A 288,358-nucleotide genomic window follows, 5' to 3' on the forward strand; every position below is an offset into this window, starting at 1 on the left:
CGTAGATCGGCGTCTCGCGAGCGGAAGCGATAGCACCCGAACGGCTGGAGCAGCCGTTAGCTTGATGCTATTCTGTTGAACGTGCTTTGATTTTTAACATGTTTTACACTTTTGACCACGACGTCATCCTTGACAGGGGATGTTCGTCAACCCTGCCCGAGCCTAGACGGGGATTGCGTCAACAAAGAGGACTGTAGCGACTGGTGGAGCGGCGACGCTGCCCGGATCGAACAACACGGGACGCTTGTGACTGCACTTCGCTGATCTGCGTTCCGGGCAGGTACGGGGTTGGCCAGACCCTCATAACACGTCTTCTGGTTTTACCTTGCTAAATGTATTGTGAATGACGGTGTTTTTTCCCAAAACGTGTGTTGTTGCAATGCATTTGAGATACGTTGCGGGTTGTGTGTGAGCTGTTTTTGTCACTGGCAGTAGCTTCTCCGTGCAGGTCGTGATGTATTGATCTGGTTGTTGTGTGAGAAACATCATGGTGTTTATGTGTACCGTGTACTCACTACTAAGGCAACTAACCTATGAAGCTATGCTTGGTGACGAGTGAGTAAAAGAATGTTCTTTCTCAGACTGTAATGACAATGAACAGTGAGTTCACACATTAACAGGTTTTCCTGTTTTAACTGGCCGTATTGAGGGTGAAATAGGAGGATTGTGTTTCCCCCCCCGGTTCCCTGGGGACTTTATCACCTCCTATCAGACATGTTGTGCATTAATTGTGTCTTTTGTGTGGTAGGGATACGATGTAACTCTCAGCTTGATTGCTGAGGTTGTGCTAAATCTGCTGGAGAAACTTATTTCCTAAAGGGAAATTGGTTTGGTTGCTGTCGTGTGCTTAGCAAGGCCTGTGGTCGATACTAATCAAGAATGATGTATTCTCTCATTGTGATGATGATGGGTTGTGTGTGTCATGTGACCTACAACTGGGTTGTACTGGCCACAGAAGCACATGTGTATGTTGGACCGGGGTTCTTAGAGCCCTCTCTATTCTGTGTTTTTCCTTAGTAAAAATCAGATAGCAGGTTAGCTCGTGCGCTGTGTGGAGCTGTGAAACGCTTCATAGAGCTGACTATGACTGTGTCATATTCTCTTTTTGTCGTTACGTCGTATCATGGGTGTGGGGTCGTAAAGGGGTGAACTGGTAACCTTTCCTCTCCCCATTGTTCTGTCGGTCAGGGGTACACCCCCTGTCCTTCAAGGTTCCCGTCACGTGGCGGTTCGGCACGTTACGGGGGGGGGGGGGGGGGGGGGGGGGGAGGGAGTTCCTGGTCCCACGGCCTGGTATATTGGGCGTGTGCACCACAGGAATTCCCCCGCCATAGAGTACGTCACCGTGCGCGTCTCTGTTGGTAGGACTTCCGTGTGCTGTTCAGGTCCATGTGATGGATCTGTTTTCAGGGGGGGTGGTCAGGGCTCCTCCTCACCAAGCGCCTACTCAGGCCTTCTGTGAGTTCGGACTCCTTCTTCCATGTGATCCATGTGAGGAAGCCTCCATCAGAGTACAGAGCCTTCCTCCTCAGATTGTCAAAGTGAGTGGACCCTCTAGAAGGGTCCTTTTCTATTGTATGTATATTCGATTCAATTCGTTTATTGAGTGTGTATGGGTTCGGTGCCTCTTCCCCGGAGGCCCTAAAACCAGTTTTTTACATGGCTCAAGGTGCAATATATTCTTTTCAATCTGTACAGCTCGCGTGGGAAGTCTCTCTGGGGATCCCCGTCTCTTTCCTATGGGAGGGTGGTGGGATGTAAAAATGTGTACATTTTTTACCCCGGCTGTGTAGACTGGGATACATACTGTTGATGCTTCCTTCTTTCTATTCCAGAAGTGTTGGAGTTAGGGAGTGTCACACCCCTCTTGTCGTTCCCCTGGGCGCCTTGGGGATTCAATGGCAGGTCTAAATAGCCTGTTCATTGATGGGGGTGTGTCCCGACGCACGTATAGTGCTAGCTCGCTGTAAACAGGCGATTGACTGGCACGCCTTAGTTGCTTGTGGTTGAAACAGCGTTTTTATAAAGCAACTGAGATGGGGGTTTTTCCTCTTCCGGCGACCACATCCCATGACCTGGGTGGGTTGTCGACGGATCCTCGTTCATGTCTGGGGGATGATGACGGGATGGATCTGAACATATGTAGTGGGGTCTCACGCCCTTGGGGTGGGCCACCAGGCGCGGTTCGTCCCGACGTCTGGGTGGCGCCTTCTTTTCATGTTAAGATCAACACGCATATCTGCCCTTTTCCTGGGGCATGTCGGCGTGGTTAGGGCACGGGACTGGTTCTGGTCACGCTGGTCCAGATCAGTTGAACCCGTTGTCCGCCGGGGATGCAGATCTGCTGTTCTGGTACCCTGAGGGACTTGGGCTTTTTTCAGGGGGAAAAATGCCAGGTCGGTCTGGGTGTCACAGGGTTAAGCGCTATGGAGACCCTGGTTGGGTATGTTTTTACTCAGCACTGTCGTCATGGCTTACAGCCATGCCATTCTGTACGCGCTCGATCTCGTCGGATCTCGGCCGCTACACAGGTTGGTCCTGGTTAGTACTTGGTTGGGAGACCGCCGGGGAATACCAGGTACGGTGTGCTTAGGGGCTGGTTCTCCATTGTTTTTCGCTCCTCTCTCACGCATGGCGAAGAGGGGCCTGTGGGGGTGGTTTTTTGACCTCCTCTGGTGACCCTGTGCTTCCCGTACCGCCAGGCCCGGTCCGAAGTGATGTTTGCGACCCGTAGGCCTGGGTTAACCCTTTTTGGAAACTGAAACACTTGTACTGCGGTATAGCCGGTGTATACCCGCAGGTGTGTTTTGGAGTTTTTTCTTGAGGGGTTATAGGAACAACCACCGCATTGGGTAACACCGAGGTGGTTGATTCCCTGGTGTGTTGGAGCAGTGTCAACTCCCGGGTTCACCGGTTGAGGGTGCCCCTGCACGTTCATGACGTCTGCCAATCGTGTCAGCCTTCTCTGCCTCGACCCCTCTGGGTGGGGGTTGTTAAATGGAGGCTTGGTCATGCAACACCGCCAGCTTACGCTCCTTCCGCCGGGGCGGCTGTGTTCAGCTGTCCCCTCTGGCGCCTGTCTCGTCCGCAGTCTCCAGGCTAGGGTTAACAGCCTGTTGCCTGGTTTTTCCCCGGTGCGCTGCCTGCTTCCGTTGGTTAACCTTTTTTGTGTGCTTACGGCCATGCTGACTGCCTATTCTGCAGGGTCAGTGTGCCAGGCGGTGTACTATTGGGGGGACGGGGCCCGCTCGGCTTACTGGCCTGGTTGGTTCCGCCTGGGAATACCAGGTGCAGTAACTGAGGGGCCTTTGTCCGAATACGCTGGCGATGTGGGGGGCGGGGCACTACGTGCCCACCTGGTGGGGTCTTGATGCTGGCATCATGGACTTCTCCGGGCCCCCATTCCAGGGAGTCCAGTCCTTTTGGTGGGTCTGGGTCTTCCTTCGTGCTCCGCTGCTACGGCCTTGCCACGGGGTTGGGTTTGCCCTTGACCCCGTGATTCTGGGGGCAGTAACGAGGTTGTTCCTCCGTTCGTTCCCGGGTGGCATGCGGGTTGTGCGTGTGTGTAGTCGTGGGTCAAGCCACGGTCTGCTCACCCTGTGCGTTAAGTTGCTTGAGAGCTCTTCGCACGGTCGGGTCCGTCGCCTTCCCGTGAAGCCTCTAATAGGGGGGATACCCTCCATTAGGGGGGGTCGGGGGGGCTCGGCCCTCCCTGTTCTGATGGTTTTGGGGGGCTGTCAGCGGGGTGTATTTGTCAGCCAAGTGGCTCCGCTTGGCCTCCCTTGTGCAGAAGGCGAAGCCAAGCTGAGCCCTAACGATACAGAACGTTAGGTTATGACTATAACCAAGTTCTGTTAGTTAGGGCGATGCTTGGCTTCGGACGGCCGCTGCAGCCCTTGACCTCACCTTGTGGTGAAAGCTTGGGAAGGAGGAGAGCAGGTGACCACACACCTGCTTATGAAGGTAAGCTGATGAGGGGTGTGGTCAGACTAATACTGGTATTAGAGGTACATTTGTGGTTTATTCAGTACGCGTGCACGTACGCGAGATAGTGCAGAAGGCGAAGCCAAGCATCGCCCTAACTAACAGAACTTGGTTATAGTCATAACCTAACGTTTTAACCTCCACAACATGTAAACAGGTTTTAACCTCCACAACATGTAAACACAAGTTTTAACCTCCACAACATGTAAACACAAGTTTTAACCTCCACAACATGTAAACACAAGTTTTAACCGCCACAACATGTAAACAAGTTTTAACCTCCACAACATGTAAACAAGTTTTAACCTCCACAACATGTAAACACAAGTTTTAACCTCCACAACATGTAAACACAAGTTTTAACCTCCACAACATGTAAACAAGTTTTAACCTCCACAACATGTAAACAAGTTTTAACCTCCACAACATGTAAACACAAGTTTTAACCTCCACAACATGTAAACACAAGTTTTAACCTCCACAACATGTAAACACAAGTTTTAACCTCCACAACATGTAAACACAAGTTTTAACCTCCACAACATGTAAACAGGTTTTAACCTCCACAACATGTAAACAGGTTTTAACCTCCACAACATGTAAACAAGTTTTAACCTCCACAACATGTAAACAGGTTTTAACCTCCACAACATGTAAACAAGTTTTAACCTCCACAACATGTAAACAAGTTTTTACCTCCACAACATGTAAACAAGTTTTAACCTCCACAACATGTAAACAGGTTTTAACCTCCACAACATGTAAACAAGTTTTAACCTCCACAACATGTAAACACAAGTTTTAACCTCCACAACATGTAAACAGGTTTTAACCTCCACAACATGTAAACAAGTTTTAACCTCCACAACATGTAAACAAGTTTTAACCCCCACAACATGTAAACACAAGTTTTAACCTCCACAACATGTAAACAAGTTTTAACCTCCACAACATGTAAACAAGTTTTAACCTCCACAACATGTAAACACGTTTTAACCTCCACAACATGTAAACAAGTTTTAACCTCCACAACATGTAAACACAAGTTTTAACCTCCACAACATGTAAACACAAGTTTTAACCTCCACAACATGTAAACACAAGTTTTAACCTCCACAACATGTAAACACAAGTTTTAACCTCCACAACATGTAAACACAAGTTTTAACCTCCACAACATGTAAACACAAGTTTTAACCTCCACAACATGTAAACACAAGTTTTAACCTCCACAACATGTAAACAAGTTTTAACCTCCACAACATGTAAACACAAGTTTTAACCTCCACAACATGTAAACACAAGTTTTAACCTCCACAACATGTAAACACAAGTTTTAACCTCCACAACATGTAAACACAAGTTTTAACCTCCACAACATGTAAACAAGTTTTAACCTCCACAACATGTAAACACAAGTTTTAACCTACACAACATGTAAACAAGTTTTAACCTCCACAACATGTAAACAAGTTTTAACCCCCACAACATGTAAACACAAGTTTTAACCTCCACAACATGTAAACAAGTTTTAACCTCCACAACATGTAAACACAAGTTTTAACCTCCACAACATGTAAACACAAGTTTTAACCTCCACAACATGTAAACAAGTTTTAACCTCCACAACATGTAAACACAAGTTTTAACCTCCACAACATGTAAACAAGTTTTAACCTCCACAACATGTAAACAAGTTTTAACCTCCACAACATGTAAACAAGTTTTAACCTCCACAACATGTAAACACAAGTTTTAACCTCCACAACATGTAAACAAGTTTTAACCTCCACAACATGTAAACAAGTTTTAACCTCCACAACATGTAAACAAGTTTTAACCTCCACAACATGTAAACAAGTTTTAACCTCCACAACATGTAAACACAAGTTTTAACCTCCACAACATGTAAACAAGTTTTAACCTCCACAACATGTAAACAAGTTTTAACCTCCACAACATGTAAACAAGTTTTAACCTCCACAACATGTAAACAGGTTTTAACCTCCACAACATGTAAACAAGTTTTAACCTCCACAACATGTAAACACAAGTTTTAACCTCCACAACATGTAAACAAGTTTTAACCTCCACAACATGTAAACAAGTTTTAACCTCCACAACATGTAAACACAAGTTTTAACCTCCACAACATGTAAACACAAGTTTTAACCTCCACAACATGTAAACACAAGTTTTAACCTCCACAACATGTAAACAGGTTTTAACCTCCACAACATGTAAACAGGTTTTAACCTCCACAACATGTAAACAAGTTTTAACCTCCACAACATGTAAACAAGTTTTAACCTCCACAACATGTAAACACAAGTTTTAACCTCCACAACATGTAAACACAAGTTTTAACCTCCACAACATGTAAACACACGTTTTAACCTCCACAACATGTAAACAAGTTTTAACCTCCACAACATGTAAACACAAGTTTTAACCTCCACAACATGTAAACAGGTTTTAACCTCCACAACATGTAAACACAAGTTTTAACCTCCACAACATGTAAACAAGTTTTAACCCCCACAACATGTAAACAAGTTTTAACCTCCACAACATGTAAACACAAGTTTTAACCTCCACAACATGTAAACAAGTTTTAACCTCCACAACATGTAAACACAAGTTTTAACCTCCACAACATGTAAACACAAGTTTTAACATCCACAACATGTAAACACAAGTTTTAACCTCCACAACATGTAAACAAGTTTTAACCTCCACAACATGTAAACACAAGTTTTAACCTCCACAACATGTAAACAAGTGTTAACCTCCACAACATGTAAACACAAGTTTTAACCTCCACAACATGTAAACAAGTTTTAACCTCCACAACATGTAAACAGGTTTTAACCTCCACAACATGTAAACACAAGTTTTAACCTCCACAACATGTAAACACAAGTTTTAACCTCCACAACATGTAAACACAAGTTTTAACCGCCACAACATGTAAACAAGTTTTAACCTCCACAACATGTAAACAAGTTTTAACCTCCACAACATGTAAACACAAGTTTTAACCTCCACAACATGTAAACACAAGTTTTAACCTCCACAACATGTAAACAAGTTTTAACCTCCACAACATGTAAACAAGTTTTAACCTCCACAACATGTAAACACAAGTTTTAACCTCCACAACATGTAAACACAAGTTTTAACCTCCACAACATGTAAACACAAGTTTTAACCTCCACAACATGTAAACACAAGTTTTAACCTCCACAACATGTAAACAGGTTTTAACCTCCACAACATGTAAACAGGTTTTAACCTCCACAACATGTAAACAAGTTTTAACCTCCACAACATGTAAACAGGTTTTAACCTCCACAACATGTAAACAAGTTTTAACCTCCACAACATGTAAACAAGTTTTAACCTCCACAACATGTAAACAAGTTTTAACCTCCACAACATGTAAACAGGTTTTAACCTCCACAACATGTAAACAAGTTTTAACCTCCACAACATGTAAACACAAGTTTTAACCTCCACAACATGTAAACAAGTTTTAACCTCCACAACATGTAAACACAAGTTTTAACCTCCACAACATGTAAACAAGTTTTAACCCCCACAACATGTAAACACATTTTTACCTCCACAACATGTAAACAAGTTTTAACCTCCACAACATGTAAACAAGTTTTAACCTCCACAACATGTAAACACAAGTTTTAACCTCCACAACATGTAAACACAAGTTTTAACCTCCACAACATGTAAACACACGTTTTAACCTCCACAACATGTAAACAAGTTTTAACCTCCACAACATGTAAACACAAGTTTTAACCTCCACAACATGTAAACAGGTTTTAACCTCCACAACATGTAAACACAAGTTTTAACCTCCACAACATGTAAACAAGTTTTAACCCCCACAACATGTAAACAAGTTTTAACCTCCACAACATGTAAACACAAGTTTTAACCTCCACAACATGTAAACAAGTTTTAACCTCCACAACATGTAAACACAAGTTTTAACCTCCACAACATGTAAACAAGTTTTAACCTCCACAACATGTAAACACAAGTTTTAACCTCCACAACATGTAAACACAAGTTTTAACATCCACAACATGTAAACACAAGTTTTAACCTCCACAACATGTAAACAAGTTTTAACCTCCACAACATGTAAACACAAGTTTTAACCTCCACAACATGTAAACAAGTTTTAACCTCCACAACATGTAAACAAGTTTTAACCTCCACAACATGTAAACACAAGTTTTAACCTCCACAACATGTAAACAAGTTTTAACCTCCACAACATGTAAACACAAGTTTTAACCTCCACAACATGTAAACACACGTTTTAACCTCCACAACATGTAAACAAGTTTTAACCTCCACAACATGTAAACACAAGTTTTAACCTCCACAACATGTAAACAGGTTTTAACCTCCACAACATGTAAACACAAGTTTTAACCTCCACAACATGTAAACAAGTTTTAACCCCCACAACATGTAAACAAGTTTTAACCTCCACAACATGTAAACACAAGTTTTAACCTCCACAACATGTAAACAAGTTTTAACCCCCACAACATGTAAACAAATTTTAACCTCCACAACATGTAAACAAGTTTTAACCTCCACAACATGTAAACAAGTTTTAACCTCCACAACATGTAAACACAAGTTTTAACCTCCACAACATGTAAACACAAGTTTTAACCTCCACAACATGTAAACACACGTTTTAACCTCCACAACATGTAAACAAGTTTTAACCTCCACAACATGTAAACACAAGTTTTAACCTCCACAACATGTAAACAGGTTTTAACCTCCACAACATGTAAACACAAGTTTTAACCTCCACAACATGTAAACAAGTTTTAACCCCCACAACATGTAAACAAGTTTTAACCTCCACAACATGTAAACACAAGTTTTAACCTCCACAACATGTAAACAAGTTTTAACCTCCACAACATGTAAACACAAGTTTTAACCTCCACAACATGTAAACAAGTTTTAACCTCCACAACATGTAAACACAAGTTTTAACCTCCACAACATGTAAACACAAGTTTTAACATCCACAACATGTAAACACAAGTTTTAACCTCCACAACATGTAAACAAGTTTTAACCTCCACAACATGTAAACACAAGTTTTAACCTCCACAACATGTAAACAAGTTTTAACCTCCACAACATGTAAACAAGTTTTAACCTCCACAACATGTAAACACAAGTTTTAACCTCCACAACATGTAAACAAGTTTTAACCTCCACAACATGTAAACACAAGTTTTAACCTCCACAACATGTAAACAAGTTTTAACCCCCACAACATGTAAACAAGTTTTAACCTCCACAACATGTAAACAAGTTTTAACCTCCACAACATGTAAACAAGTTTTAACCTCCACAACATGTAAACACAAGTTTTAACCTCCACAACATGTAAACACAAGTTTTAACCTCCACAACATGTAAACACAAGTTTTAACCTCCACAACATGTAAACAAGTTTTAACCCCCACAACATGTAAACACAAGTTTTAACCTCCACAACATGTAAACAAGTTTTAACCCCCACAACATGTAAACAAGTTTTAACCTCCACAACATGTAAACACAAGTTTTAACCTCCACAACATGTAAACAAGTTTTAACCTCCACAACATGTAAACACAAGTTTTAACCTCCACAACATGTAAACACAAGTTTTTACCTCCACAACATGTAAACAAGTTTTAACCTCCACAACATGTAAACAAGTTTTAACCTCCACAACATGTAAACAAGTTTTAACCTCCACAACATGTAAACACAAGTTTTAACCTCCACAACATGTAAATAAGTTTTAACCTCCACAACATGTAAACACAAGTTTTAACCTCCACAACATGTAAACAGGTTTTAACCTCCACAACATGTAAACAAGTTTTAACCCCCACAACATGTAAACAGGTTTTAATCCCCACAACATGTAAACAGGTTTTAACCTCTGTAACATGTAAACACAAGTTTTAACCTCCACAACATGTAAATAAGTTTTAACATCGACATGTAAACACACATTTTATAAAAATATTGTATATATATATCCTAAAAAAAACTGGGGAGGGGCTGCTGTGTCAGTCGATACAATTCACAAATCCTGCGAGCAGTACTGGGCCCTATTCCCCGTACCTGGTTCAACTAAGTCGATCAAGAGTCCCATTATCCAGATTCAATTAACCCGATGTTTGAATCCGGGATTTTCCTGTTCCTCGAAGGTGGATTCAGTCTCGTTCATTTGAACCAGACTTGAGACTCAGGATAATTGCGTGCGCCCGCCTCAGCTCAAAAGACAGCAAGTATCGATAGCAGAAATCCTGATCTTCTAACGGCATTGATTGATTGATTGATTTAAAACTTTATTAACATATTGCAGAATGGGCATGCCTGCTGGCAGTATAGGCTTATGGAATGAATAATCAAATGAGATCTTGCTAGCGAAAATAATTAGTTCAGCTCTTTCAGAATAACGATAAAAACAAGCGCAAATAGTATATCTAATTGATACGAATTATATCATGAGGATATCTGTATGTGCTTAGGTATTATGTACTATATAAATACATGGTTTCCAAAGAGAGGCTTGGAGGGAGGCTTGCAGTTACACTATTAATCAGGTTTTAATCTGTTTCAGACCTAATCCATACATGCATTGAATTGATTACCCTTTGGTTTATACCAGTGACACCTCATGTTCATCATCAGATAACAGTGCTTGAAAAGATAAATGCATTTTCTCAAATTCATTCATCAAAAACGTCAAAGGCTCATTCAATTTATCAAGTCACGTCATCAAATCCATCAAACAGCGCATCTCCTCATATATTTTAATCCCAGTTACAATATCACAATAACGTGTGACACTGTCACAGTGATACAATTAAATACTCCACAGATTCAGATTCCTCATAATTCATATCCACAATCCGCGCATAGACGCTTCAGCTTGAATGAAACGCATCCGGGTGCTCCGTTAAGCAAATACACAGCCAAGAATATTAAACTAATCAGAGCCAAACACCCGATAGGTTTCATTCATTAAAAATATCCCAGCGGGATTCACATTTGCAATGATCCGTTTAGTCCGTTATTAAAATAACTGTGTGTGTCGCGACTCGCGAGCGCCGTATCCGTATAAATATGACGTGCATTATATAGGACAAAGTAAATTCATAGGCTGAATATGATTTATTATCAGCGTTACTGCAGATGCAGACCTATTATTTTACATTTCAAACGAAGCACAAAAACATAATTCAGAATGGCATAATGGGATCTAGACCGTGAGAAATATTTCAGGAAGGGAGCTGGGATTTCTTTGCGGGGGTGTGGCCATAGTTCATCCAGCTAACTGAACTTAACCCTGCCCTCGACCAGGTTCAAACTTTTTGATCTGTTGTCATAGTGATTTAGACAATCGAGCGTCGGGTAATGGAACGGTCTGGCTTAAGTCAAGCTATGCTGAAAATTATCCGGCTAACTCAGTTAGGCAGGTACGGGGAACGGGGCCCCTGGTTTGTCTCTTCCGGCAACACCTGACCACCTGACAACAACAAGTAAACAACTAAACAACACGTTCCAATCTCACACACCTGCCGCCCAGTAGGTACTGCTAGACAAGTGTACCAAAACAAATGACAAGTGTACCGATAGTAAATACAAAACTAAAGAAAACAAATACATGACAATCTGGTAATAATAGTACTTGGGGTGCCTGTTAATATACCTAAAATATAAAGTAGGTAACTGTTATTCAGGAAGGTCCCAGTAGAGGGCACCCCTATACTGTTTTTCCACTAGGCTACAAAAATACATCTTGTCTGATTGATTGAAAACTTTATTAACAGATTGCAGAATGGGTACAATACAGCACGGCTCCCCTCAATACACACAATTGTTAAGGGGATGCAGACCAGAGAAAGACTTTCCTCTTGTTTACATCAGGGTCCCCCATTTTCAATTCATCATAACATTTATGACACACACGACGACATACAGATCAACAGTACTGTTACATCCAGACATTTATGACATACAAGATATACAAATATACAGTACTGTTTAAGAGACAGAGTTTCTAAAAGAGAGTATACATTTGAGGGGGAAGAAACTGTACATTGGACATGATGCAGCATATTGGTAGCTGATTGTCATGCAAAAATTAAAGTCTTATTTTTCTGTAAGACAGAACATGATCTAAATTAAAATAGCTGCACAACTTGAGCATAGTCGTCAAAAGTGTATTAGTCACATAAACATTATACAAACATGTCCACTGGCGGCAGCCAGTTTCCTTTCTGGCTTAAGGTTTTAATATGTTAATTGTAAATCAGTGAATGTACAGATGATGGGTCCTTTGTCAATTATATATATATATATATATACTCATAAATATATATAAATGCAGTCTTTGCGGTGAGGAGAGGAGTAGGGAAAGCAGAGGAACGAACACACACACACACACACTTATACAGGGGGATGGGGCTGTGGGACAGCGAATGGAGAGACAGAGAAAAGGGAGGGAGGAACAGGCAAGGTGATAGAGACACTTTCTCTCTCTGGTCTGAGACGTCACTAATATAGTGAAGAGCTATAATATAACCCATGATAAATATCACCTCTACTACCTGTGATTATAAAAGAGCAGCGTGTGGGGGAATTGCTGCTGGTGGGAACAGCCAGACTTACTGCTCGCTGCACGAGAAATGTACCTAGCGACACTTCGGCCCTGATCTATTGAGTGTTAGGAGGAGACAACCTGAACCTCCTTCATACAGTGAGACCATGGAAGGACGGAGGAAGCCGTGCTGATCCTCGGTGTTGTCCATCTACGACGTCTGTTTTTAATACATTTTATTGTATATGGCTGATGATGCGTTCAGCTACCACCACCACTGTTAAATCAACCTTGTTGCATCTAATTGATCTCTCCCAATGCAATGGGGTAAGATCAAGGATAAGACATCACCCCTGAGAGTCTGTACCATGGGAGTGCCCCAGGGCTCGATTCTAGGCTCATTACTGTTCAGTCTTTACATCAATGACCTCCCTGCTTGTTTGTGATGGTGTCAAGAGCCTGATGTACGCTGATGACACAGTCCTATGTGCACATGGACAAACCGCTGACATACAGTAGTTGTGGCCAAACTATCTGCAACAATAGAAGAAGTAGCAGAGTGTACAGAATAAAGAGAAAACAGTTACCATGCACATCTAAAAAAAAACAATATCAAAGTGAGTGTCCAAATATTTATGGAGGTGGACAGATTCAAATACTAAAAGATCACCCTAGACTCCTCACCTACCTTCAAAAACATGTGAAAAAGATGTGGCACGTTTTAAAGTAAAATATTGCCAACTTTCGACACATCAGTCGAAGGCGCAAAGACCTACTTAATTGCTATGCTCCTACCAGGTATTCAGTACTGTATATCATGTTGGTCTCCGGTATTCAGTACTGTATATCATGCTGGTCCCAGGTATTCAGTACTGTATATCATGCTGGTCCCAGGTATTCAGTACTGTATATCATGCTGGTCCCAGGTATTCAGTACTGTATATCATGCTGGTCCCAGGTATTCAGTACTGTATATCATGCTGGTCCCAGGTATTCAGTACTGTATATCATGCTGGTCCCAGGTATTCAGTACTGTATATCATGCTGGTCCCAGGTATTCAGTACTGTATATCATGCTGGTCCCAGGTATTCAGTACTGTATATCATGCTGGTCCCAGGTATTCAGTATATATTCAGGGCATTCGCAGTCGCAGCACCGACACTCTGGAACAAGCTCCCACTCAACTTGAAATCTGCAAGTCCTCTACGGACCTTTAAGGCCATGCTCAAAACCCACATTTTCGCCATAAACAATCCATGAGCTAGCTTGTATTGTAGTATGACTGGTGTATTATGTCCGTCCGTTCTCTATCTGCTTGGTTGGCCTGCATGTGTTTTTTCTGTTTTCGTATTGTTCCTGAGTACTACTGAGTAATAATGCTAATCAGATGTATGTACTGTGTTATAGTATTAATATTTACGGTGATACAGGTATAAAGATACTATGGTAGTGGGCGGCTACGTGGCGTAGTGGGCAAGGCGCTCACCACGAAATGCTGGAGACGCTGGGCTCGTCAGTTCGAGCCCAGCGCTCCACATTTGCTTTCAGTTTAGCTGGTCGTCCGTACTCAAGTTCAAGTTCTTTAATAGTTGTCATACAGAAGTACAGAATACTTTCATACAAAATGCTTCTTACTGTTACGCTCCAGAGACTGTGCTAGACAAGATAGTATCAAATAACATAATAACATAATATAGCATGAATTTAGAAGAAGAAAATGAGGTCACAGTGTTCGGTATAGACATATGTACAATGTTCTGAGTTACCATATAATATACAATACACAATACTATGCAGTGTACTAATGTACAGTACTATCTAGTGCAAAGCAGAAATGGGATGAGGTACAATTTTAGGTACAATTTACAGTAAGGTGTACGAGTTGTAGTGCAATCCTTTATCCATAAATATAAAGTGTGGGGAGTGGGTGCTACAGTGTGTTTGTTTAAAGTGGGTGTGTGCTATAAGTGTGTGGAGTGGGTGCTACAGTGTGTTTGTTTAAAGTGAGTGTGTGCGTGTGGATGTGTGTGCTATGTGCGTTTGGTGGTTGTTGTTGTGTAGTGTTCATTCATTGTTCGTTTAGCAGCCTGATGGCCTGGGGATAGAAGCTTCTTCTGAGTCTTTCTGTGCTCGCCTTGAGACTCCTGTATCGCTTGCCTGACCGCAGCAGTTCAAAGAGGCAGTTGTTCGGGTGACTGGAGTCTTTAATGATTCTCTTAGCCTTGCCCTTGCAAAGCTTGTAGTAAATGTTCTGGAGGGTGGGGAGCCCCCCTCCAATTGTGCGTTCGGCTGAACGTGTCACTCTTTGTAGTCTGCTTTGGTCTTGTGCAGTGCTATTCCCAAACCAGGAGGTGATGTTGCCGGTCAAGATGCTCTCTATTGTACATGAGTAGAAGTTCTTAAGGATCTTCTGACTGACTTGGAACTTCCTTAGGCGCCTGAGGAAGTAGAGGCGTTGTCGTGCCTTCTTCACAACACTGTTAATGTGTGTGGTCCATGTCAAGTCCTCGGATATGTAGGCTCCGAGGTACTTAAAGCTGTTGACTCTCTCAACCGGTGCCCCGTCGATGCTGAGGGGGCTGTAGTCCTTGACCCCCGACCTCCTGAAGTCCACAATCATCTCCTTTGTTTTGCTGACGTTCAGGGAGAGGCTGTTTTCCTGGCACCATCCCGCCAGGACCTTGACCTCTTCCAGGTAGGCCCTCTCGTCGTTGGCAGAGATCAGGCCCACCACCACTGTGTCGTCAGCAAATTTGACGATTGTATTGCTACTCCGCTGAGCCACACAGTCGTGTGTGTACAGGGAGTAGAGGAGGGGACTCAGAACACAGCCCTGGGGGGCCCCTATGTTGAGGGTGATGGATGAGGAGGTGCAGTTGCCTGCTCTCACCACCTGGGGTCTGCCAGTCAGGAAGTCCAAGACCCACTGGCAGAGGTCATAGCCCAAGCCCAGGTCCCTGAGCTTGGCTATGAGTATGGAGGGGACTATGGTATTGAATGCCGAGCTGTAGTCGATGAATAGCATTCTCACATAGTTCCCCTGCCTCTTGTCCAGGTGTGATGCTGCTGTGTGCAGCACATGGGATATGGCGTCCTCCGTGGACCTGTTGGGGCGGTATGCAAATTGCAGGGGGTCCATGTTGATTGGGAGGGAGGAGCAGATGTAGCCCTTTACTAGCTTCTCGAAGCACTTCATGGCTATGGAGGTGAGAGCTACAGGGCGGTAGTCGTTGAGGCAAGCAGGCTTGGATTTTTTGGGTACAGGGATAATAGTGGACTTCTTCAGGCAGGTGGGGATGACAGCCTGTTCTAAGGACAGGTTAAATATGTCAGTGAATACTGGGGCCAGTTGGTCGGCACAGACTTTTAGGACGCGGCCGGGGATGCCGTCTGGACCTGCTGCCTTCCTGATATTCACTTTTTTAAAGGTCCGCCTCACCTCATGCTCTGTTACCCTGAACACTGCGCCTCCATCAGCAGCCGACCCCCCCCCCCCCATTGCCGAGGCTTGTGAGCTGGTGTTGTTATTACCAGCATCAAACCTCGCATAGAAGGTATTGAGGTCATTTGCTAAGGAGATGTCACTGTTCAGTTTGAGGGAGGCGCCTTTGTAGTCTGTCATCGTTTTGAGCCCCTGCCACATAGCTCTAGAGTCAGCTTGTTCAAACTGGAGTTCAATTTTATCCCTGTAGCGTCGTTTGGCCTCTGACACTGTCCTCCTTACGTTGTATCGCGCCACCTTGTGGTCATTCATGTTGCCTGCCTCTAGGCCGTCGTTGTATGCTTTGGTGCGCTCTCTCAGAGCTTCACGGACGGATTTGTCTACCCAGGGTTTTTGATTTGGGTAAACTTTCATTTTGGTAGTGGGGATTGTTTCTTTCACCCTAGTACAAACATAGTCCAGCACTGTCTCCGTGTAGGCATTAATGTTATCTGTGTCGCGGAACACAATCCAGTCTGACTTACCAAAGCCACTATCAGAATGAGCCTTGTAGCCACCTTTAAATTGCGTGTAACAGTACTAATACACATTGGCCGTATTAGGGGGTGGGAAACTGATGGGTGGGGAATGGATCGGGCGTTGTGGACAGCAACTCCTACAGGTCGGTTGGTGCGCCTGCGCAGTAGAATCAGGAAGTGTCGGGGGCAGCGTGAGCCTCCCACGCGTTACTCCTCGCCACTGAGAGATCGAGCTGCGCAGGTGAAAAGATGCGACTGCTGTTACCTCAAGTACCGGAGGGGACTTGTGCTATGTATGACTTAGTCCACATTGCAGCCGGCTTGTGGGAGGCAAGAAACAGCGTCCGTGACAGGGGAGGGTTGAATTGGATGATACGAAATTGGGATGGGAGAAAATATAGAAAATGGGAGAAAAAGTGGATCAAAAAAACAAAAAAAAATATATACTATGGTAGTAAACTGACCAGCGGTATAATTAGTAAGAGTAGGTAAGGGATATATACAGATATAGTATCTACAAGTATGTAAAAAGGATTATATGGAGGTATATACAGATAGATGTGATTAAATATATATACTATATATACAGCATTCTTGTACATGCTATCATACAGAGTTATATGGGTATAGCTTGAGGTAGGTAGTTATGAGAACAGTGTAAGGCAGTTGTAGACAATGAAGGTAGTCAGGACAATGACAGGAAACCAAATAGAAAAAGATATATCATGGATATATCAGGATTCGTCAAATGACATGGTATTAACCTGCACAGCATCCTGGTCTAAAGCAATCCAAAGATAAAAAGAGGGGGAGGAGCCAGTGACATAGTTAACTCAATGGTCTCATCCACCAATGAGAGTCCTACCCCTAAAAACAGATTCCAGCAACTCCGCCTCGTCTTTTTCTCCTACTAGATCTTGGCTCGACCCAATTCGCTTCCGCTTTGGAATACTTTGACCTCTGACCTTCGGCACAGCTTCACCCACGTCGACCCTGCCAACTCCGCCAGCTGTGCCCGTGGTCAGGGCTACCATTCTCTCCATTCACAGAATGAATCTTCTGGTATGACGGAAGAGAGGAAGGAAGAAAAGGAGAGCTAGCCTCCATATCAAAGGGCTGAGAGCAGGAAGAAGAATAGAGCCAGATGCAAGCCAGCCGTTTTTGGCCGTGGTGGCTCGCTTTGTGTACGGCGTGGAAGAGAAACCGCACACTTGTGAATTATGCATGTTTGGCACAACTTATGCAGGATACAGAGTGTGATTAGTAATGTGCTGTTGATGATTCAGGTCTCAAGGTGGGGTATGATATAATAAGCTGCTTATGTTACAGTAGAAGTAGTAGTACAGGCTCCACAGCCATGGGCATGGACTGCTGCCAGTAGCTGGAGAACGGCTGCACTTGTCTGACCCCTGACCTCTAAGTGTGTCTGATTCTGCATGGACTATAATGTATATTATGCCAGTTATGGTACAGACCCTCCCCTACACCTTGTGTATACTGTTTACTTTTACTCATAGTATATATTCCGATTCAATATTTATTTTATTGTAACATATATTATAACCGATACAGGCATACAGACCCTCATCTACACCTGTTTATTCTTCTTAATCTATTTATATTCAGATACAATTTTATTGTTTAGTTTATTCTTTTCATATTTTCATATTCCGATTACATTTTATTGCCTATATTTACAGTATGTGAAGTATCTCTCTGTTCTTCATTTATCTCTATATCTAAGTTCAATGATCGTATAGTTTTCTATATCACCCTTCTCCTCCATTGGTTAGGTAGTTCTCAGATGTTCGGTTCAAGTAAAGAGAGGAGCTGACAACGTGGTCAAAAACAACTGCAGTGTTTATTAATACCACAGCTTAGGAATTAAAACAAGTACATCGTCTCTTTCATTCAATCTAATCGTCTCTTTCATGTGGCTGTTGTCCATGCTCGGATCAGCTAGGGTGATCAGAGTTTTCTTCTTCCGGTGCGGTTCTCTGGTTGTTGTCTTGGTTTCCAGGCCAACACGCGCCTTCTCTCTCGTGGTTCGCTGGTCTGGTTGTCAAGGCAACCTGGTCTCCTCGCCGATCAGGCAGGGAGTGCTTGATTTCGTATCGGCGGAGTCTGCTATGAACCTCGGCTCGGCCATCTGGTCTCAATGGCTCTCTGTGTCATCGGCTCTCCCGTAGCCGGCTTGGCGAGTCTCCCTCTGTCGGTGGAGGTTTTCAGCGCTCCAGCTGCTAGGCGATCTCTGTCATTGTCTGTGTCCATGGCTCTGTGTCTCCATGCTCTCAGGATCCTTCTCGCTGTGTCTCAGGCTCGGCTCTCCAGTTCTGTGTGTCTCTCCAGGTCCTTTCTGGTGTGAGTGTTCTGAGTGTCTCTCTCCGTCCCGGTGTCTCCGTGTCTCTGTCTCACCTCCATCATTCAACCTGCAGGTTTTATAGAGAAGAGAGAACCCCCCCCCGCCCTTGCGCCATCCAGTGCCGTCACCCCAGAGAGCCTGCTTTCCTATTGGCTAGAAGGTCTCCCCTCTCAGTGATTTGGGTCTTGCGAAACAGCGTTACAAGGTGACCTTACAGAGGGGATATGAACTAGTTTCCTTTTAGAATGATTTACCCAAGTGTCCCTGAATGCGACCCTCATACAGATGGAAATATAGTACCCACTCAACCTAACAGTGGGTATCACAGAATGGCCTGTTTGGTCTGCTTAGCTAAAGTAAACAGAACTCGGGTGCTGGCCTTCAGGCCGTCACTTCTTGACTTAAAAGTTAGTTATTGGGCCCTTCATCCCACTTTGTTGTGTGGGGAAAGAGGTTTCATCCTGTGGTCTCAGTACATCTGTATGAAACGATCACCCTTCCTTTGAACTGTGGGACTGTGTAGTCATAAAATCTCTTCTAAACCTTACACAAACACGTTTTTCTGCTGGTCTCAGCTTATTTGAAGGCTATCCACATTTGTCCTTCCCTGACCTGTATTCAGTGTTTCCCCTCCGTACATCTCAAGGTAGCTTTTGGCCATCTTTCACCATTTAGACTGAGGCCAGTTAACAGCCTTCTTGTTGACTCAAATGTATGGTTAACCTAACAGGTGATTTGGCATGGCTGTGAGTCTCTAATTTTCTAAGAGAAAATAACCTAGTTCTTTTCTATTTCATATATGTGCATAATTTCTATTGTTTAATTTACAGGTTTTATTTAGATAAATATACGACATATGTCTTTGCGTCTTTCTACTATTAGTCGACAAACTCAATATCACTTCCAGCTCTGTCACTCTCCTCTCTCAAATATCATGCAGTATCCGTCTCTAATCCATTCAATCTCACCATTGTCCTCCAGGTCCCCTCGATCACTTCCCAGATGAGCATGGACATGCTTCTAAGCTCTTTTCCAGAAGACGGCACTCCCTTCCTCCTAATGGGCGACTTTAACCTGCCTGACTCGTCTCAGTCAGACATGGTGGTCTCTCTCCTACAATCCTTAGACCTGACTCCCACTGTCATGCTTCCCACTCACAAAGCAGGCAGCTCCTTGGATCTCATATTCTCCCGTAACTTCAGCATTATTAACACCACAGTAACTCCCATCCATATATCTACTACTTCTCACTAACTCTAAAGCTTAATCCCAAACCATCCACCCCAACCCAAACCGTCTCAGTCAGACACAACCTGTGCTCCCTATCCCCCTCTGACATCCTATCTGCTCTACCGGTGAGTGAGACTTTCTCTGCTCTCCCCAGATACAGCAACCTCCACCCTCCTCTCAGCCCTCTCAACCTCCTTCGACAAGCTCTGTCCCCTCGCTGAGAAGCCTGCTTGCCGTTCCCCACCCAGTCCCTGGCTGTCGCATGCAGTGAGAGAAGAAAGACAGGTCCTGAGAGCGGCAGAGAGGAAGTATAGACAGTCACGCATCACTGGTGACATCACCACCTATCACAAGCTCTTGTTAGCTTTCTCCAAAACCATTACTACTGCCAAAGCGTCCTTCTCTTCACCATAGGATTGAGGCCTCAGCGAAGAACCTTTGCAAACTGCACGCCACCATGTCCTCCCACCTCACTCCCCCTCCCTCCTCTCTCTCTACCGAAGACTTTGCGGTTTTCTTTGAGAAAAAAGTGGAGAGCATCCGCTTAACTAACGAGTTTTTAGTTAAGTAAACTAATCTACCAGTGAAGAAAGCAAATTAGTCTTACATTTAGTAATTTAGCTGATGCTTTTATCCAAAGTGACTTACAAGTTTTGTACAAGTCAGCAGGAAGGGTACAACTCTATCAGCTGAGTAACAATGTTCATCAAAGTGTTGAGTGCTACAGTGTAGGTTAGTATATTAGGACTATATAAGTGCATGACAGTAAGGTTAGTTAGGGTTAGATATATATATATATTTTTCATTTCAGATATTGATTGAAGTGTGTCTTTAGTCGACGGCGAAAGATTGGACGGGTTTCGGCTGTCCTAACTGTGGTGGGAAGTTCGTTCCACCATTGTGGGGCAAGGACAGAGAATAGGAGGCTTCTCCTTGATGACCCTCCTGGAGCTTGGATAGGAGTGGGTGTGAGGCGGCCAGAAGATGCAGAGCGTAGGGGTCTTGAGGGTGTGTAGTTAGAGACCATTGATCGGAGGTAGGCGGGAGCCGTTCCCTTCGCCGCACGATATGCCAGGTCGAGGGCCTTGAACTGGATGGCTTGGTGGCAGTGGTCGGAAGGCCAGCAAGCAGTGCGTTGCAGTAGTCGAGGCGGGAGATGACTGTTGATTGGATGAGGAGTTGGGTGGCTTCTTTTGTCAGGAAGGGGTGGATCCTTCGGACATTGCTCAGGAGGAATCTGCAGGTTCTGGTTGTCGCTGCGATGTGAGTGGAGAAGTTAAGCTGGTCGTCAAGGACAACACCAAGGTTCTTGGCAGTCTGGGACGCGGCCACAGCTACATTCTCAACTGTGATGGAAAGGTCGGTCAGGGGGGAGGATTTGGCCGGCAGGTGAAGCAATTCTGTTTTGCTTAGGTTCAGTTTGAGGTGGAGATGTCGGACAGACGGGCCGAGATCCGCTCAGAGACGTGGTATCTGAGGGAGGGAAGGAGAGGAAGAGTTGAGTATCATCGGCATAGCAATGATAAGAGAAGGCATGAGACGTGATAATGTTACCCAGAGATTTAGTGTAGAGGGAGAAGAGAAGGGGTCCAAGGGCCGAGCCCTGGGGGACACCCGTCCACAGGGGGCGGGTGGCCGACAGGGTCCCTCTCCATGACACTTGGTAGGAGCGGTCATTGAGGTATGATGTCAGCCATGTCAGCGCAGAGCCAGCCACTCACATTCCTGCGAGGGACACAAGGAGCATCTGATGGTTGACTGTGTCGAAGGCTGCAGACAGGTCTAGGAGAATCAGTATTGGCAAGATTTCTTGAAATAAGTATAAATATCTAGGGTTCTCTCTACTGATTGGATAAAGTGGGAAGATACCACTTTAATACATTCATAATTAAATAAAAAATAATGACATTAAGTGAATCTGATAAGGTCAGCTTAGTTTGTTACTGATGTTACTTGAATGTAAAATGGAGATTTAACCCTTTCACTACCAAATGGACAACCCTTTCACTGCCACACGACAAAGGGTTAACCCTTTCACAACCGCACTACATACGGTTAACCCTTTCACTACCACACTACACAGTTAACCCTTTCACTACCACACTACATACGGTTAACCCTTTCACTACCACATGACAAAGGATTAACTCTTTCACAACCACACTACAGGTTAACCCTTTCACTACCACAATACAGACGCTTAACCATCTGTAGTGTGGTAGTGAAAGGTTAACCTTTTGTAGTGTGGTAGTGAAAGGGTTAAAGCATATTCATGCTCAGAAATTCACAAAGCCTTTCAAAGTAAGAGCGCTGATCTACCGGCATCACCAAGTTAGCGTTTGAGGATAAAGTGGTACAGTTTTGTGTTGCTGGTATAGAATTAGAATCCAAATGCAATAGGGCCTAAAACCAAAACAACTCCGTACATGAGGGTAGTGCCGTAATTAGCTTATTTAAAAGATGGGGGGGGGGGGGAAACAACAGAATAATTTACGTAAATCATCCCTCTGATCTGGCTTTAATCAAAACAAATAGCAAGCTGCCAATTTCTAATAGGCCATCTTTCATCTGAATGGACACAAAGACTTGAAGCCCACGTCTTATTGAGCAGTCCTATTGGAAATTCACAAATTTGGCCAAATTTTAAGGACCGAACAAAACCTTGCCAATAACCCGACCTCCTCGGATATCTATGCACCTAGCGGCACACATGGCGAATTAACATCTCGGTAGTGCTAATGGAATCTTGAGTGGCAATAAAATAAATTTATTAAATTAAAAGAACCCTCGTCATTGTTCCCCATATCCAAGCCCATTAAAGTCCTCCGGTATTCTCATGGTAATGTAATGTTTGTGGTGTTTGTGTGTTCCCATAATGAATTCTGTGTTTTTCCTCCAAACGGCGTTGTTCAGAGATACGTGTAGGTGCAGGCAGACAAACAAAGACGTAACATTAGATCCCATTGTCCCCCGTGATTATTAAAGTAAACAGAAACAGTGAAGAGGCCTCACCCGCAGGTGCACACACTCCAGTCAGCGTCTGTGAAGTGGGAGGAATGACCGAGCAACCCTCAAGACATTGTCAGAGATGTCGTCATTATTCTGGAGCTCCTCAAGAGAGGCACTGGGCTAATTAGCTTTGAAGATCCGTCTTTGGCGCAGGTTTCACCTGGAGCTCGTCCGTGCAGAGAAAGTGACAGTAAAAGAGTTTGGGTTTAGACCAGGGGTGCCCGCAGGGCCATTTCTAGCTTTTTGGGGGCCCTATGCAAAATGTTGTTTGGGGGACCCTATTTTGTGAAACTATGGTGGATGGGATTCCAAACCCTTTAAGGTGGGAATGCATTTAACATTTAAATGCATCAAACTGGTGCACTTTAAGAGGAAAAGAGGATAGATCCGTGAAAATAAACGTATATCTTTTTTTCCCACAAATTCAAATCAAACATTTCAAGCTGACCCCAGCAATGACAGAAAATGATAAATAGGAAACACTGGGGCTCCCCTACATCAAGAAACTCCTGAAAACTTACAGGATTTGCCCAATCTGCATTATAACATCTCCAAAATGCAAAATTTCTGACTTACAATATTGAAATTTAAATGGAACTATTTAAGATAAAGTTAAATAAAGTCAGTTACATTTTTTAAGCTGATGATTTGTTACATCCCTACAGGATATATATAGTATATTGAGTGAAAAAAAGAATAATAATAAAAAAATAATTATGGCATTTTAGGGGGCCCTATGCAACCGCATAGTCGGCATAAAGGCAAGAAACAGGCCTGGGTGCCCGCACCTATTCGTTGGCTTACATTCAGTCATTTAGCGAACGCTTTTAACCAAAGCGACTTACAAGTTCTGTACAACTTAATAAGCAGGAAGGATAAGTGACATTGTTCCATCAGGGTCGAATTTGAGTGCTACACTCTTGAGTGCATAGTAGTATAGACATATTAGCATAGTACATATATAGTAGTATAGGCACAGATTACTTAGTAACAAAGTGCGTAAAAGAGGATCTACCAACCAAAAACAAATATCCAAAACTTGCGATGAGGCTAAATAATTAACTTAATTAATTAATGGCATACTACTAGACATAACCAAATACCCCGTTTGGGTTCTTCACAGAAAAAAAAATCTATGGAATAAAATTCCATGTCAGTTGACAGCATTAGATTCTACCTTTAAATAACCTCTCTTCATGAGTGAAGTACATATGGTAATAATATATTTAGTGAAGGGGTCATAGGTTTCACCTCGATTCCCCACATCAGTGTATTTCATCAAACTTTCCTTATATTCTGTACACTCTGTATGTCTGTCAAATTGTATAGATATATAGGTTCATGTCTTTGTGCCGTTGTTTATTAGCTGAATACAGTGTTTATGGTTTACTGTCTATCTAGGCATCACTATAGGATTTCCCAAGAGAATCAATGGCTGATTTATTTTACACAATGCTTCAAAGAGAAACACAAAAGACTAGTTTAAGTACATAAAACTGAGATGTTTAATGTTTAAAATCGTTTTCTTTAAATAGAATAGACAAGTATAGCATAAAATAATATAGCACAGCAACATTTGGTTCCTCAGTCTTTGAAGAGCTCATGAGAAAAACATGCTGCCAAAATTGTGCCTTTTGAAAACCTCCCAACATTGCAGTGGCATATATAGTATATACAGTGTGTGTGTATATATATATATATATATATATATATATATATATATATATATATATATATATATATATATATATATATATAAATATGGCCTGAACAGCAGGTTAAGGACAAGCACTACAGAATGACTGTTGAACAAAATAGTAGACCAAGGCACTATAAAGACTTTCAATGGCTAGTTCATTATAGAACAATTAGGCCTATATTATTATAGAATTGTGAACTAGTGAGTTAATAAAACGCCTTTTCTCTGATAAAGAGTGCCTTGGACTACTTTATCATACTCTTCACTGTCACTTCCTCTCCAAAGAGCACCCTCTTAATCTGTAATGTTTAGATCCCATTGCCCGGAAGGATGTTTCCATGGGAATAGTCTCTTTTTTACCTATAGCTGCAAAGCCCATTGTCCCGTCCCTTCACTTAACCTTAACCACTCCCACAACCTGAAAATGATAATTGTCAAAAACCCATCCTTCCCAGCTATGGGATCTAGACACTCAACCTTCTAGTTCTTAGACACAAGCATGTGCGAAATGACAGTGTCAGGAAAGAACAAGTCAGGAAAAAGAACACCAGTATTTTTATGACATTTCCAAAACTTTTTTTTTTTTTGGTTCAATACCCAGTTTTCCCCCCCAATCTTCACATACCTGCATAGGAAGGTAGGAGCCCTGGTACCGGCAATGATGCTTATTAGCGAACGTTCCAAATAAAAATGACCACACATAGTGTTAATGGCTACACAGCAGGTTTGGGATCGACTCACTGTTAATTCAACGAATTAAGGAATCATTTTAGCATTAACCCTTTCACTACCACACTGCCAAATGGTTAACCCTTTCACTGTGACAGTACAGAAGGTTAACCATTTCACTGCCACACGACCGTCTGTAGTGTGGTAGTGAAAGGTTAACCTTCTGTAGTGTGGTAGCGAAAGGGTTAAAAAGGTCAATGCATTATCCAACCTATCGACACGGACAGGAGAGTGAATGTTCCACCATCAGCAGGTAAAAGACCAATGTCTAAAATTGATAGTGAATTGGTCCCCGACTGTGTGACACAGTACTACACACAGGGGAGCAGGACGTGGGGTCACACAGGTCAGACAGTCACGCTCAAGCATGACAGGAGTACAGTAAGACGTAGCCACGTGCACAACACGACTCTCTCTGCGCTACAGTGGGACTGTTTTCTGATCAGTCCACTTTGAAAAACATGACTATCTTTGGGTAAAGGAGGCTTTGAACTGTTACACGGTGAGTCTTTGGGAGAGAGTTGGAGGAGAGTAAGTGCCTGCAGGCGCGTCTTGAAGCTGCCGCGACCGATTCAAAGTTACCCGATACTCGGGATTAGGGCCGTCCCCGACTAAGGATTTGGATGGTCAACTATGATTGGTCAAAATTTGCCGTTAGTCGACTAGTGGTCGACAAAAGAAAAAATATATATATATAATATTAAAAATTTTATTTTATTTTGTATCATTCCATTTGGGCTGTGGGGGGTGCTTAATGTCTGAAGGAGTCGACTGAAGGCTTCTTGTTCTCTGCAAAAGCATGCAATTGGTCCACTGATGGATACATCTTGATATTTGTCTAGTCTAGTGTGTTCATTAGATGGTGAAATCCTCTTTCAGTGCCTCTGTGCCTGTTTTCGTAGGCAGTTAGCCTCTGGTATGCGTGCCATTAGTGTTAGCCACGCTTCTAGGCCTCTTTTCTTTTGGAAAGAATGATACAAAAAAATAAAAAATATATATTTTTTTATATTCGACTAAGAGGTTGGCCAGTCGACCACGGCTCCTTTCGACCGATTAGTCGACTACTAGGGGTCAGCCCTACTCGGGATACAGTCCCACTGTAGAGAGTACAGAGTCACGTGGCGGAGCTAGACGACATGGACCTACAGCAGCACACGGGCGACATTAAGCAACGCTGGTTGGCTTCGACATGTAGTGGCGTTTATAGAGAGTTACACCGTATCAACGGGTTTAAAATGCAACTCGTTTCTTGTGCGTTGGTTGTGACAAAGTCAATTACTGGTACAGAGGGAACGAGATTAAAATAAAATCATGTTGTAAAGCAACTGTTAATACCATATATACATTGGTAATATATTGAACTTTGAACAGGCTTCAGACAGAGGTTTGAAGTTTGAACAGGCTTCAGAAACGGAAGCTTGAAGTTTGAACAGGCTTCAGACATGGAGGAGTAAGAAATCTTAAGTGCTTAGCTTGGTTTCCCAATGCACATATTATTATTGTGCATTATTATCTGTCTCATTATTACATTTACTGATGTTTAAAAAAGGAAATCTCTACCAAACTTAAGTCAAGCTTAAGATGAGTATAGGAAACTGTCGTTAATACCCCCTCCAGTCCCTTCCAATGAAGTGCATAAAACAGGGCAATGGGTTATATAGCAGTTTTCTTGTGTGAATTCTGAGAGGGATTTATCTTTCATACAGGTAAGCTACTGTATCTTTCAGACGGACTATTGTGACGGAGGGGAGATGATCACATGTCCAGCAGCATGACCCGTGGGTCCTCCACCACCGCTTTGATCTTGCGTAGGAAGGTGACCGCCTCTCTACCGTCAACGAGGCGGTGGTCGTACGTCAGCGCCACGTACATCATGGGCCGGATTTCCACCTGATGAGGAGAAAAGTCATGTTATTTACACAGATAGAGTCAGCTGCTCACACATTGTCTGAGTGTGGGTGTGTCAAGTGATTTCATTGGTTGATAGTGGGTGTGTCAAGTGATTTCATTGGTTGAGTGTGGGTGTGTCAAGTGATTTCATTGGTTGAGAGTGGGTGTGTCAAGTGATTTCATTGGTTGAGTGTAGAGGTGTGTCAAGTGATTTCATTGGTTGAGTGTGGGTGTGTCAAGTGATTTCATTGGTTGAGAGTGGGTGTGTCAAGTGATTTCATTGGTTGAGAGTGGGTGTGTCAAGTGATTTCATTGGTTGAGTGTGGGTGTGTCAAGTGATTTCATTGGTTGAGTGTAGAGGTGTGTCAAGTGATTTCATTGGTTGAGTGTGGGTGTGTCAAGTGATTTCATTGGTTGAGTGTAGAGGTGTGTCAAGTGATTTCATTGGTTGAGTGTAGAGGTGTGTCAAGTGATTTCATTGGTTGAGAGTGGGTGTGTCAAGTGATTTCATTGGTTGAGAGTGGGTGTGTCAAGTGATTTCATTGGTTGAGAGTGGGTGTGTCAAATGATTTCATTGGTTGAGAGTGAGTGTGTCAAGTGATTTCATTGGTTGAGAGTGGGTGTGTCAAGTGATTTCATTGGTTGAGAGTGCGTGTGTCAAGTGATTTCATTGGTTGAGAGTGCGTGTGTCAAGTGATTTCATTGGTTGAGAGTGCGTGTGTCAAGTGATTTTGTTGGTCATCCTTGAACAAATTGGAACTTTGACCAAGTGAGCGAGGCAGCATTTTATATTCGCAAAAAAACGGAAGGTGAACTGTATGCTCCATGTATTGACCCACCTTGCCGTTGACAGGGATGTATTGACCTGTACCTGGGGATGTATGTTCATGACCCACCTTGCCGTTGATGGCCACGGGCCTCTCGAAGATGCCATGCATGCCCAGGATGGCAGACTGCGGGGGGTTAATGATGGGCGTCCCGAACATGGACCCAAACACACCACCGTTGCTGATGGTGAACGTGCCTCCGTCCATGTCCTCCACGGCCAGCTCGTTCCTACGAGCCTGAGGGAGACGGGGGAGACATGGGTGTCAACTTAACCCCTTCACTGCCACACGACAGCCGGTTAACTTTCACTGTGACGATACAGAAGGTTGGCCCTTTACAATCACACGACCGACGGCGATGCTCCATCATTAGCTGCAGAGCTAATGATGCTAATGATGGAGCATCGCCGTCGGTCGTGTGATAGTAAAGGGCTAACCTTCTGTCGTGTGGCAGTGAAAGGGTTAATGCACTCCATTTCTCGTTTTTATTGTCGGAATTAAGGTTTTTTGTGGGACAGTTTTCAATTGCTTTCACTGAGAGGGTTAAGGTGACAGTGTACTGACTGAGGAAACTAATGACCCATTTGTGGAGAATACGAAGCTCTGCATTGGCTTTGGCCACCGCAGTGTGTACCAGCCTGCTAGCTGAACTAGTCTGATCTCTACTCACATGGTCCCACCGCAGTGTGTACCAGCCTGCTAGCTGAACTAGTCTGATCTCTACTCACATGGTCCCACCGCAGTGTGTACCAGCCTGCTAGCTGAACTAGTCTGATCTCTACTCACATGGTCCCACTGTGCCGTCACCTATGACTGGTTCAGAGCAGCATGCAGTATTATATTTGGCTCAGTCTTGGACTGTGATTCTAACTTGGACAAGGTGTTTTCAGTATACGGTCACCTTGCTTTATTGTAATGTGGGGCTGTAAAGCTTGGATTATACTATACAAATAAACTTGACATAATGGTAATAAACAGTTCCGATGTAATATGTTTCCCGTGTTATGTTAAATATAGCATGGGTGTACCGACCGAGCACAACAGTAATATACAAGCCAACTGAGCTAACGGTGTTGAAACATTTGCCTTACCTTGTCTCCCAGTGCATTAATGGTCTTCTCAATGTCAGTGAAGTTCATCGTCTGAACATCACGGATCACTGGTACAACGAGTCCCTGAGGGAAGGCAATGAGAACGCGTGAGAACGTCTGCCAGCATCTCAGACACACACATCTTAAACTAATAGAAAGGACCTTCCCTAGTGTTTCATGGCAATTCACTTACAAACATGTGTCATGGTAGTATGATGGTCATTTCAGTTTCACCATGGTACCAGCTATTATAAAACATAATGTACCATGGTGCTGCCATGCTAAAGGTCACCCTGGTGTCACTTTTATATTAAAATAATACCACGGTATAATCAAATTTAAACCATGATACCAATGGTATTTCTATGAGTTATTTGGTCACTACCATGATACGTTTTGGTAAGTGTAACTTCAGTACACATAAGATGGCTCCCATAAAATGTTGATAATATTGTTGTGGAAATGAGCATCGTTTCAAGTATGGACAATGCATAAGGCTCATTAACACATTGACTGCCAATAACGAGTATATTCGTTATATGTTTTTTAAATTACGATACTAGACACTCTCGCGCACCTTGTGTGTGATTGTGGTAACCCTGAGATAAATACAATTGAAATAAATGACGATCGAATCCCGATAGGTGGCAGTCTCGCCTACCTTTTGAGTACATGGGGGGGGGGGGGGGGGTCTTGTCCCCATGAACTCTGCATGAACTTTAGCAGCTGGGCAAACTTTTGAGTACACCTGGGCTAGGATTGGTCAATTAAAATGAAAAGAAGCGTTGTGGTCCTGTCCCCATGAACTTCACAGACGGAGCAAACGGTTTGTGAGAGAGGTGGCATTATTGATCGGTGTGTAAGATAAGATATTCCTTTATTGATCTCCTTGGGGAAATTCAGGAACGATTGCGAACGGTAGCGAACGATTGGAGATCATGAAGAGGAAACACAAGACTATCAAGAAGGTGCGGTTTCGCCAGACCACGCTGGAGTCTGGATTTCTGGTAAAAAAAATAAATAAATCCAACTCCAACCGCCGGGCCAAGTGGGGCGACTGAGCCGGTCTGCTCGGAGCGTCTCACCACGCCGTAGTTGTCGCAAGCGAGCACGTCCAGAGCCCGAATATTTCACCGAAATGTACTGTGAAACTGTCCTTATGTGGTGTGATTTATTTTGTATTTTATGTTGTGTTGTAATAAATGTTCAATTGAATTGAATATCATCTCAGTCTTTCATTCTACAGCAGTATAAATGTGTTATTGTTAATGTGTTATTGTGAATAGAACAATAATATGCATCAACATGAGCCCTTTGACCTGGAAATGTATAAGTCAGACGAAGTGTCAACGGGCCACTCTTTAGCCTGGGATTGCGCACTTGCACAGGAACGGAGGTATGTAGAAATAAACGGTTTGCTCCCTTGTTGGGAGTATAAATATAAGCATTTAAAATTAGCCATAGTATGTCTCCATAGCTATAATATAGAATATACGATGGGTCTACAAACATTGTCAAAATGGTCTGAAACGCTGGCGCCAGGGAGTAAAGACGGGAAAACAGCGGGGCAGTCAATGAGTAAAGCTGGTATGTTCAATACGACTGCCACTGGAATGACGTTGTTTCCATGGTAACACATCAGCTCTCTGTCTCATGCATCAAACCATGATGTTGTTGCCATGGTAACACATCAGCTCTCTGTCTCATTCAAACCATGATGTTGTTGCCATGGTAACACATCAGCTATCTTGAGTGTCATGCACCAAACCATGATGTCGTTGCCATGGTAACACATCAGCTGTCTAATCTGTACCAAACCAACACTTCCATGACAACATTATCTATGGCAGCCATTTTAAAGTGTACCAGCAAAATGACCATTCAAGAATGTAGTTCAAGTACAAAAGATTAAAAAAAGACCGGTGTTCAAAACATCTTACCTTTGGAGTTGCCACAGCCACACTAATGTCCACGTAGTCCCTGTACACAATCTCTTTGGTCATATCATCAATTGCTGGGGAGAGAAATAAGTCAGGAAGTTATAAAAGCAGAAAGATTAAAAAAAACTTTGAGGCAACAATATTTAGACCCCATGAAATGTCATCCTGAACATATGTCACTTCTTTGCTTTCGTGTTTTTTCTTTTTAAAGAAACAGGACATGAAGGCGGGGCTCCATCTGAACATTAACCCTTTCACTACCACACTACAGACGGTTAACCTTTCACTACCACACTACAGACGGTTAACGCTTTCACTACCACACTACAGACGGTTAACCTTTCACTACCACAGTACAGACGGTTAACCTTTCACTACCACACTACAGACGGTTAACGCTTTCACTACCACACTACAGGTTAACCTTTCACTACCACACTACAGACGGTTAACGCTTTCACTACCACACTACAGACGGTTAACCTTTCACTACCACACTACAGACGGTTAACGCTTTCACTACCACACTACAGACGGTTAACCTTTCACTACCACACTACAGACGGTTAACCTTTCACTACCACACTACAGACGGTTAACCTTTCACTACCACACTACAGAAGGTTAACCTTTCACTACCACACTACAGACGGTTAACGCTTTCACTACCACACTACAGACGGTTAACGCTTTCACTACCACACTACAGACGGTTAACCTTTCACTACCACACTACAGAAGGTTAACCTTTCACTACCACACTACAGACGGTTAACGCTTTCACTACCACACTACAGACGGTTAACGCTTTCACTACCACACTACAGAAGGTTAACCTTCACTACCACACTACAGAAGGTTAACCTTCACTACAACACTACAGAAGGTTAACCTTCACTACCACACTACTGAATGTTAACCCTTTCACTACCACACTACAGAAGGTTAACCTTCACTACCACACTACTGAATGTTAACCCTTTCACTACCACACTACAGAAGGTTAACCTTCACTACCACACTACAGACGGTTAACCTTCACTACCACACTACTGAATGTTAACCCTTTCACTACCACACTACAGAAGGTTAACCTTCACTACCACACTACAGAAGGTTAACCTTCACTACCACACTACTGAATGTTAACCCTTTCACTACCACACTACAGAAGGTTAACCTTCACTACCACACTACAGAAGGTTAACCTTCACTACCACACTACAGAAGGTTAACCTTCACTACCACACTACAGAAGGTTAACCTTCACTACCACACTACAGAAGGTTAACCTTCACTACCACACTACTGAATGTTAACCCTTTCACTACCACACTACAGAAGGTTAACCTTCACTACCACACTACAGAAGGTTAACCTTCACTACCACACTACAGAAGGTTAACCTTCACTACCACACTACAGGTTAACCTTCACTACCACACTACAGAAGGTTAACCCTTTCACTACCACACTACAGAAGGTTAACCTTCACTACCAAACTACAGACGGTTAACCCTTTCACTACCACACTACAGAAGGTTAACCTTCACTACCACACTACTGAATGTTAACCCTTTCACTACCACACTACAGAAGGTTAACCTTCACTACCACACTACAGAAGGTTAACCTTCACTACCAAACTACAGAATGTTAACCCTTTCACTACCACACTACTGAATGTTAACCCTTTCACTACCACACTACAGAAGGTTAACCTTCACTACCAAACTACAGATGGTTAACCCTTTCACTACCACACTACAGAAGGTTAACCTTTCACTACCACACGACAGAAGGTTAACCTTTCACTACCACACTACAGAAGGTTAACCCTTTCACTACCACACTACAGAATGTTAACCTTTCACTACCACACTACAGAAGGTTAACCCTTTCACTACCACACTACAGAAGGTTAACCCTTTCACTACCACACTACAGAAGGTTAACCCTTTCACTACCACACTACATCAGGTTAACCTTTCACTACCACACTACAGAATATTAACCTTTCACTACCACACTACAGATTGTTAACCTTTCACTACCACACTACAGAAGGTTAACCCTTTCACTACCACACTACAGAAGGTTAACCTTTCACTACCACACTACAGATGGTTAGCCTTTCACTACCACACTACAGAAGGTTAACCCTTTCACTACCACACTACAGAAGGTTAACCTTCACTACCACACTACAGAAGGTTAACCTTTCACTACCACACTACAGAAGGTGGTTAACCCTTCACTACCACACTACAGAAAGTTAACCCTTTCACTACCACACTACAGATGGTTAACCTTTCACTACCACACTACAGATGGTTTAACCCTTTCACTACCACACTACAGAAGGTTAACCTTTCACTACCACACTACAGATGGTTAACCCTTTCACTACCACACTACAGAAGGTTAACCTTTCACTACCACACTACAGATGGTTAACCCTTTCACTACCACACTACAGAAGGTTAACCTTTCACTACCACACTACAGATGGTTAACCCTTTCACTACCACACTACAGATGGTTAACCCTTTCACTACCACACTACAGAAGGTTAACTTTTCACTACCACACTACAGACGGTTAACCCTTTCACTACCACACTACAGGTTAACCTTTCACTACCACACTACAGAAGGTTGACCTTTCACTACCACACTACAGAAGGTTAACCTTTCACTACAGAAGGTTAACCTTTCACTACCACACTACAGAAGGTTAACCTTTCACTACCACACTACAGAAGGTTAACCTTTCACTACCACACTACAGACGGTTAACCTACTTCCAGTGAACGACGCTCAGCTAGGCTAACGGTGTGGCTGTTCCCTAAGCCTAATGCATGCACAGATAAGAAAAGGTTATGCATCTGCTTGTCTAACTCCAGGGTGGATGGCAAATAAGCGAATTTCCCAAAAAGTTGGCGTGTTCCTTTAACATCATCACTAAAGCTCCATGACTTTATATAAGTGGCTTCTCAATGAAAACAAGCTGCTGCAAGAGTCTTGGAGGCTTACCGCCGTTAACAGCAGGCAGCTCGGTCAGAGCGTACGCCGATGCCTTCACAAACGCTGACATGAAGCCCAGCTTGACGTTGTGTTTCTTCAGGAAGGCGTCCTTGTGAACTTTCCTCATCTCCTGGATGTTACTACGGAGGAAAGTTGAGGGCAGATCCAAAAAACTGAGCATGTGAACGCATTTTATTTTTTTATTTTTATGTTCTGCCAACATATTTGGGCTAAATATGCCTTGTTTTATAAATGTGTATACAGAAACAATTCCGTTGCTTTTGTTGATAATATTCATTAATTTCATTGATAACATAGTAGTCATTTCATTTTCTAATAACATTTTATGCATGATCAAGTTCAACAATGTGTGCTTTTATTTTGATATTCCTTATTTCCACGTTGAAATTACACGTTTTGTAGATAAAGTACTGAATTTTGCCATCCGGACACATGCAATTTGAAATAAGAATAGAATATCATGCCTATAAATTACCGTATTAATTTATGGCCAAGTCATACATCTATGGATCAGGCCAAATCTCCTCTTTCCAATGTCAGTGGATTTATTACCACCAGGCGCCCGTTACAGGGCAGCAAAGACCGTGAATGAAATCTACTGTAAGTACAGTTACTTTGGTATAATGTCCATAGCTCCGCCATTTTTTACCGGATTGCGACGCAGTTTTTTCTAGACGTTCACAAAAAGGTAAAGAAACAATATACAGTGTATTTTATGGGACTAATGTTGAGGTTTGTTCGACCCGTGAGATATAATCACGTCAATATATATTTTTCACGTCAGCCGGCAGCTTTGACAGCGGCTTGTGTGAGCTGGGTAGTGTAGTTTTATGAAATTTCAAAGTACATCGAAAGCCCTGAGTCTCCTCTTTCTTAGGACTACAACGATTTCATGACACTTAAAATCATTGGTAGACAAACGTAGTGCTGAAAATATACACTTTGACTGCTGTTTTAACCCATTCAGTGCCAACCACGAGATTAGTCGGGTTAACTCACCATGCGTTGAGTGCCAAGACCAGAGAAAACCAGAGAAAACTCAGGTTTTAATCGTTATTTCTTTTATTAGCAATATCCGTTCATTTTTCATCCATCCAGCCTGACGTTATCATTGGGAATGGGTCTGAGATCGAAAAGGGCAAATACGGCCGCCTATCATATCCCGGATGGTAATTGCACATCATTGGATTGGATTGGGTGGGACTGTGCATCAGAAAAAAACTCCGCTCCCGGGGTTTCCCTTCTCGGGCATGCAGTATCTGTTACCACATTCACTGGGGAGGCTGGGAGCAGCTTTCCATTATGTGTTTTGGTGCTATAACGTTGGATCAATAAACGCGATTAATATTTGGAATGGCGATCAGGAATTGGATTAATCTTTTTGCAGAACATCTGATGTGAGGTAAGGACTCTATGTTACCAGTCTTGGGTTAATCAGATGTTTTTTTCTCCGCCATTGCATTGTGTGTGTGTGTGTGTGTGTGTGTGTGTGTGTAACGTTAGCCGTATCCACGGCATGGATAATCGATTTTTCAGCCCGCTTCTCTAGCGTGCATAAGTACACATATACTATCGATAATCTAGCGTTTATTTGAAAACTATTCATAAATCAGCCGAAAAATGTCAACGTGTTTTGTGTATTCCAGTAAAGGGCTATTATCGCGGAATTTCTCTGGAAATTCTCTGGATCTCCAAAACTATACTCGTATTCAAAACGGTATAAAACGGAAATGTACCGATGAAAAAACAATCCGTTTCGTACATGTTGACTGCAAGCAAGTCATTGATAAGCGACGGGTGTTTTAGACCCATAGCCATCATTTAAGATATAGTTTAGGCATTCACAAATTTCCCCGTCCTCCCATTGACTTCCTTACTGGCACGCTAGCCCTAATATGGTCAAAGGGGCGTGGCTCTGAATGAGTTAATAGGGTTAGGGTATTTACTCTTGGCTACATTTGAAAAAGAAATGCAACATTACTTAAGACTGTATTGATCTATTTATGACGTGAAATAAATCTTGGCCCGGTACCGGGCCGATCGTGCTAAAGGGGTTAATTTGAGAATGGAAACATTTGGTATCAATATTAGGCATGTTACCAAGCTGGCTAAGAAGAATATATTGTTTACAAACTTTTAACATTACAGTCTACCCTATATGTATTTTAGTGTAATATTCTCTGTTTAAACGACTTATCTTATGAAGATCAACGCCAGGATATGTTTTAATTTGGTTTTATGTGATTTCTTCATATTAGGTTTGTTTAAACATGTGAAATAAAGCTTTATATATCCAGAAGTAATCCATATTTCACATTATCCGTATAAAAAAAGGGGTATTTTGACAGTTTTTCTTTAACTCGACTGCCATCGTTCTGTTGTGAGAAGGACATAAAAAAAAAATCATAGAACTTTTATGTGCCAATGATCACATGTCTCTGTTGGCCCCAGTGTCTCACCTCATGTCCACCTCGTTGAAGGTGGTCAGCATGGCACAGGTGTTCTGAGCCTCCTTCAGCCTCTGGGCGATCCTCAGCCTCATGCGGTTCATCTTCACCTGAAGAGTCAAGTCAAGAGTTTTAATTGTCACGGCATACAAGTATACAATGAAATGCGGGTGGTCTTGCCCGCAACGATGTGCAATACAGTGTTACAACATATAATAGAATCCAATAAAAAACAACATTGTGCAATAAACAGGTAACAGGTAACATGGTGTGACATCTCGGTATCAGGGTTTCCGTTAGATCTTTTTTTTGCAGGTCTGAGTGTCCGGTAGATTTCAATCTACCGGACAAATGGGATAAATTCCGGTCAGAGTTTATTGAGCTTAAAAACAATTGATAGGCCTATATAAAGAATGACATCATCAAGGCATTTATAATATTTTAACTTAAAACTAGGCTACTTTTGCGTATATACAGTCATTAATATATTCCAAATAAAATAAGTCCCTCGAGACTTCGTGCTGCTGCCGACTTGAGGTGTCGGTGGGCAGTCTGCCCGACCTTAATAAACAGCAGTCTGTTATAATCACATTTTTATGAGCTAACGAATTCCGTTATATTGGACATTTGTATTAATTATATCAAGCGAAGAACTGAGAAATTTGGCAGAGAGAGACGGCAACATTATCGTGGGTTTGCGTGATGTATATCTCCACCTCCCAACGATTTGGTGCTGGTCATAATGTCCTGTGAAAATAATTCCCTCTAAACACAATTTGATTATTTGAATTGTATTAAAATAGGCTAAAATTAAATGCGATGAACGAAACAATCATTTGTTTCATCGTTGCTTCACCAAGCAGCCGGTCTAATAATGACATCCTGTTGTCAGCGCGAGCTGGCTGCTGATATATTTACGTGAAGCATGGAGCAGCAGTGTTTTTAGGTCCGGTCTGGAAACCACTCAGCAGCGCCCCCACCCAACAGCTGAATTGCCAATGGCTGAATTGGAGTACTGCACCCTGCCGGCCGGCAGATGGATGCTTCTCGCAAATATATCAGCAGCCAGCTCGCGCTGACAACAGGATGTCATTATTAGACCGGCTGCTTGGTGAAGCAACGATGAAACAAATGTAATGATTGTTTGTTTCGTTCATCGCATAGGCTATTTAATTTTAGCCTATTTTAATACAATTCCAAATAATCTAATTGTGTTTAGAGGGAATTATTTTCACCGGACATTATGACCGGAGAGATTAAATATGTCGGACTTCAACAGATTTTGCCGGTCAAATACCGGTAATTACCGGCTAACGGAAACGCTGCTCGGTATCTGTACATAGTTATTTACAGAGCATATAGGACATGCTAGGTAGCTTTGGTAGTGCAATACACTGTTCCTGTTATTCTAATTTAAAGTGGCCTTTCCTTTTGGCCATAAGTGTGCGGCATGAGTGTGTGCCCGCTCATGTTAAAGTGTTAAGTGGCTGCTAGTGTGTGAGCGTGCACAGCGTGCGTGTCGTGTGTGTGTTCATGTGTGCTTGTGTGTGGATAGTTCAGTGTTCTGTGGCACTCAATGTTCATTGTTCAGGGCTCTGATGGCCTGGGGGAAGAAGCTGAGCCTAAGCCGCTCTGTCCTAGTAGCTGGGGTTCGCAGGCGTCTGCCTGACCTCAGCAGCTGGAACAGGCTGTTATTGGGGTGGTGAGGGTCTTTCATTATCCTGCAGGCTCTGGATTTGCACCTCTTGTTGTATAGAACCTGCAGGGGAGGTAGTGCAATACCCGTGGTACGCTCGGCTGAGCGCACCACTCTCTGTAGGGCCTTCTTGTCTTGTGCCGTGCTGTTTCCATACCAGGCAGTGATGTTTCCGGTCAAGATGCTCTCTACAGCTCCTGAGTAGAAGGACTGGAGTATCTTCCCCGATACTCTGAACTTCCTTAACTGTCTCAGGTGGTAGAGGCGCTGTTTCGCCTTCTTTACTACTGTGTCTATGTGTGTTGACCATGTCAGATCCTCTGAGATGTGGACCCCCAGGTACTTAAAGCTGCTCACCCTGTCCACGGTAGCCCCGTTAATCATCAGTGGTGTGTGTGTCTCCTGCTGTCCTCTCCTATAATCCACGATCAGCTCCTTGGTTTTACCAATGTTCAGGAGCAGGCTGTTGTCCTGGCACCAGAGTTCCAGTACCTCAACCCGGTAGGCCTTCTCGTCGTTGTCCGAGATCAGCCCCACCACCACCGTGTCGTCTGCGAACTTCACTATAGAGTTGGAGCTGAACTTGGCCACACAGTCGTGTGTGTAGAGTGAGTACAGCAGGGGGCTTAGAACACAGCCCTGGGGGGACCCGATGCTCAGGGTGATGGTGTTGGAGGTCTGACCCCCCACCCTGACCGCCTGGGGTCTTTCATTCAGAAAGTCCAGTACCCAGGCGCTCAGGGCGGAGCTCAGACCCAGCTCGATCAGCTTGTCCACCAGTCTGGTGGGGACTATGGTGTTGAACGCTGAGCTGTAGTCAATGAACAACAGTCTCACATAGCCCCCCTTCTGACGGTCAAGGTGGGAGAGGGTGCTGTGCAGTACCTGGGAGACCGCGTCGTCAGTGGACCTGTTTGTCCTGTATGCAAATTGCATAGGGTCCATATCACTGGGGAGGGAGGCACAAATGTGGTCCTTGACCAGCCTATCAAAACATTTCATGACCACAGAGGTGAGTGCCACCGGTCTGTAGTCATTTGGACATGTTGGGGAGGGTTTCTTCGGTACAGGGATGATGGTAGACAGAGGCAGAGAGGAATGAGGGTCAACATTAGTTCACATGCGAGCGGTCAGCGGACACCAGCCACGACGAAGAACCAGTGTGTCTTTATGTTTTCTAACCAAATGATCTGTAAAACTAAGTTTGAGTGGTATGGACATTTCTAGTTAAAGACGGTAGAGGTTGTGTACTTTTGGATGCTGATTTGGAAGAGTTGCCTATACTACTACTACTAATGCTGTATATACCGTATGTATATATTATTTTCTTTTTTTACACACCTCTCTGAATATAGCTGCATATATTCCTGTTTACATACCTGTAGATGCTATATCTATATCTGTACATATCCCGTACCTACTCTTACTAGTTGGCCCGTATGGCTTACTACCATAGTGTGTTTATACCTGTAAAACACTGTACACAATAATTTTGTAACTAGGGCTGAACCCTATTAGTCGATTAGTCGACTAATCGGTCGAAAGGAGCCGTAGTCGACTGCCAACCTCTTAGTCGAATCAGCGTTTCCGTTAGCCGGTAATTACCGGTATTTGACCGGCAAAATCTGTTGAAGTCCGACATATTTAATCTCTCCGGTCTTAATGTCCGGTGAAAATAATTCCCTCTAAGCACAATTTGATTATTTGAATTGTATTAAAATAGGCTAAAATTAAATAGCCTATGCGATGAACGAAACAATCATTACATTTGTTTCATCGTTGCTTCTAATAATGACACCGACGTTGTCAGCGAGAGCTTAGTGCTGAGTTTGCGAGTGCATGTGTAGCTGCAGAGCCGGAGCAGCAGCGGCACAGTGCAGTACTCCAATTCAGCCATTGGCAATTCACCCACGATAATGTTGCCGTCTCTCTCTGTCAAATTTCTCAGTTCTTCGCTTGATATAATTAATACAAATGTCCAATATAACGGAATTCGTTAGCTCATAAAAATGTGATTATAACAGACTGCTGTTTATTAATGTCGGGCGACTGCCCACAGACACCTATTTGATTTAAAGTCGGCAGCAGCACGGAGTCTCTGGACTTATTTTATTTGGAATATAATGACTATATACGCAAAAGTAGCCTAGTTTTAAGTAAAAATATTATAAATCTACATGCCTTGATGATGTCATTCTTTTGTTTTGTTGTCATTCTTTTGCCTATCAATTGTTTTTAAACTCAATAAACTCTGACCGGAATTTCTCTCATTTGACCGGTAGATTGAAATCTACCGGACACTGAGGCCGGCAAAAAAAAATTCGAACGGAAACCCTGAGTCGAATAAAAAAAAATTAATAATAATTTATAATATTTTTTTTTCTTTTTTTTTCATTCTTTCCAAAAGAAAAGAGGCCTAGAAGCGTGGCTAACGCTAATGGCATGCATACCAGAGGTTAACTGCCTACGAAAACAGGCACAGAGGCACTGAAAGAGGATTTCACCCGTCTAATGAACACACTAGACTAGACAAATATCAAGATGTATCCATCAGTGGACCAATTGCATGCTTTTGCAGAGAACAAGAAGCCTTCAGTCGACTCCTTCAGACATTAAGCACCCCCCACAGCCCAAATGGAATGATCAAAAAATATATATATATATTAGGGATGCTCGATATTGGCTTTTTTACCGATACCGATATTCCGATATTGTCCAACTCTTAATTTCGATACCGATACCGATATCAACCGATACCGATATATGCAGGGTTTCCCCCCAAAAAAACTGAATAATTTCAGGTAATTAATAATTTCACTGGATGCATTCAAAAGGCTTTCTAAATGTAAGCATTATCTGTGCAAAATATGATAATTAAAAAAGTAAAAATTAACATTACATATCTCTTGTTGTTGAATTAAACCAACATGCATACTTTTGACAATAAATAAAATAAGAATTGGTTCTTACTTGCTTGCCTGGGTAAATAAAGGTTAAATAAATGTAAAAAAAGAAAAAAAAAAAAGAATTTACCGATACCGATATTTTCCGATATCACATTTTACTGCCGATATCGGCCGATAATATCGGTCAGCCGATAATATCGGACATCCCTAATATATATATATTATATTGAGTCACATTCTGAGGGGTCAGTAGTGTTTACCCTGCTCTCTGTTCTGAGGGGTCAGTAGTGTAGCTTTACCCTGCTCTCTGTTCTGAGGGGGTCAGTAGTGTAGCTTTACCCTGCTCTCTGTTCTGAGGGGGTCAGTAGTGTAGCTTTACCCTGCTCTCTGTTCTGAGGGGTCAGTAGTGTAGCTTTACCCTGCTCTCTGTTCTGAGGGGGTCAGTAGTGTAGCTTTACCCTGCTCTCTGTTCTGAGGGGTCAGTAGTGTAGCTTTACCCTGCTCTCTGTTCTGAGGGGTCAGTAGTGTAGCTTTACCCTGCTCTCTGTTCTGAGGGGGTCAGTAGTGTAGCTTTACCCTGCTCTCTGTTCTGAGGGGTCAGTAGTGTAGCTTTACCCTGCTCTCTGTTCTGAGGGGTCAGTAGTGTAGCTTTACCCTGCTCTCTGTTCTGAGGGGTCAGTAGTGTAGCTTTACCCTGCTCTCTGTTCTGAGGGGTCAGTAGTGTAGCTTTACCCTGCTCTCTGTTCTGAGGGGTCAGTAGTGTAGCTTTACCCTGCTCTCTGTTCTGAGGGGTCAGTAGTGTAGCTTTACCCTGCTCTCTGTTCTGAGGGGTCAGTAGTGTTTACCCTGCTCTCTGTTCTGAGGGGTCAGTAGTGTTTACCCTGCTCTCTGTTCTGAGGGGGTCAGTAGTGTAGCTTTACCCTGCTCTCTGTTCTGAGGGGTCAGTAGTGTAGCTTTACCCTGCTCTCTGTTCTGAGGGGTCAGTAGTGTAGCTTTACCCTGCTCTCTGTTCTGAGGGGTCAGTAGTGTAGCTTTACCCTGCTCTCTGTTCTGAGGGGTCAGTAGTGTAGCTTTACCCTGCTCTCTGTTCTGAGGGGTCAGTAGTGTAGCTTTACCCTGCTCTCTGTTCTGAGGGGGTCAGTAGTGTAGCTTTACCCTGCTCTCTGTTCTGAGGGGTCAGTAGTGTTTACCCTGCTCTCTGTTCTGAGGGGTCAGTAGTGTAGCTTTACCCTGCTCTCTGTTCTGAGGGGGTCAGTAGTGTAGCTTTACCCTGCTCTCTGTTCTGAGGGGTCAGTAGTGTAGCTTTACCCTGCTCTCTGTTCTGAGGGGTCAGTAGTGTAGCTTTACCCTGCTCTCTGTTCTGAGGGGGTCAGTAGTGTAGCTTTACCCTGCTCTCTGTTCTGAGGGGTCAGTAGTGTAGCTTTACCCTGCTCTCTGTTCTGAGGGGTCAGTAGTGTAGCTTTACCCTGCTCTCTGTTCTGAGGGGTCAGTAGTGTAGCTTTACCCTGCTCTCTGTTCTGAGGGGTCAGTAGTGTAGCTTTACCCTGCTCTCTGTTCTGAGGGGTCAGTAGTGTAGCTTTACCCTGCTCTCTGTTCTGAGGGGTCAGTAGTGTAGCTTTACCCTGCTCTCTGTTCTGAGGGGTCAGTAGTGTTTACCCTGCTCTCTGTTCTGAGGGGTCAGTAGTGTTTACCCTGCTCTCTGTTCTGAGGGGGTCAGTAGTGTAGCTTTACCCTGCTCTCTGTTCTGAGGGGTCAGTAGTGTAGCTTTACCCTGCTCTCTGTTCTGAGGGGTCAGTAGTGTAGCTTTACCCTGCTCTCTGTTCTGAGGGGTCAGTAGTGTAGCTTTACCCTGCTCTCTGTTCTGAGGGGTCAGTAGTGTAGCTTTACCCTGCTCTCTGTTCTGAGGGGTCAGTAGTGTAGCTTTACCCTGCTCTCTGTTCTGAGGGGTCAGTAGTGTAGCTTTACCCTGCTCTCTGTTCTGAGGGGTCAGTAGTGTAGCTTTACCCTGCTCTCTGTTCTGAGGGGTCAGTAGTGTGCTTTACCCTGCTCTCTGTTCTGAGGGGTCAGTAGTGTTTACCCTGCTCTCTGTTCTGAGGGGGTCAGTAGTGTAGCTTTACCCTGCTCTCTGTTCTGAGGGGTCAGTAGTGTAGCTTTACCCTGCTCTCTGTTCTGAGGGGTCAGTAGTGTAGCTTTACCCTGCTCTCTGTTCTGAGGGGTCAGTAGTGTAGCTTTACCCTGCTCTCTGTTCTGAGGGGTCAGTAGTGTAGCTTTACCCTGCTCTCTGTTCTGAGGGGTCAGTAGTGTAGCTTTACCCTGCTCTGTTCTGAGGGGGTCAGTAGTGTAGCTTTACCCTGCTCTCTGTTCTGAGGGGTCAGTAGTGTTTACCCTGCTCTCTGTTCTGAGGGGTCAGTAGTGTAGCTTTACCCTGCTCTCTGTTCTGAGGGGTCAGTAGTGTAGCTTTACCCTGCTCTCTGTTCTGAGGGGTCAGTAGTGTAGCTTTACCCTGCTCTCTGTTCTGAGGGGTCAGTAGTGTAGCTTTACCCTGCTCTCTGTTCTGAGGGGTCAGTAGTGTAGCTTTACCCTGCTCTCTGTTCTGAGGGGGTCAGTAGTGTAGCTTTACCCTGCTCTCTGTTCTGAGGGGTCAGTAGTGTAGCTTTACCCTGCTCTCTGTTCTGAGGGGTCAGTAGTGTAGCTTTACCCTGCTCTCTGTTCTGAGGGGTCAGTAGTGTAGCTTTACCCTGCTCTCTGTTCTGAGGGGTCAGTAGTGTAGCTTTACCCTGCTCTCTGTTCTGAGGGGTCAGTAGTGTAGCTTTACCCTGCTCTCTGTTCTGAGGGGTCAGTAGTGTAGCTTTACCCTGCTCTCTGTTCTGAGGGGTCAGTAGTGTAGCTTTACCCTGCTCTCTGTTCTGAGGGGTCAGTAGTGTAGTTTACCCTGCTCTCTGTTCTGAGGGGTCAGTAGTGTAGCTTTACCCTGCTCTCTGTTCTGAGGGGTCAGTAGTGTAGCTTTACCCTGCTCTCTGTTCTGAGGGGTCAGTAGTGTAGCTTTACCCTGCTCTCTGTTCTGAGGGGTCAGTAGTGTAGCTTTACCCTGCTCTCTGTTCTGAGGGGTCAGTAGTGTAGCTTTACCCTGCTCTCTGTTCTGAGGGGTCAGTAGTGTAGCTTTACCCTGCTCTCTGTTCTGAGGGGTCAGTAGTGTAGCTTTACCCTGCTCTCTGTTCTGAGGGGTCAGTAGTGTAGCTTTACCCTGCTCTCTGTTCTGAGGGGTCAGTAGTGTAGCTTTACCCTGCTCTCTGTTCTGAGGGGTCAGTAGTGTAGCTTTACCCTGCTCTCTGTTCTGAGGGGTCAGTAGTGTAGCTTTACCCTGCTCTCTGTTCTGAGGGGTCAGTAGTGTAGCTTTACCCTGCTCTCTGTTCTGAGGGGTCAGTAGTGTAGCTTTACCCTGCTCTCTGTTCTGAGGGGTCAGTAGTGTAGCTTTACCCTGCTCTCTGTTCTGAGGGGTCAGTAGTGTAGCTTTACCCTGCTCTCTGTTCTGAGGGGTCAGTAGTGTAGCTTTACCCTGCTCTCTGTTCTGAGGGGTCAGTAGTGTAGCTTTACCCTGCTCTCTGTTCTGAGGGGTCAGTAGTGTAGCTTTACCCTGCTCTCTGTTCTGAGGGGGTCAGTAGTGTAGCTTTACCCTGCTCTCTGTTCTGAGGGGTCAGTAGTGTAGCTTTACCCTGCTCTCTGTTCTGAGGGGTCAGTAGTGTAGCTTTACCCTGCTCTCTGTTCTGAGGGGGTCAGTAGTGTAGCTTTACCCTGCTCTCTGTTCTGAGGGGTCAGTAGTGTAGCTTTACCCTGCTCTCTGTTCTGAGGGGTCAGTAGTGTAGCTTTACCCTGCTCTCTGTTCTGAGGGGGTCAGTAGTGTAGCTTTACCCTGCTCTCTGTTCTGAGGGGTCAGTAGTGTAGCTTTACCCTGCTCTCTGTTCTGAGGGGTCAGTAGTGTAGCTTTACCCTGCTCTCTGTTCTGAGGGGTCAGTAGTGTAGCTTTACCCTGCTCTCTGTTCTGAGGGGTCAGTAGTGTAGCTTTACCCTGCTCTCTGTTCTGAGGGGTCAGTAGTGTAGCTTTACCCTGCTCTCTGTTCTGAGGGGTCAGTAGTGTAGCTTTACCCTGCTCTCTGTTCTGAGGGGGTCAGTAGTGTAGCTTTACCCTGCTCTCTGTTCTGAGGGGTCAGTAGTGTAGCTTTACCCTGCTCTCTGTTCTGAGGGGTCAGTAGTGTAGCTTTACCCTGCTCTCTGTTCTGAGGGGGTCAGTAGTGTAGCTTTACCCTGCTCTCTGTTCTGAGGGGGTCAGTAGTGTAGCTTTACCCTGCTCTCTGTTCTGAGGGGTCAGTAGTGTAGCTTTACCCTGCTCTCTGTTCTGAGGGGTGAGGGGTCAGTAGTGTAGCTTTACCCTGCTCTCTGTTCTGAGGGGTCAGTAGTGTAGCTTTACCCTGCTCTCTGTTCTGAGGGGTCAGTAGTGTAGCTTTACCCTGCTCTCTGTTCTGAGGGGTCAGTAGTGTAGCTTTACCCTGCTCTCTGTTCTGAGGGGTCAGTAGTGTAGCTTTACCCTGCTCTCTGTTCTGAGGGGGTCAGTAGTGTAGCTTTACCCTGCTCTCTGTTCTGAGGGGTCAGTAGTGTAGCTTTACCCTGCTCTCTGTTCTGAGGGGTCAGTAGTGTAGCTTTACCCTGCTCTCTGTTCTGAGGGGTCAGTAGTGTAGCTTTACCCTGCTCTCTGTTCTGAGGGGGTCAGTAGTGTAGCTTTACCCTGCTCTCTGTTCTGAGGGGTCAGTAGTGTAGCTTTACCCTGCTCTCTGTTCTGAGGGGTCAGTAGTGTAGCTTTACCCTGCTCTCTGTTCTGAGGGGTCAGTAGTGTAGCTTTACCCTGCTCTCTGTTCTGAGGGGGTCAGTAGTGTAGCTTTACCCTGCTCTCTGTTCTGAGGGGGTCAGTAGTGTAGCTTTACCCTGCTCTCTGTTCTGAGGGGTCAGTAGTGTAGCTTTACCCTGCTCTCTGTTCTGAGGGGGTCAGTAGTGTAGCTTTACCCTGCTCTCTGTTCTGAGGGGTCAGTAGTGTAGCTTTACCCTGCTCTCTGTTCTGAGGGGTCAGTAGTGTAGCTTTACCCTGCTCTCTGTTCTGAGGGGGTCAGTAGTGTAGCTTTACCCTGCTCTCTGTTCGCTCTCTGTTCTGAGGGGGTCAGTAGTGTAGCTTTACCCTGCTCTCTGTTCTGAGGGGTCAGTAGTGTAGCTTTACCCTGCTCTCTGTTCTGAGGGGTCAGTAGTGTAGCTTTACCCTGCTCTCTGTTCTGAGGGGGTCAGTAGTGTAGCTTTACCCTGCTCTCTGTTCTGAGGGGTCAGTAGTGTAGCTTTACCCTGCTCTCTGTTCTGAGGGGTCAGTAGTGTAGCTTTACCCTGCTCTCTGTTCTGAGGGGGTCAGTAGTGTAGCTTTACCCTGCTCTCTGTTCTGAGGGGTCAGTAGTGTTTACCCTGCTCTCTGTTCTGAGGGGTCAGTAGTGTAGCTTTACCCTGCTCTCTGTTCTGAGGGGTCAGTAGTGTAGCTTTACCCTGCTCTCTGTTCTGAGGGGGTCAGTAGTGTAGCTTTACCCTGCTCTCTGTTCTGAGGGGGTCAGTAGTGTAGCTTTACCCTGCTCTCTGTTCTGAGGGGGTCAGTAGTGTAGCTTTACCCTGCTCTCTGTTCTGAGGGGGTCAGTAGTGTAGCTTTACCCTGCTCTCTGTTCTGAGGGGGTCAGTAGTGTAGCTTTACCCTGCTCTCTGTTCTGAGGGGTCAGTAGTGTAGCTTTACCCTGCTCTCTGTTCTGAGGGGGTCAGTAGTGTAGCTTTACCCTGCTCTCTGTTCTGAGGGGTCAGTAGTGTTTACCCTGCTCTCTGTTCTGAGGGGGTTAGTAGTGTAGCTTTACCCTGCTCTCTGTTCTGAGGGGGTCAGTAGTGTAGCTTTACCCTGCTCTCTGTTCTGAGGGGGTCAGTAGTGTAGCTTTACCCTGCTCTCTGTTCTGAGGGGGTCAGTAGTGTAGCTTTACCCTGCTCTCTGTTCTGAGGGAAGTAGTGTAGCTTTACCCTGCTCTCTGTTCTGAGGGGGTCAGTAGTGTAGCTTTACCCTGCTCTCTGTTCTGAGGGGGTCAGTAGTGTAGCTTTACCCTGCTCTCTGTTCTGAGGGGGTCAGTAGTGTAGCTTTACCCTGCTCTCTGTTCTGAGGGGTCAGTAGTGTAGCTTTACCCTGCTCTCTGTTCTGAGGGGTCAGTAGTGTAGCTTTACCCTGCTCTCTGTTCTGAGGGGGTCAGTAGTGTAGCTTTACCCTGCTCTCTGTTCTGAGGGGTCAGTAGTGTAGCTTTACCCTGCTCTCTGTTCTGAGGGGGTCAGTAGTGTAGCTTTACCCTGCTCTCTGTTCTGAGGGGGTCAGTAGTGTAGCTTTACCCTGCTCTCTGTTCTGAGGGGTCAGTAGTGTAGCTTTACCCTGCTCTCTGTTCTGAGGGGTCAGTAGTGTAGCTTTACCCTGCTCTCTGTTCTGAGGGGGTCAGTAGTGTAGCTTTACCCTGCTCTCTGTTCTGAGGGGTCAGTAGTGTAGCTTTACCCTGCTCTCTGTTCTGAGGGGGTCAGTAGTGTAGCTTTACCCTGCTCTCTGTTCTGAGGGGTCAGTAGTGTAGCTTTACCCTGCTCTCTGTTCTGAGGGGGTCAGTAGTGTGGCTTTACCCTGCTCTCTGTTCTGAGGGGGTCAGTAGTGTAGCTTTACCCTGCTCTCTGTTCTGAGGGGTCAGTAGTGTAGCTTTACCCTGCTCTCTGTACTGAGGGGTCAGTAGTGTAGCTTTACCCTGCTCTCTGTTCTGAGGGGGTCAGTAGTGTAGCTTTACCCTGCTCTCTGTTCTGAGGGGGTCAGTAGTGTTTACCCTGCTCTCTGTTCTGAGGGGTCAGTAGTGTAGCTTTACCCTGCTCTCTGTTCTGAGGGGTCAGTAGTGTAGCTTTACCCTGCTCTCTGTTCTGAGGGGTCAGTAGTGTTTACCCTGCTCTCTGTTCTGAGGGGTCAGTAGTGTAGCTTTACCCTGCTCTCTGTTCTGAGGGGGTCAGTAGTGTAGCTTTACCCTGCTCTCTGTTCTGAGGGGGTCAGTAGTGTAGCTTTACCCTGCTCTCTGTTCTGAGGGGGTCAGTAGTGTAGCTTTACCCTGCTCTCTGTTCTGAGGGGTCAGTAGTGTAGCTTTACCCTGCTCTCTGTTCTGAGGGGTCAGTAGTGTAGCTTTACCCTGCTCTCTGTTCTGAGGGGTCAGTAGTGTAGCTTTACCCTGCTCTCTGTTCTGAGGGGTCAGTAGTGTAGCTTTACCCTGCTCTCTGTTCTGAGGGGTCAGTAGTGTAGCTTTACCCTGCTCTCTGTTCTGAGGGGTCAGTAGTGTAGCTTTACCCTGCTCTCTGTTCTGAGGGGGTCAGTAGTGTAGCTTTACCCTGCTCTCTGTTCTGAGGGGTCAGTAGTGTTTACCCTGCTCTCTGTTCTGAGGGGTCAGTAGTGTAGCTTTACCCTGCTCTCTGTTCTGAGGGGTCAGTAGTGTAGCTTTACCCTGCTCTCTGTTCTGAGGGGTCAGTAGTGTAGCTTTACCCTGCTCTCTGTTCTGAGGGGTCAGTAGTGTAGCTTTACCCTGCTCTCTGTTCTGAGGGGTCAGTAGTGTAGCTTTACCCTGCTCTCTGTTCTGAGGGTGCAGTAGTGTAGCTTTACCCTGCTCTCTGTTCTGAGGGGTCAGTAGTGTAGCTTTACCCTGCTCTCTGTTCTGAGGGGTCAGTAGTGTAGCTTTACCCTGCTCTCTGTTCTGAGGGGGTCAGTAGTGTAGCTTTACCCTGCTCTCTGTTCTGAGGGGGTCAGTAGTGTAGCTTTACCCTGCTCTCTGTTCTGAGGGGTCAGTAGTGTAGCTTTACCCTGCTCTCTGTTCTGAGGGGTCAGTAGTGTAGCTTTACCCTGCTCTCTGTTCTGAGGGGTCAGTAGTGTAGCTTTACCCTGCTCTCTGTTCTGAGGGGGTCAGTAGTGTTTACCCTGCTCTCTGTTCTGAGGGGTCAGTAGTGTAGCTTTACCCTGCTCTCTGTTCTGAGGGGGTCAGTAGTGTAGCTTTACCCTGCTCTCTGTTCTGAGGGGGTCAGTAGTGTAGCTTTACCCTGCTCTCTGTTCTGAGGGGTCAGTAGTGTAGCTTTACCCTGCTCTCTGTTCTGAGGGGGTCAGTAGTGTAGCTTTACCCTGCTCTCTGTTCTGAGGGGTCAGTAGTGTAGCTTTACCCTGCTCTCTGTTCTGAGGGGTCAGTATTGTAGCTTTACCCTGCTCTCTGTTCTGAGGGGGTCAGTAGTGTAGCTTTACCCTGCTCTCTGTTCTGAGGGGGTCAGTAGTGTAGCTTTACCCTGCTCTCTGTTCTGAAGGGTCAGTAGTGTAGCTTTACCCTGCTCTCTGTTCTGAGGGGTCAGTAGTGTAGCTTTACCCTGCTCTCTGTTCTGAGGGGGTCAGTAGTGTAGCTTTACCCTGCTCTCTGTTCTGAGGGGGTCAGTAGTGTAGCTTTACCCTGCTCTCTGTTCTGAGGGGTCAGTAGTGTAGCTTTACCCTGCTCTCTGTTCTGAGGGGTCAGTAGTGTAGCTTTACCCTGCTCTCTGTTCTGAGGGGTCAGTAGTGTAGCTTTACCCTGCTCTCTGTTCTGAGGGGTCAGTAGTGTAGCTTTACCCTGCTCTCTGTTCTGAGGGGGTCAGTAGTGTAGCTTTACCCTGCTCTCTGTTCTGAGGGGGTCAGTAGTGTAGCTTTACCCTGCTCTCTGTTCTGAGGGGTCAGTAGTGTAGCTTTACCCTGCTCTCTGTTCTGAGGGGGTCAGTAGTGTAGCTTTACCCTGCTCTCTGTTCTGAGGGGTCAGTAGTGTAGCTTTACCCTGCTCTCTGTTCTGAGGGGTCAGTAGTGTTTACCCTGCTCTCTGTTCTGAGGGGTCAGTAGTGTAGCTTTACCCTGCTCTCTGTTCTGAGGGGTCAGTAGTGTTTACCCTGCTCTCTGTTCTGAGGGGTCAGTAGTGTAGCTTTACCCTGCTCTCTGTTCTGAGGGGGTCAGTAGTGTAGCTTTACCCTGCTCTCTGTTCTGAGGGGTCAGTAGTGTTTACCCTGCTCTCTGTTCTGAGGGGGTCAGTAGTGTAGCTTTACCCTGCTCTCTGTTCTGAGGGGTCAGTAGTGTAGCTTTACCCTGCTCTCTGTTCTGAGGGGTCAGTAGTGTAGCTTTACCCTGCTCTCTGTTCTGAGGGGGTCAGTAGTGTAGCTTTACCCTGCTCTCTGTTCTGAGGGGTCAGTAGTGTAGCTTCTAGCTTTACCCTGCTCTCTGTTCTGAGGGGGTCAGTAGTGTATCTTTACCCTGCTCTCTGTTCTGAGGGGGTCAGTAGTGTAGCTTTACCCTGCTCTCTGTTCTGAGGGGTCAGTAGTGTAGCTTTACCCTGCTCTCTGTTCTGAGGGGTCAGTAGTGTAGCTTTACCCTGCTCTCTGTTCTGAGGGGGTCAGTAGTGTAGCTTTACCCTGCTCTCTGTTCTGAGGGGTCAGTAGTGTAGCTTTACCCTGCTCTCTGTTCTGAGGGGTCAGTAGTGTAGCTTTACCCTGCTCTCTGTTCTGAGGGGTCAGTAGTGTAGCTTTACCCTGCTCTCTGTTCTGAGGGGTCAGTAGTGTAGCTTTACCCTGCTCTCTGTTCTGAGGGGTCAGTAGTGTTTACCCTGCTCTCTGTTCTGAGGGGGTCAGTAGTGTAGCTTTACCCTGCTCTCTGTTCTGAGGGGTCAGTAGTGTTTACCCTGCTCTCTGTTCTGAGGGGTCAGTAGTGTAGCTTTACCCTGCTCTCTGTTCTGAGGGGGTCAGTAGTGTAGCTTTACCCTGCTCTCTGTTCTGAGGGGTCAGTAGTGTAGCTTTACCCTGCTCTCTGTTCTGAGGGGTCAGTAGTGTAGCTTTACCCTGCTCTCTGTTCTGAGGGGGTCAGTAGTGTAGCTTTACCCTGCTCTCTGTTCTGAGGGGGTCAGTAGTGTAGCTTTACCCTGCTCTCTGTTCTGAGGGGGTCAGTAGTGTAGCTTTACCCTGCTCTCTGTTCTGAGGGGGTCAGTAGTGTAGCTTTACCCTGCTCTCTGTTCTGAGGGGGTCAGTAGTGTAGCTTTACCCTGCTCTCTGTTCTGAGGGGGTCAGTAGTGTAGCTTTACCCTGCTCTCTGTTCTGAGGGGGTCAGTAGTGTAGCTTTACCCTGCTCTCTGTTCTGAGGGGTCAGTAGTGTTTACCCTGCTCTCTGTTCTGAGGGGGTCAGTAGTGTAGCTTTACCCTGCTCTCTGTTCTGAGGGGGTCAGTAGTGTAGCTTTACCCTGCTCTCTGTTCTGAGGGGGTCAGTAGTGTAGCTTTACCCTGCTCTCTGTTCTGAGGGGGTCAGTAGTGTAGCTTTACCCTGCTCTCTGTTCTGAGGGGGTCAGTAGTGTAGCTTTACCCTGCTCTCTGTTCTGAGGGGGTCAGTAGTGTAGCTTTACCCTGCTCTCTGTTCTGAGGGGGTCAGTAGTGTAGCTTTACCCTGCTCTCTGTTCTGAGGGGGTCAGTAGTGTAGCTTTACCCTGCTCTCTGTTCTGAGGGGTCAGTAGTGTAGCTTTACCCTGCTCTCTGTTCTGAGGGGTCAGTAGTGTAGCTTTACCCTGCTCTCTGTTCTGAGGGGGTCAGTAGTGTAGCTTTACCCTGCTCTCTGTTCTGAGGGGTCAGTAGTGTAGCTTTACCCTGCTCTCTGTTCTGAGGGGGTCAGTAGTGTAGCTTTACCCTGCTCTCTGTTCTGAGGGGGTCAGTAGTGTAGCTTTACCCTGCTCTCTGTTCTGAGGGGTCAGTAGTGTAGCTTTACCCTGCTCTCTGTTCTGAGGGGTCAGTAGTGTAGCTTTACCCTGCTCTCTGTTCTGAGGGGTCAGTAGTGTAGCTTTACCCTGCTCTCTGTTCTGAGGGGGTCAGTAGTGTAGCTTTAGGCTATGTGTCGACTCAAAGCCTTTTTTTCAAGGCGGACCGCTTTGAAAAAAGAAGAAAAAAAAGTTTGGAGCGTTTATCTGGGTCTCCCCAGAGCTCGCGCCAGCCGCGGCTCCGCCCCTTCCTCAATGAGTTACATTGATGAGCGCGCTCCTTTCCAAAAAAGTTGAACTAGGTTCAACTTTATGCGCCGAGAGCGCTCCGACCAAAAACGCTGCCGCACAGAGCTCATAAAACGCGAGGCGCGTCGCTGGGAAGAGGAGCGCGCCTGACGCTTCTCCAGCATAGAAATGAATGACAGAAAGGAGCCGACAACTCATAAAACGTCGGCTATGGACACAAGCCCTTACCCTGCTCTCTGTTCTGAGTCCTGCTACTGAAGGGACTGCTGCTGCTGTTGGAGCTGGAGTGGGCTTGGTGGCAGAAACTACATTAGGAGAGGGAGGGGGAGAGAGAGAGAGAGAGGGGGGGGGGAGAGATAGAGGGGGGAGATAGAGAGAGAGCGAGAGATAGAGGGGGAGGGAGAGAGAGGAGAGAGGGGCAGAAGATGAATCACACAAGTTCATCAAAACTAACAACCAAGGTTTCTACAATTTCCTCTCTTCCAAATTCCATATTTTGTCTAGGTTTTAATGTCTTGACTGGATTTGAATATAGTCAGTGATTATGATCAGTGTGATGTAGCATGTTGACAGTAGCAAGGTAATATGACTGGTGTAGCATGTTGATAAACACACTTCACTACTAACATAAACACACTTCACTACCAACATAAACACACTTCACTACAAACATAAACACACTTCACTACAAAACATAAACACACTTCACTACAAAACATAAACACACTTCACTACAAAACATAAACACACTTCACTGCCGCTGTTTGTAAGTGGAGGTTTGTGTGTGGAGAGTGAAACCCACCAGGTTTGGCTTGGGCTGCTTGTACTGGCACAGGGGGTACAGGGGGCATGGCGGTGGGGATGGGGGTCGAAGGAGGAGCCGCAGCGGCTGGAGGCGGGGCTTCTGCTGCCGGAGGGGGGGCAGCTTTAGCAGCAACAGCTGAGAGAGAAGAGATAGAGAGAGACAAGAGAGGAAAACATTGAGAAAGAGGAGAGAGAGAAAATGGATCATTCAGTTAGATACAGTCTTCAAGGGGAGCGGTTGTCCCGATTGGATTGAGAAGCGTGAAATGCTCCAGATACATGATTATGTTGGCGACACGACCGACACCAATACTGGGACTCGCGATCAGATAATTGGAATATTCTTTTTGGGGTACATCCTAGTGGGGGTAAGGCCTATATGGTATCAATCCTGCTGTGATCCAACCATGACTTCACTTCGATCACAAGATGTGTGTAACGTTACTCCACAACGTGTGCCGTTGGTGACGATCAAAGCATCAAAAAACGACATAATACCAATAATATAGATGTGATTTCAAAATAGTCGCGTGTACAGGCGAGAAACGGCAAAGTTTTTAGTGAATTGCACGTATTGCTGCATAGCGTCGTTTTCTGGGATTAGACAAGATTACTCTAAAACTATACTCATATTCACCACAATATAAAACGGGAATGTATGGATGACATTTCTTTTTCTTTAACACATATTGAATGATAGTCTATGTCAAATGGGCCACTACATGGACAGGGCGAGATTCGAACTCTGGACCTACTGTTTTGGAGCGCGACGTGCTGCCAACTGAGCTAAACCTCATCTGCTGAATTGAATGGTGGTCAATCATTTTTGCCATCAGTGGTGATTGGTCAGTTCGGGACCGTATACAGTCGGATGTGGTCACTTGGCGGAGCGGCCTGTCAAATGATGCTCGCCGGATATTTCGTCTTGTAACTCAAGACCCGAAGCACGCAGTTGGTCGAGTGTGGTGGCGATTGAAAGGCGGCAAATTAAACTTGCAAACGGTGTATTCATTGGATGATCGGCGAAAAATGCAGCCTGAAGCCGGCAGACGAGCGCAAAGTGCCGCGACATGCGCACGAGTGCGTGACGGCCCGCCGGTTAGTTAGATCTACTCGATCGACAGGTTGGTGAGCCCTGATCTAGAGCGTGGAACTCTAACCTCCTCCCAGAGGGCAGTAGCTCATACTGGGCATGTAAAACATGGGAGGAGGGGTCCGAGACTATTCTATTGGCTTGCCTTGGAGTAGCCTGTTCAAAAATAGACTGCAGGAATGGGTGACCTTTCACCCCTATGATCTTCCAAGCAGTCTGCATCAGGCGGACCAGTTTGGACAGGTTACCAAACCAAGCTGTAAGACCGTATCTGATGAGACTCTCTAATACAGACTGGTAAAAAAGTAACATACATTTTAGATCTACACCATGAACTCTAAGGCGGCGCAGAAAGACAGTCTGCTACACAGGCTGTCTACATGGGTGTTCCAGGTTAATGAGTTATCATATCAAAATCCCAAGATATTTATATGAAGAGACCTGCGAGATGGACTGTTTGTGGATGACCACAGACCTGTGGTTCCCAACACCTCTGGGGTCGAACACCAAGTAAACAAGTGTGTACCTCAAAGATCTCCCCCCCCCCCCCCCAGAACCCTCCACCCGTAACCTTTGCCGAAGGCGTTAGAGGGCGGCAGGGGTGTAGCTCCAGATTCTGGGCCCCATGAAAGAATGTATTTGTAGGCCCCCAGTGAATGCGAGCGCGCAATTTTTTTTTTTGCCATTTTTTTATTGATGAAAACGCATAATATGGTTTTCACCTATACATTCGGATCAGCAGTTCAGCACCTGCACTGTTGGTGGGTGAGCCTAGTAAAGGATGTCGCATTGCGTTCATCTTCAATGAATGGACCAGTGCAATAGTCTACCAAAGCCCCCCCTCTCTCTCTATATATCTCACACACACACACACACACACACACACACTTCAGAAAGAAACATAGTATCAATGAGAGCATCAATAATACACCTGAGTGATGTCTAGTTAAAAAAAAAAATATAAATAAAAAATTGGGCCCCTTGCTGGGCCCTTGGAATCATCCTAAGCTACCCCCCCCCCCCAGCTACGCCCCTGGAGGGCGGTATAAAACCGTCTGCCAGCTCAGACACATTCAGTACAGCATGCACAAGGTGCCCCGCTGAATTATGAATGGCAATAGCGAATAAAAGAAATTGTGAGAAAAACGTAGATCTACATTTCCGGCACTCAACCGTCGGGGACAGAAAGGTAGTTCTACGTTAACGGCACCGAAAGGGTTAAAAGAAGACAAAAAACGTACCTCTTCACAAAACCTTCTCTTAGTTTTAACCTTTTTATACATGCCTTGTGTGTTTTATGCCTTTTTTCTATGTTTTTATGCCTTGTTTTTTTAATTGCCTATGTTTTTAAAGCCTATGTTTTACCCTATAGCACTCTGAGATTTGGTTTCCAAATGTAGAGTGCATTACAAATTGAATGTATTATTATTGTTATTATTACCTCCTTTCCGGAGCTTGAAGAGTGGTGTTCCTCCTTCCACCGTCCCTCCATCTGGCACCAGGAGTTCCTCGATCACACCTGCTGCGGGAGCCGACACTTGCAGTGAAGTCTGGGAATAAAACATACACACAATTCACATTTTAAACATCCCCCATAACAACCTTCAAAGTTCAGCCCCTAGCAATGAATGAAGTTTATTTTACAGTCTTGTTTACAGACAAATCAAACGCACCCGTGTGGACTTGCAAAAAAATTAAAAAAATTAAATAGAAAATCACAAATGTCCATACTAGTACATATTCAAGGCAAGCTCACACAAAATCCAAAATCAACGACGGAAAAAAAGGAATAGGCTGAAGCACATGCTTATTGTTGCCTATCCTTTACAAATTCTTAAAAACTAAATATATTTTAATATAAGAAGAAAAAACTTTAAATATGCTGCAAGATATAATATTTTTTAAGAAAAAACAAATGTTTGATGTTTTACTCAAAACTGTACTCCTGAATTATTTTATCCTTTAAGGCTTTTTTAAATCTCCCCTGAGAAGTACACAACTTCAACCCGTCACGAAGGCTATTTCATAATTTAACTCCCAAAATTTAAACAGATCTAGCTTTTACATTAGTTCTTACCTTTTTACATGTTTTAAGAATACATAACCCTCTTAAATTATACTTTCCTTCTCTTGGTTGAAAGAGACATTGAATACAAACTGGTAGGCTTTTACTCTTAGCAACATAATTTTTTTGTAAAAAAAAAATGAAAGATATTTCAGTCCATCCAAAAAGGCACTTGCTCCTTTTTTATTAATTAATTAATTCGTATTTCATTATTATATATATATATATAAGATATTGGAAGCCGAAGATTTTAGTATTTGTTATTAGTATGATGTTACGCCTGATAGTGGAAATCAATGAGGATATAGGCATAGGTGTGATGTGGTCTGAATGTACTTGATGCACTTTATCCATTATGTGTTGATGTGTATGTCCGTTTGTATCTATTATGTGTTGATGCACCCATGAAGCTCTTCCAAGAAAATACAAATAAAAACACAATTTAGATGGTCAAATTAATCCAGAATTCTAGATTGAAACCCGTTGTTAAATTCCACATAACTAGATGATTTAGAGTGAAGGTTTATAACTAGATGATTTAGAGTGAAGATTTTCACATGATTTAGAGTGAAGGTTTATAACTAGATAATTTAGAGTGAAGGTCTTCAAATAACTAGATGATTTAGAGTGAAGGTTTATAACTAGAAGATTTAGAGTGAAGGTTTATAACTAGAAGATTTAGAGTGAAGGTTTATAACTACATGATTTACATTTTAGAGTGAAGGTTTTCATTAATACCTTGTCAGTCTCTATTTCAACTAGAAGATTTAGAGTGAAGGTTTATAACTACATGATTTAAATTTTAGAGTGAAGGTTTTCATTAATACCTTTTCAGTCTCTATTTCACACACCACCTCATCTTCGTTCACAGAGTCTCCCACAGCTAGAAGATAGACAAAAAAGATTAATTAATTCATTCATTCAATCTTTATTTAATCTTGAAGGATCATTGAGAGCAATTTCTCATTTACAATTACATAGAGAAATACAGCACATAACAAATAAAATAAAACAGCATAAGAACAGAGAAAGTCAATCAATGAAACATTTTAAATAATTAAAATCAACTGCAGACTGTGGTGAAATGGTTTGCTATTAAATATTTAAAATGACTAATGGATACTAATGCGGTGACGCAAAAAGGGTCTATTCCACCCTGTAACCAGCCCTGATGTGTTCATAAAGGGTCTATTCCACCCTGTAACCAGCCCTGATGTGTTCATAAAGGGTCTATTCCACCCTGTAACCAGCCCTGATTTGTTCATAAAGGGTCTATTCCACCCTGTAACTAGCCCTGATGTGTTCATAAAGGGTCTATTCCACCCTGTAACCAGCCCTGATTTGGTCATAAAGGGTCTATTCCACCCTATAACCAGCCCCGATTTGTTCATAAAGGGTCTATTCCACCCTGTAACCAGCCCTGATGTGTTCATAAAGGGTCTATTCCACCCTGTAACCAGCCCTGATTTGTTCATAAAGGGTCTATTCCACCCTGTAACCAGCCCTGATTTGTTCATAAAGGGTCTATTCCACCCTGTAACCAGCCCTGATTTGTTCATAAAGGGTCTATTCCACCCTGTAACCAGCCCTGATTTGTTCACTCAAACTCACCTTTCTCCCACCTCACATCCCCCTCTGTGATAGAATCAGCAAATGCAGGGGTTTTGACAGTGACGACTTCATCCCCTGTATCAAAACAAACATAAGTCAAACATGAAGTTAAAGGTGCTTTGGATAACATTTTTATGTAGAGTAATCATTTAGATTAAAAAAAAAAAATACATCCACAGAGCTTTTAGAAAGGTGCGTAATACAATTATTGCTTTCCCCCCAAAATAAGTAAGGGATAATGTATAGCTACGAGGTCATTGTCGCAAAATAATTGACAGACAGAGTTCTGGAACGCAGTGAAGGTCAATTATTTTGCGACAATGACAGAGTATAGCTATACATTATCCCGCTTATTACATGGCTAACTTACTAACAATATACCTAATTCATTTTACACCATCGACAAGACGAGATCAAATGCAGACGCAGTCATCGCCGGCAGGTGTGGACTTGATTGAACCTGATGTAGTGCAGCTGTGCGAGATAAAGCTGGGAACGAGGTTATAGCTTTCGTGACTGCGATCAAAATGCTTGATTGTGATTGGTCAATAGCGCTGTTGCCACAAACAGCGGTCATTATTGCGCGTTACCCATAGCAGCGGTCAATTATCGAGAAATAATTGACCGCTGCTAGGGGTAACGGAGCGCTATTGACCAATCACAATCAAGGATTTTGGCGAATGTTAAAAACGCCATGTAATAATATTGATTCATGGATTTATCATTCAAAACATGTTTGCAGGTCCAAATGGAATGTTGTTGTTTATATGTTGTGCATGTATCCCCTCCCAATTACCCACGTGGAATGCACCTGATTGGATCAATTACATTCTGGTGCTCTAGTGTGACATCTAGTGGCTGAATGTTATCTATAGCACCTTTAACAGGGACATAATATTTTGTATCTTTACAACACTTATATGACTTCCTTGAATCTGTGGAACATGTTTTTTTGAAAAGAAACTAGTCTAAATATAATTTGTATTATTTATTTTTACACCTATTTCTTCCCTTGTATTGAACGTGCTGTTTTTGGTGGGTGTTGCACAAACCAGATTTTAAATGGATTATTCCCTTCACTGCCTGAATACCCTCCACACCCAAGAGTAAAATTATTTTACAAGCTGGGCAGTACATTAGGTAGGTAGTGTTACTGACTCCAAGAAAGCACTGCTAATTGATTAATTAAAGCTAATCGATTGTTTGTGTCTTTGGTGTGACAACACAAAGGGCAATAATTCTGAACAGTTTGTGTTAATCTGAACCCTGGCCAAACTGCAAGGAGTACCTATGTAATTTCCCCTCCTGTGCCTAAATAACATTTCAGACTGCCAAATCCATACAACCCATTTTTTCATAATATGTCCCTTTTAAATCAGAGGGCGCACTCCAAGCTGCACTGGAATGTACAGACTGGGGTGTGTTCCGCGATAACACAGATAACATTAATGACTACACGGAGACAGTGCTGGACTTTGTTCGTACTTTGGTGGAAGAAACAATCCCCACTACCACAATTAGAGTTTACCCAAATCAAAAACCGTGGGTAGACAAATCCGTCCGTGAAGCTCTGAAAGCACGCACCACAGCATACAACGCCGGGCTTGTGGCAGGCAACATGAATGACCACAAGGTGGCGAGATACAACGTAAGGAGGACAGTAATAGAAGCAAAGAGGCGCTACAGGAATAAAATTGAACTTCAGTTTGAACAGCAAAAAGTCATGCACTTCCAAGAAACATTCAAGAATTGTTCTTTGATAGGGAGGGGGGTTATAATCTGAGGGGAGAACACAATTTAAAGGTGCTAAACGTACGCACTACCATGAGAAGACACTGCATCTCGATATGTGGAGTGAAACTGTGGAACAGTCTAAATGTGGTGATAAAGCAATGTCCAAACATGAGACAATTCAAACTGATGTATAAGGAAATTATGTTCACAAGGTACAGGGATGAGGAAGGGACTTGATATTCACGGGTGTTTACATTTTTATTTTATTTCTTTCGTGTTTTACATATAGTTTTTGTTTTTTTGTTTTGCATATATATATATATATTTCTTTTTTTTTCTTATGTTTTAAAATAGTACACTCATTTGAAAAGGAAAAGGGGTAAATAAGTGTATACTTCTTCCTACTCCTTTTCTTTTTTTTTTTAACTTTGACCAGTCAGCTGGTTCTTTTTAGCGTTTATCGCTTTTTCATCGCACTCATACTTGGTCAAGTTCGACCGACAGAAGCAGGCTGAAAGGGTTCAGATGGGGGGGAAGACACTCTGGGAAAGGCACGGCTGCCGTCCGGGATTCGAACGCGCTCAGCCCCAGATCCGCGCGAGCGCGGTTGTCCACGGCGCTGAAATAGCACTTGCGGTACGTGGTGAGCTACTGGAGCTCCCCCCTTCCTACTCCTTTTCGAACATGTAGATTGAGTTGTGTTTTGCTTTTGTTATTGTTTGTTTGTATTCATTGCATGTTCGAAATAAAGATTTCAAATCAAAAAATCAAATCAAACAGGCTGACTCTAGAGCTATGTGGCAGGGCCTCAAAACGATGACAGATTACAAAGGCACCTACCTCAAACTGAACAGTGACATCTCCTTAGCAAATGATCTCAATACCTTCTATGCGAGGTTTGAGGCTGGGAATAACACCAGCCTACAAGCCGCTGCAATGGAGGGGGGGGGGGGGGGGTCTGCTGATGGAGACTCAGTGTTCAGGGTAACAGAACATGAGGTGAGGAGGACCTTTAAGAAAGTGAATATCAGGAAGGCAGCAGGAACGGACGGCATCCCCGGCCGCGTCCTAAAAGTCTGTGCCGACCAACTGGCCCCGGTATTCACTGACATTTAACCTGTCCTTGGAACAGGCTGTCATCCCCACCTGTCTGAAGGAGTCCACTATCATCCCTGTACCTAAAAAATCCAAGCCTGCTTGCCTCAACGACTACCACCCTGTAGCTCTCACCTCCATAGCCATGAAGTGCTTTGAGAAGCTAGTAAAGGGCTACATCTGCTCCTCCCTCCCCATCAACCTGGACCCCCTGCAATTTGCATACCGCCCCAACAGGTCCACGGAGGACGCCATAGCCCATGTGATGCACACAGCAGCATCACACCTGGACAAGAGGCAGGGGAACTATGTGAGAATGCTATTCATCGACTACAGCTCAGCATTCAATACCATGTCCCCTCCAAACTCATAGCCAAGCTCAGGGACCTGGGCTTGAACTATGACCTCTGCCAGTGGGTCTTGGACTTCCTGACGGACAGACCCCAGGTGGTGAGAGCAGGCAACTGCACCTCCTCATCCATCACCCTCAACATAAGGGCCCCCCAGGGCTGTGTTCTGAGTCCCCTCCTCTACTCCCTGTACACACATGACTGTGTGGCTCAGCGGAACAACACAATCATCAAATTTGCTGACGACACAGTAGTGGTGTGCCTGATCTCTGCAAACGACGAGATGGCCTAGCTGGAAGAGGTCAAGGTCCTGGCGGGATGGTGCCAAGAGAACAGCCTCTCCCTGAACGTCAGAAAACAAAGGAGATGATTGTGGACTTTAGGTCGGGGGTCAGGGACTACAGCCCCCTCAGCATCGACGGGGCACCGGTTGAGAGAGTGAACAGTTTTAAGTACCTCGGAGTCCACATATCTGAGGACTTGACATGGACCACACACATTGACAGTGTTGTGAAGAAGGCACGGCAACGCCTCTACTTCCTCAGGCGCCTAAGGAAGTTCCAAGTCAGTCAGAAGATCCTTAAGAACTTCTACTCATGTACAATAGAGAGCATCCTGACTGGCAATATCACCTCCTGGTTTGGGAATAGCACCGCACAAGACCGTAGCAGACTACAGAGAGTGGCCCGTTCAGCCGAGCGCACAATTGGAGGGGGGCTTCCCACTCTCCAGAACATTTACAACAAGCGGTGCAGGGGTAAGGCTAAGAGAATTATCAAGGACTCCAGCCACCCAAACAACTGCCTCTTTGAACTGCTGCGGTCAGGCAAGCGATACCGGAGTCTCATGGCAAGCACAGAAAGACTCAGAAGAAGCTTCTACACAGAGCGTCTGTGTCTGAGTGCCAGAGTGTCTGAGTGCCAGAGCAGCAGGTTAACCTGAGAGAGCGTCATGGCGGCAGGAAAGTTTGGAGCACTTCTGGCTCTCCTATTTTATGCTTTTATATTAAGTTTTAACAACACAGGCCCAGACTATTTTAACTTTAAACCTTCTAATGAGTTTAACACAAGTAATACGATGACAGGATTGAAGAACTTTGGGCTAGGGAAGTTGACCCTGCTCAACGCATTCGTTTACCCAAACTGGTACAATCCCACAAACAATATGAGCAAAACGGGAAACAAACGCAAAATCGACCGCGACTATTTGATTATTACGCTTGGTTTGCTTATGTCTGGAGACATTCACCAATGTCCTGGTCCGATCTCGGACGGTGTAAACACCACGCAGAACGGCGACAGCAACAACAGCTACAGATGCAACGTACCAGTTTCCCAGGTATGTATGGGAATCAGCGGTGCAGCTCCAGATGTTGATTTTTTTTTTATTACAGGAAAAAATATTGAACATTTACAGTTGTAGTTATTGTACATTTTCCATCTTTTTTCTTTTTTTCCCTCTGGTTTCCCCTTCCCCTCCCTCGTTCCCACCCCATCCCCCCCACACCGAGGTTGTTGACAAACACATCTGCAAAAAATACAAACATATAGCATAGATGCTGCTGGGAAAGAAAAACAAAAAACAACAACAATATCAATCAGACCCATCTGCATCGTGCACAAATATTTAGATAAAAAGAGATAAAGAAAAAACTAAAAAGACAAAAAAAAAACTCTCTAGCACGGATGTGGCTGTGGAAGAAAGTCCTCAATGATATTATTTCACTCTTTCCCCCACCCCTACTTAGTGTTGTGGTAATTCTTGAATAGTTTGATCTTCTGCAGCTGTGTCCCTCATTCCCCTCTCCCTCCCCCAGTTACCCACCCACCCCCCGGGGTCTCATTCACACCCATACATACCATGACAGGGAAGGGGGGGGGGACATTAGAAAATAGGAATAAAATAATAATAAAAGATATGGAAGTGCAGTTAGAGGTGTAAAGCTCTATCCTTTCTAAGTCTCTTCATTGATAGTCAGGGTATCGATGTGTTGCAGAAATAGTTGCCAGGTCACATGGAATGTTTCAAGGGAGCCCTTTAGGGAGAATCTGATTCGTTCAAGCCTAATGCAATGTAGTATCTCATGTATCCATCTGTTGTGAGTGGGTGGGGAAGGGTGTATCCACTTAAAGAGAATAAGTCTCCTAGCGAGGAGGGTAGTGAACGCCACAACTCGTTTTGCAGCCCTAGATGCGATAGAAGGGGTATTCGGGATACCGAAAAAGGCAGTGAGTGGATCAGGGTCTAACGTCACACCCAGGACCCTACTCAGTGTATCAAATATTGCAGTCCAAAACTCTGTGAGTTTGGGGCACGTCCAAAACATGTGCATATAATCGTCCGGAGATTGTTTACATCTATTACACGCATCCGTTCTATCGGGGTATAATATATCTTTGCTAACCTCGCATTGGTGTAATGAACCCTATGCAGGATCCTACACTGCAGCAAACTGTGTCTTGCACATATAGAGGTGTGTACAAGGTCTAATATATGATCCCATTGTTCATCTGTAATGATAATTGCCAGATCTTCGTCCCATTTGGCTTTTACGGAGTCTAAGCAAGTTGGGTTCATCCAAAATATTTTATCATATATAATTGAGACAAGCCCTTTCCGCCCGGTGCCGAGCGATATGAGAGGGTCAGTCCTAGAGTCTGGAGGACGGCCAGTGAATTGTGGGAATTGGTTCTGAACAAAATGCCTGATCTGAAAAAAACGAAAAAAGTTTGGAAGACCAAATTTTTTGATAATTCTGCAAACGAGGAGAACACACCTCCGGAGTAGAGGTCATTAATGGTTAGCAAACCTTTGTTCGCCCAGCTTCTGAATACAGGATCAGAACAGGACGGTAGGAATAGGTGATTGCGAGAGATTGGAGCTAGCCCCGACGGAGCGTGTAGGCCAAATTGTTTCCTAAACTGATTCCAGATTTTCAAAGTATCCGTTACAATTTGGTTCCGAGCCACCTGTTTAATAGGGATTGAAATGGGTAGTTGGGATGTTGCCACAGACCAGAGTGAGTACTTTGAAGAGGAGACTTCCATCAGAGCCCATTGGGGTTAGTCTTCTTCCTCCCTCCTGGTCCAAGTTTCAAGTTTCTTTAATAGTTGTCATACAGAAGTATAGAATACTTTCATACAAAATGCTTCTTACTGTTACGCTCCAGAGACTGTGCTAGACAAGATAGTATCAAATAACATAGTATAGCATGTAATTTAGAAGTAGAAAATGAGGTCACGGTGTTCAGTATAGACCTATGTACAATGTTCGATGCAGAATAGACGTAACTGAGTTACCATATAATATACAATACTATGCAGTGTACTAATGTACAATACTATATAGTGCAAAGCAGAAATGGGATGAGGTACAATTTAGGTACAATTTACAGTAAGGTGTACGAGTTGTAGTGCAATCCTTCATCAATAAATATAAAGTGTGGGGAGTGGGTGCTACAGTGTGTTTGTTTAAAGTGAGTGTGTGCTATAAAGTGTGTGGAGTGGGTGCTACAGTGTGTTTGTTTAAAGTGAGTGTGTGCGTGTGGATGTGTGTGCTATGTGCGTTTGATGGTTGTTGTTGTGTAGTGTTCATTGTTCGTTTAGCAGCCTGATGGCCTGGGGATAGAAGCTTCTTCTGAGTCTTTCTGTGCTCGCCTTGAGACTCCGGTATCGCTTGCCTGACCGCAGCAGTTCAAAGAGGCAGTTGTTCGGGTGACTGGAGTCTTTAATGATTCTCTTAGCCTTGCCCCTGCACCGCTTGTTGTAAATGTTCTGGAGGGTGGGGAGCCCCCCTCCAATTGTGCGTTCGGCTGAACGTGTCACTCTTTGTAGTCTGCTTCGGTCTTGTGCAGTGCTATTCCCAAACCAGGAGGTGATGTTGCCAGTCAGGATGCTCTCTATTGTACATGAGTAGAAGTTCTTAAGGATCTTCTGACTGACTTGGAACTTCCTTAGGCGCCTGAGGAAGTAGAGGCGTTGTCGTGCCTTCTTCACAACACTGTCAATGTGTGTGGTCCATGTCAAGTCCTCGGATATGTAGGCTCCGAGGTACTTAAAGCTGTTGACTCTCTCAACCGGTGCCCCGTCGATGCTGAGGGGGCTGTAGTCCTTGACCCCCGACCTCCTGAAGTCCACAATCATCTCCTTTGTTTTGCTGACGTTCAGGGAGAGGCTGTTTTCCTGGCACCATCCCGCCAGGACCTTGACCTCTTCCAGGTAGGCCCTCTCGTCGTTGGCAGAGATCAGGCCCACCACCACTGTGTCGTCAGCAAATTTGATGATTGTATTGCTACTCCGCTGAGCCACACAGTCGTGTGTGTACAGGGAGTAGAGGAGGGGACTCAGAACACAGCCCTGGGGGGCCCCTATGTTGAGGGTGATGGATGAGGAGGTGCAGTTGCCTGCTCTCACCACCTGGGGTCTGCCCGTCAGGAAGTCCAAGACCCACTGGCAGAGGTCATAGTTCAAGCCCAGGTCCCTGAGCTTGGCTATGAGTATGGAGGGGACTATGGTATTGAATGCCGAGCTGTAGTCGATGAATAGCATTCTCACATAGTTCCCCTTCCTCTTGTCCAGGTGTGATGCTGCTGTGTGCAGCACATGGGCTATGGCGTCCTCCGTGGACCTGTTGGGGCGGTATGCAAATTGCAGGGGGTCCATGTTGATGGGGAGGGAGGAGCAGATGTAGCCCTTTACTAGCTTCTCAAAGCACTTCATGGCTATGGAGGTGAGAGCTACAGGGCGGTAGTCGTTGAGGCAAGCAGGCTTGGATTTTTTGGGTACAGGGATAATAGTGGACTTCTTCAGGCAGGTGGGGATGACAGCCTGTTCTAAGGACAGGTTAAATATGTCAGTGAATACCGGGGCCAGTTGGTCGGCACAGACTTTTAGGACGCGGCCGGGGATGCCGTCCGGTCCTGCTGCCTTCCTGATATTCACTTTTTTAAAGGTCCGCCTCACCTCATGCTCTGTTACCCTGAACACTGAGTCTCCATCAGCAGCAGACCCCCCCCCCCCCCCCATTGCCGTGGCTTGTGGGCTGGTGTTGTTATTACCAGCATCAAACCTCGCATAGAAGGTATTGAGGTCATTTGCTAAGGAGATGTCACTGTTCAGTTTGAGGGAGGCGCCTTTGTAGTCTGTCATCGTTTTGAGCCCCTGCCACATAGCTCTAGAGTCAGCCTGTTCAAACTGGAGTTCAATTTTATCCCTGTAGCGCCGTTTGGCCTCGGTCACTGTCCTCCTTACGTTGTATCGCGCCACCTTGTGGTCATTCATGTTGCCTGCCACTAGGCCGTCGTTGCATGCTTTGGTGCGCGCTCTCAGAGCTTCACGGACGGATTTGTCTACCCAGGGTTTTTGATTTGGGTAAACTCTAATTGTGGTAGTGGGGATTGTTTCTTCCACCAAAGTACGAACATAGTCCAGCACTGTCTCCGTGTAGACATTAATGTTATCTGTGTCGCGGAACACGCTCCAGTCTGTGCACTCAAACGCAGCCTGTAGCGTCTCCTCTGACGTCAAATCCCATTTCTGCACCTCTCGCGAGACTACAGGAGTGCTCTTGATTCTTTGCTTGTACTTTGGTGAAAGGAAAATGGCCGCGTGATCAGACTTACCAAAGCCACTAGCAGAATGAGCCTTGTAGCCACCCTTGAATTGCGTGTAACAGTGATCTAGGATGTTACCGCCTCTGGTGTTACAAGTCACATGCTGATAGAAGTCAGGCAAAACCTCTCAGATTGGCGCTATTGAAATCACCCACTACTACAATGGCGGCGTTAACGTTCGCGGCTTGGATTCTATTTACCTCATCGTGGAGTCTGGAGAGCGCGACACTATTGCTGGCTTGCGGTGGAATATACACTCCGACCAGGACGATCGCCGTTAACTCCCTCGGGAGGAAGAAAGGACGACACTTGATGGTTATATATTCCAGGTCTGGGCAGCAGTGGTTCGATAATTCCTTCACGTTGGTTGGATCGCTCCAATTGTTGTTAAACATGAAGGCGATACCTCCTCCACGCTGTTTGCCTGACTCTGCTGATCTGTCCTTGCGGTGGGTGATCGGCTGGTTGTATGGCGTGATCTGGGGTTTCTGGCGACAGCCACGTTTCAATGAAGCAGAGAACATTGCAGTCTCTAACGTCTCTCTGGAATTGAATCCTTGCTCGGATGTCGTCCAGTTTATTGTCAATTGATTGTACATTGGCTAGCAATATACTGGGTAGTGGCGTTCGGTGTCGTCTGGTTCTCAGTCTGTTACGGATCCCAGCTCTCTTCCCACGCCGTCTGGTGGTTCCTTTGTTCCTTGGGTCAAGACCTGGTCCTGGTGTTCTCAGGATCTCAACAGGCCATTGCTGGGGTTCAGAAAGCTGATCCAGGGAGTAATCCAATCGGTAAGTTTCCCGTAATCCGATGTCTATAAGTGACTGACGGTCATACACATTAAATGCACCTACTGTTGGTACAGACAAAACTCTTAAAACTATTAATATTAACAAAAGTAAGCACAATCTCGACGGAGCGCACAGACAGGCGGCCGGGCATAGCGGTGCCATCTTGTAGGGGTCCTCCAGTAAAGGAGTTTGTTTATATTACATGCCCAGTAGTAATAGCGAAGATTAGGCAAAGCCAAACCCCCTTCTGATTTGGGAAGTTGCATGATCGTCCTCTTAATACGTGCTCTTTTGTTACCCCACAGGAATGAACCTATAAGTTGATCAATCGAAGTGAAAAAGGCTTAATTAATGTATATGCTGAAAAGCATATCAAAATCGGGGTAAGACCACCATCTTTATCAGGTTAACCCTTCCCAGAAGTGAGAGGGGGAGAGAGGACCATCTCGTCAGATCTAACTTAAAGCGATCCAGCAGAGGGCAGACATTTTTTGCGAAGCCATATGGCTAAAGGTTCTGCGGCGAGCGCGTAGAGCAAGGGAGAAAGCGGGCATCCTTGACGGGTGCCACGATAAAGCGCAAATTGGCCCGACTTGGTACCATTCACATTGACCGAGGCCACCGAGGACGAGTATAGGAGTTTTATCCATGAGATAAAACCCGGGCCCAAACCGAATTTCTCAAGTGTATGGAACAGGTATCTCCATTCCACTCTGTCAAACGCTTTCTCAGCATCTAGGGAGAGTACCATTTCTGGTGCGCCAGTCGTGGTTGTGAAAAGGATATTTAACAGCCTTCTGGTGTTAAAGAAGGATTGCCTGTCCATGATGAAACCCGTCTGATCCGGGTCTATCAGGAATGGGACCACCTTCTGAAGGACCTTAGCCAATATTTTACAATCCACATTAAGGAGGGAGATTGGTCTGTAACTGCTACAAAGGAGAGGGTCTTTACCTTTTTTGAGCAGCAGGGATAATGACGCCTCTGATAACGTGGGTGGCATTTGGCCCTTTAGAAGGGAGTCTCAGTAGGAAAGGAGCAACCAACACAGAGTACGTTTTATAAAATTCTGTAGTATAGCCATCTGGCCCGGGTGATTTACCACTTTGTAAAGATTTGATTGCCTCAGTCACTTCAGAGATGGTTATAGGCGTGCCTAACTCTTCAGCTTCCGCTTTATTCGGCTTGAGGGTACTTGAGAGACTTGAGGGGGTTTGGGCGATCCCAGTCCTGCTGGGAAGACTCCGACGTGTAAAGTTTGGAATAATAGTCAGAGAAAATTTCAGAAATTTCCGTAGGGTCTGTTGTAGTGACACCTAATTGGGATTTTATCCTGGGAATCAGTCTAGAGGCACTCGCCACTCGTGCTTGGTACGCAAGTAATTTTCCTGCCTTGTCCCCCTGTTCGAAAAAACGTTGCTTGGTGTGCAGGAGTAGTCTCTCGATCTTACTAGTTGAAAGCAAATCATATTGTGATTGAAGCTGGAGTCGTTTTTTATATAGAGCAGGGGTGGGTTTAGACGAGTACTGGATGTCTAATCGTTTAATCTCATCTGATATACCCGTTCATTTGGATTGTTCCTGCTTCCCAAAATGAGAGGTAAAGGAGATGGCCTGTCCATGGAGATATGCCTTAAAGGCCTCCCAGAGTATGTCACTGCTAACTTCAGGTGTGTCGTTTATCTTAAAGAATCTTTTTATTTGTGTATGAATAAAATCATTAAATTCAGGTTCAGATAATAAGTGGGAGTTGAATCTCCAAAATTTAGAGGGTGTCCTACCCTGGGGGAAGTTAATTTCAACGGATGTCGGGGCATGATCGGAAATGCCTATACTATGGTACTTAGTAGAGACTACATTATGTAGTAGTTTTTCATCTAGTAAAAAGAAGTCTATCCTCGAATATGTGTGATGGACATGGGAGAAGGAGAAAAGTTTATCGGTAGGAAATGTTGTTCTCCAAGGGTCTATAAGGCCAAGCTGTTCCATGTGAAATTTTAGGATGTTCGCCGCTTTGGAGATGGTAGTACGTCTATCCGAAGACCTGTCAAGTTCTATGTTTTGGACCTGGTTAAAGTCTCCTCCGATAATTATGTGATGATCATTAAGGTTAGGTATCGAGGAAAATAAATTGGATACAAATTGATCATTGTCCCAATTTGGTGCATATATTGAGGCCAAAACCACCGGAATGTTCTGCAGCCTGCCACTATAACATATCGTCCGTCAGGGTCAGTTAAAATGGTGGAAGGCTCGAAGGGTACATCCCCATGTATAATAATTGCAGCTCCCCTGGCTTTTGCAGAGAATTTAGAATGAAAAATGTGTCCCATCCATGCTCTCTTAATACGGGGGATATCTGAGGTGCAGATGTGTCTCTTGTAAAAAACAAAGGTCACCCTTGAGATGCCATAGGTGGTTAAGTACCTTGTTAGCCTTGATAGTTATTCATCCCTTTGACATTCCATGAGACGAAACGGATGTTCCTGCCCGTCACTGCCATGTTCCTGCCCGTCACTGCCATGTTCTGTTAAAGGATAACTCCACTATTTTGGGAAATTAGCTTATTTAACATCTTCCCTGGAGTTAGACAAGAAGATGCATACCTTTTTTGTCGCATTTTAGCTTTGGGAATAGATGCTCCGTTAGCATAGCTTAGCTTCATCACTGGAAGTGAGGCAGGACTGAATGAATGAATGAATGAAAACTTTATTTAACAGATTGCAGAATGGGTACAATACAGTACGGCTCAATACATACAATTGTTAAGGGGATGCAGACCTGAGAAAGACGTTTGTCTTGTTTCCATCAGGGTCCCCCATTTTCAATTCATATAGACATTTATGACATACACAACATACATGACATTTATGGCATAGGGACATATAGGTATTTGGTACTGATACATTTGTGACATAGGCGGTATTCAAATATACAGTACTGTTACCCCTAGATCCTGACAGAGTATATACATATGATGGGGAGGGGACTGTACATTAGGAGGGGGTGGGTGGGTGGGAGGGAAATATACATACGGCGGGGAGGGAATATATACATGCGGTGGGGAGGAGACTGTCTATTAGGAGGTGGTGGGGGTTTTGGGCATTTACGGTGGCCAGTTTCGAATTGCAGCCTCCCGTAGGTGCTCTTTAAGGGCGGTTTTGAATGTGGGCAGGGATTCACATTCCTTTACAGCTTTGGGTAGGGCGTTCCACATTGTTGTGGCATAATTGCGAAACGTGTTTAGTCCCTTGTTTGAGCCGAATCTGGGACAGTAGCCTTACAGTGCCTTACAGTGTATTGCAAGGTCTGACATTGACCAAACTTGATATGCATGACCTTGGTGGGCTCTAGGTCAACTCCTGAAAAGGGGGTCAATGTCAGACTTTGCAATCAAAAGTTAGGGGGCTAATAACCCTTGCCATAATTTCAGTGCGCCCCTAACTTTTGATTGCAAGGTCTGACATTGACCCCCTTTTCAGGAGTTGACCTAGAGCCCACCAAGGTCATGCATATCAAGTTTGGTCAATGTCAGACCTTGCAATACACTGTAAGGCACTGTAAGGCTACTGTCCTGCCTCACTTCCAGTGATGAAGCTAAGCTATGCTAACGGAGCATCTATTCCCAAAGCTAAAATGCACGCACAGAGACAAAAAAGGTATGCATATTCTTGTCTAACTCCAGGGAAGATGTTAAATAAGCTAATTTCCCAAAATAGTGGAGTTATCCTTTAAGTATATACATACCTGAGTTGAAAAGATGAAACATTGGAAGAGAGGAGAAAGGTAGAGGGGGATAAAGAAAGGGGGGGGGGGGGGTTGACGCACACACATGCACCCACACAACCATACACAAACACTCACCCGGGGGTACATCCCTTGGTCCCTAAGGGAACAGTAACAGCCTTTGTACCTCTCAGGATAAGCTCCTTCCGGTGGAGACTTCATCCTCACTCCTCTTTCCCCCTCTCTCCCATTCATTTCGAACAGCCTCCAATATGGTTATGGATAAACTTTTAAATTTGTGTTAAAAGAACATTCGAACAGCAAAAAAAAAGAAAAAACAAAAGAAAAAAGGGATGAATAAATTCAAAAATTAAAATTAGAATAAAAATGAAAGATATTTGCAACACAACTCGGGGCTCATCCATTAGAGCATGGACGTAAAAGCGCTATGACTCCCATTAAGGAGTGTGACCCATAAAAAGTTGAGTGAACGAGTATACCGAGGTGCTCCAGTGTGCCTAGGTCAACCTATAATTTAGTGGACCTAGGCAAAGCCCGCTTCCAACCTATAACCGCTCGAAGAGAATGTCTTTAGCCCCTGCTACCATGCCAACTAGGGATATAAAAATTGCAAAACCTTAACAGAGTTGAAAAAGAGGCGCCACTTCCGGTTACGCTACAACATGTAGCACACGCATTTTGCAATTGCTCCGCTCCCACTAACGCTAATTTCGTTTAAAAACATTATTTGGACAGTAAAGAAAGAGAATAGACCACATCGTATGTATTGTTAAGACCCTCTACTAACCATATCAAAAAACAATATGGTTAAAGGTGGAAAGAAGGCAGAGAAAATAACTACGGCAACTTCAACGGCGCAGGACGTAAAAAAACGAGATAGACGCGTCCTAACCGTCGCTGGTTCTGAGCCGACGGCGACAAGCTCCGAGGAGGAGAAGGAAGAGGACAACGTACCGGGATCATCGATTACGGTCCCCGAAAGAGAGTCAATAGAGACCAACATAAAAGAAGGTACAGATTCAAGCTCCGTGAGAGGGAGAGCAGCCAGATTTATGGATTCCAACGTCACTGCATCTATCTACCATATGCCGTCAACTGAAGTAAGCAGAAATCCACCCGATTTCAACACATTGTCTAACCTGATGGTAGAACAGTCTAACCTGATGAAAGAACAGTTAGAACAGTCTAACCTGATGAAAGAACAGATGGTAGAACAGTCTAACCTGATGAAAGAACAGATGGTAGAACAGTCTAACCTGATGAAAGAACAGATGGTAGAACAGTCTAACCTGCAGATTACACACATCAAGGCGCTCGAGGCAAACGTCGAGGCTAAATTCGATCGCATCGAGGCTAAATTCGATCACATCGATGAGAAATTAGAAGAAGTCAAGAAAGCGTTCGATGCACAGTCAGAGCGAATCACGACAGTGGAGATTTCGGTGACAGAAAACACAAAAGCAGTCAAGGCGAACGAAGGTATCATGACAGAGATGGGAGAAGAGATGGAAAAAGTTAAAGATGAATACCGGAGGGAAATAAAATTGCTTAAAAACGAAGTGATGGAGAGGCAACTAGAAACCCATCGTTACCACAGGCGGAATAACATCCGCATTGTGGGGCTTGATGAATCAGTGAACTGCGATGACATCAACTTTCCAAACGAGTTATCAACGATTTTGAATAACTCCGATCCAAACAAAGTGCCAGAAGTGGAACAAGTTTACAGAATTGGTTCCCAGGGGCAAAATATCAACGGGCCGAGAGTCATCATTGTCACTCTGCGGAAAACTACAACAAGGGATGAAATCATCAAATATGCTCGCAACCAACGTGGGAAGCTGAAGTATGGTGATAAACCAATATTTATCTACGAAGATTTGAGCAGAGAGGCCATCATCCGACGTCAACCATACAAAGTTGTGATGCAAAAGCTGTACACAGCCGGCCACAAGCCAAGGCTAGCATATCCGGCGCTGTTATCATTCTTGGACAATAACGGCCGCAGGTCAGGTCCATTTACACCCTTTGATGCTGAGGATTTCCTGATTCAAAATGCAGCAAATAACCCAAAGCATGACGGAAATGCCGGAATCAGTTAAGCCTCTCTCTAAATATATACCAGTGTTGGAATGACTTTATTGTGTTCATCAATGAGGTCATTCCACCAGTGTTGGAATAACATTGCTGTGTTCATCAAAGTAGCAAACGATATGCAAGTCGTCTATAACAATGTGTACTGTGTATAATACGATTCATAATACATTATAATTTCAGTCTCTGGTCTCTGAGGGGACAAATAAATATCAATGCAAAAAGATCTATCTGGAATATTCTGGGTTTATCGCTCAAATGCCCTGGGTCTCTTAGATCATTCTGGAATGTAAAATAGTCTAGGCACTAGTATATTCTACAACCTTCTAGAATATAAGGCACCATGACAACGAAGCATACAACTCTAACAATAACATTCGGTGTGCATACACATAGCATATATAAATTAAATGAAGTGCAATCAGCCCTTAATAATACTTTAAAATTATCCACACATAAACGTATGGGCACAGCAAGGTTATTCTAACAATTTAAGTAATCACTCCATTAAAGGCACATTGAAGCGCTAAAAGGCGCTGCTTTTCTATCTTATCTAATCAGTTAAATCGGTTCTAGTGGCTTCTCCACGTTGATAATTATTTATCTCTTATTCCTTATCTATATCTTTCCATTGATTTTTATTTTATTATATTTTTTCTTCTCATCACCCTATATTTTTTAAATATAATTTAACTTACATTGTTCTTTTCCAATGTTCTTCACATTAAGTGTCAATACTGATCTACAATCTTTTCCTTTTTTTTTTTTTCCCTCACACGTTGGTGGAGGGTTCAAAGGAATATGTCGATAAAGGTTTATTCTCTTTTTATTTTATTTTTTATTTTTATCTTTAGGTTATTTATCACAATACTTCATTACAGTAAGGGAAGGTGCAAGACCAAAAGCGACATTCTATTGCAATAGAATGGAAATGTTAGATCCTATGGCAATGAGCATAGGAAAATTAGGATTACAATGCTCAGGTTGGGCAATCCGGTGGACCATGGGAGAAAGTCAATCGCGGAGGATGTGTTCTTGGAACACAGGCATGTTCGACTTTCTGGGAGAGGGGAAAATAGGGGATTTTTATTTGTATATATATATGTTTTTAAGCTCAGCTCTCAACGGGACCTCATTAATTGGATGTACATCTATTGTAGCTTCATACTCCAGAAACATTACCAAAAACTACACGAAAACATGCATAGACTATGGCTAGTTTGAATATAATGGTATGGAACACCGGTGGGATAAACAAACAACACAAGCGCAAAAGCGTGCTTACACTGATGAAAAAAGAACATGTGGACGTGGCACTATTAAGCGAAACGCACATTTTAGAGGGAGACATAAATACGTTAGCGGATAACATATACCATAATATTGGTCACTCTTCTTTTGCTACGAGAACTAGAGGGGTAGCCATAGTCGTCAGACGCAAATTAAATATCGAATTGAAAGGGGTATGGTCGGATGCTGAGGGGCGCATAACTATAGCTAGGATTATACACAATAACAGGAAAATTGCATTGGCAGCGGTATATGCCCCGAATTTGTACGAAGTGGGTTTCTTCACTTCACTAACAGGAGAAATGTTAAACCATCCCGAGTACTCATACATAATAGGTGCGGATTTTAATGCCATTTGGAACCCAAGGATGGACAAAACTTACCTTTCCTTCTCCAGCGAACAAAAGAATTCATCTAAAGCATTAAAAGATTGGTCGAAATCAACAGGAGTAACTGATTTATGGCGTTCACTTAACCCCATGACCCGCAAGTACTCCTGCCGTTCGGCGAGACACAACACACTATCCAGAATTGATTACGTCTTTGCATCCCCGAGAATATTCGATAAATACGAAGTGGAAATGACACCCAATGCGCTATCAGATCACTGCTACTTAATCCTGAAAGCAACATTTGGTACATTATCTACCCGGGCCCCAAGATGGCGTTTTAATTCGATGCTGCTTAACAACAAGGAATTCATTACACAAATTAAAGAAGCTCTCACAGTATTCCTACAAGTTAATGCTAACTCGGTGCAAGATCCCAGAATATTATGGATGTCGGTAAAGAGTATGATCAAGGATTTCTCGGATAGATTTACCTCCATATTGCGCAAAAATCAAAACACAAAACTGTCTGAAATGGAAACGCTTTACTCAACGCTTTTTAATTCTTTAAAATACAACAACTCTACTAGACTAGATAACCAAGTTAACATTCTAAAGACCGAGATCAAAGCAATGTACAGACAAAAATCGGAATTGCAAATACGCAGCACTAGACAACAGCAGTACTTCCAAGGTTCTAAACCTAGTCACCTATTAGCCATGCGACTAAGAATTAATGCAAAATTTGCAGATATAACTGCCATTAGGAAACAACAAGCTCTAGTAACAGAACCCAAAATAATAAACGATACATTCAAAGAATTCTACTCCGATTTATATAACTCAGAAACGACCTTTGATCAAGACAAATTAGACACATATCTTAATCAAATTACTCTCCCTAAACTTACAGATGAAGACGCTAAACAGTTAGAAGTACCGATCACATTAGAAGAACTCAAGAAGGCCATATCCGGAATGAAAAACGGCAAAGCTCCGGGAATTGACGGTATCCCATCAGAAATGTACATTTCTTGCTGGGACATATTTGGACCCTTATTACTAAATATGATCTTATACTCAGTCAAAGAGGGAAGCTTCATCGAACACCAAAATACCGCACTCATTTCAGTTCTTCACAAAAAAGACAAAGACCCCACTGAATGCGGTAGTTACCGTCCTTTAAGCCTCCTCGGAACCGATGTCAAACTGTACTCTAAGATATTAGCCATCAGATTGCAAAAGCATATGACGTCTTTAGTTCATACGGACCAAACAGGCTTCATAAAAGGTCGCCTGATCAATGATAACATAAGGCGAATACTGCACGTACTAGATACAGACAAAGAGGACATCACACCTAAGGCGATACTATCCCTGGATGCTATGAAAGCATTTGACAGGTTGGAATGGTCGTTTCTATGGGCAGTATTGGAAAGGATGGGGTTAGGAAAAGGTTTCATTGATATGATTAAAGTACTATACAAGGACCCATCGGCCATGATTACAACAGGCACAATCATCTCCAAAATCTTTCCGGTATCACGCTCTGCCAGACAGGGTTGCCCTCTTAGTCCCGGACTATTCAATTTATCATTAGAGCCTTTAGCACAATATATAAGACAATCCCAATCCATAGAACCAATCGTAATCAAGGGCACACAACAAAAAATTAGTTTATATGCGGACGACGTAATATTGTTCATGCAAAACCCCAACACCACATTGCCTCATCTGCTCAAGTTGATTGAGAACTTTGGTGATTTATCGGGATTTAAGATAAATTGGCCGAAGTCGGCTTTCCTTCCACTTAACACCCCTGCAAAAAAAGATATAACCCTCCCAGGTGCGATACCGATGGTAAAACATTTCAGATGCTTGGGAGTGGAAATATTCCCCACCATAAGACAAACGGCGAAGCACAATTACACAAAAATACAGAACAAAATCAAGGACGACCTGGACAGGTGGGCAAAACTTAAAAACTCAGTACAGGCAAGGGTATCAATAGTTAAGATGGATGTATTACCAAGAATCAATTTCTTCAGCTCAATGCTTCCGTTACCTCCTCCAGAGGGCTACTGGAAAAGATTACAAACCTCCACATACAAATTTATTTGGAATAACAAACCACCTCGCATAAAAAGATCCACCGCACAGAGAAGTAAAGCAGACGGTGGCATGGCAGTCCCAGATTTTTTACAATATTTTAATGCCTTCACATTGAGACCATTGAAGAAGATATGGTTTGACCCCGAGGCTTTGGTATCTTGGAGAAAATTAGAAGAAAACATAGTAGCCCCACAGAGATTGAAAGACATAGCATACACTAAACTTTCAATCAAGCATTGTGAGCGAGAATTTGGCCCAATAATAACCCATGCAATCAGGACATGGCGGGAAACTCAAAGGAAATTTCCTAACAATCAAGTATGGCATAATCACACTCCCATATTCAATAACAATGCTCTCTTAATGGGAAAACGACCTATAAGATTCCCTGTATGGGAAGAAAGAGGCATACACTCATTAGGGGATATTTTTAATAACAAGGGCCTCTGTAGTTATGTCGAAATATGCATAAAGTTTAACCTCACCGAGTCCACATGGCTTTTTTACATACAGTTACGACTTTGTATGAGATCTCACGGTGTTCCATTACACATACCAATTGAACACCACAGATACCACAAATTTTTCTATGACAGAGATACATTGGGAGGTTTTGTATCAGGTTTTTATTCACAATTACTAACGTCCTCGTACGAAACCCTTCAACTAGACAATGTCTGGAGGAGGGATATACCAGACCTGGAAAATGACTTTGATTGGCAAGGAGCCTGGGCAAATGTCCGACTTACATCAAGGAACCCGGATCATCAACAAATCAATCTGAACTATATTCACAGGACATACTTGACTCCTATAAGGCTGTGCAAAATGGGGCTTATACAAGACTCCAAATGCTCCCAATGTACAAATGGGGACGAAGGAACATTTATGCACATGTATTGGGACTGCCCACCAGTTAAGGCATTCTGGGAAGATGTGTCCCAACAATTATCAATACTCGTATTTTGGAATATACCTGTACACCCCGCGGTATTGCTATTGAATGATGTTTTTGAGTTTGCAGTGAACCCACAACTAAAAAGATTGGTTTTATCGGGTATCACAGTAGCTAAAAAACTGATTGCATCACGTTGGTTTCAACCGGAAAAAATGTGCCGGAAAGTGTGGTTTCTTACATATCTTGATGTGATATATCAAGAAATATCAACAGCAAGAATTCTAGGGCTCAATGAATCCAAAATGTTAATGTGGTTAGAAGTGGTGGAGAGAATAAAAGCTAGCCTATAATGGTGATGTCTGGTTAGGAGTGAGGGATAATGGAGGTACTATCCAAGAGGGGGTCCGGGAGGGGGGGATTTGAGCTGGAGCATATGTGTGTAGGGTTTTAGAAAATAGGTATTCGGGGTATATTATATACTAACATTTATATAATTGTAACTTCGCTGGATATACACGGTATACGGTTAAAATGTTATTATTGACTATTTTTGTTTTATCCTGTTTCTGTACTTGCATATATTTTAACCACCTTTACTGAAAGTTTCATTATACATTGTGTGTTGAGTACTGACTTTTAATAAGTTTTGTTTTGCAATAATAAAAAAAATGTAAAAAAAAAAAGAAAAAGAGGCGCCACTTTCTTCTTTTTTCCCCTTCTCATTTTGTCTATAAAAAAATATATACATATAGAGTACAACAAATTTATTTATCTATACAAATTTACATAAAGAGTAAAATAATAATAATCAAGAGGTCTATGCAGTTACAGGGGTTACACGAATCAGGGACCACAAAATGCACCTAAAATATGTATAGAAAGGAAATGTGGTTAGCTACATTCGGCAGTGTTAGAGACCTGTACCTTCAGACAGTAAAAAGAAGTGTGTGCAAATTGAGTTGGTTCAGTCAGTAACTTGAGTGCTTCCTGAAACATGTATACAAAACCCCCACTACCCAATAGATACTATCCGGTTTGTCTGTATTGAGACCCTCAGATAGTAAGAGGAGCATGTACACCCTGAGTATGCTCACCCTGCATAGAGAGTCATAAGTATATAAATCCATACAAAAAGAAAGGGCAAATTAAGTTTAGAAAAAAAAAAAATTATATATATATATAAAAAATAAAAAAGGCAATAACAAAAATTACGAAATAGGGAGCAGAAGAAAACGGCATGAACTTAGTCACAAGGTCATGGCTATAGCAACCTGAGTGGCATAGGGTTCTTTTTGAAGGAGTCACTCCGATTGAAATAACAATATTACCCTTCTGAGGCATAGGTGGCCACTCTATTGTGACTGGGCACTGTAATCCAACCAAAGTCTACAAGTTCAGCCGCACATTTAATATGTCGTAATCATGTCTATTGCTGTTGGTGTTGGTTTCAGCTGGCCCCGAGGTGTCCGTTAGACCTAGGTAAATGGTCTAATAAATTCAGGCCCAGTCTCTGTACATTCCAATCCGCGCATTGAGTACTCCTGAAGCATACACATAGAACCTTCATTATCCTGTCAAACCGGTCCAGTCTATTTATCTTGCAGCCTCTAAACAGAGGGAACGTTTACAATTTGAATGAGAGAGAGAGACACATGTAAAAGAAGAGCTAATAAAGAATAAAAAAAAAAGGAATTAGAAATGAGCGTAATTAGAATCCGCATCGGCTATTTGGGAAGCATAAAGTTGTTTCAGAAGCCAGTCCGCTTAATGTCAATAGCATCTCCCCATGAAGTATAAGTGTCAGGTCTAACGCGGTTGCCCAGTTTAGCCCAACCGATGTCTATAATTTCAGTCTCGCATTCTACATTAATTGTTCATTGCTGCCGGTGTCAGGTTAGCTTACCCCTAGGTACTCGTTAGGTAGCCGTCCACGCTAGGCTAGCTTGGCCTTGAGGTACGTTTCAGCATCGCCAACAGACATGAAGCGTAATCTGTCCCCGCTCTCCTCCGTAATCATCAGTTTGGCCGGGTAATGAAGACTAGGCCTCAGCCCCCGTTTGTAAAGTAGTGCCATCACATCGCGGTACGGTGCTCGCTGTTCCAACACAGCCGGGGTATAATCCTCATAGAAAGCAATTTGTTGACCGTCGTACTGCATCTCTGCCCTTCTCTTTCTGGCCTCCCGGATCACCCGTTCTTTGGTTTGATAATTATGGAACCTGATGATAACAGGCCTAGGCTTTTCACCCTGCTTCGGCTTAGCTGCTAGCGACCTGTGTGCACGGTCCAATTCTGGAGGGGTAGGGAGGGTTTCTGCCCCAAAAACCTGGGATAAAAGGGTAGCGAAGAAGGATGTTGGTCTCGGGCCCTCAATCTGTTCTGGTAGTCCAATGATCCGAAGGTTGTTACGCCGCCCTCGAGCCTCGAGGTCCTCCGCTTTAGCCTTTAGCATAGCATGGCTAGCCCTCAGATCGGCACATGTAGCCTCTAGCAACGCAATTCTTTCGCTTACAGATTCCGCATTCACCTCCAGGGACTTGACCCGCCGTCCGTTGTCGGCCACGTCCGATTTCATTTGGTCAAGTTTATTTTGCAGAGTGGTAATGGCTTTTCTGAACTCGGTGGTCATAGCCTCTTTGTGGTTTTCAAGCAGGGTGGCTAGCCAGGCCTTGCTAAAAGCGTCGTCCGCATCCTCTTCTTTCTGAACATCGCCCCGTTTTGGTTTTGGAGTCTTGGATGTCATCTTTGCGAGGACAAATATTTAGTTCGCTGTATCGATACTTGCATATAAAAAAGAGAACTATGAAGGTTTGTTGTCTTAAAATGTGGAATTTAAAAAAAACATGGAGAGAGGGAAAACACGTCTTACACCCTGCTCACCATACCGGAAGTCCCAGATGTTGATTTTTGCCAGCCTAACCCCCATCCTTATTTCTGCTTCCCGGGAGCCACGGCGGGACCTGAGCCCAAGCCAGACGGCGTTGATGGAGTCAGGAATGGAGAAAACATTCTTCCTGAAGACGAGAGGGGAGTGTTGCACGGAATTGCGGGCCGAGGTGTTGCAGCCCCGGGAACAACGCCGGTGGAGCAGCGGAGACCTGACGACGGCCTACCTAGAACCGCGAGATCTGGCAACGAAATTGCGAACTCGGGCGAAGAGCCACGGGGCCGGAACGAACGCCGATAGAGAAGCGGAGACCTGAAGCGAATATCCACGGAGAAGACGAGACACTACCAAACTTGGATAAACTATACGCAAAAAGAGGACTACATTTTTTCCATCTAAACATCAGAAGCCTCCTCCCCAAAATAGACGAACTTCGGCTACTATTTAGTAGTTGCAAGGTAGGAGTAATATGTTTCAGTGAAACTTGGCTTGACAGTTCAATAAGCAACTCCGAAATTGAGATTGAGAACTATATAATTGTAAGGAAAGATCGAAACCGAAACGGAGGTGTGTGTGCTTATATTAGGTCCGACATTGGTTTTAATATTAAATCAGATCTTGAACACGACGCGGTAGAAGCGCTGTGGCTTGATATTCTGTTACCCAAAAGCAAACCAATTATTTTTGGAGTCTGTTACAGGCCACCAGATCAGGGCAACTTTTATGATGATCTAGGAGATATGCTCCAAGTGCACAGATTTTGAGAAATCTGAAGTTGTTGTTATGGGAGATTTCAACACGGATTTACTTAAACAGAGCTCTGGATTAAAGTCTCTTCTGAACTATAGTAAATTGTTTGACCTGCACCAACTCATCACTGAACCTACCAGAGTTACCTCCCTTTCTCAGACCATAATCGACTTAATACTGGTCTCTGATAAACAAAGGATAACAAACAGTGGAGTTGTTGATTATGTACTCAGTGATCACCTTGCAATTTTCTGTACCAGAAAGGTACAGAGGGGTCATTCTGAGGGTCACAACAACATCAAAATCAGATCTTTAAGAAATTACAGCAAGGAAATGCTCCTGGATGGTTTAAGGGGTGTGGACTGGTCTCATGTAATGCACTGCAAAGAGGTTGAAAAAACATGGGACGGTTTTAAAACAACATTTCTTAAAGTGGTTGACAGATTAGCACCCAGGAAGATGGTCAGGATAAAGCAGAGGACACAGCCCTGGATTAATGATGACATTTTAAAAGCTATTAAAATAAGGAACAATCTTTTTAAACAATTTAAGAAGTCCAGGACAGACCAGGCTTTCCTAGATTTAAAGAAACACAAAAACTATGTAAATAGTTTGATTAAAGGGGCAAAGAAGGGCTTTTTCAATGAAAAAATAACAGAGTATAGGAACAACTCAAGGAAACTCTGGAGGACACTTAAAGAGGTAGGATACAGTAAGAAATTAAAGACTAAATCGGGCAATATCAGTTTAGAAATTGGAGACAAAATTTCAGCAGACAAATCAGAGGTGGCAGACTGTCTGAATAGCTATTTTACATCCATTGCAAAAACTATATCTGAAAAGATACCAGCTAAACCCGGCAACAACATAGAAAGTGAAGTCCAGAAATTCTACCTAGATCAGGGGGTTAAAGCAAATGCTTTTTCCTTTAGGAAAGTGACTGAGATGGAGGTCCAGGAAAAGCTTAAAAAACTTGACACCTCAAGGGCTACTGGATTAGACAACATCCCTGGTAAATTTTTGCAGGATGCTGCAGAAATCATTGCCCCATGTGTAGCTCACATTACCAACCTAGCCATTGACACAGGAACATTTCCAAGCAAAATGAAATCGGCAAGAGTTATTCCTCTCCACAAAAAGGGAAACAAATTAGAACCGGGTAACTACAGACCCATTTCCATCCTGGGCGTCCTATCAAAAACCATTGAGAGGCTTGTATATGAGCAAATAGACATGTATTTCTCCACTAATAACATCATGTACAAATACCAATCTGGTTTCAGGAGGTCCCACTCCACAGACACCTGCCTGCTGTTCCTCACAGATTACATCCGGAAAGAGGTAGATGAGGGAAAGTTCTGTGGAATGGTAATGTTAGACCTCCAGAAGGCATTTGATTCAGTGGATCACAACATCATGTTAATGAAGCTTAGGGCCCTAGGCTTTAATGAGGCAGCTCAGAAATTGATTGGTTCCTACCTAAGAGGGAGACAACAGGTGGTAGATATAAACGGAGTACTCTCCAGTCCTCGGACAGTTGAGTGCGGGGTCCCGCAAGGGAGTGTTTTGGGTCCGCTCCTTTTTCTCCTGTATATTAATGACCTGAAAGCAGCTTGCTCATGTGATTTGAGCAGTGGTTGAGCAGACATTGAGTGCAGAACTAGAGAAGGTTAGCGACTGGCTAGGCTACAACAAGCTGTCCCTCCACGTGGGGAAGACTGAGTCCATTCTATTCGGGTCAAAGGTCAGGCTCAGAAAATCGCCAGGTTTTAACATTAGAATAGGAGATACTGTTCTCACAGACAAAACATCTGTGAAATATCTTGGTTGCGTCCTGGAAAACAGCTTATCAGGGGAAAGCATGGCTCACCAAGCACTTACAAAGATCAATAACAGGACTAGATACCTAGCCAGAATCTCTCATTTTCTAGATCAGTCAGCGATGAAGATTCTTGCTGGAGCACTCATACAGTGTCACTATGACTATGCGTGTGGCTCCTGGTACAACAGTGCCCCCAAAAGTCAGAAAAAAAAACGACAGACTTCACAAAACAAGCTAATCAGGGTAATACTAAGGCTACCTGCCCGAACCCACCTTGACCCATCACACTTTGAGATCATGAGATGGCTTAAGGTGGAAGACAGAGTAAACCAGATAGGGATGTGCCTAGTTCACAGAATAGTGCACGGGGTAGTGCCAGTGTACTTCAACAACTACTTCAACCGAATCAGGGACACCCATGCATACCCAACTAGGTGCAGCTCAACTGACTTTGTGCCAGTCAGATTCAGAAGCTGTATGGGGAAGGAGTCATTTCTGTATTCTGTAATTCTATTGGAACAGTCTGCCCAGTGACCTGAATCGTAGACAATGCCGTTAGATTCAAGTCCAGCCTGAAGACATGGCTAAAAAGGGACTATACTTAACCTAGACACTTAGGCACCTTGCATGTTGTATGAGTCTGTTATGTATATAAATGTTAAATGGTATATGTGATGTGTTGTGATGTCATGTTTTGTATGATGCATGTATAAGCATCACCCTCCCCTACCCCCCCACAAGGACCACAATGGAAATAAGCTCTGAGCTTTTTTGTGTTTCATCCTTGGGAGTATATCCTGACTGTGCTTTTCTGTCACATGTTTTTTTTTTATATTGTCAAATAAAGTCATTCATTCATTCATTATCCCCAGGCCATCAGGTTGCTCAACGAACAATAACACTAGTATGCAACAACCATCAAATGCACTCACAGCACACACATCCACACGCACACACTCACTTTAAACAAACAAACACACTGCAGCACCCACTCTCCACACTTTAGAACACCTAGACAGTAGGATTCATTAATATGATAAAAGTACTATACACCGAGCCATCGGCCATGGTTATAACAGGTAAATTCACCTCCCCTCTCTTTCCTGTTTCGCGCTCGTCCAGACAGGGTTGTCCTCTTAGTCCCGGACTATTTGCTCTATCCTTAGAACCTTTAGCACAGTATATAAGACAATCCCAATCCATAGAGCCGATCTCAATTAGGGGCATACAGCATCATATTAGTTTATATGCGGACGATGTAATATTGTTCATGCAAAACCCTACCATCTCACTGCCTCATCTTCTCAAGCTGATAGATGATTTTGGCAATCGATCGGGTTTTAGGATAAATTGGCCAAAATCGGCCTTCCTTCCACTTAATGTCACTGCGAAGGCTACCTTCCTTCCAGAAAATATACAAATGGTAGAACACTTTAGATGTCTTGGAGTTGAAATATTCCCCACTATATGCCAAACAGTGAAGAATAATTATACAGGAATCCAAGATAGGATCACAAATGACTTTGACAGGTGGTCAAAACTTAAAAACTCAGTACAGGCCCGAGTATCAATAGTTAAGATGGATGTCTTACCCAGAATCAACTTCTTCAGCTCAATGCTACCGTTACCCCCCCTGTTGGTTACTGGAAAAAATTACACTCCGCCGCATATACATTTATTTGGAACAACAAACCTCCACGAATTAAAAGATCCACCGCACAGAGAAACAAAGCCGATGGAGGTTTAGCATTTCCAGACTTCTACCACTATTTTAAAGCGTACTCTTTAAGACCACTGATCACCTGGTTTGATTCTCAAGCATCTGTATCCTGGAGAACATTAGAAGAAAACATAGTGGCACCACAGAGACTGCAGGATGTAGTATACACCAACTTATCAATTAAGCAATGCAACTTGAAATTTGGCCCTCTTATTACACATGTGATCCGGATATGGCGTTACACACAGAAAAAATGTACTAACCTACATAAATGGCATAGACATTCTCCCATATTTAATAACAATGCACTCCTTATTGCACAACGACCTATCAGATTTCCCAAATGGGAAAAGAAGGGCATACATACTTTGGGAGATATCTTCAATGACCGGGGTTTCTGTAGCTATCAAGATATACATAACAAATTTAACCTCACCAGCTCCACATATTATTTCTATCTACAGTTATTAGGAACTTTGAAGGCTCATGGAGTCCCATTAAAGATACCACTTGAGCACCACAGATATCACAAATTCTTTTATGAAAAGGAGACATCGAGAGGCTTTGTCTCTGACTTTTATCGTCACTTACTTACGTCTTCGTATGAAGTCCTTCCCCTAGACTCAGTTTGGAGGAAGGATATACCATACTTTGAAGTAGATTTTGATTGGGCTGAAGTCTGGGCAAACGTTCGGCTATCGTCACGCAACCCGGATCATCAACAGATTCATCTTAATTTTATTCATAGGACTTACCTGACTCCTATACGACTGAACCGAATGGGGCTTAAACAAGACTCTCGATGTTCCTTATGTTTAAACGGTGATAGTGGTACATTTATGCATATGTATTGGGAATGCCCTCCTGTTAAGATATTTTGGGTAGAAGTAACCACGCTATTATCAGAATTTTTATTTCTGACAATACCTGTACTGCCTTCTGTATTGTTGTTGAATAATGTCTCTCAGTTATCACACTTTGTACATGTAAAGAGGCTAATCTTGTCCGGTCTTACAGCTGCCAAAAAGCTAATAGCATCACGCTGGATTCAACCGGATAAAATGTGTCAGAGGGTATGGATTCTTACCTATCTTGATGTGATTTATCTAGAGATATCTACCGCACGAATTCTAGGTGTTAATGAAGCCAGCATAGCAATCTGGTTAGATGTGGTGGAGAGGATAAAGCATTATATGAACTTTTAGTCCTTGATGTCAAACGGTATAATGGATGCTATCCAAGAGGGGGTCCTGTGGGGGGGGGGGGGGGGGAGAGCGAGCAAGAGCATAGTATATGTATTGTATTGTAATTAATTTGTGTATATTTTTTATCTACATCTATTTTTATTTAAAAACTGGGCTGCCATTATTGTTAGTATTATATCGGTAATAGTCCTGTGATTTATAGTGGATTTCTACTGTTAATGTTTGTGTGTAATGTAAAAAAAAAAACATTTGTTCAAAAAAAAAAAGAACACCTAGACACTTTATATTTATTGGCAAAGAATTTGCACTACAACCCATACCTCAGTACACCTACTGTAAATTGTACCTAAATTGTACCTCATCCCATTTCTGCTTTGCACTATATAGTATATTGTATATTAGTATATTGCATAGTATATTGTACAGTAACTCAGTTACTTCTATTCTGCATTGAACATTGTACATATGTACATACTGAACACTTGTCTACGTACGTGACTTATATTTTTTACATGCTATACTTATTTTATTTCATACTTATCTTTTTTGTCTAGCACATTCTCTGGAGCGTAACAGAAAGAAGCATTTTGTATAAAAGTATTCTGTACTTCTGTATGACAACTATTAAAGAAACTTGAACTTGAACTTAAATACCACACAAATAAACTGAGTTCAATACACAAGGCTGAAGTAATGGAGAAGTGTTAGTACATACTGTGAACTGATGATGTCTTGAAGTATCTGATGTGGAAGACACTAGCTGATGACACGGCCTCACATCTACAAAAGACAAAAGAAAACAGCTTTTTATTTTAGATTATTAAGTAATTAAAAGGGAATTTCTTTAGATTTGAGGCACCTCTATGACCGGCAATGTCACTCACTCACCCACAGCACACATTCACTCACATTTGTTAGCTACTCCTCCCCTAGTGGCAGCTCACAGGCGTTGCACTTTGGCTGTGTTCACACTGCATGCCCCGGTGCTCAAAGCTGATTCATTGCCCAGATCTGATTTTCTTTTATTTTGTATAGTTGTTCACAAAATAAATTTTATTAAAAAAAATACATTTTGTGGCCAAGATCAGATTCCAGTGGGAACTGGTCATGCTCCTGAACTCCATGTGCAAATGAACAATAACAAAGATGGACATAAACATTGACGACAATGAAGTGACAGTTTATGGTTTAATTTATAAGTTGATTGAGTGCGGTGGAGGCCAGGCTGGCCAGCTAATCGGTGAGCAGATGATAATGGGAGCTAGGAGGAGGTGAATGAGAGCCATTTCTTCTTTCAATATACTTTCAAACACAGAGCGGTTATGATTATGTTCCATCAAGGTTTGCTTGTACAGAAGTATCACTATCACGTCAAATAATTATAAGGTAAACACTTCACTCCACTGACCACCTCCTCCACAGCTGTCTTCCATGTTTGTATTCACTGAGTGACTCCCGCCACAGAATTGTGATGAATGTCAATCTAGAGTGACGTAAAGGTCAAATGAATTCCTATGACTGTTCCTATGATGTTCAGACTGAGGTCGCATTGCAAAAAAAACAGACTTGTATCTGATTAAGGACCACTGATCTGGGCCACGGTGAACATAGCCTTTGTGAGTTAGCTTTGCATCAAGGACACTGTTTGTCCATTCTATTAAAAAAGTAGAAAACTCCACACGTCTTCCATGCAACCCAGACGTTTATTTAAACACATACAATTTTGTTTTCTTCATCAGGTTATAACTTATATTTTTAACTTAATGAAGACATAGTATTGAAATGCTGCCTGTCTATAAACCAATAGGAGCATTGGAATCAGTGTGTAGTGTTCTTTATTTATTTATTTTTGGCCCAATCAGTGATCAAAACTCGAACAAATGGATACAGTAGCACCCCACAACGCAAAATAAGAAATAGTAATGAAGACATGTTTTTTCTTCACTACCCCAAGACATTAGGGACTCAAGAACAGTCCATTTTCCATTGTCCTGCCTCGAGACCCAAGACGACACTGTACCGAATTACTTAGAACCCACATGTCAAAAAGACCAGTACGATCCTTTAAGATGACGAGCTTATTGTAGCATCAAGCATACAAAGACAAACCAAAAAGAATGGAAGAGAGTACTCACGGCTGGCTGTTCCTGTAAACAACACGATTGCAGACAGAGAGACCTTGAAGGACATGATGGGACAGGGAGGGGAAAAAGCAAGTGATTAAAGCAGAAACAGTAAGGATTACGTCTTTTCTTGAGGGCTTGACACATTATGTGAGGAGGTGGGTTAATTAAGGGTGGGCTTAACCACTTTGTGACAGGAACGATTGAGAGGGGAAAAATGGCTTGAAAGTGACCAAAATGGCTTCTGGGCTCACTGGGCCCAGGGTAGTGCTACAGGGTCAGGCTGCTACAGGGTCGATCCACACCTTGAACTGGGTAGTTAATTTAGGAAAGTGCAGGCTTTCATTTCAGATAGCAAGTTTGTACCCGTTAGGAGGAAACAACCCACGCCTGTGCGGTAGGGCTGGGCGATATAACGATAACGATAAATATCGACGGGGCACCGGTTGAGAGAGTCAACAGCTTTAAGTACCTCGGAGCCTACATATCCGAGGACTTGACATGGACCACACACATTAACAGTGTTGTGAAGAAGGCACGACAACGCCTCTACTTCCTCAGGCGCCTAAGGAAGTTCCAAGTCAGCCAGAAGATCCTTAAGAACTTCTACTCATGTACAATAGAGAGCATCTTGACCGGCAACATCACCTCCTGGTTTGGGAATAGCACTGCACAAGACCAAAGCAGACTACAAAGAGTGACACGTTCAGCCGAACGCACAATTGGAGGGGGGCTCCCCACCCTCCAGAACATTTACTACAAGCGTTGCAAGGGCAAGGCTAAGAGAATCATTAAAGACTCCAGTCACCCGAACAACTGCCTCTTTGAACTGCTGCGGTCAGGCAAGCGATACAGGAGTCTCAAGGCGAGCACAGAAAGACTCAGAAGAAGCTTCTATCCCAGGGCCATCAGGCAGCTAAACGAACAATGAATGAACACTACACAACAACAACCACCAAACGCACATAGCACACACATCCACACGCACACACTCACTTTAAACAAACACACTGTAGCACCCACTCCACACACTTATAGCACACACCCACTTTAAACAAACACACTGTAGCACCCACTCCCCACACTTTATATTTATGGATGAAGGATTGCACTACAACTCGTACACCTTACTGTAAATTGTACCTAAAATTGTACCTCATCCCATTTCTGCTTTGCACTAGATAGTACTGTACATTAGTACACTGCATAGTATTGTGTATTGTATATTATATGGTAACTCAGAACATTGTACATATGTCTATACCGAACACTGTGACCTCATTTTCTTCTTCTAAATTCATGCTATATTATGTTATTATGTTATTTGATACTATCTTGTCTAGCACAGTCTCTGGAGCGTAACAGTAAGAAGCATTTTGTATGAAAGTATTCTATACTTCTGTATGACAACTATTAAAGAACTTGAACTTGATATTTTAATAATCGATATCGAATATCGAAATTAAAAAAAAAATCGAAAAATCGTTTTTTTGTTTTTTTTTACCTGCAACAGGGCAGTTTTAAAACCAGAGACAGTGGACAGACTTGTCTTTCTTGCCTGCAACTTAAAGTAATGGCTTTGGTTGTCCAAATGACAATACTGACCAAATTCAGATTTCTTTTTCTCTTGTCCATTTATTTAGTTTGCTTTCTAATTTAAAATACATTTTGAAACCGTCTGTACACAGTAGGCTATGTGTGCTAGCAGAGCTAGTCTCCAGTCACGAGTCACGGTGCACATGTGCGGTGGTTTGTCCACCAAAAAAGCGCCAAAAGATCGAAAATAAACTAGCAGAGCCAGAACTGTTCAACTCCCCTGGAGCCACAGCCAGCAGAGAAGCCGGTTTACTTTAGCTTTTAAACCAGCTGCAGCCTGAGAACTGGAGTGTGAGGGGATGTAACACTAAAGATGGCGGCAATGACAAAGAATTGCTGCAAAATAAACATACATCTGTTATAAAAAAATAAAATAAAAAAAATTATACTTATAACAATTCGATAATTATCGATATCGAGAAATAAAATAAAATTATCATACCGTTATCGCGATATGATTTTTTTCCATATCGCCCAGCCCTACTGTGCGGTTCCACGTTTCGCAATTATGCCACAATAATGTGGAACGCCCTACCCACAGCCGTAAAGGAATGTGAATCCCTACCCTCCTTCAAAACCGCCCTCAAAGAGCACCTATGGGTGGCTGCAATTAGGAACTGGCCCCGGTAAATGTCAAAATCACAGTTTATTTGTATGTCTTGTATGTCATAAATGTCTTGGTGAAGTGAAAATGGAGGACCCTGATGTAAACAAGACAAAAGTATTTTTCTGGTCTTCATCCTCTTAGCAGTTGTTAGTATTGAGCTGTACTGTATTGTACCCCTTCTGCAGTCTGTTAATAAAGTTTTCAATCAATCAATCAATCAGGTCTACAGCTGAGGCACCGCTAGATGTCTACTTAGTGCACTTACCAGATGCAGTTCGTCGAACCAGCACATTATTCCCCTGAAAAAGATTGAGAAGTTCGGTAGATCAATCAGCTCTATTAATTTCTCCGTACAAATATCAACAACTGACATTGGTCTCAACATCGAATGGTTCTAAATTCACCACGTTGAAGATTATTTTATGCTCAATTACAAGGCAATTGAAAGGAGTCTTTTAATTCCACATATCCCTCCTGGGTACACATATTCCCCTCCACATAACCTATTAATTTCTTCAGAGAGGTCAGAGGTCAGGGTCGCCTGCAGTGTGGTGCCCCTGGAGCAGTTTTGGGTGCAATGCCTTGCTCAAGAGCGATTTGGCAGAAATGTTGGGCACCGTAGATGTAATACCAACAACCCTCCAGTTGCTAGTTCACATCTGGAATGCATCCTCCTTTGAATGCCGGGAATCAAACCAGCAACCTTATGGCAAAAGTCGGCCTCTCTAGGTCATCCTGCCTTTGAAATCACAGCAGTCTTTTCCTGGCGCATTAGGCAGCCCTCCTAAATGTGTCTTTATCATAATTTACCAGGCAAGTGGATGAAGAGGAATGGACACAATCTTAATAAGGAGTAACAGCCTAGGGGAGTGGTAGCAACGTTCAAGATTATTTAGGCTTGCAAAGCCAGCTGTCGGTAGGCGTTTTTGTGATGTAAATTTGGCTTAAGCCTCTCCAATAGCCACAGGAAAACCGAACATAGTATGGGGGCAACATCGGCTCAGGAGGTAAAAGTAAAAAATATATATAACGAGAAAATAAAAAGACTACTCTACATACAATTTTTATCTATAGCGCCTACGTTTCAGTTTTATAACGAAATAGATTTTTATTTTGTATAAATAAAAGGTAAATGGACTGCATTTATATAGCGCTTTTACCACCCCCCCCCCCCCCCCCCAAAAAGCCATAGAGTCTAGCCAGGTCTAGGAGATAAATGGTTCTTCGTAAGAGGTACTAGATTGTTGATGTCTGTCAGTGTGGCATAGAGCAGAGTAGACAACGCCTACTAATGTAAACATGTAATCAGGCACCCTGGCTGCTTGTGTGCATCTGCTTGAAACGTAAGAAAGGATCATTTGTAGATGGCAATGCTAAAAAAAAAAAAAAAAAAAAAAAAAAAAAAAAAAGACGTGCAGTACTTTTCTACACGTGTTGCTCCTCCTTGGTGACCTGTTTGCAGTAAAGACAGCTGAAGTATTGCAGGCAGACCCAGGCGTTCATGCCTGACATGACCGGGGCTATTTCTGTCCGAGAGGTTAGCTCTGTTGCATTCATTCACTACTTGTCTCCTGCCCCCCAAGAAACACCATAGCAAGAGTTGCCTATAATATACCAGCTTGAAGAAGCAGTATAACATAACGAACTTATTACTAGTTACGAGGCCGCCGGTTGAGCTCAAGCTTCCTGCGAGGCAACAACCGACGAGAGAAGGCAGTGACCTCGGAGAGACTGGAGGTCCAGCTCCTGTTAGGTAGCTGACGTGAAGCTAGAAAGCTAACTATAAACACCACAACGCCCCTCTGCACAACGAGCAAACACGGTGGTGTTGTTGCTGTCGGACACAAGTCATGTCTAGCTCGCAAACTGATTGTTACTTTAGCCCCTTCCGTGACTGCGATGTGCAAGCCAGGGGCTTTGTCACTCGCAGCTCCATAGTAGCCAGGCTAATTTGGACCACCAAGCACTGCTTAAAAGCTCGGGGTGGGTCCGAAATATATCCGATATAAATTTAAAAAGGTACCCAGCGTCCAATTAAGGTTTCAGACACACACACGGCGGGGTTTGAAAGATCGGTGTTGCTAATAAACACTTTAAATCATTTTTATAAACTGGTCAACACTGCATTATTTCCGGCGTTGGGTGCACGATGCGCATGCGCTGTGATCAGAGCGCAGGCGCAGCAGGCAGCCAAATACGGAAATACAGCCGTTTTGAGCAGTGTTGACCAGTTTATAAAAATGATTTAAAATGTTTATTAGCAACGCCGAGCTTTCAAACCCCGCCGTGTGTGTGTCTGAAACCCTAATTGAACGCTGGGTACCTTTGAAATTTATATCCGATATATTTCGGACCCACCCCGAGCTTTTAAGCAGTGCTTGGTGGTACAAATGAGCCAAGACTCAGCCCTCAGTGTCGTTCCTGACAGCAGCTAACAGCGGTAGCAGCCGTGTTGATACCGTGGAGGAGGGCGTCCCTCTGCCCTTGGTGGCTCTGAGGGAGGCCCGGGTTATTATGGAAGCTAGCAGCATGTAATCATTATTTATTATTAAGAGCGCCACATACACGTTTACTTTTCATTCACGTTTATTTCCTACCTGTTTTAGTGCTGACAGAGGGCGGCCAAGTGTCCGGTAAACACATCGGGATTGCGATAACATAGCGACAACTCTGGGCGTTTGACTCGACCAAGGGAGCGACTGGGACGTTCTCTGCTCCCGCGGTGGAGGAGGCGGCGCGGAGGCGGTCCTAGTCCCGGAGACCGGAGCCCGTCACCGGGCAGGGATGAATGAATCAATGAAAACTTTATTTAACAAATTGCAGAATTGGTACAATACAGTACGGCTCAATACACACAATTGTTAAGGGGATGCAGACCTGAGAAAGACGTTTGTCTTGTTTCCATCAGGGTCCCCCATTTTCAATTCATAGACATTTATGACATACACAACATACATGACATTTATGGCATAGGGACATATAGGTATTTAGTACTGATACATTTGTGACATAAACGGTATTCAAATATACAGTAGGCCTACTGTTACCCCTAGATCCTGACAGAGTATATACATATGATGGGGAGGGGACTGTACATTAGGAGGGGGTGGGTGGGTGGGAGAGAAATATACATACGGCGGGGAGGGAATATATACATGCGGTGGGGAGGAGACTGTCTATTAGGAGGTGGTGGGGGTTTTGGACATTTACGGTGGCCAGTTTCGAATTGCAGCCTCCCGTAGGTGCTCTTTAAGAGCGGTTCTGAATGTGGGTATAGGGATTCACATTCCTTTACAGCTTTGGGTAGGGCGTTCCACATTGATGTGGCATAATTGCGAAACGTGTTTAGTCCCTTGTTTGAGCCGAATCTGGGTTTAACATGATTTGTTGAGCTTCCTCTGGTGTAGTGGTTGTGGTATTCACTGACCTTTGGGAAGTATTTTGACATGTACATGGGTCGTATAGTGTATCTTGTAGACCAGGCCCATTGCAAGTTGCTGTACTCTGTCGTCTACTCTAAGCCATCCTAGGTTGCCAAAGTGGGCAGGGGTGAGGTGGGTTCTGGGGTTCAGGTCAAGTAGTAGTCTGACCAGTTTGTTTTGTGATGTTTGTAATTTTGTTTTAAGCGCCTTTGAGGTGCTTTGGTACCATGAGGTGCACGCATAGTCGTAGTACCCTTGAATGAGTGCTCCTGCCAGAGTCTTCAGGGTATTCTTGTTTACCAGAGAGGAGATCCGGTACAAGAATCTAGTTCGTTGGTTGACTTTTTTTATTACATTGGATGCCATTTTGTCACAGGAAAGATTTGCCTCTAGGATGGAACCCAGGTAGGTAATTTCGTCTTTCCTTGTGACAATATTGTCACCCACTGTAACTGAGAAGCCGTCGGTCTTGCTGAGTTTGTTATTTGAAACGAAGAGAATGCACTCTGTTTTGCCCATGTGTAATGATAGTTTGTTATCAGCGAGCCATATGCAGATTTTGCCTAGTTCCGAGCTGAGGGTTTTTTCAACCTGCAACTTGTTCTTGTCAGAGACCAGCAGGGCTGAGTCGTCCGCAAACAGTAACAAGTTGCAGTCACAGGCTGACGACATGTCATTTGCATAAATTAGGAAGAGTAGCGGTCCTAGTATGCTTCCTTGTGGAACACCACAGCTCACTGTGAGGGGGGGGATAGAGTACCGTTTACCTCTACCATCTGTTCCCTCCCCTCCAGGTAGGATTGCATCCAGCTCACTGATAAGCTATCAAAACCAATTGCTTTTAGCTTGTCAATCAGAATGGAGTGATTGACAGTGTCGAAGGCCTTTTGTAGGTCCAGCATGACCATGCCGCAGTATGGAGGGAGAGATGGGGGTGGATGAACCAAACATCCAGGGGAGCGTTGCCGAAGTCTACACACAATTATTACATTTTATAAAAGGAAGGAAACACAGTAAAAAGAAAGGGGGGATTGATTGATTTTGATTGATTGAAAACCTTTATTTAACCCAGAGGGGAGCAGGGGGCGGGGCTAGGGGGTGGCTACTTGGGCTCAAGCCCCGAATGTTTTCTGAAAAGCCCCGAATCTATTTAAAAAAAAATATATATATATTATATTTTTTTTTGGGACAATTAATCATTGTTACATGAAAATATGTTTGCACCAGATTTAGCAGAAGCTAATTTCCATATGTAGTCTATCCAGCTGCTAACTGTATTTGGTGTTATGGTAGACTCAGACCTAAGCTTTAAATCACAATCAACAAGTTGACAAAAACATAATTCTTCCACCTTAGAAACATAGCTAAAGTACGGCCATTTATAAATCAAAAGCACGCTGAAAACCAGATCCATGCCTTTATCTCAAGCCGACTCGACTACTGTAATGCACTCCTTACCGGCCTCCCGAAAAAATACGATAACAATTTTATTGCACTGCACTATTTTACTTTGTATCAGTGATAATCAAACCGTAAACAAAGACGCCTATTAACACTTTCAGCGCCAGATGGCGCTGTTTACTGTTACTGTTGAAAGGCCTTTTAACATGGGGATACGTGGCTGTGTTTGCAGGCCTAAAGCTATATTATATATTATAGCTATGGATCTAATAATATAGTCGATTGTCATTGAGTTACTTCCGGTCAAGATGCAAAAAACAGATCATTTTTCCATCCATACATTTCCGTTTTATACCGTTGTGAATATGAGTGTAGTTTCAGGGTGGTCTGGTGTCATTTCCAAAATGACAGACACCAAGCCACATCGTTTCAAATGGAGTGCAATAGCAGCCGCAAGGTGTTAGGCGGCGGTATTGGACTTTTGAGATCTCAGACCCATCCCCAGTGATAACACAGGCTGCCGGCATGTCTTTATGAATCGAAATATCGAATAAAAGAAACAACGATGAAAACCCGACTATACTCTGGTTTTCGCTCAACGTTCGGCGAGTTAACCCTAGATCTTAGATCCTAATATGAAAAACGATGTGATTTAATGTTCTATGTCTTACCTTGACTTTGTCTATTTTGCTGCTATCTATTTTATGCTTTATGTCTGCACTTTATGCATTGCTCTTGATCTGCCAATGTTGTGCTCATTTTATGCCTGTCTTTTTGTACTGCTGTGAAGCACTTTGCGCTGCAATTCTCGTATGAAAGGTGCTATACAAACAGTGTATTATTATTATTATTATTATTATTATTATTATTATTATAAATTATTATAGTTTGCTTCATTAATTAAAGGGTGTGAATTTAAGTGTTCTCTAGTGCCTTTTGTCCGCTTTAAGGTAGTGGTATAAGTTAAAGGTTGTGGTGTCGAAGGAAAAAAAATCCTAATCCTAGATCCTAGAATGATATTCACAGATTCGAATTTCCGCAGTCAATAATTCTTAAGCGAAATGTTTGTAAAACACAAAGGACACCTCTTTCCTATCGTAGTGAGGAAGACAATGAGCTACAACCTTATTTTCACCTAAACGAGGCGAGCCGGCCTCTGAGCTGTACAATTAATAATAATAATATTGATCTATATGTGCAGTCGGCCTTGGGGCAAGTGCGCAGCCAGGGACAGTCTAAAAAGTGCACCACCGAAAAGAGACCCTACAAAAAGATTCAATAATTTCACTGTCATACAGTGTCACCAAAATCACTGCACACGTCATCAGTGGTATCCGCTATTATATTATAGTGTTATACTACAACACTTAGATTTTGAAAAATCTAATTCTGGGGATTTTGTATTGAAAAAAAAAAACATTAAATATCTTCACTCTTATAGAGTGTAGTGTCACCAAACTCACTGCACACATCAATGTTATCCTACTGGTTATCCTCTTGACTAGCTCGTAGAGGGGCTGGGAGGGATTCTCCAGGATAGCAGCCAGCTTCCTTCTCGTCCCCCTCTCTGTCATCATCACCTCTAGTCTGACCAGCTCGACTCCCACCACAGAGCTCAGCTTGTTGGTGTCCCTTGAGTTGATGTAGCCCCCCCAGCATAGAAGAGAATGCTGGCCACTACAGACTAGAATGACTGCAGCAGTCTATTGGACCCAGAGGCGGGGCTCAGATGATGTCGGGCACAGCCTATTTGTACGTGTGTCACAGGTGCGCAGCGGGAGGGAATTGGGGAACAGTCACAGGGAAGCCACACAGTTTTTCAACCGTGCATGTTTTGTTTGTTTTCAGTTGTTTTGAGTTATTTTTCAGGTTTATTTTGCAACACTATAGTCATTTGTTTTAGGTTACAGTTTAAACACCGAATTTATGTTATGCTTTGCTTTTTCCACTCTGCAAGCAAAAATAAAACTTTTAAATGCACTCAACGAGAAGACATAATTTGCTATCAACAAGCACCATGCATTGGAAAGAGCTTCTTACCTATTCCCTCCCTGGCATCTTTTTGTTGTTCGGTTGCCCTTATATCCCCTTTAAATCAACTTTCCAGCCCCCTGTCAACTGTCAAATGATGTCAACTCAACCTGAATTAACATTCAGTATTCAATATGGTCTGATATTAACACTTTCGGGGGCCACTTGGATCCGTCTAAAATCACTCTAGACGGCCAGCATTTTTTTATTATTTTTTTTAATCTTTCCCCCCCTCCTTTTTCCTCCGATTTTCTCCCATCCCAATGTTAGTCGTTATGCCAATTCCCACCTGCACAGAGCCATCAGTGCAGCAGCCGAGTCGGAACATATAATCACCATCCCACTTCCTCCACCCACCACAATGCCCAGAGAATGGCAAGCAACTCTGTCACAAATACAGAGCTGCCATCAGATATTCTCTGTCCCTTACCGATCCCTAACCGAGGCACACACCACCCAAAGCCTGCCCTCCCACTTTCAGGATCCACAGAGCCATCAGTGAAAACCTCCAGAGACCCTGAGGCCAGAAGGAACCTCTCTATTTCTCCCACAATCTTGCCCTTATCATCCTCCAACAAGAACCTAAATTCAATGACTCGATCAGGAACTAGCCAATATGGCACTGACAGCCAACGAGTGTGCTCCGCAACCCCCACCTGATGCAATCTCAACTTCCTGGACCACTGATCAATACTGGACAAAAAAGGCTTATACTTATCCCCATCTCCTGAAAGTAAACACCTAGCTGGGAAGGACAGACTAGTCCCACCCAATTTTGCCCAGTACTGTAGCCCTAACTTTACTCTCCTCAGGTTTAAGGGCAACTCCCCCATTTCCACCAATAGTGCTGGAACTGGGGTGGTCTTAAAAGCTCCACAACAGATTCTCAGAGCCTTGCACTGAAGCACATCCAGCTTTCGTAAATTAGACTTGGCCGCAGAGCCGTACACAAAACAGCCATAATCAATTACTGTGCTGATATATCATGCACGTGGTCTCTCTATCCGCTCTCCACCCACTCCCAGCCAAACTTCTCAGCACATTCACTATTCTTTCACACTTTGCCAGGGTTTTCTCTATATGAACAGCCCAATTCAGTCTTTCATCGAACCAAACTCCCAAAAATTTAAACACCTTCACTCTCTCTAAGGGAGACCCATACATAACCAGCCCTCCCCTAGGCACCCTCTTTCTAAAACCAAAAATCATATAATTAGACTTAGAGGCGGAGATTTTAAAACCCCACTTGTCTCCCCCTTCCTCTACACCCCCCAGAGCTCTTTGTACCTGCTTTAAACAATACTCAACATTCTTCCCTCTTTTCCATATGGCCCCATCGTCTGCAAATAAAGACAACCCAAACCCTCTTCCAATTCGCCCAAAAATGTCATTAATCATAACATCGAAGAGGACCGGACTAATCACGCTTCCTTGCGGGGTGCCATTTTTTATTTTTACAGTTTTTGAGGTTTGCCCCCCCACACGTACTTGGATCGTCCTGTCTAATAGAAAATCCTTTATCCAATTAAACAATCTCCCTCTAACTCCTACAATTTCAAAAGCAACCCCTCTTTCCACAAAGAGTCATACGCCTTCTCAATATCCAAAAATACACTTATCACTACTTCCTTATGAGAGAATTGTTGAATATATATAGAACACAAAATTTGTGTTCTATATATATTCAACAATTCTAGAACATTAAATGTTCTATAATGTTCTATGACATCATACTGTGACATCACAAATGTTCTAGAATGTTCTATTATGACATCATACTGTGACATCACAACTGAACGGAACATGTTTGAGTGACATTTGAATAATATAAATAATATGTATGGTAAGGCTGTCCCTGAAGCCTGTTTTTGGGATTCAAACTTCGTCAGGGTTCTTCGAACGGACGTTCGAACCTTCGTTTTTTTTTTTTATATATATCTTTTTCCCCCTCCTTTTTCCTCCGATTTTCTCCCATCCCAATGTTAGTCATTATGCCAATTCCCAATCCCCTTAATGGTCGCTGCACACCTACCCCCCACAGTCGGTCTGGGAGAGTGGAGGCTATCACGTGCTTCCTCCGACACACGTCTAGCCAATCAACCGCTTCTTTTCACCTGGCAGCGAGGACTCTCACTGAGAGGGTGTAATGTGTGGAAGGATCACACTACCCCCCTTAGATCCTATCCGCGCTGAGCAGGCGCCCCGACCGAACTGTAGGAGTCGTGAGCTGGATTCGAACAGGCGAATCCAGCGTCTCCGGTGTTGGTGACGAACGCAATCTCCGCTACGCCACCTGACCGCCTTGAACCTTCGTTTTTAATTAAAAAAATTCAATTAAAATTAAATAATTTTATAATTTTTTTTTAATATATATCCTCAATCTAAATCCTCAATTTGAATAGTGATTCAAACTTCGTCAGGGTTTTTTCGAATGGACGTTCGAACCTTCGTTTTTAATAAAAAAAATAAAATAAAAAAAGTACTATTTTTTTTATCCTCAAACTAAATCCTCAGTTTGAAAGAGATTAATCTGATTAAATGAGTATTTTTTCTTTTATTAAATCAACTTTCCAGTCCTCTGTCAACTGTCGACCTGAATTAACATTCAGTATTCAATATTGTCTGATTCAATATTAACATTCAGTATTCAAGTAGAACAGCTAGCTAGCCGTTGTGGACACTCACCTTTCCACAGCAAAACGGTAGTCAAGGCACCTTGGTTGAGAAATGCAGGCTTCAATCTATGTTGTTTAAGTTAGTCTATCTGTTCAGTACTGTTCAGTACTGTTTCAAGATGCACAATGAGCTCTTCTGAGGGGCTGTCTACACGAACGCTGGGTTTAATGTAACCGTGATTGTATGTGCGCAGTTGCACTGTTCGCCCACACACAACCGGGGTTTTGCTACACTGCAACCGCGGTCTTTGAAAACCGGAGTCCAGGGTGAAGTTTTGCGCGCATCCCGGTTGCAGTGGTTGTGTGTGGGCATAGAAACCGAGGTTATTCCCAGTGTTTACAGCAGAGCTGTCCCAAGTAGCGTTATATGAAAATGATTGTAACAAACTTTTGTTCAAAACGTACGTCTGTGTTGAAGAGTGTTGTGACCGACTGAAGATGTCTGTTGTCGCATTCCTGACCTGACCAGAGTAAACCTGTAGCTGCGGCTAAACTAAGCTCACGTGTTGTCAGGTTATTGTTATAAGGAACCCAGTCCAGACTGCATCCCCTTAACAATTGTTTGTATTGAGCCGTATTGTATTGTACCCATTCTGCAATGTACAAACGTACAAATGTACAAAATGTACAAACATCTCAAAACAAGCTAGTCAGACTACTACTTGACCTGACTCCTAGAACCCACCTCACCCCTGCCCACTTTGACAACCTAGGATGGCTTAGAGTAGACGACAGAGTACAGCAACTTGCAATTGGCCTGGTCTACAAGATACACTACGCGACCAAGGTACCCATGTACATGTCAAAATACTTCCCAAAGGTCAGTGAATAACACGATCACAACACCAGAGGGAGCTCCACAAATCATGTTAAACCCAGATTCGGCTCAAACAAGGGACTAAACACGTTTCGCAATTATGCCACATCAATGTGGAACGCCCTACCTAAAGCTGTAAAGGAATGTGAATCACTACCCACTTTCAAAAACACTGTCAAAAAACACCTACGTGAGACTGCAATTCGAAACTGGCCCCTACAAATGTCCTAACCTAGTTGTACAGTAAATGACCAAGTAAGGCTTTGTCAGTATTCCAATGTACAGTGTAAAATGTGTGTGTGTCCCCTACTCAACCCCCCCCCCCCCCCCCACCTCCAATGTACAGCCCTCACCCAACCCACCCAACCCCACCCCACCCATCCAACCTCCTCCAATGTACAGTTTCTACGCCAAATGTATATACACTCCTTTTCTGGACACTTTTGTATCACAAACAGTACTGTATTTGCAAATCTGATATGTCATAAATGTATAGATGTAGCAGTACTGTCTATCTGTATGTCATGTCTGGGAATGGTAACTACAGATGAGGTACTCAATAAACTGAGCGCCCTCCAACCGAACAAGGCCACTGGCCATGACAACATCCCCTCCAAATTCCTCAGAGACTCAGCAGCCGCCATCACCCCAGTCATCACACACATAATAAACCTCTCCATAAAACAGGGACACGTCCCCAAGGACTTCAAAATAGCGAGAGTAACACCCCTGCACAAAAAGGGCAGCAAATTAGACCCAGGCAACTACCGCCCTGTTTCTATCCTTACATCCATCTCGAAAGTCATGGAAAAAATAGTATACGAACAGGTTGACAAGTACCTTACGGATAAAAATCTAATCTACGAATTCCAATCTGGCTTCAGAACATCCCACTCCACTGACACATGCCTTCTCTATTTGAACGACCACATCAAGCAAGAGGTGGACGCGGGCAAATACTGCGGCATGGTCATGCTAGACCTACAAAAGGCCTTCGACACTGTCAATCACACCATTCTGATTGACAAGCTAAAAGCAATTGGTTTTGATAGTTTATCAGTGAGCTGGATACAATCCTACCTGGAGGGGAGAGAACAGATGGTGGAGGTAAACGGTACCCTATCCCCCCCCCCTCACAGTGAACTGTGGTGTTCCACAAGGAAGCATACTAGGACCACTACTGTTCCTAATTTATGCAAATGACATGTTGTCAGCTTGTGACTGCAACTTGTTCCTGTTTGCGGACGACTCAGCCCTGCTTGTCTCTGACAAGAACAAGTTACAGGTTGAAAAAACCCTCAGCTCGGAACTAGGCAAAATCTGCATATGGCTCGCCGACAACAAACTATCATTACACATGGGCAAAACAGAGTCCATTCTCTTCGGTTCAAATAACAAACTCAGCAAAACAGACGGCTTCTCAGTTACAGTGGGTGACAATATTGTCACAAGGAAAGATGAAATTACCTACCTGGGTTCCATCCTAGAGGCTAATCTTTCCTGTGACAAAATGGCATCCAATGTAATAAAAAAAGTCAATCAACAAACTCGATTCTTGTACCGGATCTCCTCCCTGGTAAACAAGAATACCCTGAAGACTCTGGCAGGAGCACTCATTCAAGGGTACTACGACTATGCTTGCACCTCATGGTACCAAAGCACCTCAAAGGCACTAAAAACCAAATTACAAACATCTCAAAACAAACTAGTCAGACTACTGCTTGACCTGACTCCTAGAACCCACCTCACCCCTGCCCACTTTGACAACCTAGGATGGCTTAGAGTAGACGACAGAGTACAGCAACTTGCAATGGGCCTGGTCTACAAGATACACTACACGACCAAGGTACCCATGTACATGTCAAAATACTTCCCAAAGGTCAGTGAATACCACGATCACAACACCAGAGGGAGCTCCACAAATCATGTAAAACCCAGATTCGGCTCAAACAAGGGACTAAACACGTTTCGCAATTATGCCACAACAATGTGGAACGCCCTACCCAAAGCTGTAAAGGAATGTAAATCACTACCCACCTTCAAAAACACTCTCAAAGAACACCTACGAGAGACTGCAATTCAAAACTGGCCCCTACAAATGTCCTAACCCAGTTGTACAATAAAAACCAAGCATGGCTTTGTCAGTATTCCAATGTACAGCCCCACCCAACCCCACCCCACCTACCCAACCTCCTCCAATGTACAGTTTCCATGTCAAATGTATGTCAGTATTCCAATGTACAGTGTCCCCCCCCCCCTACCCAACCCCCCCCCCCCCCCCACCTCCAATGTACAGCCCCGCCCCACCCCACCTACCCAACCTCCCCCAATGCACAGTTTCTATGTCAAATGTATATACTCTTCCTCTGGATTTTTTTAGTATCACAAACAGTACTGTATTTGAAAATCTGGTATGTCATAAATGTATAGATGTAGCAGTACTGTCTATCTGTATGTCATGTGTGTCATATGATGAATTGAAAATGGGGGACCCTGATGTAAACAAGACGAAAGTCTTTCTCTGGTCTGCATCCCCTTAACAATTGTATGTATTGAGCTGTACTGTACTGTACCCATTCTGCAATCTGTTAATAAACTTTTCAATCAATCAATCAATCAAACGTTTGCACCCATTCATTCTACTAGTGTTAACGTTACCACATTATTACGTTAGCATGTAAGCTAACAAAATCGCAGATCTTTTTGTGATTGATTGATTGAAAACTTTATTAACAGATTGCAGAATGGGTATAGTACAGTACAGCTCAATACACACAATTGTTAAGGGGATGCAGACCAGAGAAAGACTTTCGTCTTGTTTACATCAGGGTCCCCCATTTTCAATTCATCATTGTGAGACTAAACTCTCCGCTCTTGGTGGTAAATTGTGTCGATGTTGGTTTTGTTTCATCAACAAATGAGGCAGAACACAGTGAATGTATCCTTTTTTGTTTATTGCACGTTGTTCTAGCTGCAAACTGTAGAATTGTTTGGCTATGAGCAAGGAGGGATGTTATTGTTCCAGCTTCAGGTCAGTTTCCGGTATTAACCCTAAAACCCTTCTGGTTGGTTGAAATGGCCTTCATGTTTGAACTACATCGCCACCTACTGCTTTGGCATTGTACTACATGTATATGACGTCACTCGGTGTGAGGTTTAAACCAGTCGTGTGGACAGAGTTTTATTTTTTTTGAAAAAGTGCACCATGACTTGTGACTGGAGACTAGCTCTGCTAGCACACATAGCCTACTGTGTACAGAGGGTTTCAAACTGTATTTTACATTAGAAAGCAAACAAAATAAATGGACAAGAGAAAAATAAATCTCAATTTGGTCAGTATTGTCATTTGGACAAGCAAAGCCATTACTTTAAGTTGCAGGCAAGAAAGACAAGTCTGTCCACTGTCTCTGGGTTAAAAAAGATATATATATATTTTTTTAATTCGATATTTCCCCCTGATAATGATTATTAAAATATATTGCGGTAATTATCGTTATATCGCCCAGCCCTAATTGAATGTGTAAACACCATATAGTGTGAACAATATGTATATATATACCATCTTATATATCTTTACATATTGTTTTCAAAGGCTCTTTTTTTTTTTTTGGGTCTCATCAGAGAGAGAGAGAGAGAGAGAGAAGAGAGAAGAGAGAAGAGAGAAGAGAGAAGAGAGAAGAGAGAAGAGAGAAGAGAGAAGAGAGAAGAGAGAAGAGAGAGAGAGAGAGAGAGAGAGAGAGAGAGAGAGAGAGAGAGAGAGCGTGCGTGCGTGAACCAGGATGTCTGGGTTAAATGACTTCCATCCTCTCCTCCAGCAACACAGAGCAGCCGCTCTTCTTAAAGACAGCAACAGCCAGGTAGGATTTATTCACTTTCATATGTCTGTGTTATCCTAAATGTCTGAATTCCTTTTCCATGATGTGATGGAGAGAAATACTTTTTATTTCAATTAATTTGATTGATTTGTATTTGAGTGTAACAAAAATGTTAAAGCTCAATATTAGAAAACTTGCAAGGCAGCCTACAAAATATTATGAAGATATGAGGGTTTGGATGACAAATCAGATTCTAGCACTTTCAATATCAGTTCCTGGCAGGTTGTGCTGAATGAAGAGCAATAACTGTAGTAAGAGAGTACATTTTCACATGTCACCAAGTTACATGTCACAAGTTAGCCAAGAATGCTCAATTCACAATTTAAAACATAAAAAACGTAACTTTAACTTCTACTAGAAAATGTATTATAATCCGTTTTCGTTCTGTATCGGACTTAACTTTTAAGTTAATTTGTAATAAATAAAATGAATTAGCTTAGATGAAAACTGAAACTGAAAAATCATTTGAATATTGCAAAGTGATTATCAGTCAACATTATTTTACATTGTAGAATAGTTTACGAATTTTGACTTACATCATTTGTGATTTATTATATAGTGACAACTGATATGCTTATTTCACTGCCATCTCTCTTGAATCCAAGCCGCACAAGAATGAAAACATGTTCTTATCACTGCAATGACCACGTGCAGAGAAACGGAGCCGCCAGGGCTATGAGTCCAAAGAATCAGAACCAACGGAAACAACTTCAAGTCGAGAGGCCACTCGGACACCTCCAGGCGAGATTTGCCCAAGGGTGTGATGACGGGAATGAGTCGCAGCGAGAGGTCAGCGAGGAAAGTGTCGCCGTGGAAGAGAGTCTTCCCACCTGGAGTGGCGATTCTCCTGAAATGCCTCCAGGCGAGACATTTACAGAGCCAGATGTTACATTCGAGAGACCACCAGACAGAAAGTACCAAGGGTGGAAGAAGATGAAACTGACAAGTTACATCCAGTCCAAACCAGACAGAGCTAACAGGTTGATGGCTGATATTTTAAAGTATGAACTGTCAAGAGTGGTAAATATGAGCGTTGATTCTATCTTCCAAAACATACCTCCTTTACAGAGGTTGCCACACGGTGATGGGGGTGTAGAGGCCGACAAGTATTTTCTTCTCAATCTTCAAGAGCAGTCATCCTACTGTAAGGGCAGCGAGAGTACAGCGGTCCAAACCCCAGAGGTTCAGACCCAAGCTCTCTCCCTCGTTGTGGAGAAGCCTCCACAGGCCAGACCCAGTACCTTCAACATCCTTCCGGTAAAAAGGTCTGAGGATCTTCCCCAGCAGCCCCCACTCCCCTTCGCCCATCGCATGGTTTGGCACGAAGATCGGCCCTTAGAGAGCGCCCGAAGCGGTCCCCTGCGCAACACCCTTGAAGGTTTTCAAGACGGGTATCCCAGAACGAGTCAGCCAAGGTTAGAGACCCTTAACCTGCCTTGGAACTCGGTCAAGGGGAAGGTGAGGTCCAAGGTCAACTCTAGGTCCGTCAGAGGTCCCCAGGTTCTTCCTATGTCAATGGATCCCACGCTCGTGGAGAACCTGTGTCACCCTTGTGTGAAGACGGAGTCTGATGTTTCACAGAGTACTGTGACAAATAGCCAATATGTGCTGAACGTATCCTTTAAGATACCTAACCAAACGAATTATTTTAGTACCTCAAAGGAAGAACCATATTACTATTAAGTTATTATTAAGTATTAAGTGTTGTGTTCATTCATAGTTAGACAGAGGTTGAGTAGTTTCTTGTGATTCAGTATATCACATCCACACTCCTAAGCAAATATGTGGGCCATCTAAAATATTTTAAAACGTTAATTGTTGCATCAATGCAGTCTAGTAAGCAATTGTAACGGCTATTTTCTAATTTATAACTGTTCCTGAGTCTGTGAATCATACTATTCGTGAACTAGGCAGGTAGCTTTTCTGAAAATATCTTATTACATTCATAGTATAATTTGTATGACTTGGTATGCTTATTTCACTGCAGTCCTTCCTAATTTAATAAGCAAGGACAAAAAGAAATCCTTTGGATCTCTCGAGTCTGTGGTGCATGCAAATAATGATGTACCTTTATAAAACAACTTCTGCATTCACTTCTGAGGCTCACCGCTCACGTGTCAAGTAACAAGGTGTTCCATTCCTGCAAACCTGGTCATCACTGCCAACATGTTGAGCACAGGAAGTCAGTTGATTAACACATAATGTTCTCTTTTAAAAAAAGGGACAATGACTCACGGAGACTTCCAATAACATCCTCCTTTGATCTTGCGAACTCTAAAGAAAAACCTGTTCCTCCATTGTGTACTAATGATCGCAGGGGGGAGGATGTGTTTTTCAAGGAATATTGGGGATTTGAATAAAATGAACCGTGAGGTTTCTTACTGATAGAATTTCATCCCTTTGTTTGTGTAAGAAGTAGCGATGCACCGATACCACCTTTTCACCATCGATACAGAGTCACAGAGTCCTACATGTTCAGTATTGGCAGATCCGACCCATCACCTTTACAGTATAGACTTAGACCATCAGTTTGGGGTCATTGGACAAAATATATTGATATAATACATTATTCTCCGTTAGAGAGATCTAACATGTTTCTGTGTGTAAAAAAAATGCAGCCCATCAAGTCACTTTGCTTTGAATTCTGGCATGTTTTTTTTTTTTACATTTACATTTTTACGTACATTTACATTTTAAACATGATCTTGGTATCAGATTTTAGTATTGGGGAACTTCTCCGTACCCTGTTTTAAGCTGGTATCCAACCGATGTCCCACACCATTATCAGTGCATCCCTATAGTAAATACATGTGTATTGTATCCTTGAATGAATGAATGAAAACTTTATTTAACAGATTGCAGAATGGGTACAATACAGTACGGCTCAATACATACAATTGTTAAGGGGATGCAGACCTGAGAAAGACGTTTGTCTTGTTTCCATCAGGGTCCCCCATTTTCAATTCATATTCATTTTCATTCAATCCTTAACGCTGTTGTATTCAGGAGGGACTGACCTCTAACCATCTGAGCAAAGCAAAGCTCATGTTCTTCTTCAGCCGGTATCCCAGTTCAACGGTGTTGAAAACATATTTCCGTGACGTGCAGGTGAGAATGCACAGCAGGGGTGCTATGATCTTAACACAGAATCGAAAGAAACGCACCTTCAATACAGTGTATCGGAACTGTTTCGACATTTCTCCTCTAATTCTCTTCTCTAATTATCCTTCTCTCAGTTTAGCTGGTGTTATGGTAATAGCTCCTCCATTAGCATAATGTTTAAGGCTCTTTGTCATCGTTTATGGCTTTGAAATGACTGATTAATAACTAAGCTGTGTAGTGTATATAATCTATAATTCAAGCTCTGTGAATACATCAACACAAATAGTCAAACATTTAAACCTGCGAATTGAAAATGTGTGACCTCAACATTTTTATTTGTATAGAATCTAAAAATGTGTGTATTCTTACACCACTAATGCATAGATGCAATGAATATGATGGGTTGACTAATTATGTCACTACAGATATATAATAATCAAAATCATGGTGAAGCATACTACAGTATTATGATTATCAAAAGTAATTATAACTTGAACATTGAATTTCTGTAAAAGTATACACATTTCTGAGGCAAAAGTGTACAAATGAAGACAATACATTGAGGTTGTGGTTGAAAAAACACTTTATTGTAATTAATTATTATCATACATTGAAATCACACTTTAAAAGCCAAAACATTCCCCCTCCCCCACACTTCTCTCTCACACACAATCAAATACAATCATAAAAACATTAATGCTCATTCCTGTATTAAGAAGCATAATAATTACCTTGAAACATTGCACCGCCTTACCGACCTCTCTCTCTCTCCCGTCTGCCCAGTTCACACGCTGCATCACCTCCCAGCTCATCAAGTGGTTCAGTAACTTCAGAGAGTTCTACTACATCCAGACGGAGAAGTACGCCCGGCACGCCGTCGCGGAAGGTGTGGCCCACGTGAGAGACCTGTCGGTGGGCAGAGAATCAGAACTGTTCAGGGCTCTCGACATGCACTACAACAAAGCCAATGACTTCCAGGTGATGTACATTGATTTTTTTTGTGTCTTACATACAGATGTATGCCCAGCCCATATGGGCTTACAAGACACATAAAACAATAAGTATATAGTATACTTAACAATAAGTATATAGACCAAGATGGCCACAAAAAATAAAACAACATAAAACATAAGCTGTAAACAATGTACTTCAAAGAAACAAGAGGAATTAATATAAAATTATATAAGATATAATGTGTTTTGTCTCAAGTGCCATGCCTTCTCCAAAAATCCTGCAAAACTGAACCCCCCCCCCCCCAAAAAAAAAAAAAAACTCAACATACAACTCTCAGACTGGAAAAACAAATCCGGATTTACAAATTGAACTTTCTCAAATAAAACCCTCAAGTCGGTGTACAAGGGGCAGTGAAAAACAAAATGAAATTCATCCTCCACCACTCCCAGATCACAGAGAACACACAACCGCTCCTCCTCTGGTGTACCTTGGAATCTACCCACTTCCACAGCTTGAAATTGAAATGTGTCGTTCTGCATATATCCCTCAGTTACACATAGTCCCCATGCGTTTCCCTCAGAGCCATCAGAGATGCAGGGTCGTCTGCAGTGAAAAGGGTTGTAAAAGGTCCCTGCAAGCTTCAACAAGTTACATTTAAGACTTTTGAATTGAATAGAATTGTATACCTATTTCACAGCCATACTGGCAAAAAGGTATGAAAGAAAATGACTATGAAAAGTTATTCTATATGACTTGTTGGGGGGGGGGGGGGTATTGCTATTACCGTACAGCTTAGTTTGCAGCCCGGACATTTCCACCAAACACATTTAAGCATGATACAGAGAACATAGAAGTAACTTCCTAATCCAATAAATGTTTAAGACCTATCGAAATCGTATTTAAGACCCTTACATCGAACATTGTACATATGTCTATACTGAACACTGTGACCTCTATTTTTACTTCTTTTTACATGCTACTTTATTTTATTTCATACTTATCTTGTCTAGCACAGTCTCTGGGGCGTAACAGTAAGAAGCATTTTGTATAAAAGTATTCTGTACTTCTGTATGACAACTATTAAAGAAACTTGAACTTAAGACTTTTTGAAGGCCTAAGACTTTTTAAGACCCTGTGGGAACCCCGTTGTGGGAGAGAAACTCAGAGAAGTGAACATGTTTATGGTATATTTGAATGACTAAATGAACTGTCCAAGGATAACTGAGTCACCAAATAGAAAGCTACCTACCTACTTTATTTTACAATGGCATTGCTTTGGATTTTCTACTCAATTAGTAGAAATAAGTATCTTCTAGGCTTACATTTGGTTCACCACACCTCAAAATGTTTTTCCTTTGATTCATGATAACAGAAGATATAATAATTCTAAAGAATTACATAAATATGTTTAGTAAACTAAATATGGTCTACAGACGTAAACACATAGGGCAACTTTAAGCCCAGTGTGACATAAAAACACAAATGTAAATTGCTTTGATGTACACATTTTAAATCAAGTCAGAAATAATGAAAAGGAACGGGATTCTAAAGCAGATGGGCGTCGTCCTGTTAAAAAGCATGTCTGAAAGGGTTTAATCCATAGGATTATGGAAACAAAAGATTACACAGCAGAAACAATCATTTGCATAATTGTTCAACGCAGCATATTGAAAGGACAGTTCTTTGGAATCCGATGAATGGATTTCTTAAACCATTCAGGGTTCACACAAGGTCCTTGAAGTGCTTGATTTTTTAGCAAAAAAAAAAAAAACCAAGGCCTGGAATTCTTTGAAAACAGCCCATTTTTTAACAAGGTCACCAAATAAAAAGTAGCGTGTAGTTTCAAGGCCACGTCATAATTCCACGTCGAAAAAAACCCGGAAATTGACTACATTTCCCAGGCAGACCACGTCAAACAACGACGTCATTCTATCGCGCCCGCGATATCAGAGTCGCCGAAGAGTTTTAAGTCCTTGGAATTCAAATCAACCATTCACATTGAAAGTTTTGTTCATCCATGATAACATTTCTGATAAAGAAATATACTTTTTTTTTTATTTAAAGTCTATTTGTCGGAAATGGGGTTTTCCTATAAAAACAGCATTTAAAAGTGAATTGTATCCTTTTAAATACCCCTTTAAAATAAAATAGTGCTTGGAAAAGTACTTTAAAGTCCTTGAATTTCATTTTGCAATGTCTGTGGGAACCCTTGACCATTGTACTCAAACTGCTCAGTGCACATTTCCCATTCATATGTTGAGAAGAATACATGATATCTAGACTGACCTATAGGTCAAATGGTGTTTGTACATAATTGTAAGAGGCAATTTGTGTCAATATGTCAAAGGCACATAATTTGAAGTTATTCATCGAGGACGACAACTGCACAATGGTATCCGAAAGATTAAGAGAAGCTGGGCTTGTAGCCACGAGGTCACAAGCTGGATCCTGAGCTGGAGAAGTGAACACGTAACACTGCTCTCCCTCAACACACACAGTTGAAGTGTAAATAGAAGACTAGTTGTGTGAATGTTTGTAGCAGTGTGAAGCGGGTCATAGCAGAACAAATAAATATATATAGTGTACTATATATTATATATAGTACATGCTCAGTGAATCTACCCTGGGTAAATACCATTTTTAAAGCGTTTTGGCCGCAGGGCCTTCATAAACAGGTTTATAAACCTGTAAATAAATAAATAAACACATGCTTAGTATACATTATACCCTCAAAATCACTTCTAGTGTGTTGTTTTACAGCTTGCAGTACCAGATGGGTGGGGTTTACCACATAGAACAATAGAACGGGCAGATCAGACTAGTAGTATACAGTATGTTGTTTGTATGGCTATCTGGTTTGTCCTAATCTGGCGAATCCGTGCAGGTTAACCCTTTCACGTCTGCAATCTCACAATGTGAGATAGAATTTAGAACATTCTAATGATGATAATTGGTAATTAAAAAAGCGATGAGAGTTGTGCATTTCCAATATCAAATTTGGAGAAAACATGTCTGAAAGGGTTTAAACAAATGCTGAGAATTATTTTCAAATACTGTTTGAGCCATGGGCTGGATCTGCATGTATCAAGTTTCTCAGACTAGGACATCAGTTTTGTCTGTCGGGCCAAAATGAATCAACCTATTAAAAGTGCCTTGGTAAGTAATCAGACACAGAAGCTCCTGTTGGAAATTGCTGATATAAATAAGAATAAACAACTTTATTTGTATAGCACCTTTCATACAAGAATTGTAGTCCAAAGTGCTCAACAGCAGTAAAATAGACATAAAGCAATGCAGAGTACGAAAAGGGCAAAAGCAATGCAGGTTATAACAATATGTATGGTTCATTAATGAACAGAATAGCAGTACACCTGTGGACTAGATTAGCCACTTCTTCACACCCAAGCCTGATGTGGAATAATGAAATACCTGTCTATATATAAGAGTCAGAGATTACTTAGTAGCTGATCCAACAGTCAGTCGGTGCGGTTTGACAACTGCCCTGTTTTCCCTGCCTGGGTATAATAAAGTTATCTGACCCCTGAGGTTTCAGCAGTACGGACCCTTGATATGTCTTTGTCGGTTACCTCAGGAGTGCTGATATATGATTGCTGCAGGTAGCCGACAGGTAAACATTGATCAAAAGAGGATTACGAGACTCTGCCCTCACCCTGTTGTCAGTTAAGTTAATTATAGGGCTCCGATGGAACTGGCCTTTCTGGCTCAATAGTTTCTGCACTGATAATTAGTAGTATATTACATTTAGATGATTCTGCACTGACCCACAACTTCCTTCTTGCACAACCTGATGGCGGTTGATGGATTTGTGGAAGAGTGGAACTGTAATCTGGGAAATTAAGTCGATTCACTTTACACTTTTTATGGCATATATTTTTTTTCTTTTCTTTTAAATAAACATTTAAAAAATATTTGTATGTAATGATTTTAGCATGTAGGAAACACAGCCTGATAAACCCAACTTCATTTATAAGCAAGCTGTGGGCAGATATGTCTGGTCAGGGGGGGGTCCCGTCAGTCGTCACTGGACTATTCACATGTAGATAAGGTCATTACTTGAGCCCTTCAACTGCTACACCGCTAAGGTCCAGTGGACCTTAAAGGTGCAATAAATATCAGCCACTAGATGTTGCATGTGGGGAAATGGAAGTAGGGAGGGGATACATGTAAACAACATTCATTTTGGACCTGCTAACATTAATATATTTGGGGGGGGGGGGAAGAAAAGCAATACTTTTATTACACACCTTTCTAAAAGCTCAGTGGATTTTTTTTATTTCTTTTTATATATAAATGATTACTCTACATACACATGTATCTATAGCACCAACACCAACATGTTAAGCTGTAAGGTCCCCTTATAAGGGGACCCTGCTGTTTTTATCATAAATCGATCAATACAGACCATATTAGATCCCCATGCGGGGCATCATTGGAAAGCCACACTCATTGGCTACAACCCTGTGCAAAATTCTTCGAGATCGCCAAATGATTGACGGAGCTAGAGCCCCGGGAGTGGTAATGTGTACTTTGGCACACGCCTCGCATATCGGCAAGTAACTCAAGAACTGCTCAACGGATCTCGTCACCTGAAAGGGCAATCGACAGGCAACAAATAGGGCTTTCATTCTATCTATATATTGTATTAAAAGAAATGCACACCCGAGCCGCTAGAGGTCAGCAAAGTGGCGCGTCGCGAATCATCCTCAAGAGGGCCCACATGTGGGCCATTGGATGTTAAGAGGTGGTGTTTTTTCCCCCTCAAATGTATCCAAGAGTAAAGACCTTAACCCTGTCAAAATAGCAGTCAAAGTGTATATTTAAATTTTTACCAGTGTTTTATAAGATTTACCGAAAATAAGAATGTTTAGGAAAAATGCTAATTATATCTATTTTTGTATCGTAAAACCGCAAGGAAATGCAGATTTAACACTGCCATTGGAAAGAGGAGCCTTTTCCCTATCCATAGATGTATGATTTGGCCATAATAAGGCCAAGTTCAAGGTCAAATATGAATTTATAATTAAAATTGATTATAATTTATTACTGTATCTACAAATCCTTCTGTTTAATCATCTTCCCTTTATTCATTTGGCTTAGATTTGTACACTTGATCTCAAGATGGTGCTGAATGAGCCCAGTGAGTCTCTAGCCCCGCAATTGTAACATGGTGTTATAAAATTTCTGAAAATAGGGCTACAGCTTAACACTTTCTCCGCCGGAAACGGCTTAAGACGGGTTTCAAGTTCATGCGAATTCTGCCAGATCACGGCCTACAACGCTATTCTGATCATATTTCGTATTTTCGCCATGGTATTCATATTCCACTCACGGAGCCTTGTCAGATGCTGCGGGACTCAGCACAACTCTGCAACGCTTCAATACTGCCACCTGGTGGCTGATCGGCGAGTTGCCAAACCGGAAATGCCCGTTGCAGCTCGGTCCGTCCCCTAATTCCGTCCGGCCACTCGTTTATCGTCGCGGGACTCAAGACACACACCGTGGATATGGATCGTTGCCATAACTCAATAATCCACATGATTTGGGCGTATATTAGTATTATACAAAACGGAACTGGATCGCCTCGATCCACATCACATAAAAAGTTATAGCCCTGCAAAGGTGAACATCTCCATAGACTTAAAGTGGTGGCAGAGATCAAACATTGATGGATATAAGCGTGGCAGAGAATGTGTTAAGAGATAGCCAACACACATATTGCATAATGCTCCATATTGGTTTTGCAAACATGGTTTCTTACCTGTATTCAACATATTTGATTTTATTTTATTAGGAAAATTACAAGTATCATACATAACATTGAAGTATCATGACCCGGCACTCCAGAGGATTGCACTTAAAACACTTATTTCCAAAGTGGTCCTCGATGGAAAACATAAAAACACAGTAAAAACACTAAAAACAAACTCAATAAAACAAGGCATAAAATACATTTTGTCACACTACCCCCGTCACTTCCTGTCTCTGCTGTGCAGGTGTCTCCCAACCGACCTGTAAGGGTTGTTGTCCACAACGTCCAATCCCCACCCATAGACTTCCCACCCGCTGACTCTGCCAAATGAGCCAGTACGACGGCCGGCCCAAGCCGAAGGCAAACAAGTTAATTTTGTGATAGGCATTTTTACAAGTTAATTTAGCGATAGGCCTTTTTACCAGTTCATTTTGTGATAGGGCAGGCCTTCTTACAAGTAAATGTTGTGATAGGGCAGGCCTTTTTACAAGTTCGTTTTGTGATAGGCCTTTTACAAGTTCATTTTGTGATAGACCTTTTTACCAGTTCATTCTGTGATAGGGCAGGCCTTTTTACAAGTTCATTTTGTGATGGGCCTTTTTACATGTTCATTTTGCGATAGGCCTTTTTACAAGTTCATTTTGTGATAGGACAGGCCTTTTTAAAAGTTCATTTTGTGATGGGCCTTTTTACAAGTTCATTTAGCGATAGGTCTTTTTACAAGTTCATTCTGTGATGGGCCTTTTTACATGTTCATTTTGGGATAGGACAGGCCTTTTTACAAGTTCATTTTGTGATAGGACAGGCCTTTTTAAAAGTTCATTTTGTGATGGGCCTTTTTACATGTTCATTTTGCGATAGGCCTTTTTACATGTTCATTTAGCGATAGGCCTTTTTACAAGTTCATTCTGTGATAGGACAGTCCTTTTTACAAGTTCATTTTGTGATAGGCCTTTTTACCCGTTCATTTTGTGATAGGCCTTTTTACAAGTTGATTTTGCAACAGGCCTCTTTACAAGTTCATTTTGTGATAGGGCAGGCCTTTTTACAAGTTCATTTTGGGATAGGACAGTCCTTTTTACATGTTCATTTTGCGATGGGCCTTTTTACAAGTTCATTTTGCGATGGGCCTTTTTACAAGTTCATTTAGCGATAGGCCTTTTTACAAGTTCATTCTGTGATAGGACAGGCCTTTTTAAAAGTTCATTTTGTGATGGGCCTTTTTACATGTTCATTTTGCGATGGGCCTTTTTACAAGTTCATTTTGCGATGGGCCTTTTTACAAGTTCATTTAGCGATAGGCCTTTTTACAAGTTCATTCTGTGATAGGACAGTCCTTTTTACAAGTTCATTTTGTGATAGGCCTTTTTACCCGTTCATTTTGTGATAGGCCTTTTTACAAGTTGATTTTGCAACAGGCCTCTTTACAAGTTCATTTTGTGATAGGGCAGGCCTTTTTACAAGTTCATTTTGGGATAGGACAGTCCTTTTTACAAGTTCATTTTGTGATGGGCCTTTTTACATGTTCATTTTGCAACAGGCCTCTTTACAAGTTCATTTTGTGATAGGGCAGGCCTTTTTACAAGTTCATTTTGTGATGGGCCTTTTTACAAGTTCATTTTGGGATAGGACAGTCCTTTTTACAAGTTCATTTTGTGATGGGCCTTTTTACATGTTCATTTTGTGATGGGCCTTTTTACATGTTCATTTTGTGATGGGCCTTTTTACATGTTCATTTTGCGATGGGCCTTTTTACAAGTTCATTTTGCGATAGGCCTTTTTACAAGTTCATTTTGCGATGGGCCTTTTTACAAGTTCATTTTGTGATAGGACAGTCCTTTTTACAAGTTCATTTTGTGATGGGCCTTTTTACAAGTTCATTTTGTGATGGGCCTTTTTACATGTTCATTTTGTGATGGGCCTTTTTACATGTTCATTTTGCGATGGGCCTTTTTACAAGTTGATTTTGCGATGGGCCTTTTTACAAGTTCATTTTGTGATAGGGCAGGCCTTTTTAAAAGTTCATTTTGGGATAGGACAGTCCTTTTTACAAGTTAATTCTGTGATAGGACAGGTATTTTTACAATTTAATTTTGCGATAGGGCAGGCCTTTTTACAAGTTCATTCTGTGATAGGCCAGGCCTTTTTACAAGTTGATTTTGCAACAGGCCTCTTTACAAGTTCATTTTGAGATAGGGCAGGCCTTTTTACAAGTTCATTTTGGGATAGGACAGGCCTTTTTACAAGTTCATTTTGTGATGGGCCTTTTTACAAGTTCATTTTGGGATAGGACAGGCCTTTTTACAAGTTCATTTTGTGATGGGCCTTTTTACAAGTTCATTTTGCGATGGGCCTTTTTACAAGTTCATTTTGCGATGGGCCTTTTTACATGTTCATTTTGTGATAGGGCAGGCCTTTTTACAAGTTCATTCTGTGATAGGGCAGGCCTTTTTAAAAGTTCATTTTGGGATAGGACAGTCCTTTTTACAAGTTAATTCTGTGATAGGACAGGCCTTTTTACAATTTAATTTTGCGATAGGGCAGGCCTTTTTACAAGTTCATTTTGTGATAGGCCTTTTTACAAGTTCATTCTGTGATAGGCCTTTTTACAAGTTAATTTTGTGATACTTTTTACAAGTTGATTTTGCAACAGGCCTCTTTACAAGTTCATTTTGTGATAGGGTAGGCCTTTTTACAAGTTCATTTTGGGATAGGACAGGCCTTTTTACAAGTTAATTTTGTGATGGGCCTTTTTACAAGTTCATTTTGTGATAGGACAGGCCTTTTTACAAGTTCATTTTGTGATGGGCTTTTTTACAAGTTCATTTTGTGATGGGCCTTTTTACAAGTTCATTTTGTGATGGGCCTTTTTACATGTTCATTTTGTGATGGGCCTTTTTACAAGTTAATTTTGTGATGGGCCTTTTTACAAGTTCATTTTGTGATATTACAAGTTAATTTAGCAATAGGCCTTTTTACCAGTTCATTTTGTGATAGGCCTTTTTAAAAGTTAATTTTGTGATAGGACAGGCCTTTTTACAATTTAATTTTGCGATAGGGCAGGCCTTTGTACAAGTTCATTTTGCGATAGGCCTTTTTACAAGTTCATTTTGCGATAGGCCTTTTTACAAGTTAATTCTGTGTTAAGACAGTCCTTTTTACAAGTTCATTTTGTGATAGGCCTTTTTACAAGTTCATTTTGTGATGGGCCTTTTTACATGTTCATTTTGCGATAGGCCTTTTTACAAGTTAATTTAGCGATAGGCCAGGCCTTTTTACAAGTTAATTTAGTGATTTTTTTATTATCTTCTTCCTTTCTTTCCGTTTTTCTCCCATCCCAATGTTAGTCGTTATGTCAATTCCCAATCCCCTTCCTGGTCGTTGCGCACTCTACCCCCTACCGTCGGTCCGGGAGGGCGGAGACCATCACATGCTTCCTCCGACACATGTGTACCCAGCCCACCGCTTCTTCTCACCTGGCAGCGCAGACTCTCACTGGGAGAGTGTAACGTGTGGAAGGTCACACTACCTCTCTTAGATCCTCCCCTTGCTGTGCAGGCGTCCTGACCGAACTGTAGGAGTCGCTGTTTACAACAACCAGGACCCACCCTCGCCGGGTTTCCCACCCTCTAACACTGCCAATTGTGTTAGTATGGACGGTCGGCCAACCCGGAAGCACCACAGCTGGATTCGATCCCACTGTCTCTGTGGTGGTGGGCAGGCGTTTAGTCCGCTGCGCCACCCGGCCAGGACTTTTTACAAGCAAACTTTGAGATAGGCCAGGCCTGATAGGCCTTTTTACAAGTTAATTTTGTGATAGGCCTTTTTACAAGTTAATTTAGTGATAGGCCTTTTTACAAGTTCATTTTGTGATAGGCCAGGCCTTTTTACAAGTAAATTTTGTGATAGGACAGGCATTTTTACAAGTTCATTCATTACTGGCTGCCATACAGACCACCTAAGTGAGTATGTTCCGATGGTACCTGAACTGTTAATGTTATAGCTATGAAGCAATCTAGCTAATGTTAGCTATAACCTGGGTTTGCTAAACAAGTGATGATGGCTAATAATAAATCATGAAAATCCAGCTGTATACGATTGGCTGGTTGACAGTAAGACTGGAATTCAGGGTTTGGGATTTATCTATAGTGCTAGCTTTGAAGCTGCCCCCAAAATGATGTCACTTAATGGTATGTTGCTCATTTGATTGGGCTTGTTTATTTATTCATGAACATATGTTAATGCTCTAATGCTAGGTGCCAAATTTAGCAGATGGGGAATTAGGCAAAGGTTTTCTACATATTTAAAACAGTGCAATTCACAATTTTTGAGAGCAAGTACAAGTTCTATAATTGTTGTGTCCATGGCATTCTGGTTTGTGTTTCACAGCCCCGAGGTTGACTCATGAACCCCTCCATACAAAAAAGATATTTAAAAAAAAAAAAAAATCATGAAGACATAACAAAAACTACATTTGTGCATGTGTGTGATGTGCTAAATTTCAGTTAGAGTATACTGTACAAATGTTTAGTATTGAATGAATAAACAGGGTCTCCTCCAGCCAGGAAAGAAAATGGTGAGGCGGGAAGACATAATTGCATTGGTGAACGTTTTTACTACTCATAAAACTGTCTTATTAGCTCAGACAATTTGCCACATCCAGTTCTGGGTCGTATGAATACTTATTCTTAAGATGTGGGTCCCTTGGAAACGACTGGGCTATATGAACACTCCCTTGTACGTCACACCAGATCAAACATCCTGATTCTGAGTTGTTTGATAAAGATGGCCCCCAGGGTTGTTCCCAGTAGGATTAAGACAGAAGAGATGCTTGATCCCATGGGCCTGGAAGAACATTTAAAAAAAATGTATTTTAAATGTGTAGGTAGTGAGAATGGTTACGGTTAGGATAGGTTTATAAACAACGTTTAAGGTGGAAAATAATGATTACTTGTGGCTTTGCATCTTGGCCAAAAACTGACAATCCCCCAATAAAACACAAATGACCACTCAGCACAATTACCGCCACTAGATTGTTTTATCACTGTACCTCAGTGTTTCATCTAGTGGCAGTAATTAACTCCAGTCACTAGATTGTTTTATCACTGTACCTCAGTGTTTCATCTAGTGGCAGTAATTAACTCCCGTCACTGTAACGCCAACAGCTATTAATGTCAAAATAGTGACATTTTTAAGATACATATTTTTTCGTGTTGACAAGTCCTCTCACCCTTGAATCAATCAGATTCAAATAGTTTGTATAATCCGATTCCACATCTTAAAGAGCTTTTTTGCCCCCCAGTGTCAATGCATCATATCATTCTAATATTACAGTATAGGGACTTCATGAATTCCAGGGATGGAAAGACAACTGCAGTTTCACAAAGGGTAAATAGAGCAACGAAAAGGAGCAGGGTTGCACTTATTCGATCCAACATTTGTTTCCTGTAATGAAGGGACTTGGTCAGGTGTGGTTGGTCAATATAGATGACACTATGCTCCTTTGCCAGGTTTACACTTGTGACTTACCTTAATGAGACATGGGCGGTTCTGAATATCACAAATGTACTATATACCTCTGTATCCTTCTCACTCACACAAGGTAGAAAACTAACATGGGCTCAGGGGTTAGCTTCATAAAATGCCCATGAAATTAGAATTTGTACTTATTGTACAGTATGAAAGTCATAATTTGGATACATAATTCCCACCCGCCCCCAAAATCAGTGTCAACAAATTGCGGCGTTGCAAAAGAAGCCCCCTTATAGGAAGTACATTTCCTAATTTGACCCATTCCCTCCCTGTCACAGACACTTATCAGGTAGGTTTACAAGACTTTTCTCTCCCTTCCCTTTGTCCCACAGGTCCCTGGTAGATTTCTCAAAGTGGCTGAGATTACACTGAGAGAGTTCTACACTGCAATTTCCATGGGCAAAGACAGCGACCCATCATGGAAGAAGGCAATCTACAAGGTTATAAGTAAACTGGACAGTGATATACCGGCTGACTTCAAGAGTCCAGCTTTTACATAAGAGTCGTGTGAAGGCACATGAACGCTTCTCATCATAGTTTTTAAGGTACATCGTCTTAGAATTCCGTAAACATGTGCAATATGTTCTTCATGCATGGATAGATACTACTTTATTATGCCTTGATCGCATTCTAAATACAGACGTTTTATCTGAAAAGTAGATGTAGGAGGTTAATGAAAAACCATACCCCTGGACAGGACCTTAGTTCGTCCCAGGGCTTTTTTTTATGTTCCAAATGTACATGCCACGAGAAACGATAGTATAAAGGCAGTACGCTTAACTTTTCTTTTTTTGGTCAACGCAGACATCGGGAACCACGTTTTAAAACGTAACGGGACAGTGCAGTTGAGAAGAAAAAAAAACATGTATTTTTGCTATATCGATTAACATAGCAACAATACAGATTAATTTCATTCTTAATTTCCTCCAAAACATGTCAACAAGGTACACGGCGCAACAGAATACAGGTGTGTTTTATGGATTTAAAAACACACCTGTATGTTCTTCAATCTTCAGTAAACACACAACGCAAGAAATCCATACGACATGAGAAGACGTTTTTTAATATTCACAAGGCTTTTTTTTCTCTCTCTTACTGTCCATTCCATTATATAACATGACAAATATAAAAACATATTTATTTAGGTATGCAATTATGAATACTGTATACATCAATACAGTATAACGCTACATTAAATACACTGGTTAATTAATTAATTGCATATATCGGTGCGGCAACATGGCAAACACTGCTGCTGTGACGGTATTCGCTCTTTTCATACTTACCACCGAGATCCGTCCCGTTTAGGTGTCATGCCTGGCCGTCACATTGATACATCAAACAAGTAGTCTTCGGTGCTGCTCTTTAAACTGCATGGTTTTCCTGGCTGTGTCCATTATTACAGCAAACAGCTGTTGCTTCTTATTCTAAATAAAAATGTTTTTACGTTGCAAATACTTCAGCAATTGTAAGTATTGTGAGGTTTCAACACCAAACACTTAAACTGGGATAAAACCAAACAATATAAAGTACTATGTATTTTCATCCATTGTACTTCACATACTCTCAATATTGCAATCAAATTCCTTGTCAACTGCTGACTGAATTTGAATACAACTACATTGAGATATTAAGCACTCAAGCATGGCATTTCCGCAGTGCTGGTAGCTGACCAAACAAGTTGTGATGAAGTTGTATCAATTCAGTATCTGCATCGCATGAGAGCAATGTCACCAGCACTTTGTCACCAGTCACAAAGCATAGATGATACAAAGGATATGTCAATATAAACTACTAGAGCTGTTGGGTTACTGCATCTACAAAAACAAAGGAGCTTTCTCTTGGTCATATTGAGAAGCATTACAGAACTGATGTAATGCTTTTTGTTTTCCTCTTTCAGATATGTGTGCATCATTTTGATGTATTTCTGACCCATTACAGCTGTTTGACTAATTCAGTGGCAATCTTCAAATTCATCTCACAGACCATAAAGCAACCACTAACTTTGTAAAGATTACTGCAGTCTGTGTATAGATTGGAATCATTTCAGGTATATCTTTCTGACTGTACAATATAATAGTTTTGTTTCAGTTTAATTTCATTTCGTTTATATTTTCAATTGGCTTGTTACTAGCCTCTTTTTGGTAAACCTGTAAAAGTAAAAAAGCACAAACGTTGCATTGTATTTGCTTAACATAGATCATGTGGTTGGTGGTACATATGAATCATTCTTGCAATTCAACAATTGTGTACAATGCTACTATGATATCCATCCAATATGTATTCAAAATTATTAAACACAATGTCAATTTAAATATTTCACCTGAATGTTTCCATTGGATACTTAGTATTACGGTGAAGCCAGGGTTCTTGAACTTCTTCAGCCCAGAGACCCAAATGAGAATAGATTTTTCTGGTTGTGCGGACATGTTGCTGCTCTAGTCACATGGGGTGGTCCATATCGAGTCATGACATTTAAATGGGCTCACATTGTAACTGCCAGATTAGGTCCTTCCTGCTCAATCGGGACCCGGCTAGCTAGCACACTGTGCTAGTACATTTGTACTGTGCTTACAATGAGATATTATGTTTGCTAATCCAGATAGCAGAGCAAATATTACCAACTGCAAATTGTTAGCCAAATGAATAGCTAACTAGAACGCAAAAGCAGATTATTGAGGCATTAACTAACGAATGTTAGCTTGCTAGCATTAGCTAGCTAACGGCCGCCATATACGGAATCATACACATATCAGCAAAATGTCCCCATCAGGCAGTTAGGCTAATTGGGTAGTGACACCTCTTAAGATGTAGTTCCAAATCCAAGCAAGGTATGGTCAAAATACAGGAAACAAAAGCACTAAATGGTCAAGCAATAAAATAATACAATGCTCATTTAAATTATCATGCACATAAACTCCACATCTTTGCACATTAATTAGTTTCACATTATTATTAAGAGTTAATAAGTTTGAATAATGTCTTCCAGTGATGTAAACAGAAGACAGTTAATCTTTGTGTTGTGTTAATTACAGTGCGATGGAATGATGTAGTTGGGAATAAAACAGCAATCCTCTTTCTGGGTAAATGTGCCAAACTGTAGAGTTTTGGGATACTTAAGTTCTGGAAACATGTGTGTAATAAACAACCATTGTTCTTAGGTGGAGTGCCCCTTTAAGAATCCACTCCGCGACAGTGGCTCTCCAGTGGCGAGGACAAGGTTACAACAAGGCTATCCACACATATCCTAGAAGAGGGCAAGGTTACAACAAGGCTATCCACACATATCCTAGAAGAGGGCAAAGTTACAACAAGGCTATTCACACATATCCTAGAAGAGGGCAAGGTTACAACAAGGCTATCCACACATATCCTAGAAGAGGGCAAAGTTACAAGGCTATTCACACATATCCTAGAAGAGGGCAAGGTTACAACAAGGCTATCCACACATATCCTAGAAGAGGGCAAGGTTACAACAAGGCTATCCACACATATCCTAGAAGAGGGCAAAGTTACAACAAAGCTATCCACACATATCCTAGAAGAGGGCAAAGTTACAAGGCTAATCACTACCATCAATAGGATTTTGAGTGATCATCTGGGCCGGACGGTGGTGGAAATAATGTCGTCTCAGGTCCAGTTTCATAATATTGCATAAATGCTTGATTCTGATTATATGTTTATTATGAAGGCCTCAGCGTATGACTAACCCACCACTGTCATGTGTATCAAACTATTGGGTGAGCACTCTTGCTTTGTTGATGGGGGCAATGTTATGAATAAAAATATCTCTCATCAAGTAATACATTATACAGTGAAAAAAAAATCATTATCCTAGAAGTGATTTGATTATTTCTAGCCCTCACAGGGATCACAGAAGTTGTCAAGAGTGGAAAACACACCTCACATCACCAGTACAGTCGAGAGAACCCCTCACCATGGTCAGACTTTGGTAGCCTGTAGGGCTGACCTTCGAATTTTTTTTGGAATTCGAAGCTTCAGGGCCGAGATTCGATTTTAATTCGAACCTTCAAGATAAAAAAAATTAAAATAATTAATTTTTTTTTTATGTTGTGAGACTTGTACAGCACTTTGTTCAACTTTGTCAGTGCTGTAAAGTTTAAACCTTTTTAAATCTTAGACAAACAAAACACTTTGCTTTCATGAAATATTGTAAGCCATCATTTGAGGCTTTATAAAAGCAGCACAATGAACACAAACGCTGACGTCATTTTCAGCGTGAGTGTTTATTATTATTAATGCAAACTGCTCTGATCAATATATCACCCATACTACATAAAGCATTTATTGACGATCACGGAATTATAAACGACACCACCCCCCCCCGTTCATGATGAGTCATAACGTTTAGGATCGTATTCAGTTGGATTTTTTAATATAGCTTGTATCACGAATAAACTGCAATCGATAATCTATATTATGCATTTAGGCCTATAACTAGCGTTCTAGGAATTACTGCAGAAAACGATAAAAACATATTTATATTCTAGACGGTATTTTCGTATGAATCTATGAATGAAAAAGTATAATGTTCCTACATCCTGAACGAAAGATAATCGATGTTGAATGGGCCATAGTAATGTCAATTTAGCAATACAATTTAAAAAGTTATAGCCCTGCAAAGAAGGTAAACATCTCCATAGGCTTAGAGTGGTGGCAGAGAGTGGTATGAGAGGGGCACAATGCCCGGCGGTCAATGCGTTAGAGGCAGAGTTGATTTTGCACAACAACAAAAAAACATTTTCTTTTTCTTTTAAATAATCAAATTTTATTTTCATATTCGAATCCCATGCCCATCGAACGAAGCTTCGAAGTATTTAAGACAGCCATAGTAGCCTGTATTCTGACCATACCCCATAAGACAATGTGTGCAGCAACAGACAAGACATTGTGACACACAAATCTGGAAGAAATCTGAAAATGACACCAAGCTGTACAGTTGTACTGTATATGAGCAGGACATCATGAAAGACTTTTGTGAAATGTTTATTGTTCCTTGACTTAAGAAGTTACAGTGTTAACAGGAATACATAAGAGTGAGTACAATATAAAAAACAATAAGCAAAGCGAACATGATTACTAGATACTATAAGGAACGTCAAAACTATACACTACTATAACTTGAAACTTGAACTACTAAACAACAAAAAGGAAAGAAAAGCAGTTAATATCAATAACTCAAGATAAAGCTGTATTCTAAGAGCACTGAAATAAACAAATTCATTTCTTGAAGTAGCATTACGCGACTTCAAATCAATATAACTTCGATGTATCACCACAGTTGACAAAAGGTACAGCAGTTGCACAGTCGAGATACCTGTAGAAAGAAAGAAAGACATTTGAAAAAGTATGCTGCCAACAGATGAATCTAAGTGCTAGGTCTACCACATAGTGGCACACAATTCAGGTCTAGATTTGCTGTCAAAAACTCAGGAACTCAGGATTATTGTCTCACTGCATAGAAGAAATGCACTATATTAGAAATGTCTAGAGCCCTGATGAATCATTCATGAAAACGATTATTGATTCATACCGACAACCGTATGCCAGGCAATATTTGTTGCACAAAGGTTTGAAAATACATGTTATTGTCATCATGATAACAATTAGTTCTGTCCTCGACTAGAGAAATTCTTATGTCTACTTACAGATAATATCATAGTGATGACAGTTGTGCTTATTATTTTACAGGAATTGAGTCATTTAGCATGAAAGGTAAACATAAAATAATCACTAATTGGCTAGTCTTAGTTGACTAGAACCCTGATGACCAATTAGTCAATTGTTACGATTAACAATGCATGTTTCTTGAGTCTGTTCTTACAAGTGCAGCATTTGGAAAATATCTCAATGGTAAATACAAACTACTCAAAGTGTTCTCTTTCAAACTGATCTTCTTACTCTTCTACTTTTAACTAGAAATGTGCCGACAGCGGGTATTATCCCAGAATGACCTGAAATCTCAATCCACCCTTTGTGACCATGCCATTGAGAAGTAGTTAATGTTTTTAGTTTTATGAGAATAGATGAGGCCAGATGACTCAGGACTTCACAGGCCTCCTTGCTATGGCAAGGCAAACACATGTGTCAAGTTTGATGGAAAGTAATTTGAGATACACCAATTAGACAATGTAATGTTTGGCTTGATAGTGGTGCCAGAGGTAAGGTCATGGGGACATCAAAATCATGTAGCCTTCTCCCTCTAGGAGTTATAGGTTAGAATGAGTTATCGTGTTCACACGAAGGATCTGCCACTGTGGCGGTCGGGGGGGGATCGATAACACTGTCGTTCGGGGATATAATTACCCATCAGAAACTATCTAGAACACTCGCTACAACAACAAGAAAATCAGGATACATACCTTTCTAGAAAAGACAATGAAGGGGGGGGGTCGAGATGGATCTTCTTAAAAATACTTTGTGCGATTGAGAGCTCTTTGCGCTATCTGGCCGCTCTCGTCCGTGATCTTGTCCCAGTCCGTTTGACCCACCACAAAGCCGATCGCGCGCTTTCGTTCTGCGTCTTTCTGTTCTTCCAGATCAGCCCAGCGGACCTAGGACAAGAATAAGAACGAAGGGGTGTCGTGTCATGAGCAGGAAACTGGGCAAACATCGAAAAACACAATTTCATCTGAACTCCAGATGCTATCGTTCACACAAGATAGCGGTTTCATAAAGATGGTGTGGATACTGGATAGTAATGCAAAACTACAGTCTTCAGTTTCAGGGGTGAACTGAAACTAAACAAACGCCGCAATAATACTTATTCCATTCAGCATCTCAAGGACCTTTTTCCACATTTTCCCCTCGTTCCCACATGAATACATCTTCTCATGATAACTAAAAGAAACGGGATACTTTTCACTAAAGACCAAATCAATCAATGGCAATTTACCCGTTTCTTTCCCGGTTCCGACATGCGAGTGGCGTAGTCGTCGGGCAGCTGGAGGAAGTCGTCCAGGCCTCCCACATCTTCACGTTTCCGCTTGCCTCCGTGGCCCAGGCCGTCCAACTTGTCTGTGTGGAGGGAAGAACGCGCCCCAGGTCATCTCCCCAAGCCTCGTACCATCGAAACACAGTTTCCACCTCCACAATTGCCCATTTGAAAATTCCTAAATACCGTTTTTCATGGATCTTAATATTCCTGCTATGGATTTGAAGACGTGGAGTGTAATGTAGACCGATAGAGTGTTTCAGTAGAACTGCGTTGCTAGGGAACAGCTTGAAGCCACGTTTATTTCCTGTAGCAGTGTTTATGAATATCAATAGCTGACAGGAATTCAAATGCAGTCCGTTCTAGAGTATTTGTTTGTTTTTGTTGCCAAGTTGAAACAGTCTATATTGGAGGGGCAATGGAGTGGTCAACTAAGCCATATTATTCTATAACAGATGATTATTCTCCATAGTAAGTACCACAAGATGTTAAATGACAGTGCAACAATGTAAAGTGTTTATTTCTGTGTGTATTGGTACAGAACACTGAACACTTTGGGATTCTGAGACCTGGGAATCATTCTTCCCTTTTCCCCCAGAACCGCATAGGAAGGAACCAAGCCCAAATGACTGTTTTAGTACTCCTAGCAGTGATGACCTGTTCTGACACTGAAGGTGTATCAACATATAGCCAAAAGTAGCACTGTGGTGACAAGCTAATGAAGCTATATAATATGTTATTTGTGTGTTGTTATATTGTGGTGTATGGGAAGGTTTTTGGATGCAAAACATCAGCAGGCAAATAAAGTATTCTATATAACATATACACAGTCCGGTGATTCTAACAGTAAGTTCAGATACAACGCAAAGCTTAATTTAGAAGCGGTATGAATGCATACAAAGTCAATGGAAAGTCGCAAAAATAAGCAGCGTTGCCGTCTAGGCGGTACGAAGGGAAATTTGCCAGATGTGATGGAGCAAATATAGGCATGTTTTATCAATGAATATGAAAATAGACTGGTATTAACACTTTGAATGCCAGCCACGCTTTTTGTCGTTAGTTCATGCCGACCTTTGAGTGCCCGCCAACACTATATAGCGTTTGTTTGTCGTATATTTTTTTATTGGCGATTTGAATTCATATTTCATCAATCAAGCATCGGGTTAGTGTTGCAGACTCTCTGAGCTCAATTGGGAAGATAATGCCCCCTATCGTCTCTCTCTGTGTAACTGCACCCCATTACTTTACACTGATGCAGGGGGGGTGGCCAGCTTGCTCATTTTACTTTTCCGTCAAGCCAACTGAAGAATCCATTGTGCTCGCCGGCCCGGAAAACGCGTGGATTATGTATTTACAGTACCCAACACTGTAATCAATAAGCGTGATCGATATTTGGAATGGCGATCAGGAATTGGAATAATCTTTTTGGATAACATCTGATCTGAGGTAAGGAATTTATTTTACCAGTCTTAGGATAATCAGAGCTGTTTTCACAGAGATATAAGCGTTTGCCCTATGCGTGTGTGAGGCTGTGATCGCTGATGAGGAAATGAGAATAGATTTTTCAGCCCGCTTCTAGCGTGCATAAGTACACATATACTATCAATAATCTAGCGTTTATTTGAAAACGATTCATAAATAGGCCGAAAAATTTCAACGCGTTTGTGTATGCCAGAATATTCCAGTAAATGCCTTTTATCACGGAATCTTTATATTTTCCTTGAAAATGAGGGCTTTTCAAAATGCTATAAAACGGAAATGAAGCGATTAAAAAACGATCCGTTTCGACAATGTTGACTGCAAAGTCATTGATAAACGACGGGCAGATTAGACACATAGCCATAATTTAAAACAGAGATTATGCGTTCACAACGCTATCATTGAAGTGGGTGCTGGCATTTAACCACGCTTTACCATGTTAATGGCCGGCACTGAAAGTGTTAATGCTCTGAATTTTATAGATATTGAATAAGTTACATTTAGAAATTATCTTATGTAAATGTAACAATGCTACTGTTGAGACCAAACTCAGTAGTGTGTCTTACGCCAGTCTTGCTAGTTTTGAAATGGCAAACTAAAGGGAGACAATATTTATTTCTATGCTTTGCATTGTATCTGAACAGCAAACACAACCAGATCACTAATAATTAAAGGGACAATGCCAGTTGTCGTCAACCTAGACCCTATTGTTCATAGGGAGGTGACGTAGTCTGACGTCACTTTGGACCGCCCGCACGGTCCACCCGTTTAGGGGTTTATCATTGGGAAAATGGATCATCAGCTATTGTAATAATTATGCCTCATGAACATTGGCAAGCTTTCCATTTTTGCACAAAATTAGTTCCCTTCTATAACTAACGTTATTGTTTAAGCATTTTTGGTTGAAATAAAATTTGACGTAATTATTTTACGATTAATTGCAAATTGTTTCATGTTGAGCTATAGATTGTGGATGAATACACACAGAAAGGTACACCATGCAAATGTTCATGCTTTATTTGTTTTAAACAAGACGATTGCGATTCCAAGCAAGGTGGACCGGCCAGAAACAACAATGACGTAACCACTACACCACCTGCCTATATAATTCCGATAATTTGGCCTAATACCTATCGATTCCAACCGATATCAATTGGGTTATTATTGCACACATGTGTCTTGGACAAGTGTGTTGGAGGGGAACAGGAATCATATCTAAAGAGTAGCGCTCGTCTTAAGGTTAACCGTCTGTAGTGTGATAGTAAAGGGTTAACCGTCTGTAGTGTGATAGTAAAGGGTTAACCTTCTGTAGTGTGGTAGTGAAAGGGTTAACCCTTTGCCGTGTGGCAGTGAAAGGGTTAACCTTCCGTATTGTCGTAGTGAAAGGGTTAAACAGTTTGGTAGTGCGGCAGTGAACGGTTTAAAAGACAGCTTTCTTGAGCTATAAACCCTATATTATGAAGACTGTGTGATAGGACAACCATGCAACTCTTTACATGTCATGTAATGCCAGATGTTAAAGGGGGGGGGGGGTGATCTAGATTGAAAATAACTGGAATTATCCTTTAATGAACAATCATATGGTCCCCCAACTGTACAATGGTGTTCATAACAATTACTAGAACAACACGAAGTCTGGGACGTAAATCGAATCAATAAATGGAGAGGAAGAAGAACCTCTACAAAAGTTGTTGTGTCCGACTGAAACTATGGACTAAGAGCATCATTAATATTAAAGAAAAGGCCATTAAAAATGTGAAAAGAAAAATGAGAATACCTACCGAGCTTTGCCTCAGAAGTGTCCATCTCCCATTTGCTTTTTGGAATGTAACCCTATGTTAGAAAAGACACTGCAACAGTTACGCCTCTGAGTGACAAGAGGCTTGGGGTGAGGGGAGAAGGGGGAGAGAGAGAGAGAGCGGGGAGACTTGACAGGAGAGACAATGCTTTAGCATAAGTTAAAGAGAACACAAGAGTCAACAAGGACAAATCGCAAGAATGATACAACATGGATGCATTATTATGTAGTACACATATTTTCTTTACAGTGACGACTGGCATGCACATCTCTGATGTCATAGTAAGTGGAGGAGAAAGTGGTGTCTTCAGACGGCATACATCATCATGGAGAGAGATCAGAGATCTACCGTACGGATGAACAGAGAACAGAGACATAAAACACAAGGGCTGGACAACAGCTGTGCTCTGCCTTAAAGAATACATAGTCTATGCCTCAGTGGTTCCACTTTCAACACTTTACCCCTGTAAGGGAAATGTTATCCATGTCCATCTGTGTTAAATCTCTGTACAGCTTGACTAGTTAATACAATCAACTAGTATACAGCTTTAAGACACTAGGCGACAGTTAACAGTGTCTCTTTAACAACGACCAAGGTTAGGAGATGACATTTGGCCTATTTCTTCAGTTCTAGCATGAAGACATAACATAAGCCCTAGAACAGTCTTTGTTATTCCTTATCTCACTAGGGCATATTTTGTTGACCTTTTCTGTCATATCTGGTATCTTATGTACATCATATCGATTATGTATTTAATGCGTGTCTGACCAAGAGCTCATTGGCACTTTCTGGTCAGACGCTTTGTGTGTACACATGTTGTCTCTGATTATAAACTGATCACTTTTTCTATGGCTATGGCCGCAGAAATATAAAAACGATGTTCTATATTTTTATATGCAAATTGACTCAGTCTTAATTTCTACAGTTCACTGTCATGGCTCATTTGAATATTCCACAACACCCCCCCCTCACAATTGACCTTTCGGTGGGAAGAGCAAAGACATTTTCTGCTTTTGATTCAGCGGTTAATTCAATTGATTACACGTTCCATTTAGTTTCCATCAGTGTATGAAGGTATAGTGTAGATGGTAAAACATAATTGATAGCTTCCAGTTCTTCAATTACAGGGTTCGCACAGACATTGCACAATGAAATTCAAGGACTTAAGTACTTTTCCAAGTACTATTTTTCATTTTCAAGGATGTCACTCGAAGGATACAATTCACTTTTAAATTGTGTTTTTTTAAGCATCTTCTTGGCCTGCTTGTCAGCTAGAGCAAGCTAGAGTATCACATGCGAAGAAATGAGGAAAAGCAGTTGGGAGCGTGCGAGACAACGACTCGTCAGATTAAAAAAAGAAATCAATTTCTTGATTCAGAACCATTTGATCATGGATGAACAAAACATTCAATGCGAATGGTTGATTTGAATTTCAAGGACTTTTTAAGCACCTTGTTAAAAAATTGGCTGTTTAAGGAATTCCAGGCCTCTACTTATTTTTTTGTAAAAAAAATAAAGCACTTTAAGGACCTTGTGCGAACCCCGTCATTAGTATTCCATCAGATATCTTGGTCGGCAAACAGCAGGTGATAATAGGCAAACAGCAGGTGATCATCGTTAAATGACAACCGTGGCAAACCGACTGTAGCATTGTATCATATTGCAACTGTAGCCTTGCACCATATTGGTTGGCATAACAAGTAATGAGAGTACTATGAATAGATGGCAGAGATGACATTCTACAGTCTAGCTTTTGACTTGAGGGCGGAATGTCACTTCTGCAGTCTATATGCAACAGTGGACCAAATGCATAGTTTAAGTTTCCTGCATATTCTGCACTAGTATGTGAACTGAAGACCTGTCATTTGTTATTAAGTTCCATTTAAAATTCCTATTATATATATATATATATAATTCCTGACATTGTAATAAACTGATAAGTTAAGTGCAATATAAGCGCCAAAACATTAGGATCCTATTCCGTTCAATTATTGTTGGTAGTAGATGCTTTGCAAACAGTACCTACACAATATAATTCTTGTTTATATTAATGGTTGTTTGTTAGAGGTCACATGCAAGCCATTAAATTGTCTTCTATAAGCTCTAGTAATAGTGAGAATGAGAAAGCAATTCAGAGAAATGGTTTCATACCCCCATTGAACTGTAGTAGTACTGCCAACAAATGCTAAAAGGAGGTGACAGTTTCTCAGAAATCAAATAATCAGTGAGCAAAAAGGTTGATTTTCATTTCGGGGGCAAGGTTGTTGATCAAAAGCTAAAGAAAAAAAAAACATTTTATAAAGCCTATGATTATTAGTTTGGTATTTGGCATTTTAAAGAGTTAAGGTTGCTGGTTATCTTCACCTGCACTAACAGAGCCTGGATCTGAAATAAGCAATAATGGAATTGTAGAGTTGTGTGATTTGACGTGTTTGCCATAAAACATGCATTGATGTAGCCTGGGTCTGTTCAAACTGGCAATATCAGGCAATCGACCAGTAAAATATTGAGTGTGAAAGTCACAGCAAAAGTGTTGAGCCTTTCTGGAGGTTTGCACTCTTCAGTGCTTTTTGTAGTAGTTAGATTTTTTACTTAAGGCCGTCACCCTTATGAACCATTTGGCTTCTGGCATTCACCTGTACAAAGTGCTGTTATTTTAGACCATCTCTGGTCTCCGTTGTCACTTTCTTTTATTTGGAAATTAATATTAAACCAAATTAATCAAATGTAACCAAAACATTAAGTTCATTATTATCTTTTACATATGCCTCACAATTTCAAACAAATGTGGAGGATCCAGTCATCACGGCAGCTGTCCAACTACATGCCACCAACAGGTGGCAGCAAAGCTCAAAGAGACATTTTAAGTCTCGTCACAACACTATTAACAATTCTATTAAAAAGCAAACTCTTCAAATATATATTGTGCATACAGCTAAAATCTATAGTGAAACAGATCAATGTTCAACAATTTCAAGGCAAACTATTTGGCTAGCGAGCTAACAGCAAAACTACTGGTAGTCCAGACTCCAGAGCACTTGTCTACTGGTAAATAAGGACTCACCAATGTTAGCTTTTGAGACAGCAAGCATGCTATCTAGGAGATGATTATGGATAACTACAGAGAGAAAATGCCCCCACTGGTAGGGTTCATTCCTGTGGAAACCACCATTCACCCCCAACCCCATCAAGAAATAACAAATCATTTCTCATAAAAGATTAACTTAAGGAAATTTGTCAGAACAATCTTTTCTTAAAAACTACAGAACATATTTAAGGTAATTGCAATAAAACTACTGTAGAACACAAACAAAAAAAACATTGTATACAGGGCTGTACGCTAAGCTTTTTCACTAGGGGCACACTTGCCCCTAAATGAGAAATTTAGGGGCAAAAAATTTTTTTTAGGGGCACATTTTTAAATAACAATTTTACCATTATTTATATCGATTGTTTTTGATTAAAAAAAAAGAAAAAGAAAAAAATAATTGTATATATATTTTTTTTAAATAAAATATATATATTATATAATCATACTTGTAGTTGTATTATCTGCGAGACATCGCCACCACGCAACAAGTCTAAATGCTCGCTATATGCAACCAGCTCCACTGTCTGTGTGTACTCGAGTAGCCTCCAGCTACGGCCAGGATTCCCCGGAGCTGCAGCTGGACCCTATACTGTAGCCTCCAGCTACGGCCAGGATTCTCCGGCGCTGCAGCTGGACCCTATTGACTATATTCAGCGTGCCCTCAGCTCGAATACGCATCGACTCAGTGTTATAAGACATTGATATCAGGAGCTATCTGAACTATTTAGTTTAATGGGACGTTTCGTTTTGAACAGTAAACTAATGCGAGCTATCATGCACTACTAGACTTACTGGAGCATTTGTTGATAGCTATCAGTAGCTAGCCGGCTGGCAGGCTCGCCGAGGTCCCAGTGTCCCACTAGACTAGAGACTAGTGTTTACAACAGCCACGGGTGCGGGAGGGAGGAGGAGCAGCAGGCGCCGCAGCTCTCTCCGTGTGTCGGAGTTCAGTTCAGTTCGGCTCACTATAGGAGGTCGAACGCGTCGAAAATATGAAGCAATACTAACTTTACTTTTCTTCATAGCTAAATCAGACAGTCAGCCAGTCTATCAGAGTGAGTGCTCAGTCGATTGTTCCCGCTGATCATACCTGCTGAGTGCTCACTGCTCAGCTCGCGTGAGTGACGTCATCGCGTCAGTGAAATGCGAATGCAAGACTTGAAAGCACTACTCGCAAGCCCGCCCCCAGATAATATTTACCAATCGCAACGGCCAATTAAAGGGGCAATTCGCGACGATATCATCGCAGTGTACAGCCCTGGTATATAACAACGTGCATTTAACCACTCAAGCCCTAGCCATATTTTCTGAAAGTTCGCCCAAGTAAATGGAAGATTGCTCCACCTCTAGAAGGTTCTGCATGTTCTCGGTATCTAGAGACATCTATGGACCTCAGGGAATGTATTCCCAGTGTCAGAAATATTGTGTGTGTTACTATGCTTGAGTAAATTGTAATGAACCAAAGGAGATCAATTATTATAAAAAAATAAATCTCCATCTTTGATGGTGAATAACACCATGCTAACATTGACCGGACGTGAAAAACTGACACTGAGCTCATTTAGCACCTTCTTGAGATCAAGTGTACAAAAAATCTAAGCAAATTAATAAATAATGAATAACACTTAATCCTTTCACTGCCGCACTACCAAACGGTTAACCCTTTCACCGCGACAATACACAGAAGGTTTAACCCCTTCACTGCCGCACGACAGCCAGACCGTCGGTTGTGTGATAGTAAAGGGTTAACCTTCTGTCGTGTGGCAGTGAAAGGGTTAAAATCATTGGTAAATAAACGTAGTGCTGAGAATATACACTTTGACTGCTGTTTTTTGATAGGGTTAGGTCTTTACTCTTGGCTACATTTGAAAAAGGACTGTATTGATCATGACTGAAATTGATATATTTATGACGTGAAATTTATCTTGTACCGGTACCGGACCAATCGGGCTTAAAATGATTGTTTTCATATAGAAATATAATCACTCTGTTTAATTCAGTGTTAAACTACTCATTAGAAATCAACACAAGACATGGTCACCATTGTGATCCAGTTAGCCATATTGTAATTTGAATAGTATGATTATCATCTTCTACAAACATTATCAGCCATTGCTGTTGGGATGTGTAGAATCAACATTTCTAATTGGATTTGTTACTCTCAAACCCAGTCCATTGCACTTAAAACATAAAATGAATATTTGACATGTTAGGTACAACTGTGTGGGGAACAGTCCTATTACAAAGCAGATCTATTTACTAAATTGAGCAAGAGAAAGAAAATCACATTGACTGTACTTTGTACTTGTGCCCTGTAATTACATTGACTTGTAATTAACAATTCTTGATTAATGGGGTATTCTCATGCCCAAGGTTAACATACTGGTGTTGTCAACATAGGGTGACATTCACAAGTTTACTTGTGTTTATTCTGATATAGGCTGGGATGTTAATTAATGACCATTTGACCCTGTGAGTCTGCGTTCTGAATCAGAGTGTAGTGTTATTTATTTTATGTTGATTTCATGGTTGAGTATTGGGTGAGAGTTCTTTAAGCCACGTTGGACTTTTCCCCCCTCACCTACACAATCTGTACAACATTTAGCTGATAAAACAGTAACAGTGACTCTGGTTTGTAAACCCAGTAGGAGTATTTCACTCAAACTGTCACCTCGCTGAATGGAGGGCAGGAGAGAGAGAGAGAGAGAGAGAGAGGGGGAGAGAGCGAGGGAGAGAGAAACCTTTAACACAGTTGCTATAATCAAAGACAGCTGCTCCAATTACAACAAACTGTTACATTAACAAACACTACAAGGATGCTGCAGAGGACATGTTGCGGTTGACCTCTCAGTCCCTGCAGTCTTTTCTTGATCCTCCAATCACAACCGTTGCTTCCCTTTTGTCTGAGGAAAGCCAACAGTTGTGATTGCGTTTCTGGTTGTTTCCTTTGTGATGACCCTCCCACGTACTGTTTGCTTGCTCGCTCTGCTTGTGTCCTCGTCTCACAGGATTGGTGGGTGGAGCTGGCAGAGCAGAACTGGGGAGAATCATCAGGGCAATGTGTGTCCCAGGCCTTTATACAAGGAGGCTTCCTTTGGTCTTGGCTTCCTCTCTCCACATTGTTACTTTTGTTTGTTTAGAAGCTGCATTGGTTTTTTACACTTCCAACATTCATGCTGCACATACACTCTCATCCATGCACTGCTTACACACTTGATACTCATCCATATTGCCTGACATGTTTTGTTCTTTTGGTATTTTTCTTTAGTATATTTAAATAAATTCCTTTCGTTATTTCTTAAATTGTGCCCGTCTCCCTTTCTTGAGACAGCTTGCAACACCTTATAATCATGCAAGCCCTGCAAACATGGAAATACTGGTATTGCTGTGATTAAAGCACAATTTCCTTCATGCTTTAGAGACTAATCGCGATTTCGATATCAATAAAAAATAATGATCATGATTCTTTACATAATCAAGCAGCCCTATGTCATACTACTATACAGCTATGTCTATGTTTGAATGTTGCAGAATTCTCCCCGTTCTAGTCGTATTTGACCTCTCCAACAAGAGTCGATGAGGGAGGTCAAGGACAAGAGGTCACGTGACCTGTTCATACAACCTCATCACAGACTGTCCAGTGGAACGATATAATCCACAGCAAGGAGTTGACTTAACAATGCCTGACATTTCATTTATGAGACCCAGGTACTAGGGGTAGTGATGGGTACCTAATTCGGTACTTTTGGGGTACCGAACCGAAACACGTCGGTACTACCGAGTATCGAATCAAGTGAGAAACTTTTTTTTTTTTTTTTTTTTACTTTTTTCTTTTCATGTCAACGTTCACACGCACAATATATGCTTACCTAGGATTTGACTTGATTAAACAACAAAGCAGTCGGAGCAATGACAAGCCGAAAACTGTCGAAATTGTAGTTATTTGAAGTTTGGATTTTTTCTTTTTACGACTGAGGTAGGTAAATAAAATTTCTAGAGACTAAAGTACCGAAAAAAGGTACCGTTGGGTACCGGTATCGATTCACAGGTACCGGTATCGGTTCAAATGTGAAAGGTACCCATCCCTAACTAGGGGTGGAACGGTTCACAAAATTGATGGTTCGGTTCGTATCACGGTTTTGGGGTAACGGTTTTCGGTCCGGTTCGATATACCCTTTTTTTTTTTTGTAATGCAACACTCCAAAAATGTAAACATGCTTCTCATTTATATATAAAAAAAAAGTTTACAGCGGTGTGCCTTAAATAATGTTTGAAATAATGAACAGATTGAAAAATATAGGCTACATTTGTCAAAGTATTAACTTAGTGCAAACAAACAAAATAATTAAACCTTTCTATTTTTTGTGGCCACATTATAGACAAAGGCCATCAACACAAAGTATGCATATGCTCAACCAGCACTAGACGTTCCTTTCTTTAAAATAAACACAAAAACAACGTCAACAATGATTAAATTCCCTGATTGTCCATTATTAATGGAAAGAGTAGTTTTCCGCTTGAAATTAAAGTGCAGTATTTGAAATACAATGAAAGGAATATGGCTGGATTTCTTATCAAAAGGAAAAGTGTCACTGTTATTTAAAATAAATACCGTAATTTTCGGACTATAAGCCATGGCTTTCCCCCCCATTTTTCGACCCTGCGGCTTATATAACGGTGCGGCTAATCTATGGATTTTTACAGCTAACTGGGCGCGCTCCCTCAGCTCTGTGACCGTCAGATCAGACTCCTAAATCTGCTGCAGCAGTGCACGCCTTGCCCCTCCTCCTCCCCCTCACAGACCCACGTCAACAAACCATTACGGCATGAGTCTAGTCGTGTATGAGCAGCTCAGAGCTCCTCTTTCAACATAACTGAAGCATTAAACAAAATGACCCAGTGAACGAACTATTCACTTTAGTTTATTAATGCATGAGGCGTTGTCTAATGTTATATAGCTACTGATAGCTCCTGATATCAGTTTGGCATTCGATTTCGCAGGTGCTGGCTAACTGGCTATCGTTCTGTGAGCTGGCGGTAGTACCTAGCTGGTGCTGGCTAACTGGCTATCGTTCTGTGAGCTGGCGGTAGTACCTAGCTGGCGCTGGCTAACTGGCTATCGTTCTGTGAGCTGGCGGTAGTACCTAGCTGGTGCTGGCTAACTGGCTATCGTTCTGTGAGCTGGCGGTAGTACCTAGCTGGTGCTGGCTAACTGGCTATCGTTCTGTGAGCTGGCGGTAGTACCTAGCTGGTGCTGGCTAACTGGCTATCGTTCTGTGAGCTGGCGGTAGTACCTAGCTGGTGCTAACTAGCGTGGCTATCGCTCTGTGAGCTGGCGGTAGTACCTAGCTGGTGCCAACTAGCGTGGCTATCGTTCTGTGAGCTGGCGGTAGTACCTAGCTGGCGCTGGCTAACGTGGCTATCGTTCTGTGAGCTGGCGGTAGTACCTAGCTGGCGCTGGCTAACTGGCCATCGTTCAGTGAGCTAGCGTTAGTACCTAGCTGGTGCTGGCTAACTGGCTATCGTTCTGTGAGTTGGCGGTAGTACCTAGCTGGTGCTGGCTAGCGTGGCTATCGTTCTGTGAGCTCGCGGTAGTACCTAGCTGGTGCTGGCTAACTGGCTATCGTTCTGTGAGCTGGCGGTAGTACCTAGCTGGTGCTGGCTAACTGGCTATCGTTCTGTGAGCTGGCGGTAGTACCTAGCTGGTGCTGGCTAACTAGCGTGGCTATCGTTCTGTGAGCTGGCGGTAGTACCTAGCTGGTGCTGGCTAACTGGCTATCGTTCTGTGAGCTGGCGGTAGTACCTAGCTGGTGCTGGCTAACTGGCTATCGTTCTGTGAGCTGATGGTAGTACCTAGCTGGTGCTGGCTAACTGGCTATCGTTCTGTGAGCTGGCGGTAGTACCTAGCTGGTGCTGGCTAACTGGCTATCGTTCTGTGAGCTGGCGGTAGTACCTAGCTGGTGCTGGCTATCGTTCTGTGAGCTGGCGGTAGTACCTAGCTGGCGCTGGCTAACTGGCTATCGTTCTGTGAGCTGGCGGTAGTACCTAGCTGGTGCTGGCTATCGTTCTGTGAGCTGGCTGTAGTACCTAGCTGGCTATCGTTCTGTGAGCTGGCGGTAGTACCTAGCTGGTGCTGGCTAACTAGCGTGGCTATCGTTCTGTGAGCTAACGTTTGTACCTAGCTACCGTTACTGTTTAAACAGAAATGTTAATAAATGGGAGCTTCCTCAAACAGCCATCTCTTTCCCGACAATCCCCTCTGTGCACGAACCCTTACATATGGTAATTAAACATTAAAACACCTGCGGCTTATAGTCCAGTGCGGCTTATATATGTACACATCATTCAATTTAGCTGCTGCGGCTTATATTCAGGTGCGCATAGTCCGAAAATTACGGTAAACAAACAAATTAGAAGGCCATCAATATAAAATGCAGCATACATCAAACTAACACACACACATACTGTTTCAAAACACTGCTCTGTTCATTCTATTTTAAAAATACGTACATCGTGTCTACATTTATTTAGACTAACATTATTTAAATATTGAGTGCAACTGTGGTGGATTAACGTAATTCGGTGAGTTGGAACCATCTATGGGTTGGCGGGTCCGCAGGGACAGTTTAGCATGTGGGACCTTCTCGACTCTTAACGCTACCGGAGTTGAATAGAGTTGATGACACGCAGTGGAAAAGCGGCAATAGTCCCGGTTGGAGTTAGTAAACAGTTGTACGTTAGCCTTCTTGGATGTTGAATAAACGCCTATCATTGTCTTTCAACACCCCGCCTCTCAGACTCCCATTTCTCCTCTGCTAGCTAGTAGCTACGGTAACATTTCAGGTTGGCTGTATTAGAGCTGGTGGGCTACTACCATAGTTAAAGTGCGTTGTGTTGTTGTACAAACCGTGCTAACGTTAACGTTATGATGTGTGTAGGCCTATGTAATGTTAATGGCTATGTTTTTAAAGTAGTAATGAAGATTGATTTATAATATTGCGCTTGCCATTTCCACAAACTGACTAACACCTGCTGCCAGCTGAGCAGCCGCTGCATCACCTCTCCCGGCCAAATTATTATTTTTTTGCTCATCCCGTGAACCGTACAATACACACACGCCCCGAACCGGGAAGGTCGTGCCGAACGGTGTACGGTTCGAATGCATACCGTTCCACCCCTACCAGGTACGCTCCCAGTGAAAGACTCCTCGCTGTCAGGTGAAAAGAAGCGGCTTGCAACTTCTCATGACTCATGTATCAAAAGGAGGCATGTGGTAGTCTACACCCACCCCAGACTGACAGAAGGATAGCGCAAGGACCAGGACTGTGACACATGCAGGGAATTGACATAATGAGTACATTGGGGAGGACATTTTTTGTGGTGTTTTTGTAAAGTGTGCAATTCTTTTCTTCTCCAAGTCTTTATTTTAATGTTAAGTTATTTTTTGTATCCTCTTCTTCTCCGCCTGATTTGTCTATTTTTCTCCCCATCCCAATTTTTTGTCGTTATGCCAATTCCCCCCCTCCCCTACCTGGTTGTTGTGCGCATGTTCCTCCTACTGGTCGGTACAAGGGAACCCTGAAGTCCACCACATGCTTCCTCCGACACATGTGGAGACAGCCAGTGGCTATTTTTTCACCTGGCAGCGAGGACTCTCATTGGTGAAGCGTAACGCGTGGGAGATCACGCTGCCTTCACCACTTCCTGCCTTTCGCTGAGCAGGCGCCCAGACCCGACCTGTAGGCATCGCTGTCCACAACGCCAGATTACCACCCCATCGACTTCCCTCTCCCTAACTCAGCCAAACGAGTTAGTATGACGACCGGGCCAAGCCGCAGGGCAATGCTGACTCCGGGAGTAGAGACCGCAGCCTCTTGCATTGGTGACGAGCGCAATCTCCGCTATGCCACCCGACCGCCTAATGTTAGGTTTTTAAAACATTTTGTTGCTCAATTGTACTGAAAGGTGGTCTATAAATAAAGGTTCAGTTGTTATTAGGATCACCAAGAGCTCCAATAAAAAGGAAATAATATGTTTCTGGAGCAAGTAAATGCATGGCCCTCTTTTCAGAGCCCATTAAAAGGATTAGCTAATCCATTCAAAGGTTTACTGAAAACCAAAGTCGCATGGCTATTTAATACCATTTTGGTACCAGAGGGTACATACTATTATGTTTTTCTCTGATCATACCTTAGGATAGCACACAATACACATCACCAGATTGAATTTAAAAACTGCAAATTGACATGAACTACAGACATGGTAGGTGAATACAAGAGTTGTAGCTTGTTTGGCATTTCCACCACAAACTACAATTCATCCCCAAGTCACAGTATCCTGTCACTTGAGGAATACAAACCACATCGTCAACAGAGCAGCTCTGAATGAAATGCATAGATACTCAAGCCTTATTCTTTTCAGGTCAGGAATAATGGATGCCTGGTAATGGATTTAAGAAGTATAATCCTTATTTAACTTCACTCGCCACTTGTTTGCAGAGTCAAACGTCCCAATTATTTTGTGATGCATATTAATATAGTATGGCAATCAGTGGCGGCTGGTGAACATTATTCTAGGTGGGGCGGTGCCACATTCAATCAGTTTCAGTAACTACAGAACAGTATATATTGTTATAGAGACTCCCTTGTTTTGCTGCCGGTAGAACATCACATACGAACCGTCGAGTGTTGCACTTAACCCTTCGAGAAGCTTTGTGGTCCAGGCTTGAACTTTCCTTAAACGTGTCCATATAAATCCATGTAGTAAGATCCAACACTGTCTGAATGTATCTTGTGATTATTATCAATTTCCGACGACGACTACTATTAGCAGAGCGTATGGGATTTCCTGGTGGACGTGATTCAGGACGTGATGTCACACGAATGCCACGCTCAGCCAATAGAGTGAATAGACAAATGGACAATGACTACTTCGGGCGCTAGAGAAAGCGCCCTTCAGGCATCATATTTGAAGATGCTGATTGGATTAAATTTAGTTGCTAGGTTCAAGTCAGTGGGGCTATCATTTCTAGCGCCCGAGAAGAGGGGGGATGAACAGGACACACAAACAATGATTTATATTTGATATAATACACGTTATTGTGCATTTTAAACACAAACATGCTTAAAATTAGAAATTATTATTTATTTAAATTATTATTATAATAAAATTATTATTAAAATTATATTTTTAGCGGTCTAAATCTAAAATCACTTCCTTCTTCTTCTTCTTTCCACCAGGGGGGGGCGACGCCCTAGCGCCCTCTATGGACCAGCCACCACTGATGGCAATGGTTTAGTGGTATTTAGTGATAATTATCAGTTTGGCTTGACCATGAATTAAGAAGCATCATGACACAACCACTGACTTTTATAAAAAAAAAAACATTTAGAAGTCCTCCAGGTTCAAAAACGTATGATCTATCAATTAAATTGTAAAAGAATAATGTGACTTTTTCTAGAATCTTTGCCAGAATAGATAATCATTGTATATTTAAACAGTTTTAAGGTGACCTCAACAGAAAAAGCTTCACAAAGGTGATCTTGAACTAATGTTAATCTAAGAAGCACCAATAAATTACATAATATTAAGCCTCTCAGGTGTCCTGAAAAATCTCAAAACATCCCTGGTATGACCCCGCGCGAGCGCACACACACACATACACAACCTGACTTAAATTTACGTGGCAGATATGAGTAACAGATCAGAGGAAAAATCTATGTGAGAACAATGCAGCTTTTTTTATCCTACCATATCACCCTCTTCTTCCTCTTCTCTCTTGGTCTCCTTCTTGGGCTCCTTCTTGGGCTCCTCATCAGGGTTGAAGTCTTCCATTTCAACCTAAACAGATATAAATTTCCAATTTAATCTCCAGCTCAGTGTAAAGAAATTATTCAATAAATGATCCAAACCTTTTAAATCTCAATAGATTATTGAGGTTTCCCCCCCATTTACAATAACAGTCACCGAGTGATCACAATCGGAATGAAAGCACAGCCCGTTACCCATCTAATTGGACTGCTAGAAGACCCTAAAAAGGAACATGCCAGATTCATAAAGCTGATGAATCATACTTATAATCTCACTAAACTAAAACTATAAAACAGCCTTGTACAATTTAAAGTCATAATGAGTCGGATGCATCCACTAGATGTCACTAGACTAGAGCATCAGCATGTCAAAGAATACAATGTGGTAACTTAAGCAATGTGGATAATTAGGGTACGCTAATTATCGTATGCTGTACCATTGAACTAAGTTCAGATCAAACTGTCAAACTGGGTCATTGCAGATCCAGCAATATATCAAACCTACCACTAAACATTTAGTCAGAAACACATTTTAGGTTCAACTTTAGGTAGAAAAAGAGAAAGTCGACAAGCGAACAAGCCACCATTTTCATTTTGAAAACAGGAACAGAGGACCAGGCACTGCCCACATTTATCAAATCAGGTGCATTGCCCATCGGGAAATGGGAAGTAGGGAGGGGATACATGCACATAAGATGCTGCCTAAAGGTTGACGCCAAGAAACGGCCCAAACACAGCGAAATAAGAATATCCAGGAAGAGGGAAAGGTCTCAGATAAAGACAACAAGTGATGACTGAGAGGGATTATGTTTCTATGAGTCTATACGTTTTTTTTTTTTTTTAATGACAATTCTACTCAGTCTTTATTTTGGTTTGAGTGTAACTGAGTTGGAATGTGTGATGTCACTATGATGTATATTATAATATATATATTCCCCTTGGGGAAATTTGTCCTCTGCATTTGACCCATCCTAACTATTTAGAAGCAGTAGGCAGCCACACACAGTGCAGTGACCAGGAACCAACTCCAGTTGTAATGAGTACCTTGTTCAAGGGCAATGGCAGGAAACCTAGCATCCATGTCTTTTGGTGAGGGAGGAAACCAGAGTACCAAGAGGAAACCCATGCAATCTTGTTTTTGAAATATATATAAAGAGTATTAAGAAAGGAGACAAGTACAGGTGAATTCAGGATGTAATCGGATGGAAGATGCAGCCATTCAATTTGTCCGTGAGGGAGAGAAATGCAGAGGAGGTAGGTGTTTAGGCAGGCATGAGTCAAGCCACCTAATAGGAGCTACTGGGAGATGCAGGTAGATTTGGGAGAAAATCCATGAGATTTCCACGAGAGATAGTTAGCACTAACTTGAGGCCTGACCTAGTATTATTATTAGTGGTTTTATAGGATTGGCCGTGCCTTTGTAGGGTTCAGTGGAGGAGGCATATGAAAGGAAAAAGCTTAGATATGCAGACTTGGCAGCAGAAACTTAACAGCAAGGATGGAAAGCTAGGATTTGTCCGGTGGACGTAGGATGCAGAGGATTTATAGCACCGACTATCATTATTGGGATAGTTGGGGATTTGGTGGAGGATAAATGGTGTCAGCTGGGGGGCCAAAGTAAACAAGGGGTAAGAGTATTCCTTTTATTCTCCGTTGTTGCCGTTTCAGGTGTGATATTGTTATCAGGAATTGATTTATTTTTAACATAGGATAACAGGGCGGTTCAGCGTGTGGATATCATGGAAGAAGTGGGAGCTAGCATGGAGGGGGTGGTTCTGGGACACTGGAACCAACTGGTGAGCCCTCCAGGGGTAGTGAAGGGTGGTGGAAGAAGTAGTGAAGGGTGAAACACCAATGAAGGGTGGTGCCCACTTGATAGCCCTGGTGATATGCTGGTTCTCGCTTCCTATCTATCAACACATTGGGTTGTGGTGGCCACTGGGGGCCATGTGGTTGGGTATCACATTGTCAATACCTGGAGCTCTCGTTTTATCCTACCCCCAAACCCCCCCATTTATATATAGCGCTTTATCCAATGCGCTTTACAATTTTTGCTCCTCACATTCACCCACACGCCAATGGCGGAGGCAGCTCATCGGGAGATATTAGAGGTGTTGCCCCTTTTTGACCCCTATGACTAGCATAGATGTTTACTAGGGGGATTGAGTTTCTTCACTGAGCGCTTATCCTGATCATTAGGGCACAAGTATCTTGTGTTTTATTATAAATAGGGGGATTGGGTTTTGGGCGGAGTGAAGCCTGGTCTGGCTCGAGGGTGGTCCACCTGGGTATCTGGTCACCACCCTCCCCTCTTCAGCCTTCTCGGTCTTCAGAATAAACTGAGTAGCAAAATATGTTTGGCAAGGAGATTGGATTTCTTCACTGAGCGCTTATCCTTAAGGGACAAGTATCTTGTGTTTTATTATAAATATATAAATCACTCATAAATCACTTAATGTTTTTCATTTTCTTCATTTCACAGAGATTAATTTATTACTTCCCGGAATAATATACATTATAATGACATCACACACTCTTTAACGGAATCACTTTATTATTATAGTTCTCGGATATGTGGGATATGAGATTTGGGCATAATAAATTAGGTTTATAAAAGACATTACTCTCAGTAGGATACTATGACTATTTATGAATGGAAAAGGCAGAAGCAGTCATGGCTGTAAAGAATCAACTGATTGTGGGCTGATATTTTGGCTGTGTGCCTTTTGGAAAGCCCAACATAAAGTGCAGTGGTCTCTTACGTCCATAGAAACGAAGTCCTTATTTATTTTAAAGGGGAACTATCTTATAAATGGCCTTTTTGAGTGTTTAGCATTGTTTCCTAGCTATGTGAACTTATATTAATATGATCTATGTCTCAAAATTCTCATATTGGCGCATTCTTCCAATTCTCCTCTCACAATATTCACCCTCACTGAACTGAGTCGTTTGAAAATGTGCCTATATGTGATGTCATATAGTCACTGCTGCATGTTAATGTTCAGGCGAAGACGACGCTCCGCAGTGGTTTAGGTGGCACCTGCAGCCCAGGCTCAAAACAGCTCGAGATCTTGAGGTAGAAAAATGCTGTTTTTGAGGACTTGATTAGAAATACAAAACAATGAATAAAAAAAATATATATATTACAGAGGTGTTCCATAGACTCACAGGAATTGTGTAAAAGTGCCCAAATAGTGAAAGAAATAGTAAAATAGTTCCCCTTTAAGTGTGAGTAAGAGTCCAGACTGAACATCTACTCCCCTGCAGCAGGGTATGGAGGCTTTGCACAGAATGTTTGGAACGCCCATTTTTCTTCCATGTTGCTATGTGCAAAACAATGTGTATGAGAAATATAAAAGCCAATTTAATAAATTGGTGTATTATTACTGGATCTTGTAAACAAGTAAGCAGTGGAACGGTAATATTGTGTATTTTCCAATGTTTTACCTACTCTCATCACTGCACAGAAGTTGGGCATTTTCTTTCAAAAGTAGTTACCAATGGTTCGATGCAGCCATGTTGGAAGAAATGGAACTTTACGGCAAAGCCACTAAACTTCTAAACATCAAGCCTCGACAGTCTCACCTCCTCAATGGCAGCATCCTGAAGCAGGGACCGGACATCTAGTCGCACCATGTGACGTGGCGAGGACTCCCAGTTTTTGGATAGCTGTGTAAAGAATATTCCATCAAACAAATTGTATGTTGTATGTATTTAACCCTTTCACTGCAGCACTAGCAAACGGTTAACCCTTTCACTGCCACACAACAGCAGGTTAACCCTTTCACTGCCACACTACAGAAGGTTAACCCTTTACTATCACACCACCGACGGGAACTCAAATGATTCACGTGTTATTGGCCCTCTCTAAAGAAGATTCTGTGAACAAATTGTAGGCTGCATTTTATAAAACAGAAATAACCCATGTTTAATGCACACATAATGCTGTCAGAAATGTTCATGTACTTGAGCCTTCTATTAGATGTGGACCAGAGAGATCCATACCAACCTTCACTATATCCTTTAATGGACGGCCATGGACATTTCTCTTTGAACACGTCTGATTGTCTGCGGTGATTTCGGCCACATAGACCTAGAAAATACATAGTAACTTTTTTAGAAAAATACAGACATAATACAGACAACAAATATTTATTAGTGAACACAGCACAACTCACCTCAAAGCCTTTTGTTTTGGCCGCACTCCAGAACTGCTCGAAATGTTTCACCCGGTCATTGATGGTGTCGATTATGATGAAGGGGAAAAAGCCATCGTCCAGCGTTTTCTTAAAGGTTTTTAGCATACTGCTGCGGTAAGTGTCCTCCATCCCTGCCTCATACTCATACTCAAGAACCTGCAAAACAGGATTTAATAGGTTAACAATAACAATACTACTACCATTAATAATAATAATGCTCACTCATGAACCTGACATTTAAAATTGTATTTGTATCCGATGATTATAATACTACCACTACTACTACTACTAATGTTAATACTCATGATCGTGCTTTTTTAGAAAAGATTTTTATAATAATATTGCTCATACTCTGAACCTGAAAAATAACATTTCGATTTCCTTCTGTTAATAATAATAATAATCAGAACAACAACGTAATAAGTATGTCAATTGATGTTCCATCGATATCAACTTAAATTAAAATCCTTACATAGTTAGTACATTAATCCACACCTTGTTTTTGACTCGTTTGCCGGTGTCTGGATCCTTCTGCACCTTCTCCACCTCCGTCATGAAGTAGTCGTCCAAGACCAGCACTCTTGGAGGGGCGCCACCACAATCTACTTCTTTGTCCTTAACATTACAAACAACATTTAGTCATTTAGCGGACGCTTTTATCCAAAGCGACTTACAAGTTCTGTACGACAAGTCATCGGGAAGGGCAGCTGAGTAACAATGTTCATCAAAGTGTTGAGTGCTACAGTGTAGGTTAGTTTTCTTAGGACAAGTGCATGACAGTAAGGTTAGTTAGGGTTAGATTTTTCTTTGAGGGGCGCCACCACAATCTACTTCTTTGTCCTTAACATTACAAACAACATTCTCTTGGAGGGGCGCCACCACAATCTACTTCTTTGTCCTTAACATTACAAACAACATTTAGTCATTTAGCTGACGCTTTTATCCAAAGCGACTTACAAGTTCTGTACAACAAGTCATCGGGAAGGGCAGCTGAGTAACAATGTTCATCAAAGTGTTGAGTGCTACAGTGTAGGTTAGTTTATTAGGACAAGTGCATGACAGTAAGGTTAGTTAGGGTTAGATTTTTCATTGAGGGGCGCCACCACAATCTACTTCTTTGTCCTTAACATTACAAACAACATTCTCTTGGAGGGTCGCCACCACAATCTACTTCTTTGTCCTTAACATTACAAACAACATTCCATCTCAAAAAGGAGAGACTGTATTGGCGTAGCTGGTGTTTTAACACAGATGTAGGATATTTGTTATCTACCAGAACACATTTAATGTTTTGGAAAAGTATATCGTATGGTTTTATGTCGTTCCTTAAAAGTAAAGCTCTATTTTTTATTTCATATAATAGAAGTAAAAATTTTCACCCAACAAAGTAAACCCAACCACCTCAAAGTAGCACATTAGTATAATCCCTCCTTTGGTTTGAATTCCACTCACTCGTATAAGCTTCGCAACATGGCTTTTGCCACTTCCTGGAAGTCCTCTCATAATGATGACAATCTGAGGGGAAAAACATGTTATATTATAAACGTAAAAGTATAGACACACGTCATATATATATATATCACTGAGAATTGTAGTAGAAGTCATTACATACCCTTTCTGGCCTAGCTAATCTTCCAGGTGTTTTGAGAATATCATCAATGTTCTTGATCTCTGGTTTCTTCTCTATCCGTGGGGGAGGCTGTGGTGGAGGTGGTATAGATGAGCCAGGCCCTCGCTCCTCTGGGTAACTCCTTCGGTCACCTGTATTATATATCATATTATACCCAATGCATTATCCAGGGTTCTTCCCGGGGCTGGGCCCAGGTAAGGAAATTCTTTGTTGACCAATAGCCTGACCGATTTTTGAGGCCAATGCCGATACAGATATTTGAGAGTAGAAAAATTGCGATATCCATATATCAGTCGATATTTGCACACATTTTTAGCAAGGATCCCTCAAACTTAGTTATCAAAGAAGTGTGACAAAGATATGTACTAGAGGTGGGATATTTTACAGTTAAACTAAAGAGACTGAATATATATATATATAATAAACACAGTATGCGGTCACGCTCTAGTCATAGGATGTACTGTACTAATAGTACCTTGTAAATTAATTTAGCCATGTAAAATTACCAATTGCATTTAGTAAAACTACCGGTAATACATATATTTATGATGCCAGAGGGGTGGTCTAATTGTCCCGTAATAAAACACACACAACATGAAAATCAACCAATGGACTAAGATATTTTTGTTGACTAAGGCCTTGTTCAGACTGCCAGCCCAAAGAAAACGCATGAAATGATTAAAATCACATTTGGAGGTGGTTTGAAATGGGATTCCAATCAGATTTCTACAGATGCATCTCTAACGGCAAAATCGTAACGCGTTTTTAGTTGTCATTTGTTCTCACAAACACTAGACTAATGTTTTATTAAACTATGTTTTATTATGTGTTGTATGGAAGTGGGTGTTTTGTCCCTTTTGAGTTGCCGTAGGGCAGAGAAGGTTGGCAAACGTGTTTGAGAGTACGAGAATTATAATATTTTTTTTAAGTTGTTGTTGTGGCTGAACACATCTCATGCATCCCGTTTATTATTTCAATCTGATCACTTGCAAATAAACAGTGCAGACAATTCAAGTTTATTCTATACAATTCTATGGTTTATCACAACTTTCAAAAAAAGAAAAAAGGTAAACGAAGCAGAATTCTTAAAAAGAAATACTCAGTATACTCAGTAAAATAGTCAGGGGTGGTCATGTAAAATATGTGTACTGATTTGTAAAAAGGCTAAAACTCATATTTAGACTGCTATGGTCCTTTAATGCAGGCCATAAAGTCACAAACCACAAGTCCTTTCAGCTGATCCAAAATTGTGTTCCACCAACGTTTTGATTTTGAGATATCAGAAATATTTCACGTACCATAAGGTGAGGAGCCATGGCCGTAACGCTCTGGCCCACCGCGTTCTGGCCCACCCCTTTCCGGCCCACCGCGTTCAGGCCCACCACGTTCAGGCCCACTGCGCTCATATGGCTGTCTCTCGTAACCCGGCCTTCGCTCTTCTCGATCGTGGCTGCCACGGCTGTCCTCCCTTTCCCGTAAGTCTCTTTCTCTGTCCCTGTAGCCAGATCGTGGAGGGGGTCCCTGTGGAGGTCTGTACACAGAGAGAGGGGCTTATAACATTACAGCTCCCCAACAGTATTTCTTATTTTAAACTGACACAGATGGCTAGGACTCATCACAGTGTATACAACACAACATGATATACTACCTTTCGTCAACAACCATGGATTGTGTGCTTGAAGTAAAAAAAAACACAGAAGAAAAAGGTTATTAACGGAAGCAGCATACTTCCAGAGAGTCTGGACAATGGGGCCATCAAACCCGCTGAAATGAAAACGTAATACCTGTCGTCTCTGAGAGAATATCGCTCCCTATATCGCTCTCTTTCGTAATCCGCGGGAGGCTCGTCTCTGAACATTTCCCTCTCTCGGCTGTACTCCCGGCACTCCGGGTAGGGGTCAGGCCGCCGATCATAATACGGATCTCTGCCATAAGGGTCTCGGCCACCAAGAGGTTCTGGAAGGAAAAATAATGTCTCAAAATAATATACCAACTAGTTTACCCATACAGACGTTTAATCAAATAAAGAAAAAACGAAAAGAAAAAAATGAGAAATCTCGTTTTTGGCACTCAAGCGCTGGCTTTCAAAAACGAGATATCCGAGTTAAGAACACGGTGCACACCAGTCTGTCTGACTTAAGACTGCTCTTCAGCGCTCCTAAATCCTGCTCTTAGTTAAGACCGAATCCAGGAGATGGGACCGTTGGTGAATCACAAAATCATCCCGAAAATGTCTCAAGTGGAGCTAGGATAAAAATGTGTCTGATCTTTTTTCTTAAGTCCGCTGGTGAATGAGACCCAATGATTTTAAGTAGCAAAAGTAGTTAAAACTAACTGGATAGTTGATAATAAACATTTAACTTCATTAGCTGAAATATTCTAAAATCAAAAAAAGTCTTCTATAAGCCATTCTCCCTTTCTGTGTGTGTTTGGAAAGACCAGATGAGGTCAGAGGAGTTTGATAATATTTACTGAGGATGACCAGATAATGGATATTTAAACATACAAAATATAATACATAATAAATGTATACATGATCATGCAACATAAAAAAATATATTTAGGAACGGTTTGGGAGAGGGAGGTAGGGAGGGGGTTTAGGTTGTATGTTCCAAAAAATTTAACTTAGTTATTTCAAGTTTAAAGCTCAATATATCAAAACGTGGCACTTTACAGTGAACAGGAGGTCTATTTGTATTAAAAATAATAGATTGTTTTTCATTGAAATGTCTGGAAGAGCTCAAGAATAAAAATGACAAATGATATTTTCGTTGCCTTTCTTGAGTTGATCTAAATGTTACTGATTGTGTTAAATGGGCATATGATATTGTGTCGTATCGTGGCAGACTGTGATATCGGTAAATATCGTATCGTTGTCCAAAGAATCGATCAGCAGCCGATAACTGTATATTCACCAATATATATCTGCCCAGTTTTGCACATCAGACAGATGATGAAAAAAAAATCACAGATATTGGCTGATGCCCATATGGTCACTGATATGCATTCCCAACCATTTAGAAAACAAATTATATGGCTTAACTATACAAAAATACAACTGCAAGTATGTTAAAACAATGTCATAAACAAACTTTAGGCTTAATTTCAATAACACGATAGGGCAAGCTACATCATGTATAAACTATTATAACACTTGTTCATGTTGTGTATCTAGGCAACGAGGACGCTGCCAGCTTGCCAATGTTGTCTATTAACTTCCTATGAGCATGCGCCACTGTATCTAGAAAGGGATCCAATCTGTCAAATTGGAATGAAAAAAGCCAGGCCCTCTTTCTATTCTATTTCTTTACAAATATAGGAGGATAATTAGCTAACTAAACAGTTTCATGCTTACATGCATTCATTATTTGATTTGGTAATACCCACACTAGTTAGCATTTTTGTCAATAAAAAGACAATGTCAGAAGTGGGCGTGGTGTATAAGGTGAATACAAATCAAACACTCACCTTTTTCATATCCTCTATCTGACAGCATTGGGTCAGGCCTCAAGACAATTCTCTCGCCATATGAGATCCGCTCCACTTTAATACCTGGCTCTGAAATGAGAGTTGAATGAGTTTCCACTCCACTGACTGAATCTTAAAACGAAAACTTCTTTTTCACAATTTGTGGCCTTGGAATTACAAGGTTCTTGTATTGTTATTCCCTTAACACATTGGATGCCAGACCCGAGATAAGTCGGGTTAACTCGCCATCGCTTGAGCGCCAAACCCGAGAAAAGTCATGTTTTAATAAGTTATTTATTTTATTCGCTATATCCATTCATAATTCATCCATCCAGCCTGATGTTATCATTGGGAATGGCTCTGAGATCGCAAACGGCCAATACCACCGCCTAACGCCTTGCAGCCGGTATTGCACATCATTGGAATCCCTCCGGCTTGGGCTGTGCATCGATCTAAGAAGTCCGGTCCAGGTTTTCCTTCTCCTGAGTAACGTTTATAACACATGGATTGGGGACTCGAGCACTGTGGATTCATGCGTTTGTGGATAACGTTGGACACACGACCGCGATCAATATTTGTAATGGCGATCAGATAATTGGATTCTTCTTTTTGCAGTACATCATAGACGAGGTAAGGACTATACGTTATCAATCTTGCGTTGATCCGATGATTTTTTTCGCCGCGATCGCAGCGTGTGTCTGTGTGTGGGCCGTGTCCCGTTGGCTGCGATCAAAGCACGGAGGGCCGGCTCCCCCCCCCTCCCTTTCGTAAATGCATGATGAAACATAATACCGATAATCTAGCGTTGATTTCAGATTGATTCAATAATCAAGCGAGAAATGGCACGATTTCTAATTAAATGCATTGAAGCGCCGTTTGCTGGAGTTTCCTGGGATTACACAGGATCTAAAACTATACTCATATTCATAAAGCGAAAATGTATGGATGAAAAAATTATCTGTTTTTTGCATGTTGACCGGAAGAAACTCAAGACAATCGACGTGGTTATTAGATCCATAGCTATAATATTTAATATAGGTTTAGCACTGCAAACACCGGAACTTAGTCCCATTGAACAGAGTGCTGGCACACAACGGCCCAATGCCCATAGCGACCCCTGGCGCTCAAAGTGTTAATGTACCTCTACAAAAAAGTTAGATCGGTCTAAAGAGTTTTAGCTTATTTTAAGTGAAGACGTAAGTACGTAAGTAAGAATTGCAAATTATAGGATGTGAAAACATCACCGTTCAATATCTGAAAACTACTTTGGACACAGATAAAACCTTATAATTTCTATGATTGGAAAGTTATTAAAGACCCAATCTGTAATACAAAAGTAACAAATTGGTGGCCCACCACCAATCATTTTCTGATTGAACAAGGTCTTGATACAGGGACCAACACTGGATCAATTTTAATTATATCTGATTTATACTTTTTAAATCTGTATGTGGCTGTTTACATGAGTAACTGGGGAGTGACATTTTCTGATTTTCAATGGGTTGAGGAAGTAAATTTCCCATCTATAAATCAAACTCTTCCACGAATGTATGTGAATATAAAGAATATCGTTTCCGATTGGGGCTTTCATTTTTTATTATTTTGCATTGATTTTCCTACCATGACCATGGCCATACTCCACAGTATTCGGGACCAAAGCAGCGGTGGATGGAGAAGGGGGAGTCTGGTAACTTGAGGCTGCTGGGTTTGTATCCCAGGCCCCTGGATCAGTAGCAGAAGTCTTCCCAGATGCAACCATTCCCTAAAGACGACACAAATATACAAAATTATATTTTGATCAAAATGTTAAAAAAACAAACAAATAAAACAATGTCCAATTTGTGAATGCAAAATGTCAAACCAGTGCTATTTAACTAATACAATGGCGGCCCTATGTGGCCATGAGAGGTAACTGCTCAGTATTTTAAACTTGCATACCGAGAAGTTCGGGCGGATAAAAGGAAAGGAAAATGTCTTCAACTGAGGTAGCTTTTCACACAATTTTGTGTCACACACAAGAAATTAGACGGAAGTGAGGTTTGTGCTACAGAATAAGCATGTAATTTAGTTGAGTCTAAATAGTCCTCTTTGCAGGTCGAATGATTACCGTCTACACTTGGCCACAAAAATAAGGAAAAATTGGCCCTTTTTCTTTTGCCATATATAATAAGTAAGGGATAATGTATAGCTACGAGGTCATTGTCGCAAAATAATTGACCGACACAGAGTTTAGAACACAGAGGCGCCTCGCCGAGGTGTTCTAAACGTAGTGAAGGTCAATTATTTTGCGACAATGACCGAGTATAGCTATACATTATCCCGCTTATTACATGGCTAACTTACTAACAATATACCCAATTCATTTTACACCATCGACAAGACGAGATCAAATGCAGACGCAGTTCTGTTCTGTCGCTCCGCGCTGTCATCGCCGGCAGCTTCGCCGGCAGCCGGCAGGTGTGTCCGATTGCACTGATGCAGTGTTTGTATAGCACCTTTCATACAAGAATTTCAGCCCAAAGTGCTTCACAGCAGTGATGTAGACACAAAATATGGCATAAAATGAGCATAAAATTGGCATAATTAACGCATAAAATGAGCATGAGAATTGATATTAAAACCTCCTGGAAAATACATTTCCTATTGTTTAAGATAGATTTCTGACATTAAGTGAAGACATATAATGAGTATAAAAATAGACAGAATAAGACCTGGCGCTCAATCTAGGCAAGAGAGCCCTGCTTGGGATTGTGCTTTGTTTAAGTTGTTTTGACACGTGGGCTGGATTTCAGCTGGCATGTGTGAGGGGTTTCTACTCCTGGCCACACTTCAGGCTCTGCCAAGAGGTCTGGAGAAATTCGCAGTATAATAAGTTACTAAACTCGAACACACGCGTCGAGATGAGTGCAAGCCAAAAAGTAACAAAATCCCAATACCAAGTGGGGCTCTTTTGCCTAGAGCAGCGGTTCTCAAACTACGGGTCACGACTCAAAGTGGGGTCGTGGGAAGGTGACAGTTTAGTTTGATAGTTTTGCGCATGGACAAAAAAAATAAAAAAATAAAGAGAAAAACCGACTCAACCCAGATAGTTTTCCACCTGGCAGCTGTGTGTACTTGCCATGTATCTCCCCATCATCAACGGAGGGAGACACACAGTACTCCAAATGCACATCTCACTACATCCTGCGCATGTATAATCGCGGAGGCCACGTCTGTTTTTTTTTGTATTATCTTTTTTCCTCCTTTTTTCGTTTTTCTCCCATCCCAATGTTAGTCGTTATGCCAATTCCCAATCCCCTTCCTGGTCGTTGCGCACTCTACCCCCTACCGTCGGTCGGGGAGGGCGGAGACTATCACATGCTTCCTCCGACACATGTGTAGCCAGCCCACCGCTTCTTTTCACCTGGCAGCGCGGACTCTCACCGGGGGAGTGTAACGCGTGGAAGGTCACACTACCTCCCCCAGATCCTTCCCTCGCTGTGCAGGCGCCCTGACCGAACTGTAGGTGTCGCTGTTTACAACGACCAGGACGGGTGTATGCCTTCTACAACGCTGTTCCATTTCCGGGTTCCTCCGATTGCCCACTGACCTATGCTATTACGCCCCCCTTTACACTCTCGCGCTGTGAAGCGCCAGCGGGGCGATGCGGTGGTCCATACAATAACAGCAGCTGCAGGTCTGACGAGCACGAGCCAGTTGATAATTGTTGCTATTTAAAAATATTCCTCTTCTTCTCCTCCACTACTCCTCCAACGGGTGTTTGTGGGACCATATCAACCTGAACAATGGGGGATAAATGGATAATAATAAGAACGAGATACCGCAGGCGGAAGACGGCCGCTGCTGCTGGACAGAGTCAAGCCGGCGGCAGCACGGCGCACGGAAGCCGGGGAGAAACCACCGCATCGCCCCGCTGGCGCTTAGCAGCGCGAGAGTGTAAAGTCGCGGCTCATGCGCGCGCTCTGCCAATCAGAGCGCAAAACGGCAACGCGGAAATGGAACAGCGTTGTAGAAGGCATACACGCGACCAGGACCCACCCCACTGGCTTTCCCACCCGCTGACACTGCCAATTGTGTCAATATGGATGGTCGACCAAGCCGGAGGTACCGCAGCTGGATTCGATTCCACTGTCTCTGCGGTGGTAGACAGCCGCTTAGTCCGCTGCGCTACCCGACCGCCCACGTCTGGTCTTTTGTGAGTCAATGTGTACTAGGGCTGTCAAAATTGGCCAAAAATTACATTAGAATATCAAATATATATTGTTGCACATTATGTCCACAAGATGGCAAACAAATACAACGGGAGACATAACTAGTAGGCTATAAGTCAATTATTTAAACAAAATAAATATCACCATACCTACACCAGCATACAAATTAGGGCTGGGTTAAAAAAAATCGATTTCCCGATTATGAATCGATCTTTATTTGAATTAGCGATTATCGATTCATAAAATCCCAAGATCGATCTTACATTTAACTCATCGACTGCCACGCTGTTTTCCCATCGTTACTCCCTGGCGCCAGCGTTGTTGACCATTTTCTTTGTTGTTTGCGGACCCATCGTATATTCTAATCTATATTATAGCTAATTGACAGGCACTATTTATAGTCCAACAGGGACGAAACTGTTCATTTCTACATACTGTAGGAGAATGGAGCGTGTGGACTGACACGAGGAGACTGGTCTTCAATTTAATAGACTGGTACTTTATTTAGGAATAAGTAGTAACAGAAGTTTTTTTATTTGATTTGATATGAAATCTTTATTTCGAACATGCAATGAATACAAACAAACAATAACAAAACACAACTCAATCTACATGTTCGAAAAGGAGTAGGAAGAAGTATACACTTATTTAATCCTACCCCTTTTCCACTACTCAAATGGTGTACTATTTTAAAACATAAAAAAAAATATATATATATATATATATATATGCAAAACAAAAAAACAAAAACTATATATGTAAAACATGAAAGAAATAAAATAAAATGTAAACACCCGTGAATATCAAGTCCCTTCCTAATCCCTGTACCTTGTGAACATCATTTCCTTATACATCAGTTTGAATTGTCTCATGTTTGGACATTGCTTTAGCACCAGTTTGAAAGAAGATTCTTCATTCTCAGTCATTCAGTCATTTCTTAGCTCACAGGTAATATCTTTCCCAGACCCCGCCCCGAAATGACAAACATGATAATTCCAGTAAGCCCAATTTCCCAGAAACTCACCCCACATTTACAGGGGTCTCAGTGACCTTTACCCCACCAGGTTTGTCCCGTCATGTTGACCGGTTCTCCTCTCTTATCATGTTTGTCTTCGCAGGGCAGGCAGAAGACCTTGAAACTGTTCTAATCCAAAATACACATTCCCCACACTCCATCTGACTTATGTCAAAACCCCCTTTCCTGTCCTCATTTTTACTTAACCCCCTTGTACAACCCAATATACACATTTTCCACCACAATACCTTTGTTTGTGCGCCATACATCGCCCCGTTTCACAGTAATCCAGGCTGGTTTTCTAGATTGTGAGATAGTGTGTTTTGTGCAGCGTATGGGCAAATCTCACGGCTGCTCGCTTGAAACCTATATTATTGCCAGGTCAAAGGTAAACAGATGACCTTGTTTCTTCACAAAGCCATTTTGTCTTTTTCATAATATCCAATAGTTCGCTCTAGGCGATCTCCATTGTCGAACGTGTCCTGCTCACAACCAAAAGAAATCCTAAATAAAATGGGGTCGTGGTATAAAAAAATTTGAAAACCCCTGGCCTAGAGGTTGTGGTTTGACGGCATTACAGATTCTACCTTTAAAATGCTATTGGTTGATTTTTACCTTCAGTGCATTCCTCACTTCTAGAGGGATCTCCAATCCCATTAACCCGGCAGAGAGCTCAGGTGTGATTTCAAGTGCTGCAGGCTGCGTTTCTGTTCCAGGACCCTTACCCTCCTGGAGTTCTCTGCAGAACAAAGTAAAAGAAGTTAAATATTAATGACACATTTCCACCACAGGAACTTTCCCCCGGAAACTAAGGACCTTTTGAGGAACTCCACCGTGGGGACCAGGGTCTTAGCAGAAGTTCATGGGGCATTATTTTACCCAATTTTATCCCCCAAAATGCCCCTGCTAGGGGGGTTGGATTTTTCCAAAGTTCAGAAACTTTAGGGGGTGGTACTTGCGACGCTGCAAATCCTCAATATTGTGCTGTCAGAAGAGTCCTAAGTTTGTAGCTTAAGCTTTATAAGCTGATAAATCTAGTGATATATGCACAAAAGTAATGCAAAAGCAATGTCATCTGGGACATTGAATCCTTGTCTTGTGTTTATGGATTCATGTCTCCCCCCCGTTTCTTTCTTGAATATGTGTGGTCTACGCTTAAGGCTGGTTTTAAAAACCATAATGTTTGCATCGACAGACGTACAAGATGCAAGAGGCTAGTTGCCTGCGAGTGACTGCCATAGTGCACAGCGTACATTGCATTATGGGGTGGATTTCGAGGACACAAGAAAACTGAATGACATCACAATGGTTTTATGAATCTTACCATTAAGGCGAGACACTGCAGGTGAATAGTCAAATATACTTTTTTTGTTGATTTTGAGATTGTTATATTTTGCTTCCTAAACATGTCTTCTATGAAACTAGTGACAATAAAACATCAATAACACACATTTAGTTGTTTATTTTACATCATTTTGCCTTATTGCATCCATAAATGTGCACATATTTAATGGGGAAGTGCCTCATTTGCATATATAAACATAAATTTCAGAAAACTTGCAATATATTTTTTCTTAGTTTATATGTACATAACAAATTGGGAGAGTTTCATAGTGATATCTATTCAAATATGTTTTGCCTATTAGGGGGTACTACACTGTACTACACTGTTTGTAGCCTGTGTGTAGTTCTGTTCAGTTCAATAACATCATTATTATTATTATTCAGTTATCAGGCATGCGTTTAGGTTGTCTATTACTAATGGTTTCTCATTGGATGTGCCCTGACAATTAATGCTTGTATATCTTATCGTGTGTTGTCATGTTTGTTTATATGTTTGTTTAAAAATAATAATAATAAAAAAAATTAAAATACAAAAAAAAAAAAAAAAAAAAAAAAAAAGTATGGCATTTTACAATACAGAACTTTGAAGGCGTTTTCCCAAAAATGAGTTTTAAGAGTTTTTCCTCATACTCTGAGCCAGAAATCTCCACTTCAGTAGCACTCACATACACCAAACTTTCCAGTTCTATTCATATCTATGTTCTGAAGGTATTTACAGAAGGGTTTGTTGATATCGCATTCATACCCTGATTTATATCACATTTTATTCCTAAAAACATGGCGAAATATGGAATTTTACCATAAAAATGGACTGAATGGAGTATTTTCTGATTTATGGAGTGATAAAAAGAGATATCCAAAATCCCCTCTGTAATAACCTTTGGCTCTAATATGTCAACAAAATGAAACTATAATTTTGAAAATGGCTTTATCCAATGTTCAGATTTCTGTCCTGGAATTATATGCAAATTAGTGCATATTTAAGTAGATCATGCCTCATTTGCATATTTAAACATACAATTTCAGAAAACTTGTAATACAAAAAAGTCTTGTCTTAATATAAGTAATCAACTGGGGAAGTTTCATTGTGATATCTATTAGTTAATTTTTTTACCCTATTCACCTGCAGTGTCTCCCCTTAAGGCCAGATGTTCCGGAAAGCCCAACAAATCAGCTCTTATTTCTTATAATGCCCGTTAAAAACCGGACTTTTCTATTGAGGGCAACCGTTTGACATTTAAACATCCAGTATTTTAAATTGGAGTTTGAAGTCTTCAGATTAACAAGCCTAAACAAGATGTTCAAAATTGCTTCTCCTTGATAATGTGAGACAGTGGGATTCAATAGGATGAATGACTTTTGATTAATCAATTAGCTGTGCTTTGTGGAGCCAGGAACACTGCTTACCTAATGTACTGCCCAGTTTGTAAAAAAGTGGGGTAGCCAGGCAGCAAAGGAAATAATTAATAGACCATCAATACAAGTGAAAGGGAAAAGGTATTCCAAAAAAAATCTAGACTAGTTTCTATGCAAACAAAAAACAGATTAAAGTAAGTTGTATACAATTGCTGAAAAGATACGCGTCCCCTTCAAATCTCAATAAGTTACCTTATCAACTTAAGCTCTTGAGCAGCTTTCAAGATGATCTCGTGCTGCCGATGAGAGAGCGCGAGTACGGCTGCCCCAGCTGCTCCTGCCGGGTCGACAGGACTCTCTGGCGCCGCCGGGGGCGGTGGAATATCCAAAGCTGGTTCCAGACGGCGATCATCATAACGGGGCCTGCAATCTGCAAAATCTGGAGGATAATTTCTCTCGGGTAGGGATGGAGATCTGGGAGGCCTGTCCCACTCAGAGGGTGGCTCCTCTCGTCTGTATGGAGGCTCGTCCCTGTACTCGTGTATCCTGTGGTCTCCTCTCCTCTCCTCTCCTCTTCCTCTTTCTTCCCCCTCATACGGATAGGGGCGCCCTCTCTCCCTCTCTTCCAGCCATTGGTCTTCTCTGAAGCGCTCCGGTAGTGGCATGCGTGGAATGTAGTCCCTTTCAGGAAGAGGAAGATCCCTCTCTGGCAGAGGACCATGATCCCTCTCAGGCAGTGGACAACGGTCCCTCTCAGGCGGAGGACCGTCCCTCTCAGGCAGAGGAGGCCGGTTCCTGTCAGTCAAAGGAGAGCGGTCTCTCTCAGGCAAAGGAGGGCGGTCCCTCTCCCACCCAGGCTCATACTGATATTCATCACGCTTAAAATCGGGAGGATAGCCCCGTGATGGTGGCCAGCCATGACGATCCTCCCCGTGGCCATAATCCTCGACGTAAGGCTCGCTGAACCCCTCTTCAAACTCATGAGAGCCAGGTGGGCGCCGCATCCCTCTATCCATGCCCCGACCCATTGGGGGGTGGCCCATGGGGCGCCTCCTCATCCCTCCCCTCTCCATCATTTCATGCGGAGGAGGGGGGAGCCTGGGGTTGGGTGGGCGATGCCACCCTGGTTCTCCTTCCATTTCTTCATCGTATACTTGCTCCCCCATCTGATCCATTATTTCATGAGGTGGTGGCGGACGTCTCCTGTCCGGATCCATAGAATGCCCACGAGGGTCATGGTCATGGTGCATAGGGTGCCTCATTGGCTCCATTTCCATGCCATCTGGGCCCAAGGTATCACGGTCCATGGCCCCAGGTGGAGGGTAAGAGGGGCGTCCTCGACCCCAATGTGGGAAACCAGGTCGGCCCCGTGGGGGGCCGCCTCGACCAGGGGGGAAGGGGGGTCTCATGCCTCGCATTGGAGGCCTCCTGTCACCCCAATATGGGTCCTCATCCCCCCAGTACTCAGCTGATTCAGGTTCTTCCCAATGTCTATCAATAGGGGGCCCACCTCTCATGGGCTCTTCATAATACTCTTCCTCCACTGGATATTGCTCTTCCTCTGTTGGAAAGTACTGTTCCTCTGGTACCCACACCTCTTCTTCAGGGGGTGGTTGCTCTGGTTCTTCTACAACAGGTTCCTCATAGGAGTCTAGGAGTAGAAAGCAAGGAGAGGTCAAGGAAGTGCAGAGGCCTTCAAATGTAAACAAATTCATGGGACCAGTGGGATTGTCGGATAGGGGAGAATAACACTGGAAATGTATGACAGCAACAGGTGATAAATAACAAGTGTTATGGTGGCTGCAGATATTTTATTGACTGAATCATAACAAACCAACTTCAATACTTGTTTATCTAACTAGCTAATTGATGTGATGGATCTTGATATTTTACAATTGAATGTCAAATGTTCAGGCAAACTGACTCCCATAAATTCCAGGCATGATTATGGTCCCATGTAGAGGAATCCTCTCCCAGTGCTTTACATAAAAGACATTTCCTATGTGTCACCACTAGGGCCAGAGTGGCTAACCGTCAGTGAGTATGTGAGTTAATGACATCACCATTCATAGAGATCCTACTTTGCATCTAAAAATGCAAAGACCTGATAACAACGGTTGACAATCCATTCTCTAGGGATGGGTACCGAATTCGGTACTTTTGAGGTACCGAACCGAAACACGTCTGTACTACCGAGTATCGATTCAAGTGAGATACCGGAGAAAGAGAAAAAAATAATTACAATTCTTTTTTTCTTTTACCTTTTTTCTTTTCATGTCAACGTTCACACGCACAATATATGCTTACCTAGGATTTGACTTGATTCAACAACAAAGCAGTCGGAGCAATGGCAAGCCGAAAACTGTCGAAATTGTAGTTATTTGAAGTTTGGATTTTTTTTCACGACCGGTAGGTAAATACATTTTTTTTAGACTAAAGTACAGAAAAAAGGTACCGTTGGGTACCGGTATCGATTCACAGGTACCGGTTCAAATGTGAAAGGTACCCATCCCTACCATTCTCCCTTTAATTACCTTGATATGCAGGATCCTGCCACTCGTACTCTATCCGCTCTTCTTGTGACACCATTTCCTCTTCTGGCAGCATGTAGTCATAGGACATCTGGTTCTGCTCATTCCCGCTCATGTTAGGATTCATGTGATCTCCACGCCCCCTTTGGCCACGTCCGCGACCTCGGAAGGGTTCCGGGGGTTGGCCTCTTCCCCTGCCAAGTGCCATTGCAGGTGGGGGCTCTGGCCTTGGTCCTTGCTGGGGTTCGGGACCTCTTGGGCCTTGGAATCCGGGACCTCTTGGCCCTTGGAATCCTGGACCTCTTGGCCCTTGGGGTCCGGAACCTCTTGGCCCTTGGGGTCCGGGACCTCTTGGCCCTTGGGGTCCAGGACCTCTTGGCCCTTGGAGTCCGGGACCTCTTGGCCCTTGGAGTCCGGGACCTCTTGGCCCTTGGGGTCCGGGACCTCTTGGCCCTTGGGGTACGGGAGCTCCTGGCCCTTGGAGTCCAGGACCTCTTGGCCCTTGGAGTCCGGGACCTCTTGGCCCTTGGGGTCCAGGAGGTCCTACTCCTGGCGGGGGTCCGGAAAATCTTGGCCCTTGGGGTCCAGGAGGTCCTACTCCTGGCGGGGGTCCGGAAAATCTTGGCCCTTGGGGTCCAGGAGGTCCTACTCCTGGCGGGGGTCCGGAAAATCTTGGCCCTTGGGGTCCGGGAGGTCTTACTCCTGGCTCCGGTCCGGGAGGTCTTACTCCTGGCTCCGGTCCGGGAGGTCTTACTCCTGGCTCCGGTCCGGGAGGTCTTACTCCTGGCTCCGGTCCGGGAGGTCTTACTCCTGGCTCCGGTCCGGGAGGTCTTACTCCTGGCTCCGGTCCGGGAGGTCTAACTCCTGGCTCCGGTCCGGGAGGTCTAACTCCTGGCTGCGGTCCGGGAGGTCTAACTCCTGGCTGCGGTCCGGGAGGTCTAACTCCTGGCTGCGGTCCGGGAGGTCTTACTCCTGGCTGCGGTCCGGGAGGTCTTACTCCTGGCTGGGGACCTGGTCCTTGTTTGGGTCCAGCAGGTACTGGTCCTTGTTTGGGTCCAGCAGGTACTGGTCCTTGTTTGGGTCCAGCAGTGCCTGGTCCTTGTTTGGGTCCAGCAGGTACTGGTCCTTGTTTGGGTCCAGCAGGTACTGGTCCTTGTTTGGGTCCAGCAGTGCCTAGTCCTTGTTTGGGTCCAGCAGTGCCTGGTCCTTGTTTGGGTCCAGCAGGTACTGGTCCTTGTTTGGGTCCAGCAGGTACTGGTCCTTGTTTGGGCCCAGCAGGTCCTGGTTTGGGCCCAGCAGGTCCTGGTCCTTTGTCATTGTTGTTATTTGTTGTTGCCCCACCTGCTTTAAGGTTTGTTGGAGGCGCAGGGGAAGGATCCGTTACAGAAGATTTGGTGATGGCAGGCTTTTCATCCGTTTGGGAGGTCTGAGGAATTGGTTCACTCTGAACAAAAAAGCCATTATCTCCATTCAGGTTGTCATCTGACATGTCTTCTTTGGTGATATTCCCAGACTTTGCTTTGTTATCATTTGTAGTTTGCAGTTGCCCTGGAGGTTTAAAATCAGGCTTGGTTGGTTGTGGTTTAACATCTGGTTCCGACTTAGGTTGGAGACCTTGTTGTGGCAGGGGCCCAAAGCGAGATGGAGGTCCAGGTTGCCTTGGAGGCTGCTCAAATCTAGGTGGCTGACCAAACCGAGGCTGGTTTCCTCTTGGGGGCTGATTGAATGGCGGAGGATGATCAAAAGGCGGCGGATGATCAAATGGCGGAGGATGATCAAATGGCGGAGGCTGGTCAAATTGTGAACGCTGGCTAAATGGCGGACGCTGGCCAAATGGCGGACGCTGGTCAAATCTGGGGGGTCTGTCAAAGCGCTGTGGCTGTTCAAATCGTGGGGAATTTCCTCTGGGACCATCAAACCTGGGATAAATTAAGAAAGATAAGATAGGTACTTTATTAATCCCTTGGAGAGTGTCCCTTCTTGCTAGTGTTAAATATTTTACAAAAGCAGATAAAAATAGAACAGGACAAGAACTAGAAGACACTCTGGCCATTTTAGCTTTCAACTGATGTGTTGGTTGAGAGACAATAACACAGCGTGACACCGACAGACGGCTGTAAATGTGTTGTGACGTGCGACCTGCCTGAGCTAATTTTAAGAGGTTACATTTATATTAAAGCAAGGTAGACTGGGGAAACTCATAATATACCGGCTGATGTACTGTGGGTTTCTTGAGATCTGCTTTTAATATCCAGATAATAGGATCCTTGTAAACTGACCAACCCATAATTAACACTTTCAGTGCCGGCCGTGTTTTCCTTTTTACCCCCTTGAATGCCGCCACCCACTTCAATGATAGCGGTAAAAACGCATAATCTATGTTTTAAATTATGGCTATGTGTCTAATCTGCCCGTCGCTTATCAATGACTTGTTTGCAGTCAACATTGTCGAAACGGATTTTTTTTTTTTTTATCGGTTCATATCCTTTTTATAGCATTCCGAAAAGCTACCGTTTTCTCGAAAATTTCAGGAAAATAGAAAGATTCCGTCATAAACTGCATTTATTGGAATATTCTCGAATACACTAAACACGTTGTCATTTGTCGGCCTATTTATGAATCGTTTTCAAATAAAAGCTAGATTATCGATAGTATATGTGTACTTATGCACGCTATAGAAGCGAGCTGAGAAATCGATTATTTTATTTCCTCAACAGCACACACACATATATATACACATACGGGACACGCTGTTCTCAGTGAAAACAGCTCTGATTATCCTAAAACTAACATACTCCTTACCTTAGATTAGATGTTCTCCAAAAAGATTATTCCAATTCCTGATCGCCATTCCAAATATCGATCGTGTTTATTGATTGATTATTGGCTGCTGTAAATTAGGGATGCCCCGATCGATCGGCCAGCGATCGGTATCGGCCGATATTCAGTATAAATATGAGATCGGTGAATTCCGATGCTTTATTTTCGCCAATTGTGGAAAAAAAACTATCGAAAAACACGATCCAATTCTTAGCGGAGTTCTCACTCGCTGACTTCGGTCTCAAGCACACAGAGCTGCAGCGCACAGCCCCTCCTCCTCCTGCCCCTCCCGCACCCGTGTCAACAAAAGGCTCCTATTGCCTCCGGCAGTCTGCTCTTGACTAGTCTGGTGCATGCGACCGTGAGCTAACGTTAGCTACCTAGCTATCGTTACTGTTTAAACAAAATTACCCAGTCAACTATTCACTTTTAGTTTAATACATGATGCATTGTCTAACGTTATCTAGCTGCCTAGCTACTGATAGCTGCTGATATCAACAAATGCTCCAGCAATAGTCGAGTGCATGATACCTCCGTTAGCTCGGTAGCCAACATTAGCTCTATATGAAATGTCCCAGTAAACTAAATAGTTCACTGCGGCGTTGTCTTAACGTTATCTAGCTGGCTAGCAGTAGCTACAGATAGCTCCTGATAACAATGTCTTATAACATTGATTCGATTCGAGCTCCTGGCTTGCATCGCAGTCCTGAAAGGGGCTAGCTGAGGGAGTAGGGTATATCTGCAGAGCTCATGGTGCTCATTCCAATTCGGTCCGATCACTCGCTAATAGTCCCGGGACTCGAGCTAGACACAATGGATAGCAATCAGTTACCAATAACTCGATAAACAACATGATTTGGACGTATATACTATTATACAACCTGGAGATGGATCGCATATTTCAACATCCCATAATAGGAATATTTTTGCTCCACGCTCATCGCCCAACGCTTCCAGGAAGCTGCGGTGAGTTTCAGCGTTTTTTTAACGTGTTCGATACAAACTGCTCCATCACCCACACTAGATGAATCATCTAACGTTGGCCACGGAATTATAAACGACCCCCCACCCCATCCGGTCAACATCAGATGATAAGTAGTAACTTCTAGAAGCACGTCCATTTGAAATTTTTTATCTCGCGCCGATCGCTATCAAACTGTATACAATCATCAATATAATGCATTTAGGGCTATAAATCACGTTCTGCAGAAAACGATAACATATTTATACTTTAGACCGTATTTTAGTATGAATATGTGAATGAAAAAGTATAACGTTGCTACACCATGAACAATAGATACTTGATGTTGAATGGGCCATAGTAATGTCAATTTAGCAATACAATTTAAAAAGTTATAGCCCTGCAAAAAAGGGGAACTTCTCCATAGACAAATAGAGCTGGCAGAGGATGGTATAATGTTGTACATAAGCCTGGCGAAGAAAGTGTTAAGTTATATGTCTTGTCATTTCTATTATTATTGTTGATGTCATGTGATTTGTGTTCAGTCATAAAAAAGGAATTGAAAATAAAAATTTGATAAAAAATAAAAATCATAGGCAAAAACATCCCTCCTGTTTGCAAATACGCAGTACCCAAATGACAAAATCATGGTTTACCGTGGGCCTCGAGGACCACCATAATTTGGTGGTGGACTAGAGAGAGGGCCCGGTGGTCTGGAACCTCTAACAGCAGGGCCGCCCCCGCGACCTGGGGGCCCTGTGGACGCTTCCGAATGTGGCCCCAAACCAGTCGGCGGAGGGCCTTGGGTCCTGGGTCCGACAGCGCCTGGCGAGTGCTGCACATCTGGGCTCATCGTTTGCTGCTGCATTGGCACGTCTGATCCAGAGTGCTGTCCATACTGGCCTTTCCCCGTCATCCCACCAGCATCACCACCAGCATCACCACCAGAGTGCTGTCCATACTGGCCTTTCTCTGTCATCCCACCAGCACCACCACCCCCACCAGAGTGCTGTCCATATTGGCCTTGCCCAGTCATCCCACCACCACCAGAGTGCTGTCCATATTGGCCTTGCCCAGTCATCCCACCACCACCAGAGTGCTGTCCATACTGGCTTTGCCCAGTCATCCCACCACCACCGCCGCCAGAGTGCTGTCCATACTGGCCTTTCTCTGTCATCCCACCACCACCACCGCCGCCAGAGTGCTGTCCATACTGGCCTTTCTCTGTCATCCCACCACCACCACCGCCGCCAGAGTGCTGTCCATACTGGCCTTTCCCCGTCATCCCACCAGCATCACCACCAGCATCACCACCAGAGTGCTGTCCATACTGGCCTTTCTCTGTCATCCCACCAGCATCACCACCAGAGTGCTGTCCATATTGGCCTTGCTCAGTCATCCCACCGCCACCAGAGTGCTGTCCATACTGGCCTTGCCCAGTCATCCCACCACCACCAGAGTGCTGTCCATACTGGCCTTGCCCAGTCATCCCACCACCACCAGCACCACCACCACCAGACTGCTGTCCATACTGGCCTTTCCCTGTCATCCCACCAGCATCACCACCAGAGTCTTGCCCATACTGGCCTTGCCCAGTCATCCCACCACCACCACCAGAGTGCTGTCCATATTGGCCTTGCCCTGTCATCCCACCACCACCACCAGAGTGTTGTCCATACTGGCCTTGCCCAGTCATCCCACCACCACCAGACTGCTGTCCATACTGGCCTTTCCCCGTCATCCCACCAGCATCACCACCAGAGTGTTGTCCATACTGGCCTTGCCCAGTCATCCCACCAGCACCAGACTGCTGTCCATACTGGCCTTGCCCAGTCATCCCACCAGCACCAGACTGCTGTCCATACTGGCCTTTCCCCGTCATCCCACCAGAATCACCACCAGAGTGTTGTCCATACTGGCCTTGCCCAGTCATCCCACCACCACCAGACTGCTGTCCATACTGGCCTTTCCCCGTCATCCCACCAGCATCACCACCAGAGTGTTGTCCATACTGGCCTTGCCCAGTCATCCCACCACCACCAGACTGCTGTCCATACTGGCCTTGCCCAGTCATCCCACCAGCACCAGACTGCTGTCCATACTGGCCTTTCCCAGTCATCCCACCAGCAACCCCACCAGCATCACCACCAGAGTGCTGTCCATACTGGCCTTTCTCTGTCATCCCACCACCACTCGCACCAGCATCACCACCAGAGTGCTGTCCATACTGGCCTTTCTCTGTCATCCCACCACCACCACCACCCCCACCCGCACCAGACTGCTGTCCATACTGGCCTTGCCCAGTCATCCCACCAGCACCAGACTGCTGTCCATACTGGCCTTTCCCAGTCATCCCACCAGCACCCCCACCAGCATCACCACCAGAGTGCTGTCCATACTGGCCTTTCTCTGTCATCCCACCACCACCAGCATCACCACCAGAGTGCTGTCCATACTGGTCTTGCCCCGTCATCCCAGCACCACCACCACCAGAGTGCTGTCCATACTGGTCTTGCCCTGTCATCCCACCAGCAGCCTCAGCAGCATCACCACCAGAGTTCTGTCCATACTGGTCTTGCCCCGTCATCCCACCAGCACCAGGTCCACCACCGTATTGGTTGGATGGGTAGGGCACCATGGCTCGGAGAATGGCGACCCGTTCTTGTAGGTGGGCGTTGGTTGAGTTCATCTGTTCCTGCCACTGCTTCCACTGCAGTTCATAATCCTGGAGCTGGTCTTTGTGGGGGTAAGTCTTGAACTGCTCGTGCCAGAGAATGAAGGTCTTGTCCCAATCCTCGAACAGAGGGTTGAACTGCTGCTGCTGCGTCTCGTAGTGCCTGAGCTGCATCTCAGCAGGCATCGACTGGAAAGAACAACAATATTGTGGTTAGGTCTATTGAATATGAAGGTAATACTGTAATGATGCAAAGATCCATGGCCTCTGCCATGCTAGATATCTGCCCAAATAATCTAACACTAACCAAGATATGAGAAAACTTCTCTGGGGGATTATAGTTGGAATGTAGAAATGGCTAGAAGAGAATGTGCAAATTAAATCATAAAAAGAAAAAGTTAGCCTAATCAAAAATAATCAAATAAAATAAACTCGAGAGATAAGGTAAGAAACACGAGGACACTAGGCTACCTGCAGATTTGCTGGTTGCTGAATCAGCCCTTGGTACTTCTCCAGGATGTGCTGCAGCTTCTCGTGCTGTTTCATCAGAGCCTGGTACTGGACACCTGCCCTCTGCTGCTGGACCTGCTGCCACTGGGCCGCCGCTGCCTGCAACCGCTCTAGGCGGGCAACTTCCTCCGGGTCCTGGGGCTCTTGAGGCTGCAAAAACAAACCAAAACTATATCAGAAGCCAAAATTGTATCACGGCCCACGGGTGTCCACTTCCGGTAGACATCTGATTTTCTGTTATCCGGTAATTACGTGCGCGCGTTAGATGACCACCCTGGACTCCCGACGCTCCAGAACTGCCAATCATCCGCTGATGGTGAAAATTATTGGTCAGAGTTGTAGCCAATGAGTGTAGCTTTCCAATGATACCCCACGTGGGGGGTGCGAATAAGGGATCTAGGTGAAAGTTGACGAGCGAAAACCAGAAGTGAATCGCATTTCGAATTAATGGCAGTGGACGAGGAAATGGAATTCTGGAGAGCTTTCTTTTGGCTTTCTTTTCTTTTGATAGGGGGCGCTTTTTTCCACATCTGATCGCCGGCGGCTCTCGGGTAGACTAGGGTAGGCTCGCGTGATGCAATATGATTTCAGATCGCTAAAAAAAAAATCAGAGAAATCTCGTGAGTGGCTTTCAACGAGATATTAATAATTCCGAGAAAACTTGTGAGTGGCATAGAAAGTGTTAACAATTGTGTGTATTGAACCGTACTGTATTGTACCCATTCTGCAATCTGTTAAACAAGTTTTCATTCATTCATTCAACCAAACCACAAAAACAAAATAACTGGATGAATGAATGAAAAACTTTATTTAACAGATTGCAGAATGGGTACAATACAGTACGGCTCAATACACACAATTGTTAAGGGGATGCAGACCTTGTTAAGGGGATGTCTTGTTTACATCAGGGTCCCCCATTTTCAATTCATAGTGACATTTATGACGTTCCGGTGTGCATGATGCTACAATAAGGTCAATAAAAAGTCCTGACTTTATCTCCCGTTAACCGTTTTTCCCCAGATTTCATAATAAATTAATAAAACATAAGATGACATGGCATTTTATCTTTCCTTTCTATGGCATTTTTAAGACCTGAAATATGGACATTTTAAGACAAACTAAGGCCTTAATTATTGATAATCAAATGTAAGACTTTTTAAGGATCCGCGGATTATAATTATAATTGATTTATAATTAAAAAAAAATATTATTTCGAAGCTTCGAATTAAAATCCAATCTCGGCCCCAAAGCTTCGAATTCCAAAACAATTATCGAAGGTCAGCCCTAGACAAAACAAACACTTCCAGTTTCAGGGGTTCCTTACCGCGTCAGGTGGTGGAGGTGGTAATGGGGGCTCCTCCTCTTTTGGTGGGGGTGGAGGAGGCGCGCTTTTAGGAGGCTCTGAAGGAGGAGGAGGAGCAGGCTGGCTCTGAGGAGGTGGTGGCGCCGGGCCACCCTCCTCTTTCTGGTTCATTTTGGCCCGCTCATTTTTCAATCTCTGTAGATTGGCAAGGTGCTGTTTGTACCAGAACTGTTGTTGCTCCTGGGTGGAATAATAACAACAGTGGTTAACAATTGACCTCCCTCATTTCTTGAACCTCCAATCACAACTGTTGCTTCCCTTGGACAAACAAACGGTCAATTTAGTAGGCCAGGTGCATGGAGAAAGCTCAAATAAGCTATTAACCCCTTAAAGGCCAACTTGCAGGTTGTATTTTTGTTCAATAAAAATGTGACTAGGCCAACACTGACTTTCATGAAGTGGGAAAAGAAAATGATCGAAATTGACCCAGTTTTAGCGTTTTTAACTTTTTATCAAACATTTTGTCGACCAAACCACAAGCTCCACGCACATGCATATTTTAATCCATGGATCAATAACGTGCGTGTGTCATCTTAATGCTGACGTCACAGCAGGTGCAGGGCAGCGAAGGGCTCTCACTAGCTGTGAGAGTCACACACAGCTAGTGGCAGGAAGCAGAGAGCCTTGCTACTACTAGCTGAGGAGTGATGAATGAAAATGTATCTGTTTCACCCAGGGTTTCCGTTAGAAAAAATTGTTGCCGGTCTCAGGGTCCGGTAGATTTAAATCTACTGGTCAAATGAGAGAAATTCCGGTCAGAGTTTATTGAGCTTAAAAATAATTGACATCCTCAAGTAGGGGTGGACGGTATGGTCTAAAATTTATATCACGGTATAATTTGAAGCATAGACGGTAACGGTATATATCACGGTATCATCGTTTTTGATAAAAATTTATTTTTTATTTTATATATATATATTTTTTTTATAAAATATATATATTATATAATTAGACTTGTACTTGTATTATCTGCGAGACATCGCCACCACGCAACAAGCTCCACTGTCTGTGTGTACTCTAGTAGCCTCCAGCTACGGCCAGGATTCCCCGGAGCTGCACCTGGACCTATACTCGAGTAGCCTCGAGCAGAGCTACGGCCAGGATTCTCCGGCGCTGCACCTGGACCCTATTATAACGTTAGCAAGCCCTCAGCTCGAATACGCATCGAATCAGTGTTATAAGACATTGATATCAGGAGCTATCCGGCTAAGCCGGATATATAACGTTAATACAACGCCTCAGTGAATTATTTAGTTCAATGGGACATTAACTTGCGTTAACGTGAGCTAACGGCTAACAGGTAGCACACACACGTCTCTCTCTACTAGACTTTGTGGAGCGTTTGTTGATGTCAGGAGCTATCGGTAGCTGGCCGACTAGATACCGTTCGGTTAGACAATGCCTCATCATGTATTAAACTAAAAGTGAATAGTTGACTGGGTCATTTTGTAACGGTAGCTAAGCTAACGTTAGCTCAGGGAGACGCCGCCGACAGCTGAGCTCCCGTGTCCCGTCCCACTAGACTACTAGATCCGTGTTTACATGCGTGCGGTAGGGGCTGGCACGCCCACTGCGCGAAGCCTCCTAAATAACTTTTTCCAGTTCGCACATATCTATTATCTATGACTAATTCTATCTATTTTTAGGGGCAAATGCGAGTGAAATAGTCGCGTTGTGGTTACATGACGTCATTGGTATTTTAGAGCTGCACTACCGGTTTAGACGGTATAGTCAAAATCCATACCGTAGAGCAAATTCATACCGTTTATACCGTATACCGTTTATACCGTCCACCCCTATCCTCAAGGCATGTAGATTTATAATATTTTAACTTAAAACTAGGCTACTTTTGCGTATACAATCATTATATTCCAAATAAAATAAGTCCTGAGACTCCGTGCTGCTGCCGACTTTAAATCAAATAGGTGTCTGTTGGCAGTCGCCCGACATTAACAGCAGTCTGTTATAATCACATTTTTATGAGCTAACGAATTCCGTTATATTGGACATTTGTATTAATTATATCAAGCGAAGAACTGAGAAATTTGGCAGAGAGAGACGGCAACATTATCGTGGGTTTGCGTGATGACTCTCTCCACCTCGCAACGACTTATTTGCAAAGAGTATGGCGCTGCAGAGCAGCAGATTCAGCTGTTTTTTGGCTCTATCTGGGGACCGCTCAACAGCGCCCCCCACCCAACAGCTGAATTGCCAATGGCTGAATTGGAGTACTGCACTGTGCCGCTGCTGCTCCGGCTCTGCAGCTACACATGCACTCGCAAAACCCAGCACTAAGCTCTCGCTGACAACATTATTATACCTGCTTGGTGAAGCAACGATGAAACAAATGTAATGATTGTTTCGTTCATCGCATAGGCTATTTAATTTTAGCCTATTTTAATACAATTCAAATAATCAAATTGTGCTTGGAGGGAATTATTTTCACCGGACATTAAGACCGGAGAGATTAAATATGTCGGACTTCAACAGATTTTGCCGGTAAAATAAAAATTCGATTATAAAAAAGAAATTATATATATATTTTTTTTTTGCACAATCAACTCTGCCTCTCTTTGTTAATTACAACAAGCAATGCTGTTTGTTATTTAAGATGAGGTCGGACTCGGCACTGACAGATTTGTGTTCATTGTGCTGCTTTTATAAAACCTCAAAAGACAGCATACAATATTTCATGAAAGCAAAGTGTTTTGTTTGTCTAAGATTTAAAAAGGTTTAAACTTTACAGCACTGACAAAGTTGAACAAAGTGCTGTACAAGTTCCACAACATACATTTTTTTTTATCTCGGCCCCGAAGCTTCGAATTCCAAAAAGAATTCGAAGGTCAGCCCTAGTACATACAGTAGTTTTCATTCACGGTTCATCAGTGCACGCCTGGAGATACTAAATCCAAATTTAATTCTGCCATTTGAAAGATGAGATTTGGCCCGATCCATAGATGTGCGAGTTGGAAAATGTCTTAAAAATAAAAAATTCGAATGTTGGATTTAGAATTCAAACGCCAACATAACGAACGAAGGTGCGAACGTTGGGGCTCAGCCCGGGCGACGGCGGTACCCCACCTGTAAAGGCCTCTACATGCACTCACACCACACCTCGTATTTTTTGCATGATTTCACAACATTGTATTCAAAATCAATATTCTAATACTCAGGGCGGCTAGGTCGGCGCAGTGGGCAAGGGGCTCGCCACCAACGCAGGAGATGCTGGGTTTGAGCCCAGCTCTCGGCGTTGCTACCAGCTTGGCTGGTCGTTCATACTAATACAATTGGCAGTATTAGGGGGTGGGAAGCTGGTGGGTGGGGATCGGACGTTGTGGACAGCGACTCCTACAGGTCGGTTGGTGCGCCTGCGAAGTAGAATCAGGAAGCCTCTTTATTTTGCTCTCAAAGACCCAAACCCAGTCAAGGTGTATATTTTCAGCACTACGTTTGTTTACCAATGGTTTTAAGTGTTATTAGAAATCTAGTCGGAAAAAGGCTAACGTTACGTTAGCTACGAGCTAACTAACTTTAGCCGCGAGCTAGCAAGCTAACTAACGTTAGCCACAAGCTAACCGTGGAAACGCTCACAGCGAAGTGACTCCACGACACCAGTTCAATTAGTGGGGAAGGGGGGTATATTGACATGGCTTGACAACAGAGGTTCAAATTAGGGATGTCCCGATCCGATCACGTGATCGGAATCGGCGTCGATCACGTGCTTTTCAGAGTATCGGGGATCGGGAAAAAATAATAATAAAAATCGGCAGTCAAAAAAAGAAAAATCAAACATGACCATGTCCACGTCTTAAACTCATACGGAGGCCTTAGTTTTGGTTTTAAATTACATATAATATATCATCATTAATGTATTTATTGTCACACAGAGCAGAATAATTTTCCACAACAAACACATTCCCCTTTAATTTTCACCGTTGCAACAAACACCCCTTTAATTTAGACGCTACACGCGTCGCTACACGCGTCGCTACACGCGGCTCGACCACATCACAACAACAACAGTACAACACGTCGCATTGTGTTGTGAAAGATCGGATCGGAAACGATCGGATCGATAGATATTTAAAATCACATGATCGGGATCGGATCGGAAGCAAAAAAAGGCGATCGGGACATCCCTAGTTCAAATATAACGGTTTATGTTCAATAACGAGCCAGGAGACTAGAGCGTGTGTATCAACTGTGCGTCTGTATTGCCAAACCATAACATCCTGGTCCCTGCTGCTGGGATGTACCAACTCCACACACCAGGGTTCGAAATTAACAGGGGCTTGGGGCATAATGCCCTTGAAAATGGACAAAATGCCCTCGAAAATCAGTTAAGGGGGGCACTTAATGCCCCCGACAGTTTACTAATTATATATATATATTTATCCGGTAATGGAGCGTCTGTGTATCGTACGGTTCAGATGACGCGCAAATAAAAAAATTAATTTGGCGGAGCCGGTGTTCTGCACTGGCTGCAGGCAGCAGCACCAGCACTGCAGCTGCTAGTCAGTTTGTGTAAAAATGGCACGCACAATATAAATCATTCTTCATTACGACTTTAAAAACATAGCCATTAACATTACATAGGCCTACACACATCTTGCCATAGCGTTAGCAGTTTGTAAACACAACGCACGTTTTAACTATGGTAGCCCAACGCAGCCCGCAAGCTAATACTGTACAGTCAATGAAATGTCACCGTAGCTACTAGCTACTGTAGCAGAGGAGGAAATGGGAGTCTGAGAGGCGGGGTGTTTAAAGACAATGATAGGCGTTTATTCAACATCCAAGAAGGCTAACATACAACTGTGTTTTACTAACTCCAACCGGGACTATTGCCGCTTTCGCGCTGCTTGTTGATGTTATGAACTCCTCCTAACGTGACCGGAGCTGAAGGTGCCACACGCTAAAATGTCCGTGGGGACCCGGCGCCAACCCATAGATAGTTCCAACTCACCGAATTACGTAATCCACCACAGTTGCACTCAATATTTAAATAATGTTAGTCTAAATAAATGTAGACAGAAACATAATAATTTCAAGCAGAAAACGAATCTTTCCATTAAGAACTGACAATCAGGGAATTTAAACATGGTTGACATTGTTTTTGTGTGTTTATATTAATTAAAGAAAGGAAAGTCTAGTGCTGGCTGAGCATATTGTTTGTTTGCACTAAGTTAATACTTTGACAAATGTAGCCTATATTTTTCAGTCAGTTCGGTCTTTGTGTGCCAAACATTATTTAAGGCTGTAAACACTGTAAACCTTTTATTTTATTTTTAATAAATGAGAAGCATGTTTAGATTTGAGTGTTACATTTTTTTTTAATAAAGATTAACGTATATCGAACTGAAAACCGTGACCCCAAAATCGTGATACGAACCAAACCGTCCATTTTGTGAACCGTCCCACCCCCACCGTTTATCATAAAGATTCAAGTGCCCCCGAAATAAATAAAAAAATCCCCCGAAAATCAATTAAGGGGGGCAAAAAAAGCCCTTGATTTTTTTTTTTTAATTTCTAACCCTGCCACACACCACTGTGGGGGGTTTATATTCCCCATTCCCTTGTAACAGCTCCTGTTTTTTTTAAGATAAGTTACAACATTCCTTTTTTTTGTCCACTTTTTCTCCCATTTTCTATTTTTTCTCCCATCCCAATTTTTCATATCGTCCAATTCAACCCTCCCCTGTCTTCGAACGTTGTTTCTTGCCTCCCACAAGCCGGCTGCAATGTGGACTAAGTCATATATAGCACGAGTCCCCTCCGATACTCGAGGTAACAGCCGTCGCATCTTTTCACCTGCGAGGCTCGATCTTTCAGCATCGGGGGTCTGGGCTTTGGAGGGGCCCCGCCGGCCCGCCCCCGTCGCTTCTTGATTGTACTGCGCAGGCGCACCAACCGACCTGTAGAAGTCGCTGTCCACAACGCCCGATCCCCACCCTTCAGTTTCCCTCCCCGTAATACGGCCAATGTGTAGGGATGGGAATCGAGAACCGGTTCCTAATTGTCCGATGCCTGGAATCGCGTGACTCCCTTGACTTCAGATTCCCTTATTGATACCACGTGTTTCCGTCCGACGTAACGCCGCATGCGAGTTAGTTTTGGAACGGAGCGACCATGGCTGCAAGAAAAAGACGTTCCAAAGCATGGCTTCACTTTACCAAAGTAGATGAAAACAGCGCAAGTTGCAGCATTTGCAAAATGACCATTTCACATAAGGGGGGAAATACAAGTAACATGCTAAAGCATTTATCAACACGGCATGCCCTTAACGTGCTGGAAGAATGTCGTGTTTTTGATGTCCTACGGACGAGTGCTGCTGCTGCATCTACCTCCGTTACCGAAGGTACAATGCATTATCATTATAATAACGTTAGCGCCATGCATGCAAACAAAACCTAAATGAAAAACGAATGCTTTCATCATCATCACTGTATAAATATTCTCCCATTTCAGATGATGACAATCAGAGTGTATCTAGTGCGGCCAGTGGTTCTCGCGAACCTCAGGAAACCCCTTTCACTTTGGCACAGCGGGGTAAACTGACGCAAGAAAACTTCAACCAGCCACATACCTCTCATTAGATTTCATTGTGCCATAGATGAAATATTATACCCCTTCTATCATGATGTTAGGTCAGTAGAATTTTTTAATAAGTCAGTACAAATTAATCAGAATGTTGCTCAATGCTGGGGTTTAAGGTTGAGGGACTGAGGGAGGGGGTTAGCCCCTTTCGTGACTTTCGGTTTGCAAGCCTGGGGCTTTTGTGACCGCAGTCACTTATTTATGTGCCGCCACCACTTCAGAAAATACCAACCAAGCGTGAATGTGTGGATCACGCTGTGTCAAAAATATATCAGATATGAATTTCAAAGATACCCAGTGTACAATATGGGTTTAACACAGCTTTACGGTGGGGTCTGGAAGCTCGGAGTTGCTAATAAACAGTTTAAAACATTGTTACTCGACGAGTGGTACTTACAGAGCGAACAACCATCTCCGCCGTTGGTGTCACAGCGCATGCGCAAACCGAAAGTCACGAAAGGGGCTAATCCAGAACCTGAGCTACGGAAAGCAAACAGTAACTGCCTGGTGCCGCTATTAGGCTGCCTGGTGCGCATGCGCTATGACACCAACGGCGGAGATGGACGTTCGGTCTGTAAGTACCACTCGTCGAGTAACAATGTTTTAAAAAAGTGCCCCCTATCGTCTCCCAGATGACATAAGGGATTTTGGAATGGACTCAATGAAAATGGATGGGGGAAAAAATCCTGTACTCCACATTTTCCAGTCCACTGATGCAGCCGGGGTTACCACAGTTCATTATGGATCCTCTGAGCGCCGCGGATCATGAGTTCTACTGTATACACGTTAGATCTATACAATCTATAAACCAATCTGCCATGACAGCACTGACTGGAAAATTATTCTTTGATAAGCGACGGGCAGATTAGACACAGCCATAATTTAAAACATAGATTAGGCGATATTAACGTTAACATTAAAGTGGATGGTGGCATTTAAGCACTAACTCTGGCGCCACCTGGTGGCACTGAAAGTGTTATGGGGCTAAACGGGATGTCAGAAACATCGGAGTAGGGGGTATCTGCAGAGCCGCAGAGCCAGGCTGGACGGGTTGGAGGCGGGGCTTCGTGGTCTGGACAAGTATTAGTGGTCTGGACAAGTATTGCGGATGAGGGGGGGGGGGGGGGGGGCTCTCTCGCTATGTGTTGGAGTGCGCAATGTGTATGCGCATGCGTGTGGACTGGAGCACGTGAGAGTATAATATAAAGAGTCCATTTTTTGAAACCCGTCCAATCTTTCGCCGTAGACTAAAGACTCACTACTTCAACCATTATCTAAATAAAAAAAATCTAACCCTAACTAGCCTTACTGTCATGCACTTGTCCTAATAAACTAACCTACACTGTAGCACTCAACACTTTATGAACATTGTTACTCAGCTGATAGAGTTGTGCCCTTCCTGATGGCTTGTCGTACAGAACTTGTAAGTCGCTTTGGATAAAAGCGTCGGCTAATCATAAATGTCTAGATGTAACATTACTGTCTATGTACCTATGTAAACGAGACGAAAGTTAAGTTTACTCTATTATTTCGCCGTCGACTAAAGACTCACTTCTTCAACCATTATCTGAATAAAAAAAATCTAACCCTAACTAACCTTACTGTCATGCACTTGTCCTAATAAACTAACCTACGCTGTAGCACTCAACACATTATGAACATTGTTACTGAGACTAGGGATGCCCCGATCGATCGGCCACCGATCGTTATCGGCCGGTAATCAGTATAAATATGCGATCGGGGAATTCCGATAATGAGTCATATACGCCGATCGCGGAAACTGATCAAGTGGATATCTCACTCGCTTGTCTCAGACGCACAGGACCTGCAAACTGCTCCTCCTCCCTAGCCCCGCCCGCCCCCGTGTAGAGTTTGTAAACAAAGAGGTGCAGCTCCTCTGCTCGAGTCTGTAGTGCATTCGACCTGCGCTAACGTTAGCTACCTAGCTATCGTTACTGTTTAAACAAAATTACCCAGTCAACTATTCACGTTTAGTAGGCATTGTCTAACGGTATTTAGCCGGCTAGCTACCGATAGCTCCTGATATCAACAAATGATCCAGAAAATCTAGTAGTCCATGTTCATACCTCCGGTAGCTTGCGTTAGCTGACGTTAGTTTACTGTTCAAAATGAAATGTCCCATTGAACTAAAGTTCTGTCTTAACGTCATCTAGCCGGCTAGCAGTAGCTACAGATAGCTCTTGATATCAATGTCTTATAACATTGATTTAATGCGTATTCGAGCTGAGGGCTTGCTGAATGTGAAATGACCAAAGCATAACGTTACCAATAGGGTCCCGCTGCAGCGCCGGAGAATCCTTTTTGGAGCTGGGCTACTAGAGTACACACAGACAGTGGAGCTGTTTGCAGATAGCGAGCATTTTGACTTGTTGCGTGGTGGCGATGTCTCGCAGATAATACAAGTACAAGTCTAATTATATAATATATAAAAAAAAAAACTTTTTATATAAAATAATTTTTAATTTCTTTTTAATCAAAAACGATCGGTATCGGCCGATATGGCTCACGACGATCGGTGGCAAAAAACGTGATCGGGGCATCCCTAACTGAGACGAAAGTTAAGTTTACTCTATTATTACTAGATCTGGTATGCCATAAATGTCTAGATGTAGCAGTACTGTCTATGTACAAGTTTACTCTATTATTACTAGATCTGGTATGTCATAAATGTCTAGATGTAACATTACTGTCTATGTACCTATGTAAACGAGACGAAAGTTAAGTTGAAAATGGGGGAAGGTAAGTTGAAAATGGGGGATCTATGTAAACTAGCATGGCTTTGTCATTATTCCAATGTACCCAACCCCCCCCCCCCCCCACCTCCAATGTACAGCCCCACCCCACCTACCCTACCTCCTCCAATGCACAGTTTCTATGTCAAATGTATATACACTCTTTTTCTGGATTTTTTTAGTATCACAAACAGTACTGTATTTGAAAATCTGGTATGTCATAAATGTATAGATGTAGCAGTACTGTCTATCTGTATGTCGTGTGTGTCATATGATGAATTGAAAATGGGGGACCCTGATGGAAACAAGACAAGTCTTTCTCAGGTCTGCATCCTCTTAACAATTGTATGTATTGAGCTGTACTGTACTGTAGTGTACCCATTCTGCAATCTGTTAATAAACTTTTCAATCAATCAATCAATCAACAAGACGAAAGTGAAGTTGAAAATGGTGCGCAGTAGTGCAAATACTTGTCCAGACCACTAATACTTGTCCAGACCACGAAGCCCCGCCTCCAACCCGTCCATTGGAAATGTGTGGCATTGTTAACTAGTAGCTAACGTTTGGTATGTTGGTTGATGTATATTTCCTCAGATATCATGTATATTTTGCCTCTCCATGCATATTATCCCATGGGCTTCAATAGAACTGGCACCATCACTGATGCGATGACTTCCTCTTGTATCATTTCCTTGCATCGCAACAGGAAATAAACGTGGGTCCGTCCCATAATGTTATTGTTGTCACTGTTAAGGGGAGACACTGCAGGTGAATAGGGTAAAAAAAATTAACTAATATATATCACAATGAAACTTCCCCAGTTGATTACTTATATTAAGACAAGACTTTTTTGTATTACAAGTTCTGAAATTGTATGTTTAAATCTGCAAATGAGGCATGATCTACTTAAATATGCACTAATTTGCATATAATTCCAGGACAGAAATCTGAACATTGGATAAAGCCATTTTCAAAATTATAGTTTCATTTTGTTGACATATTAGAGCCAAAGGTTATTACAGAGGGGATTTTGGATATCTCTTTGTATCACTCCATAAATCAAAAAATATTCCATTCAGTCAATTTTTATGGTAAAATTCCATATTTCGCCATGTTTTTAGGAATAAAATGTGATATAAATCAGGGTATGAATGCGATATCAACAAACCCTTCTGTAAATACCTTCAGAACATAGATATGAATAGAACTGGAAGGTTTGGTGTATGCGAGTGCTACTGAAGTGGAGATTTCTGGCTCAGAGTATGAGGAAAAACTCTTAAAACTCATTTTTGGGAAAACGCCTTTAAAGTTCTGTATTGTAAAATGCCATACTTTTTTTTTTTAAACAGATATTTACAAACACAATACCTAATCAAACCATTAGTAATAGACAACCTAAACACATGCCTGATAACTGAATAATAATAATAATGATGTTATTGAACTGAACAGATCTACACACAGGCTACAAACAGTGTAGTACAGTGTAGTACCCCCTAATAGGCAAAACATATTTGAATAGATATCACTATGAAACTTTCCCAATTTGTTATGTACATATAAACTAAGAAATATATTGCAAGTTTTCTGAAATTTATTTTTATATATGCAAATGAGGCACTTCCCCATTAAATATGTGCACATTTATGGATGCAATAAGGCAAAATGATGTAAAATAAACAACTAAATGTGTGTTATTGACGTTTTATTGTCACTAGTTTCATAGAAGACATGTTTAGGAAGCAAAATATAACAAAATCTCAAAATCAACAAAAAAAGTATATTTGACTATTCACCTGCAGTGTCTCGCCTTAAACAATTAGGATGAATTAAGACGCGATGACGAAGACGTTCTTACAAAGACGAGCCTGGTCAATTAATTATGTGTTGGCGAAAGGGCAAATACCAATAATGAATGAAAACTGTATCAGCAGATTGCAGAATGGGTACAACACAGTACGGCTCAATACACACAATTGTTACGGGGATGCAGACCAGAGAAAGACGTTTGTCTTGTTCACATCAGGGTCCCCCATTTTCAATTCATAGTGAATAATGATACCAACCATGATACCGATACGACATGCAAACAACAGTGTTACACTGTTAGTAGAATATTAACCACGTTACCTGCACAGACATAGACGACAAATCGGAGTCGTCTTCCTCTGGTGCGTAGGAAACGGTCTTTACCTCTTTTGATGCATGAACGCCGTTGTTCTGTTGCGGGTTCGTCGGCTCCGGTGGTGGAGGCGGCTCCGGGTGCGCCTCCTTGGGCTGCGGTGGAGGAGGCGGCTGGGGGGGCTGGGGAGGAGGACTGGGAGGCCCGGGCATCTCCTCGTCTTGTTGATACAAAGACTGGGAACCGAACCCCCCGCCGCCGTCGTTATTATTATTATAACCATACCCGTACCCGTCGGGTTGCTGCTGCCACGACGACCCGGAGGAGTATCCACCACCCCCGCCGGATTGACCCCCGCCACTACTCGCCCCCGTCGTGCCGTGATCGTTGTTGCCGCCGCCGTGATGCAGCACCTTCTGGAGCTGCTTCTGGTGCAGCATCTGCAGCTTCTGCATCTGCTGGAGGTGCTGCTCCTGCAGGCTGGAGAACCCGGAGGCCCCGCCGCCCGTCGCGGAGGAAGAAGAAGAAGAAGCTCCCCCGAATCCACCGCCGCCGGTCGGTGCGGCCTGCTGCTGACCCCCCGCCCCGGTCTGCTGCTGCCCTGGTCTGGGTGCAGAGCCGCCGAAGTTCTGGGGCTGGTGGCCGCCGCCATAGTTACCCCAAGAGGGATACATGCTGCTGCTTGAGGAGCAGAGGCGACGTGACGTTATTAACTAGGCCTTTGTGCTCGACATGAAGCCGCGGCCCTGCGTGTCGTGTGGCTAAGTTGATGTTGACCTACCGTTGATACAAAAAAAACGATATATTTTCAGAGACGCAATTTAATAATTAAATCTCCATAGTAATGTGGTTATTCTGGTGTTGGAAAAAAGTAGAAATGTGTGTTTTTTACGCGTTCCGTGGAATCCAGGTTAGGGGACAGTTAGCTCGTTGCTAGCTAGCTCGTAGAAAAGAAGTCCGGTGGTTCACTCACGCGCAGCACGGAGTTAAGTGACCTGACGTCAGCGAAGTGGGTCACATCCTGTCGTCTTCTTCTTCTTCGTTTAACGGTAGACTAGACGCGCCGTGGCGTATTGCTGCCTCCCATAGTTCGTTTTTGGTAATGTAATAAGGAACACGTCATTACACTGACTAGCTATGAATCCCACCCCTCGAATATATTGGTCTTTAATCAGATTTTAAGCTATTTGGATACAAGTAGTGCATGATGAAGTTGTGTAGTGCTTTTTTTGTTGGCAAGTAAAATCCTTTTCACTACTGTGCATATGCAACTACGAGTTAATCATAACCAGTGATGCCACAGATTACTTGTGAAAATAATCTGATGACTGATTACTCCTTTAAAAGGTAATCTAGTTACTTTACTGATTACTTGATTATCAAAGTAACGGAAAGTAACTAGGTTACGAAGTCGTCGTCGTCCCCCCTGCTGCTGCCACAACATAAGAATGACAACAGTTATTTTTTTAAATAATGCTTTATTGAAAGTGCATAATGTCATAAATCATGATTGGCTGCTCAGACAGGTCATCATGAGACGTCATCAGCCATCAGGCCATATTCCAGTCTAGCTGACTTTACCCCTGGCTCTCTTATCATCAGCATTATGAGATAGTAACTAAATAGTAACTCACAGCCACTTGGAAAAGTAACTGTAATCAGATTACTGGCTTGTAAAAAGTAACAAGTTAGATTACTATTTACTGAAAAAAGTAATCAGATTACAGTTACTGGCATCACTGATCATAACTACCTTCCTCATATAATATTATAGTCTACCCATAGATATAACTCTATATAGCATGTGCAATAATGCTGTATATACCATGAATATACCTGCATATAATCCTTCTATATACCTACATATTCACCTGCACATAACTCATATTACTCTGTATGATATCATGTACAATAATAATTATCAGATTGTGAAATGGGTACAATACAGTACGTCTTTTAATTAATACATATTAATACTACTCTGTACATACATCTGACTAGCCCCATTACTCAGTAGTACTAATTTATATATATATATTTATTTTTAATCCACCTTTTCTCCTCTTTTTCTATTTTTTCTCCCATCCCAATTTAGCCGTGCCAATTCTCCCCTCCCCTGTCTTGAACGTTGCTCGCATATGCCCCCCACTGGCCGGTTGTAGGGAGGATAGAAGCCTTGCATCACATGTCCCCTCTGATACATGTGGAGCAGGGGCGTTTTTAGGGTTAGAAAACATTGGGGGCTTCAGCCCGCCCCTCAGGAGGGTCGAGGGGGGGTCAGCCCCCCCCCCCCATTTTTTTTTTTTTTTTAAACACAGAAATACGCAATTTTAGAGTAATTATAGATGAATACTGAATAACTAGAATCATTAGAGGTTCTCAAAGTGAGGTCCAGGTCCATGAGAGGGATCTGGGCAGTCCCCATAGAAAATTCAAAGTTAACAGGACCAAATCATCAGTTTATTATTTATTTATTTATTTAGCCAGATAAAACATTGATCTGGTCCAAGAAGCCCCAACAGGAGTACAAATATACATATATATATATATATATATATATACATATACTGTACATACATACACATATACACCAATAACAAAATAAAAACACAGTTAAGAATCATACACATAAGCAAATAAACAAACAAACATATGCACAGCCTATGTACAAAATAAATAAACAGTTCATCTCTAGTCTTTACAGTTTTCTTCAATTGCATAAACACTCAAATCAAAAGTATTACACAATTATCAAAACCTTACACCCAAGGAGCAAAATATAGGCCCAGATTTGCACCCCTACAATGTCAGCCTCACTTTTTGCAAAACAATACACACAGTGATTTGCAAAACACTAAACACACTTGCATTACATTAGACACAGAATGTCAAATTACCACACATATGAGCCAATTGGTTAAACACAGCCATCAGATGCACAAACACACCATTGCTTAATGAATTGTAGATACACAATCAGGTTTAAGCACTATAAAAATGCAGCAGGTGAGTTCAGTGTGAAGTACTGTACACAGAGAACGTGAAAATATACAATACATCCACCAAACACTACACAAGACAACCAATGATGCAGACTGATGAAAATATACATTTTCTCCCATTTCCCCAAATCAGTCAACATGTCAACATGGAGAATCACAACAAAAAATTATCTTGCCAGATCCAGCTAGGCAAAGAGATAATGTCTAGTATTTTCTGTTTAAATTTTTTCAAAAAAAAATTGTGTTACTGTAATTTTAACCTGTACTGGATACAGTATTTTATGTTTGTCTGGTATTTGCTGAGCTTACAGTGTTATGCACATAGTAGCATGAAAACTGGGACATGTATTGTTGTGATTCTCCATGTTGAAATGTTGACTGATTTGGTTATATGGAGAGAACATTTATATTTTCATCAGTCTGCATCATTGATTTGGGTATATGGAGAGAAAATGTTATTTTTTCATCAGTCTGCATCATTGATTTGGGTATATGTAGACAAATAAATTATATTTTCATCAGTCTACAGCATTGGTCTTGTGTAGTGTTTGGTGAATTTATTGTATATTTGCACATTCTCTGCGTACTTCACTTACAGTACTCTAATCACTGAGAAGTAGAATTGCTAAATGTGTTTTAGGTTAAGCACAGCAGTGTGTGTAACTGGTTCAAACAGAATTAAGTCATATGAAACGTGTGTCTCATATGGTAACACAATTAGTGTATGGTTTTGACAAGTGTTTAATTTAGCAAAGGATCTGAGGTGTTCTGATAATTGTGTGTGTGGTTGTGCTAATTGTGTGTTTTGAAACACCGGGCCCCGTTTTCAAAATCATGCTTAGGCAATCGAAAAAAAAACTGTATTGTGTGTTTCATTATATACATATGTTTCAGTCTTCTCATAAAAAAAATATTCGATTTTTGGGTCTTTTCCTGCCTTTGGTCCGCTTTGCATTCACATCTCAAATGAACCGCAGCAGGGTTCACTTGCAAGAGTGAATGAGCTTTCACACCACCCCAAACCAATCGGACTATCCGAGGTTCGATTAAAGCTTATTATAGGACACTGGACATGGGTATGGATGGCTCCAGGTGCTGCTGCGTTAAAGTGCACATCTTCAATATCTATACTATTTAAAAGCACAGTGCAGGACACACTCAAAGGTTATCGCACCTCAGAGATGGCAGTGGACATGTATGACAGGACAAAGGCCATATGTAATGGCCTTTGGATTGAGGAACATACTACCAGCCAAAGGAGGAAGCAGAAAAGGATGGACGAGTATGTAGTTGAGTCATCTTGTGGCACAAGCTCAGACCTCAGCTCAGGAGATCAGCTGAGACAGAGACAGTAGCGGCTGCTGGTTCTCTCTCCACTAGGGGCGCTATACCAAAACATTTTGCAAACATGTACAGTACCACGCAACCGACTCATGGCAAGACGTGAGCGATTCGACTCACGCTCACGGCAATGAATCGGCTCTTATGAACGAGTCGCTCAGCTGTTACTACAACAACACACAACCAGTCAAATAAAGTATAGTCTAATTCACAACTTGAAACACAATATATAAATAGAAAAGTTAGAAACAAAACTCGCTCCGTCTCCAAACACACGCAGATCTCTCCCTCTCTCCTTCTCTCTCTCACACACAGCGCGACGTGGAATCGATTCGTTACACAATCAGACCTATTATATACCAAGAATAACTTCAGTATGAGTACAGGGCTGTACACATATTTTGCATATTGTTAAACGAGCCAAGGCTAGCTATTAAACTATCGATATGAATCGAAAATCTGGGACCCTGATGTAAACAAGACAAACGTCTTTCTCTGGTCTGCATCCCCTTAACAATTGTGTGTATTGAGCCGTACTGTATTGTACCCATTCTGCAATCTGTTAATAAAGTTTTCATTCATTCAAACATAGACGATATTGAACAAGCCATAATCCACGTATTTTCAATCCAAAAGAAAGAGAGAGAGAGAGAGAGAGAGAGAGAGAGAGAGAGAGAGAGAGAGCGAGAGAGAGAGAGAGAGAGAGAGAGACTCACTGTTTAGTTGACACGTCCAGGGCAGGAGGGCTTGCCTTGATAAAGTGTATAATCCACTGTTGATGTATTCCAGACCACTGTCCACTGTGTCCAGACTGCATCCGCCATATAGCTTGTTAGCCAAGTGTTAGCTTGTTAGCAGTTAGCACCACACAACACAAGTACTTCATTCCTTTGTCCATTTCCGCGTCGAACAGACTGCAAACTACCTGGCATTCTATCACCATGCTCTAAGACAAACTCTAACCTTAACCAACTTTGAAAGAGTGCCTAAACTTAACAGTCTAAAGAACTTGCAGTCACGGCACGCTCTAAGACAAACAGCTGCATCTCACAACAACACAACTATCTCTACCACCAACGGACCAACCTAGGAATAAGCTAGAATTGGAACATTAGAAATTGGATTCGGCCAATCAGAGATTGTCTCTGTGAAATTCTGCTACGGAAAAAAATACTGGCGTCGGCCAATCAGAGAGCGTCTCCGCGAAATGCGGCTACAGAAATTCTTGACGCTACTGGCTAGACCGCTTCAAATCGCGCCCGGATTCCAACATAATAGTCATATTTCAACGCACAACGCACAACGCACTGATTGGCTGCGACGGATACAGCGATCAAACCGTGACGCGCACTCAGAGCGCTATCGCGTCTAGCCCGGGCCGAGAAATACAAAAAAATAATAAAAAAAAAGAAAAGTGAGTCACTTCCTGTTCAAGAAAACGAGTATTTTTTTTATATAATAACTAGTGCTGTCAAACGATTAAAATATTTAACTCGATTAATCGCATGATTGTCCATAGTTAACTCGCGATTAATCGCAAATTAATCGTTTTTTTTTTTTTTTTTTACCTTAAACAGATCTTTTTCAAGTTCCAAGTTTTAATACTCTTATCAACATGCGAGTCAACAAATGCTTGCTTTGTGCAGCCATTTAACACAAAAGGATGACCCTCATGCATTGCAAATTTGCATCAAATTCAAAACAGAGTGATGCACAAAATAACTTAAAAGAAAATAATAATTTAAAACAATGAATAAAGTGTGCATGAAATAATAGGGGAAAGAAAACGTTAGGAACTTGTTACATTCACACACACAAGGGCTGATTAATCACACACCCCCCTCTCTCCCTCACACACACACTCTCCCAGCTCTTTTTCTCTTTTGCCCCTTCCTCGTCTCTCTCACCCCCCTCTCTCTCTATATCTCACACACACACACACACACACACACACACACACACACACACACACACACACACACACACACACACACACACACACACACACACACACACACACACACACACACACACACACACACACACACACACACACACACACACACACACACACACACACACACACACACACACACACACACTTCAGAAACAAACATAGTATCAATGAGAGCATCAATAATACACCTGAGTGAAGTCTAGTAAAAATTTTTTTTTTTTTTTTTAGTTAATCTTGAGTTAAAAAAATTAGTGGCATTAATAGAATCGGGAGTTAACGCGATATTAACGCGATATATTTGACAGCCTTAATAATAACGTTATATTGTGCATTGGAAACACAAACATACTTAAAATGAGTAAATATTATTAATTTTAAACATGTTTATATTATTTATAGGGCTATAAAACAAAAAACTAAAAACGTATTTTTCTTGTTCTCTCATATAACCAGGGTAGGGCCTGAGGGGGGGCGGCGCCCGAGCGCCCCTAGTGGCGAGCCGCCACTGGACAGAGACTGTTCTATCCAGTCGTCGACAGAATGCTGCAAGAGCTTGAGAGCAGGTTCTCATGAGTTGGATAACAACTTATGAGAGGCATACAGGCATGTTATCCAGCCTCAGACCAGTTTCTATCAGTGGAATTGCTGCAACCCCTCGCCACACATTACAATATCCAACTATTGCCAGAGGAGATCACAGTTGCAAAGTGTTTCCTGGTCAGGACAGGCAGAGATGCAGTCCCTACTATCCAAAGTGTCTTTTCCCTCCTGGATGATAATAATAATAATAATAATAATAATAATAATAATAATAATAATAATAATAATAATAATAATAATAATAATAATAATAATAATAATAATAATAATAATGCATTTGATTTATAAGGTGCCTTTCAGGACACTAAAAAAAAGTCCACAAATCGGTGAATGAAAAAATTATAGGATCAAATGAAAACTACTTACTAAAAATGTTTAAAAGTACTAAAAACCAACAAAAAATACCAAACACTAACAAACATTCAGCACAGATAATGGGGATGCTGACATCTAAAAAAAAAAAAAAAAAGGTAAACAATTTTTTTTTTTTTTTTTTTAGATCCGGGGCTAGGAGAAAAACATCGGGGGCTAAAGCCCCGGAAGCCCAGGGCTAACGACGCCACTGATGTGGAGGCAGCCTTTCACATCTTTTCACCTGCCAGCGCGGACTCTCATTTGGCGAGGTGTAACGTGTGGGAGGCTCACACTACCCCCGCCATTTTTCCTGTCTCTGCTGTGCAGGCGTCCCCCAACCGACCTGTAGGAGTCGCTGTCCACAACGTCCAGATTACCACCCATCGACTTCCACCCGCTAACTCTGCCAATTGAGTTAGTATGACGGCTGGCCCAAGCCGGAGGCAACGCCGACAGCCGGAGTCGAACCCGGTGTCTCTTGCATTGGTGATGAGCGCAATGTCCGCTGCGCCACCCAGCCGCCCTAATTTATATATTTTATACCCAGTTTAATCACCTGTACATTGTATATTACTATTGCACGGTTACATTTGATGCCAAACCTCTTTTTGTTGAACTATACTTGTATCCGGCGGCAATCTCTGGAGGCTCATACAGAACCAAGCATGTACCTTATAATGTGACAAATAAAACAAAACTTGAACTTGAAACTTGTATAATGACAATACATTTTAATCTAATCTCATTTTATGATAATCAGGAGACGATTTAGAAAGTTCAATATGATTGTTTATTACAGATATGGATCCATACAAGTATACAAAAGCAATTGTCAAAAGATAATTAAGTGAATAAGTAAGTCAAAATAAAAGCAAGTGAAGATAAGTGATGTTAAGGGAAGAAGACATACATGAGAAGGTTGTAACAAGCTTGAAATAATAAACAAACCTGTTCAGCTATAAAGAATGAGAGTACTGGAACAGTGTTAAATTCAAAGTGTTGTATTAACCAAAAAGAGGATCAAAATAAATGGGGCGCCCCATAGCAACGTATAGTACAACAAAAATCATCTCAAACCAATAAGAACGGTCCTGTCAGCTTTACAGTCCATTAGCCCCAACATAAATGTTACCATGTATAATGTACCGTGTATAATGTTACCCTGTATGTTTACCATGTACAATGTTACCATATATAATGTACCGTGTATAATGTTACCATGTATGTTACCATGTATGTTTACCATGTACAATGTTACCATGTATAATGTACTGTGTATAATGTTACCATGTATAATGTACCGTGTATAATGTTACCATGTGTGTTACAATGTATGTTTACCATGTACAATGTTACCATATATAATGTACCGTGTATAATGTTACCATGTGTGTTACCATGTATGTTTACCATGTACAATGTTACCATATATAATGTACCGTGTATAATGTTACCATGTGTGTTACCATGTATGTTTACCATGTACAATGTTACCATGTATAATGTACCGTGTATAATGTTACCATGTATAATGTACCGTGTATAATGTTACCATGTGTGTTACCATGTATGTTTACCATGTACAATGTTAACATATATAATGTTCAGGCCTACCAGACCATGCAGCCTGCATGGTAGAGTTAGTAGTGTCCAACAACACTCAAACCTTTGAGTGTCCAAAAGGTGATAAGTCCTGGGTTGATCCACATCTTAGAAAAGGAAAGGAAAAAGAAGTAATCCACTGGGAAGCACCACTGCAGCTGACCTGTCCTTGGTTACTGAAGAATCTTTTAGGAGGCCTGGAAAAATCCCTCCTTCCTCTCACAATAGCAGTAAGCAAACAAAACTCCATGAGGCCATGATTCCAATCCAAGATGGCCCCCTGATGGTTGGGACCGCCCCTAACCACACCCATACCTGGAATCTTAAAGGTCAAGTGACCCAAATATGCTGACATTGGCATATCCTAACATATTGGGCCCACACTTCATTTATCAACACATTGACATCTTCTTCATAAAGTAACGCATGTTACACATCCCCCCACCAAGCGTAGTACCACCGCCATAAAACATCTTCATGTTCTCAAAATGCAAGGTTTCATGGGTGGTGGGACTGCTATCCATGGCTACTCTGTAGTTCACTGACCCTAAATGTCTGAGAACTGTGGCTGGCCCTCTCCACTTTGGAGCAAGTTTTGCCATAAACATGGCCTTGGCATCAGACTGTGGGTGCAGCTTAACCCATCTTCTCTCCTACTTGGTATGTGACAGGAGACCTCCTTCTATTGTAGCTTCGAGCTTGATGCTCCTGGGCCTGAGCCACATTTTGCTGAACTTGTTGCAGGATTTGCTGTTGCCTTTCTAACATGGAGTAGGCCTTTTGGTCCGGCTTGGGAGGCTGATATAGAAGTCGCTCCAGGGGTCCTTTCAATTTTCTTCCCAGCGCAATCTCTGCGGGAGTGAACCTAGTACTCTCATGGTAGGCGGTGTTGATGGCAAAGCGGAACTCGCCCAACCACAGATCCCAATCCTGATGCTGATCTTTGACGTAAGAGGCCACCATGGTCTTCAGGTTTCTGTTGACTCTCTCGGTCAAGTTAGTTTGGGGGTGGTAGCTTGTGGTCAGTTTTTTTACTACACCCCACTGGCGACAGAGTTCTTTTAAGAGATGGCTGGTGAACTGTGGGCCCCTGTCAGATAAGAGGTACTTTGGGGTTCCCCAGCGAAGGAAGATCTCCTGTCTGAGGATATGTATTATCTTTGGTGTTTTGGAGTCTCGTAAAGGGAAGTGTTCCACCCACTTAGAACAGTAGTCTACTATAACCAGAAGATACTGATTCCCCTTCTTACTTCTGGGGAAAGGACCCATCAAGTCAATCCCCAACATCTCCCCTGGTTCGCTGACCGTGGTGGACTGAAGGAAACCCGCCGGTTTCTGACACCCAGGTTTGTACTGCTGGCATATGAGACAGTTCTTTGTATAGACCCACACATCATTCCTGACTTGAGGCCAGTAGGCTACCTCCAGCAGTCGCAACAGTGTCTTCAGCCTTCCCATGTGACCACTAAGAGGGTTGTCATGATAATACTTCAGAAAGGACTCCCTTAGTGATCTAGGCACGAAAAGCTGTAACTTGTGGCCTAGAGTTTGACCAGGTATTTGTCTGAACAGGATTCCATTTTCAAGAACATAGACTATCCGACCTGCTTTAGGATTTCCTTTTACTATCTCCTCCATCAACGCTTGGGATTCTGCGTCAGAAGCTTGGGCGTCAGCAATCTCTGCCCAATCCGCTGGTAGATCGCATCCCGAAGAATCACTTTTGTTCTGCTTGGTCACACAGGCCGCAGCGATGGAGTCTGGGGTTGTGAATGCCCGTGACAAAGCATCAGGTACCACGTTCAATTTTCCCTTCCGGTATACCACCTGGAAATCAAAATCCTGAAGCCGAATGGTCCACCTGATGAGCCTTGATGTGGGTTTGGGGTTGTTGAAAGCCCAAACAAGGGCAGCGTGGTCGGTAATTACTTCAAACCGTTGACCCTCGATCAAGGCCCGCCACTTCTCCACGGCCCATACAACAGCAAGACATTCTCGCTCTGCAACAGAATAGTTGATTTCAGCTGGCTTCAACAATCTTGAGGCAAAAGCAAGAACATGGTCCTGTCCGTCTCTCTGCTGGGTCAGTACGGCTCCTAAGCCAATCCCACTAGCATCGGTCTGCAGTGTGAATGGCAGGCTGTAGTCTGGCTGTTGCAAGATAGGAGCTGACTGGAGTGCTGCCTTGAGGTCCTCGAATGCGCCTTGGCACTCTGGTGTCCATTGCCATTTTACATCTTTCTTTTTCAGGGCATTAAGGGCTGCAGACCGTTCTGCAAACCTAGGAATGAACCTATGGTACCAGCCCACCATTCCCAGAAAATGTGCGACCTCCGGTAGTGTCCTGGGAGTAGGAAAGGCCTGGACTGCCTCAACCTTTTGGTTGTCAGTGACAATTCCCTCGGTAGTCACAATGTGTCCAAGGAACTGCAAGCGGTGTTGCATTAAGTTGCACTTCTTGAGGTTCAAGATGAGGTTTGCCTTCTGCAGGCGGAAAAAAACATCAGCCAGATCCTGAAGGTGCTGTGCTTCAGATTTTGAATAGACTATAATATCATCTACGTAAACAAAGCATGTGACTCCCTTAAGATCGGCTAGCACCACTTCCATTAAGCGCTGAAACGTAGCAGCAGCATTCTTCAAGCCAAAAGGCATGACTCTAAATTCAAAGAGTCCGGCATGGGTCACAAAGGCAGTTTTCTGCCGACTGGCTGGATCCATCCTCACCTGCCAGTAGCCACTTTTGAGGTCTAAGGTGCTGAACACCTTTGCACCATTCAGCGATTCCAAGATTTCATGAATGTTTGGCATAGGGTAGGCATCAAGAGGGGTCTTGGAGTTGAGACCCCTATAGTCCACACAGGGGCGATCGCCTCCATCCTTTTTCTTAACGATTACCATAGGCGCAGCCCAGGGAGACTTGGAAGGTTGGATAATTCCTTTTTCCAGCATGGACTTCACTTCCCTATCCACCACAGCCTTTTTCTTCGGTGAGACCCGATATGCTTTTTTTCGAACTGGCTGCTCATCTGTCGTTTGGATGGTGTGTGTCACCACCTCTGTTTGCCCAAGCTGCTCTGAACAGACCTTTGGCCACTGGAGTAGAAGGTGATGTAGGGCTTCCTTGGTGGACTGATCCACGTTAGCCTTGCTGACAAGTACTTGGAGATTGACTTCTTGCTGGGCTACAGGGGTTGCTGCTAAGTACAGCCCCACCAAGGGCCTCCTCTTTTCATCCCAGTGACCCTCCCATCCTACCTCCTCTTGAAGAAAGCGATGGAACTGGAGTTTCCCTACATGCCTAATCCCATATGTCCCCGACTTAAAGTCAAGTTGGATTCCTGTCTTAAACAGGAAGTCAAGCCCTAACACAACTGGGAAGGCCAAGTGTTCTTTGCTCATAACGTAGGCATCCATCAGCCATAAGTCCTCATGCAACTCAAAACAAAGTTTAGCCCGCCCCCAAGCAGGATGAACTTTTCCATCTGCCAGGAGGAATGATTGCTCTGGACTTGATGTCAAGGATTCCTGAGGTTTCTTTATGTGTGTCCAGAGAGACTCTTGCAGCAGGGTGTATGTAGCTCCTGTGTCCAGCAATGCATTGCACCTCACTCCACGAACCAATATTGGAACTACAATCTTACTCTGGTGTCCTTGAATGCTGGAGTCACTAGGGGAGTCATGCATGAGTGTGCTCACATACCCTGGTCCTAGTCCCCTGTAGCTCTCCTTTGGCTGGGGGGAATCCTTACTCGGTTTGGGTCTCTTTCCCCACTCTCTGTCTCTACTTGCATTAGCATTGACTTTATCCCAATAGGAAGACTGACTAGCCCAGTCAGCTTCAATGAGAGTCCCGATTCTCACCAGCTCATCAACTGTGTGGGCGGTTCCTCTAACACTACTAGCTAACTTGGGATTGCAGTTGCAGTTGCGCAAAATGAGATTGACTATCTCCTTTTCACTGTAACCTGGCCTCCAACGCATACACAACGCCCTATATTGGAATGCAAAGTCTCTAATACTCTCCTTTTGGCCTTGAATCCGATCCCGAAGCCTTTTCTCTCCTTCCGCCTCATAGTCTTCTGAGAGGAATGACCATAGAAATGATGACTTAAACTGTGCCCATGTCTTGACCCTTGACCTTTCCACCCGCCACCAATCTTTGGCGGTGTCCTTTAGCACAGTATTTAGGGTTGCCAAAATACCTTCATGGGTCAGCTGATGAAGGGCCAGGAACTCCTCACACTTCTCTATGTATGACAGCGGATCAGTGTCGTCCTCTGGACCACCAAAGCAAGGAAACCCGACTTTCACCGGCAGTTTGTAGCTGTGAACAGGTGCTCCCATTCTCTCCTCGAGCTCCCTCTGAACTCAGCAGGCTCGCTCCTAGGGTTGAAAACAGAAAAGTGAACAGACGGTGTATCATCCCGTACAGGAGTGCTAGTCCTCCTGATGGGGTTTTGTGGTTGGGCATTAAGCTGTTTGTCTCGTCTTTTCAAACACTCCACCATTGACTGTTGGAGGTTATTAATATCGCTCTGAAAAGTCTGTTGTAGTCGTTGACATTTACGGTCAATGTAATACCTGAGCATGTCATCTTGTCTAGTTGTATTTATATGGAAAGCCTGGATCTCTCTTTCCACAGCACTCAAACGTGACTGAAGCTGTGTAATGTCAGTAGCTACTTCGGCTTCCCCCATCCCAGAGGTAGATAATGCGCCAGAATGGATAACAGTGACCTCAGGTTGCTGTTCCTCACTACCCCCAGAGCAGTCATCATTCACATACAAGTCATTAAGAGTCTCAGCTAGATCCTGTACAGGATCTCTCCTTGTCACAAAAGGGCCAGCCGTGAAGTCTATGAGAGCTTCAGCAAGTTCTCCCTCTCCCTGGTCTGAGGCAACCTCTTCTTGGTCTGAGGCAACCTCTTCTTCAACAATACTCCCTGGAATAGGAGAATGCATAGATGTAGCCATGGTATAGCAACCCCAAACTAACAAAACAAAACAAAAGCTCTTAACAACAACATAGAGAATATTTTACACGGTTTCTTTTTTTTCCTTTTTTCTTTTTTTTAAGTCCCTTCGTGGTTGCCATTTCTGTAACAAGCTTGAAATAATAAACAAACCTGTTCAGCTATAAAGAATGAGAGTACTGGAACAGTGTTAAATTCAAAGTGTTGTATTAACCAAAAAGAGGATCAAAATAAATGGGGCACCCCATAGCAACGTATGGTACAACAAAAATCATCTCAAACCAATAAGAACGGTCCTGTCAGCTTTACAGTCCATTAGCCCCAACATAAATGTTACCATGTATAATGTACCGTGTATAATGTTACCCTGTATGTTTACCATGTACAATGTTACCATATATAATGTACCGTGTATAATGTTACCATGTATGTTACCATGTATGTTTACCATGTACAATGTTACCATGTATAATGTACTGTGTATAATGTTACCATGTATAATGTACCGTGTATAATGTTACCATGTGTGTTACCATGTATGTTTACCATGTACAATGTTACCATATATAATGTACCGTGTATAATGTTACCATGTGTGTTACCATGTATGTTTACCATGTACAATGTTACCATATATAATGTACCGTGTATAATGTTACCATGTGTGTTACCATGTATGTTTACCATGTACAATGTTACCATGTATAATGTACCGTGTATAATGTTACCATGTATAATGTACCGTATATAATGTTACCATGTGTGTTACCATGTATGTTTACCATGTACAATGTTACCATATATAATGTTCAGGCCTACCAGACCATGCAGCCTGCATGGTAGAGTTAGTAGTGTCCAACAACACTCAAACCTTTGAGTGTCCAAAAGGTGATAAGTCCTGGGTTGATCCACATCTTAGAAAAGGAAAGGAAAAAGAAGTAATCCACTGGGAAGCACCACTGCAGCTGACCTGTCCTTGGTTACTGAAGAATCTTTTAGGAGGCCTGGAAAAATCCCTCCTTCCTCTCACAATAGCACTAAGCAAACAAAACTCCATGAGGCCATGATTCCAATCCAAGATGGCCCCCTGATGGTTGGGACCGCCCCTAACCACACCCATACCTGGAATCTTAAAGGTCAAGTGACCCAAATATGCTGACATTGGCATATCCTAACATATTGGGCCCGCCCCACACTTCATTTATCAACACATTGACATCTTCTTCATAAAGTAACGCATGTTACAAGGTGTCTGATACATGATACATGGAGGGGAGTCACCGTGGTGTTAATTATGCTGGAGTCACGGGATATGAGATCCACACAATACAAACAAAGAAACAGAGGAAGTAACAAATGACATAGGGTAGGGTCTTATATACTCTTACAAAGAAAGAGACAGCAGAAGTAACAAATTACATAAGGTCAACCTTGAACTGGAGAGCCTGGACTGGTCAGATGAGCTCAATGGTACACTGGTTGAAGAAACATGGCTTGGTTTCAAAACCAAATTTTCAACAATACTAAACAACATGGCCCCCCTAAGAACCACCAGGGTAAAAAATCGCACTGAGCCGTGGATGCACACTGAAATACTGACCGCTATGAAAACCAGAGACAAAAAATGCTCTGAGTTTCGTAAAAGTCAGTCAAAGCTTACCAAAAGCACGAGCAGTGAACTCCAAGCCCACGCGACTGAACTCAAACTAGAAAGAAACAGACTAAGAAATGACGTAAACTGTGCAATAAGGAGTGCATTGTTATTAAATAGACCTATCAGATATCCCAAATGGGAAAAGCAGGGCATACATACATTGGGAGATATCTTCAACGAACGGGGTTTCTGTAGCTATTAAGATATTCATAACAAATTTAACCTCACCAGCTCCACTTATTATTTCTATATACAGTTATTAGCTACTTTGAAGGCTCATGGAGTCCCATTAAAGATACCACTTGAGCACCACAGATATCACAAATTATTTTATGAAAGGGAGACATCGAGAGGCTTTGTCTCTGACTTTTATCATCACTTACTTACGTCTTCGTATGGAATCCTTCCCCTAGACTCAGTTTGGAGGAAGGATATACCAGACTTGGAAGTAGATTTTGATTGGCCTGAAGTCTGGGCAAACGTTCGACTAGCGTCACGCAACCCGGATCATCAACAGATTAATCTTAATTTTATTCATAGGATTTACCTGACTCCTATAAGATTGAACCGAATGGGGCTTAAACAAGACTCTATATGCTCCTTGTGTCTAAAGGGTGATATCGGTACATTTATGCATATGTATTGGGAATGCCCCCCTGTTAAGATATTCTGGGAAGAAATAATCATGCAATTATCAGAATTTTTATCTCTGACCATACCTGTACTTCCTTCGGTATTGTTGCTGAATAATGTCTCTCAGTTATCACACTCTGTACATGTAAAGAGGCTAATCTTGTCCGGTATTACGGCTGCCAAAAAGCTAATAGCATCACGTTGGATTCAGCCAGATAAAATGTGCCTGAAGGTTTGGATTCTTACCTATCTTGATGTGATTTATTTAGAGATATCTACCGCACGAATCCTATATGTTAATGAAGCCAGCATAGCAATTTGGTCAGTTGTGGTGGAGAAGATAAAGCATAGCATATGAATTTGTAATCCTTGGTTAGAAACGAAATAATGGATGGATTATCCAAGGGGGGAAGAAGAGCGAGCAAGAGCATATGTATGTATTGTATTGTAAGTATTATGTATATATCTCGTAACCTACATTTATATTGATTCAAATACTGGACTGCATAGTCCTGTGACTTATTGTGGATATTTACTGTTAATGTGTGTGTGTCTAGTTTTATGTCATGTCAAAAAAATTTATAAAAAAAAAAAAAAAAAAAAAAATAGAAAATGACGTAAACTCCATGATCAAAACTGCAAAAAAAAATTCATCAATGACAAAACTGAGGAAAACAAAAACAAACCACGTGAACTTTGGAAATTACTCAATAATCAACTAGGCTGCAGTAAAAAACTTAAAACCAGATTCTCAAACATAAACATATAGACGGACAACACGCTCATCACAGACAAGCTGGATGTAGCCAATTACTTAAACACTTTCTTCACAAACATAGCAACAACACTGGTAAACAAACTACCCTCCCACTCAGGGCATTATAGGGTAGAACACATAGTAGCATACTACAAGATGCTAGGGGTCCACAAAAACGACTTCAAACTGGAAATGGTAACAACAGATACTCAAAAAACTGAGCGCCCTCCAACCGAACAAGGCCACTGGCCATGACAACATCCCCTCCAAATTCCTCAGAGACTCAGCAGCCGCCATCACCCCAGTCATCACACACATAATAACCCTCTCCATAAAACAGGGACACGTCCCCAAGGACTTCAAAATTGCGAGAGTAACACCCCAGCACAAAAAGGGCAGCAAATTAGACCCAGGCAACTACCGCCCTGTTTCTATCCTTACCTCCATCTCGAAAGTCATGGAAAAAATAGTATACGAACAGGTAGAAAAGTACCTTGCGGAAAAAAATCGAATCTACGAATTCCAATCTGGCTTCAGAACATCCCACTCCACTGACACATGCCTTCTCTATTTAAACGACCACATCAAACAAGAGGTGGACGCGGGCAAATACTGCGGCATGGTCATGCTGGACCTACAAAAGGCCTTCGACACTGTCAATCACACCATTCTGATTGACAAGCTAAAAGCAATTGGTTTTGATAGTCTATCAGTGAGCTGGATGCAATCCTACCTGGAGGGGAGAGAACAGATGGTGGAGGTAAACGGCACCCTGTCCCCCCCTCCCAGTGTGCTGTGGTGTTCCACAAGGAAGCATACTAGGACCGCTACTGTTCTTAATTTATGCAAATGACATGTCGTCAGCTTGTGACTGCAACTTGTTCCTGTTTGCGGACGACTCAGCCCTGCTGGTCTCTGACAAGAACAAGTTACAGGTTGAAAAAACCCTCAGCTCGGAACTAGGCAAAATCTGCATATGGCTCGCTGATAACAAACTATCATTACACATGGGCAAAACAGAGTCCATTCTCTTTGGTTCAAATAACAAACTCAGCAAGACCGACGGCTTCTCAGTTACAGTGGGTGACAATATTGTCACAAGGAAAGATGAAATTACCTACCTGGGTTCCATCCTAGAGGCTAATCTTTCCTGTGACAAAATGGCATCCAATGTAATAAAAAAAAGTCAACCAACGAACTCGATTAATAATAATCAACTAGGCTGCAGTAAAAAACTTAAAACCAGATTCTCAAACATAAACATAAAGACGGACAACACGCTCATCACAGACAAGCTGGATGTAGCCAATTACTTAAACACTTTCTTCACAAACATAGCAACAACACTGGTAAACAAACTACCCTCCCACTCAGGGCATTATAGGGTAGAACACATAGTAGCATACTACAAGAACCTAGGGGTCCACAAAAACGACTTCAAACTGGAAATGGTAACAACAGATACTCAAAAAACTGAGCGCCCTCCAACCGAACAAGGCCACTGGCCATGACAACATCCCCTCCAAATTCCTCAGAGACTCAGCAGCCGCCATCACCCCAGTCATCACACACATAATAACCCTCTCCATAAAACAGGGACACGTCCCCAAGGACTTCAAAATTGCGAGAGTAACACCCCAGCACAAAAAGGGCAGCAAATTAGACCCAGGCAACTACCGCCCTGTTTCTATCCTTACCTCCATCTCGAAAGTCATGGAAAAAATAGTATACGAACAGGTCGAAAAGTACCTCGCGGAAAAAAATCGAATCTACGAATTCCAATCTGGCTTCAGAACATCCCACTCCACTGACACATGCCTTCTCTATTTAAACGACCACATCAAACAAGAGGTGGACGCGGGCAAATACTGCGGCATGGTCATGCTGGACCTACAAAAGGCCTTCGACACTGTCAATCACACCATTCTGATTGACAAGCTAAAAGCAATTGGTTTTGATAGTCTATCAGTGAGCTGGATGCAATCCTACCTGGAGGGGAGAGAACAGATGGTGGAGGTAAACGGCACCCTGTCCCCCCCTCCCAGTGTGCTGTGGTGTTCCACAAGGAAGCATACTAGGACCGCTACTGTTCTTAATTTATGCAAATGACATGTCGTCAGCTTGTGACTGCAACTTGTTCCTGTTTGCGGACGACTCAGCCCTGCTGGTCTCTGACAAGAACAAGTTACAGGTTGAAAAAACCCTCAGCTCGGAACTAGGCAAAATCTGCATATGGCTCGCTGATAACAAACTATCATTACACATGGGCAAAACAGAGTCCATTCTCTTTGGTTCAAATAACAAACTCAGCAAGACCGACGGCTTCTCAGTTACAGTGGGTGACAATATTGTCACAAGGAAAGATGAAATTACATACCTGGGTTCCATCCTAGAGGCTAATCTTTCCTGTGACAAAATGGCATCCAATGTAATAAAAAAAAGTCAACCAACGAACTCGATTCTTGTACCGGATCTCCTCTCTGGTAAACAAGAATACCCTGAAGACTCTGGCAGGAGCACTCATTCAAGGGTACTATGACTATGCTTGTACCTCATGGTACCAAAGCACCTCAAAGGCGCTAAAAACAAAATTACAAACATCTCAAAACAAACTGGTCAGACTACTGCTTGACCTTACTCCTAGAACCCACCTCACCCCTGCCCACTTTGACAACCTAGGATGGCTTAGAGTAGACGACAGAGTACAGCAACTTGCAATGGGCCTGGTCTACAAGAGGTAAACAAATAAACAAATAAACACTACACGACCAAGGTACCCATGTACATGTCAAAATACTTCCCAAAGGTCAGTGAATACCACGATCACAACACCAGAGGGAGTGAAGTATCCTTTTTGGCTTCATTCATCTCTATTTAAATGATCGTATAGTTTTCTATTACCCTTTCCTCTGCATTGGTTTAGGTATTTTTCAGATGTTCGGTTCAAGTAAGAGAGGAGCTGACAACGTTTTCAAATCAACGGGCGGCGGTTGTTTATTAATACTACAGCTTAGGAATCAAAAACAAGTACATCGTCTCTTTGGTTTCAATCTAATTGTCTATTTCATGTGGCTTCTGGGTCCATTGCTCCGATCAGCTATAGTGATCAGAGTTTTCTTCTTCCTGTGCGGTTCTCTGGTTGTTGTCCTGGTTTCCAGGCCAACACGCGTTCTCTCTAGTGGTCCGTGGTCTGGTTGTCACGGCAACCTTGCTTTCGGATCCTGGGAGGTTTGGGAGCGCTTGGTTCTTTCATCTACCCTCGGTGGAGTCTGGATCCCCTGCTGCGAGGCGATTTCATCCGTCATCGGGTCTCAGTCCCTCTGTGTCACGGCTTGGCTCTGCAGTAGCCGGCTTGGCGAGTCTCCCTCTGTGGGGGAGACTTTCAGCGCTCTCAGGTCTGTCTCTCAGTCTCCAGGTTCCCTGCTGGCTGTGTCTCAGGCTCTGCTCTCGAGTTCTGTGTGGCTCGCCTCTCAGGGGTCCGTCCCCTGTGTGTCTCCGGGTCTGTGTCAGCGCTTCCCCAGGTCCCTTCTGGGTGTGAGTCTCCTGAGTGTGTCGCCATCAGCCCTTTTTATCAGAGAGAGAGAGAGAGAGAGAGAGAGAGAGAGAGAGAGAGAGAGAGAGAGAGAGAGAGAGAGAGAGGGAGAGGGGGGGGGAGAGAGAGCGAGTCCCTGCCTGCCTTATTTTGGTCACATTCCAGCAGAAACTTGTCTGCTGGTGTCCTGTGACCACATGTTTCGCTGACACAACCGTTTGGGTCCTGTGACCACGGTTTCACAGTTTGAATCTTGCTGACACTTCACTTGATGAGAGGATTAGTTTTTCCCTGAGTAACATCCTCATGCTTGTGACAAAAATGTTTACATAGTCTAGATAAGAAACAGACTTTTCCGACAGTGCCCAGACAACAAACCATATGCCTATTGGGTTCATTATTTTATATTTAGCATTAGCATTTCACCACATGTTATTTGATTTCCATCTCGTAGGACGATTTACTAGTCTCCATGAAACACCACATTTTGCAAATGGTCTAACCCTTCATCTCTGATATTTACCAATTAACTGAATTTCTTATTGTTTCTTCCGTTTTCTGATTTGCTAAACCTTGATGCATTTTGAACACTTGGCCTCACTTGAGTGCTGCTGACTCATCTATCTGAGAGGCTCTTTTTACAGTCCGATTCACTCTGTCCCCTGACCACTCTGCCATGTCGTAACTTGAAAGTCCTTACTTAGGGTAAATATGACCTTTGATCTCAACTGTTATTCTCAGTTTGTTTTAGTTCTCAACGATAATGATCTCCTCTCTTGTCAGTTGGAGGGGGCCTAAACCACTTACTTTAAACCACCTCGATTCCTGCCAGCTGGCTGGGTGAGGGGCCACTGTCTCTCAACCTCTTTAGCCAAAGTACATACCACTCCTTTCGGCCCGTCTTACTATAGTCCTGAGGGGTCAGTTTTATTGTCTTAAGGTCAGCCATCTGTTTCTGGGGAGTCAACCTGCCTCTACCCTCTCAAGCCTAGGGTCTCAGAAATAACTTCACATGGTGTACTCTAAATGGCCCTTCTATCAATCAGCATTTGTCTTTCTAATCATTTTCCTTGTACATTTCACTTGCATTTATTCATGTTTTCATTTAGAAATATACGACAGTCCACCCTTAGGGGGTTTAATAACCCACTATACAACATTAATATTCTAAATTAAACATGTTTAAAATCATTCTCATAATTTTTGCTAATATTTTCTAAAATTTTCAAAAAAATCCAAAATTTACCCAAATCGAACTACAAACCCCTTTCCATCTGTACAGTTACAAAATCATCATTTCACCTACCTTTTCCTCCTTTCACAGTTTATACATCTTATCAGTTATTATTATGACATCCAGGCTACGAAAGCTGTTCCTGTTTTTACAAGAAACACTCTTTCAATATTATCTTTGTTGTTTAGACTATTTTTTATCCGTGTAATTAGCTTAAATGTCTATTTTGTGTAATGGACTCTGCAAGAAAAGATTAATACATCACACCACTAAAAGATTAACTCTCTAAACATTTGAGGGAAATTCAAACAAGCAACATAAATTATTTCTTCTCCTTGAAAAGACCACTGAGGCCTCAATTATCCTTCGCTTTCATCCCTGTCAGTTATCCCTATTCCAACCTCCTAAGGCCTTTACTGCTAACTCGTTTTTGACCGTTTTCTTCTTGTTGTATCTTGTGCTAATCACCGCCTCTTCGTTGTATGCATGTAGATCTCTGTCCTGCTCCGATTCTCCACAGAAGGAAACGATTTTCCCTCTGTCCTTTTTGCATTTTGGATTATTATTTACAAACACACAATAGATTGGAAACCTTTATTTTCGCAGATACATTTTTACTGTTCTGCATTTTGACAATACATTTTTCTCCAAATCAATTATCTATGTATTTCACAGCTTCTTAAGTCATTTATTCAATCAAATCACCTTTGTCTCATTTGGTTTTGTGCTGTACTGTTTTACTAGATATGCAATATCTCAAGATCAACACAACTACCACTTCCACCCTTGACAGTGGAATAACCATTATTTCACTTTCAAATACCTTGTTTCCCGACAGCTCCTCGGTCCGGACAGTCAGCTCTAGACGAGGCCAATCACCAACAGAACCTATGTGCATGGTCAACAAACCACAGTCCCTTTAAACACACATCACACACACTCCGCCAGCTTTCAACAAGCCGGTGCAGAGTCCCCCATAAGTCAATCATCAAATTCACATGTCTGCACTCTACATGAACACTATTTTGGCCAATTTTGACCAAAAACCTACAGAGCTTTCTATAGACAGAGAAATATGTTTTCCCAACCCTTACCATAACCCAAAAAGTGACACAACCGCCCAGATTCTACATCTGGACTCCCAATGAGCGGAAAACAAACCATGAACCAGCTCCCGTCCATTCCCAGTTTCCAGCTCATTATATCAGACTTCCTACCAGTCTCGCTGTGTCACCACCACCTGCTATCCCTGACCGGCGAGAGAACTCCCCCAGCCAGCCAGTTCCTATAACTATTAGAGTACCAAACAAAAACAAACAAATCAACAAAAAATTGTGAGTGCCTACATGCTACACACCCATCAAACAGAACTTAACTATCATCTAGAGGCATAAATACCCCCGCAAAAACTAAGACAGCAAAATTAAAAATCCAAAAAGAAATAAAATAAGTAATGAAATAATAATATTGTTTTTTTTTTTTTTTTTTTTTTTAATTCCTTAATTCAAACTTGACCACCCTTTGATCAAGTATGTAATCACTACTATAAATAGTCCTTTGTTTCTAACTCTGTCTAACATTAAATGTTCCATTGTTCCTGTCTAAAACCAACTGTTTAACCCTTCTCTGACACCGTCTGGTCCAGAGTTCACATGACCACAAGAGCCATTGCGGTGACCATTTTTCTCTCTCTCTCCAATCTGTGCAGCCGGGCCAGGCTGCACAGGTGGGAGATACCAAAAATCGTCCACCATACCATTCTCCCTTACGTTTTCCTCACTGCCACAGCAAGAGTTGATCAGACACACTGTAGCAAAAAGGAAAACCCATGATTGGTCTATTAATTAACTGTTAGTACGATTGGCTCATGCATCTGTCAGTCATTTCATCTCTCCCTGTTAGTTGCACATCCATCTTAGTCGCTTCCACTCATAATCTAATGTACCAACGCTTCTATATTTTTTTTATTCTATTTTTATTCCAATCAGTCCTTCTTCCCATTTTAACTTATTAATAACTCTATTTTCCCGAGCACTATTAGCTTCACTTGTGCATTCCTGCCTCGTTCTTATTCAACCTATGGCCTTTGCAGACACACCCTCTTTACACCCCTTCTGAAAATGTCCCAACATTCCACAAGTCCAGCAACTCCGTTTTCTGATGGACTCTCGCTGTCTATTGGACTCTTGCCGAGCCCTCCACCCTTTGTCACATGACCGAGCGAAATGGCCAACCTCCCCACAATCCCAGCACACAGCCGACGCCGGCCATCCCAGGGGTTCCAGTTTACCACGACTCCCGCAGTCTCTCGGCTGGCCTCCCACCGTCCTCGCCAGGTCCACCCCTCTCCTGTCCTCTGGTCGCATGTCCTGTTGCCCGGAGGAGAGAGGGGCATACCTGTCCTTTTCTGCTGCCTCTCCTCGGGCCTTCTCTTGTTGGGAGGGGCCCGGAAACTCACCCCTCCTGCGGTTCTGCTCACCCTGTCGCGGCCCAGTTCCCTGTCCGGGCAACGGAGCACAGGGCACTCTTTGATCACGGCGGCCTAGGTCAGACGCCCGAAGCATGATCTCAACAGCTGTCGCTTCTAGTAGCGCAGCCTTTCTTGCCAGTTCTCGTTCCAATCTCTGAGTCTCGTGTGCGGCTTGACCGATCTCCAGCTGTGTCTTCATCAGATCTCGATGAACTGCCTCGTGTTGTTCGAACGCTGTCACAAACGCTCTCTGTTGTCTATAGTATGCTGCCTCTTCCCCCATCTCAGCACTGGCGGTTTGACTTCCCATCGCTGGGCTCCGCCTCTCATCTTGGCTTTGGTGCTGAGGGCAGGGTGGACATGGGAAACGGGTGGGCTGTAGAAACTGTTCGTGTAGTATTCCATACCTGCTGTCGGTCCCAGTTCCAGCCATCCAGCCAGAGTGGACTTCGTGGGACTGCTGTAACCTCAGTCTCTTTTTCTGCCCCTTGGTTAAACCGCAGTCGCCTGCAATGGACACTCCAGCTTGAATCGGTTCTGGTTGGAGTAACACCGTTGTCACTGGTTCACTCCCCTGTATTGGAACCAAAGTCAACATTTCAAGTCCTTCTGTCGTACTGGTCACATGAGAGAAGTCCCAATCAATCAGATCATTATCACTGGTAAAGTCTATCTGGGAAATGTCTGCAGAGGCTCTCGGCCTACTCCCCCCAATGGCCTGATCACTAAGGCCCTTTTCCATATTGTTGTCGCTGTTATTCTATTGTTTTTGCATCTAACGCTTCAGTCGTTCCTATCAACGTTCCTCTAAGGTGAACTTCCTATGCTACTGTCATTCACTCCCCTTTCAACCACTCCTGTAATCACCGTTTGAAAAAACAAGTTTCTCTGTCTTCCACTACTTCTACTTACTTGAGTTAAAACACTCACACTGTCAAAATTTTACTGTGCAGACAAGGATTGATAACTGGCTTATCATTCATACTTATACCAAGGCTAAACACAGCCGTTTCCCTAGTTGGCTTATGGAAATTGTTAGAGCTCCTGTCCGGCCGAGCACCTGTACAGAAAGAAAGCAAAAACATCCAGACTTAATACAGTGGCATTTCCCTGTTATTTCCACTATTCGTTATGCATTGGAAATGTCGGGCAACACTATACTAAAATATTTAGAGAGACACAGTGTGATTTGTTTGAAAAAATAACGATACAGCTTATCTTGTTTTTTGTCCGTTCCTTCAACAGGAACACTGGAGGTTTCCAATCCCCTGTGTGCTCTCTCCACCTGATTTTCTGGGAAATATAATCATTAGACCCATTCCTATCCATTGTCTAATAATCCTTTGTAAACCTGGTCCTTCATCTGATTCTAATCTCTCTTTGCTTGATGAATCTGTTCATCCTAACCTTATTTCTTACTTTTAAATGCCCGATTAGCGTATCGACTAAATGTATTATTCGCTTTTGCTTCACTCCTCATACAACATCAATTTCATTCACTCCTTACACACACACTTGTACCCCCTCACAACACTTAATAAAAATCAATCAGTGTTGCTACTGCTACCAACCACCAATCAGGGAAAACAATAAACCTTCAGCAACTTAGATCACTAAAACCCTGACCGACACATAGCACAGCTGGCCACGTTAATAAATTCACGGACACCCGCACCATGCCACCGCAATATCCTTCAGATCCTTGAATACACAAAGAACCGTCCGTCTTCAGCCCAAAGCGTTTTCCTCCAGTCGCGAATCCGAACGAAAACACCCCAAGCTTCCCACCAAGGAATATCACAAATCATCCCACCACCACCAGCACCTAGACAGGCCAGCGCCCATCCGGTACCCACTTCACATACACAATAACAACGCAGTTCAAATAAACCTACAACCAAATGCCCACAACACACGCCGCAATCTAGGGATGGCGAAATACAAGGAGAGACAGAGGGGGGGCGAAGGGAAAAGAAAAAAGGAGGGAGGGATACAGGGATACTGGGACTAAGGGGAGGAAGGGGGGGGGGGGGCACACAATGCAACATTAACTATTACCAAAACCGTCTAAATCAACCTTAACTTTAATCAGACCAAAAGAATGACCATGAATATTCTATTTATCCTTATGTAATCCTATTTTAGCAAGTAACACTATATTAATATAACCAATACTCCAAGCCCACCATAAAGACAATCCATCCTATACAAAACTCCCCTTGCGCACCCGTCATCTCACAAAGTCAAGCTGGGAGATAGGGATGGAGCGGAGGGGGGCGGGGGGGGGGGGGGGGAGGGAGGGAGGGAGGGAGGGAGGGAGGGAAGGAGGGACAGACAGGGAGGGAGGGAGGGAAGGAGGAAGGGAGGGAAGGAGGAAGGGGAGAGTGTGAACAAGGGAGGAAGAGACAGAGGAAAAAAGGGGGGGGGGGGGGGGGGGGGTTCACGCCAAATCCCATCACAAAACGCCGCTGCTCTCACTTCAACCATACTTGGCCCATAACAAATACAGATTTATAATCAAACAAGTATACACATTCATCATCAACAACTGAAAAAACCGAATATAAAGAATTTACAAATCCCCACAGATGGCCGCTACTCAAAACCTATAATAATCACAACTGTTCTCTATTGCTTACTGCACCACGTCAACCTGTGAAGGAGAGGTGTAACTATCAAAGAGGCAACACTGCCCTCCACTGGAACGTACGCTCATCACCCTCATTGCACCACAGTTCTCACCACGTCCTGCAGGAGGCGCCCACGCCTCCCCTGCAAGTGCGTCATCACGCCGTACCACACCAAGACGCCAACTTGATGTTCCACCTCAACCACAAAACTACAATTCCCAGAATCCCCTACACCGGAAGTCCCTGTCCACCGCCTCTCTAAGATCCCGCGCCAGCAAAGAGTAGCAACACGCGATACTTCCCCGAGAGTTCAATCATGCTATATTGTTAGCACAGGTAGCTTAGCATCTTAGCTTCGTTAGCTCAGTGCTGCTAGCTCCTATTAGCTTAGCTTAGCATCCAACACCACTCCTCCTAAACGGCCCAGTCCTGTTGACTCGAGCGGCACAACACATCGCGACATCTACACAACCCCTGCTATACCTCCTAACAACCTTAACCCTATCTAGCCCCCGTTCACAGAACATATATCATTATCCTTTTTCTAGCACGCTCGCCCGATTGGCCCCGCCTGACCGAAATACACAGTATATTAAACACACCCCAAGCTCCGACGCTCCCAGTGACGTCATCAGCTCCAAAATCCCCGTTTTCTTTGATCGTTACTACATTACTTTTAGACTTCCACACCACCGTTTTGAAAAATTTCAACGCACACTTCACATCATCTAGGTTCCATCACACATGCCATTCATTCAATTCACTCGACAACGCAACACAGCGACCACACGCTAGTCCTGTCGCGCCAGCTAATGCTGGCAGGACAGGGGTGTGGTTTCTCCCCGCTGCAGCCTTGGCCACCTGGTTCATAATAATACAAAAAATACCTTGACATTCACTCAGAGCTCCTAACATTCATCCATTCAAACACATATACTCAGCAAAACAATGTCTCATTCATAAGCATACCATTCATTAGCACACATTCATCCTAAACGCATTTGCTGCCCATTTCATACAATATCCTCCTATGTTCTAATCACATGTGCAGTATCTACTTCCAAAGTGCTTCATATATCCACTGAGTCCGACTTGCTATACCCCTGAGAAACCCACTCCATTCATGTATAGTAGCCCGTGAAGAGTTTTAGTAGCGCCCATTGTCGGCTTGTATCGGAGTGTTATATGGCCAAATCGTGTGTTCGACCGTACTCTCCGCTACCCGTAGAGCCCCTTGTCGGCTTGATTTCTTCTACATTCCCTCATTCCTCCACGCGGCTGATGTTCTTCAGATATCGACCTTAGCCAATCTGAGCCTAAATGACGTCGGATTAGAATTGGTAATTCGCTTATGGAACGTCTTCCAAAGTCCATTACTCCGTCGTACCGATTCTAAGTGTGGCTTCTATAGCATCCTAGCCCGAACCCTATCCTCTTCTCATTACTCTGTTCTCTGTTTTCTTCGCGGAACCAGGCTACCCCTGTACTACACCACGGTTCTCAGTACCCTACACTCCGTTCTCTGTTCTCTTCGCGGAACCAGGCTACCCCTGTACTACACCACGGTTCTCTCATTAAACTCTTTACCTTACCCTCTAATGAACCACCTCGTCACTCACAGTCCCACTTCCCGCTATCTGTGACCAATCCATCTTCTACCACCCGATGCCATCTCCTTTAAATATTTTACCTAATCCCTAGCCTATCCCCTAAGCTGATATAACTAAATACAGACATCTATTTCCTCTCCTCACTTGGCCTTGTACCAACTATAGGCATCCTAACTGAACATCCCCTAACCCCTATGCTTCCTAAGTGCAGCGCCGGTGTGTGGCTGAGACCAGAGTCAGGTCGTGAACCCTGGACCCTGATCCCCTCCAACACCAACTTTATCCTGGTCCATTTACAACTCATTCCTAACCAAAGTAATAGCAACCCCAAATTTTGAGACTGCTTCGACCATTACCAATTTTAAACACATTAGTACTACTTACCTATTCCCACTGGCCTCGGTCGAAATGGTGACGATCCTTCAGTTTTCAGTCGTAGAGAGCTTCGATGAGGGGGAGAGAGCCTCTCCGTGTCCTTGAGAAGTGGCTGCTGTCGTCTTCAACCGGTACTGGCCGAATGCAGCACGGGTCACCGCACCAATTGAAGTATCCTTTTTGGCTTCATTCATCTCTATTTAAATGATCGTATAGTTTTCTATTACCCTTTCCTCTGCATTGGTTTAGGTATTTTTCAGATGTTCGGTTCAAGTAAGAGAGGAGCTGACAACGTTTTCAAATCAACGGGCGGCGGTTGTTTATTAATACTACAGCTTAGGAATCAAAAACAAGTACATCGTCTCTTTGGTTTCAATCTAATTGTCTCTTTCATGTGGCTTCTGGGTCCATTGCTCCGATCAGCTATAGTGATCAGAGTTTTCTTCTTCCTGTGCGGTTCTCTGGTTGTTGTCCTGGTTTCCAGGCCAACACGCGTTCTCTCTAGTGGTCCGTGGTCTGGTTGTCACGGCAACCTTGCTTTCGGATCCTGGGAGGTTTGGGAGCGCTTGGTTCTTTCATCTACCCTCGGTGGAGTCTGGATCCCCTGCTGCGAGGCGATTTCATCCGTCATCGGGTCTCAGTCCCTCTGTGTCACGGCTTGGCTCTGCAGTAGCCGGCTTGGCGAGTCTCCCTCTGTGGGGGAGACTTTCAGCGCTCTCAGGTCTGTCTCTCAGTCTCCAGGTTCCCTGCTGGCTGTGTCTCAGGCTCTGCTCTCGAGTTCTGTGTGGCTCGCCTCTCAGGGGTCCGTCCCCTGTGTGTCTCCGGGTCTGTGTCAGCGCTTCCCCAGGTCCCTTCTGGGTGTGAGTCTCCTGAGTGTGTCGCCATCAGCCCTTTTTATCAGAGAGAGAGAGAGAGAGAGAGAGAGAGAGAGAGAGAGAGAGAGAGAGAGAGAGAGAGAGAGAGAGAGAGAGGGAGAGGGGGGGGGGAGAGAGAGCGAGTCCCTGCCTGCCTTATTTTGGTCACATTCCAGCAGAAACTTGTCTGCTGGTGTCCTGTGACCACATGTTTCGCTGACACAACCGTTTGGGTCCTGTGACCACGGTTTCACAGTTTGAATCTTGCTAACACTTCACTTGATGAGAGGATTAGTTTTTCCCTGAGTAACATCCTCATGCTTGTGACAAAAATGTTTACATAGTCTAGATAAGAAACAGACTACTTTTCCGACAGTGCCCAGACAACAAACCATATGCCTATTGGGTTCATTATTTTATATTTAGCATTAGCATTTCACCACATGTTATTTGATTTCCATCTCGTAGGACGATTTACTAGTCTCCATGAAACACCACATTTTGCAAATGGTCTAACCCTTCATCTCTGATATTTACCAATTAACTGCATTTCTTATTGTTTCTTCCGTTTTCTGATTTGCTAAACCTTGATGCATTTTGAACACTTGGCCTCACTTGAGTGCTGCTGACTCATCTATCTGAGAGGCTCTTTTTACAGTCCGATTCACTCTGTCCCCTGACCACTCTGCCATGTCGTAACTTGAAAGTCCTTACTTGGGGTAAATATGACCTTTGATCTCAACTGTTATTCTCAGTTTGTTTTAGTTCTCAACGATAATGATCTCCTCTCTTGTCAGTTGGAGGGGGCCTAAACCACTTACTTTAAACCACCTCGCTTCCTGCCAGCTGGCTGGGTGAGGGGCCACTGTCTCTCAACCTCTTTAGCCAAAGTACATACCACTCCTTTCGGCCCGTCTTACTATAGTCCTGAGGGGTCAGTTTTATTGTCTTAAGGTCAGCCATCTGTTTCTGGGGAGTCAACCTGCCTCTACCCTCTCAAGCCTAGGGTCTCAGAAATAACTTCACATGGTGTACTCTAAATGGCCCTTCTATCAATCAGCATTTGTCTTTCTAATCATTTTCCTTGTACATTTCACTTGCATTTATTCATGTTTTCATTTAGAAATATACGACAGGAGCTCCACAAATCATGTTAAATCCAGATTCGGCTCAAACAAGGGACTAAACACGTTTCGCAATTATGCCACATCAATGTGGAACGCCCTACCCAAAGCTGTAAAGGAATGTGAATCACTACCCACTTTCAAAACCACTCTCAAAGAACACTTACGGGAGACTGCTATTCGAAACTGGCCCCTGTAAATGTCCTAACCCAACCCCCTCCAATGTACAGTAAATTACCAAGAATGGTTCTGTCAATATTCCAATGTACAGTTTTGCTTTTACAGTTGTACAGTGTCCCCCAACCACCCCAACCCACCCCTCCTACCCTACCACCTCCAATGTACAGTCCCCCCCCCCCACCCCACCCACCCAACCACCTCCAATGTACAGTCCCCCCCCCCCACCCAACCCCACCCCACCTACCCAACTTCCTCCAATGTACAGTTTCTACGTCAAATGTATATACTCTCTTTTCTGGACTCTTTTTGTATCACAAACAGTACTGTATTTACAAATCTGGTACGTCATAAATGTATAGATGTAGCAGTACTGTCTATCTGTATGTCGTGTGTGTCATATATGTTATGATGAATTGAAAATGGGGAACCCTGATGTAAACAAGATGAAAGTCTTTCTCTGGTCTGCATCCCCTTAACAATTGTATGTATTGAGCTGTACTGTACTGTACCCATTCTGCAATCTGTTAATAAAGTTTTCAATCAATCAATCAATCAGGTAGTGTCAACTTGGTGTTTATCTTTCCATATGTCTGGACAGTTAGTTAGATGGGAACTCACTGACCTTGTGCGTGAGAAGGTGTTCACTATTGAACATTAAATACAAGATATATTCAGAAATACATATGAGAAAGACATTGTAAAAGAAAATAGGAATGATTATGGATATGATGTATATATTATATAGTTATGATATAGTCAGATGTGTAGAATTCACCTACTCACAATGCCTTACATTCATGCAAGGTGCCAATCTGCTCATTGGGAGCAGGGGTGGGCAATTATTTTTCCCAGGGGGCCGAATGAGTAACTGAAAATATGTTGGGGGGCCGGGCCAAAATTCCAAACTCAATTATGCATAATATACATTTTATTTCTATATAAAAAGCAGTAAATGGCATTGTTTTGACCCCTGGTAAGAGTGTATGTTATTATTTGACAATTAAAAGGTGAGGTTAGCTTTCAAAAATATCATTTATTCAAATAGAATTTATTTCCAAAATGATAAACAAAATGTGAAACATTAATAACAAAGGGCATTTTGAGTTTCATATACTATTGAAACAAGGATTTTCTTAGCTTTCTAAAGACATCATCTTATAGCAAAAATAAACAAGACATGTCACTGAACTGTGTAAAGAAAAGTGTCCAGTTTTGTAGCCTTTTTTACTTTACATGCCTATATTAAACATTTAATGTTTTCAGAACTGTGCAAAAAAAAGAAAAAAAAATCAAGTGTCCCATTTCACTTGTTATATTTCCACATTTTAGTGTTCTTCAGATCTTTTTTTTTTCATTCAGTGTGAGAAATCCAGTCTCTGTTGAGCTTTAACAAGTCCATCAAAGTCAGGTTGCATGTCTGAGGTGGAGATGCGAAGCACAGCTGCCAGATGTTCATCAGTGAGAGAGGATCTGTACCTGGGCCCTCATTCATCAACGTGTCTTACGCACAGATATGTGCTTAACCTGTGCGTACGACCATTTCTAAGCAAAGAGTGGGATTCATCAATTTCAACTTGAACTTCACTTCGTGCTTATGTGTACGCACAGCTCGGAGCACACTTAGCTGACGCCCAGTGGTAGAATATATTATTACAACAAGGAAATGAGCTTCTGTGCATTAGTTTCAACACTGGCATGTTCTGTATGAACCGTAATTCATTATAGTTCATTGTAAAATAGCAACAGTAGTGTAATTATGGTCAAAACCCTATGAATAGCATTTGGAATAATAGATCTTTCTCTCAGAATGAATGCAGCATGGTTTATATAGCGTTATCGGAATATACGGGGTGTACTGACTGACTGCGCTCCGCGTAGCTCAACCCGTTATTATTTTGCGCACAGACCGCAGAAACACGGGAACGTTTTGATTATATTTAAAAGGCTTTACGTTAAACGAAACAAGTTGAATTTCGAAGCTGTAAGCAGAATACAAGTCATATGAACACCCACGATATAGTGTTCTTCCCCCTTTTTACTGTATAAGAAAGAATAAAAAACGCATTGCAATGACACCAGATAGTGGACAGACTATGTATATGATGGGATTCAAGTTCGCGTTTTTGTTGATCATAGGCATGCTGTCAGAGTATGATATCTTAATCAAACATTCTAGAACATTTGTCGTCACAGATCATGTCTTAATAGAACATAGGCTATGGCATGGTCCATCGTGATATTGTGTGGACTGTTATTACTGTACCGGTACCACCCATTGTGACAACAGCCTTGTGAGTCCCGCACACAAACATGATGGAATTCAAGTTCATGTATTGAAAGGCATGCCTACATCATACATGCAGTGAGATTCATTGTTCTTGTATATGCTCTCGTATTATTGTTTATATAGGCTACCCAATACTGACATCAAAATAGATTGTAGTATGCCTCTAGAAATCATATGCAGCAGGTAGAAAATTGACGGAAAATCCATCGCGATTTGTAATAAAATTGAGGAGAACTTTAATCCCTGGGTATTAATCAAACAACACGGGAAGAGGCAGTCATATTCCAGCACTGTCTTTATTAGTGTTTGCGCTGCCCAGGCAGCAATGGTTAATAGATATCATATCCAACATCACCGTAAGTGTACACGTCTGTCTGTCAGCCTGTCTCATGACACGCTTCCCTCGGCTTAGTCCATTTTGCCACATTTCATGGGGATATTCCATTACCGTATATGGTTAATCGGGGCGGTTCTGGTATGCAAATACTTAAAACAGTGCACGAGCTCAAACGTAGGATCAAAGTCATATTTATCAAGACAGGTGTGCGTAGAACCTGTGTACGCACGTGTGATGAATCGCGTTTTTTTCGTGCGTGCACTGATTCTAAATTCTGTGCTTACGTGTGGAAATAGAACATATTCTACGCCACGTTGATGAATGAGGGCCCTGGACTTGGTAAACGTGAATGAATGAATGAATGAAAACTTTATTTAACAGATTGCAGAATGGGTACAATACAGTACGGCTCAATACACACAATTGTTAAGGGGATGCAGACCTGAGAAAGACGTTTGTCTTGTTTCCATCAGGGTCCCCTCATGACTGAGAATGTCTGTTCACATATGTAGGTGGATCCAAAGAGAACCAACATCTTCTGAGCATGTCTCCTAAGCGTATATTGTGCGTGTGAACGTTGACATAAAAAAAAAGTAAAAAAAAAAGAAAATATATAATATATTAAAAAAATATATTTTTTAAATTTTTTAAATTTTTTTTTAATTATCATGTAATCTTTCGCGGGCCGGTCAGAATCATCCGGCCCGCGGGCCGTACAATGCCCAGGTCTGAGTTAGGGGTTCGGTGTCTTGCTCAAGGACACCTTGCTCAAGGACACATGCTGCACGGTTTCCCCTGGCGCCCCCTAGTGGCATAATTCGGTCATAGGTCCAGGCAGGACTTTTGTGTCCCCTCTCTCTCTCCCCTCACTCTCTCCACCATATTTCCTGCTACACTACACTCTTCTGTCAAATATGGCAGAAATACCAAGATACTATATAGATACCTTTTTATGTAGAGTAAAATTTTATAAATGGCATGCTGGTGCTCTAGTGCGACATCTAGTGGCTGAATCATCTAGTGTTATATATAGCACTTTTAAGTCTACTGAAAAGGTAGAATTGTATCTCTCTTCATAGTATACCTTCAAACACACATCTTTCCTATAGTCGTGATTGGTGTCAAGTCACAATGTACAAGCTTGGTTTCACTATTTGTCTGGAAGAACCCAATGCGTTAAATCAGAACACCACTTGTCGCAGCCATTATCTGTCACTAAAGGTGTACCCCAAGGCTCGATTCTTGCCCCCACATTGTTCTCTCTATACATAAATAACATTGTTAGTATAGTAGAAAATGCAAGTATTCATTTGTATGTAGATGACACAATTTTGTAATCAGTTGGACCTTTTCCTGATGCTGTTCTGCGCTCTCTTCAAGACAGCTTCAGCAGCTTCAACACCTGATGTAAATGTTACTGGAGAGTGTGAAGTCCACCTCCAATTGTGCGTTCGGCTGATTGAGCCACTCTCTGCAGTCTGCTGCGGTCATGTGCGGTGCTATTACCAAACCAGGAGGTGATGTTACCAGTCAGGATGCTCTCTATTGTGCATGAGTAGAAGTTCTTTAAGATATTCTGACTTCCTTAGACGCCTAAGGAAGTAGAGGCGCTGCCATGCCTTCTTCACTACACTGTCTATGTTTGTGGTCCATGTAAAGTCCTCGGATATGTGGACTCAGAGATACTTGAAATTGTTCACTTTCTCGACCGGTGCCCCATAGATGCTGGGGGGGCTGTAATTCCTTGACCCAGACCTCCTAAAATCCACAATCAGTTCTTTGGTTTTGCTGATGTTCAGGGATTGATTGATTGATGGAAAACCTTATTAACAGATTGCAGAATGGGTTACGGGTACAATACAGTACGGCTCAATACACACAATTGTTAAGGGGATGCAGACCAGAGAAAGACTTTCGTCTTGTTTACATCAGGGTCCCCCATTTTCAATTCATCATAAAGTAATTGTAATACTAGTATTCACCTCAATACTACATTGTTTTGTTTTTCTTTTGGCAAATACCTTGCTAAACAATTTTCCCGTTTCTAGGAAATGTTATTAACCGTTGGCCGCTGCGCCAAAGCGCTGCAGCTCACCCTGGCTGTGATCAAGCCGGACGCTGTCGCGCATCCTGTGATGTTAGAGGTGAACTGAATCGGATGAATGGATGGATGAATGAAAACTTTATTAACAGATTGCAGATTGGGTACAATACAGTACGGCTAAATACACACAATTGTTAAGGGAATGCAGACCAGAGAAAGACTTTCGTCTTGTTTACATCAGGGCACCACAGCACCTCTCCTCTCTGACAATTGTGTTGCTGTTGTGCTTTGCCACACAGTCATGCATGTAAAGCGAGAACTCAAAGCCCCTTGTTTATATATAACTCAAAGCCTCTTGTTTATATATAACTCAAAGCCTCTTGTTTATATAGAACTCAAATCCTCTTGTTTATATAGAACTCAAAGCCCCTTGTTTATATAGAACTCTGACAGATATGACTGGTTTTCATTATGGTTATAACAGAAAGTACATAAAGTATAGGTAAACAGTATGTAGGAGAGAGAGAGACAGCCGTTGCCTAGGTAATGAGATGGGTGTAAGGATTCGCTGTTGGTGTGGACCCAATAGCAATAACAGGAACGAGAGAGAGAGACACAGGCAGGACACGACGGGGTGTAGTTGAAAAAGGCTTTACTTGTTCTTCACAAGGCTTTAACTACAACAACAAAACAATAATAAGTACCACAGCATAAGCTGGCAGACTAAACAATACCAAACGTGGAGAGCACAGCACGGAAGGGTGCTGCGTCGAAACACAACCACACGTTGATAAGGATAACAACGAATGTGACAAGATAGATTAACGGACCGACAGGGGAGTGACAGGAACAGACAGAATATATAGGGGACTAACCACTAACAAGACACACCTGGACAGACAAACAATGACAACAATATATAACATGACAGGACTGAATAACAACGATACATACAAATACAACACTAAACCAGACCGGGAAACAGAGTGGGCAACACAGACAAGAATACATTAAACACATTGAACAATAAAGACATAAGGAGAATTGACATATGAATTGTGACTAACAGAGGGAGTAACGTAAGGAGTCCACTAGAGGGGGCTGCAGGGCAGGCTTTCTGAAGTTGAGGGGGAGTGTGGCCAGCCTGGCTCGACGGAGGAGGTGATGCATCACTGCATCACTGAGCACAGAATGACAGTTACCATCTTCCTGGACTTTTACTTTTAAAACAACATTGTCAATATTACACTTACAGTACACTTAATGTAGATCTCTGTATTTTTTACTGTATATTTATATTAGAATGTACATACAAGTGGCGCCCGAGTGGCGCACCGCATACTGCGTAACAGACCTACGCGGCCGACCCGGGTTCGTCTCCCACACCCGGACGGATTTGCAGCATGTCCTCCCCCACAACTTCTCCCGTTCTCCTTCTCCTCTGTCGGTCATGTCTGACCATAAAAGATGTAAAAAAGCTGTGAAAGCTGATGGGTGGGTCCTGGGCGTTGTAAACAGAAAAATACTCCTACAGTTCGGTCGGGGCGCCTGCTCAGCGAAGGAAGGATCTGGAGGGAGGTAGTGTGACCTTCCACACGTTACACTCTCCCAGTGAGAATCTGAGCTGTTGGGCTGGCTGCCGGCTGGCTGTGCATGTGTCGGAGGATAGCATGTGATAGTCTCCGGCCTCCCGGACCAACAGTAGGGGGGGTGCGCAACAACCAGGAAGGGAGTTGGGAATTGGCATAACGACTAACAGTGGGATGGGAGAAAAATCGGAAAAAGAAGAGGGGGAAAAAAGATAGTAAAAAAAAAAAAAAAAAACAACACCAGCCTACAAACCACTGCAATGGAGGGGGGGGGGGGCGCTGCTGATGGAGATTCAGTGTTCAGAATAACAGAACATGAGGTGAGGAGGACCTTTAAGAAAGTGAATATCAGGAAGGCAGCAGGACCGGACGGCATCCCCGGCCGCGTCCTAAAAGTCTGTGCCAACCAACTGGCCCCGGTATTCACTGACATATTTAACCTGTCCTTAGAACAGGCTGTCATCCCCACCTGTCTGAAGAAGTCCACCATCATCCCTGTACCCAAAAAATCTACGCCCGCTTGCCTCAACGACTACCGCCCTGTAGCTCTCACCTCCATAGCCATGAAGTGCTTTGAGAAGCTAGTGAAGGGCTACATCTGTTCCTCCCTCCCCATCAACCTGGACCCCCTGCAATTTGCATACCGCCCCAACAGGTCCACGGAGGACGCCATAGCCCATGTGCTGCACACAGCAGCATCACACCTGGACAAGAGGCAGGGGAACTATGTGAGAATGCTATTCATCGACTACAGCTCGGCATTCAATACCATAGTCCCCTCCAAACTCATAGCCAAGCTCAGGGACCTGGGCTTGAACTATGACCTCTGCCAGTGGGTCTTGGACTTCCTGACGGGTAGACCCCAGGTGGTGAGAGCAGGCAACTGCACCTCCTCATCCATCACCCTCAACATAGGGGCCCCCCAGGGCTGTGTTCTGAGTCCCCTCCTCTACTCCCTGTACACACATGACTGTGTGGCTCAGCGGAACAACAACACAATCATCAAATTTGCTGATGACACAGTAGTGGTGGGCCTGATCTCTGCAAACGACGAGAGGGCCTACCTGGAAGAGGTCAAGGTCGTGGCGGGATGGTGCCAAGAGAACAGCCTCTCCCTGAACGTCAGCAAAACAAAGGAGATGATTGTGAACTTTAGGAGGTTGGGGGTCAGGGACTACAGCCCCCTCAGCATCGACGGGGCACCGGTCGAGAGAGTGAACAGTTTTAAGTAACTCGGAGCCCACATATCCGAGGACTTGACATGGACCACACACATTGACAGTGTTGTGAAGAAGGCACGACAACGCCTCTACTTCCTCAGGCGCCTAAGGAAGTTCCAAGTCAGTCAGAAGATCCTTAAGAACTTCTACTCATGTACAATAGAGAGCATCCTGACTGGCAATATCACCGCCTGGTTTGGGAATAGCACCGCACAAGACCGTAGCAGACTACAGAGAGTGGCCCGTTCAGCCGAGCGCACAATTGGAGGGGGGCTTCCCACTCTCCAGAACATTTACAACAAGCGGTGCAGGGGTAAGGCTAAGAGAATTATCAAGGACTCCAGCCACCCAAACAACTGCCTCTTTGAACTGCTGCGGTCAGGCAAGCGATACCGGAGTCTCATGGCAAGCACAGAAAGACTCAGAAGAAGCTTCTATCCCCAGGCCATCAGGTTGCTCAACGAACAATAACACTATGCAACAACCATCAAATGCACTCACAGCACACACATCCACACGCACACACTCACTTTAAACAAACAACCCACTGCAGCACCCACTCTACACACTTTAGAACACCTAGACACACTTTATATTTATTGGCAAATAATTTGCACTACAAACCATACCTCAAGACACCTTACTGTAAATTGTACCTAAATTGTACCTCATCCCATGTCTGCTTTGCACTATATAGTATATTGTATCTTAGTATATTGCATAGTATAATTGTATGGTAACTCAGTTACTTCTATTCTGCATTGAACATTGTACATATGTACATACTGAACACTTGTGTCTATGTACGTGACTTCTATTTTCTTCTTTTTTACTTGCTATACTTATTTTATTTCATACTTATCTTTTGTCTAGTACAGTCTCTGGAGCATAACAGAAAGAACCATTTTGTATAAAAGTATTCTGTACTTCTGTATGACAACTATTAAAGAAACTTGAACTTGAAACTATTCTATTCAATCTATTCTATTCCATGAAACAAACAATACACAATGCGGAGACGGCCAGGAAAGGCGATGGAGGCTGATAACGATCAACGACAGGCTGAAAAACTACTCTAATCTAACAACTCAAAGCCCCTTGTTTATATACAACATTACATTAACATTTTGTCATTTGGCTGACGCTTTTATCCAAAGCGACTTACAAGTTTTGTAGGACAAGTCAGTACTAGGAGTAGAGTAACAATGTTCATCAAAGTGTTAAGACTTGAGTGCTACAGTGTTGAGCAGGGGCGGATTTAGGATTGTAGGAGATCCGGGGCTTAGCCCAGATGGCCCCCCCCCCCCCTTTTTTTTTTTTTTTTATTTTTTTTTTGTTGTTGTTGTTTTTGGGCAGGCAATGGGTGGTTCGGAGGGGGTCCGGCACAACCCCCTCCACGACAGATTTTCTTTGAATTTAATGAACCTGTACGTGCAATTTCCTGCAATATAGAGCCTTCAATCTTGACCAATAAAGCTGCTCTTTTCACTATAAAACTCAGTTATATTTCGTATTTGCATCGCGTCCCGCTCTGAGCCTTACGAGATACTCTGTGATACATATTGTATCTCCCACGAATAAAAAACACATGCACCCCACCTGTATGGGGCCCCGCCCCTAATGGTGGCCACCACCCATATAACCATGACTCTGGTCATGAAACACCCTTCCTCTGTTTTCGTCCCAGCGTATTGGATGCGTGCACCATACGAGTCTAGCGGAATGAAAAGATTAAGGAAGATTAATAATGTTGGAAGCTTACCGGAGGTTGCTGGCCCCTGGCATCTTCGACGCATGTTTTCGGCGACACGACGGGCCTGTGTTGATGTTCCTCGTTTGATGACTGCACATCGAGGTTCAGCTGTACAAGGCTGGCTGTCGGGCCAGCTTGTACTCAGGTAGGCCCTGTGTCTTCAGGCATGGGTATTAGTGTTAGTAATGCTGGTTTGTTTTGTTAACACAACCATGTTGTGTGTTGGCGCCGGGGGCAGGATGGTTTGGTGAACGTTCTCTGCAGGGAACGGTTTCCAAGCTGTCTTGGGCGTGCTGCTAAAACATCTGAAGCTATGCTACATGCTATCGCTACTGCCGCATGCTATTACTACTGCTAATTGCTATGCTGTTTTAATGTCTCCGCCGTGAGATGTTGTCACTCTCCCGCCTCTTGCCCGGTTCATCAATGAAGGTCAGTCGGTAGCTGTTGTGGGGTTTTTGAGTTCTATTTACCTTTTCGGGTAAATGGGTTGACAACGGGGTAGGTCGTGGCTAGGTTCCTAGCCAGGTATTTTACCTTGTGTTCCGGCGGGGTTTGTTGAACGGTGTTCCCATCTGGGTTGGCGTCGGGTAGTGGGGCTATGGGTCCAGCCGACATGATAAACATGTTGCGTGTCTGTGCACAGGCAATTGTTGTCTTGGGTCCCACATTGCCTGGCGTTAGGCTGCAGTAGTATAAGGGCAGGGCCGCCTGGGAGAAATGTGAGGCCCTGTGCGTTTTTAGACGCGAGGCCCCCCATCTCCTGGGGCGGCCCTGTGTAGGGGGCTATTGTTTCGTTTTGTCACTCTGCTATGAGAAGGTCTGTCTTGCTACAGCTTTCTCTCCTCTCAAACCATTCATACTGACGGTCAATCGGTATACTGGGGGAGTAGTGCGGGGGGGGGGGCTTTGTTTACCTTTTTTGGTAAATGGGCTAAACTAGGGCTGGTGTTCTGTTGTGAATATTTTGAATGAAGACGGGTCTGGTCCGTCTCCCCTTAAACTTTGTGTGTATGGGTTTGCTCATTCTACAGTTTTTGTGGTTTAGCTCTTTTATTCATTTAACCCTTTCATGGTGCACACCACAGTGGAGGGTGCTGTTTGCAATCACCACTGGTGCTCCATGTTAACGTCAGTCCTTTGTTTTTGATATATTGAAACAATGCCCCGCCCGGCCGACACCAAAAGGTCGGCCTGGCGAGTGGCTGGTGGGCTGTTAAGGCTTGTACCGCCACGGTATGGAATTGGCAACGATTAGAACTGTGTTCGAATTGGTGTTTTTTCTATTAAAAAAATGGTGTCTGGTGGAGGGGCCTTGAGGGCCAGCCGACGTCGACACATCGCGCGAGGTTGTTGACGTTATTAGCTTTGACCCAGCCGCAAGCTATAACCGCTCAGGGTTCCCCTCTCCGCAGGGGATTTTGGTCTTCTGCTGGAGCGCGGGCGGTATTGTCCTAGGCCCTACACCGCCTCACACCGCGCAGCCAGAAGAAGAGAGAGCACAGCCTCGTCAGCGGCGATGACGGGGCCCTCGACAGGCGGCCATGTTTTTCCCCCGCCAGAGGTATCCTGGGCGTTGATTCGACAGGTGTCCACAAGGCCGACAGCCTTGGCGGCCGAGGGATCGGCCATGTAGGATGGGTTCGGCTTGAACAAACAAGCCGTCACCGTCCTGCCGCGAGCAGCCCGCTCTCCGATCACTCCCTTCCCCAACACCAGCGGAAGAAGTGGGCTCTGATTGTTTCCTTTGGCTGCGGGCCGCGTGCCTTCGTTGATGCGCGGGCGGCCCCCCTTTTTTCGCTTCTCATGGGGACAGGGGCTGACACCCAGTTGATGGCTGAGCCTGGGTCTGTCCGTGAGAATGTTGTGCTGTCAAGCGGCTCCCACACCTTGAACTGTGTTGGTTGAGCCTGGTGTTACGTCTGTCAACTTAAGTGTTGTCAGCAGGGGGGCTCGAAACCTTTTGAGGCACACAGTGCGGGCTTCCCCGGCCTCGCCTTCGCCAGGCCAGGTATCATGTTGGTGCCTCCCACTCCTGAAATATTGGCAAGTGGTCGCAGCTCACATGGTTTGGGGTGGTAGTAATATCACTGCAGGGCTACGGTGTGTAGGAACCCATGGGGGCCTTACACCTTGCATGTCCGGCTGCAGAACAACTCCTTCAGCATGTTCTGGAGGGGTGTTCAGTGGGGGGGCTTTTTTCATCGGAAGCCCCCCGTATCAGATCGGCCCTTTCTGTCGGGGTTCCCCCTTGGGTGCGATTGCCTCGTGGGTGTGTCAGGGTCAGGTGTTCCGACACGGAACGCGCTCCTCGCACGGTTCCGGGGTTGTCTACGCACAGCGGGGGGACCGGGCCAACTATCTACAGTTCCTGGCGGACCTGCGCCACGTGACGGCGGGTGCGTTGGGAGTGTCGTCACATATGACTACGGCAGTACCATATGTCGAGGTAGATGGAGAGAACGGTGAGGCGGGGACTTGTGTTTACACAACCCCACCCGTTTTCGGGTTTGGTACAGACCCTGTTGTCGGGGTCTCCAGCAGGGACAGCTCTGGTCAACGAGATCCAATCTCTGTGGACAAAGCAAGCCATCGTCGTGGCGTTCTCCTCCCGGTGTTCTCAGCCCGAGAAGTCGGGAGGGAGGGGTGTAAGACCCAGGCTGGACCTGTCCCATGGGAAGGTTCAGCATTTTTTGGATCGTCTCCTACCTGTTGAACACTGTCAGGTGGGGGTCTGGTTCTCCTCCATAGACCTGTAGGATGCGTATGCGCATCCCCGATCTTCCATCCTAGGGCTTGCCTACGCTTCCTTTGCAGGGTTAGCGTATGAGTACCAGAGGCTGCCGTTCGGTTTTCTCTGGCTCCCCGCATCTTCACCAAGTGCGTGGAGGCCGCACTGGGGCCTTTGCGACGTCCGGGGTTACGGAGTGTTCTGCCCTGATGACGTTCTGGTCCTTCGCGGTCAAGGTGGATCGTCAGGTCTCATACCAGGCAGGTCTCTACCAGCCTGGGGTTGCTGTAGACTGGATGTAGAGTATTCCTCTTCCCAGTCAACGGTTGGAGGGCTATGGGCATCCATTTCAGAGCGTGTTGTCAACACGCTCGGGAGGTTCCGTCCTAGGACGGTTACGGCGCTGTCTCACATCGCGTTTTCACCGACGCCTCCCTCGCTGGTGATGCGTCGGGCCAACGCAGTAGGGGGCAGCTGGCAAACCATGCTGCCCGGTCTGTGCTACGTTCAATGTGTTGGTGTTGAAAGCGGTCCTTCTGGTCCACAAATGGTGTTGATCAGGACGGACGCTACGACGTCAGTGTCGTGTATCGACAGACAGGGAGGAGTACGCTCCCCCTGTCTGCACCAGGCGGCGGGCGGCTGGCTATGGGCGTCCTCCATCTGCGCGGCCTGAGGGCTCCCCACATCCCCGGCAGGGAGAATGTGGGTGCAGGTGTACTGTCGCGGGGCGGCCCTCATCCTGACGGGTGAGGATTGCGTCTGGACATGGCCAGGCGGGTCTGGGACCGATGCCGTGCCGCCAGGGATTCTTCCCCATACATCTGTTAGGTCAGTTGTTGGGACGGGTACGTTGAGGGGCGCAGGTTCTTGATCCTGATGGTGTTACCATCTGGAATGCGCATGCTCCCTCCATTGTCGCGCTTACGCGGGCAGATGACGTATGTTCCAAGTGTGGTGTAAGGTGGGGGGCCGGGACTCAGTCTCCTGCCCCCTGGATGCTGTCCTTAGTTACCTCCAGTCTCTCCTTGATAGACTGTCGGCTTCGACGGTGAGGGTATATGCAGCAGCTATATCCTCCTATCATGAGGGGTTTGAGGGGATGTCTTGTTCAGCCACCCTCTTGTGAAGCGTTTCCTGCTTGGCGCTCGACGCGTTAAGCCGGTGCAACGCTCCTTGGCTCCGACTTGGGATCTTCAATTGGTCCTCGGTCGGTTGTCCTTGGCCCCGTTTGAGCCGCTCGAGCGGGCGCCGTTGGGACAGCTGTCCTTCAGGACCGCGTTCCTTCTGGCTGTCACTTCCGCTAAACGCGTAGGTGAGCTCTGTGCTCTCTCGGTACGTCCAGAGTGCCTGTCTTTTCGGCCCGATTGCGGTGTCACTCTGCGACCTGATCCTGCTTTCGTGCCTAAGAATATCCGGAGTTCCTTCCGCTCCCGGGATATTGTGGTTCAGGCGTTTCGTCCTCCTCCTCACACTAGTGAGTTAGTTGCGGGCCTTCACCTGTCATGTCCAGTCCGTGCTTGGGGATTTACCTCAGCCGTACTCAGGATTTCAGGGTTACCGACCAGCTTTTTGTCTGTTACGGTGGGGCTCGTGCTGGTAAGGCACTGTCGGAGCAGCGCCTGTCCCATTGGTTGTGCGAGGGTGTTGCCCTCTGCTACACGTTGGCTGGGCAGGATCCCCCTGGGGGCGTCAGGGCGCACTCCACTCGTGGGGTGGCTGCCTCTGCCGCTCTCCTGGGTGGGGCCTCGGTGGAGGCCATCTGTGCTGCAGCTTCATGGTCCTCCCCGGGCTCCTTTGTAAGGTTTTACCTCATGGACATGACCGGGGGTTCTGTCTCCCAGGCGGTTCTGGGGTCTGTGGCCTTTCCTGCTTCCCGTCCTTTGGTCGGGTAGCAGGAGTGTGTGGGTATGGGCCACAGTGTGTTGGGTCACACGTGGTTCCGCCTGTACGGTGTGTTCAAGGGGTTCTAGCTCCCTCTTGTTCGCATTCAGGTGGAGTTGACTGCGCCCCCCCTTCGTTAGGAAGGATGGGGTGACAGGGCTCCCCGCACCCCTTGATGTGGGCTTACGGGTCCTCAGGGGGTACATCTGTCGGGTCTCGCGCCCGCTCTTCCCCATGATCTCGTAAGGCTCACAGCGGGACGCGATGCAAATACGAAATATAACGAAAGGTTATGTAGATAACCTAGTTATATTAGTATTGGCTGAGCGTCCCGCTCTGCGCGCCCTGAGTTCCCTCTTGAGGGATCTTTTCCTGGGACGGGTTTTTGGCGAGGAAGGGTGTTTCATGACCAGAGTCATGGTTATATGGGTGGTGGCCACCATTAGGGGCGGGGCCCCATACAGGTGGGGTGCATGTGTTTTTTATTCGTGGGAGATACAATATGTATCACAGAGTATCTCGTAAGGCTCAGAGCGGGACGCTCAGCCAATACTAATATAACTAGGTTATCTACATAACCTTTCGTTAACCATAACATAGTTATGGTTAGATTTATATATTGGGGGGGGGGATATATCATATTTTTCATATAATCAAAAAGTGGTGGAGCAAGATCATACCTTTGCTCCCCCAAGTTCAATAGTGGGAGAGCAGAGATGCTCCGAATGCTCTTATGGCCAGGCGTCTAGGATTCACTGATACAAAGTAAAATAGTGCAGTGCAATAAAATAGTTAGTCAAATAGAATAAAATAATGCAATAGTGCATTGCAATAAAATAGTTATCATCGTATCTTTTCGGGAGGCCGGTAAGGAGTGCATTACAGTAGTCGAGTTGGCTTGAGATAAAGGCATGGATCTGGTTTTCAGCGTCCTTTTGATTTATAAATGGCCGTACTTTAGCTATGTTTCTAAGGTGGAAGAATTAAGTTTTTGTCAACTTGTTGATTGTGATTTAAAGCTTAGGTCTGAGTCTACCATAACACCAAGACTTAACTCACTCAAATACAGTTAGCAGCTGGATAGACCACAGATGGAAATTAGCTTCTGCTAAATCTGGTGCAAACATATTTTCATGTAACAATGATGAATTGTAAAAAAAAAAAAAAAAAAAATAATTTTTTTTAATTTTTTTTAATTTTTTTTTAAATAGATTCGGGGCTTTTCAGAATACATCCGGGGCTTGAGCCCAGGTAGCCACCCCCTAGCTCCGCCCCTGGTGTTGAGTGTATGTTAGTATATTAGGAAGAGTGCATGACAGTGAGAAGGTTATTTATTTTTTTATTATTATTATTTTTTCGGCTGTCCTAACTGTGGGGGGAAGTTCGTTCCACCATTGTGGGGCAAGGACCCTCCCGGAGCTCGGATAGGAGTGGGTCTGAGGCGTCCAGAACTGTGTGACTTGTGTGACTTGTGTGACTTGGAGACTTGTGTGACTTGGAGACTTGTGTGACTTGTGTGACTGGGAGACTTGTGTGACTGGGAGACTTGTGTGACTTGGAGACTTGTGTGACTCATGTGACTTGGAGACTTGTCTGACTTGTGTGACTCGTGTGACTTGGACTTGTGTGACTTGTGTGACTTGGAGACTTGTGTGACTTGGAGACTTGTGTGACTCATGTGACTTGGAGACTTGTGTGACTCGTGTGACTTGGAGACTTGTGTGACTCATGTGACTTGGAGACTTGTGTGACTTGTGTGACTTGGACTTGTGTGACTTGTGTGACTTGTGTGACTTGGAGACTTGTGTGACTTGTGTGACTTGTGTGACTGGGAGACTTGTGTGACTTGTGTGACTGGGAGACATGGTAAATACACAGGTCACAACATGTTTACGGGAACGTTTGGGAGTTGTATTTTGATTGTATTTGGAGTATATTTCCTGACTGTAGTGAACTAGGTTAGATGTCTGCCCCACTTCCAGTGATGAAGTTAAGCTAGGCTAACGGTCCAGGCGTTCCCTAAGCCCAATGCATGCAGAGAGACGAAAAAGGTATGTATCTTCTTATAACTCCAGGGAAGATGTCAAATAAGCTAATTTCACAAAATGTTGGAGTTTTCCTTTAAATGCTTCAAAAATGCAATGTGTGTAGTGCACTTTGGCTTTGTAGGACGGTATGGGAATGGCTTGTAAGGAGAGATCATTATTTTCATTATGCATTGTGTGTTGAGTACTGACTTTTAATAATTTTGTTTTGCAATAATAAAAAAATAAAAATAAAAATAAAGGGAGAGATCATTATGAGTACCGTAAATTCTCATTTCAGCCCTTTGAAGATGAATGGTGAGGTGGTGCTGTGGTCAGTTGTACAGTTCCCAAATGGTGGGACAGCAGTAGTTCTAGAGAGCTGGTTTAATGCTAAAGACCAGACTGTGTTATGGCCCCCTAAACACATAAAGCTCACAAAAGCCCTTCGAGATGGACTGCAACCAGATGATAAATGGATCACCTATAAGGATGTACGTGAGCTTACTACGTGTGGTGAGTAATTCGTGCAACACATACACAAAAAGTGAGGACGCAAATTGTGACGATGCACGATGACATAAGATAAGAGGTGTTATATATATTTTTTCGTTAAACACTGGACTGCAGATATGTTAATTGTCATTTTCTCTCTGCTCTTTCCAGAGACCCATGATGAGGCCAAAAAACGAGAGACCAAGTTAAAAGGTTTTTCCACCGGACGAGCCCTTTTAATTTAACTACGGTGCCTCCACTTGAAAAGGATCAAGATATACTGTAAATTAACCCTGGGTTCTTTTAATTGAATGTCGGCGAGGTGAACAGAGAGATGAGACAAAGAGTCAGATGGCAGTCTGTAAAGTTTACTGAACTCTCACAGCACAAATAGACCATAATCCGGACCACGCTATGCATGCACCTCCAAACACGGAGCGAGCATGTGCCAAGTGGTGGTCTCGAGAATACATTGACACACTTTTATACAGTACTAGCTAAACACACCTATTTTCTGACTGGATGATTGATAGTCGTCGCGTCATCACTTGAGGACAAAGAACCTTAGGCGGGAACATGAGTAGAAGGTGGGGCTGTTTTCAGTACGGGCTTTCCAGTAAGGGTGGGGGCTGAACGATAAGTGTCCTCTTGGGTCCCCCGCATTTGACCGGTTGTGTGTCCGTGTGTAGATAATTGTGTATGCGTTTGAATCAGTGTGTGCGAGACTTGGGGTCGTGTCCTAACTTTAGTAATTTGTCTTTAACTATGACACTTTGTGATACTTAACCAAGGCAGTCCATGAATTTATGCTGTCCATTAATCCTATGTGTGTTTATCTGTGTGTATGTTTGTGTGTAAGGGTGTGTGTTACGAACTTTCTATCAGTGTGTATGTGTACATGTGTGCATGTGAGCCGGCCAGTCGTCAGACGCAAGCAGCAAGCAAGAGGAGATCTGCTCGTGTGTGCATGGGTCTGTGTGGGGAGAAGGGTCCGGGGTCAAAAGGTCGGCAGGTCAGCAGGTCAAACCAAGCTAGAGTTGGCTTGGCCTGCAGAGTAAAATGCGGGAGAGGAGAGAACAGACATAGGACACAATGTAGGATCTTAATTCTATCACCTTATCAAAAGGGTATGACAGGAATTTGATGGTTGAGATATTCCTTCAGCCCCCCTTTGTCATATTCCCCAATATGACACACCCATCAACCATCAAAACAGGCACTAAGTATGGACCTGTCAAAAGGCCAAAACTCAACCAAAATCGAAGGTCAGGAACAAATACAGTACATTTCTGGACATATTCCTACGTATGGGATGACCACCAATACTACCATCAATACACCAGACTTGCACTTAATCCAAGAGGGCGTGTATATCATATAAGCATGAAGCTTAACTATACGGGGGCCCAGAGGAGAGAGAGAGTTGGGTGCGATCAAGAAGGGACAGAGAGATAATAGAGAGACTTTAGAGTAGGAGACAGTCAGGTGGGAGTCAAACATAGAATGAAGCGCATGGTACAGCAGAGGTTCTAGCAAATCCTCCTCGCATGTTGGAGATCCCAGTCCGTTACATGTGACAACTAGATGGTCCAGAGGTCATCCAGTCCTTGATCCCTGCACAGTCAGTGGGTGGAGGGAGACGGGGGAGGAGGAGGAGAAGGAGGATGTCCTTCGAGACGACTGCCTCCATCCCGCCAGTAGAGTCTAGTGTCTTTAGACAGGAGGGATCGTAGGTGGGCAGATGATGGAACGGACCAGAGGGGAAGAGAGTGGAGTGAACCGTCTTCTTCTTTCCACTTCAATTGTCCATCTTTTAATTCTTGTGTCTGCCACAATGCATTTACTGGGCTCTGCCCCTCCAGGCTAACACATCAGACTAAAACCCCGTAAAATGCTAATAACAACTATACAATACAAGCCAGGAAACATATTTGAGGGTACACTACCAATTCGAACAGTCATCAAAATTCATTACCGTAACTTTATAGAGGAATAAACAAAAATTCATTGCCGCAACTTTATAGAGGAATAAAAACAAAAAAAAATAACCTAACAATAACTGACGTCTATTTAACATTAACCAGGATCTGTAAAATATGGAAATGATGCTTGACACTCTTGATCTTAAAATATGGAATAGATGCTTGACACTCTTGATTCTAAAATATGGAAAAGATGCTTACTATTTATTCCAACTAGATTATACTCTAAAACAGTTCAGCTTCAGTTCAGTCACATTTTGCATAATTTCAATCAATTTATACTTTCTCATTTATTATTCTAATATTCTTATTTCAATTAATTATTTCAATTATTTCAATTCAGTTCAATTTATTCAGTTGTTGAGTCCACTATTCAGTTGTTGAGTCCACTCACACCCACCCTTGAGACTGTGAATCCCACAGTCTCAACTTCAATCTCCAGCAGTCACCCCGCAGGCCATCAGGCAGAGAGCGCCGAACGACACTCCATCCTCGTCAGTCAGCCATCACCTCAACCCCCAGAGGACACTGCATCATACTGAATTCAGGCCGAAGTCCTGTTGCCGGCCCCTCCCCCTCAATTCGGCACCAGCCCTACATTTTCAGGCGACCATCGAGCGACAGCTCGTGATATCGTTTCAGGCGACCATCGAGCGACAGCTCGTGATATCGTCCGGGGCTTCCCGAACCCACCTTAAGGCATTTCCACCCCAAGATCAGTCCCGTCACCACCGGCAGAGGTATGGAGAGGAGAAGGGCCTCGGTACGGTTCTCAGCATGACCACAGCGTCCCCAAGGAAGCGGACGACAGCTGACCGTTCCCCCATCGCGTCCATGGTCGCTCAGCCACTCCCCAACCCGACAGCCTGTGGAAGAAACAAAGCACACAGAACACCACAGCTTACTCAACAACCACAAGCAGATTACAATTCATCTAGACTCTTTCTATGAGAAAACCCATTGATTGAAACACGTACAAAATGCGTAAAGAACCACTCAACTTTCAGATTTTCAGTTCCGGCTCATCAGCGTCATGCTCCGTGCTCATTATCACCCATTTCACAAATGAAAAAAAAATAACAAGAGAGGACAAAATCAGAAACACATATTCCAACAAAACATACAGCATAAATCAAATAAAAACCAAACAAAACACACATTGTCCTATATCAGTGCATTCCTAACGCAGATCTAATCTATTGAGCATACAGTAGTCTACTGAGTATACAGTATTCCAATGAGTATACAGTATTCTAATGAGTATACAGTATCCTACTGAGTTATACAGCATTCTAATGAGGTATACAGCATTGCATTCTAATGAGGTATACAGCATTTTACAGACCAGGGGTATATTCCAGCATCCAAGCTGGATGGTCCACGGCCTCTTCAGAGAAGAGCAGGAAAAAAAGAAGGAAAAAACAAGCAACAACATTCAGTCTCCATCCTCACAACCCTACCACAACCATAGAAACATGCAGTAATTGAATCCTCTATCACCACCCACTCAGTCAAAAACTGTAAGGAAATAGGAACCAAATTAAAACCCAAACATAACCTTCACACCCATACTTCAGGATACACATGTACTCCATGCATTTACCAATAAACCATGACAAACAAAATCTATCACTCAAACACAACAAAACAACGTTAGTTAATACTGCCTTTCACACCGGTATTAACACAATAACCATTCCACACACATGTATTAGTTGAACCATAAATGCTGAACCATGCATCCATACAACAGACAGACATAGGCAAACAAACATATTAGTGGCTTCCCTCCCTGTCTGCTATTACTCCCCCTTAGGCCTAGGAGAGAGAGAGAACACGAGAGAGATTAATGGGGATCGCCCCCTTTGTGCTGAGTCGTCATACCTCTCAGGTTACCTGGTGACCTGTGCCATCTCTTTCTGGGGCACCCAAGAGACCAAGTACCAGGCACAGAACACAAAAAACAGCCTCGTGACCCAGGTTCGGGGGGTGGGTAGGGACATTCCCTGAACCGATGACCAGGCATGCCACACGAGAAACAATTTTCTGACCCTGGCACCAGGTCGTTCCGGAATGGGGGGTAACCCTGCGGTTCATTACCCCACCTCTTCAGGGGCATCTGGACATTATTTAGCGTCACCTGAGTATCCGCATATAGTCGTGGCTGATTAGCAAATGGATTGGTTGTGCTAACCTCAGGAGCCGATGGAGTGCATGGGGGAACCGCCTTTGTTCTCCCCTCGATTTCCATAGTCAGTTTAACCTCCCCCAGAAAACAGGAGCAGTCAGCCAGGAATGACTCGGCCTCCGCTAGTCCCTGTTTAGCTCTAGACTTAGCTTTGAACTCGAAGGATTTTGTCCCTCTCAAAACAGCGGTGGCCGTGGCTACTCTAGTGGCCGCCTGATTCGCGCACGCACTGAGTTCAACCTTCGCCGGTGCCGTTGCTGTCCAATGTCCTAAGACCCCTACTGTTGTGAAGGGCCAGATTAAACCGAATATATATATTTATTTATATATATATATTTAATTGTATTTGTATATTCTCTAATATTCCCTGATATCCCTTGTATATTCCTTGTACAATATGCATTGAATATCCATTCTAGCCTACTGAACATCCCATAATAGTCTCCATTCTACTATTGGTCGAGACCTTGGTGCCAGGCTGCCATACCCCTCAGACCCAGTTCAAACGTACCGCTCCACATGTACGAACAAGTCCTAGTTCCGCGTAGGAATCTGACTACCGCACCACTAATGGGACTATTTGTTCATAGTGCGTATATATACTGCGCTACTAAAGTAGGACTTCCTTTTCAGTCCAGTTTCTTACCCTCCAATAGAGTCACAGACGTAAAGCCTCCCCGCGACGCCACGTGTGGGAGTAAGGCCAAGTTCGCCTACCATCGGTATTGAGACATCGTGTATATTAATATTTGAATAGTCATATTTGGCACTATATCGTCGAGTTGGACGTAGTCTATTAAGCTAATAATAGTCTGTTAATATATAGTGCTTCGTGCGGTGAGAATACTACCGTAGTCAGTACCCCATCGTTTCGGGCAGAGAACTGGCTGCTTATCCAGGGTGGTTGACCCCACGTGAAGCTGCACCCGAGGAGCCCCAGAGCCGACGAGCGAGTGGACCTGTATACCGGATTATTCTACCGACGACAGCCCGCCTTCCCAGGCACGGATTATGCTTTGTATACTTTGATTATTCCATGGATAAAGACCCCCGACACTGCCGTGTGTTGGAAACCCCCCCCCTGGAGAGGACGCAAGGTGAGGAGACGCTCTGCAAGACGAGGTCGCTTCACGTCTCTCCTCTGTGGACCGGAGAACGCCGGCCCACAAAGAGTCCATCTGCTTTCATCTGTGGTCCAAGGATCGCCGGCGCATTGAACGGCACTACAGTGGGTTCACCTGGGATACCCTTGGCCGGATGAGGCAGCCGGATTCTACCCCCCCCCCCCTCCTACTCCTGTCGGCTTACAAGCGACCGGATTAACCCCCCCTAGTGTGTCCAGTATATAATCATTAAAGTATCATTGCTGTTATTCCTTAAACTATTCCAGGTCGTATATGTACCACCTGCGCCTTCAGAGATTGGACATTCTCTATTGATATACCGACGAGTACTCTTGCCATAAAAGTGCATACTAATTCCATTCATAAATGTGATTGATTTGATTAAGTGCTTGCTCTACACACCATCGCTGTGTAGAAATAAAGACCTATTTCTAATTCGTACATTTGTGTTGGATCCGTTTCATCTACGTGACAGTGTTCATCATAATATATTTATGCCGTGTACTGGGTAGCCGAATATTAAGTACAAAGGTAGTGGTAGTAAGTATCATATCTAGTAATACAGTCAGGGAATTGTACCCCTCAGTTACAATTGGTCCTTCGAACCGGATGGTAATTAGTGTAATATTAATATAGTGTTATTAATATTGAAATGGCCTATGATGAACACTCCACGAAACGATCCTCCTAACCAACGCCCGCAGCGCGAACGACGGCTCCCTCAGTACTTAGAGGCTTACGCTGTCAGTCAACAACCTAGTCTTCTACTAACAGTAAACGCGGTAAAACTAGAAAGTAAAAGTATGTCTAACCCCAACGCCCAGACTACCCCGACCATAGAGGCCCCTACGGGCTCTAATGTAACTGACCAAGTTCACGGTGGGGACCAGTGGGAACCAGACATGACTTCACACCCCGCCAGTACTGAAGAAGTAGTCCCCGATGAGTCCCGGGAGGAATACAACGCTACCGAGAGAGAACTCGGCACGGAAGAAGACGGGGAGAGCACCGTGGAGATAGAGCTCCAAGGCTCCGCAAGGAGTACCCCGAGGGAAGGCTCCCCTATACAACCGCCTTCCCCCAGCGAGGCAGAGAGGACCCTACAGCAGGCCTTCCTCATCAGCCTGAACGCCGCTGCTGAACGCGACCGACTGCAGATCCAGCAGCGGAGCGAAGAAGAGCATATACGTCTAGAAATAAGACGCATTCAGAGAGAAGAGAATGTGGCCCGAGACCGAGCAGACAGCCAGCGAGAAGCTGCTGGTGCTCTACGGGACGCAGAGCGTGACAGACAGCAAGCGCAACTAATAGAACAGCTGATCAGACGGACAACACCCTCTCCCTCCGCCAGAGGCTCCAGGAACTCGTCTAGACACACCTCCAGGGCGGCATCCCCTAGCCGAGTAAACAACCCTGAACTTGACCAACAGACGAGGTCTATACCCCCCACAGACCACCTCCCCCCACCGGTCCAAGCGAGACCTAGCAACCGGGAAGGAGCAGCATACCCTGTGGAGAGGCTAAACCAGAGACTACAAGCACTGGATGACCTAACTGAAGACGAAGAGGAAGAGGAGGAGAACCACGCCCGACGACAGCACAGTACTCTACCGGACCAGGAGGTCCGGTACAGCCCAGGCTATACTCCCGCGGAGCTGCGCTACAGACCCCCGACTCTAGACACGGGTGAGCACGACGCACGACCCGCACCGAGGAACAGCACCTGGACAAGCGGGCCATGGTACACTGCCGGTACCAACCCATACCAAGGAGCGGGAGGAGACTCGCCTAGGAGGCCTCTCCCCCAACGCTCGCCGATGTATCCACAGTCAGCGTCATACATTGGCCCGCCTATGGTACCCGACTTCACCCAAGAGAACCGGGCCCAGTATACGGAACTCCGCATGTGTCTGGAGACCATGTTGGTGGATGTATTGGATGAACGCCATAAATACGCCATCCTACTGAAGCACTTAAAGGTGCCCCGCGCACATAATATAGCGCTCGCCTACGCGACTTCCACCACCCCATACACAGCAGCGCTGGTAGCATTGGACCAGAGGTATGGGCGCATATGGGATTACGTGATCCAGGAGATCCGACACATCGACCGCTTACCCCCAGCAATAGACAATCGAGCACTGGACGACCTGTCCATCAGAGTGCAGTCCCTGGTAGGGATGTTGGGAGCGCAGAGAGAGAAGGGGAGGCATGAACTTTACGCCAACTCAAATGTGGAAAGGATCTTGGAGAAGCTGCCGCCCGCTCGACAGGAGCGTTTTAGGCGACAGAGGGACCACCGAGACCCGAATGGCCCCGAACCGAACCTCCTCGATCTAGCAGACTTCCTGGCGAGAGAAGTCAGCAGCCTACGGCTAGATACATTCGGACGGAGCACCCCTGGCTCCAGAGAAGGAACCAGACGACTAAATGATGGAAGAAGATCGGTGACTGTGATGCACCAATCGGAGTCAGTACCGAGCAGCAGGAGCCACAGTACCCCCTCCAGAACGGAGAAGTGGAAGATAGTGTGCCCCTACTGTGAGAAAGAACACTGGCTAGCGCAATGTGACTCCTTCCCCAAGCTGAACGCGGAGGAAGCAAGTCAATGGATAAAGTCCAACAAGCGCTGTTTTCGCTGTGCGCGCTCACACATGGCAGCCGAATGCCGCTTAAAGAAAAGGTGCACCAAGTGCGATGGAGCCCATCTGGACATACTTCACGACAGTAACAGACGGCGCCCTTCACCCGCACCATCCAGCCGCAAAGCGAGCGTCATGTACATCGATCCCGCCAGCAGCAGTGGAGCCCGAGTACTCCTAAAAGTAGTGAGTGTGACACTAAGCTACCAGAATAAAGTCCTGGACACTTACGCCGTCCTCGATGACGGGTCAGAGAAGACCCTGCTGCTCGCCTCCGCTGCGGCCCAGCTAGGGCTGCGGGGAAGCGAAACCCAAATGACAATTCGGACAATAAGACGAGATTTGAAGACGATAAAGGGCGAGAATGTCTCATTCTCTATCGCAGCAAGCGGCCAGCCTGAGCGACGGTACCAGATTACAGACGCTTTCACCAGCCAAGAAATAGGACTGTCGCGGTACACATACCCCGTCGCCAAGCTGATGGAGAAATATGCACATCTGCGCAAGTTACCGATCCCGCTCATAGACAATGCTATGCCGACCCTGTTGATAGGCTCCGACCATGCAGACCTCATTGTCCCGATAGACCGGGTTCATACCGGACCCCGAGGCTGTCCTGCAGCAGTCGAGACCCGTTTGGGATGGACTCTCCAAGGCCCGCTCGCCAAATCTCTCAACCGAAGTACAGCCAATAGATGTCTCCACTCCCGAGTCACGGAGGGAGAAACCGCACTCCTGCAACACGTAGAGCGGCTATGGACCTTGGAACAAATGCCCTTTAAGAACGGAAAGAAAGACATTCGCTCTAAAGATGACATTTACGCCATTCACCTCCTCGAGACAGGGACCAAGAGAGTCCCGGTCAACGGCGTGTTGAGATACGCCACGCCACTCCTGCGGCGAGAAGGAATGCCTACTTTCCACGCCAAGACAGACGCCACAGAACGGTACCTGCTGAACACGGAGCGGCGCTTAGCCAAGAACCCCGCCCAAGAGAGTGTATACCGCGCTGAGATTGAGAAGCTCATCACAGCGGGACACGTCACAAAGATGGACATTAAAGAGGCTGACCAGACCACTGAATCGTGGTACGTGCCTCACCACAAGGTCCATCACAACGGTAAAGACCGCATAGTATTTAACTGCAGCTACCAGATCGGATCCCAAAATCTGAATAAAGAGTTACTGCCCGGTCCCACACTCGGCCCCTCCCTACTCGGCGTTCTACTCCGCTTCCGCCAGGAAAAGGTGGCCATCAGCGGGGACATTAAAGGAATGTTCCTGCAGGTGAGATTAATAGAGGAGGACAAGCCCCTGTTACGGTTCCTATGGAGAGAGAAGCCAGGAGATGAGCACCCAGCCATCTACCAATGGGAAGTCCTCCCCTTCGGAACGACGTGCAGCCCCTGCTGTGCTACATTTGCACTACAGAAACATGTAGCAGAGGACCCAGCAGCGGACGAAGAGGTCCGACACAGCGTAAAGAACAGCTTCTACGTAGACAACTGTCTACAAAGCCTTTCAACCCAGGAAGAAGCCGAGGCTCTCCTGATTAAACTCCGCGCCTCATTGATCAAAGGCGGCTTTGATCTCAGGCAGTGGGCCAGCAGCGATCCGCAAGTACTGCGCAGCCTCTCCTCCGAGGACAAGGCAGCCAGCAGCGAGACCTGGATGGCTACAATCCCGGGAGAAGCCCAGGAGATGACCCTGGGATTGGTGTGGCGATTCAAAACAGATTCGCTTCACTACAGACACAAGCCCCTGACTACGGAGCAGGGAAGGCCGGCGGCGGCGCCGACCACCAGACGGAGTGTGTACACAACACTCGCCCGACAATACGACCCGCTAGGATGTATTCTACCGTACACCACCAGGGCAAAAATGATTGTACGAGCATTGTGGGACAAGGACCAGGGCTGGGACGACCCCATTCCCGCACACCTTGCATCCACCTGGAGAGAGTGGGAGATGGAGCTCCACTCACTCCCAGGCGTTAATATGCGCCGAAGCTACTTCCCACCCACGGTGAGGCCAGAGACATGTAAAATGGACTTACACGTCTTCAGTGACGCCTCAGAGGTCGCATACGGATCAGTAGCCTACTTGCGGGCCCAAGAGAAGGGGGGAGAGATCTACACAGCATTTGTCCTCGCCCGCTCGAGAATAGCCCCACGCAAGCAACAATCTATCCCACGTCTAGAGCTCTGCGCAGCCCTAGCCGGAGCGCACCTAGCCACGCTCATCCAACGTGAGCTCACCATACCGGTGTCTAGAACAATCCTGTGGTCAGATTCCACGACGGTACTCGCCTGGATCAAATCGGACTCATGCAAGTACAAAGTCTTCGTGGGAGTCAGAGTCACCGAGATTCAAGACTTAACCGAAGAGTTAACCGGAGAAACAGAGTGGCGCTACGTTGATACAAAACAGAACCCAGCTGACGTCATCACCCGGGGGATGCCCCTGGATGACCTCACCCGTCGCAATGTCTACAGTGACGGCCCCGCATTCCTAAGACTCCCGGAAGGACAGTGGCCCATGCCTATCCCGAGGGAAGCAAGTCCAGAGGAGGTGGAAAATAAGAAGTCTGTGTTCTGTGGATTGAGCACCGTAGCCTCCACCGACCCTAACATAGACGATTGCACGTCCATAGAGAGTGCACAACAAAGAACATTCCTGCGGTACCACCCGGAGTGCAAGTCCCCCGCTGATATGTCAGCAGCTAACTACGAGGAAGCAGAATTGCTTCTACTGCAGCGAGCCCAGAGAGACAATTTGACAGAAGGAACAGTCGTCATGATTATTGATCAATCACTGCCCAGAGCTATGTGGCCGGCCGGCCGCGTAAGCAAAGTGATCACCGGTGCCGACGGCAAGGTCCGAGCAGCTGAAGTGCTCGTCCAGGGTCGCACTTACACCCGTCCCGTGGCGAGGCTCATAGAACTGCCCCGACTCCCAGACACAATCGATGATGACCATGACCCTATAACCCTATGACTTTGTGAAGTTGACTGACCCCTACAGCAAACCCTTATGTGTAAATAGACAACGCGATTAATCTGTCTCTGTTTAACTGATTAGGTCTGGGACCAATCAGGGGGTGGCTGTTGTGAAGGGCCAGATTAAACCGAATATATATATTTATTTATATATATATATTTAATTGTATTTGTATATTCTCTAATATTCCCTGATATCCCTTGTATATTCCTTGTACAATATGCATTGAATATCCATTCTAGCCTACTGAACATCCCATAATAGTCTCCATTCTACTATTGGTCGAGACCTTGGTGCCAGGCTGCCATACCCCTCAGACCCAGTTCAAACGTACCGCTCCACATGTACGAACAAGTCCTAGTTCCGCGTAGGAATCTGACTACCGCACCACTAATGGGACTATTTGTTCATAGTGCGTATATATACTGCGCTACTAAAGTAGGACTTCCTTTTCAGTCCAGTTTCTTACCCTCCAATAGAGTCACAGACGTAAAGCCTCCCCGCGACGCCACGTGTGGGAGTAAGGCCAAGTTCGCCTACCATCGGTATTGAGACATCGTGTATATTAATATTTGAATAGTCATATTTGGCACTATATCGTCGAGTTGGACGTAGTCTATTAAGCTAATAATAGTCTGTTAATATATAGTGCTTCGTGCGGTGAGAATACTACCGTAGTCAGTACCCCATCGTTTCGGGCAGAGAACTGGCTGCTTATCCAGGGTGGTTGACCCCACGTGAAGCTGCACCCGAGGAGCCCCAGAGCCGACGAGCGAGTGGACCTGTATACCGGATTATTCTACCGACGACAGCCCGCCTTCCCAGGCACGGATTATGCTTTGTATACTTTGATTATTCCATGGATAAAGACCCCCGACACTGCCGTGTGTTGGAAACCCCCCCCTGGAGAGGACGCAAGGTGAGGAGACGCTCTGCAAGACGAGGTCGCTTCACGTCTCTCCTCCGTGGACCGGAGAACGCCGGCCCACAAAGAGTCCATCTGCTTTCATCTGTGGTCCAAGGATCGCCGGCGCATTGAACGGCACTACAGTGGGTTCACCTGGGATACCCTTGGCCGGATGAGGCAGCCGGATTCTACCCCCCCCCCCTCCTACTCCTGTCGGCTTACAAGCGACCGGATTAACCCCCCCTAGTGTGTCCAGTATATAATCATTAAAGTATCATTGCTGTTATTCCTTAAACTATTCCAGGTCGTATATGTACCACCTGTGCCTTCAGAGATTGGACATTCTCTATTGATATACCGACGAGTACTCTTGCCATAAAAGTGCATACTAATTCCATTCATAAATGTGATTGATTTGATTAAGTGCTTGCTCTACACACCATCGCTGTGTAGAAATAAAGACCTATTTCTAATTCGTACATTTGTGTTGGATCCGTTTCATCTACGTGACAGTGTTCATCATAATATATTTATGCCGTGTACTGGGTGGCCGAATATTAAGTACAAAGGTAGTGGTAGTAAGTATCATATCTAGTAATACAGTCAGGGAATTGTACCCCTCAGTTACACCTACCTTCTGCACCCTCCCAGCCCACTTTACAAATCTCGTACTGGCTTTGCGTCTTCCTTTGTCAGCGACCTTACCCAGCCAACGTGAATGTGTGGCTCCCAATACCTGGCCTATGCTACCCGGTTCACACGACCTCCACTTTTGTATAATTTGTTCAGTCATTTTTCTTGAAGAGGGATGGGAGAGAAAAAAGAAAAGGAGAGAGAGAAGTAAGAGAGAGAGATAGATTGAGAGAGGTAGACAGAGAGAGAGAGAGAAAGAGAGTCAGTGAAAGAGCGAGTGAGTTAGTCTGAGAGAGAGAGACAGAAAGAGGTGGGGAGCTTAGCTAGGGTGCGAGTTACCGTGAGAGAGAGAGGGAGAAGAGAGAGAGAGAACGAGAGAGAGAGAGAGAGAGAGGGAGAGGGAGAGAGAGAGAGAGTGAGTTCAATCAATTTGTGCTGGCTCACTCGAGTTCAGCACCACGACGGAGGGAACAGCTCCTACTGCCGTGTTGCCGGCAGGACCGAGCGTGCGTCGCTCCAATAAAATATTGTATCAATCTGAAGTGTCTTTATCAATGCAGACCCATGTGAATTTACGTGTGGTCCCGCAACGTTTACAGCAAGCGGCACCAACGAAATAATAATAATAATAATGGTGATGATAACTAACCACAACTGCATAACATAATACAATATAATATAATACAATATAACACCCGCTCCTTCTCAGACCCGGAGCATATATATCCGCCTATATTTAATCAACTAGGTCGTCAACGCATAGTCTGAAACTGCAATGTGGAGAGACCTGTCCCCACGCGCGGCCGCATCCCTCTTCCACAGAGCAGCACAACAATGCAATATGAACGATATACACTTTAATAATAATAGGCTGGCCTCCTTACCACTTATTAATTTTAATATAACGATAATGCGCTTCCTTATCAACAACACAGCAATGCACATATTATATATACATTGCTATACCACGGAGGGAGCGCAGCAGAGAGGGAGAGAGAGAGAGAAGACACGCTTCCTCTCCAGCGTATAGTCCAAACTAGGAACAAAATGGCACACTGGTATACATAGAATTCCATACACAATAATCCAACACATAACCCACAATAGCTAGGCCTCCAACCCTCTTTCCGCCCTATATAAAAATGACTTTGAGCCACTGGAAAGGAGCTATTTCAACCACCACAACACAACCTGTAAAAACCAACCCATGAATAGCTTCCTCGTTCCCCCCTATATAAACGCAGCCGTGACGACGTGGGCCACGTGGAACGGTGCTATATAGGCCTTTAACCACGGCAACCCAATGGTGACTCTAACCCACACTATGGAAAGGTGCTACTTAGGCCCTTAACCACGGAGGACTTTAACCACTGAGCAACCACGGAGGCCTTTAACCACGGAGGACTTTAACCACTAAGCAACCACGGAGGCCTTTAACCACGGAGGACTTTAACCACGGAGCAACCACGGAGGCCTCTAACCATCCCTTTTACCATATATCAGACCTCCACTCGATAAAGAAAACAACAACTGCATGAAATTCTATGTACAGTGTGTAGCCACAGATCTCGCAGACGCAGGCATATTTCATTCAAATGACAAACCTATTCTAAATTTGGCCAATTGCAGAAATTTACTACAGGTATTCTGCTTACCCTTGTCATTGAAGAATAAGCACCAACGTCCGTCATTCGATCAGCCAACTCAGCCACCTCAACTCGTCAGTCCGTCCCAGGACGGGCGCAGAGGGGGAAAAAAACGAAAAGGAAAAACAAAACAGATTATGATCTACCATCCTGTGTTCTCACCCCAGACAAAAATCATAAATTTGGAATATTCAATTTGCAGATAATCTAATAGGTCCTCTGCTCACCTTTTCAATTTCCGATCAATCAATCCCAGCGGATGGCCTCCAATTAAAAGGTTTTTCCACCGGACGAGCCCTTTTAATTTAACTACGGTGCCTCCACTTGAAAAGGATCAAGATATACTGTAAATTAACCCTGGGTTCTTTTAATTGAATGTCGGCGAGGTGAACAGAGAGATGAGACAAAGAGTCAGATGGCAGTCTGTAAAGTTTACTGAACTCTCACAGCACAAATAGACCATAATCCGGACCACGCTATGCATGCACCTCCAAACACGGAGCGAGCATGTGCCAAGTGGTGGTCTCGAGAATACATTGACACACTTTTATACAGTACTAGCTAAACACACCTCTTTTCTGACTGGATGATTGATAGTCGTCGCGTCATCACTTGAGGACAAAGAACCTTAGGCGGGAACATGAGTAGAAGGTGGGGCTGTTTTCAGTACGGGCTTTCCAGTAAGGGTGGGGGCTGAACGATAAGTGTCCTCTTGGGTCCCCCGCATTTGACCGGTTGTGTGTCCGTGTGTAGATAATTGTGTATGCGTTTGAATCAGTGTGTGCGAGACTAGACTTGGGGTTGTGTCCTAACTTTAGTAATTTGTCTTTAACTATGACACTTTGTGATACTTAACCAAGGCAGTCCATGAATGTATGCTGTCCATTAATCCTATGTGTGTTTATCTGTGTGTATGTTTGTGTGTAAGGGTGTGTGTTACGAACTTTCTATCAGTGTGTATGTGTACATGTGTGCATGTGAGCCGGCCAGTCGTCAGACGCAAGCAGCAAGCAAGAGGAGATCTGCTCGTGTGTGCATGGGTCTGTGTGGGGAGAGGGGTCCGGGGTCAAAAGGTCGGCAGGTCGGCAGGTCAAACCAAGCTAGAGTTGGCTTGGCCTGCAGAGTAAAATGCGGGAGAGGAGAGAACAGACATAGAACACAATGTAGGATCTTAATTCTATCACCTTATCAAAAGGGTATGACAGGAATTTGATGGTTGAGATATTCCTTCAAAGTACACCTCAACTATGTGTCCAACCTCTGAAATTGAATCTGAGGACGAAGGAGATCTCCGCCAGAAAAGAAGATCCAGGTACAGTGTTCACTTTGTTAAAGGGACAACTCTCCCTAGGGTGTTGTAAATAATTGCACTGCTGTTGTAGTTGCAAGTAGTGCTAAAAGGATAACACACAGTGGCCTGAGGGCCTATGTATTCAGACTTTAGCCTTGACTAATAAGCGTAGTATCATAACTACATTTATTACATGTGTGTATATATATAATTTTTTTTAGGCCAAATCAGCAGTATGTGCACTCGGACTCTGATGACCACTCGAGTGGCGACGCCAAAAGAAAACGTTTTGCCAAAGCACCTGATGTGGGTTTCCCAGGTATTGATGCAATGCATTTATTTTATATAGGCACTTTGGAAATGATCACTGCTACAGTTAATAATAATAATAATAATAATAATAATAATAATAATAATAATAATAATAATAATAATAATAATAATAATAATAATAATAATAATAATAATAATAATAATAATAATAATAATAATAATAATAATAATAATAATAATAATAATAATAATAATAATAATAATAATAATAATAAACAGTTAAACAAATTAGTCTGACCATGTACCGACAAATTGAGCATTTTAATTTGATTGGACTTCTGCGTTTCTTGCAGTTATTCTATAGTTGGCCCAAAATATATACATTGTGAATAACATGCCAACTAAAATATGTTGTAGGACAGACTCCAAAATCGAGCCGGTCTCGTAAGGCGCTAAGATCCGGCAAGCCTCCAGTTGTGTGGCCACTAGGCCAAGAGCCTACAATGAATGGTATGTTGCTATGAATGTTAAAATGCCAACTAGATGACTGTTTAAACATGATTTGTAGCATCTTCAATTCTCACCCTGGCTTACCTTTTTTAGATTATTTGGATGGTGGCATGATCTACAGCTATTTAGATTCGTTGCAGACTCCTGATCCAAATAACAGTAAGTGAACCCATATCTGTGTTCTTGTGAGGAGCTTGCTGGCAGGAGCTCGCTGGCATCATGCATGCAACAGAATACATGTTTACAATGTATGCATGCCAGCCCACTACAAAAATTCAAAGCCTTCACAACTTGCAAGCAATGTCACAATAAAAATGTGTAGTTGTACATAATGCTTTTATATTGAGCACAATTTCCACCATGTTTGAGTCGCAACTTATTTTACATTTCCCCTTTGTAGATCTGGTTACTAGCAACTACCGGCAATCGCTAACTCAACATAATGGTGAGTTATCAAGCAGTCTCATAACATAATATTCTGGCATGTTTAAAATATCTGTATTGTCTCGCATTGTCTTTGATATTTTTATTAAAGTAGTATTTGGCAGTGCACGTGAAATCAGCTGAATGGAAATCAAACATTTTCTCACATGGGGGATTACAATAGCGTAATTTGCTAATAACTTTGTGTATTTCCCACTGTGTTTCAGCCGAGATGCCAGGATTGGATATTGCACAGTATCACCAGCTCCAGCAGGCCTCACATGTCCAGCAGCTGCAAGATCGACAAAGTGCAAGTAGTGGTATGATACTGTACTCTTTCAGTAACAGTGTTTTGAGAGACGGGGATACAACTCCTTACACCCCTTCCTGACATAGAGCGACGCAAGCGAGCGAGAAAAAGTGATTAAAATGTATTCGTTTCAATCAGACTATCCTGACCTGCCGCGAGCGACAGTGAACTGAGCAGCGATGTCGTTCACCCCTCAAATATTCGCTCGCTGTGTCTCTAGTTGAGCGATTACGAGGCCGAGTCCCGCCCCTAAACACTTTTTATTGGTCGAGAATCGCAGGCTGCTTTGCCCCCTGTTCCAGGTAACACACACTCGGACACGCGCTGCGTCATATCAGGACAGTGTCGTGCACGATTTCGTCTCCAGTTCGCTCGCTTGTTGCCAGTCAGGAACCGGTGTTAGTGATTATGACATGCATGTTAGTTTGACTGACAAGTCAGATTTTGTATTTATTTTTAAATATAATGATTTGTTTCTACAGGGATGTCGGGATGCAGCTCGGGGCAATACAACAGTCCCCCTGGTCTCTCACAACATGCACAAAATGGTATGCCATTTTAGAGGGAACTACCACCAGTTTGATCCAATGCAGTCAAACTATAGTGAAATATATAACTATGATTTTGTTTCTACAGGGATGTCAGGATACAGCTCAGGGCACTACAACACCCCATCTGGTGTTTCACAGCGTAGACAGATGGCCGGCGATGACGGGCAGCTTATGAAAGGCAAGTCTATTGGACATGGTGTAATTCCTCGTGTGATTTGCTGCTTATTTTTATTTCTCACTTAATGATTTTAACTCTTCTTCTGAAGACCTTACCATCCAGAAGATGAATTCAATGCTTGCTGGATTACTTGTGGTGGTGAAGGATCTGTCCAGAGATGTGCAGTTCATCAAGACCGAGTTGGCTGAGGGCAACATATCGGGTGGGACCAGGGGACACGGGGTGGCCACCACAACCACTATGCTCCCCTTCCAGCTGCCAATCGCCAGTGAAGAAGACTTCAATGAGGCAGAATCATTACTGATGGAGCAATCAGTCCGTCAAAAGATGGTAATTTATTGAACTGCATTCATTTATCAAATGTAGATAATTTCAGTGTGGTCTTGTTCAGGGGAAAATGTGTTTAGCACTTTCTAGTTCAAAACGTGTTAGAGTTTGTATATCTGCTATTTATGAAACGTTTTGAAATTGTTCAAATATACCGTTTACATATGGACAGGAGGGTTAATGTGGTTAAACCTAACGACTGGCATGGGCTGGAATATCAGTGCATGCATAAAGTGTGTGTATAAACAAGTTGGTTGCTCTGTGTTCATAAAATAAATGTTATGCTGTTTCTAACGCAGGGCCTTCATTTTCTTCTCTCTGATTTAGATTTCTCGCCTGGCTTTGGTAGGAGGCACCAATTCAGAGAACCTGATCAGACTGATGTTGAAAACTGCTATGACCAACGCCCTGGCCAGTGGGTTCAACTGGGCTGGAAAGAAAGACAAGCGTTGTTCAGAAAGCAAGAAGCCATTCAAGCACACAACACTACAAGCCTGCATGTTTGGTGAACTTCCTCCCCTGCAAACTACGTCATAGGTTAAGTTTAGGTAGTGAGGCATGACTGTCTGCTGGTGATTCAGAATATAATTATGTTGTTGCAAAAACTTTAAAAAAAAGTGTTATGTTGGAATAAAGTGATGAAAGTGCAACCTATAAGAAATGGACAACGTAATTGGTGAGCTTTAGAGGTGCATGGATACACATTGTATTGCCTAGATGGTGTCAGGCTAGGCGATTGCTTTTCTTTCCTGTCCAGTCTAACTGGATGCTGACTGTAGCTTGTTACTGTAGACCAGGGGTGGCCAACCAGTCAGAGACTAAGAGCCACAAAAAAATTACTGTGGTACCACAAAGAGCCACACCATATACCAGCGTTTCTCAACCTTTTTTTTCAGTCACGGCACCCTTCATGTGTTTATAGGTCTCACCCTCTGGCCTCTGAAGTTGCTAATGTCTTTTTTATTTGGGCCTCACAGGGTTAAAAGTACCCTGTGAGACCCACGGTTGCAAAATTACAAAATCACTTTTAGCCATTTAAAAAAATAATGTTTATTTAAAAAATGTTAAAGGAGAACTATTTTACTATTTCTTTCACTATTTGGGCACTTTTACACAATTCCTGTGAGTCTATGGAACACCTAGGTTTTTTTTTTTTTAAATGCATTGTTTTGTATTTCTAATCAAGTACTAAAAACCGCATTTTTCTACCTCAAGATCTTAAGCCGTTTTGAGGCTGGGCTCCAACCACTGTGTGGCCTGGTGCCAACTGCCACATCAACTGCCACATTATTATGCAGCTGAGAAATCTCTGACATCACAGATATGCACATTTTCAGATGACTCAGTTCAGTGAGGGTGAATATTGTGAGAGGAGAATTGGAAGAATTCGCCAATATGAGAATTAGAGACATATATCCTATTAATATAAGTCCACATAGCTAAGAAACAATGGTAAACACTGAAAAAAGCCATTTATAAGATAGTTCCCCTTTAAGCACATGTATAGTCAATTGGTCCTGTTGTTCAGCCTCACAATGCTATTTGATAGTAAATGTGTTTATATGTCCCACCCTCTGGCCTCTGAAGTTGCTAATTTCTTTTTAATTTGGGCCTCACAGGGTTAACCTCTTAAGCCCGAGATATACAGTAAAAGTGTATATTTTCAGCATTATGTTTGTTTACCAATTATTTTAACTGTTATTAGTGAAATATAAGATTATAGAAATCTCAGGGCATTGAGTCGGAAACCGGCGCATATTGACAGGAGGAAGTGGCACAGCCAAAAGTGAGTGTAGTCTTTTGAAGGAAGAGACTCAGGGCTTTCAAATTTCGAAAAACTACCCTACCCAGCTCACACCAGCCCCTGTCAATCATCTGACTTTTGGATTTACTTTTTAATTTCTCTTATTTTTTGGGATTATCTCCCACAAACCTGAACGTTATTGCCATAAAACAGAACGCAGTTAGTTTCTCTACCTTTCTGTGAACGTCTTGCAAAAAACGGTGTTGCAATATGATGAAAAATGGTGGAGAAATTTACATTATAAAAAAGATGGCAGAATTCAGTACTGTATCTACAAAACCTTCTGTTTAATCATCTTCCCTTTATTCATTTGCTTAGATTTTTCAGGTCTGGTCAATTTTAGCATGGTGTTATTTACAGTCAAAGATTATTTTTTTTTTTAAATAGAATTGATATTCTCCTTTGGTTCATTACAATTTACTCAAGCCTAGTAACAGACACACTATTTCTGACACTGATCCATATATGTCCCTAGATTCAGATACCAAGAACATGCAAATGGACCATTTAAAAAAAAATTGTAAATGTTTATTCTACGTCCTTATGGAATGAGTGACATAAAAAAAAAAGTAAAAAAAAAAAAAAGAGGTAAAAAAATAAATAAAAAAAAATATTTTTTTTTTATTTTTTTTTATTTTTTTTTTGTGGATGGAAGAGCCGCACATTGACGGGCAAAGAGCCGCATGCGGCTCGCGAGCCGCGGGTTGGCCACCCCTGCTGTAGACCTACAGAGTGAGTAATTGAGTGATTAAAAAAAATCACACTCGTGTGAAGTGAGGGGTGCTCTTATCATCGTACATCATCTCACCTCTCTTCCTCACTTTTTAATTTTTGTTTCTATCAGCTGCTGCTCGACAGTTTGACCCCAAGCTGACCGACCAGGACTACAGCGAAACTGTCAAGAAGTGGCTTCGTTATGCGCCAGACCGGGAGGGAGGCATCTCAAGGAACCGAAGTGACCCAAACTTAAGTCAAGCGAACCAGAGTCAAACTTAGGGTACCCCAGCACACACTGTTTCCCTGGTTCATACAGTACAAGGAATTACCCTCATGGACACTGTTCTTCCATGGACAGCATCTACTTGAATGACTTGCTGCTTCAGCCTGTTCTTGGAACCGAAGTGACCCAAACTTAAGTCAAGCGAACCAGAGTCAAACTTAGGGTACCCCAGCACACACTGGGGGATACAAAAAAATTAGCTTTTCATTTATCTATTTATTTAACTGTATTAAACAATATAAAACGAATTGGCCATAATTGACTGAGCAAACTAATGCTTACTGCTGTAACCTACTAATAACACTTAAGTAAATCTGAAGATTATTATATAGCAGATGCCTTGGAGGATAAGTCGTGGACAACTGTAGATCATCTGAGCTCCACTGTGTTTAAATTCAAATCCTCTGCCATTGTTATTTAACCCTTGTGTCTGAAAACTAAAGTATTATACTCTTATTAGGGGACTAAATTGAAAAACTCCATAAAAAGATTATGTTGAAATAATTTCCCACTTTCTTTTCCATAAATATTTTATTCAACTTCAGCCCTGATCATAGTTTTTTTTATATATTTTTTGTAATGAAATACTCCCACTTTTCTGAAAAGAGTTGTTAAATATGACAAAAAAACAATATGTGGTGGTTATGATCGGGCTGAAGTTGAATAAACAATTTATGAAAGAGAGTACAAAAAAATACAAGATAATTAAAAGATTATGCCACATATTATATTGGCTACAAACATAATCACTGCAAAGTTATCAAACAAATAAGAATCTGATCAGACACAAGGGTTAAGTTGTTGTTCCCTTTCTAATTTCCTCAAAAACATCTAGTCTAGTTAATGTGATCAATATTATTTGACAATTGATGCTTTTTGTTGGACATTTCAGTCAGTGAGCTCATACTTTGAGCTCATAAATTTATAGTTAAAATGATTGAGACAACGCAATCTTGTCTTCGTTGTGCATGAATGCGTGTGCTCACCACACACGATACGTGTGTCACTATTCTGGCAGTGGCTATATATAGTATTGTTAATGAAAGGTCTGTTATAAGGTCTGTTATTTAATGTTTGTGTAAAAGGTTAACTGGTCACTGTGGAAGTATGATGAGACTTTCTTGAAAGAAAAAAATAAATTTTTATATTAAAGCCATGTTGTCATTTTTGTTCACACATTTTTGGAAATATGGTCATATAAGAATTTTGAACAACAATAGTGTGTTTAACAGCAGGAAAAAAACATGTAATGTTATGATGTATACATATCAGCAGCAATATTTTTATGTAAAATGTACATTAATCAGTATTGATTCCTTAACTTTACAAGTTACAAGTAGATGTACAAGTTACAAATGTACAAGTAGATTACCATTTAGATTATGGTTGAATAAACATTGATGCCTAACATTGATTCAATATAAAATCAACAAAAATGTGCATGTAGATTACCATTTAGATGATGGTTGAATCAACATTGATATAGTATCAGTTATGGTTGACACCTAACGTTGATTCAACATGATGTAAGTCATAGACAACGATTTGTATAATTTCGATGTCAGGCTTCAACATAGATTCAATATTTCTGCCTAACTCTATTTCAACGTTGATTCACAAATTTTTTGCTATCTGGGTATAGAACTCAAAGTATCTTGTTTATATAGAACTCAAAGCCCCTTGTTTATATAGAACTCAAAGCCCCTTGTTTATATAGAACTCAAAGCCCCTTGTTTATATAGAACTCAAAGCCTCTTGTTTATACAGAACTCAAAGCCCCTTGTTTATATAGAACTCAAAGCCTCTTGTTTATACAGAACTCTGTTACGATTGGTGGGGTAGTGAGGGAAGGCAATGAGAACTCAGTTTGCGGACAGGAATGGAGGAGGCAGAGACAGCAGGATAACGTGTATACAGACTTTACTAGATGATGACGGCACGTTACAAAAAGAAACATAAACGGCTCAGCCGAGCTGGCGCTAATAACATAGAACTGAACTGTGAACACGGAAAATAAAACTCACGAAACAAAATACTAAATCTACTTACAAACTTTCAATACAAAACAGCAAGGCAAGGGAGAAGACAGGAGACACGACGGGCAGGGGAACACCGAGGAACTGGAGGAAATGACGCCACGACGAGGAGAGGAAGACACACACTTAAATACCTAGACTAATAATGATTGAAAACACCTGGCAGGCCAGTCTAAAACATAGAAACAATAACACCAACTAAACACCAAAGCAATCTCACAAACACAAAACCAAAACAGTGAAACCACATCAAACAAGGGAAGGGAAAGTCAACAACAGTACACACCATGACACCACACTAATCATACTATTAATTATAGTTAATACATTAGTCAACATGTTTACTGTGCTGGCCTGCACCGTCTGCGGGTGACCACTAGAGGGTGGTAGGAGACCATTGTTCACATCATGTCTGTGGTGTTGACTCTCCCAGGTCTGATCTGACCTGGGAGTGTGACAGTACCTCCCCCCGAACGGGGGGCTTCCAGACCCCCGAGAATATCGTCCGCCCACGGGCGAAGCAGGAGGCCGGGACCCCGGAAAAAACCCAGGGCGAGGACCCGGAGAACTGGGGCCGGAAGGCAAAGGAAAAAACCCAGGAGGGGCATAGCAGCCAGGGGGGTTGAAAACGGGTGCAGATGCCCAAAGAGGGGGGGGTGGGGACGGGAACAGAGGCCCGGAGAGGAGGAGCGGGGAAGGGAACAGAGGCCCGGAGAGGGGAGGCGGGGAAAGAAACAGGGAGCTGGAGAGGGAAGCCGGAGCTGGGAGCAGAGGCCCGACGAGGGGGGGTGGGGATGGGCGCCGAGACCCAGGGAGGGGGGCAGGACCTGGGAACAGAGGCCCGACGAGGGGGGGTGGGGATGGGCGCCAAGACCCAGGGAGGGGGGCTGGACCTGGGAACAGAGGCCCGACGAGGGGGGGTGGGGACAGGTGCAGAATCCCAGGAAGGGGAGCTGGACCCCGGAGCAGGATCCCGGACGAGAGACCCTCCAGCCGCCGGACTAGGAACCGGTTCAGGAGAGCCGGAACGGAGGTGCGGCGGCGACGACCCCCGGAGCAGGATCCCACGCAGACCACGGCGAAGACCACAGCGAGGACCAGGACGCCGATCACGGCACAGAGCTGGACCAGACGGGGACCCAGAATCAGTCGAGGAGCCGGAAGCCGGCACAGCAGCCGGACCAGGTGTAGAGGCCGGGCAGGGCGCGGAGACCGGACCGGTCTCGGTGGCGAGGCGTGGTGTAGGATCCGGGGATGAGGAGTCTGGACCCAGTGTAGAGGCCGCACCAGGCGTAGAGGCTGGGCAGGGCGTGGAAGCCGGAGGAGGAGCGGCGAGATTGTGCTTTATTTGGTAAATCTTTATCGTTTTACGTGTTTTTTATGTACCAACTGCTGGTGCATTTAACTCTTTCACGGCCACAGGCTTCCCCCATCCTTCACTGTCTAGCGCCGGCTTTTCATGACCATTTTCGCGATATTTCATGATCTCCTGTCTCCCTGTCTCCGGCGGTCTCGTAGTGGTGACCGGAGTGCTGGACGTCCCGCGATGATGTCGGGGAGGTTGCGACCCTCTCTGCGCCGCCCCCCATCTCCCTGTCTCCGGCTGTCTCGGAGCGATGACCGGAGTGTTGAACGTCCCGTGATTAAGACGGAGAGGACGCAACCCTCTTTGCGTCGCCCCTGTGCCTCAAATAGATTCGCTATCAGCTCAATCTTTAATCTTTCAAAATGTTCAGTTGCTATCGCTATCAGCTCTATCTTAAATTTTTCAAAATGTTCAGTTGCTATTGCATGCACTCATCTGTGTTTCACTACACACATGAGTGCATGCTTACCAACTGTTAGTCTGCAACACTACTATCACCGACATCTAAGAAGGGAGATCCCCCCTTGAATGGCCCTTCTAAGGTTTCTCTCCTCCACACTGCCTGTGGAGCATTTTTTCCCTATTGTTAGGTTTTAGTGAGTTTTTCCTTACCTTTGCGTGGGGTATGTCTGGGAGTGCTTGCATTCATTCATTTATTTGCATTTATTTTAAATTTGTTGGACCTTATGGTGTTCTTGTTTTGTTCTTGACTTATTGTTATGTTTCTTCTTGACTTGTTTAAAGAAGACGTGTCCGGCCCATGGGGACATTAACGTGTGTTGTCGGGCCTTACAAATACATTTTATTTGATTTGATTTGATTTGATTTGCGGAGCTATTGTATATTCTATATTATAGCTATAGAGACAATAGTATGGCTCATTTGACAAACACTATTTATAGTCCTGTCATGATCCCAGAGACAGTTGGAACAATGTGAACAGTTGCCTTCTTCTCTGGTGGGCACCTTCAGATAGTGCACTCTATTATATATTTGTGGCTAAATATGATTAATGTGCTGTCCTTGTTCATGTTGTCTTTGGCTCTCCCTTCCTTTGTTTGATGTCGTCCTCCTGTCTGGTTTTTGTATTATGGTTATGCCTTTTGTGTCTAGTTTGGTGTATTCCTAGTGTGTTTCAGATTTTGCAGGGTACTCTTATCCTGAAAATACGATCGTTACAAAACGCTTGGTTTATGTCCGGTAAAGTAATACACTGGAATCGTTACATAAACATGTTTCAGGTTCGGTAAAATAGACATAGGGGGTCTTTACCTTAGCCAGAAGGTAATCCATAAAGAATAATTCCAATGATCCCATCAGCGATCGCGATTACTCGTTTATATGTAATTACGCGTGTTTACGGGACACTATAGGTTTTGAGGCGAGCAGATCTGCTAGCGATTGCTTTGGAAGAGCTCCTCCCACTCAGAGCGAGTCTCGATAGTCCGGTTCATTCATTGACTCTCCTGATCCATTTCTTTCTGAGTTCAAAAGGTAGGCGATACTGCCACCTGGTGATATTCAATCGGCATTGCAATTCCAACATAGGCAAACGAGCCAGGGACTTATAGAATGATCCGGATGATGGTTTAGAACGGGAATCAGAGGAAAAAGATCAAAGGATCAAAACCAGAGGAATCTCAGGTATGGCGCTCAACCGCTGGCGAGATAACCCGAGAAATGCCGGTTCTGGCGCTGAATGAGTTAAGAAAGTGAGTACCAGAAAAGTAGCAGGACCGGACGGCATCCCCGAACACATCCTAAAAGTCTGTGCCGACCAACTGGCCCCAGTATTCACTGACAACCTGTCCCTAGAACAGTCTGTCATCCCCACCTGTTTGAAAAAGTCCACTATTGTCCCTGTACCCAAAAAATCCACACCCGCTTGCCTCAATGACTATTGCCATTTAGCTCTCACCTCCATTGCCATGAAGTGCTTTGAGAAGCTAGTAAAGGGCTACATCTGTTCCTCCCTCCCCAACACCCTGGACCCCCTGCAATTTACATATCGCCCCAACAGGTCCACGGAGGACGCCATAGCCCATGTGCTGCACACTGCAGCATCACACCTGGACAAGAGGCAGGGGAACTATGTGAGAATGCTATTTATTGACTACAGCTCAGCATTCAATACCATATCCCCTCCAAGCTCGTAGTCAAGCTCAGAGACCTGGGCTTGAACTACGACCTCTGCCAGTGGGTCTTGGACTTCCTGACAGGAAGACCCCAAGTGGTGAGAGCAGGTAACTGCACCTCATCATCCATCACTTTCAACACAGGTGTCCCCCAGGGCTGTGTTCTGAGCCCCCTCCTCTACTCGCTTTACACACATGACTGTGTGTCAAAGCACAACAGCAACACAATCATCAAGTTTGCTGATGACACAGCTGTTTTGGGCCTGATCTCTGCAAACGACGAGGGGGCCTACCTGGGAGAGGTAGAGAATCTGGCACTGTGGTGCCAAGAGAACAGCCTCTCCCTGAACGTCAGCAAAACGGAGGTCGGGGGCTAGGTACAGCCTCCTCAGCATCTACGGGGCAACGGTCGAGAGAGTGAACACTTTCAAGTACCTCAGAGTCCACATGGACAGAGGACTTGACATGGACCACACACATTGACAGTGTAGTAAAGAAGGCATGGCAGCGCCTCTACTTCCTTAGGCGCCTAAGGAAGTTCAAAGTGAGTTAGAAGATCCTCAAGAACTTCTACTCATGCACAATAGAGAGCATCCTTGAAGAAATACACTCCTCGTATTTCTTATTTCTTATTTAATGACAAGGATGAGGAAACCAGGAATAAGTGAACGACTTAGTCCAACCACCATAGAATAAATTAATGTCCGTGATAACCAAATGGTCGACCCAGCTAAGCCGGTCAGCAGTAATGAGATGTTGCCCCCTAGTGGCCGGCGGTAAACTCTCCATCCCCCTCAGACCGGAAATCTATGAACTGGAATAGGTTAATGGTCTCAGTCCCGTATCCAACTGCTGGACTCGGGTTCAGCGATGGCGGCGACTGCGACACCGGAAGCGATGCGCCCGGGGAGACGCCTGCAGGAACGGGGTTGCCTCATCAGCAGGTGCCGTTGGCGGCGAGGCACCCAAAGCCGAGTCGCGGGGTCCATCAGCCGTCTGCTGAACGATCCCCTGGGGCATCACCGGGCCCGGGTGGACAGGCAGGGGGTCGTTCAGCAGACTCACCTCCTGGTTTGGGAATAGCACCGCACACGACCGCAGCAGACTACAGAGAGTGGCCCGATCAGCCGAACGCACAATTGGAGGGGGGCTTCCCACTCTCCAGGAGATTTACACCAAGCGTTGCAGGGGCAAGGCTAAGACAACTGCCTCTTTGCACTGCTGCCTGTCCGGCAAGCGCTATACCGGAGTCTTGTGGCCGGTACAGAGAGACTCAGAAGGAGCTTCTACCCCCAGGCCATCAGGATGCTCAATGACTCTATGTAACATCATCCATCCACCATCCATCCATCATCCATCTACACTCATTGCACACACATCCACATGCATCATTTGTTTAATTTTTTTTAAATTCCGCACCATTTCAGCAAAACAGTAAAAATCTAAACATTGACCATGACAAAAAGTGTATATAAAGGTGCTGAGTAGAGGCAAGAGACCCAGATGGGCCTATACAGGGCCTCAACTCATAAATAAAAAATAAAATAAAAAAAGGAAAGTGAAATAAGTTCATAAAATATTTTTCATAATATTAAGATAAATAATAATAATAATAACAATAATAATCAAAGTAATACTAATAATAACAAAAACAATAACATTAATAATGAGTCAAAACAAATTAACATGAAACTGTAAAACAAAGTGACATTAATGATTTTTTGAGAGTGAAGCTATTCATTTAACAATGTATATTTAAGCCTGGATTTGAGTGATGAAATAGATGAGCCATTTTTAATTATAGAGGGTTTTGTATTCCAAATTGTAGGACCTCTAAATCTTATACTGAACTGACCTAATGTTGTGCGGAAGAAATTACGATGAATATATTTGATTGCCTTGTTGGATATGAATGAATACTGGAGTTTGACATGAAAAAAATATGGAAAAATTATGGAAAACAATAGGAAATCAATTTAAATTAAAGGTGCACACACTCACTTTAAACAAACACTCACATTAACACTCACTTTAGTTTAGACACTTAACACTACATTATATTTATCTATTTATCAAACAGATTTGCACTACATTCAAACCTCATTTGCATTTGTACCTTGCCAAAAAAGAAATGTGTACCTCATTGTCTGCATTTCTACTTCATTCTACTTAGGCTGTACTTTAGTTTGTATATTGTATTGTATATTGTATATTGTATAGTGTTATTCCTCTTTCCTTACTTTTTTACTGTATGAAGCACATTCTCAGGGGCTCATCCAGAACCAAGCATTTCACTGTAATGCACATGTACTTTATACGTGACAAATAAAAACAAACTTGAACCTCAAAGCCTCTTGTTTGATGGACAGTTACAGTTTCTTCCCATAGAGTTAGAAGTTATTTCTTTTCAGTTTAGCCCTTCATAAGTCAATATCTGGTCAGAAAGAAATGCCTAAAATAGTTTTAAGTTGTTGGATGCACTTCTAATAAGAGTAAACATCCAGATGCAGTCAGGTTCTTACCTTTACCTAACCCTAAAACTAAAACAGAGCCCAATTTATGAGTACTGTGGCTCCAAGCCACGTGGATGCTTCAGTAAAAAACGTATTTGTGTGATAAACATGTTATAACTGGTAAGACAAGAAAACATATATATTTTGGTTTTGAGAACTCCAACTGCTGACTCTGGAGCTGTCAGACTGGTCAGACTACTACTTGACCTTACTCCTAGAACCATAGGCGTAGTTTGAACTTCACGCCAGGGGGTGCGACTGCGATTTTTTTGACCTTTATTTTATTATTTTAGCGTTTTTACAATGCCCTAACCCCTAATTTTTTATTTTATTTAGGTAGTACAGCAGCACACACACACACTCACACACACAGCACTACGGGGGATCATTTTTAACTGACTTGAAAAATGGAGGCTCTAATTATTATTATTCATAGAGACTCTCGGTCTCGAGCAATAATAATTATTACAGCCTCCATTTTTCGTGGACGAAAAATATACCAGACTATAGATATCAATTTTCCCGAAATAACGCTACCTGCCTCGACAAAATCCGTGCATTGGTTATCCAGATACATTAATTATCATCTCAGAATAAGTGGCTTTGTACAAGTGTTACAATCTATCGCGCGGGGCATTCTGCTGCTGCTGCTTGGTGCTTGGCCGCGCGTTAACCCTTTCACTGCCACACTACAGAAGGTTCGCCTTATAATGTGACATGATTACTACTATAAAATGAATGTATTGTAAAACAAAACATAATAGAATTCAGATTTGTTTCTCACAATTATTATAATTTTATTAAAATAAAAATAATCTTGATTTTTTTTTTTTTTTTTTTTTAAAGCAATTTCACCCCCGGCCACCAGGGGGTGCAATGCACCCCCTGCACCCCCATAAACTCCGCCCATGCCTAGAACCCACCTCACCCCTCTCCACTTTGACTACCTAGGATGGCTTAGAGTAGACAACAGAGTACAGCAACTTGCAATGGGCCTGGTCTACAAGATACACTACACCACACAGGTACCCATGTACATGTCGAAATACTTCCCAAAGGTCAGTGAATACCACGCCCACAACACCAGAGGGAGCTCCACAAATCATGTGCAACCCAGATTCGGCACAAACAAGGGACTAAACACATTTCGCAATTATGCCACAACCGACAGCCGTAGAAAGATGTGCATCCCTACCCACATTCAAAACCGCACCTACGGGAGGCTGCAATTCGAGGCCCCCCCCCACACCCTCCTAATAGACAGTCTCCTCCCCACCGTATGTATATATTTTCTCCCCACAGTATGTATATTTCTTCTCCCACCCACCCCCTCCTAATGTACAGTCCCCTCCCCATCATATGTATATATTCTCTGTTAGGATCTATGGGTAACAGTACTGTATATTTGCATATCGTATATGTCACAAATGTAATAGTACTATATACCTTTATGTATGTCATGTATGTCCCTAGGCCATAAATGTCATGATGTCATGTATGTTGTGTATGTCATAAATGTCACTATGAATTGAAAATGGGGGACTGATTGAATTGATTGATTGAAAACTTTATTTAACAGATTGCAGAATGGGTACAATACAGTACGGCTCAATGCACACAATTGTTAAGGGGATGCAGACCAGAGAAAGACTTTCGTCTTGTTTACATCAGGGTCCCCCATTTTCAATTAATCATAACATATGACATACAGGTAGACAGTACTGTTACATCTGTTTGTTTAAGTTGTGTGTGTGTGTGTGTGTGTGTGTGTGTGTGTGTGTGTGTGTGTGTGTGTGTGTGTGTGTGTGTGTGTGTGTGTGTGTGTGTGCGTGCGTGCGTGTGTGTGTGTGTCTGTGTGTCTGTGTGTGTGTGTGTGTGTGTGTGTGTGTGTGTGTGTGTGTGTGTGTGTGTGTGTGTGTGTGTGTGTGTGTGTACCCTTCCCTCATACTTTATGATGATAGGATGCAGGCCAGGCAGACACCTAGTTAAGACGGAAAATTAGACCTAGGGAAGAGTATGAGGGGATAATTATCTATGATCATACTTTTAAATTCCAATACACTATATTGAACATAATTAAATTTTTTAAGATTTTCTATTCTTTATTGAGATTCCAATAGACCAGTATGTTTCCTTAACACCTTTCCCTCTCATTAAAGATTGTAGTCTCTTTTTGGAAACTGCAGTGGTCAATATTGTAGTTACTTGTTTTTTATTCTTAAGTCCAATTGTTTAGGCCTCTCGGAGCACATCTTGGCTCTCTGTGAAGAACTCTGTGGAGCGGTGGAGAACCCACAACACATACGCTCCAATACATCTTCAGTGAATGAAAGATGAAAATGTTCAGGGGAGGATCTTTAGAGAATTATACTCTTGACATTTTGGGACAATCTCTTATATTTGTCAAATGATCTTTTTCTGTTTCAAATCCAAATAAATACTTTCATGGTATGTTCCGTGAATGGAAACATGTTCAGCACACCTCAATTTAAAATGCTATAATGTTGTTGTTCACTACTTATCCCTTTCAAACGCTATAATGATCAGCACACTCGTTTCAAACACTTATCTATTATGGGAGTGCAGGCCTCCGAGTGAATCTCACCCATGAGAACACCGTATCTGTGATTATTCTAGATACCTCATTCTGGGAGTACAGGCTGTATAATGCTGCATTGTTCCTCAAGGCATGAGAACATTCTTAAATGTATCTTCTCCAACCAGAACAGGATCTCAGGGACGTTTTCACTGGGTAAGATTGACGTAACAGACACAACACATGACGAACGGTCACCGGACCCTGATGTAAACAAGACAAACGTCTGCATCCCCTTAACAATTATGTGTATTGAGCCGTACTGTACTGTATTGTACCCATTCTCCATTAAATAAAGTTTTCATTGATTCATTCATGATTCACTGACTGCCTGAAACTAAACAGAGGTATATTCCTTGCAATATTTTTCATTTCCACAGGAGGGCGACCTTTGTAAAGAAATGTACACCTTGGGAAGAGTAGTCTGCCTCGTAGATTTTGGTGAATGGAACAGTGTTTCATTTTCAAGGTATGTAATTCCAGGTCAGTATATGTAAATAGTAGTAGTACATATACTTCCAACGGCAGTGTTTGTTTATTCATTTGATTTACTGTATTAAATATTTTTTCTTTATTTAGAATAGTTTCCCATTTCTTCAGAGAATGAATGATCACAACAACAGAATTCCCTTTTGAAAGAAGACATTAGAAACAGACCAGTGGGTTTGTGAGGTCAGAGGTCAGTAGGTGCCTTTTTTCCTTTTTGTTCTATTATTATTGTTATTATTATTATTTATTATATACATACATATCCACAGCATCGATAGTGGCATCAGAAAACCACTGACCAATCACTGAGTTCTGAACTGTGCGAGAAGACTTCTCAGTAATCCTAGTAACAGGGAAGGCAGGATAGGAGGGACAACATTTGGGAGGTCAAAGGCCAAAGACTTTAGATCGCCCTTGAGGCCCGGAACACATGCAAGTATTTTCTTTTACTTAAGACCACCAGTAAATCTGTATCAATTCTGACCAGAACCACTTAAAAAGAATCGTTAAAGCGGATTAATCAAGCCCATCCTGTTTAATGTCTCCCGTTAATTAGTTTGTCAGCAGTGTTTTAATATCGCCTAATGACTTCATATTTCACCCGTGACATTAAAGGGGTGTTAAAAGATGGGAAATGGCCCATTCAGGATCCGGCTCTGTCGCTGAAGACGCCCTCGCTGAATAAGACAAGGTCACGGAGGCCGGGCCTTTAGGGAGAGATACATTATCAGGGGATAGGGGGGTTGGGGGGGGGGGGAGAAATCCCATAGAGGAAGCGGCTCTACCCTCTAAAACAGCTTGACGGGCACAATGTGATACAGTTCTGTCTTAGAACAATACACTGCACAGGGAATTGCATGATACAGCTTAGTGCAGCCACGCTGTACAGAGTGGCAGGAGAGGCCCCGCTGTGCAGCGTAATACTGTTACTGAGGATCTAATGCTTTGTACTCTCACTGTAGAGGGGGGAGGGATTGATCGTCCCCGCCACATCAACATGATATACAGTACTGTATGTTTGTGTGACATATGAATTAAAAGCATAAAACGGGGGGGGAATACAGTGGCGGGCGTTTCGTGTGATTGTAGAGTATTTTATTTCACACAGGATTTGTATTTATGGTTTTTTTTTTGGTGTGGGCCGATTGTGACTCGAAGCCATAGTGATGTCGTTTTGATATTTGGTGAGAAATATGCCGTCTAAATATTATAGAGGGGAAGAGGAAAAAAACTAAACAAAAAAACAAGCCACCGAGAAGATTCAGTTAGTTGACCGTTTTTCAATCCGAATCAGCACTTTTCTAAAGCTACCCCTCTGCGGGGGGAAAAAAAGAAAAGAGACAAATCGTAAAGTTGTAGCCTGTACAATATTGAGGACACTGCATTTTCTCTGTGATGAAAATCCTATGTTAAACAAAATGCTCAATGGAAGCTAATGGATCCTGAACAAGTCCATGCGCCGCTTCCAAAATGCTTTGTTTGACGAATCAATTTTCCCATAACCCGGCGAGAGGAAAAGTGATGCGGATTGATCGCCCCCCTGACTTTGTTTCCAGAATATTGTTTGATGGCTGGATAGATTAATTGGTATGACATTTGAAAGCCTCCTCTGGACTGTCAGCAACCAGGCCCCTCTACTCCCAATCGAACTCGGGTCTAATAGTCTCCTCTGTAATACCCCCCACATCACAAATTAGAGCGGGGTGCCTCTGAAAGGTACTCCGATATAGTGCGCGGGAACAACGCACACATACACACGCGCTGCTCAATCAAGCATTAAGTCTGAAACAGAGTGACGCGGGCTTGATAAGATAAAGCATATTAAAAAACATCAGACGTATTGCTGTGTCAGCGCATCGCCTCTCGGCGGGGTGGATCTGGAATGTACAGGACTCATCAAGCCACCCGGAGACGCCTGAAGCCGGTCCGATCTGCAGTGGTTCATATGATCCTCTTTGAATATTTAACCTTTCAGATGAAGATCCATATCAGTCTGTTTAGATTATTTCTTTTTGGAAGGGCCCATTTATTTTCAGTTGTAATATCACGGTTGTGTTTGGAACACAAATGTGCAGGCAAGGAGACACGGTAGGCAGAACTGAGCAAAACCCAATATTGGTATATTTAATAGGGTGGTCGAATGTATAGGTATGGGTCGATATATGGGGGAAATACTCGTAGTGTCCAGGATATACAGGGGGGCATGAATGTCATACAGACGGGGTGAAAAGCAGGAACAGTTATCGTCAGCCGGGGGTAGGTCAGAGCAGTACTTTGTGAACCAGGCCAGTGTCTCCAGGTCTTAGCCGGCAGGTCAGTGTCTCCAGGCTTCTCCGTGCAGGCTAGGAGAGAGGATGAGAATAGAGATTAGAACAAGGTTGTGAGCAAGGCCAGTGTCTCCAGGTCTTCACCTGCAGGTCAGTGTCTCCAGGTCTTAACCAGCAGGCCAGCGTCTCCAGGTCTTCACCTGCAAGTCAGTGTCTCCAGGTCTTCACCAGCAGGTCAGTGTCTCCAGGTCTTCACCTGCAGGCCAGTGTCTCCCAGGTCTTCACCTGCAGGTCAGTGTCTCCAGGTCTTCACCTGCAAGTCAGTGTCTCCAGGTCTTCACCAGCAGGTCAGTGTCTCCAGGTCTTCACCTGCAGGCCAGTGTCTCCAGGTCTTCACCAGCAGGTCAGTGTCTCCAGGTCTTAACCAGCAGGCCAGTGTCTCCAGGTCTTAACCAGCAGGCCAGCGTCTCCAGGTCTTAACCAGCAGGCCAGCGTCTCCAGGTCTTAACCAGCAGGCCAGCGTCTCCAGGTCTTAACCAGCAGGTCAGCGTCTCCAGGTCTTCACCGTACAGGCTAGGAGAGAGGATGAGAATAGAGATTAGGTCAAGGTCGATGAACAAGAGATCCAGGCGAACAACTTAAGCAACAGAGTAGATACAAGAGCATAGTAACGTGACTAACGTGGTACGAGAGTTTACGATCAGCTTCTCTACGTTTGGGGCGGGTGCATATACCCAGAAGCACTCTGCCTCCAGACTGTAGATCAGCTGTCTCGTGACACACCACCTGTGACTAGTTAACGATAATGAGAGCAGTAGAGTGGTGACGAGAACAGGCAGGAGCAGGAGAGACGCAGGACTTGATTGATTGATTGATTGAAAACTGTATTAACAGATTGCAGAATGGGTACAATACAGTACAGCTCAATACACACAATTGTTAAGGGGATGCAGACCAGAGAAAGACTTTCGTCTTGTTTACATCAGGGTCCCCCATTTTCAATTCATCAGGACATATATGACATACATGACATACAGATAGTCAGTACTGCTACATCTATACATTTATGACATACCAGATTTGCAAATACAGTACTGTTTGTGATACAGAAGGAGTCCGGAAAAGGGAGTATATACATTCGACGTAGAAACTGTACATTGGAGGAGGTTGGGTGGGGGGGGTTGGGTACACTGGGATATTGACAACCATACTGGGTAATCTACATTGGAGGTGGTTGGGGGGGGGGCCACACTGTATAAACAAGCAAAACTGTACATTGAGGGGGGGGGGACACTGTACAAACAAACAAAATTGTACATTGGACTATTGACAAAACCATACTAGGTAAATGAGGACCAGGGGCGGACCAGGGGCGTTTTTAGGGTTAGAAAACATTGGGGGCTTCAGCCCGGGGGGGTGGGGTGGAGGGAGTTTTTTAACACAGAAATGCGCAATTTTTGAGTAATTAGAGATGAATACTGAATAACTAGAATCATTAGAGGTTCTCAAAGTGAGGTCCAGGTCCATGAGAGGGATCTGGGCAGTCCCCATAGAAAATTCAAAGTTAACAGGACCAAATCATCAGTTTCTTATTTATTTATTTAACCTTTATTTAGCCAGATAAAACATTGATCTGGTCCAAGCGGTGCAAGGGGAAGGCTAAGAGAATTATTAAGGACTCGAGCCACCCGAACAACTGCCTCTTTGAACTGCTGCGGTCAGGCAAGCGATACCGGAGTCTTAAGGCGAGCACAGAAAGACTCAGAAGAAGCTTCTATCCCCAGGCCATCAGGCTGCTAAACGAACAATAATCGCTAAACGAACAATAATCACTATGCAACAACCATCAAATGCACACAGCACACACACCCACACGCACACACTCACTCAAACAAACAACACACTGCAGCACCCACTCTCCACACTTTAGATCACACAAACACACTTACACTTTATATTTATTGATAAAGGATTTGCACTACAACTCGTACACCTACTGTGAATTGTACCTAAATTGCACCTCGTCCCATTTCTCCATTTCTGCCTTGCACTATATAGTATTGTATATTAGTACACTGCACAGTATTGTATATTGTATGGTAACTACGTCTATTCTGCATCGAACATTGTACATATGTCTAAACTGAACACTGTGACCTCTTTTTTTTACTTCTAATTTTACTATGTTTTTATTTCATACTTATCTTGTCTTGCACAGTCTCTGGAGCGCAACAGTAAGAAGCATTTTGTACAAAAGTATTCTGTACTTCTGTATGACAACTATTAAAGAAACTTGAAACTTGAACTTGAAACAAGAAGCCCCAACAGGAGTACAAATATACATACATATATATACATATATATATATATATATAATATATATACATATACTGTACATACATACACACATATACACCAATAACAAAATAAAAACACAGTTAAGAATCATACACATAAGCAAATAAACAAACAAACAAACAAATGCACAGCCTATGTACAAAATAAATAAACAGTTCATCTCTAGTCTTTACAGTTTTCTTCAATTGCATAAACACTCAAATCAAAAGTATTACACAATTATCAAAACCTTACACTCAAGGAGCAAAATATAGGCCCAGATTTGCACCCCTACAATGTCAGCCTCACACTTTTTGCAAAACAATACACACAGTGATTTGCAAAACACTAAACACACTTGCATTACATTAGACACAGAATGTCAAATTACCACACATATGAGCCAATTGGTTAAACACAGCCATCAGATGCACAAACACACCATTGCTTAATTGTAGTTATACAACGGCATGCAAATTTCTCGATTCTGATTGGCTGAAACAGTCATTTTACACGTCTTTATTGGCAACAATCCACGCTGCTGGCCCAGGACCCGCCCACAACCGACCCACATCACATCACTCCGCCGGATCACAAGAAGGTGGCCAATAATATTTACAAATGGATATGTTAATGGCGACTAAACGACTAAATATGAAGCGATTCTGTCAAGGGGAATGTGTTAGCCCTTTAAACAATGTTGGATGATGTAATTGATGGGTCTTGAGGCAATCTAGAACAAAAGAAAAATCGCGGTTTGATTGATAGATTAATTGATTGATTTAAATTTCTACTTCCTTCTTGCTACTGACTGCAGCGTTCTCTCTCACTGTCCGACGCTGGCGTACCCACAAACACACACACACACATACACACACACACACACACACACACACACACACACACACACACACACACACATACACACACACACGCACACACACACTGTGACACACACACACACACACACACACGCACACACACACACACACACTCCTGTCTGCAACAGCGGGGGAGTCAGACTGAGAGAGAAGCAGCGCTGTTTTAAGTGAGCATGGTCTATTGAATTGATTGATTGGTTGATTGCTAATTTTATTACTGTACCCCTGGTTTCCAACTGGTTAAGTTTAGGCTAAAAGAAATAAATAAAAAAATAGGGCGAAGAAAACGTTTTTTTCCTATGCATTCCCTTAACAATTGTGTGTATTGAGCCGTACTGTATTGTACCCATTCTGCATCTGGTAATAAAATTTTCAATCAATCATTCCAATAATACACAGTTGGATGTGTTAGTTGGTTGGATGCACTTCAAGCTGCTTCCACATGAGGCAACTTCTCTCAATCATTCCAATAATACACAGTTGGATGTGTTAGTTTGGTTGGATGCACTTCAAGCTGCTTCCACATGGAGTTGTGGGAACTACTTTTTCTGGCGGATGGTTTTTTCAATAAATCTTCGATTAATGTGTGTTTATTGTATAGAAATAAGGTTGGATGAATCTGGCAGTTGTATAAAAGCTTTACACCACGTGCAGTCGTGATTTGTGACCAATAAACCATGCCTAGGGGGGTCTAACGACCCTCGGCTGCGCCTCGGGCCTAACAACCACCCCTAGGCATGGTTTATTGGTCACAAACCACTCCTGCGTGTGATGTAATGCTTAAATACACCAATCAGGTTTAAGCACTATAAAAATGCAGCAGGTGAGTTCACCTGTCTTCAACCAAAATGGAAGGAGAGTGAAGTACTGTACACAGAGAGCGTGAAAATATACAATACATCCACCAAACACTACACAAGACAACCAATGATGCAGACTGATGAAAATATACATTTTCTCCCATTTTCCCAATTCAGTCAACATGGAGAATCACAACAAAAAAGTATCTTGCCAGATCCAGCTAGGCAAAGAGATAATGTCTAGTATTTTCTGTTTACATTTTTTCAATTTTCTTTTTGTTTTACTGTAATTTTAACCTGTACTGGATACAGTATTTTATGTTTGTCTGATATTTGTTTAGCTTACAGTGTTATGCACATAGTAGCATGAAAACTGGGACATGTATTGTTGTGATTCTCCATGTTGAAATGTTGACTGATTTGGTTATATGGAGAGAACATTTATATTTTCATCAGTCTGCATCATTGATTTGGGTATATGGAGAGAAAATGTAATTTTTTTTATCAGTCTGCATCATTGATTTGGGTATATGTAGATAAATAAATTATATTTTCATCACAGCATTGGTCTTGTGTAGTGTTTGGTGAATTTATTGTATATTTGCACATTCTCTGCGTACTTCACTTACAGTACTCTAATCACTGAGAAGTAGAATTGCTAAATGTGTTTTAGGTTAAGCACAGCAGTGTGTGTAACTGGTTCAAACAGAATTAAGTCATATGAAACGTGTGTCGTGAGGCTAGTCTAAGTGGCTCGGGGAGGTGGAGCAGTCGTCTGGTAATCCGGAGGTTCCGGGTTCGATTCCCGCTCCTCCCAGGCAGCGCGTCGAAGTGTCCTCGAGCAAGACACTTAACCCCTAACGTCTCCCGGTGAGCAGGTCGGCACCTTGCATGGTCGCCTCCGCCGTCAGCGTGTGAGTGTGTGAGTGAGTGGGTGAAACGTGTGTTTCATATGGTAACAAAATGTAGTTTTTATAAATTAGTGTATGGTTTTGACAAGTGTTTAATTTAGCAAAGGATCTGAGGTGTTCTGATAATTGTGTGTGTGGTTGTGCTAATTGTGTCTTTTGAAACACCGGGCCCCGTTTTCAAAATCATGCTTAGGCAATCGGAAAAAAAACTATTGTGTGTTTCATTATATACATATGTTTCAGTCTTCGCATAAAAAAAAAATTAGATTTTTGGGTCTTTTCCTGCCTTTGGTCCGCTTTGCATTCACATCTCAAATGAACCGCTGCAGGGTTCACTTGCAAGAGTGAATGAGCTTTCACACCACCCCAAACCAACCGGACTATCCGAGGTTCGATTAAAGCTTATTATAGGACACTGGACATGGGTATGCATGGCTCCAGGTGCTGCTGCGTTAAAGTGCACATCTTCAATATCTATACTATTTAAAAGCACAGTGCAGGACACACTCAAAGGTTATCGCACCTCAGAGATGGCAGTGGACATGTATGACAGGACAAAGGCCATATGTAATGGCCTTTGGATTGAGGAACATAGTACCAGCCAAAGGAGGAAGCAGAAAAGGATGGACGAGTATGTAGTTGAGTCATCTTGTTATTATCAAGTCAAGCTGGATAATAATAATAATAATAATAATAATAATAATAATAATAATAATAATAATAATAATAATAATAATAATAATAATAATAATAATAATAATAATAATAATAATGCATTTGATTTATAAGGCGCCTTTCAGGACACTTAAAAAAAAGTCCACAAATCGGTGAATGAAAAGATTATAGGATCAAATGAAAACTACTTACTAAAAATGGATGTTTAAAAGTACTAAAAACCAACAAAAAATACCAAACACTAACAAACATTCAGCACAGACAATGGGAATGCTGACATAAAAAAAGTAAAAAAAAAATGTAAACAATTTTTTTTTTTTTTTTTTTTAGATCCGGGGCTAGGAGAAAAACATCCGGGGCTAAAACCCCGGAAGCCCAGGGCTAAAGCCCCTGAAGCCCAGGGCTAACGACGCCACTGGGCAGGACCATGACATGTAAAGTCAATCCAAATCACTTGGAATGTGAATGTGATCACTAGAAAATACTCTGCCTCTATCTTTAACTATGAATGAACACAACACTCTAATTTACCATCTTTAGATAATAAAGTACTCAACCTCTACTGTCTTTAACTATGAATGAACACAACACTCTAATTTACCATCTTTAGATAATAAAGTACTCAACCTCTACTGTCTTTAACTATGAATGAACACAACACTAACTTACCATCTTTAGATAATAAAGTACTCCACCTGTCTTTAACTATGAATGAACACAACACTAACTTACCATCTTTAGATAATAAAGTACTCAACCTCTACTGTCTTTAACTATGAATGAACACAACACTCTAATTTACCATCTTTAGATAATAAAGTACTCAACCTCTACTGTCTTTAACTATGAATGAACACAACACTCTAACTTACCATCTTTAGATAATAAAGTACTCAACCTCTACTGTCTTTAACTATGAATGAACACAACACTCTAACTTACCATCTTTAGATAATAAAGTACTCACCCTCTACTGTCTTTAACTATGAGTGAACACAACACTCTAACTTACCATCTTTAGATAATAAAGTACTCAACCTCTACTGTCTTTAACTATGAATGAACACAACACTAACTTACCATCTTTAGATAATAAAGTACTCAACCTCTACTGTCTTTAACTATGGGTGAACACAACACTCTAACTTACCATCTTTAGATAATAAAGTACTCAACCTCTACTGTCTTTAACTATGAGTGAACACAACACTCTAACTTACGATCTTTAGATAATAAAGTACTCCACCTCTACTGTCTTTAACTATGAATGAACACAACACTCTAACTTACCATCTTTAGATAATAAAGTACTCACCCTCTACTGTCTTTAACTATGAGTGAACACAACACTCTAACTTACCATCTTTAGATAATAAAGTACTCAACCTCTACTGTCTTTAACTATGAATGAACACAACACTAACTTACCATCTTTAGATAATAAAGTACTCAACCTCTACTGTCTTTAACTATGGGTGAACACAACACTCTAACTTACCATCTTTAGATAATAAAGTACTCAACCTCTACTGTCTTTAACTATGAGTGAACACAACACTCTAACTTACGATCTTTAGATAATAAAGTACTCAACCTCTACTGTCTTTAACTATGAATGAACACAACACTCTAACTTACCATCTTTAGATAATAAAGTACTCAACCTCTACTGTCTTTAACTATGAATGAACACAACACTCTAACTTACCATCTTTAGATAATAAAGTACTCAACCTCTACTGTCTTTAACTATGAGTGAACACAACACTTTGATTGATTGAAAACTTTATTAACAGATTGCAGAATGGGTACAATACAGTACGGCTCAATATACACAATTGTTAAGCGGATGCAGACCAGAGAAAGACTTTCGTCTTGTTTACATCAGGGTCCCCCATTTTCAATTCATCATGTTGAACGAACACAACACTCTAACTTACCGTCTTTAGATAATTAGGTTTGAATCCCTTGTTCATAAAAAAAAGAAACATAAAACAGACTTAGCCTACAGTACATGGACACACAAATATTAAAGGAGGCTATAAGATATACTTATGGAGAGTGCTAGACCTGCAAAGCTGTTTGAAATGCACCACAATTGACCATATTCACACTACGGCCATCTTGCTCTTATGTCGTGCTCAGGTTGCGTGGGAAAGGAACCCAACCTGAGCACGACATAAGAGCTGCTGTGTGAATATGGTGAATAACATTACAGTACTGGTACATCTCTGTTACAGTACTGGTACATCTCTGTTACAGTACTGGTACATCTCTATTACAGTACTGGTACATCTTTGTTACAGTACCGGTACATCTCTGTTACAGTACCGGTACATCTCTGTTACAGTACCGGTACATCTCTGTTACAGTACCGGTACATCCCTGTTACAGTACCGGTATATAGTTGCAAGGCTTTTATGATTTTGTCAAGTCGCGTCTGAAGGCGTGTGACTCGAGCCCACACCTCTGGTTACCAATGGTTACAGGAAGGCATCTTAGAAGAAAGAGAACTACATACGCATTCTGTGCAAGGCCTCTATTAATGTAGAACAATGTTTATCTGTCGTCCACAGTAGACAGACAGTTATGACAGACTTACTCATACCTTGATCAAAAGTCATCTCAGAGGGCGATCCCTGAGATGTTTTCAGATTGCATTATTTGTCTCTGGGTCTGGTTTCTTGGGTTTTTAGCGTGAAAAATGCCAAATTTCTGTTCCAATATTGGACCAAACCAATGTTCGGTTATTTCCAGAAATGTATAGACGTCACTGAATCAAATTAAACTATAATGGGGGTTCTCTGTCCTCCAGGTTTCATCACCATTTATTTATCGTTCAGAATGACTGATTGCCTGACTTTACTTCAATTTGGTGGGACGGGTTCTTCACAGAGCAAGCTGCTCCCTTCGCCCGCCTCCCTATCACCCCAACACACCCACTCGCCTTTGAGAAACTATAATTGAATGAGTTTATGTCGTCAAATTGATTAATCATATTAATTTGTACTTATTAGCGGCACGGTTGAGAGCGATGACAATTAGATTAATGAAATTAGTTAATTTCCCCCCTACCCACACCACATACATCCAGCAATAACGAACGGAGAAAAAAAAGGGGAAAAAAAAGGAAAAAAGAAAAGCATGCAAAGGGAGACTGTTATGACAAAATTGGCAATCAAGATTTTGGTAATAATTGAATGTCTGCTTTTATTAATGACGAGGCTTATAAAAAGACCTTGAGAGAGGAATATTAATTAATTAATCAAAACGCTACAAATTAAAGGGGGTGTGTACAACGCAGGAGTGTCCCCTTCGCATTTGATTCTTCAACAGTTTACCTCTGTGTTTTTTTCTTAACAAGACACAAACATACATACATACACGCTTTATGTTTAACATTGTGGTGTTTGCTTAGATTGGAACATAGCCATAGATGTGCATTATTTGTTAACTTCCTCACAGGCCCACTACATATATGGATGGATGCTTTCACCACGAGGTACGAAAGAGGACGATCATATGATTCACAGGCACAGCGATGTATAAAATAGAATTTCCATTTTTATTGTGTGCTGTGATGAATTAAATGTTATATCTCTGTTAAACAGGAATTATGCCGCATCTCCCTCTATTTCACAAAGAGGGTTAGCTATAGCTATTGTGTAGGCATCATAGTCACCATATTACGGGACTATGTTGAACAAAACAACCCAACGCTTCTTTCTATTGTGGTGACAGAAAGAAGTTCTGTTTGCGACAACGAACCCTGGGATAATGACAGATCTCAAAGATATAACAAAGATATTAAAAAAGGCAATGAGATGTTTATGTGAGCGGTGACGATGGTCAACAGCGGTGGAACGTGGCTGACCTGGGATGTATTCTGTAGGGAGCCACCGTGTCCCACGGGAAACCGCCACGCATTCATCACGGGAAAAAAACACGACAAATACACATAATAAATATATGTAAATGTAAGTAAACAGACCGGGAGATCCCTGTGGCCGATAAGACTGCTTTGAATTTCATTACGCAACAAAGCTGTCCACCGTGGTTATAAACGATCCTGGTGAAAAAGAGGTGATTGTTGGCTACGATAAAGATGGAATGTAATAGTTTATGCCACCATGAATCTGATTGTAACGTCCGCAGCATTAGAGCGGCTGATAAGAGCATTTATGACTATTTGCTTTGTGTCATAAAGGGAAGTGGGTTGTTTGATTAATATGACCAACTGGCTGCAGCTTTGAGTTGACTAGATCTTTGTTGTTGCATATAAACTCAAATACCCAATCAGTGATCCAAATGTAAACAAACATGTAGCCCCACCACAATAAAGCATAGGGATAGAGACATGCTTTCATTCTCTAGTTGAATGACTAGATACAAGGATCAAAACTAAACGTGCAGCTAAACATGATTTTTTTATTGTATTTGCAGTATTTTGTGACTGTAAAAGGTTTGTTTACGTCGGTAATGTTTGTTAACACAAGAGTAAAACAGGTCTATATTGTGTTTTATAATGAGTTAAGAAAGCGCCAAAAAGCGTATTCCCACATCTACAAATCAAACTCTTCCAAGACTGTATGTTCATATCTCTCCGCATTGATATGAGAGTGGGGGAAAAAATCGGATTGGGGCTTTAAAGAGGAAGTAATGGTTTTGTGTATAAACTAAAATGTGGGCCGTCAGACACTGGAGATAAGCGGAATTATGAATAACACATTCTAAGGCATCTGCAAGTATGATGTTGTTTGAAATGCAGAGTATGTATAAGAGAATAATGTGTTTGCTTTCACAGGCACCGCCGACTAGAAGCTCGATGTTATCTGCTGCACGAGGTCTATACATTACAAAACTATGAAGTATACTGGACACATCCATATACATAAAGACTATACAGACCAATGTTGTTCATGGTAATGCCAGAGATATAGCATATATACCATGCAGTGTTTCAGCTACCGGATGCAATGGAAAAGTGAACTAAATAAGTCATTTCAACTAGTGCAGTACATCATCAGACTGTTTTTATTTATACTTTTGGAAGAATACAATAAAAGAAAGCGCATACTTTAGTAAACAAAACAACAAAAATGAAGGTACCTTACGTTTTTCCCCTTAGTTTGGTTGCTAAGGTCTTTTGCACAACGGTTTAACTAACTTTAAGGGACTCCTTACTGTATGTATAAGACCAAGATAAGAAGAAAACCTTAAACACATAAGTGAGCATTTTAAGGAAACCTTGAGGGTGTTTTGTGCAACCGATTATATTTTAAGGAAACCATAACTTGGATTTTAAGGAAAGTCTTAACTTAAGATGTTTTGTGCAACTGGCCCCTGGGGACTAAGGATTCTACTGTGATTTCCCCCCATTTGTAGCCACCCAGTGAAGATCAAACTATGAGTAATTAAGGCCAAAACTTAATCATTCATGGAGGGATTAGATGATTTCATTATTTTAGTGTCACAAGCAATAAAGGCAAATGTTAACTACTTTTTCTGAAAATGACTTTTGTGTCATAATGTTTATTTGTTTCCATGACATCTACGACAATATCCATAAGCCTCTGCGATCTTTTGAGTGATCAAAAGAGCACAATTTGAACGACCACATCAAACAAGAGGTGGAGGCGGGTAAATACTGCGGCATGGTCATGCTGGACCTACAAAAGGCCTTCGACACTGGCAATCACTCCATTCTGATTGACAAGCTAAAAGCAATTGGTTTTGATAGTCTATCAGTGAGCTGGATGCAATCCTACCTGGAGGGGAGAGAACAGATGGTGGAGGTAAACGGTACCCTATCCCCCCCCCCCTCTCAGTGAGCTGTGGTGTTCCACAAGGAAGCATACTAGGACCGCTACTGTTCCTAATTTATGCAAATGACATGTCCTCAGCTTGTTCCTGTTCGTGGACGACTCACTCAGTCTCTGACAAGAACAAGTTACAGGTTGAAAAAACCCTCAGCTCGGAACTCGGCAGAATCTGCACCTGGCTCGCTGATAACAAACTATCATTACACCTGGGGAAAACAGAGTCCATTCTCTTTGGTTCAAATAACAAACTTCTCAGTTACAGTGGGTGACAATATTGTCACAAGGAAAGATGAAATTACATACCTGGGTTCCATCCTAGAGGCAAATCTTTCCTGTGACAAAATGGCATCCAATGTAATAAAAAAAGTCAACCAACGAACTAGATTCTTGTACTGGATCTCCTCTCTGGTAAACAAGAATACCCTGAAGACTCTGACAGGAGCACTCATTCAAGGGTACTACGACTATGCCTGCACTTCATGGTACCAAAGCACCTCAAAGGTGCTAAAAACAAAATGACAAACATCACAAAACAAACTGGTCAGACTACTGCTTGACCTTACCCCTAGAACCCACCTCACCCCTGCCCACTTTGACAACCTATGGTTTGGCTTAGAGTAGACGACAGAGTACAGCAACTTGCAATGGGCCTGGTTTACAAGATACACTATCCAGTGGTTCTCAAACTGTGGTACGCGTACCACTAGTGGTACTTGGTGGTACTACTGGTGGTACTTGAAAAAATAAAATAAAAATATATATATTTATTCTAGTTGCGGCGGCGCAATAGTTAGATAACCTAAGTGGGGAACAACCAGGAGATCACTGTGACAAAGAGTAGTGCAGTCTAAACAGTCATACATCTTTTATTCAACTTCAGCCCTGATCATAACCATTTTCAGTTTTAGATTTTTTGTAATGTCAGATAAAAAATTAAGTACTCCCACTTTTCTGAAAAGAGTTGTTGTTAAATCTGACATTACAAAAAATCCATCACAATCTGTGTTGTTGTTAATCATTGACACATGCCTAGCCTGTAATAATCCCCCCCAGAAAAATGTACTTTGCATTTGATATATTGAAAATATTTTGTTTTGAATACTTTTTGTGTGTTTTTTTAACAATAATTTGTGATGCCATCACACAAACTGGCATTTAAAGGGTTACAATTAAAAAATTTATTGAATATGTGTTTTTCAAAAATTCCTGCACCAGAATGCAGGAAATTAAGTCTTTGTAACAAAATCATTCCTGGTGGGGGACCCCCACTTAGAGAGAGAGAGAATGAAGGACAATTGCTTGCTGTTTATGTTTATGTTTATTAAAGGATCCCCATTAGAGACCCATAAAAGAGCCTCTAGTCTTCCTGGGGTCCTAGACAAAAAAATACATTACAAATGTACAATGAAGAATACGAATAAAAATTTAAACAAAACACAAATTAAAAATTAATACAAATATACAAATTCACATTATAAAATCTAACATTCCTGTCAAACAACAAAAAAATATATATATAATACACAGATAACAGTTACATACTTGACATGTTTGCAAGATATCTCTTAATATTTGTTTTGAAAGTAATTTTATTATGTATTGTGGATGAGATGTTTTTCGGCAGAGCATTCCAGAGTGCTATTGACCTATATATGCCAGTGAGTTTGAGAAAATTTGATTTTGGTGCTGATTTTGTTCTGATGTTACCAGAAGCGGCTCCTCTAGTGTTGTAACCATGCTCAGAAGTAATTTCTAACTGCTGAGCCAAGCTAGATGGTTTACCAGTGCTAATAATGTTCCGCAGCAGCATTAGAAGACTCATCGATACTTTATCTTCAACCATCAGCCATGCCAGATGTTCATGCATAAAACCAATACTTGTCCTGTATGAACAGCCTAGTACCAGGCGAGCCGCTTTATTCTGAGCAACCTGCAACTTTTTTAAATTCGATTTTGTAGCTGACGACCAGATAACAGGGCAGTATTCTAAATGAGACAAAACTGTGAGAGAGAGAGAGAGAGAGAGAGAGAGAGAGAGAGAGAGAGAGAGGGAGAGAGAGAGAATTAAGTACATTTGCTGAAATACACTTGTTCTTAATTTTCTCACTTGCTATGTGAGAATGTTAGTTATTATGTTCTCAATGCCCCTTGCATTGTATGAGTTGTGTGGAAGAGTTTGCTAGTTCTAGTGCTACCCCTTTGTACATTGTGGCTGTGTCTGACAAAAGTTAACAATAAATAATGGTATTAGGAATACATTTGCCTCCTGCGTGAACTGTGCATAGCTGAATAGACTGTATTTTAATGTCGGCCATATGGTGGTACTTGGAGAGCCGCTACGTTCTCAGGTGGTACTTGGTGTAATACGTTTGAGAACCACTGCACTATACGACTAAGGTACCCATGTACATGTCAAAATACTTCCCAAAGGTCAGTGAATACCACGACCACAACACCAGAGGAAGCTCAACAAATCATGTTAAACCCAGATCCGGCTCAAACAAGGGACTAAACACGTTTCGCAATTATGCCACATCAATGTGGAACGCCCTATCCAAAGCTGTAAAGGAATGTGAATCCCTACCCACATTCAAAACCGCTCTTAAAGAGCACCTACGGGAGGCTGCAATTCAAAACTGGCCACCGTAAATGTCCAAACCCCCCCACCCCCACCCCCTCCTAATAGACAGTCTCCTCCCCACCGCATGTATATATTTTGTCCCCACGTATGTATATTTCTCTCCCACCCACCCACCCCCTCCTAATGTACAGTCCCCTCCCCATCATATGTATATACTCTGTCAGGACCTATGGGTAACAGTACTGTATATTTGAATATCGTATATGTCACAAATGTAACAGTACTAAATACCTGTATGTCATGTATGTCCCTATGCCATAAATGTCATGTATGTTGTGTATGTCATAAATGTCACTATGAATTGAAAATGGGGGACCCTGATGTAAACAAGACAAACGTCTTTCTCTGGTCTGCATCCCCTTAACAATTGTGTGTATTGAGCCGTACTGTATTGTACCCATTCTGAAATCTGTTAAATAAAGTTTTCATTCACTCATTCATTCATTCATTCATTCATTCATTCATTCATTCATTCATTCATTCATTCATTCATTCATTCATTCATTCAGGTATGAGGTATGAATGTAGTGCAAATCTCTTTAATAATAGATAAATATAAAGTGTGTTAAAGTGTCTAAAGTGAATAAAGTTAGTCTCTCTGTACTGGCCATGAGACTCTGGTAGCCAGGGCTCGAAATTAACATTTTAACTTGGTAGCACTGGTGCTCCCAACTTCAAAAAGTTGGGAGCACCAGCAAAAGTTTAGGAGCACCCACCAAAACGTAAGGAGCACCAACAATATATATGTAATATATTTATTTTATTGATAAAAAAACGACAATATAACAGTACTGTAATGCAGTAAAACAGTGAAAGTAGCCTTAAACTATAGTATAGTGTAGACCTAGTTAGGGGTGGGAATCACCAGTATACGATACGATACGATATCGATTCTTTGGACAACGATACGATATTTGCCGATATCACAAAGCCTGCCACGATACGATACGATAGGATTAGATTCAGTTGCCTGCGATCGATATGAGACGATATTATATGACCATTTAACACAATCAGTAACATTTAGATCAACTCAAAAAAGGCAATGGAAATATCACTTGACATTTTTATTTTTGAGCTCTTCCAGACATTTAAATGAAAAACAAATTAAACAATCCATTGTTTTTAATACAAATAGACCTCCTCCTGTTCACTGTAAAGTGCCACGTTTTGATATATTGAGCTTTAAACTTTAAGTAAATTTGTTTGGAACTCACAACACGCAACCTAAAACCCCTTCCTCTCCCAAACCGTTCCTGCAATTGTTTTATGTTGCATGATGACAACGCTTGTTGTAAACGTCCTGGAGAGTGGGAAGCCCACCTCCAATTGTGCGCTCGGCTGAACGGGCCACTCTCTGTAGTCTACTGCGGTCTTGTGCGGTGCTATTCCCAAACCAGGAGGTGATGTTATCAGTCAGGATGCTTTCTATTGTGCATGAGTAGAAGTTATTAAACCTGTTCCCCCCCACAGGGTCGGTACCGACCCTTTTTGACATTATGATCATATAGGCATATTTTTATGGGAGCATGTCTATGTTCCCCGGGTCCTATGTTCCCCGGGTTCTATGTTCCCCGCTTTGATTGATTGAAAATTTTAGACCACCAGCCCTGATTCCAAACTCTAACCTTAACCAGTTCGAAAGAGGGCCTAAGCTTAACCGTTCGAAACAAGGCGGACATTAATAATTAATAAAATAATAAAAATTAATAACATTTTCAATCTATTAATCAATCAAAGCGGGGAACATAGAACCCGGGGAACATAGGACCCGGGGAACATAGGGATGATCCCATTTTTATGAGTGATGAAAATAATTTGCGATTTTAAAATCAACCGTTTTCAAGTATTAACATCACTACTATGTCACAAAAGCATGTAGAATGTAAAACGTTAGGTTGGCAATAGGTTAGCAATAGGTTAAAAGTGTTCTTATATCGTTTTAAGTTTTCGATATGCGAGAGTCTATCCAAGCCGGAAACCGGAAATGAAAATGTTGAACCATGGGAATTGTAGTTTTTTTTCTGCCATTTTGTAGAGGAGATTCATAGCTGTTGGCCAGCGTTGAAATTTCTCCGATCTACACTTCCTGTCACATACTATGGTGGTTCAAAGTTCAGCGTTCTGAATGAATCATATCAATAATTGTTATGATTCGCGATAATAAGCCACAAAAGGTAACGTTTTTGACAAATATTGAAACGCAGTCAGTTTCTCCTCACTATTGTTAGCATGTAGGAACAATTAGATCTGAAATTAGTTTCAAAACGGTTACACTGTGGGGGAAATAAAAAAAGTACAGTCGATTACAGTAAATATCAGTATCTGTTATTATGCATGCCTGGTGATACTAAATCCAAATTGAACTCGGGCATTTGAAAGATACTATATGTATATATATAAATGTGCGAATTGGCTATAATAAGGTAATGTATAAGCATATATTCTATATTCTATAATAATATTTCAAATTGCATTGGTCCGGATGGGAGAATTCAGTACTGTATCTACAGAACCTTCGGTTTTATCATCTTCCCTTTATTAATTTCCTTAGATCTTTTGTACACATGATCTCAAGAGGGTACTGAACGAGGTCAGTGGCAGTTTCTTAAGTCTGGTCATTATTATCATGGTGTTATTCACTGTCAAAGATGAAAAGAAAAATCATAATTCATATTTTCCTTTGTTTCATCACAATTTAAGCAAGCCTAGTAATAGACACAATATTTCTGACAATGAGAATACATTCACTAAGGTCCATAGATGCACCTAGATACCAAGAATATGCAAATAGCCCTTGTAGAAGTGGAGCAATATTCCATTTACCTAGGTATACATTTTATGCAGATTTTCACCTGGGGTGGAACAGGTTAAGGATCTTCTGACTCACTTTGAACTTCCTTAGGCACCTAAGGAAGTAGAGGCGTTGTCGTGCCTTCTTCACTACACTGTCAATGTGTGTGGTCCATGTCAAGTCCTCGGATATGTGGACTTCCAGGTACTTAAAACTGCTCACTCTCTCGACCGGTGCCCCGTCGATGCTGAGGGGGCTGTAGTCCCTGGCCCTCGACCTCCTAAAGTCCACAATCATCTCTTTTGTTTTGCTGACGTTCAGGGAGAGGCTGTTCTCCCGACACCATCGCGCCAGGTCCTCTACCTCCTCCTGGTAGGCCCTCTTGTCGTTTGCAGAGATCAGGCCCACCACGACTGTGTCGTCAGCAAATTTGATGATTGTGTTGTTGTTCCGCTGTGCCACACAGTCATGTGTGTACAGCGAGTAGAGGAGGGGGCTCAGAACACAGCCCTGGGGGGCCTGGGGACTGGGGAGTTTGTAGTTCCATTAGGCCATGGTTACACTGGTGTAAAACAGCATCGTTCTATTTTCGAATGATTACGGTTGCATGTCCAAGTTAAAAAGAAACGCAGTTTTGTCAGGAAAACGCGTTTTCCTAGTGGTAACGGTCAAAAGGTGTTTTCGTTTTGGAAACTCGCCGAAACTCGCAGACAATGGTGCCATGTAATTTGCGCAAGCCGGATACGGAGCCGTTCTGCCCAATGCCCATGTGCACTAGAGACCCGCACGGTTATTTCCAGTGTTTACAGCTGTCCCAAGTAGCTGTGGCTACCAACGTGTTGTCAAGTTATTGTTATAAGGAACCCAGTAGGCGGTCAGGTGGCATAGCGGAGATTGCGTTCGTCACCAAACGCCGGAGACGCTGGATTCGCCTGTTCGAATCCAGCTCACAGCTCCAGCATTGTCACCAGCTTGGCTGGCCGTTCACACTAATACAATTGGCAGTATTAGAGGGTGGGAAAGCTGGCGGGGTGGGTCCGGGTCGTTGTAAACAGCGACTCCTACAGTTCGGTCGGGGCACCTGCTCAGCGCGGATAGGATCTAAGGGGGGTAGTGTGATCCTTCCACACGTTACACCCTCTCAGTGAGAGTCCGCGCTGCCAGGTGAAAAAGAAGCGGTTGTCGGAGGAAGCACGTGATAGCCTCCACTCTCCCAGACCAACTGTGGGGGGTAAGTGCGCAGCGACCAGGAAGGGGATTGGGAATTGGCATAACGACTAACATTGGGATGGGAGAAAATCGGAGGAAAAAGGAGGGGGAAAAAAATAAAAAAAATAAAAATAAAAATAAGGAACCCAGTACTCCAAACTACAACAGTCTGAATTCCCTTAACAATTGTTTGTATTGAGCCGTATTGTATTGTACCCATTCTGCAATCTGTTAAATAAAGTTTTCATCCATTTCTACTAGCGTTAACGTTACTACGTTAATAGCCTCGATGCTAACTATATACATGGAGAATGCCATTCACATTAGCATGTAGCTAACAACATCGGAGATATTTTTGTGAGACTAAACTATCCGCTCTTGGTGGCAAATTGTGTTGATGTTGGTTTTGTTTCATCAACAAATGAGAGGCAGTGTGGCACAGTGAATGATTCCGTTTTGTTTATTGCACTTTTATTGCACTTTCTTTGCTGAAAAATAAATGCTACGTTGGCTAAATGGCTCACGCAAGGTATTTAAAGATTGGGATTGTTGTTTTTTAGCAGGAAGTGTGGTGGCACGTTCAACCTTTCTGATTGGTTGAAAATGGCCTTCATGTTTGAACTACATCGCCACCTACTGCTTTGGCATTGTACTACATGTATATACATCACTGTGCTCAGGAGGCGAAACAATGTCTAACTTGCCTGCCATTATGTAGCGTTCTGAAAAACGAAACTGAAACTGAAAACTGAAAACGAAAATGGCCCTAGTGTAACCGCAGCCTTAGTATACTGTTTGTTGTTTTGACTCCTTTAGTTTGGTGATGTAAATTACATCACCAAACTAAAGGAGCTAAGGACCAAGGATTTTCTGAAGGTAGGGAGAGGATTACATCATGTAATCCTCTCCCTACCTTCAGAAAATCCTTGTAGTAGAGAGCATAGGAAGAACTCTTAGGGAAATATCACAACTCTGCCCTATCCCTGCATGAGCGAGACTTGTGGCAAACAGATTAGACACAGGGGTAATACTGGTACACATACAGCTGTGCATATGCACTTGTGCACACACACACGCGTGCGCACACACACACACACACACGCGTGCGCACACACACACACACGCGCACACACACACACACGCGTGCGCACACACACACACACACGCACACACACACACACACACACACACACACACACACACACACACACACACACACACACACACACACACACACACACACACACACACACACACACACACACACACACACACACACACACACACACACACACACACACACTAGGTACCACACCCCCCAGTCTGGTAACATGGTATGTGTGTGTGTGTGTGTGTGTGTGTGTGTGTGTGTGTGTGTGTGTGTGTGTGTGTGTGTGTGTGTGTGTGTGTGTGTATGTGTGTGTGTGTGTGTGTGTGTGTGTGTGTGTGTGTAGTGTAGTGTAGTGTAGTTAATTGCACAATAAGAAACTGCTCTCTAATTTATTTCCTGCCTGTCCACTCAAGATTGATCATGAAAATCCCAGTCATTTCACAGAACACAATTTTCATATTTAATGAGCATGACTCCAATACAATTACAGTAATTAGTCAAATCTCACTCATGGCCAATGGAGCCCTCCGCAATTATTAGTGGATCTTATTAATGATGTTGCATGTGAGGCTCACACAGGGTAATTGGGGGCATGTTTGGGTATCGTAACAGGGGTATTGGGGATTGTGGGAACAGGGGGATTGGGGATTGGAAGCCAGTGGTTGTGACTGTTTGCTGTCTATTTTAGGCCTGATGTTAAATGGATGTGAGCTATTGATACTAACTTTGAGGTGTTTTGATTTTGGGGTTATAGCCTGTACTGCAGCATTGATTAGATTGATAGCATGACGTATACAAGTGGTTTATACTGTACGTCAAACAAAGTGCAGTACCAAGAGGGGCTCTTTTGTCCAGATGCAAAATGAATGGTACATACAGCACAAATGAATGGAAGCGGATACGGACCACTAGACTAGCTTAAAGTGTTTTTGGCCAACAGCTAGGCTAGCTGGTCCGTATCTACTTCCATTCATTTGTGCTAAGCTAGGCTAGCTTGCAGCCGGATAGCTTTCTACAGAACACACAGAGAGAAATGTTTTGATCTATCTTCTTGTCCGACTCTGGAGAAGATGGTAAGCACATTTCCCATAATGTTGGCGTGTTCCTTTAAACTCCTTGTACCACGATTAATAAGTATTATTGCTATGCAAGACCAGAGGAAACTTTCTGCCGACTATACAGTGTGTTATCTTTCATGTGTTTACAACCAGTTGATCTTTGGGTCGAAGTTCATTAGGAACCAATAACTTTAAGCAAAGGAAAAGTGACTCAGTGACCTTAGTGATTCCAGAGTCACCGCTGAGTTAACGAGTGTGACGCCATAATAACCAATTAACACAACATAATTAGCGGAACATAGTGGAATTAGAGAGCAGATATGACGGTACTTTGGTTGGTGCTTTTCATAATTAAACTGTTGAAAAGACAACAATTAAGCCAGATCTTGAAACCAGCTTAATACCCCCCCACCCCCCCACCCCCCAGCTTCATTCAAGTTAGAGGGGGCATGTATTGTTTTAAAACAGCCTTGGGAGAATCTCCTGAGACTGCTGTTGTCATGTGACAACTCAACTAGCGCTCAAAGACGGAGCAGAAAGTGAGAGAGGTCACGTCGGCAGCTCAAGCATGTGATTCGGTGGCACGGAGGAGATGGTATAGGCTACAGTGCACCCACTTTGGGAATAGTATTGGTTTGTAAACAGAAGCCACGGTCATTTAACCACGGCAGGATGAGCATTGAGCTGTGCATGTGGAGAACAGCAGACCCTTAAGAAAAAGTGTCACGCCATTCCATATTTGGTGTCATGGTATTTCCTGGTCACTTACCGTCACTACTTTCTGACCAAGGGTGTCTGACTCTTAACCACCAAAAACGTATGACGTATATCATGGCAGTTAGGGTACCTTGTGTATACTGCACCTTGTGTATACTGTTTACTTTTACTCATAGTATATATTCTGATTCAAATTCTTTATTGTTTACATTTATTGTAACATATAATACAACCGATAGGGCATACAGACCCTCATCTGCACTTTTGTTTATACTGTTTATTCTTTATCTAATTTTATTGCCTATATTTACGTCTTTCTACTATTACACTGCCCATACCTGTACCCCCCCCCCCCCACCATGCTGCTATGATGCCCGCATTTCCCCAAGGAGATCAATAAAGGAATATCTTATCTAATCTTATGATAGCGATCAAAAGATTATACCACATACCAAAGGTATTATGGTTTAAAGTGGATTATACCATGTGAAGGAATCTATGTTTTTCAATGTGTATATAATGTATATATCGGTGGGTGACAGCATCTGATATTAGATCTCAGATGAGGAGGACAGTATTTAGTGGTGTGTGTTTTCAAGTTAGACTGGGAAGCCAGTTCTAATAGAGCCATGGGCCCCGAGGTCGTCGGCAGCTTGTCAGCATAAACACTGATAAGCACTGGTGGAGGCAGGTTTGGTCAGAGCTACGGGGAGAGTTTGACATCGATAGAAACGGACGTTTGATTTTGATTTGATTTGATTTTATTTTATTACGGATCCCCATTAGCTGGTGCCATGGCAACCAGCTAGTCTTCCTGGGGTCCACACAAAAAAACATACAAAAACAATTATTGAAAAACAGAATTATTAAAAGCCAGTACTCAACATACAATACACAATGAAACGAACAAATAAGATGGCTAAAATTACATGCAAGCAAATAAACAGAAAACAAAAAAACAAAACAAAATACAAAATACAGTGTTAAATACAATTTAAGATTGTTTTTAAAATTGAATATTTTTAAGAATTGCTTTTAGAATGCTCATCAATGTTACTAAAACATCAATTTCACCATACCTTTAAAAAGAAAAGAAAAAACACACAAAGTAATCAGAAGAAGTTTTGGATAACATGGCTGCAGCATACACTCATGCATGACATATATTAATTTCCTTCCGGATTATGGCTCCTTTGAGTTTCTTTTTGAAACTGTCCTTGTTTTCCATCCGTATAATATGTAATGGGATCCTATTCCAGTATGTTATGGCTCTATACATTGCAGTTTTCTTTAGAGCGTTGGTTCTAGGCAGAGGTTTAGTGTGTTAAAGGTGACCAGCCGTATGTACTACGGATGTACCCACAGGGTTGATACAGTGTGAGACAGCTAATGAGATATCCAAGTAGAATGACACAACGCGGAGGCCAGTCACAGAGCAGCAGGTGACGAGTGAGGGAAATGATTAAAAGCTAGAAACACTGTTATCTTACACATGGTATTCTTTGGTAGACTCTATCATGCCGTCAAACAGCTACCTCTTAAAGAGCCCAGTTACATTAAAATTTTTGAGTTGCACTTTGTTTACATTTTTTATTCTGGTCTCATGTGTGGGTCAGGCTCGGAGAGAGCGGTTTGGAGAAATGTACAGTATAATAGTAAGACCCCGTTTACAGCTTGCATTAACATGTGTTTTTCATCAGATATCCAGATACAGATTCCATGTTAATACCAGGTGTAAATGGGGTCAAAGTGCAAAGTGAAAACAGGCTGAAGTTAAACATCTCAAAAACCAAGAGCCTAATATTGGGATCCAAGCATGCTATAAGAAAAGACGTGACGCTAAGTATATCTTTAGACGGAACAACCATTGAGCAAGTTAGAGAGGCAAAGCTGTTGGGTGTCACACTTAATGGAACACTCTCATGGTCAACTCACACCAACAATGTGGTTGCCAAAATGAGCAGAGGTATTTCAATTATCAGAAGGTGTAGGTATTTTCTAGCCGATCTGATATTGAAGCAAGTGATACAGTCATTAGTTCTTTCTCACCTTGATTACTGTCCAGCTGTCTGGTCTAATGCCTCAAGACAAGAGCTCAATAAGATCCAGCTCACTCAGAACAGAGCGGCCCGTCTGGCCCTGACCTGCTCAATGAGAAACAGTGTGGAGGGGATGCATACCAAGCTGTCGTGGTTGAAGGTGGAAGACAGACTGGATTGCAGCCTGTTCTTGTTCATGAGGAATATATATATATCTGTTTGTATTCACAGCTAACATGTACACATGATCGACATATGTATAATACTAGGCATGCCTGTAGGGAAACGTTCACAGTACTGCTACTACCAAAAACCAATGCAGCAAAGAAAACTGTGTTATATAGAGCCATGTCATATTGGAATAAACTGCCAGTACATCAGATAACCAGTAAGATATGTTTTAAAAATAATTTGAAAAGAGCATTGAGAGAAAAAGAAATTAGTTTACATTAAAGAAAAACACAGATACTGTAGTTTACACTGCAAAGATATGACTGTCTGAGAGTTTAATCCCTTTTATTGTATTTTCTGTGATCTGATACTCTGTTTGTGTACTGTAATACTATTTGGAATTATTTTTATATGTAGGAATATTGGAATATATTTTTAAATGTATGCTACTATAATGTTATGTGTACTGTTTTTGTTGTGTATACTGTGGACCCCAGGAAGACTAGTTGTTGCTGCGGTGATGACTAATGGGGATCCGTAATAAAGATAGATAAAGTGCAATACAAG

At 43.1% G+C, this 288,358-nt stretch overlaps 1 protein-coding gene across 1 annotated transcript; it reads right to left on the bottom strand.

The window, feature by feature from the left end:
• Positions 1–25,445: 25,445 nt before the first annotated feature.
• On the bottom strand, positions 25,446–184,154 carry ylpm1 (YLP motif containing 1). Its single transcript, XM_084314157.1, has 37 exons — positions 183,195–184,154; positions 171,676–171,894; positions 170,313–170,501; positions 167,824–170,030; positions 163,390–165,305; positions 161,108–162,506; positions 158,771–158,894; positions 154,550–154,691; positions 152,930–153,019; positions 151,246–151,417; positions 151,110–151,136; positions 150,760–150,992; positions 149,444–149,592; positions 149,284–149,346; positions 148,327–148,446; positions 147,811–147,987; positions 147,642–147,725; positions 147,218–147,301; positions 143,574–143,663; positions 130,715–130,766; positions 127,416–127,537; positions 126,932–127,074; positions 93,518–93,668; positions 91,186–91,219; positions 88,730–88,772; positions 87,310–87,374; positions 58,162–58,236; positions 57,378–57,433; positions 55,927–56,035; positions 53,391–53,528; positions 52,817–52,893; positions 36,897–36,994; positions 34,426–34,556; positions 31,391–31,464; positions 29,451–29,534; positions 28,429–28,596; positions 25,446–27,532 (listed from the first exon to the last, which is right to left on the bottom strand). Exons 1-37 carry the CDS (start codon positions 183,858–183,860, stop codon positions 27,398–27,400), a joined length of 9,906 nt encoding a protein of 3,301 aa, XP_084170283.1. The 5' UTR covers positions 183,861–184,154; the 3' UTR covers positions 25,446–27,397.
• Positions 184,155–288,358: the final 104,204 nt, after the last annotated feature.

The sequence above is a fragment of the Notolepis coatsorum genome (assembly GCF_963971535.1).
Source record: "Notolepis coatsorum genome assembly, chromosome: 5".
Taxonomy (NCBI): domain Eukaryota; kingdom Metazoa; phylum Chordata; class Actinopteri; order Aulopiformes; family Paralepididae; genus Notolepis; species Notolepis coatsorum.

Excerpts from the sequence above, each read along its gene's own strand:
- ylpm1 (XM_084314157.1), bottom strand. The coding sequence starts at position 183,860 with ATGTATCCCTCTTGGGGTAACTATGGCGGCGGCCACCAGCCCCAGAAC. Across the intron at positions 150,993-151,109 it reads TCCATGGTTGTTGACGAAAG|ACCTCCACAGGGACCCCCTC; the intron begins GTAGTATATCAT and ends CTCTGTGTACAG. Across the intron at positions 149,347-149,443 it reads GATTAGCTAGGCCAGAAAGG|ATTGTCATCATTATGAGAGG; the intron begins GTATGTAATGAC and ends TTTTCCCCTCAG.